General features: G+C 36.4%; 3 protein-coding genes and 1 pseudogene across 16 annotated transcripts in view; 2 read left to right on the top strand and 2 right to left on the bottom strand.

The window, feature by feature from the left end:
* Window positions 1-9,328: 9,328 nt before the first annotated feature.
* On the bottom strand, window positions 9,329-136,183 carry SNX13 (sorting nexin 13). Of its 6 annotated transcripts, none has more exons than XM_004743388.3 (26): window positions 136,057-136,183; window positions 92,546-92,658; window positions 88,496-88,598; window positions 87,063-87,152; window positions 86,102-86,223; window positions 73,297-73,418; window positions 73,109-73,210; window positions 71,785-71,873; window positions 66,511-66,594; window positions 62,857-62,995; window positions 62,394-62,482; window positions 57,327-57,426; window positions 55,955-56,148; window positions 46,038-46,142; window positions 45,283-45,415; window positions 40,292-40,329; window positions 35,947-36,016; window positions 32,475-32,614; window positions 27,491-27,598; window positions 25,616-25,726; window positions 21,713-21,874; window positions 20,149-20,220; window positions 17,579-17,724; window positions 17,267-17,335; window positions 15,485-15,597; window positions 9,329-12,864 (listed from the first exon to the last, which is right to left on the bottom strand). In XM_004743388.3, exons 1-26 carry the CDS (start codon window positions 136,066-136,068, stop codon window positions 12,617-12,619), a joined length of 2,874 nt encoding a protein of 957 aa, XP_004743445.1. In that variant the 5' UTR covers window positions 136,069-136,183; the 3' UTR covers window positions 9,329-12,616. The 6 variants fall into 6 exon arrangements, 5 of the variants coding, with proteins under 5 accessions (XP_004743445.1, XP_004743444.1, XP_044918682.1 ...); XM_004743387.3 differs by having other exon boundaries at window positions 32,475-32,647; XM_045062747.1 differs by having other exon boundaries at window positions 88,496-88,613.
* LOC106004911 lies at window positions 54,168-55,547 on the top strand (annotated as a pseudogene).
* Window positions 136,184-200,362: 64,179 nt separating the features above from the next.
* PRPS1L1 (phosphoribosyl pyrophosphate synthetase 1 like 1) lies at window positions 200,363-201,461 on the bottom strand. Its single transcript, XM_013051500.2, has one exon. The coding sequence runs from the start codon at window positions 201,359-201,361 to the stop codon at window positions 200,405-200,407; it is 957 nt and encodes a 318-aa protein (XP_012906954.1). The 5' UTR covers window positions 201,362-201,461; the 3' UTR covers window positions 200,363-200,404.
* A 47,340-nt stretch (window positions 201,462-248,801) lies between these two features.
* Window positions 248,802-288,358, top strand: part of HDAC9 (histone deacetylase 9) — a 924,856-nt gene continuing 885,299 nt past the window's right edge. For 3 of the 9 annotated variants that reach the window (XM_045062751.1, XM_045062752.1, XM_045062760.1), the window contains exon 1: window positions 248,802-249,181. The gene's annotated coding sequence lies outside the window, so the exon portion shown is untranslated. The remainder of the gene's footprint in view (window positions 249,182-288,358) is intronic. The other 6 variants (XM_045062761.1, XM_045062763.1, XM_045062750.1 and 3 more) reach the window with 5 other exon arrangements.

The following is a 288,358-nucleotide window of genomic DNA, read 5'->3' on the forward strand; positions in this document are numbered from 1 at the left end:
TTGTGATCCTCTGTCTGTCAAATAAATAAATAAAATCTTAAAAAAAGAAAAAAGATAAGAATTCAAGGGCATTCTGGGTAGCTCATTCAGTTAACCTTCCAACTCTTGATCTCAGCTTAGATGTTGATCTTAGGGTTGTGAGTTCAAAGTCTACACTGGGCTCCATGCTGGGCATGGACCCTACTTTAAAAAAAAAGTAAAAATTCAAAGGAAATGGTCTGCATCCACAACTGTCACTTCAAAGACACAGGCCTACTAACTGATATGCAACATTAATAATGTCTTTCCTTTCCTGTGTGCATCCCAGTTTTCCAGGAGTCATCCTCTTCACAGTGTTATATATCCGGGGCTCCCAGATGCATGAATCAGTCAGCCTCATATGCTTAAACCTCATGGGCCATGGGTTTTCTTGTCCTGGCCATTCATCCCCACTGTGATTCATGATTCAGTCTCTTTGCTTTCAAGCTTGGCTTTCCACCCAGTGGCAATTTCTTCATTATTTGAAGGCAAGATGGCAGAGAGATGGGAGAGCAACTTGGAATTCTGGCTCAACCCAATGTTAACGGTGCAACCATGTGCAGATCATGTACCTTCCCCTGTAGCTGAGGTGCTGCTGCTATAGAATGGGGATAATAATAATACCTTGTGGGTATTATTCACTGTTCACGATTACCTGAAACAAGCTATGTTAAGCACTAGCTAAATGCTAGCTAGGATTATTACTATTCAGAAAAAGGCATACCTTTGGTGAATACTGAACAGTCTCGTGAATCAAACTCTTAAGGGCCACTTTGAAATGCAGAATTACAAGATGTAAAAAGTACCGAGTTATTTCCTATAATTTGTAAACTGATTCTTGGTAAATTTATCTCCATGACTATAGCTCAATAGAAATAAATGAAATAAATCAAACTCCAATGGTTGAAGTTCTATCCCTTCATAGCACCCACATGAGAGGATGGCTCTAAGAATCAGCTGAAGGAACAGAATCATTCATTTCTCTACCACGTCCTATGACATGCTGCTCTAGCCATATATTAAAAAAAAAAAAAAAAATCCCCCAAAGCAATTTGTTAGCTCCACAACAACTCAAGAAATAGAAATGGTTCTGCTGAAGAAAGTGTAGACATCTTCTAGAAAGCCTATCTCCGAAAAGGTGCAAAGTCTCAAAAGAATAATTGACTAACAAATGAAGATTAACAGGAAATAACTCCCAAAAGAATGCCCACAGGAAGAACCGGGCCCATAGCACTGCTGGGCCTTGTCCGTGAAGAGCTATGCTTGCCTCTGTTGGGTGGCGGGGCCACGGTATACAGGTGCCCTAGATGTGCTCTGTTCTTCAGAGCCCATGGTACGCCAAAGCTTTTCTGGGCAAGTGAGAATTTATCTCAGCTCCTTCTCTGAGCTCCATGCTCTCGCTTACATAAGTCCTAAATATTTGCCCTGTGACACTACGGTTTTACAGAAGTTTTGGGAAGGCCTCTCTTTGAGATGCTGCCTTCAGCATTGTGGTTCCTTTCAGATCACTGGGGCAATGTTATCTGAGCAAGTTTCTAACCCAGACTCCCTCTTCCCCTGGGAAACATTCTCTTCCGGAGGGTTCGGAGGGCCTCTCCATACACTCATTATGTACCCGAAAGCACATGAATTCAAGAATGAGCAGAGCTGAGACTCCAGCTGGTCCATGCCTCAGAATGATTTTGTCCATGACAGGGCCACAGAGCTGGTGGGTTAGAGAATGACTAACTTTAGCCATGGAAGTCTTATTCCATTGTCCTTTTTCATTTTTCCCTCAGTCCCCTAAGTGAATATTGCCTCAGTCCATGAAATAGTGCAAGTCAATCACAAATAGGAGCAGTAATCAGGAAGGGACAAGGCTCACTACAGTTACTAAAGGATTGTCTTTCCCCACAATTACTCTTCAGCAGAGGGGATTAATTAGTATATTCTTAAAAACTGTTTTCTATGTGCCAACTTCAGACAAGTGTAGTTTTGGTGCAATGTGTGATACTGTTGTAATAGGAACCTAGACCTGGTCTCTAATCCTCAGAATATTATTAAGTACTTGACTATAGGTGTCATTTAAATTTTCCTTTGCCTCCTTGGAGGTAACGCTGATCCTTCATATAAATTTTAAGTAAAATGGAAGTTAACTGTTTTCTATATGGACACCCAGGAGATGAATGAGCTTCTGTACAATATTTCTGTGCTTTAGGACAAGAGCATGAAAATATCTTGATTTCCCTTTACCAAAGTATTATTTTATTTTTCCTGCTTTGCTTTTCCTTGTAAACTGTCTTGGACTGGCACTGCCATACGAGGGATGCTGGTCATACCTAAGACCTCTCTCAGATGTCTTGCCCCTGATGCCTGCTAAGAGGATCAGATGTAGGATCGATACCATAAAGGACTGCCAAAGATGAATGGACCTAAAGAATGGCTCTTGACCCAATGCTGACTTCTGATATGGTTTGTCCTAAAGTCTACACCCACTAGGAATGCCCTAAGCTGGATGTTGATTGGATGAATCAATCAAATCCTCTCTCCTGGATTGAACACAAATTAAGAAAAGAATGGGAATAAATCCAGAAATGCAGGATACCATCAGTCAAACTAACATATAGGTTAACTGGAGTCCGAGAAAAAGCAAAAGAACAAGAAATAAAAATATATGAAGACAGTTCTCCAAAATAATGAAATACATAAAACCACAGATCCAAGAAGCTCTGATAAGTGTTGTAAGTAAGAAAGTAAAAAATAAAATAAAAATAAAATGCATGCACACAGGCATATGCACACACAAAAATCTGGACACAACACAGTTAAACTGCTCTAACGTAAATAATCTAGAAGGCAAAAAGAAAAGAAATGCAAAATATATATAAAAACAAGAATTACATCAGACTTTTCACCCAATACCATGCAAGACCAACAACAGAGTGAGGTATTTTAAAAAATCATTAACTGACTTTATTTTTGTTAGTAGTTTTAGATTTAACAATTAAGAAGTAGTACGTAGCACTCCATATACCCACCCACACTCCACTTCACCCTTTGAGTCTGCACCCAGTATTCCCTATTATTAACACGTATCTTGCATTAGTGTTAAACAACTGTTACAAATGCTTACTGTAATATAATAATTAATGTAGTTACAATTATTACGTAATGTACATTATCAATATGTATTAATAATGTAAACTTTGGACTACATTCATGTAAGTCCATACTTTACATTAAGGTTAACTCTTTGTGTTGTATTGACACAAACCTAATGACACGTATCCACCATTTGTTTTATTAAGAATAGTTTTGCCACCCTAAAAATTCCCTTTGTTCCACCTCCCTTCCCACCTCCCAAACCCCTGACAACCACTGATCTTTTCACAGTCATGGAGCATATTTAAAGTACTGGCACAGAAAAAAGTACAGTCAACACACAGTACTATGCATAGTGAAAATAACTGTTCAAAAATTAAGGTGAAGTTATGACTTCTGTATACAACAAAAACTGAGAGAACTCAAGGGCAAAAGATGTGTGCCACCACGAATGTTAAATCAAAAATTTTCAGGAGTAAGTTTTATTACTAGATAAAAAGCTGGACTGCACAGATGAAAAGCACTGTAAATGGTAAAAATGAACCTAAGTATAAAAGATATTTTTCCTTGTTTTTAATAAATTTAGGAGATATATGACGAGGTAAAGTAATTAAGAGTTTAATTGTAGGGCTTATAATATATGTAAAAATAAAATGTATAGCAAAACAACAATAAAGGAGGAATTAGAAAAATACTGTATGATTCCTATAGTATACACAAAGTAATACATCATTTTAACACAGTTGTGACAATTTAAAGTTGTATATTTTAAACTTTAAAACATTAATTATCCAGAGAGGTAAGTCTAAAAGTCACTAAGAAAGATCAAATGGATTCACAAAAAATACTCAAACCAAAAGAAGAGGAAAGGGGAAATAGAGAATAAATGGGAAAAAAATAGAAAACTAGCAAGATAATAAATTTAAATTCAACAATTTTTAATAATTAAAGTAAATTTAAGTGGTTTAAACACCCAGATTAAATGGCAGAGATAAAAATAAAAAACAACCAACCAGCAACAAAAGAGTCAACTATGCCTGGTGAACAAGAAACCTCCTAAAACAGAAGTCAATACGCTATGGCTCATGGGCTAAGTCTAGCCTGGAGTACGTTGTTCGTTTTCTTTTAAGGCCATTCTTGTTAATATCAAAGTTGACATCAGAACAAAGAATATCAGGAGGGATAAAGAGAAGCAGTCCCAAATTTATGGGATGCAACTAAAGCATATTTAGAGGGAAATTTATAGTATCAAATGAATATATTAGGAAATCATCTAAGCTTCTAAGTTAAGGAACTACAAAAGGAAGAGGAAATAAACTAAAATCAAGAAAAAGGGCAGACATAAAGATAAAAACATGAAAAAATAAAATTGAAAGCAGAAAGGCAACAGAGAATATCAAGGAAGCCAAAAGTAGTTCTAATAAAATTAATTCAACTCTAGCCTAATTATTAAAACAAGGTCTTAGTATTGTTCTTCTTTTATGATAACTTATGCATGCTTTTGTTTTTTATCTTGCATCCCAGCAATCTAGACCATTAATTTATAGAATGATTTTTTTCTACCCCACCTCCCTCAGCAAGCATTTGAGTTTCCTTAGAAAACTAGCAAACTGATCCACTGGATTTTCTTTTTTTACTTTGACTCTGACACTTATTTGGTTCTTTTATTTTAAGTTTATATATTAAGTCCTAGTCTATTTATGCAATCAGGATAGGACCTTCATTAAATTTAAGAATTTATAACCTAATTTATCAATTACGGAGATAAGCAAAGATACACAAATCTACCAGCAAACACATTTGGAAAATATTTCATACTCATATAGTAAAAGAATTTTATCTAACTCTTGAGCAATCTAGGAAACTCTGGAGGAGTTTAATGCTAGATTTCTTCCCATTTTAGCACATATGTGTATTCAGTTTTTGACACAAAGGTCTTTTTCATATCTTCGTCTCGTTCATTATGGGTTTGTTTGTTCTTAAAGAAATAAAAAGGAAAAAAATTAGAGTACTCAACATCCTTCAGGTTGCATAAGAAGTCATGAAGCTCCTGACAAGCCAAATGTAATCTTTTAATCTGCAGTCCCATTCTATCAAACATGCATAGTCAATGATATAAATTACAAGAAAAAAAAAAAGAAAAAAAGGAAAATTCTAAGTCTCAACTCCTACCATAATACCAAGTGATATTAATTTTAATTTTTTTAGATCTTTTTATGCATTCTCCCCTATATGATGGTTAAGCTGTTTTTTTATATCAGATATCCCAATAGTACTTCTAAATAATCAATTAGATTATTTATAATCTAACTCCAGAAGTTGAGGCAATGAAGTGGGTGAATGCCAGTCACAAATATAGTATTACAAGCAGACAGTTTGTAAAAGACATTTTTCGTTTCCATTTACACACACAAACACACAACTAGCAGGCTCACTTTTACAACTTTTTACAACCTGAATCACAAATAAGGAACAAAACTTACCAATTCATTGTTAATAGCGTTGTAAGGAGGGAGTTCAGAGACAAGGACTGCAAGAAGCCACTTTCTTTCCAACAGGCATGAAAACTTTTTTCTTGAAACTTTTTTTAGCTTGTAGTACTGTATGAATAAGACAAACAACATGGAGGATTCTACTAGAAGAAGGAACACCTGTGGGCTGGAACGTGCATATCTTAAATCCCACAGGTGGGACCAGCTATTGGCCTGACTAAAACCTATTTCTGAAATGCCAGTAAGATATCAAGAATCCTGGGGCACCTGGGTGGCTCAGTGGGTTAAGCCTCTGCCTTCGGCTCAGGTCATGGTCTCAAGGTCCTGGGATCGAGCCCCCAATGGGGCTCTCTGCTCAGCGGGGAGCCTGCTTCCCCCTCTCTCTCTGCCTGCCTCTCTGCCTACTTACGCTCTTTCTCCATCAAATAAAGAAATTTAAAAAAAAATCTTTAAAAAAAAAAAAAAGGACATCAAGAATCCCCAAGACAGGCAGACAAACAAAAAAGACAGATGACTGCTTGATAATCAGATTAAAAAGCAAAAACCAGCTTCCCAACATTGCTTCTATCAATGGAGAAATGAAGCCGCTGTGCACTTAATCAAAACCAGAACTGACTTGACCAAGACCCAGAAAAATAACCAGAGGGAAAGAGAAAACAGTCAGCAGGGGTAGAAGCTCTAATTGTGGAATGAGGTTTATCTATGAGGGCAAAGTCAGTAGATTAGATGAGTCACCTGGGCATCCCAGTGGGGTCCTCACCTGTCAAAGAAATAAGAGCCACCTGGGCATCCCAGTGGGGTCCTCACCTGTCAAAAAAACAAGAGCGTCTGGGGAAGGCACTGGCTTGCAAAGATTGCAAAGGGAATTTTCAGGTTCTAGAAGGACTAGCTCATGAAATAAAACGGACAACAGTTATTTGAAAGAAAAAGATGCCACAGTATCCATGTTAGCAAGTTAATAGCCTGGTTGTGCCAATTTTCTCATATAATCGTTCATCTCACATCTTCAAGAAAAACCTCGTTCTTCTCTTTCAGGTTGCAAAACCCCTTTCTTCCTCCTTCCTCCCCTCAACTATGGGATGCTTCCTTAAATAAGACAAGGTTAAATATTTGGTTTTGCTGCCCCTCCCACCCTACCTTTCCCCTCCTTTTAAGGCAGAGTTAGGCATTCCCTTCGCATTCTCCCAACAAGGCAAGCCACAGATTGGTTACATGTTTGCTTAGAGAAAAAACACACTGTCTTTATGAATGAGCATAAACCAGTGGTTCTCAACTGGTGGCAATCTTTCCCCGGATATCACTGTCTTGTGACATTCTTAGTTATCATAACTGGGGTTGAAGTGTAGTTCTACAGAAATTACCTAATGGGTAGAACCCAAGGGTGCTGCTAACCATCCCATCATGCAGAGGACAGCTCCCACAACATATTATGCAGCCTAAAATGTCAATAGAACTCCTGAGAAGGTATGGCACAATCTAGAATCAGACCACCACTGTTGAGATTTCAACCCGTTGTGATATTGGAGAAAAGACTCAATCACTCTATGCCTGAATTCTCCCATCTATTCACTGGAGAACAGTATCTCTACCTCAAAAAGCTGTTTGGAGTATTACTAAATAACGGTTATGGGAATCTTCACTGGAAATACACAAATCTATTTCTCCAGCTTCTTGGATTGCATGATACATCCATATCAATATCACTTGATCTTTTTTCCTTTTTATCTACATCTAAATCTTCCCCGCTGTTTCCACCTCTAGATGTAGAGGCTTCTACATGAGAATAAATCTTACTTCAGTGCAAATCTCTATTACTACTAGCCATTTCTTGGGATTAAGGTATATAGTTGAAGAAAAAAGAGTTAACATAGTGGGTAGGACTGCTGTCCCTTGAAAGGCATCCTTACAAGGTTAGCCCTTGATCTCAGGCATCTGAGAACTTAATTTCAGAAGCATTCCTACCATTCCCCAAACTGATAAAAAAAAAAAAAAAAAAGGCTCACTATGCCTAAATTGTACAAAATGCACGACTTATGCAGAACACGTGCTTTCCCTTGGAGAGTCCAGAATTTTGGTATATACCAGGCAAAGGGTGCCTAGAGGACCTCTCTCCACCCCCAACAAAAATCAGTCTTGAAGCAGTTCCCCTGGTTGCCAACAGTCCACGTGGGATAGGATTAAGTGCCCTTTGCTTAGGGGAGAATATAAGTGTCTCCTGTAAGGGTCCACTGGGAGGTTAACTTGGAAGCTCAGGAGGTTTCCCTCAGACTTTGCCCCATGAATCCTTCCCCTTTGATCTTGTTTTTTATCTTTTTGCTGTAATAAATCTTAGCTGTGAGTAGGACTTCAGGCTCTGAGTCTGTTAGCTCTCCTAGTGAATCACCAGGGGGTGGTCCTGCGGACTTCCAATACAAAAATCCTGTTTTTTCTTCCACCTGATGCTATGTAAAAGGTCATTATTTACCCACTTAAAATATCATATTTCATACATTTCTCATACACTATAGATATATGAGTTAATTTTCATTCTATTAAATTTATTTCTTGTGAACTACTAGGTTCTCAGCTGCTGCATTTTTTCCTAGGCTAAATGGTATCTGCCAGTACATATGGGTCAATGTCTGGCATACATTTTAAAAACTGAACTATATCACATTTCTCTCTCCCTTCCGCACTTCCTAATTAATATTCTCTTAACCACACTAGCAAGATCCTCAGCAAGTATCTTTCCCACTCCTCATGGGACATACTATATTACCCTTACTGAGTTCATTATTCAGGTACACAGGTCCAAATTCAATTCTAATATCTGCTATATACCCATCTGTTAATTTTCCATGTTCTCCTTTTTCTTTCAAAGACTCAACTTTCCATTGGAATGACAGGCTAAAAATAAAACTTCAAATCCCAAATCCATTGTTTTATATTCTATCTAGAGTTTATTCCCTAATTAAAAATGTTTCATCTTTTTTTCCCTCATCTAAGAGTTTTCAAATCATGTTCCTCGGGAACATTATCATCAAGCTATTAATAGGTGTTGATGACAAAAAATTCTGTGGTCTGGGAAGTTAGGTAAACAAAATTAAACAGAATTATTTATTACAGAAATTTTGATAGTATCATTTGGATTGTAAAGGAATATTTTAGGGTTTGGAATAGTACATAGATTTGCACAAGTTACGTAGAAGTATAAAATTACTACCCAGAAACATCTTAAAGGAACCAGTATTTTACAGGATGCACGTTGACAAATACTACACCTGTCCATAGTAGGGTAAAAGTACTCACAGCTGAAGTCTGAGAAGTCTATGGATACAAATGCAAGACTGAAAATACTATGACCAACCAAACATAGCTACATTGTGAGTACTCAATCTATTGCCTTTAGAGCTCAAACATCTAAAATATCAAGCAGACTATGAATTAAAAATAGCATCAAATAAAAACTGTTAATGGACTATTTATTACAGCTCTTTCCCGCTATGGGAAAATGACTTCATAATTTTGTGTGATAGGTAAGTATGAAGTTTCTATAACATTGTGGTCATACATTACTTGCCCCATAAATAGAAAAATTAAATTCAATAAGTTGTCAGTAATCACTCAACAGGTCTTCTATCGATATGGAACTTAAACTGCTTGATTTCTAAAATGAAAAGAAAGGAAAATACGTACAGATACTAAAAAGACCATTGAGCAAGCACTTTTTAAAGTAATAAGAATACATCACTACTAAATAAATTCAACAAAAAGGTTTGTTAATACTTTATTAGCATTTTCTAATGGACAGAACATAACGCAAACCAAATAAAAATTTTAATCCTTTTAGTTCAATAAAAATAACTGACATTCTGATTGTTGTTTCTTCTTTGTTAAAGGAAAGTATTGATAGAATAGTTAGGCACACAGTTGATATTTACTGTACAATGATATGCACAAGTTATCTTTTAACAACTATAATTCTAAGATGTGCTCTTTATATTTTTCCCTTGTAATACAGGAGCCATGCTCCTATAAGCAAAATTTACTATTAACAAAAGAATTTTACAAGGAGTGACAAAAAAAGACTTTTAAAACAAGTCCTTAAATAAAAGGATGCAGCAACAACGGAATGTAAGTTGTTGGGTTAAGAAGACAGTTTAAACTAGATCTCAAAACATTAAAAATTCATTTATTTTACAATTACTCAAATACACATGCATTAAATGAAAATATTGCACAAAATTAAAATTTTAGATTGTGAAATTTATATTGTTCTTCATTTTTTAAAAATTGATACACTTTCTGGTAGCACTTAACTGATTTTTTCCAAACACCAGCAGCACAAACTTAAACTGAGCTAACAGAAATACTCAAGAAAGTTTTAAATTTTTTTCTTAAAAAAAAATTAAGGCTAACCAAGTGCATCCATTGGTCAATGGCACAATTTTTTCAGCAACTATTCAGAATACCCTAATCAGAGGAAATGCCCAGCTAAGCACTATATTTAAATCATACAATCAATTTTTAGGTGAACAAACTGTTGTTAGTAGTGATGGTTTCTAAATAATTTATATGTTACCTGAAAAAATCAGAAAACCCATACAAAGAATAATTAATTTTGAAGGTTCTTGCCTGAAGGCACCTCTGACTTAAAAACACATTCAAAAAATCAAATATCAGAAGACTTAAAGCCTCTTCAGGTATGTATTTATATATGCAATGAATGCATTAAATGTAATAACTTTATTAAACATAGTACACCGTACTTATGAATTAAATATTTTACACACAGCTTAACCAAGTCATTCAAAAAGTATCTCTAATTTTAGCATGACCACGGCTTTCTCTGATGTAAAACACAGATGTGCAGAGAAGATGCACAACTGTTTACAAAGACTACCATTTGATATTTCTGCTTTTGAAATATAAACTCTTTAAACAAAAATTATTTTAAAAACCCATTTACTCACATAGTTTTTGGTATGATTGCAGTTACCTTGCAGGGCTCTATTATGAAAAGTTGCTATTTTGCAGGACCTTTCTTTCCCTGGTTGATGGCCAGCATTCCTCATATTATCTGGAAATGCTTTTCATATGTACACACTAGGCTCTTAAGTGAATTCTTGTTTACTCTTAGACTTATTTATGTCAAAAATATACTTGAAATGGGAAGGGTATATTTGAAAATCATCTCACTTATGGCCATGCTGATGCTTCCTATAGACGTTTCACAAATCCTCACCTTTAAAGCCTGGGGCCTGGGGAGGGACCATGGCAGGGAGACACACTGGAAAGAAAAAATATTATTTCTTCCACCAGAGTCAATAAGGATATTTTCTCATTTGCAGGTTGCAATGAAATCATGGGGTTTCATTTTTGTAATTCTTTAGACATGCAACATGTACTGAAAGGCGCATACTCTGAGTATGCACAACAGCATTATTAATAAATATGATTATTACTATGAAGCTTTAAAGGAAGGCTTTATTCTGTTATGAGGCTTCACTTTCTAAGCAGGATCTCAGTGAAAACAAGACAGTAACATCTTGCTCCAATCTTAAAGCTCCCAAATAACTGGGATACCTATCCTCTGTCCCTTTATCTTAAGCACCCAGACATTCTTTTAATACCAGGGTCTTGGCTCAGTGGTCTGATAAGTAGCTTCACTATTTTAAGGTTGTAGTGTTAAATATTTTTAAAACAAAAAAGGCTGACATACTCAAACCCTTAGTCACTGTAAGTATTTAAAACTATGCAGAAATCCTGCATACAAGGGATATGAAGACTTCCAAGATGGACAAACAGAGAATGAGAAAACTATAAGAAATGCAGAGGCTCCAGAACTGGAAAAGGTAATTTGTTGTTGTTGGTATAAAATTATTTCAGGGACTTAAATGTATACACCCAGGGGTTTTGCCAACTTTATTTAGTAGAATTTTACATTATGCAAAATATAAATAAAAGCATATTTTTAAAAATATTATAGTTCTGTTTTCATTATTTATTTTCATATATATACATAGTAATAGAGTTAGGAATTTGTCTGTTTACATATGACTAATAAGCTCATTTAATCCTTTGATTTGCTACCTTTGCAATCACCTAAGGTATGTCTAGATCACACAATTTAAAATGGTCACATTACAACTTTCAATAGTGCTGTTTTAAAATTTCCATGTTTTTAAAATAACAGAATGTATTTGGCAGTTCTTTCGAGATTATACTCCCTATTGTATAATCAGTAATCTCTTAAAGATAAAGAAAACAGTAATAATTTTGAAACTTAAGTGAGATCGCCACTATATGCTTCTTTTTGCACACAGAATACCAAAAGAAAACTTATGATTTAGTACCATAAGAGCAAAATAGAGCCCAAAGCAGGTAAGAATCAATTAAAATTTGTTTTATACGAATGAATAACAAATCCAATCAAATTCTGTTTTTGATTGGTTTTATTTTATGTCACAAAACTGTAATTAGGATAAAAGGTTACTTCATACTTTAAGGGCATCCTGTCACTTTCCCAGACTTGACGCAGATGTTCCAAAGATCGTTCACCTGGCTAATCCACATTATATCAAAATTCTGATAAAGATCTATAAAATTATTATGCAAAAAAAAAAAAATCCCTCCAAATCATACATTGCTCAGTCTCCCAAACAAATTAGCCAGTTTACCTGTGAACCACTGTTTTGTGCTTTCCTCAGCTCTCACATATACACTCTGGCACTTTGTCATTGCTGGAGAATGCTGATTAGTTTGAAATGGAAGAGACCAACATCATTCTTGCTTGAGAAGGGGGCAGTATCATTTCAATGTTGCAAAGATATGCACCAAATCATTTAAGACACAGAAATCTCTCTTGGTAGTGGCTGGATTATAGATGAAGATGAGAAGAACCACAGTCTAATGAATGTATTAATAATCTATTTTGAGACAGTAAAAGACTGGTGCAATATGACAGGGTATGAGTTAAGCCCCAGAAGATCTGTCCATATTATTAGTCCTGGACAAAATGAACACCAGCTTCAGAGACTGGAGTGTCACCTTTTCTGTAAAGAAGGCGCTTGAGTAGTTTGAAGTTTCTGTTTATATTTCTGTATCTGCTTTGACCGTGAATGCAGTTTGTTGAAAAGTTCACGAAATTTATACTGTGGAAATAAGGTTTCCAAAAAGCCTTCCAAGAAGACATAAACCATTCTCCTATTTAACTGATTGTGCTGAAACATTTCAAAAACACGAAGAATACCTTTCCGTGTTGTCTCAGCCCCGATAATATGCTTCAGTTCATCTAAATGAAGAGGAGACAAATAAATATCATTCATTACTCATATAAAGGAAAGACAAGGCCTAAACTATGCTCTAAGTTTAAAGTATGGGAAGTACACAGCAGGGGAGCAAATAGGAGATACTCAGTTCATGTGTCTCACCTATGTATTCTAACTGAGATTAAAATGTCCATGTCTGCATGCATCCATCCACTTATGTAATAACAGACACTGGGGATGAGATAGCACAGGAAAAAGAAGCAGGATCTAGACTCTGAAACCCCAAATTAGAGTTACAATCCTGTCCCTTAATACCTATATGATATTTACCCATCCTGAGTTTGTTTCCTTATCTGTAAAATGGGATTTATAATAACCAAGTCCTTATAAAAGAATTTGGAGAGCTTTAATGCAAATGTGAAAAGGAATCTGCAAAGGCTAAAACATACAAATAGTCTTATGTGTCTAATGCTCAGTGAGAAATACTGTAAGGAAATGATGTATGATAGGTGACTAATGATCTCAAAAAGCTTGCAATAGTAACAGTGCCACTCAAACACCCCAAGTATAAAGATGTTTAGAGAAGAGAATTCCACATGGTATATAATCAAGACAGGTTCCCTTCATGGAGGAGATGAACGAAGGAGACTTTGCTACCTAGGCAGGAGTTTGACAGGCACCAACAGATGACGGATTCGCTTTGGGGGAGAGAACAACAAGCAAATGAGAACTAGTGGGAAAAACAAAGCAGGTTCAAAATAGGGGACACCAGAAATTGGCTTTAAATTTTAAGATTCTTTTAAAACAAAGTAGAGAGAAGAACGGAAACAAGTGCTATGGCTATCAGAGTGAGCCCAAGTGTGGAGTTTACTCCTAGGTGACATGAAGTTGTTACAGATCTTTGAATAGGCGAACATGCAGGACTATCCTTAATTATTTATAATCAGGGCTACACCAGCAGTAGATACTATTTAACTGCTTTTAAAAGAAATATGCCGGGTGCCTGGGTGGCTCAGTGGGTTAAAGCCTCTGCCTTCAGCTCAGGTCATAATCCCAGAGTCCTGGGATGGAGCCCCCCATTGGGCTCTCTGCTCAGCGGGAGCCTGCTTCCACCCCGCCTCTGCCTGCCTCTTGCCTACTTGTGATCTCTGTCTCTCAAATAAATAAATAAAATCTTAAAAAAAAAAACAAAAAACACGCAACTTCCAAAAGATTTGTTTCTACCTAGGAGTACTATGTTAATTTAAAGCAAATGGTTTATGAATTTACTCAAAGCAGGAAAGGGATTATGCATACATCAACATATATACCTTTATATTTAGCCTCATTTCCTTTAAGTCTTCACACAAGTGTCCCCTTCTCACACAACTACACCTCACCTGACACCTCCCTCTTCCTGCAAAAGCTAACATACTGACCTTTATTTATTTGTCTGCCTTCTGTCTGTGTTTCCCTAATAGAATGTAAGCTCCAAGAAAGCAAAGATTAGTGCAAAGAAAGTGTCCTGCCTATGACACACTCTCAGTAAATATTTACTGAATAAATGCATTAGTTTCTTTGAGTATATAAATCAGTCTATAGCACCATCTGGTTTACACTAACAGTATAATAAATAATACTTAATCTTAAGTTGTCATTTATTTTTATTTTTCTAAAATGATATTTCTATGACTTTTTCCTCCAAATGCAGTAGTATAGTCTGTAGGACAGAACTGATAGCCATGTGGCAAATTCCCAACTTAACTGACAGAAGAGAAATTTTAAAATCTATGAGGAAAATAGAGTTCTAAGAAAAACAAAATTATAGAAAAAGAAATAGATACTAAATGACATTAATGAACTTCCTAAATATTCCTTTTCTACTCTACATTCATAATTAAAATGTGGAAAAGAGATATATAAGTATTTTCAAAGATATTCATAACTAAAGAAGGGACCAAAAAACTACCCAGTCACACAAAATTGCTTTTCATATTATTGAGGACCTCTTATTGAGAGAAGTTGAAATGCGGGCAAAGTGAGTCTAAGACAGCAGTCTTCTCAAGAAATAATTCAAATTAGACCAAAAGAATGCCACTTAAGTGTATTTTCTTTGGAATCATGTCTCAATTCAGATTAATAATGGACCAATTAGTTGTTTCTACATAAAGGGATTCTTTGAAAGAGTATGTTCTCTGAAGTAGAACAAATATACTTCCTAAAAACCTGACACTTCATTGTTCTTTTATTCTTCTGTCACATATTTTATCATCAACTTTATTCTCAAAATGATTCAAGGTAGCAAATGAAGTGGTTAAAAGCACCACTTTCTTTTCATGTTTGAAAGCAGTGGCTTTCAAGTAGCTCAGCATGGAGCAGAAGCCCAACAGTCACTTCCTAGCTTGAAACCTGGGGTGGCTTACTTAACCTCTTTGAGCTTCTATTTGCTCACATACAAAGCTGTCATGTTAACAGCGCGTAAGTTCTTAATACTGTTATGAGAGTGAAGAATATATGAGAAATGCGGAGCAACAGTGACTGATACGTGGTAAGCCATTAAATGGTAATTACTAAAATCAGTAGGCAGCTAAACCAGCATGCCCAATGCCAAAAATTCTGAAGAACTACAAAGTAATAAGATTTTTACCAAACCTGTTCACTCACCTGGCATAATTGAAAGTAATTTAGTTTTTCCTGCAACTCTTGTTCTCATTCGAATAGCTTTATCTCTGCATGGAACAGTCTCTGCTAAAATGCCATTTGGCCAAAAGGCATCTCTATTTAAGAAAATTAAATAAATTTTGTAAAAATTTACATTTTCTAATGATGTAAGTCAGTAAAATTGTTCCAATTTTCTATAGAAAACACAAATGTAAATAGAAAGCAGAAACATTTCTGAAATTTTATGGAGGTATGACATTCAACAGAGTAACTAAGAGCAGGATTCAATTTTAGGTATGAAAGGATATACATAATAAAAGTAACAGATGAATTCTGCCTTGGAATACCTTACAAACACTAACAAATGAAAAAGATAGCAAAATGGCATATATAGATGATTATATCACAGCCATTCAAACTCAAGTATGCCTCTGATCTCAACGAGACTGAACATCTGATCCAAATACAACCCCACAATATCCTGAATTTGGATATCTTAGAGTTAATCTTCCTCAGTTCCCTTATAATTAAGCCAATACAAAACAAATCCTGTACCCGCAACTTCCAATTAGACTGATTACAACATTCCTCTCACATATATATCCTAATCTCCTTCACTCGCACAGCTTGCTTGATTCCAGTTCTCCAATTCAGAGTCAAAGGCAAGAACAGAACACACTAAGGTTCTACCTGGGAATTCGGTCTGAGGGAGAGAGACTTCCCAGAGCAGTTGTTCTTAACTTTGACTGAACATTAGAAAAACCTGGGAGCTTTAAAAAATCTTCATGTTCAGGCCTTCTACTGATTAAGTCAGACTGTTGGGATGGGACCCAAGCATCAGTACTTTTTAAAGCTCCCCAAGTGATTCCAACATGCAGCCAAGACTGAGAATCACTACTCCACAGTAAACCAAACATCATTCACTGGCCCTGAAATAGAATGTACATGCCAGGACAGGTGGTCTGACTTTGGGCAATAGTACTGCATAATGGAGAGAGACTCAGCTTCAGATTAGAGAAAACTATTGTTCCTCACTTTCCAGCATGTGAGGTTTTGGACAAGACACTCAACTTCTCAATCCTCAGTTTCCACATAACAAAATGGAGACCAATCCCTATCTTATAAAATAGGGTAAAATCAGAAAGTATGCATACAGTAGTTGGCACAGTGCCAAGCAAATAATGTTCAATATCGATAGCTCCTTTCTTGCTTCTGTTACTTCAAAGTACATGATGCCATGAATATTTAAGCCTTGCTTATCTTTCACTTTTAGAAAAGAGGTTTATTTCTGGATTATGCTGTGCTTTCCTTGAAGGGATTGCATTTTATCTCAGTCCCTGGTGATTGGCAAAATACTATGCACAGAGAAGGGGTTCAGAATATTTTTGTAGGATGAACATATGAATTGGAGTATCACTGCACTTAATTTGTATTCTTCTCAGAGGTTTGAACAGTTATAATAATTAGTCCATAAGCAGAGACATTTTAAATTTTCATTTAAAATCAAAAATTTCAATAACTTTGAAGCCACATTACTGTAGTAAAATGTAAACAACATCTTAAAGATTATACTTTTATACTTTTCTATTCTGACTTTAAAGAAAAAAAGATCAAAAGGTCCAGGGAACAAATGTTTTTGTAATTCTTACAGGTCTTTTTGTTCATCAATGATGATTCAAACCAACTTTACGGTCAGGAAGAAAAGAAAAGCAGTCAAGATTAATTAATGATAACAATGCTAAACTCTGTACTACCTGAAAGAAGTGACTGTGTCTTAAGATATACCTGAAACGTTTCACTAAGTCGGCTACTTGCTCAGGAGAGGTCATCCAATCAACATGGTCAACTATTTTTCTGAAAGTAAAGAAATTTAAATAAGTAGGGTCAAAATTTTAGAAGGTGTGTAAAATAAGCACTCCTTTCATGAAGGAACTTAATCTGTATGTAAATTATCTGTGAAAGCAACAGACTGTTTTAATGATCTTAAAAGGCCCAGAGAAGAAAATTCTCCTATAAAAGTTGAACAATCTACTTCTAGAAGGAAACGTTTAAAAGCTAAGCAAGAACAGCTCTAAGGGATGAAAAAAGTATTGGTACCTATTAATAGTATCACCATATGTGGCTCTAATAAGCTGTTGAAGTAGGTTTTTGATATTCCTTCGCAACCACTGATTTCTCTCTTTTAAGTCGAATACTTCATCCATAAGAAGCAGCATTACCCTAAGTGGAATATTGTCATCCACCTGAAAAAGTATGGAAAGAAATGAAATTATGTTTATTTGAGTTATTTATCTACTATGAGTGGCTTTCACAAAAATGACGCACTCAATTTCAGAGATCAGAGAACAAATTCTACTATAGTCTTCATAACCTAACATTCCATTCTAATTTTAAAAACATTATGTTTTTAACAGTCATTCTGCAAGAATGCAGAATTTCACAACCCACACAGTTCCAAAGTAGTAGTGAAAAAACTTCTCAAAGTGGATCTATGATGTCTTAGGAAAAAATAATTTGGCTCTTTTACTTTTAGTAGAGTCTGTACTGCTTTGATAAGGCAAATGCTAGCCCCCTTTGCCGATTTTCTGGAGCATCTTTTTGAAAAGAACAAAATATTCTCAACATTTCTCCTTACTTAATAGAACAAAACACAAACTACACAGAATAAGATGTTTTGCTTAGTTACTGCATTGTACATACTCAGGTATTTTCAGAAAAAAAGAAGCTAAAATAAGATCCAGTATATAGCTAAGTTATTACAAAGGGGATATTTCACTATACTTTTAAAATTTTCCTTTAACTTTTAACAAGTAAAAATGAGGACACTTTTATATGGGAATATTCAATTAATAATACAAAAAAATAAGATAAAAAATGACTAGAAGAGCAAAGAAAATAAAAAGGTAAAAAAAGTAAAGACAACTAGAAAGCTTTGATATAAAAAATATATATGTAAAGCCAAACAGATTTAGAAATACAATAAAACCGCATAACTGCCAGTAATTTTATAATTCTTTCATCAATAAGATATTCCAATCATTTCTTCGTCCATGTTGTAATTTAAATCTTGAGAAAACAGCATGAGTTCTTTATTTTTCATTGTCATACTGTAAACTGATTATCTTAGTGTACCTTCCCTTTCACATATTGAAAACTCACACCTAAACCAAACAAGGAGTGGCTGGGGTTGGTGAGGGATCTGGCACAGCAGTGCAGAGATCAAGTTCCCTCCAGAGGCAAAATAAATACTGCTCAATTTTATGACCAAGTATATTCATTAGTTTGGTGCAACATGATAATTATGATGTTATGGATGTTATACCAGCATAACTCATAATAAAACATTCTAAAATATTCCTTAAAAAGGAAATAAAATATTATCTTTGTTTAATAGTTTAATTATAAGAAAGTCAATGAAAAACTGAAGGGAGATAATTATATCTTTAAAAAAAACCTGCCTAATGGAACAGTATACAAAGTCCACACCCAAATATGATAATCTAATTTGTGACAAGGGAGAAACAGTACACTTGGGAAAAGGGGGCCTTCTCAGTAAACATTGTTTGGGTCAACTGCCCTTACTCCATACACAAAAATCAATCCTAGATGAATGGGAAATCCAAATTTCAGCAAGATAAAACAAAAAAGATTTTTAAAGAAAATCACAGGTGATCTTTGTGACCTTGTAGTAGGCACAGATTATATATATACTTTGCACAAAAGCACACCAACTAGAAGATATTCACAATGCACAAATACTTTTATCTGACAAAGAACCACTATTCAGATTATATAAAAGTACTCTTGTTAACTGAAAAAAACAAAGACAGCCAAGCCAACAGAAAAGTAGAGGAAAGAGCTAGAGACACAAGACAAGACACCCAAATGGCCGACAAACATATGCAAAGAGGTTCAACATTTCCACAGTCATCAGAGAAAAGGAAATCCACATGAGATACAACCAGACTGGCTAAAATTTAAAAGACATAACATATGAACTATTGGCAGGCTATGGAGCATTGAAATTCTCATGCATTGCTGGCAGCACTGTAAGCAGCACAAACACTGTGGAAAACTATTTGATAGTATCTCTTAAAACTGAATTTATGAAGAATACCTTCAAGCCAAGAAATTCCATTCCTGGGTACAGACCAACAGAAACGTATCCTTAATTTTTTAATCAAAAGACATGTACCAGAATCACAGTACTATTCATATAAAACTAATAAATTATACTATATTTACAAAACAGAATACTGTAAGTCCACAAGAATGAAGAAACTACAATCACACAAAACATGGAAAAATATCACAATGTTCAGCAAAAAAAAAAAAAGCCAGATTTAAAGGAATACATACCTTACAGTTTGATTTATATAAAGTATAAAAGCAGGGTAGAAGTCAGGATAGTGATTATCCTTGGTAGGGGAGAGGATAGTGACAGGAAGAGAGCATTAGGGGCTTTCTGGGGTATTGGTTACATTCTGTTTCTTGCTATGAGTGCTGATTACATGGACACTTTGTAAGAATTCATCAAACTTAACACATATATACACATAGGTATATAATATTAGGTATACATATTATACTTCATTAAACAGTTAAAAAGCTCTACCAAGTATGATTTCAATTACAGTTGAATACTACCAAAAACGAAATTAACTCACAGTATCGTCAAGCTGAGCTGAGACCCGACAGTGTTCAGGATCTGAGTCAGTCTTCGGAATTAAAGGAGGCACCTAACATTTAAAACAAAAACAGAAACAGAACAAAATAAACACACTATAGCAGACAGTGAAAGAACACAATAAAATAATAAATCAAAATGAATAAAAACCATAATAATAGCATTTAATTTGATGTTTAGAATGACACAAAGTTTATATAGTATTAAAAAGTATTAACAATCTACAATTAGAAACCCAATGTTAAAGTGTGATTACCTCATTACCAAAAGATTTTTTTCCTTAAAAAAATGGACTTTTGAGTTGGAAGGTGAGATTACTTAGTTAAACCCCTATACTTTTTAGAAGAACTTAAATCTAAGAAAAGTTAAATGATTTAAAAACCAAAAGATAGTAGCACAGAGAACAGAATTCCAATCTTCTTTATTTTACCATAAGGAGCTTGACAGACAGTTTGAGATACTAATTAAGCTGTTTTAGATCATATAAATTATGAGGAAAATGGAGAGACCAGTGTTAGCTGATAATCATATGAAAGCACAGCAGCGACCATCAAGATCACCTATTATAAACCCCTCATGTTGCTGTTAAGGAAAAAGGAACTGGGAAAAGCTCAGCGGCTTCTGTACAAAGTCATATGAACGGTTATCGGCAGAACTGGCATATTGCAAAATCCTCACTTTCAGTGTCAATGTACTCCCCATGATTAGAATCAAAGATAAAGCATCAGAGAAAGTATGAGAATAAGTAGAGAAGTATGGATTATACACACACTATTTTAGGAGTTGCATCTTATGGAAATTCTGTGTGTGTATATTTTTATATATTTATATTATGTTATATATGTAATTTATATTCAACACACACACACACACACACACACACATTACATTTCCTCTTCAAACATGACCTAAAATAGAAAACTCTAACAGTACAGGTTTTCTTTTATAGTCTTGATTATAATTTTAAACAAGTAGGTCATAATTATAAAAAGTATAAATCAGAAAGTAACAAACTACTTGGTCTGCTACCTGTATTTGCTAATATAATGAAAAAGTTTCCTATGAAAACTCTTCAATATAACTCACTTGTATATCGAAGTAAAGGATGGCCTGAGAGGCAGATGACTGTGACTTTTCCTCCCTTTGATCTCCTACTTGGTCAGGTGAAGCAGGTGGTAATAGTTTTTATGTTTCCTGATGAACACTAGTATAGCCAATTTGCCCAATAGCACTTGCTTATGTTTTAAAATTAAATGGCATTATAAAATAAAAATGGCATAACAGAATATAACAGTACAAAGGATGTTTGTTATGTTAACTGCTTTCAAAATTCTACCACAGCAAAGCCTGAAGAGTGACTCAATTTTATAGGATCCATTTCTGTTAAGAATTCATTCTCTTTAGTTTTTTTATTCTTTATAAGACTGTGTCTAGAGAGCTTTGGACTTCTAAAAAGAAGTAAGATAAATCTAAGCAGAAGCTCAATAAATCTTAGTCGACTTAAAAATAGTTTGCTGTAGATATTACCGAAAACATCTTCTTACCTTGAAAAATGATTGCTTTATGTCTTGACCTAATCTTTCTGACATTTTGCCCATGTTGTCTGACATTTTAGTCATTCCCTCTGCCAAGCTATCAGGAAGGGATTTAACTGCATTTGAAACATTCCTCATAGAATTTCGAAGTGGATTTACAAAAGTGTCCATCTAAGAGGAAAAGACATTACACCATGACTTCAATGTATCAGACCTGTTATTTAACTGAGAAGCCTGGGAAAATACAGAGTGCAACACACATGAAAAAAGAAGTAATTTTCTAGTCTATAATACCTCATTGCATTTTGAAAGTACACAACTACAGTTTTCAAAATGTATTGTCTTAAAATTGTATCTTCACACATAAACGGATAATTAAAAAACTGAGGTAATAAGGCTATTGCTAGAAAATATAAACTTTAGCTTATACTGCTAGCGATTATAAGGTTTGCCTGCCTTACTGAAGAAATAAGCTAAATAAATAAATAAATAAGATTTAAAAAACAAAACATTTTCTAAAACATAAATTGGAATTAGCCGTAACATACTTCTGCTACAATTCAAGGCAATAATAACATAAGTATTTTGAGAAGACATTGAAAAATAAACATGCAGATAAAATAAGCAGAAATCTCAAGTAATTAGCAAGTAACTAAAACTTATTGTTTTAAATAACTTTTTGCTTACATTACATGCTCAGAATCTACAGAAGGACTGTGGAGTCCTTTAATAAGAATAGAAAAACTATAAAAAGAAATATGATCAGAAATATAAAAAGGAATAATCTCCAGAGGTATAAGAAGCATTAAAATTGACATTCTGACTGCACAAATGTCACATAATTTCAATTAAGAAAGGGAGAAACATCTAGAAATCAAAATAGTCTGCATATGGAACTCTGAGAATTTAAATAGACAGAAACAAAGAAAAAAAGGAACACAAAATCAAAGTCATAAAAAACTACGAGAATATTTTCCAGAAAGTATGAGTCTCATAAGAACTAATGCAGAATCAAATTATGTTCCCTGCCAAAAAAAAAAAAAAAACAGTAAAAGATACTGAACTCCACTACTTCAGAAACAGCATAATGTTAAGAGATGGTACCAAGAAAATAAAACTTCACTCTAATATGCTAAAATGGTTTCCATTAACAAAAACTAGAAATAAGGTTAAATAAGTACTATAATAAAAAACAAGTGAATTTGAAGATAGCTGTAAAATAACTGGAAGTTTTAGTTACTCTTTGATTAAGATGAGTCAATAGTGCTCTAGGTATCCTTGATGGAATATGCAACATTTAGAAAGGACACTGTCACCACAGAATTCAGAGGAGATCCAAAGGACAAAAACAAGGATGACGAAGGATCTGAAAAACTGCCACTGGTACACAGATACAGAGATAAAAAGGTTAAAAAGATGAAGCTATCTCAGTGTGTGCATGTGCACTTCTGTGTAAAATTACGTGTGTGTGTGTGTGTGTGTGTGTGTGTGTAGCCTAACAACAGACATGCTGCTAAACTACTACTGATCTTTTAAAATAAAAGAACCTAAATCTGTATCATTAATTGGTTAATAATTATAAATAGTTGCCTATGCACTATCCTAGACCTACAGAATCCATTTCTTTTCCTTCTCCTTCTTGTTTTTTGTTTGCTTTTCCATTTCTGAGGGTAAAGCCCAAGCATATGTACTAGGGACAGGGAATGGGTGAACTAGAGGGATGAAAAAACCTCCACAAGTGATTCTGCCGCCTAATCCTAAAAAAAAGCAGAATTTCAGAAGCATAAAAACAGAATCCATAAGTATATGACAAGATTTCCATAAACAAGATTTTTCTTAAAACATGTGCTTAAAACAAACAAAAATTTGTAAATTACCAAAAAGAGGAATGAATTATGGATCACCAGCATAATTGTAAACTTGCCCTGACTTACCAGAGATGCTTTCCCCTCATCATCACTTTAATTATGGGTATCAGTAACAACACAAAGTAATTTTAACTTAAATTTAGGTCCCAAGTATAGCTTAAAAAAATGCCTCATGTCATGATATAAAATTGGATAGAAAGAAATTGTGAATAAAGGAAGACTGTTAGTTAGTTACTCTTCCCAGGAACTGCCCACATATTTTGAAAGGCTAGACAAATCCTGTGACCAGGTTAATATATTATAAAGTATTATTTCTCAAGCTCTGATAAAATGTTTGCAGATGATTTCTCTAATACCTATTTAATATCCAGTGAAACATAATTAAGAAAAAATATTAAATTATAATTTAGCCAAAAAGGAAATGTAGCTGAAAATTCGTGATGTGCATAGAAATTATTTTGCCAATCTAAAAGAGGTTAAGATGACCTTGGTAATAACCAATATGATTTATAAAAAACATATGTTACTATGCACATCCAGAAAGATTCAGAAGGAAATTTAGATTCCAGTGGTAATATTTTAAAAAAGCAATATACAACTGTTTGGATACACACAGCATATATGTACTTTAGACACAAACAACTTCTATAGTCGACAAAAAGAAACTGTACATTCGAGGTAATATTTACCTCAAAAAAGTTGTTACTGATTTTTTAGTTTTTCGTAAAATTGATAAAATCTTGAGAGAACACAAGGTAAATATCAAAAAGATGGAACACTAGAAGGCCTCTCTATTGACAAACCATTTAGAGCTGAAATTTAAACTCAATCATTTCAATCATGGAATACAAAGAAAATACCACCACACTGTCCCCCACCGTTATGAGGCACATAATGTGGAACTTATTATTAAAACCCTCCACTTAAACATGTTAACTCGGATGTTAAAACCTAAAACCTTTGAGTAATCATACAAAATTCTTATGTTTAGTTCGTTCTTACTCTGCACCAGTAAGTTAATCCTTATTTATTTTATACCAATTCCTTAATCTTTTTTTTAAATTAATCTTTTTGCGGGGGAGTTGCAGGGAAGTCACTTTTTGTACTTAATTTTCATTTTGAAATAATCTTAGACTTTTGAAAAGTTACAAAAATACATAGAGTTCCTACACACTATCCACCCAGCCCTCCCAACTGCTGTTACTGCTCCTGCTATTACTGCCACTACTACTAAAGGGAAAACTAAAGGACCAAAAGATGAAGTAACATGTTGCAGGTTATACCTAGTAAATGGCAGAGCAGACTAATTCCAAAGTCTGTGTTCTCACTCATTAAACTATCCTCCCCAATTTGAGCACTCTGTCATTTATTTTCTTAATCTACCATCTAATTCCAAGTTTAGGACCTATATCCCTAAAGAAATTTTAAATAACAAAGATTTCACTCAAGGGGCATAAATACTTTCAGGAACATAACCTATTTAACATTTTTCTCATCCACACTTCAAGTAAAAGACCTTTCCTCCCAGTAAGAAATATAGCTCCTTCTCAAGTTATTGGAAAGCTGTGACCTATCTTAGGCAAATCTTCCTCACTGCATTATTTCAAAAATTCTTTTTTCTTTCTTTTAAGCTCCTGTTAGATTTTAATCTACACGTAAAAATAGGAGTTTATACTTTTTGGATATGCCTATCAATACTAGACTTAATAAACTACAGAAGAGAAACAAACCAAGAAGCATTTAATAAACTTTTCTGGTTTTAAAACATACAAATATAAATTTACTTTCTTTTATTTAAAAAAATGTCTGAAGGGGCATCTGGGTGGCTTAGTCAGTCAAGTAGCTGCCTTTGGCTCAAGTCATAATCCTGGGGTCCTGGGATGGAGTACCATGTCAGGCTTCCTGCTCAGTAGGCAATCTGCTTCTCCCTCTCCCTCAATTCTCTCTCTCTCATACATACTTTCTCTCTCAAGTAAGTAAAATCTTTCCCCAAAAATGTACGAAAACAGACCTATAAAGAAAACCAATGCAATGGTCTGCTTACCTTGCGAGCAAAATCTCCTTTTCCTTTACTGTAGGCTTTGTTCTCAAGGAAATCATACACATAGTGAGCCAAAGCTGGTGATGCTTTCATCATTTCAGGAGTTAAAAGTAACTAATGGGGGGAAAAAAAAGATACCTGACATAGATATGGTATTGGAAATTCACTCCCATCTGTAATTTTATCTGCTAGAAAATTATTTTAATTTTGTATTTTAAAAAACCAATTATACAGTTTATAAATAAAGTCATCAATAATTGTACAACCATTAACAGTTTGGCGTATATTTTTCCCAGCTGCTTTTTTGACTTTCAGTGCATCTAATGTGACAGTTGTCCAAATGTATTTGCTACAGTAGTCCCCTTTCTGGGGGGATATATTCCAACCCCCTCCCCAGTGGATTCCTGAAACCAAAGATAGTATCGAATCCTACATACACTGGTTTTTCTTATACATACATACCTGTGATGAAGTTTAATTTATAAATTAGGGACATAAGGGATTAATAATAATAACAATAGAACAATTATAACAATATGTTATAATAAAAGTACATGCAATATACTGTGAATGTGTTCTCTCTCTCAAAATATCTTACTGTTCTGATTCACCCTTCTTGTGATGATAAGAGATGATAAAATGCCTACGTAATTAGATGAGGCGAGGTGAATGACATAAGCATTGTGACACAGCAACAGACTACTACTGACCTGACAATTTATCAGAAGGACAATCATTTGCTTCTGGACCATGGCCATGGCTGATTGTGGGTAAGTAAAACCACAGAAAGCAAAACCACAGATAAGGGGGAGACTACTGTATAGTCCATTTTCAGGTTTTATAACTTATGAAGATCCACTCAACTGTTATGTTATTCACATCCTAACTCTTAAAGTTTTGTAGTCCACTGAGTCTTTGCTACTCAACTCTGCTGAGGCAAAATGTAAAAGCTATACTAGGTACTAATAAACTAAATGGATGGCTGTGTTCTAAAACTCAATAAAACATATGGTGAACTAGATTTGGTCTGCACTCTGCAATTTGCTGACCCCTATTCTAGAGGGTGGAGTGGGGGTGGGGGACTAAATAATGGAACATTATATACCTGGGCTAAAGCCAGGTCTACGAGATGAAAAACCTTTACAGATCATTCATTAGTATAAAAAACTACAAACTGATATTATTATTATATCTGGCATCTGGGTACGCAGGTCTAAAACAAAGTTTTTCCTGGAATAATTAACTTGTGGGTCAAGTTATTCCACAACAGATATCTACATACCTAGGATACTATGTGTAAGAAATAGTCCCTTGGATCTATTCTTCTTTTTTTTTTTTTTTAAAGATTTCATTTATTTATTTGACAAGAGAGTGAGATTACAAGTAGGCAGAGAGATAGGCAGAGAGAGTGAGGAGGAAGCAGGGGATCTATTCTTCTTTTGAATTATCCTGTAATTTTAAAAGTCTTAGACTCATTGTGGCCCACAGGAGGCCTTTATCAGGAATGAAAATCTGCTAGCTTTGGATACCCCATGAAGAGCTACTACCTATTGAATTGGAAACATTTATCTGTTTAGTGTACCATAAAACACCTAGAGTTTATGTGATGTGGAAGAGATATGTGTACCTGTGATATGTGTACCTGTGTGTGTGTGTTTTCATCTAAACCTGAAGTGACAAAATCCCTAGCACTCAGTGTCCCTTTAAGTTAGTCAATAAATAGAGAATACTGATAAATTACTGAATAGATGTGACATGCTAACGAAGTGTGGTTACTATCCCACTATTATATTAAAACATTCTTCAATAAAGAAATCTACTATATCTGTATGATATATTAAAATGAAAATCTATGGGTAATAACAAACATGGATTTACCTGCAAATATGCATTTAAATCCTTTTTTCTTTTTTCTAAAAAATCTCTATCCATATTATTAAAAGTCTTTTTACCAGGAAGCTTCAATATGTTCGATAAATTTTCAAACTAGAAGATAAAATACATTCAATAATTTTAGTGTTTTACAAAAATAGAAACACATTTTCCAAGAAATAATTCCTCTATATATCAAAAACATCATTACTATATTATTTTGTAATATATTTTATTATATTAAGCAAAAATCAGAAAGTATTTCTAAACACAGTTCTAATGCTATTTATTTATAAAGAAGTATTTTCAATCAAAAATGACAAACATGTATAACTGATAAAGCAGGGATGATGTCCACATGGGGTTTCATTCTAATTCTCTTAATTTTGTTCAAACTTATCAACAGTAAAAGGTTTTAAAATATTTCCCTTAACACTCTGACTTGTGAATAAAGTATTAGCAAATATATTTTTAATAATCAAGGGCCCATGAGTTTCTGGCTTAAAAAATCTAAAAAGGAAATCTTTTTTAATATTGATGACTGTCAATCAGTTAATCATTGTAACAGCTAATTATTAAAAACAGAAAAAGCAAATTTCAAAATAGAGATTACAGTTTTATTACAACTCGGCATATAAACAAATATAGTACAACATTGACACTTCTTCCCCCACCAAACATAAGAAAAATAAACTCAAAGATTATTAAGGGAAAAAAACCTAAAAGCCATTAGTATATTTTGCATCTTTGTAAGGCCACAAATACCAAGTAAGTCTACATGCTCTAGGTCTAGTATTTACAGACTTAACATTTGGATGCACCTTCAGAGGTCCACATATATAGTAATGTGTGATACCCTGCTAAAACACAAATTTTAACTACACCAGCTACTAACACAGCATGAGACCAAAGTCATTTAGCTAGTGACTGTGGCTGACTGAAAGCCTAGTAACTGAAACTTCAAGCAGCCTTCCTGTTTTTCCCATGTGATACACACCCTAAACTGAAACAAGCTTTCTAAAACCATCCTGTGTTTAAAAACATCAACAATAATGGCTCTGTAAAGAAAACTTATTCCCGGTGCACAGATTAAAGAGGAAATGAATGAAAAGTCGTAGGTTAATTTTCATCTCCAAACTGGAAGATTCTGTAAAATTATTAAACAGAATAGCAAATCCAATGGTTGCCTGGAGCTATAATGTGAATAAATTCAATGTATGTTATACATGAAAGGTAAGGGCAGTTATTTTGCCTCAGCAAAGTCAAGAAAAACAAAAAAGGATCATTGCAATTTACAGGGAAAACGTTATGCTGTAGCGATACTCACAAATTTGGTTGCTCACAAAAGTATTAGAATGAGCCTTCATTGAATATCAAATGTCCAGTGGAGAGTTCCTGGTTTTATGAATTAATTAAAAAAGAATCATACCTTATGGAAATAAATTAATTTTTTCAAGGTGTCCTAAAGTTATTTAATTTGTTGGAATATTACTTTCCTACATCATCTTATACTCCTGACTTAACTTTACAGAATATATACTTTATTCTGCTAATACAAAGATGTCATGGACTGAAAGGTATTGCTCCAACATCCTATGTTGAATCCTTAACCTCTAGTACTTCAGAATGCAGCTGTATTTGCAGATACATCCTTTAGAGAGGGCATTAATTAAAACAAAAGCCCCCAGGGTGGGCCCTTATCTAATCTGACTGGGGTCCTTATAAGAGGAGGAAATCTGAACACACAAAGAGACACCCAAGGATGTGAGCACACAAAGAAAAGGCCATGCGAAGCCAAAGAGAGAAGGGCGTCCACAGGGAAAGCTAAGCAGAGATGGCTCAGGAGGAACCAAATGCACCAATACCTTGATCTCGGACTTACACGTTCCTGAATTGAAAAAAAATTATTTTTATTCTTTAAGCCACTCAGTCTGTGATATTTTGTTATGGTGGCCCTAGCAAATTAATACATCAAAGGAAAATAGCAGTTTGTAATGAAACCAACAGTTTATTTCAGAAACTTTAAAATATTAAACCTTGTTAATTAAAAAAAATTAAGTGCCAAAAAAGTTATTTTCTTACAGCCTAGATTATCAAACTCCTTTTAAAATTATCTGGAACAGAAGCATAAATGACTGACAGTTTTCTCAAATACTGTTATTATGAAAGGAAAAAATGGTGAAATTTATAGTCTATATTAAACTCATTACAAGTTTGGTATTTTAAAGATTTTATAAGTACAAGTAAAAGATAACCTGTTCCCTGAAAGGATAATATAATTCCCTCTGCCAAAAGCTCCAGAAATTTTTTTAAAAGAATGTAAAAAAATTAGAAATTTACCTGAACATAAGAAATCACATAAATTAAAGAGTATTTCATGTTCACAAAGAACTCAAGTATTATATATAAATCACAGACATTCCAAACTCAAAGATTTTATCTTTCTACACTGAATATGTCAGGTTTAGATCCCTAATGCACTACTGGAAAATTCAAAAGACATGCCTGAAATTTTATGTTAGAAGGATTCAAAACTGGTTTATAGCCAGGCACATAAATACTTTTACTCAGTTACCTTAACACATACTTTATATTTTCTAAATCACTACTATTTTATCAGTGCTAATATACAATTAACCCAATATAACAGTAATATACAGTGTCTAACAGAATGTAAGCTCCTGGAGGCAAGGACTTGGTCTGTCCTGTTCCCTGTTATATCCCTAGCATGAGAACAGTACCAAGCCACAGAAAAAACTTCATACGTATTTGTTAAACAAATAAATGCGTAGTTCAGGTGATTTCTAAAATAATGTCGCATTTAATTTTTTAATTATTTTCTTTCAATTTTACAAATCTCTATCCATAAAATATCAAATGAGGCTAAAAAAAACCTTTAAAGAGTATAAATGATTTCATATATTTAGACAGGAAAAAGTTTACATCACAAAGTTAAATAAACAAAACCTGTTTTTAAAAAAACATTAACACTTCAAGAGCTCTATGGAGGTAAAATTCACTTGTGTTAACAGTTGTACTGTTACCAACCAATGCATTACAATTGAGTCACTGCATTTTTCTTCTGCTATTTTATAAGATTTAAATTTTAAATTACAGGTAAAGCAGAGCTAAAAGGCAAACAGTCTGAGTCTTATTTACAAATGCTTACTTAGTATTTTGCTTAAAGCTACATTTTCACTCACAAACTTTTCTTTTTTAAAATCATAAGCTCTGTGAGCAATCTAAACACTTAAGTAATCACAAGCTACAGGACTTGATAGGAAACACAAAGTCAAAAGCACTTTGCCTGTACTGAGCTCTCTCAAAAATGAATTCACTTTATTAATTTCATTTAATTTTTGATGCTAATAAACAAAATTTCTCTCTGAACTGTTCTATTAATAAAGTTTTTTTTAAGGTACGTTCTTCACTTGTATTTGTCAATATGTACACATGATATTTACTTTCCTAGACAATTTCACATTATACCAACTTTCTATTGATTTGGAAGTAAATAAAACTACTTCTTAGCAATTCAAATTATCTTAAAATTTGTCTTTTTTGGTTAAAGTGTGAGGATGGGGAGAAAGAAACACAAGCTATAAGATTTTAGCATATAAAACATGCAGTATTTAAAAAATTTAAGCAGTTATTTCTTCAATGTAGCACAGAAAATTCTTTTAACTCTGCAAAAAAATCAAGCTAAACATGAAGAAACAAATCAAGAAACATGCTGATCTATTCAACAACAAAAACAGATCAGGCAAGCCCAAAGTTATTTATTTCCTTGTGAATATAATTCAGAAAAGCCTTTTCCTTTTTTTTTGTTTTTGAAGATTTTATTTTTTATTTATTTGAGAGAGAGAGAAACAGAGAGAGCATGAGATGGGAGATGGTCAGAGGGAGAAGCAGACTCCCCATGGGGCTGAAAGCCTGATGTGAGCCTCAACCCAGGACTTGCAGGACTCAATCCCAGGACTGTGGGATCATGACCTGAGCCAAAGGCAGCTGCTTAGCCAACTGAGCCATCCAGGTGCCCTCAAAATAGTCTTTTTCATATGGGCTTCTGGAGTCAATACTAATCTGTTTTTAATCACTTTAAGCCATTAATCGTTTATCTCACTCTATTCACAGAATACTTCAATAACATTATCATGGTATCAACCATATTTTTTCCACTATCTTAACTGGAAAAGGTATTTTCTTATTAGTCAAATAATACAGTGTCATTTCAGGGCTTCTGTCCATTCAAATGTCACTATTAACTATTATTATTTTTACTGGATTAATACAGTTGCATATTTAAAGACCTTGAATGAAATAAAAGATTTTCAAAAGTTAAAATAAATTTTACAGATAACATATTCCAATTCATCTGGTGATGATCTACTTTTTCAAAGTTAAAGTAAAGGAAAAAAGTATTTAATAAAAAAGCAAAACAAATAATTTGTTTGCATATGTTATCTTTAAGGGTCTATATACTTCTATAAAACAAAAGGGTTGTATTTAGTAAGAATTAAAAACATTATTTGGTTAATGTTAAACTTAATGTAGGTTGTGGTTTATAAAACAACTTGATGGATCAAGGAATTAACTGTTACACTGTGGGGATAAGGATGCCATTTACAATAACTAGAGCTCTAAATTATATTGCTGAAAACACAAAGTGCCCTACAATGATCCTCCCTATTTTAAACCAAACCCAAACACACCTGCAAAACAACACACATACACACACATTCAGAAATATACATTCATTTTAATTTTCCAAGGTAGATCACTGATATTTCGTCACTGGTCTACAATGCTTGGGAATGGTTAAAGATTGATTTATTGGTTAAATGCTCGTAATAGTTCTGGCATTATGCTGATTATACAAAAATGCTTACCTTACTTTCTTTTGTTTTGGTCAGTATCCTCAGAACTATTTAGAATCAAACATCAAATCAGGAAACAATGTAAAACACACAAACTTTAAAAACTTCATTACCTGTTCAGTGATCCTCATATGGAAGTCATGAAAGTCACTATAACGACGATAGGTTTTCCACATCTCCTCACTGTTAAGATTGCGTCGGTGTACAGTGATAGCATACAGTGCATATGTCTTGCCATGATCATTACACACGCCTGCCACAGCATATGGGTCATAGTCAGCATATACTAGTCATTTAAAACAAAATGAAGAGGAACAAAACACACAAAAAGGAGGAAGATGAAGAACAAAAACAAACAAAAGAACATGAAATGAAGAAGAATCTGAAATGACAGACTGAGACAAAAGGATGTCACCAAAGGACAGATTCCCATCCTCTGTACTCACATTGATAAGATTTTATACACAATAACTCCATTGTAAGTTTATGATGACACTACCAACCACACAGTGATATCTAATTTAGACTCTCTTCCTCAAGAGCTTGTACTTATTCTTAGTTACAATACCGCACTACCACCTATTATAGTATTATTCTTTAAATAGAGGAAAAGTAACAGAAACAAAATAATCTTTCATAGTAGCCTTCACCATTCAGCTGTATTTCAATTAAAATCTCTTCAACTAAACAGAAAGCAAAAGCCAAGGAATAAGATCTTATGTAGTCTTTTGGCAAGTCCCTTCATTGTTTCTAATATTAAAAACTTACAAGTGTAATTCATTCTGGAGATTTTGTTTTTTTAAATTCTACAGAGAAAGAGAGATCACAAGTAGGCAGAGAGTCAGGCTGAGCAGATGTGGGGCTCCATCCCAGGACCCTGAGATCATGACCTGGGCCAAAGGCAGAGGCTTTAACCCACTGAGCTACCCAGGCACCCCCTGGAGATTTTTTTTTAAAGGCATTTTCCTATGGACTTGTCACAAAACATTCAAGTGTGACAAGTCCGTAGGAAAATGCTTTTAAAATCTAAACCTGTTCTCATTGTGTATTAAGTAAAGAGATATACTTTGAATAATTTTCATTTCCTTTTCTATTTTTCCATTTTCTTACTTCCTTCTAGTGTTGTATTCTATTCTAGAACATTTCTTCAGGTCTCGAGCAGTTTACTGAGTCTCTAATCATCTACATCTGGTCTATTTCTTAATCCAACCACTGATCTCAATTTCAATCACAGTATTTTTTCTATGACTGCATTTGTTTTTTTTTCATAGTGTTGCATTCTTGCCTTAGGTTTTATCCTATGACTACTTTTGACATCCTCTCAGGCTAGGAGACCCTGTGGTACAAATCACTTGAAGATGGCTGACTCTAGATAGGCTTTCAATTTCTTGTGGTTGACAGATACCTTTTCCAGACATGATCTTGACATTCTTTCTTTTTTCCCCAGACACTAGGCTGTTTTTCTCATTCCTCTTTCGTATCAAATACCCTTTGTTAATCTGGGTTTCATGTGGGGGGTTGGGTTCCAACTTCATATGGCCTTAGTCCATACTGCCTCTTTGGAACTTGAGAGACATGAAAATGCCATCAAAATCAAGACACATCAAGAGGTGCCTGGGTGGCTCAGTTGGTTGAGTGGCTGCCTTCGGCTCGGGTCATGGTCCCGGGGTCCTGGGATCGAGTCCCACATTGGGCTCCTTGCTTGGCGGGGAACCTGCTTCTCCCTCTGCCTCTGCCTGCCTCTCTGTCTGCCTGTGCTCGCTCTCTCTCCCTCTGACTCTGACAAATAAATAAAATCTTTTTTCACCTCAGGTCATGATCCCAGGGTCCTTGAGTCGAGCCCCACATCAGGCTCTCTGCTCAGCAGGAAGCCTGCTTCCTTCTCTCTCTCTGCCTGCCTCTCTGCCTACTTGTGATCTCTGTCTGTCAAATAAATAAATAAAATCTTAAAAAAAAAATCAAAACACATCAAAATCATGTGAGCTCCTTGGCCTCAACTTCACTTCACTTCCCTAAATTTACTTTTCCTCTTGGTCTGGCACCTGTAGCTTTCTCCCTTTAGCTATTTTTATTTTACTGTTTTCACCCTTTCTATGTGTGGAGGGCAGGACAACTATCATATGATCTCCCTGATATGAGGAAGTGGTGATGCAACATGGGGGCTTAAGTGAGTATGAGAAGAATAAATGAAAGAAGATGGGATTGGGAGGGAGACAAACCATAAGTGACTCTTAATCTCACAAAACAAACTGAGGGTTGCTGGGGGGAGGGGGTTTGGGAGAAGGGGGTGGTATTATGGACATTGGGGAGGGTATGTGTTTTTGTGAGTGCTGTGAAGTGTGTAAACCTGGTGATTCACAGACCTGTACCCCTGGGGATAAAAATATATGTTTATAAAAAATAAAAAATTATATTAAAAAAAAAAGAAAGAAATATAAGGACAAATACTAAACATTTGCGGTTTAACAAAGACTTTAATATTTGGAAGACAAACCAACAAAGAAAAGAGAGATTCTTAAAAAGAATTTTAAAGTTTCATGAAGTAAAAGTGAAACAACTTTAACAAAGCTAGAAAGAAAAGCAACAGAACTTCTGGTTTTATTGAGAAAGTTGCTATCTAATGACTTTTACAAGCAGAGTAATGTATGCACCAACTAACTGTAAAGGATAAAAAAACAACTTAGACAGCAATTATTAATAAGTTATTTGAGAAATACGGCAGGGAACACAATGCAAAATGAGACTCCAGCACCAGTGGGAAGAAAAAGAAAACAGAGATCTTTTTAAAAAATGCAAATTATCTTTTAAATTGTACTTCCACTATAAAATCTCCTTTTAGTTACCTCAAATGTAAGCACGAAACTGACCTGAGATACCTCAGTATGGTAATATTCCAAATGTAATCTGATAGACACACTCCTATAATCTAGTAATAGTGAGAGGAAGGATAAGTAAACCATCATTAATTACTACTCATGGCATTATCTAATAACCCAATGGCAATGATGGAAATTGATTTTTTTCTTACTTGACTAAACATTTTGCATGTATGCTGACTGAGTCACAAAATTTTAGAGGTTTCTTACCTCATCTAAGCATTTCTTAAGCTTCTGTGAACTCCTATACCAACATTTCATTAACCCATTTACCTAGTTTGACTTTGCATGTATAAAAAAATTAGAGCTAAAGCCAGCCCCAAGCAATTTAATAAGAATTATGCGGATAATTATCAGCCAGACGCAAACAAGAAGAAAAGATTAGGTTTCAAGAGTTTATTAGCAATGACAAAATGCTTAGAGTTTAAGTTTTTCAAATGTTAACAGTAACAACCTTAGAGAAAGAAGATACACAAGTACATCATAACATATACACAAAGAATCACTGAACACAATAAAGAGTATGTATCAAGCCATATACACAAATAAAAATAACAGAATTTAATGAAAAACATGCTGCAGAAAAAAATGTAACTTAAAAATGACTACAGATGAGAAAAATTGTTTGTAAAAGTAAATGTGGAAAATAATCCAAGGGTAATAATAATTAATAACTTTTGAGTAATAATTATACCACAAAGTCTCTTACCAGTGTCTGAAATGTAAGCATGAAGTTGTACTGAGTCATCGGAAGATACATTTGAAAGGTCATCTAAAGACTTGGTAAAGAAAAAAAAAGTTTAATTTTATAAGGAAAAAAGTGTTAAAGCATCTTGTATCATATATGCCTTACTCATCTTGCCCCACATAAACTTTATATTGTCTGCATTCTCCCCCAACAAAAAAACCTCTCTATTTATACTAACAGGAGAGAGAGAAAATACAGAATTAAAAAACTATAATACAAAGTATTTCAGAAATGAACTTCGTCGATTATTTCCTCCTTCATTGCTTATCCATATACCGACATTTGTTACTTCTCAATTATATTCAATACATGGCAAGGAAAAAAATATGGATAAAAATAATTAGACATATTCTTAAGTTAACATTTTATTTTTTTAATGTTGACCTATACTAGAGCCAATTCTGTATTATTTAACATTTTAGTTAATTTGGAAATGATTTTAGATTCCTTATCTATAAAATGAGTACCTACACATCATAGGGTTATATAAGGATTAAATAAAAAGACATGTAAAATATTTAGTAAGACTACCTAATACAAAAAAAATGTTGCCTGTTATGATTTGTTATTTCCATGAAGTGATTTCAGAGTCTAAGAGATTTTAAATAATTTTCAAAAACAGTTCCACAGACAAAAAATTATCAGAGTGACCCAAAATGAATCTTTATTCAACTATGGCCTTTGGGTTTAAATTTAAGACATTTTTGCCCATATACACACACCCACATATACCTAGAAGGGCACATAATCACATAATGCTGTACAGAAAGAGTTAATGAGTCAAATATATTTCAAATAATAATAGTAACACAATATTATATACTTGGAATCACTAAGAAGGTAATCTTAAATATTCTCAATATAAAAAGAAATGATAATTAATTGTGTGATGTGATGGAGGGGTTAGCTAACCCTAAAGTGTATCAAACCAATATGTTGTACCTCTTCAACTTATGTAATGTTTTATGTCAATTATATCTCAATAAAGCTAGAAAACAACAACAACAAAAAAGAGTTCATTTGAAATTGTTCTCCTTAGAAAGGAATGCTTGCAAGCCTGGCCCCTGGATGACATGTGGGAATTTAGAATTAGGGAAGGTTCCCACCATTCCTTAACTGCAAAGCGTTCACTGTACCTAATAACTGTTTATGCTGAACACCTGCTTTCCTTCTGGGAGTCTGGAATTTTAGTATGTACTAACTAGAGGTTTGTCTACGTGACCTGCCTTCAATGAAAATCCTCGTCACTTAGTCTCAGATGAGCTTTCCTGGTAGCAACATATCACATGTGTTGTCACATTCATTTCTGGAGGAATTAAGTTTGCCTAAGGTAACTTTCATGGGAGAGGATTCTTGGATACTTGTACCTGGTTTCCTCTGGACTTTGCTGCATGGCCTTTTCCCTGTGCTGATTTTTGCTTTCTTTTCTTTAAAGATTTTATTTATTTATTTGACAGAGAGAGATAGATCACAAGTAGGCAGAGAGTCAGGCAGAGAGAGCTTAATCCACTGAGCCACCCAGCCACCCCCTTATTTTGCTTTCTATTCTTTTTCTCTAATAAATCCTTTCCACAGGAGTCAGACTATGCTAAGGCCTATGAGTCCTCTAACAATCAATGAACATCAAAATGGTCTTGAGGACCTCTGACACACAGACATATGATTCACACGCTTCTTAAACTCTAAAAACCACAGGATCTGAATGAACTTTGGGACCTAACATGATATTGTAGATATTACTAGAAGAGTCATTTAAATGACTTAAATGCAGCCATATATGACATAAACAACAACAAAAAAGAGTTCATTTGAAATTGCTCTCCTTAGAAAGGAATGCTTGCAAGCCTTGCAAGCCCATTTAAATTAAGGCAACTACATTCTGAGAAGAAAGCCAAAAGGTTACTACTTAAGACTGTTCATTAGGAGAAGCAAAATATGCAACAACATATAGATAATCCAATATTTCCCAGGTCAAGTCAAGTGGACAAATCATTAAATTAAAACGGGTCTAGTCCAGGCTTCACCAGTGACACCCTAAGAGACTTTAGCCAAATCAACTCTTTCTTGTACCTCAATGTTCTCAATGGTACAACAGTATAATACTAGTTCTACAACTTTGTCAGTTTACAGAATGAATTATAATGCTCTGAAAAGAGAGTGCACTTATTTTTAAGTGGTCGTATGACCTGTAATAAAACATCTTGATAGAAACACAACCTTTGTTTTAATACTACTTTTATGTGAAAGATAGAAGCCTCAAGAAAATAGAATATTCTACAAAATTTAGATTGTTATCGATTATGATCTTCTAATTATAAGCGATCACAGAGAATATAAAACAATTGTTTTTCAAGAAGTATTTTTGTTACTATTAACCCTCCTTTGTAGTAACATTTCAACAGCACAACAGTACTTATTGCTTTAAACGTTACCATCTTATGCTATGCAACACAGAAATTGTTAGAAAACTTTGTACCTGTATGTCTTTTTAGCACACTTAAATAATATTATTTCCATTTAATATGATGAAAAAATCCAATGAAACATCTCTTAAACATTAGTCACAGATATAAGGCAAATGTAATTATCAAGTAGACTATAAAATTATAATTAGTGAAATATCAACTACATTCTGTTTAGAATAAGTATTATTTAATAAAAGAAAAATGTTATTTCAAAACAAGTAGACTAATGCTGTCCTGAAATAAAATATAATTTTTGTAAAGTAATCCTTCGGTTAAGATTCTTGGACTGCTTGCAAAAAAAAGAATTTTTTTATTTAACATCATGCTGAAACAAAAAAGTAAAGTTCAGCTTTACTGTGATAATCCATATAACAACGACTGCACTGCTAGAAATGCCTAAAATTTACCTGCCAGTCCCAAATAAAAAATGAGTAAGTCCCCACATTAAATATTTTCTTTGCTTACTATATTGGAAAAAACTATTATGATCTATTTTACAATCTTGAAACTATTTTTTAAATGTAGCTATCCACTAAAATTTGTCTATATAAGAATTAAAAAAACTCTAGCTATTTAAAACCTTGAATATAATAGATTCATGTGAGTAACAAAATACTGCAAATCACTGACCTCAAGTGTGACCTTTGTCAATCAAGAGAGACTATGTGATTTATATTTATATGTGACAAAGGAATCACTCTTATTTGAAAAAGCATTTATTCCAGATATGGAATAAAGAAAAAAAAAGTATTTGTTACTAGTGTTCAAACACTTGTACAAGCACTACAAAAGTGTGACTAATTGAAATTTCAAATGAATGAAGCTTCATCACACTTGAAAACTTTCATTATAAATGAACATTATTGCTAATACTTTCTTCATGCTCTAGGAGCTATTCCTTTTTGTTATAAGGTTACAAAATATAAAGAACAAATGGTAATGATACCAAATTTAGGATTTAGGAAAATATTTCAAATGCTACATCATATCTGACACAACACTATGGCTGACTGCTTCAGTGTTTTGTTACAGGCTGTACTTTGTAGAGTAATAAAACACTCAATAAGGTTATTTTTTGAAATATAGTTATACAGAATACAACATAAAATAATGGGCCTACAGACCATTTAGCTTTTACAGAAAGTGAAAGAAAAAGTAATGTAAATAGAATAAGAACAAAGCAAACAATCTCTAATTCCCTACAAACCCTAGACTGAAACTTTCATAGAACATATTTCTTCCTTGCAGCATTTTATGAAATAACTTATTCATTACAAGGATGGATATACAAAAGAACTGAAATGTTCACTATTTCACACTTCACTGTGAATGTATAAAATGCCAATGACAGCTTATGTGCTAAAAATATATCACTCTTAAATTGGTAATCATAAAATGATGTTGCTTAATTTACTCTAAGGCCTTAAGCTTAAAAATAATTTTTACAACAACCAGAACTGGTTATAGTGCACACGTTAAGAAGTATCTGGGAGTTTTCAGATATCTTAATTTTGTATTTCTTTTCTACATACAAAAAATAAAACCTAATTTCAATGTAAACATTTGTATATTACAAGTTTACTATCCAACATAGCACTAACCAAAGAGTCATTTCAAAATACTACATATTGGGATTGGAAATAATGAAGTCACCTTTTTTACCATTTTTTAAAAATAAAAATAAATTTCAGAGATGCTTATTATGTGAATTTAACATTTAAAGTAAATAACTTCTCATTATATTAAAGGATGATCTGAGAGCTTCTAATATTTACTTATGCATATTTATTTTTATATTTTTAAGTCACTGTGATAATTAAGTGCCCATAATAATAACTTACCAAATTTATGCTTCCAGTAGGAGACCCATTAAAAGACTCTGTGGGAGGAGAAATTCAAGTTAGTATAGAAAAAAACTTTTGAAAGAGCTGTTTTACCTAAGGTTCAAACACCAAGAATGAAAGTCACCCAAGCAAAGACATAATGAAACAGCAAAGGAAACTGTGGTATACTACTCCCCAAACACCAGCTCCCTTAAGCCTCATGTTTTTGTGAGCCACATATTCAGAGGAAAACAAAACAAAATATATATACACATATATGTATATATATATATATATATGTGTGTGTGTGAGTTGCCCCTACAAAACACACACCAAAAATAGACATTCATGTACAGGAGAGCAATTATTAAATATTTTATTCTTATTGTATCACATAAAGTTTTCTGATAAAACATAAACATGAAGAAAACTGTAGAGTGAAGTTCATTAGGAAATGTCAAGGTTTTTTTGTTAGTTCTGTCTTGCTGGATTAAGAAATAATACAAATAAAACTTTTCTTTCATGTGAAGAATAAATAGATTAGTGTATATATATAATATACCGATTATGTCCACTTATTCTTGGTAGATTTGGCTCAAAAACATTACAACCCTAGATTCACAGATCAATATATAACCAATAGAAAAAGATACATAAACTCCATATGCACTGCCATTTAATTAAAAAGCTAAAAATTATTTTAGAAAGTAACATTAGAGAGCCAAGTCAATTACACATTATTAAAATTAATGTCTTTTCCTTCGGTGTTTTATACTATATATAAGCACACAAAGTTACCAATTAAGATGTCTCTCACTTAAAAACAGAAATGAATATATGGTGAAGCAGTAAACATATACAGCTTAAAGTTAATGTATGGCTTCTAGAACTTAAGAGATTATTTATGAATCTAGATATCTAAACAGGTCTTCAAAACCACTTTCTATTACTTTTAGAAAGAAGCAGTTCGTGTTGCTATCCAGCTTCAACAACTCTAAATGCCCAACAACATTTCTTGGTCCCTCAGACCTATGGTCACAAAAAGTAAACAGGAAATTCCACCTAGAATTACCCCCTGTTAACAGCAAAGTGATAATTAAAATGAGCAAACAGTTCTCTATCCACCTTATTCAATTATATACCTCCTACTTCCTTCTGTAGTCTGCCCACTTCTTAAATCTTTCTACCAAAGACAAATCAAGTTAAGAGAGCAATCAGAAGGAAAACAAGGTGTAATTTAGTTTTGTGATCAACAATAAGAAGATCCGGAAATAGAGTCTAAAATCAATCAAGGCCCATATTTAGTCAAGATTTTGATAACTGCCTATGAACATTAGAAAACAAAAGTATGATTTCATATGGCACGAAAAATGTGAGTAAAATTAAAACAGAGCATTATTTAAATATTTTAAATATTTAATTATTAAATATATTAATATGGTTAATCAATTAACATGGTTTTAATGAATGAGAAATATCAAGTATTTTAAGGCTGAACTAAAATGCAATACAAAGAGGAAGAGAAGGAAAAAAGGGGAGGCTTACAAAAGCCATTCAGCTACCTACCTACCTACCTACTGAAGTTTGATTAAATAGGAATGAAATTCCTTCCTCAGAAGGGGAAAAAAAACCAACCCACTGAAGGATATAATCACACATAATAAGACTTGGCGCATTCATTCATTTTAGGCTCGCCTGTAGCCTCCATTTTTAAAAAAATTATCTATAATAGTTAAAAACTAGATTAGAGAATTATTTTTAAAATGTCTAAAAAATAAATTGTCAAGAATATTATTTTTTTTTAATTTTATTTATTTGAGAGAGAGAGAGAGAAAATGAGCGGGAGCAGGGCAAAGAAGGAGATGGAGAAGCAGGCTCTCCTCTGAGCAGGGAGCACGACACAAGGCTTGATCCCAGAACCCTGGAATCATGACCTGAGCCGAAAGCAGATGCTTAACAGAACGAGCGACCCAGGTACCTCAAGAAACTTAATTTTAAAGATAAAACTGATTTTATAACAAAAAATGTGGGGAAGGCCTATTTTTGATTAAACAATCTTATAATAACAAGAAAATCATAAGCATTACTATTTGAAAAAAATCCCAGCAGCTGCCTAAAACCTAAACACAAGCAAAAACAATAAACCTGACATTTATTTATACCCATCATTCTACATACTTTTTTCAAATGGTTTCAAGAAAAGGAATTTATACCCATCATTCTACATATTTATACCTGTCTTTCCACATACTTTTTTCAAATGGTTTCATGAAAAGGAGTTAGACAATTTCTTAGTTATAAAGATTATAAAAGGTCACCAAAAAGGACAAAAAACATTAAAAAGCAATGTCCTAGAAAGACAAAAGATACATTAATGTATATAATTCCAAACTTCAATCAGTAATTCCAATGTGAAGGATGACTCAGTGGCTGATACATTAGAGAAGTACATTTACTTCAGATCAAGACAAGTCGCAGAAAAAAATTTTTAATGTACTTTATGCTTTAAGAAAGTTTTGGGAAGTTTCTGATAAAATATTGGTTCCATTAGTTGCACGGATGACAACTAACTAGATTGCCTAGAAAGATATGAATAAAAGTTAAAGTCAATTTACAAGACTTTGATAGAGTTCTTATACTATAGGAACAAAAACTACTGCCACAGAATGTAATGCTACTATCATCATTTTAAATTATAGATTACTTGGAAGCTCAAAGAATTGGCTGATTATGATTTATCTCCTCTCATTCTGGGTCATTTAGCAAATCCTATATAATACTAAGAAATCTCTAGAGTATCTACATATATAAAACAGTGTGTGTGTGTGTGTGTGTGTGTGTGTGTGTATACACACTACGTAATATTAAGAAATCTCTAGATGAAATGAAAATAAAAATATTTATGTTTTTTATATTTTTTATATATAGTACACTGCTACTTGCAAATTTTATAGCAGCTCTGTAAAAGATTTTTCAATAGAAACAGTAAATACAAATAACACTGTATGATAAACTTGAGTTACACTGAATTTTACTCAGTTCCCACAGAAGTACTCTTAAAAAAACCCAAACTTCCTTAATTATGCAATCATATCCAGTTAATGGAACATTATTCCAGGTTTACAAGTTAAACCAGAAAAAGTATTAATTTAAAAACTCAAAATATTAGATCAACAACCAATATAGAATTATTAAAACTCAAATGCAAACTCCTGTAACTGGATTTCTTAGATTATTTAAAAAGTAAACTCTTACTAATACAGACCAGGGAAAGAAGGAGGAGGGAGAGGGGATGAGAAGAGTACGAACCTGCTATAACAGAGATTATTTTTTAAAGCAATGCTAACTGGGGCACCTGGGTGTCTCAGTTGTTAAGTGTCTGCCTTCAGCTCAAGTCATGATCCCAGGTTCCTGGGATAGAGCCCCACATTGGGCTGGCAGGAAGCCTGTTTCCCCCTCTTCCACTTCCCCTGCTTGTGTTCCCTCTCTCACTGTGTCTCCCTCTATCAAATAAATAGACAGATAGGTAGTATCATGCTTAGCGAAATAAGTCAAGCGGAGAAAGACAACTGTCATATGATCTCCCTGATATGAGGAAGTGGAGATGCAACATGGGGGAGTTAAGAGGGTGGGAGAAGAATAAATGAAACAAGATGGGATTAGGAGGGAGACAAACCACAAGTGACTCTTAATCTCACAAAACAAACTGTGGGTTGCAGGGGGGAGGGGGGTTAGGAGAGGGGGATGGGGTTACAGACACTGGGGAGGGTATGTGCTACGGTGAGTGCTGTGAAGTGTGTAAACCTGGCGATTCACAGACCTGTACCACTGGGGCTAAAAATACATTATATGTTTATAAAAAATAAAAATTAAAAAATTAAAAAAATAGATAGATAAAAATAAAGCAATGCTAACTACCTAACAGATGTATTGTTATCTCCAACTTGAAGTAGTCCTGTCCATAGAGCCTATTCATAAATGGTTAAAATTACTCTCAAAATAATTAGTGAACTCTTGCCCACTTACTTTTTATTTCCATTGCTTATTTCAACATACCAGGAGGCTTATCACACCTTACATATTCTATTAGTTTTCTAAGTACTTCTGAATTGGATCACCAGTAAAATGGTCATTGGACTTCATAATATGCACGCCTGTGCTCTAAAGGCTGCCTCTCTCACTATTTTTAAATAACTGCTTTTATACTACTAATAAAAATTGATGTTTTCGTTTATAAATCATTCTCCTATACATAATTTCCTTTAAATCCAACAATGCTCTAACAACAACTCTGAGGTAAGATATTACTATGACAAAATTATTCTTCCAGATTTACAACTGAGAAAAATCAGACTTAAATTAAGTGTTTGGTCAACATCACTATAGGTATTAAGTAGTAGAACAGCAGTAAAATCTAAATATTTTGATTCTCAAAGCCTGCTTTCTTTATTATGTCATACTGATAATATCCTCATTTGAAAACAACTGAAAGATTGGAATAAGCCACACATGTAGTTTCTTCTACCTTATACAATGCAGGATTTGGAAAACAGTATTATAAAAATCAGAACTATAAAAGAGAAAAAAAATTTTTTTAAACAATGCTTTATATAGTTTACGGTACATTCTCAAGATCATGGCTTGTTATCTCATTTAATCTTCTCAATAATCCCGCTGTTAGTCATGAATATTATTAGTTACTAGTAAAACGGAAAATACCATAAAAATATTTGGGTGACAAACTCAAGAAAACATTCTTCTGAAGACTTCAAGGCTTTTATAGTTATGTTTTAATCTGTTACTAAATTTTCAGCCTTTTAATTTAGTGTAGTGACTAAATTTTGTCATTCATTTATAGAGTTTTAAATATTTTATAATTTATATTGGGCTTCAAGCCATTTTTTACCTTGCTTGAAACATTGTCTTTTGGTCAACAGTATATAGGAATAGATTTATGTATACATGCATGCACACGGGCACACACACACACAGGCACTGTGCCACCTTACCTCCATCACCATCATCTGATCCTCTGAAACTAGGATCTTTTAACATATCCAGCTCAGCTAACATGCGCACATAAAGTGCATTCTGTCTGAAGGAAGGATAAAATCTTTCATCTCGTAGCATCAATTCATAAACCTTATTGAAATAAATCAAGATATTTCACCATTAATACAGATAATGTACTAATTTTCACTAATAAGATTTCAACAAAAGCTAGAATGAGGTCTTGTTATGATCAATCACAGGTTCCATATTTATAAGGTGCCAGCAATAAGCCTACATCACAACTAATGATTTCTCAACTAATTTCAAAATCAACAATCCCTCTAGTACCTAAGTGCATGGAAAATGGTCCCAGTGCAAGGCAAGTCACATGACAGGTTATAGGTAATGTTCTAGGAACTAGTGTTCTCTAAGAAACAAGTCTACATAAAGGCTCCAGGAACACAGTAAAATAAATTTATGTCAGGCCACTTATACATCATTATTAACTCATGAAATTCTATGACTATATATCTGGGCCTTTAGCCAGATTTAAGTAACAACCCAAATAAGGATTTTCCTCATTTGTCATTTAAATAAACAAACAAAAGACTGGCCTACTTTTTTTTTTTTTTAATGAGAAGTGTTAGTTAACTTATCTTTTTAGTTACCATTATACTTTTATGTTTCAATAACCTTTTAAAAAATCAATTACATGCACATAAAAACACATTTTCATAAGAAACATACAAATGACAAATGTTATATATAATACCTTCCTTTGAATGTCATCAAAGATTTCAGGGGTTGGATCTTCATGATTCAAAGTATCTGCTAATTTTGCTACCAAATAATCATCAACAGTAACTCTTGGAGATGCCTAACAGAGAAAAATAAAATAATGACCTTTTTGAGTTTCTAAAGACAACTTATTTCTTAGAGTAGAAGAATTATATAATGGATGGAACCATATTATTGAAAGTAATTGGTAAAACAAAAAACAAAAAACAACCCTGGTTTGTAAACAACACCTTGACATTTAAGAAGGCTGAAACAAAACAAAAAACTTTCTTGTCATCAACTAGTATAAAGTACACTGGGAGACAAACATGGATTTAAATCTTGACATTTGCTGAATTAGTTACCTCTCAATAGGATTCATTTCCTCAATCTGTAAAATGGAGATAATACTAACCATATAAATATTTCACCATATTGAAAGATTTATCTGGGCACCTGAGTGGCTCAGTAGGTTAAGCAGCTGCCTTCAGCTCAGGTCATGATGCCAGAGTCCTGGGAATGAGCCCTGAGTCAGCAACTTGCTCAGCAGGGAGTCAGCTTATCCCCCTCTCTCTGCCTGTTCCCCTGCTCATGTTCTCCCTCCCTCTGTCTACCTCAAGTAAATAAAATCTTAAAAAAAAATAAATATTAAAAAATTAAGAGATTTCTAAGGCATACAACCAGTGTCTGGCACATAGGAATACTGTCATGAGGAGTTAGTGCTGAGTATCAAGTAGTCCTGGATGTGTATTTAATGTGATTGCCAAAAGAGCAAGTCATTTGTTACTTATTTAACACTAGAAACAATCTTTTTAAATAGTCTTTAAGAGATTACTGTTCTCCTAAATTTGACTTAAAATGCTGCAGCGAAGTTCCAGTGTGATACGGGAGGGCAAAAAATATAAAATGTTGATTTTTCCAACAACTTCCATTTTAATGAGCATAATATGACAGATATGCCACACAAATATAAAATTTGATGTTCAATGTGAAAAATTTCTTTATTGAAAGAAAAAATGCTGAAAAGCTAGAAATATGGTCATCTTTGGCATGCCAGCTTTTGAATTTTTAACTCTGAAGGCTCTGGAGAATAAATGAACGATCAGGATGGGAAATTCTAAAGAAACTTGCACAAGAATGCGTTGTTTAAATAATTTCTCTATCCAAGGAAAAGACTGGATAAATACAGAAAAGGAGAAAAGGTTTCAAGAGTAAGTAAACAACAGGGTATAAATGTGTAGAAAAAGGCTTACACAATGTCTAATGCTCCCTGGTTCACTCTACATTCTAATTAGTAAACCCAAGTAGGTGGTTAGGGTTTTTTGCAAGAGGAAGGAAGGAGTGCTTATTTATTGTTTGTGTGTGTAGAGGAGGATGTGGTGGTGGTGGTGGTGGTGGGGTGTGTGTGGTTTCCCCTGAAACAAAAAAAGAATTGAACTTCAAGTACGTGATAAAAATTAGAGAGGGACTGATTTTAGCTTATTTTGTCCTGTCAGTTGCCCTCTAAGCTCAAGAAACTCAGTTTCTAGGATATAAGAGGCATACTTAAAAATCATAACATTTTACATTTAGTTTACTTTTTCCTATAGTCTCAAATATACACAACTGGGTTAGGACTCATCCTTGGTATAACGTGACCAATACTTTTAAAGAGCTTTCATGAGACACAACCAGCCAGATCTACCTACTTAAAAAAAATAAATACAGAAAAAATATTTATGTATATTTTTTATCACTTTAAACATAAAAATGCAAAGATGTGTTTTTCCAAAATCATCTATTAATCTGCATTCTGTACTTTTCACACAAATGTGGTTATTTAAATAAGAGGTCTAGTTATCAGTGGCAATTAGTAATTAATAAGACTAATTAAACAAATAATGTTTGAGAGAAACATACTAGGTTTTACCCTCTAATACACTATGTAACTTTTTAAGCTTTTTAAAAGATATTTAAATATTGTAGGCTATATTATTGTGTATTGTTAAAATGTATAAATATAAGACCTCGAAAAAAGTTATACACAGAGGCACGTTGGTGGCTCAGTCATTAAACATCTGCCTTTGGCTCGGGTCATGATCTCAGGGTCCTGGGATATAGCCTAGCATCGGGCTCCCTGCTCAGTGGGAAGCCTGCGTCTCCCCCTCCCACTCCCCCTGCTTGTGTTCCTTCTCTCACTGTGTCTGTCTCTGTCAAATAAATAAAATATTTGAAAAAAAAAAGTTATATACCTACAATAAGACTAAACAGACTATCTATACTTAATCAAAAAATTATTTTCTTTTTATTCCATGATTCCATAAGATATTTTACTTTTTTGAGTCTCCTTTTTTAATAATACTTCTCTGATCTGCTTGCAGATTTTAAGACATCACTTTTTTTATTTTTTTGTACCAAGTGGTATAAATGAATACAATCAAATACAAAATTCACTTTGACTTTCAGGTCTGCTCTTAAGCCTACGTCACACTTACTTCTGTTATCAGCCCAATGTGCTGATGTCAAATTAAATGTCTTTTCAGTAGAACTATTTAGGCACAGAATAATTACATTTTACTTACTAAGAACTGCATCTATAAATTAACATATAGACTATTTGTGTCTAAAATGCCCTTTTTAAACATTTTAAACATAATGGATATCACTAAAAGTTATTACCTCCTTCTCGAGGAAAATGGGTTTTAAAACACAGAGGTCATTTAAACTTGTGAGACCAAAGGTGAATTCCAAATAAATTATAGTTTTAGTAAAGAAACTAAGAAAATCCTTTTAAGCTAACTATCTCCTTCTTATGATATTTTTTTTGAGTTCTCAACAATCTCATTTCAAAAACAATCAGCCCTTCTTTGACAAATTGAGGTTTCTTTGTAGCCTATACATACACAACTCAGGTCAATCTATCCTTTTCAAGGTTCCTTTTAACCTCTTCAAAGATTAGTTGAGAGTTATTTATTTATTTATAAATTTCTATTTACCCTAATTCTTTTCCATATTTATTTTTAATGTATTTTCAAATTAGGGGACACTATTCTTACCACATTCTTTGAAAATATGACTTTACTGTATGTCAATATTTTAGTATCTTTTTTATGGCTGGCAATAATCATAGCCATGTTGAAGCAAATGTCTAAGGAAGTTATTTTGTGACATTTTTATAATGTCAAAAATCTCACTGTTGGGGCACTTGGGTGGCTCAGTTGGTTAAGTGGCTAACTTCGGTTCTGGTCAAGATCTCAGGGTCCTAGGATCAAGCCCCGAATTGGTCTCCCTGATCAGCAGAGAGTCTGCTCCTCTCTCTGCCTCTGTTGCTCCCCCTGCTTGTGCTGTCAAATAAATAAATGACTTTTAAAAAAAAACAAAACAAAACAAAAAACCTTCATTGTTTCTAATGTTTCGAAGAAACTAAAAACTGACCAAAAATCTTTATTATGAAAACCTCAGTATCACAGGTAAGCAAGTGATACCCTGTTTTAGCAGTATTGTATAGAAGGACTATATGATATTTAGCAGGTAAGATCTTTTCATTTTCTTTGGTAAGAATTTTATGGACTGAAAGGAATTTGTTAAAATTTACATCTGTACTGTGTGCAATAACTTCTGGGCCTTTGGCTAAGATCAAATGCACTGTTTGCTAAATATACAAATATATGAACAAAGTTTGTTTTATTTTTTCTGCAATTTACTAAAATCTTAGAAATCAAGAAGATATCTAAAACTCCCATTTTTTTCAAATTAAAGTACCAAACACCAGTGGAAAATACACTCTCATTGCCACAATCTGATGTAACGCGATATACTACAGAAAGCAAGATTGCTGGTGAGATCTACCAGAGTAAGGTCTAAATTTCAAAGGGCCACCAATTCCTTTCAGTCCATAAACTTCTTACCAAAGGCACCCAAAATTAATTCTAGTTTTAAAAAGCAAGCAAGTGGGATGCCTGGGTAGCTCAGTCCTTCAATGTCTTCCTTTGGTTCAGGTCATGATCCCAGTCCTGGGATGGAGTCGCAATCAGCCTCCTTGCTCAGTGGGCAGCCTGCTTCTCCCTCTGCCAGCCACTCCCCCCTGCTCTCTCTCTCTGACAAATAAGTAAACAAAATCTTAAAAAAACAAAACAAAACAAAAAAAGGTACAGGCTAATGTGTGTTCATTTGTGTAGTATGCCCAAGCTAATTCACTTAATAGCCACTACTTTTAACTGACCAGTGAGGTCTTTGGGGGAGATGAAAAAAACTTTTTACTGACTTAAAATTATTTGCAAAATTCAGTTTCCAAATTTGCTTTTATATCCCCTTCTCCACCAAGATCAATCCCAAAACATTTTTTGCTCTTCATGCAGTCAGTATGCTTTATTTTGGTTATTTACTCTCCCTAACCCAGGTAGAAGGCTCCTTCCATCTGTCATTAAAATGATTTAGTCCTTCAGCCTCTTCTATTGGCAATGTCTGGGTAATGCTGATGTTGGTACCATAATCATTCTCATTTTCATTATCTGAACTTTAGAAACCTTGGTTACAATATTCATAATGTTAAAAATTTAAAAGTCCCATCACAATACACAGCACAGAACAGGAAAAGCAAAAGATGAATAGTTAACATTCATGGTAACAATGCACTTAAGCCATACATGGAGTGCTACACGATGGAGAATTTATTACTGTGAAGAGTAAACAATGACTGCCAATAGTAGAAGGTAAGAGAAAAAGAGAGCAATGACTACCCAAGGAGAGAAATCCACGCCACAGTCATCTGACACTAAAATGCTGCCTTTAGCACTGAATTCTGGAATTACGTATGGGTTTTGCATTTTTTCTCAATCTTCTCCACCCACTGCTAAAATGTGGGACTTACAGTATCTTGGAGAAGGGTTTCCCAAGACTTAGGATATTTTCCAAAGCTTTAAAAAAATATTAACTTCAAAAACATAACAAACTCACAGTTAACTTCTCACTGGAAATAATGAAAGCCAGAAAACAATTAAATACTATCTTTAAAATGCTGGAAAAAACTGACTTAATAACTATTATTTCATTTTTCCAGTATTAACTGTAATCCATTCAACTGGTCTACATATAACAGAGCTGACTCTATAGCCTACTTTAAAAATTAACATAGAAAGACTTAGATATACACACTATAGCTGTGTTTTTAAACAGCAGAAACTCTTGAATGTGTTCAGGTAGAAATATGAACAGCAATATTCAGAGCAAAAGTACAACAGAAAAGAAAGGGAAACAAACCAAACTGCTCATAAATATTTTTGAAGGTAGGAGCGCCTGGGTGGCTCAGTGGGTTAAAGCCTCTGACTTTGGTTCAGGTCATTATCCTGGGGTCCTGGGATTGAAGCCCACACTGGGCTCTCTGCTAGGCAGGGAGCCTGCTTTCCCCCTCTCTCTGTCTCTGCCTGCCTCTCTGCCTACTTGTGAGCTCTGTCAAATAAATAAATAAAATCTTTAAAAAAACATTTTTGAAGTAAATAAACTATTGGGCTTCAGTACAAATGAATTACACTTATATAAATCAACATGTATAAAATGCAATATAATAATGAGGGGAATAAAAGCAAGGCATATAGTCCATTCCATTTATATAAAGGTTAAAAAAAAGCTAAGCAATATACTGCTTTAGAAAATATATGTATAGTAAAATGGTATGGGAAAGCAAGTGAATAATTACAGAAAACTAAGTTCATCAAGAAAAAAGAAAACAGACAAACAAGACAGGTGAAACAGGTGAAGAATATACTAAGGATCTTCAAAAGCACAGTACATGTTCTATTTCTTTAGCCAGATGGTATATACAAATGTGTCTGTTACATTCTTTAGAATATGCACTCTTTAAAAAGTATGATATATTTCATTTGGCAAAAATATAAGCAAATGGACTAATAAGCAGTTTTCAAATAAAATTCACACTTAAAATTCAAATACAAGGGCACGTGGGTAGCTTAGCCAGTGAAGTACCTGCCTACGGCTCAGGTCATTATCCCAGGTCCCTGGGACTGAGTCCCACACCAGGCTCCCTGCTCAGTGGGGAGTGTGCTTCTCCCTCTCCTCCCTGTTCACGTTCTCTTTCACTATCTCTCTTGCTTTCTCTCTAATAAAAATAAAATCTTATTTTTAAAAGTTCAAATACAATTTTTGTGCTAGTATGTATAAATTCGAAGGTACTCTATGGCATAGCCGTTACAAATACTGGAGTATGCGGAATCTTGTGGATTGTTGTGTCCATATTCATGAGCAATACTGGTCTGTAGTCTCCATGATGTCTCTGTCTGGTGTTGGTATCAGAACGACAGTTTCGTCTTGCCATTTGCGATGATGTGGATGGAACTAGAGGGTATTATGCTGAGTGAGGTAAGTCAATCAGAGAAAGACAACTATCATATGATCTCCCTGATATGAGGAAGGGAAGATGCAACATGAGGGATCTGGGGGTAGGAAAGGAATAAATGAAACAAGGTAGGATCGGGAGGGAGACAAACCATAAGAGACTCTTAATCTCAAAAAACAAACTGAGGGTTGCAAGGGGGTAGCGAGAGGGTGGTGGGATTATGGACATTGGGGAGGGTATGTGCTATGGTTAGTGCTGTGAAGTGTGTAAACCTGGCGATTCACAGATCTATACCCCTGGGGCTAATAATATATTACACGTTAATGAAAAAATTTAAAAATTAAAAAAAAAAAAAAAACTAGAACACCAAAAAAAAAAATAGAGTTTCTCAATCTGTGTCTTTCAAGACATTTGCCCATATCATTTAAGTTTTCTAATTTGTAGTGTAAAGTTGTTTATATTTGCATTTAGTCTTTTTTATTTCCATAGGGTTGGTGATGATGCCTTCTGTTTGATTCATGATTTTGGTATCTGTGACTTTCTTTTTTATTTTTCTTGGCCAAGCTGGCTAAAGGTTTGTCAATTTTAAAGAATCAACTTTTGGCTATATTGATTTTCATTACTGTTTTTCTGTTTTCCATTTCATGGATATCCATTCTGATCCTTCAGTTTTCCTTGAATTTATTTTACTATTCCCCTTCTAGTTTAAGGTGAAAATGTAAATTGCTGCTTCAAGATCTTTCTTCTAACTTGGCATTTAAAGTGACATATTTCTCTATACGCACTGTGGTAACTGCATCCCATAAATTTTGATACACTGTGTTCTCGTTTTCATTCAATTCAAAATACCTCCTAATTTCCTTCTGATTTCTTTTGACCCAGAGACTATTTTGAAATGTGTTAATTTTTAAGAATTTATAATTTCTCAAAACTCCTTCCGTTAATTACTAATTAATTCCACTATGATAAAAGGACATACTTTTGTATGATTTCAACACTTAAATTCAGAGTTGTTTTATGGCCTAGCAATAAAATCTAACCCAGACAATGTTTCATATAAGCTTGAAAATAATGTGTATTCTCTGCTGTTCTTAGGGAAAGTATTCTATAGATGTGCAGGTTTGATAGTGGTTTATAGTGTTCTATAGTGTTCTTCATTTACTGTGTATCTTTGGTCATATTCTATCTACTTGTTCTATAACTACTGAAGTCTTCAATATCCATCTGTTGTTGAATTGTCTATTTCTCTCTTCAATTCTGTCAGGTTTTGTCCTATGTATGTGGAGGTTTTGCTGTAGTATTTCTAATTATTTTTTTGACGGTAAATCAAGGATCAATTGACCTTTTTATCATTATAAAATGTTTTTTCTATTAATAATTTTTGTTTTAAAATCTATTGTCTAATATTAGATAGCTGCTCCAGCTGTGTTTTGGTTACTGTATGCATCGTTTATCTTTTTCCATTCTTATACTTTCAATCTTCTGTATCCTTGAATCTAGAGTATGTGTGACTTTGATCTTGACTTTGTCACTAGTATTTGCATGACCCTGGCAAAGTTAATTCAATTTTCTAAACATGAGCTTCTTTACCTATAATACAAGAACAGTAATATACAGAAAGACTGTTACCAAGATTAAATGAGACAAGGCTTGCAAGTAGTTCTGCTTACTATAAGTAATGAATATTCAGAAGTATTACAAAAATTATTACTGAGAAACTTTGTTAGATTACTCCTTTCTGCCCAGGGATGCTGCTGAGTAAGCTTCATTCAAGTCTCCCCTCCCACCACCATCATGTCTAAGTCAGGGTCTCCCAAAGAGGCTGAACAGATGCAGAAGCTCTTTACTGGAGGTCTGAGCTTTGAAACCGAGGAGAGTCTGAGGAGCCATTCTGAGCAATGCGGAACACTTACAGACGGACTGTGTGGTAATGAGATATCCAAACACCAAGCGCTCCAGAGGCTTTGGGTTCGTCACATATGCCCCTGGGGAGGAGGTGGATGCAGCCATGAATGCAAGGCCACTCTTCCACACAAGGAAGAGTTGTGGAACTAAAGACAGCTATCTCAAGAGAAGATTCTCAAAAACCTGGTGCCCACTTAACCGTGAAAAAAGTTTTTGTTGGTAACATCAAAGACGACACGAAAGAATATCATCTAAGGGATTACATTTGAACAGTAAGGGAAAATCAAAGAAACTGAGATCATGACTGACTGAGGCAGTGTGTAATCATCCCTCAGAACAATGTACTGACCAAACACGCTTGAACATGTACCAGCAATAGGCCTCTCTGGGAGAAGATGATATACATCCTTGAAGCCCTAGCAGCTGGGAACGCCCAGCCTGTTTCTTTTTTCTGTTATCTCCCCTTCTCCAGTGATCACCTGTAGTTAATTAGATGATTCCTTTAAATGTGTTTACTCAACCACAGATCCTATACTGCTTGATCAGGTATATCTTGCTTGCTTGTTGACTGTTATCTGTATCTATTAAGTATGGACTGAGGAGCTGTTCTGGGAGGCAATCTTCTCAATTGCCGACACTTGCTCCCGTTCTCTTGAAGTGACTTGTTCGTGCCCCATTCTTCTCCCACGTGCCTTTGGAAAGTGGCAAGTGGTCATTGGAAAGCAGCAGCAGGGGCAAAAAGAGCAGTTTTGCTTTGTAACATTTGATGACTATGATTCTGTAGACAAGACTGTCATTCAAAAATACCTTACTTTGAATGGCCACAACTGTGAAGAACGGAAAAGCCCTATTAAAGCAAGAGAGGGCTAGTGCTTCATTCACACAAAGAGGTCTAAGTGGTTCTGGAAACTGCTGGTCGTCGTGGAGGTGGTTTTGGTGGGAATGACAACTTTGGTCATGGAGGGAACTTCAGTGGTCGAGGTGGCTTTTGGTGGCAGTCGAGGCGGTGGTGGATAAGGTGGCAGTTGGGATGGCTATCACAGATTTGGTAATGATGGAAGCAACTTTGGAGGTGGCAGAAGCTGTAATGATTTTGGCAATTACAACAATCAATCCTCAAATTTTGGACCCATGAAAGGAGCAAATTTTGGAGGCAGAAGTTCTAGCCCCTATGGTAGTAGAGGCCAATACTTTGCTAAACCATGAAACCAAGGTGGCTATGATGGTTCCAGCAGCATAAATAGCTATAGCAGTGGCAGAAGGTTTTAATTACTGCCAGGAAATAGCTTAGCAGGAGAGGAGAGCCAGAGAGGTGACAGGGAGGCTACAGGTTATAACAGATTTGTGAACTGAGCCAAACACAGGGGTAGCAGGGCCTAGCTGCTTCAAAGAAGACATGTTTTAGACAATACTCATGTGTATGTACAAAAAGTTCAAGGACTGTATTTGTGACTAATTGTGTAACAGATTATCATAGTTTCTGTTCTGTGGAAAGTGTAAAGCATTCCAACAAAGGGTTTTAATGTAGTTTTTTTTTTTTTTTTTTGCATCCTTGCTGTTGATTGCTAAATGTAATAGTCTGATCATGATGCTGAATAAATGTGTCTTTAAAAAATATATTATTACTAATGTTACTACCAAAGAAGATAAAAAAACTAATCAAAACAGAGACTCACCTTTTCTGATAAATACTGTTCATATATTCCAACAGCAGCTGCTCTTAAGAGACCTTTGGTTTGGTTGGTTTGATGTTTTCCATCTTTCTGACGACTTAATAAAACTTCGAGTTGCTGTTGGGCTGTAACTCGGTATCCTTCCACTGTCATCCAGAAGAAGAGATGTGCTTGACCTCCAGTTTGCTGCATGTAATCTACCAAACAAAATCCATAACAACATAGATATTAATGTCACATATTTTTGGATGCATGTAGCCATGCAAGTTAAGAAAGATTAAAGTTTCAAATACTTAAAACTCTACATTTTCAAACTGTTAAGCAAATGCTTAAGATGAAGAATGCTTACATCACAAATTGGTTAGGTTAAAAAGATCACAGTTATATAGAAAACACAAATGGAAGCACACATTTTTTTTTAAATCTTATTTTTCATGATAAAATTTCTAGGAGATAAAATTACTACAGAAGGCTTCATCAGAAAGAAACTACTTCAGGAACATTTGGCTTCTGTTCTCAATAAAGATTACTGATTATAATATTAATATTCTTACAAATATTAAAAGTAAGGATTAGGATCTTCAATAAGCCATGCATTTATGTTTTTGGTCATGAAAATGAAAAATCAGGGAGGTTTACTGAAAATGTCCTCCAGATAAAAAGCAGTTTTGATGTACAGTTGACCCCTGAACACTGCTGGTTAGATCAGGGGCACAACTCACCATGGACTCAAAAATCCATGTATAATTCCTGACTTCCCAAAACCATAACTACTAATAGTCTACTGTTGACTGGAAGCCTTCCCAATTATATAAACAATGAACACATACAACATTCTGTATGTACTATATTCTTAAAGTAAGCTAGAGAAAAAAATGTTAAGAGAATCACAAGGAAAATACATTTGTATTACTATACTGTATTTATCAAATACAATCTATATAAATAAGTGAATCTGCACAGTTCAAATCCATGTTGTTCCAAGGTCAAATATATTAACAAAATTAGTAAATATTTATATGTATTAAAATTACATAAAAACAAAGACCTATTCATGCACAAAATGATACAAATGTTAAAAACAATGTTGCTGATAAAGAACTCCTTCTCAAATAATTTAAATTCATAGAATCTGCTAGAATTTAAATGAGTTATTTAACAAATGCACATTTAAGTTAAAATAAGCATTTCTTTCCTTCTAAACAAAATAAATCTCTACCTCTATGATTTCCAAAAAAGGGAACACTTCAGAGAATGGGGAGTGGAGGAAAGATATATTTGGTATGCTTAATATCAGATATTTAAAGTTTAGTAATATTTACGATTATTAAAAATTTCAAGGGCTGTTTTATTTTCATAAAACGGATTTACCCACCCATAAAAAATTGTAGTGCAACATTGTCTACAAGAATGCTGTCCAAGGGGACTGTGCAAAGTTTCCCAAAGTTCGCTGCCAGTTTCACAGTATTTATTTCCTAAGAGAAAAGTAAATGCAGGTCAATATTTCATCTACTCATATATTAGGTCAAAGATCTTTTCATAGATATAAAAATGTTAAACTAAAATGGAATAAAAATAAAGTTTTTTCTTTTCTTTCTCCTTCATGTGGGTTCCCAAAAGTCCTAGCCTAAAGAATTTCCTAATTAATAGCTGCATAGTAAGTATGCATTAAAAGTATGATAAGCATTCACTTCTTTCATTATAAAATAATTCTGAATTACCAGAATTTCAAATATTCTCTATTTCTACATATTCCAAATGAAAATGAACATTTTAGGAGCTAAAGGGGATATCTGGAATGCTTACAATGTCCAAGAATAAATAAATCCCAACATGTTCAAGTACAGACTGAAGTCTATTCACTGAGAAAACAGAAAATTTCCCAAAAGAGTAATTTTTCTCCTGAGAGAGTAAAAACTCTACCATCTTTCATTAAAAATATGCTTCTTCTCAGACGACCTAAACAGTAAATTAAATTTAGTTTTCAAAGTCAAAAAGCAAAGTAACTACCTACACATGAAAAAACACAGAAAAACAAAACAAAACATGAGTTCAAAATTTAGACAGTCTAGAGATGCCTGGGTGGCTCAGTCAGTTAAGCATCTGCCTTCAGTTCAAGTCATAATCCCAGGGTTTGGGGTCGAGCCCTGCACTGGGCTCCCTGCTCAGTAAGGAACCTGCTTCTCCCTCTGCCTGCCACTCCTCCTACTTGTGCTCTCTCTTTTCTCTCTCTGATGAATAAATAAATAAAATCTTCAAAAAAATTTATAGAGAATCCACATGTCAAGCACTGTGCTATGTACTTTATACACATTATTCTCCACAATAATCCTATTGGATAAATATCACCCACCTCACTTAACAGATAAAAAAGCTGAAATCAGAAAGACTGTCTATGATTACAGAGCTGCCAAGAATGACTCGGTGTTTTCAAAGCCTGCAGCCTCTTCCATAAAACCCGAATGTTTCTGTGTCACCAGTTCTCTGTATTCCTAAATCCCTATCTCAATCCTCTATTTAAAAAAGAAAGATCAGAGGCGCCTGGGTGGCTCAGTCGGTTAAGGTTTCCCTTCAGCTCAAGTCATGATCCCAGGGTCCTGGGATTGAGTCCCCTGTTGGGCTCCTTGCTCAGTGGGGAGCCTGCTTCTCCCTCTATCTCTGCTCCCCTGAACCCTGCTCATGTGTTCCATCTCCCTCTTGCTCTGTTCTCTGTCAAATAAATTAATAAAATCTTAAAAAAAAAAAAAAGGAAAAGAAAGATCAGAAGGTTTTTCTGAAAGTTTGGGTGCCTTAATTATGGGGAAATACTAAATTAGATGTAGTTAATACATAATGGAGAAGAAAAAGAACTTGAGAAAAGTGGAAAACTTCCTCTCTAATTAGTATTTCCCTTCATATAAATACTGTATAATAACAGATAACTGACTTAAAATGTTTGGCATAAAGCAACCTGGTGGCAGCACGTTTTCTCCTAAGTCTTCTTTCTTCACCTCTTTCTTTCCCAGAAGCAGCTCCACATATGAGATGCAGAAGAGTATTCATTTATTATTGTAATAAAAAAGATAAACAGCCTTCTAAGATTTCAAGATGAGTAGCATGGTTAAAAAACTTTATCTCAGCAATTGCACTACTGGGTATTTACCCTAAAGATACAAACGTAGTGATCCAAAGGGGCACGTGCACCCAAATGTTTATAGCAGCAATGTCCACAATAGCCAAACTATGGAAAGAACCTAGATGTCCATCAACAGATGAATGGATCAAGAAGATGTGGTATATATACACAATGGAATACTATGCAGCCATCAAAAGAAATGAAATCTTGCCATTTGCGACAACATGGATGGAACTAGAGCGTATCATGCTTAGTGAAAGAAGTCAAGCAGAGAAAGACAACTATCATATGATCTCCCTGATATGAGGAAGTGGTGATGCAACATGGGGGCTTAAGTGGGTAGAAGAAGAATCAATGAAACAAGATGGAATTGGGAGGGAGACAAACCATAAGGGACTCTTAATCTCACAAAACAAACTGAGGGTTGCTGCGGGGAGGGGGGTTTGGAGAAGGGGGGTGGGATTATGGACATTGGGGAGGGTATGTGCTTTGGTGAGTGCTGTGAAGTGTGTAAACCTGGTGATTCACAGACCTGTACCCCTGGGGATAAAAATATATGTTTATAAAAAAAAATTAAAATAAAATGCAAAAAAAAACACCTTTATCTCTGTGGAGATTCTGACTTTTCTTCCCAAGTGAACTAATTAAAAAGGTAAAGCTTGAGACTCAAAAAAGAATTGATGGGCTTCAAAACAAGGTATCTAAATTTTAAAGGGATCTGCTATGAAAAGGTGTCTGAACACTGGGGCACGTGGGTGGCTCAATCAGTTGAGCATCTAACTCTTGATTTCAGCTTAAGACATTTACTCTGGGTCCTGGAAGCAAGCCTTATACTGGGCTCCACACTCTGGGGAGTCTGCTTGGAGATTCTTTCTCTCCTTCCTCTCTCTCTCTCAGCCCCCGTCCCCTGCTCCCACTGATGTGCTCTCTTGCTCCCAAAATAAGTATTCTTCTATACTGAATGTGCATGAGTATATAATTTTAAAATACATTTAACTGAAACAAAGACATACATACACATAAGTTCAGGTATTAGACAAACGCGGGCCTCAAGTAATGAGTTGTAATTAATTCAGCAACTAAACTCAATATTTATAAAAATCAGACTTCTATTCTTAAGAAATTCAAAATTTAAATACATTTTAAAATTACAAGCCCAGAAAGTCACAATAAATTTCCAAAAGGGAAAACCAGAAAAAAAAAAATAAAGGACTATACTGAAAACTAAGGTAGTTAGTTTAAAAAAAATCTCTTTTCTGTTTCCAAGGCCCAAATCTCTGCTCTTCTCAGCTACCTATAATCACTGTTTCTAATTCATCTCTCTCCATTTTCTCTTGGACCAGTTCCAATAAGGGTTTCTCTCCAATACTCCAAAATGCTATTATCAGATCACCAGTATTCTCCTGGTGGCAAATCAAATGGTCAATTCTACGTCTTCATCTTATTCAACTTATTAGCAGCCTGTGACATACCCGATTTCTTACTTCCTTAAAAACTTTCTATAATTGGCTTCTGGAATATCACACTCCCACGTTTTCCTTCAATTTCACCAGTGACTTACTCTGTCTCTTTAGGTAGATCTTCCACTTTGTCTTAAACTCTAGTAACTATACTGCCTCTGGACTAAGTTCTTGATTATCTTCTTTCTTATACTCACTGTTTTAGGTAACTCCATCCAGTATCTTTACTTTAAATAAACATCTAATAATCCTGAGGACCCTCAAAGTTTAGGTCCATCACCAACCTTCCCCTTGAACTACAGTGCTTAACAGCTAGCAGGTTTATACGACTGTCCAATAAGGATCTCAAACTAAAACATCCAAAATTTGACTGTCTCTTCTTAATCTCCTCTTTACTGTATTATCTATTTTAGTAAATAACAACACTGTTCATGCAGTCAGGCCAGAAATTCTAGGAATCCTCCTTTTTTTTCCCCTCACTCCATATTTAGTCTATTAGCAAATCTGTTAGTACTACATCCAAATTCTAATTACTTCCCACAACCTCTGCAGACATCTCATACTGGACCAATCATCTCCTAAATGATCTTTTAGTCTCCATTCTTATTCCCGCCAACTCTACCACAATTTCTAAACATCACAAAGACCCCAAGGGATTATTTTACCTCATAAGTCAGGTCATGTCACTTGCCAGCATAAATCTCCAACGGATTCCCATCACGATTAGAATTTTTTAAAAATCAGGGCACCTGGGTGGCTCAGTGAGTTAAGCCTCTGCCTTCGGCTCAGGTCATGATCTCAGGATCCTAGGACTGAGCCCCACATTTAGCTCTCTGCTCAGGAGGGAGCCTGCTTCCCCCTCTTTCTGCCTGCCTCTCTGCCTACTTGTGATCTCTCTCTCTCTGTCAAATAAATTTTTAAAATCTTTAAAAAAAAAAAAGAATTTTTAAAAAATCTTACTATGGTAGATAAAACCACATATGATATAATCCCTAAGGTTCCTCTCCAATTTTATTACTACTATCACCCTTTCTCATTCATTCCATACCAGCAATGCTGACCTACTCTAACTCTTCCTATCTCAGGGCCTCTGCATATGATTTCACCTCTGCCTGAACGATTCTTTAAAAAAGAAAAAATCTCTCGAGCGCCTGGGTGGCTCAGTGGGTTAAGCCACTGCCTTCGGCTCAGGTCATGATCTCAGAGTCCTGGGATCGAGTCCCGCATCGGGCTCTCTGCTCAGCGGAGAGCCTGCTTCCCTCTCTCTCTCTCTCTGCCTGCCTCTCCATCTACTTGTGATTTCTGTCAAATAAATAAATTAAATCTTTAAAAAAAAAAAAAAAAGAAAAAATCTCAACACTTTCCCATTATTCTACCAGATTTCTCTAAGCTCAAATGTAACCAAATCACTCAGCATCTAATCTAAAACATTCCTAGACGTTCTCTCTCTACTTTGCCTTGTTATTTTTTATATTTACTTATTTTTAACACGTTTTTTAACATTATATAATAATTTATTTATTGGTTTATTTTTTGACTCTTCAACTAAAATATAAGTTCTATGAAGAGAGAACTTTTGCCTATTAGGTCCGTCTAAAATGGTGCTCAATGTATAAAACTATGTAAGTGTTGAATTTTTAATAAAAAATGAAAAGATGAATAAATAAACCAATAAATAAAATCCTTAATTGCTGTAGCATTTTTCAGGAAATGTTTTAATCTCTTTAGTTTTAACAAATACTTTTTTCTGCAAATCCTTTTGTGGAGGGTCACACTAGTTAATATTTCACATCTTGTCATTTGCTAGATATTTAAGTGAATATAAAGTATTTATAACTAAACATTAATTTTAAAGTACTTTACTTACTTTGCCTGACTGCAATCGCTGTATTCTTGAGTCACATACTTTCTTTACAAATAGTAAGCTATTTATTTGATTCTTGATAGTGTTGATATCTAAATATAAACAAATTGATTATGAGCTAGTGGTAATGTTATTTATGAAATACTTTAAACATGTATGTACTGTAATTTAACATGAACAGAGCAAACAATAAAAGAACTAATCTGAAATTTTATAGTGAAATTATTTAATTAAAATTAAACCATGCCTATTATTTTTACTTTAGAGATAATTACAGTATCAACAGCCTCAAATTCAGAAAATTGTAATACTTTTATTCTTAACACACATTAACATAAGATTTAGACTTAGATAAGGTGAAAATAACTAATATCATAAAGTGACATTTGGGTAAATTAAAGTTTTGTTTAAAGATAGAATAATGATTAAAGAAGTACATGTTTCTGTACTTAAATGAATTACTTACCATCACCAACTGTATCTAGAGATCGAAGATACTGTAATTCTTCTGCTGCCTTATCTCTGACTGCTTCTAGCTCTCCAATATTGTCACTCAATTTAATAATGTTCATAAAGGCCTCATAGTTGCAATTAGAATCACGGATCTGAAAATGAAGTTTAAAAAACAGGTGGGAGAAGGACTCAGGAAAAAAAGAATCTTCAGGGTCTACCACATGCTAGGTAGGAACAATCTTATATCAAGTGTTTACGCAGTGCTTTTAAGAACACAAAATGAAAACTTCTGTACTCATAGTCCCAAAGAAAGGTAAAGGAGTAGAAGATGAGATTAGTGGTAGTGAAAGGCCAATCTGGTAGGGTACAGTACATGTGGTAGCTTCCATTCTGAGTGGAATGAAGTTATTGGAGGGTTTTAAACAGAAGAGTGCTGTTCTCTGACCTAAACTGAACAGAATCGATGTGATGACATAATTAACTGTTTTTTTTTCTCCTAGCCATGTGCTGTTTAAGAACAGGAATGGGAGTTGAGAGTTGAGTTGAATTTAACCAGAGTGTGGCTTCATCAAAAATATAACAAAGTGAGACACAAAAAGTACTCAAGGATATTATAAAGTGACCAGCTGCTGTGACTGCCAACAAGACTTAAGTAAAGGAGTAAGGGAAACAATGAAAAGGCAGCAGACTTGGGATACTGTACATTCTCTATAAGGAGTCGAAGAATTGGGGACTGAAGATGTCCAGAACTTGGGAAAAACTAGCTAATAAGCACACGAAAAGATGCTCAATATCATTGAGTCATCATGCATATTCAAGTTAACCACAACAAAACAGCAATGCCAAATGCTCATCAGAATGCAGAGAGATGGGGGCTCTCAACTGGTGCTAGGGAAGTGCAAAATCAGAACAAAACTTCAGAAGACTACTTGGCAATTTCTTTCACTTTATGTAAATTTTATTTCAATGATTAAAAAAAAGGTAGGTTATTAAAGACATGATTTCTCTAAGAACACATTAAGAAACAATTAAACAGATGTCCATTTATCTGCTCTAGTTGAAAATAACAATATGAGATAATTTATTCCACAGTAAGAGAGAAGACTCATTCTTAATTAGTTCGTATTTTAAAAAAATATATACATTTATGATGAGTAACGCAAAACTATCTATACTATTTTTAGAAATGACTTAAAAACTATCGTTGGATAACACTAACATATTATAGAAAGAAGATATGTTACTACTAGACTGCTCTAAACTTTGCCGTTCAAATAGAAATGAACTATATGGTTAGATATTAATGTAACTGAACTAAGAATAAGAACTGAGCTCATTTTAATATTTATAATACCTATGGATACAAGGTTTTCCACACAATTAATGTCAAAATACTAAACAAGGCAACAAAGTAGGCTAAAGATCCTTTACTGATAAACTTTGCTCTTTTAAATATATTTTCTGATTCTATACTGCAAAATGAAATAAGGAACAATTCCTGTTCATTAACGAGAAAAAAGACCCAAGCATCATACACAATAGTAGTATTAATCCAACTCTAGGGAGAACAAGTAAAGACATATTGGTTTGAATTTCTTTTGGAGCATATTTTAAATTCCACCCCCTCAAATGTTTACACCATGTATTTAATTATATAGCTAATATAAATTCAGCAAAAGAAAAACTGAAAGCTGAAGAAAAATATATAGGAAAAAAATTATTCCTAATCCCATGAGTGAGAGATAACCATAACATTCTGTACCTTTTCTATATCACAAATAAGATTATACAGTACTATATCTTGATTAAGTTTAGTATAAAACATCCATTTTACTGTGTTCTAAAAAACATTTCCTAATACCATTTACCCTTATTTCATTACTGAAATGTTTTTGAATTTTACCTCTTTACCTAGTTTTTTAAAAATTACTTTTTTTATTATATAACTAATACTTCCTATAAAGTACAATATATACACAAGAGAAAAAATTAAAACATTCATAATCTTTTATAATCCTACATAATCTTGTTAAGATTTCAAACAGTATATATACTATCAGAATTCTATAGTCATTAGTAAGAATATAATTACTTATATATTTGTTTTTTAAAAAGCACTCTCTATACACACATCACCTCTGGTTATCCTTTTCATATAAAAAATATGTTTAGTTTAGTATAAAACATAATGCAAAATGAAATAAGGACCTGGTGCCTGGGTGGCTCAGTTGGTTACGTGTCTGCCTTCTGTCAGGGCATGTTCCTATGATCCTGGGGTCCTCGGATCAAGTCCCACAACAGGCTCCCTGCTTAGTGGGAAGCCTGCTACTCCCTCTGCCCCTCCCCCCCCTTATGATCCTGTTCTCTCACACTCTCTCTCTCTCAAGTAAATAAAATCTTTAAATATATATATAAGCATTTTTTCATTATTCAAGATACACTAAGATACACTACTATCATTCTTTTTAATGGCTTCATGTATTCTATTTTATCAATATGCCATAACTTATTAAACTAGTCCTCCATGTAGAACACTTAAATTGCTTTCAATTTTTTAGTTTTAAAAGCAATGTTGCCATTAATGTCCTTAAATATAAATTGTTTCAAACTTACTTATTATTACTTAAGAATGAATTTCATGAGTATAACTCCTAACCAAAGGATATGCATTTTCAAAAATTTTAACTAGGCAGATATGCATGTTTTTAAAGCTTTCATAGAGCCCAACAGGACAGTAAAAAAATTGACAAAGGAAATGAAGAACCAGTTGTATGGCCTGCAAAAAAGGCTCTAGAAATACAAAGCTAACAAAACAATTTCTGCCTGCAGGTAACCCACAATCTGGTGGGAGAGAGAAAAATTGCTGCAGCAACACCACCAAAACAATGTCCAGTTTGATAATGGTTACTAGAAACAAAGAACAAGAAATTCTTTCCTAAGAAAGCTAGACTGAGTTAATAGAAGACAACTGTGGTGAAGAAATTCTATTTCAAGAAAATGAATCAACGATCTAGAAGCATATAACAAAGAACTCCCAGCAATAGCCCATTTACAACTCTTTCTTAACTATGAGTTTACTGAGGAAAAGCATATAAACACAAAAATAATTAGACTCAGTAAACTTAGTAATCACTAACCCTCTAATATGTCTGACAGATGAGAAAGCTATGACTTACAGAAAACTAGCTACTTATACACACACTAAGCAACCTGCAGAAACAAGTCTAGAACACACTTCCTCCCATTCTTAGTCCAGTGTTCGTTTTACCATACTTTCCTCCATTATACGGTATAAAAATGTAAAGCACATGCTATTAAGTAGTTCAGACCACAAGCTCTGTTTAAAAGCAAACAGCAACTTTTTAAAATACTCATCATCTATCCACTCAGGCAGTAAAATATCCTTTTCTTTTTAATTTAAATAAGTAGTAACAACACCAAAATTGTAACAGGATTATCTTATTAACAAACATCTTAAAAAGAATTTGGCTGCATGTTCAACATATTAGCAAACAGAAATATGAGAAATATAAAGATTATCTTTAAACATATTTTTACCTAATTTCTTTAATAAATTATTTCTTGATCTTCCTGCTCTCCAAGTACTGCTTCTAAATTTCGAAAAAACTGTTTTAAAAACAGAGTCATAATTTTAGAAAGTACATACCATCCATATGATATATTGATTAATATAATCAGGATCACTGAGTTGATTTATTAATGGAAGAAGAATTCCTCGTGCAAGAATTTCCTGGACAAAAATTGTAAAAAACAAAAACAAATTTAAACTAATATATTTATCAAATCACTAGGTAATGTAAATAACACAATGCTGTTACTTAAGAAAGGTACGATACACGTTAAACCCGAAAGCCAAAACAATCTTATAAAAAGATGAACTAATACACCTCAGTTAAAATAAGTGAGATGAAGCTACCTATACCAACCTGGATATATCTCCACAATGGCATCTAGTGTTGAGTGGAAAAAAGCAAAAGGGTAGCTGTAGTATGTTAGCATTTACATCAATTTTTAAAAAGGCAAAACAAAAAAGGTACCATATGTATTTATGAATCCTTACATCTATATTAGAAGTATAAAAATAAAAAATAAAAAAATAAAAAAAATACACAACCAATTTTAGAACAGTAGTTACCTTCAAGAGAGGAACAGAGCTACTAAAGTAAAACATTAACATTGGTTAAATTTGGGTAGTTGGTACATAAATGTCTACTGTATTATTCTCTATACTTGTTTGTGTTTGAAATCTTTCCTAATAGAAAATAAAATAGTATGTTAATTATTCATCTTTCTCTAGAATAGATCCTCCCATTTTTTGTAGCTATTTATGCTCCTACCTACTAAAATCCTGCTCTTCCTTCCAGGACTGACTACAGAATAAAATCTCCAACTGAAAAAGCCTTGATCATTTCAGCTGAGTATTTTTGTATTTTCATTTTTAAAATATACCCATGCCCTGAATTTATGGGATTTGTCACTTATCATCCTCTATGTAACTGTCTGTTTTCTACTTCTAGAAACGCTACCACTATCTAGGAATGTTCAGCATACGAATGACACCTGTCAAGTGATCTACTAATTTGTCAATCTTCAAAACTATTTACTCAAGGTCATATTCCTCAACATGGCAGGCATTACATAAATAGTAAAGGGATGGAAATGAAGAGTTTAGTGCTGATTCTATTAATACCACAACTTCACCCATTATTAATCTTTATTCTTTTATGCATGCTGATACATAAATCTATGAAATACCATTTCTAAAGAAAACTGGAAAAAGACTAAGTGACTGTAATTTTAACAGAATATTTTACTTTTCTAATTAAAGGGCCAATTTATTCCTTTTGTCAAGATCTCTAACTTATCTGGTCCATTTTCTGATATAATCTCATAAAAGGCAGCATTCACTTTATTTTCCTTTAGAGAGCTATTTTATATAAACTCTACTTTTGTAAGCTGTGTAAGTCTCTGAAAACTATTACCAATGATGAATTAACATTTCCAAAAGGCAATCATGAAGGTTCCAGAAACTTTTAATTATTTACTTACTTTCTTTTCTTCGTATCTTTTAAGTAATCTTTACACCCAATGTGGGGCTCAACCTCACAACCCCAGATTAAGAGTAGCATGTTTTACCAAGAGGTGCCAGGCACCTCTTATTTATTTTTACTAATTAATTTTTTTCAGTAATCTCTACATCGAATGTGGGATGGTTCCGTTAACTTTTAGAAATATCTTTTGAGACATCTTACAATCTCAAATTATGAGAAATTGTTTAGGGGTGCCTGGGTGGCTCAACTGTCAGCCATCTGCCTTCAGCTCAGGTCATGATCTGATGATCCGAGGGTCCTGAGATCAAGCCCTGCATCAGGTTGCCTGCCCAGTGGGAAGCCTGCTTCTCCTTCTCCCACTCCTCCTGCTTGTATTCCCTCTCTCACGGTCTTTCTCTTCAAGTAAATAAATAAAATCTTTTTTAAAAGGAGGAGGAGGAGGAGGAGGAATTGTTTATTCTTTTAAGATTAGTTTTAGTCTCCAACTTCTTAAAAATTATATTATTTACATAATTCTTTCCTTCAAATTCTCTCTGGCCACAAATGTTCAAATTTAAAAATGTGCTTTGTAAGGAGAAAATTCATAAACAAAACTATGTTTCTCGAAAGTTTCTTTTCAAAGTAAGAAATAAAAAGCACATGGGGAATAACTGTGAATAAATTTAATGCTTCTCATTAGTCAATGCTATTAGTCAGCCTGTCTTAGAAAATTACATTGATCTTCTAATTTGCCTCATGAAAGGGTTTGGTTAGTCAAGATGTAATCATATGACTCAACAATTTCTATACAGGTTCTAGTGAGAGCTCTAAATATTCCAAAATAAGTAGCCATAGCCATGTAATTTCTACCTTAAGACAAGCACCAGCTGTCAAATATGAAGGCTTAAAAGCTACAAAGTCACTGAGGCCATGAATCTTTAAATAAATAAAATGTGGTAATGGACAGAAAGCAAGACAATTAAAGAGCAATTACTGTAGTCAAATGCTATGATTTGTACAATTTCTATAAAAGATCCATATAAAGGAAAGAAGTAAGAACTCTTTACAATGTTATTTAATCTAAACAAAACCATCTTTAGGAAAACTTAAATTACCAACAAAAGAAAACTGATAAAGAATTACCAAGTTACAAGAGAAAAACCTGATTTGCTGAATGCAGGACTCTGTAATTACACACAATCAGATTCAACCATAAAGACAGACCAATCTACAACAAAACATATTTGCTCTTTAAATAATCCTATATGCTTTAAATGATAACCTCATGTAACAAGGCAGATCTTCATTCATGTCTCCTAAGAGTCAGCTTCATCTTCAGGAGCTGCAGTAATATGTGCACCTTCAGCAAGAAGGGCAAAAAGTTTCCCCTCATTAAAACTAATTCTCTGGGGCACCTGGGTGGCTCAGTGGGTTAAAGCCTCTGCCTTCAGCTCAGGTCATGATCTCTGGATCCTGGGATCGAGCCCCGCTTTGGGCTCTCTGCTCAGCAGGGAGCCTGCTTCCTTCTCTCTCTCTCTCTGCCTGCCTCTCTGCCTACTTGTGATCTGTCAAATCAATAAATAAAATCTTAAAAAAAACAAAAAACAAAAAACTAATTCTCTGACAGGGTATGTGCTATGTGCCAGGCACTGTGATAAACACGAGGTACATGATGATGATACAGATAGGGCCTGTGTCCTAATGGGCCTTACAGTATTACCAGGGAGGGGGAAGGCATCAAGTAAGTAAATTATAATATTAAAATATGATATATGCTTTGAAGGAAAAAAAATTATGTACTTACCTACAGTAACAGGGAATTATGAGGGCACTTTAGATTGGGTGGTCAGGGTCAGCATTTCTGAAGAAGTGGGATATGAGGGGTGAATATAACTTAGCCAAGAGAATATGGGGAATCATTTTGACCAGGAAAAAAAAAAAGAGTACGAGGTGGGCCCTACAGTAGGAGAAAATGGCACTTCTGGAGAAGACAGCATAGTTGGAATACAGTGACAGCATGGCACAAAGACCAGAAAGGTAAACAAAGTCCTTGTAAACCTCTGGAAGAACTCGAGATGGAAAATATTTGCTGGATGGTCACAGCCTTTACTAGGATGGAGAGGAGACTAAAAGGCAAGACAGGACATGGAAACAAGAGTAAGATTTCCATTTTGAACATTTAAAGTTTAAAAGGACTGTGAGCCAATTGAATGGCAATTTCAGTGAGCAGCTAGTCAGAGGCAGCTAAAGTTCAGAAGGAAAGTCTGTACGACAGATATAAATTGGAAAGTCACTAGCACTTGGAAAGTACTTAAAGCCACAGGAATGGATGAGCAAAAAAGAGGGCTCAGGCCTAAAGAACTTGTAAATTTGAAATTAAATACAAGAGGAGTTAAAACATGTAAAAATAACTAAAAAGGAGACCAAAGGAAGAGAAAAATCAGGAAAGCAATGACATGGAACGCAAGCAAAGACAAAATTTCAAGAGGGAAAAGTTTGCTAGCCATGTGAAAGTTGCTGAGACACTGCCCAGTAGCAGCTGTCTAGTGAACCAGGTAGACAAAGATTCTGCTGCCAAACAAATACTCAACACAAATGAGTACTGTAACTGATTTAGCAGTGTCTTCTTTCAATGGCAGAGGTGAATCTACAGATAGACGTGTCAGGTATTTACTGCCTTAATAATGACTAGCCCAAATAATTGGTCTTAACAATACATCATTTATCAGGTATTTCCCATTAAAACCAAGCGTTTACTACTCAATTCACAGCACCACTCCCCTACTTAAGTGTACTGAACTCAAGTTAGGTAGGTACTAAGAAATTGTTGGTATTGCTTAAATAATAACATATGAGTATAAAAGCACACCTCAGGAATTGGCATCTATTTTGCTGGATGGCAGACAAAAAGATCCTAACTTTCATTTTCATATAAATTAGACACTTAAAACCCATTCGACCAGCATAAGGGTTGTACCTAACTAGCTAGCATTATCTCAGTCACAACCAGCAATCAAAACAAAAGAGTTATTCCTTTACATCTGTACATAAAATTTTTTTTAAGAAGATTTACTTGTTTGTTTATTTATTTATTTGACACAAAGAGAGAGTACAAGCAGAGGGAGAGGGAGAAGCAGACTCCCTGCTGAGCAGAGAGCCTTATGCAGGACTTGATCCCAGGACCCTGACATCATGACCTGAGCTGAAGGCAGCCCCTTAACTGACTGAGCCACCAAGGTGCCCTGTATATAGAATTTTACTCTGATGTTTATATTGGGGGAATAAAAAGTCCAAGACTACTGTTCTCATCTACTTTAACTCATTATCTAATTATAAGAAGCAGAATCATAGCTGCTTAGTTTTTTTTTTTTTTTTTTGGTAAGTTTCTATCCAAAAGTGTTATTTTAATTAACCTAATTCCAGTAAGTTTATAGGTAAAGCTATATTAAACAAAATTTAAAACGTATCTTTGCTATAACCCAAAATCCCCGTACTGAACTCTAAGTCAAACAGTTCTCAAAGTATTGTCCAGGGATCTCTGGGGGATGGAAGGAGACAAGCACAGAGTGATATTTTCAAAAAGGAACATGATGGTGTGATGATAGAAATCAAGTAATGGAATGTGTACCCAATCTAAAGTGCCCTCATAATTCCCTATTACTGTAGGTAAGTACATAATTTTTTTTCCTTCAAAATTTTGTGTTTCAAAATTTCTTAGTTTTAACTTATATACAGTAAATGTTGATAAATAAAGCCCATGTGAACAAAAGCACTTTGAGGTCCTCAATAATTTTTAAGAATTTAATGGGGTCCTGAAACCAATACTTTGAGAATTACTATACAAAGTTTCTTTATAGCCATTTATTTGATATGAGTTTAAGCTTGCTTACCCTGACAAAGTATCGCATGATCTTGTTCTGGAAATCTCCAGGAGGTAGCAATAAATATAATAAGACCTCACACAAATCCCTTAGGAATCCTAGAAATGAAAAAGCTAGCTATAATAACATTAGAAAATAAAATCTCCACCGATTTGTGATTAAAAAAACACATAAAGGCATAAATAAGTAGTTTCCCAATTATAGCAGCTTATTATTTTAATAATTAATTAGTACAAATCAGTATTGATTAAATTTTTTCATTATTCTCTAAACAGTAACGATTCACTAATCAAACTAATTTTTTTTTTATTCTGCTCAGTTTTACTGTGTTTTTGAATCACTGAGAAACTTCAATTATCAAAGTGTTTCGCCCCAAAACAGTTATGGTTGTACCAAGTACTCTACACTTCTACTACACATTACCTTTGTGTACTTACAAGCTATTTGCATATTTTAAAATATACTTGTAATTCTTCTTTCAAGAAAGAACCTCCACTATCCTGGTAGGTAATAAGGAAAGAAAAAGAATATGCTCTTCTACTTTACTACTTCCTTGATTTACATGAAAGTACTACAAATCACTGTATTTCTTATACTTAGCTATTATTTCATGCCAGTGTTAATGAAATGACAATTAAAAATTCAACAGTAGTGTAAATATAAAGAAAAGAAGAAAAAGGAGAGTAAGCGCACAATTTAAAACTTGAAGAAAACAATTTCCACAACTAGAACAACTTCTCTGTTGTACATATGCTGACACTTGCTGGGAACAGAATTATATAGCTGATCCTGTTAATCCAAAATGCACCAAGTAGCAAAGACTCTTTCTGAGAGGCTACAAAACTAGGAAAAGATAACCTCCTCAGTGAAAGCTTATCCAGTCTAACCTCTCACAAAGAAAAGACAAGTCCATTCTACCCCATAAAATGTATTTGAAATCATTATACTCATTCTCTTAGAAAATATTTTAGGGTAATAGGTATACTCTTGAAGTAGAATTGATAAATTCAAGGAGAAGATAAATTACTATATATCCTAAAAAGTAAATTTAGTTATAAATTGTTTGTGCCTGCTCTATTTTAAAAGAAGAGAAGTAATCTTTAATTACCATCTTTAAATTTTAAAGATGACTTTTAAAAACAGAGAAAAAAATCTGAAAACTACTTTTAAGAGTTAAAAATTAAGATGACTAGTGACAGTGTCTATACTATGCTACCCATCCTGTAAGAATAATTTCACCCTTTACCCATATTTTGTTCCCTGGCTCTGCTAACTTGTCTCTAACCAATATAAACGGTTACTATTCTCCAAAGAGTTAAACTGAGAAGAAAACCTTCTTCATCTTTGGGAGAAGTGCACACTAGATCACGGCAAACATCCTTCTCCATTTCAACTTCAACTTCAAAGAAAGTATCCACCAGATCTTCTGCTGTACCTGCACAAAGAAAAGAATAAAACATAAAGAATGATAAAGACATATTTTAAATAAAGCCTAATTTTCAAAGGGAATAAAGGTATTACCTTTTGCTTGATCATCTTTCTCTGTTATCTTCTGTTGAGCCTTTCTGAATACTCGTAGGTGTGTGCCAAAATCATCTACAATACGTGTAGTAAAATAAGGTTGCCAGTCTATTTCTTTTGACCTTATAAAAAACACATTAGATAAAAGCATTATATAATTTTTTTAATCAAAAAGTTAAAGTAAGTTAATTTTAATGACTAATTAAACAACGCCATTACCAGAGAGATTGAATTTATTTACACTAAGATTTTGTTTACTTAATTTCTATTACATCTCAGTCTTCCCTTTCACAAGACCCAAGGTATATCAAATCTACTTGGCCAAGTCTTTGAACAATATTATTTTAAGTATTTTATGTGCCAAGGCTTTAAAATACTACGTAAGTGCTTAAAATACAAAGAAAAAAACTTTTTTCCAGTTCAATCTAAAATTCTGACCCCAAGTATATCATGTATTTCTCAGCCAGACAGAACATATTAGGGATTCCAAATGGTTTTCCTTGCTTTTCGAAGAGCATTTGAGACACTTCTTGGTTCTTTCTGAACCCTTTCTGAATGCTCTACATTCTTCTTAGTTATACAGCCCAATTCTGAACCAAATACCTTTGGTATGAGTCTGCAAACAGTGGTTTCTGTTTGCAGATACGAGCACTTGAACACTTGACCATTTGGAATAATAGGTCTTAAAGAATGATGCAAAATACCACAATACTCATGAAAAAGGTGATTATTAATTTTATTAAGTTACCTATTACTCTACCTTAAAAGTAACAAACCTCAAGAAACACTGCTAATTTAGTCCATCCCGTGAAATAGTAACAAATAAAACAGATAAGCCAAAAGCAGTATACACCTCTCCTTGGATTGATATTTTTAAATAAGTTTTTTTTTTTTTTTTGGTGAATTTTCCTTAAATTAGCACTCAAATTAATTTACCTTTTTAGGAACATACCAAATAGATAAAAGAATCTATTTATTCATGAAGATGCTGGGCAGCAGAGGAGCAAAGAAAAAGTATACTATAATTCACTGTTATTTACCCAAACATATATAATAAAAAAGCTAGTGAAGAAATTAACTTGATTACTGTCTCATTTTGAGAGAAAACGTAAAGGTGTTAATGGCTTTGAGGAATATAACAGATGCCTATTTTCAAAAACATAAGTTATTAACACTCATCTTTTTTTAAATACACAACTATAATTTTGTTACACATGTGGGAAGAAAGACTAAATTATTAAGTACATGAACACAGAAACAAATTAACATTAAAAAGGTAACCTGTACTCAGGAACCTGAGAAGGGGTTAACATTACTTAAAATACTACAAGAGCCATCATACATAAGCATATATTAACTTTGGTAACAATACTTGGACTCAACATAAAACCAAAAAGAAAATTTAAACCTAGCAGTCTCTAGAGTCTCCTTTTCACTTATTAAAAACAAAAAACAAAAAACCACAATCTGTATAAGCATCTTTCAAAAGTTTTTACATGAATTATTGGTAAAAAAAAAATCATCCACATCTAAAAATTTTATAACAGAATTTAGTTGGTACAGGCCATTGCTCATTTTATCCATAAAAGGTTCATTCTAACAAATTTAGAAGAAAGCTGAATATATAATCTTTCAAATTATATGTTTTGTTTCATGGTATAATGTTATTTATATAATTTATTGAAGTTTTCAAACAAAATAAAATTTACTAATTTTAGAAGGCATTTTAAACCCATCTCAACTCATTACAGACGATATAACATTGACAATAAGTGAAAATACATAAAATTTATTTTAAATTTAAAATAGGGATTTCTACAGATATGTTTGAGGGTAGAAAAAACCAGGAACAGTATTCTGTATTTCCACCTAAGATCATTATTTTCCCTTTGCTTGACTCACTTCCACTGAATAATGTGCAAATTTAATATAAGTCTCAACTCAAAGGAACTTTTTTAGGTTAGGAAGGTTAAGAACAACAGTAGTACATTGCTTCCCTTTGTAAATCAGGAAAACATCTACTAACAATTTCTGGTGGTATCTGTCTTAACAAAATTTGAAAATATTCTCATGACAGTGTACTTTCTAAAATTAGACTGTACTGACAAACACGTACTAAATGGAACATGAATATAAAAAGCAATTAAAAAGTCATTCAATTTACCTAATAGCCATACTTTCTTCTATTAATCCATATGTAGTTTTCTAGTAGAGCTCTTAGTATCAATTATTCTTAAATTATGCCTCTAGTCAAGACTTTTTTTTAAAAAAAGATTTATCTATTTATTTATTTGAGAAAGAGAGAGAGAGAGAACATGCTAGCTAGTAAGGGTAAGGAAGAGGGGGAGAGAGAATCAAAACCAGCCTCCACATCCAGTGCAGAGCTAAAGGCAGGACCCACTCTCATGACCTTAGCCGAAATCAAGAGTGGGATGCTCAACTAACTGAGCCATCCAAGTACCCTTATGGTCAAGGCTCTTTTTCACTTTGTTTAAAGTATTCCCCTAAATGATTCCTATTCTAATAAAAGCACCTAGATTATTACAATAAATCCTATTACCTACACTTTCATATCATTACTATTATAAGCTTTCCTTTCCTGAACTTAAATAGAGAAGATTATTTCCTATATGACAAGAGAATCAGTAATATATTCAACCTTACCTTGAAAACATAAAATTCATAGTAGGCCCCTAAAGCTTATGTATCTTGATAGAACAGTTTCAAGAATTACAGAAGTTAACTACGGATGCGAACAAGTAAGGAAGTTTTATTAAAGTACAAGAGCAAAAACCAAACAAGTATACCTCTCTGAACATATTTTTCCATGCCTTTATCTCAATCCCTAATGCCAGCATTCTATTACTTTAAATGGTCTTTTACTTTAAATGGTCTCCCACATCCACCTTTGTCTCCTCTCCATTCTGTTTTCCACAGAGCAACCAGAGTGATTTTTTAAATATACAAATATGACAGTACAAAATAAGAAATTCAAAAACTGTTCAGTAACTCCCCATCAATTTTCAGGCTAAGCATGACTACTTTCTCTAAGATCTTGCATACCCAGGAGGACTATGCTTACTTCCGCATCACCATCTCTTCCACCTTCTTTCCTTTCTGTTCCACTGACTTATAGGCTTTAATTCCATTTCTCAAATATATCTCTTATCTCAGAGCCTTTGGACAGCCTAATCCCTCTGCCAAGTTTGCTCACCCCTGCCCACTCTTCACATACTTCCCTGCTCTCCCCCACATTGACTTGTCAATTCCCACTTCAGAATTCATCTAAAATATCTATTCCACATGGCAGCCTTCAATGCCCCTCAGCTTTCTCTCTCTCTGCCATATTCCTTCAGCCTAGGTATGGATCTCCAGTTATACATTCCCATGGCACCAAATTTGTCACATTTCACAGCACTTTCAACCTATAGTTAAATAATTTAACTGGTGAGATAAATTCAACTACTCAACTGCTGATAAAAATCTCAGGAAGCAAGAGACTCGTTTTATTCCGCAGTGGTATCTCCCGTGGCTAAATAATGTATTGAACATTGGAGACACTCGATACATAGTGATTTACTGATTCCTTTTTCAGGGTCAAAACACTGTTAATAGGTGCCTCCCGGAGAAAGGCAACATGAGGTGCTTATGACGGACTCTTTACTCCTTAACGTTCTGAAACAGAACATAAAGTGAGGAGCTCCTTTTGCCTTTCTAAATCCTTAAACTATATAATGCTAATATCAAAAAAATCCAATGAATATTCCAAACACGTGGGCTGACAATGAGATTATATAAATTGCTTCACTGGTTCCATCAATGGAATGAGCAATGTACAACTCATCACCAGTAATGCAAAAAATACACCAAAATCAATTAAGGATTTCTGTAAAAGAGCACTGGATTGGCATATATATGTCTCTATTTCAAGTAAAACATTCACCATTTCATTTGTTGTGAAATTCAGCAAATCACCTCACTTCCCAGGGTTTGTTCTCTTTAAGGACACTTAGAACTTTAAGAATCCATGATTATAGTACCTGAACACCCATCTAAGCATGTGTAATACACACACACACACACACACAGAGTATGTGGGAAATTGGTAAATGGTGAGTAAATCAAAATATCTGATCAAAAGAGAGAGTCATGAATATATTTCATTTTAACTTAAATTATATAAATCTTTCAATATAAGACTAAGACCTTTTATTTCACTAAGGTTTTGCCAAGAGATATTAATGTGGTTTTTGTCTTTAATAAAACATTACAACACTGCAACAGTTATAGTATCCAGTTTCTTCTGGGAGCGGCAGGCCCTTACATTCCCCCTTCTCTTTGGAGATTAGTCAAATCCCTGACTTTTCAGATAGTCATGACAACTAATGACACTTCTGAACAACTCTGAATGCAGAGTCTTAATGAATCTTAATCTTAATGAATGTCTCTGAAATGGGAGAAAGAAAGGATGTAGGAATGAGCAAAAGGAGGAAATGAGCATGGTATATGCAAGGGTCACCATGAGTAGACTTGCCTGACTAGAGAAGTGGGTAGCTGGATTTGGCAGTAAACGTAATCTCCACATTCTTGGCAGAATACTTTCCTGGAAAAGGTATTTTCTATCAAAATGATACAAAAAAACCCTGATTTTCCCCACATGAACAATCCTATAATAAATGTTACGTTCCTGATGCCACACTATATTTTCTCAGAAATGACTACTAAGACCTTATTTGAAAACAATAAAAAGGGGACTATATATTGCATAGTGTGTATATATGTCTTCTATGAAAAAAACAAAAAAAGAAAAAAAAATTGGCTTTTTTTTTTAAATCTTTAGTAAAATTCCTAGTTTTTCTGTATAGATTTTAACAAGCAAGCATCTTTGAGAAGATTTTAAGGAGAGTTTTATTTGAGGAGAGGGCTTTTGATCAACTGATCCACAGATATTTTTTGCTGATAGCAGGTGGTATCCTAAAGAAGAATCCCTTCTTCCTTGAGCCACCGAATCAGGCAGTAACTTACCCTCATAATTCCCTTTTAGAAAGGATATACTCTTTATAATACATAAACCTTTACTTGTTTCCATCCTTCAGGAGCCCTTGAAGGAATACTTTGCTATCATGCCAAAAACTTCAGCCTGAAATTCAATTTTGAGCAGATTCTTAAGGCACACAATTGTAAACTTGCTTCTAAACCCATTAAAAGAATTGCCCTTCTTCCAATCTCCATTTATTCATAATACATGTTACCATAACCACTTCACTACAGCACCTTTGTTTCCCTTTTAAAATTACTTTAAAAAAATCAAATTATAAGGTTAAGTATAAAAGAAGGTAACATTTTTTGACAACATTCCTGAACTTACATGAAATTTATTGTTGCTCTCTACCATAATCCTCAAATATATGTAGAAAATTCCTCTTTTACAAGAACTAAATTAGCAATCACAAGGAATTGCTGTTCCCTTCATTGGCTGCTCCTCTTCACAGCTGGAGGGGGAGAAAAAGTGGGAGAGCAAAATGTGCACATCTCTTTTCTAGTTCCACCTTCAGTGACTTCCTGACAATAGTTGAAAATCAACCATGGTGGGGAAATTTAAAGTAGACTTCTAAAACTACAAATATATTGTTTTCCACATTCTGTAAAGAATAGCAGTCATCCGGATAATCAAATAAAAATTTCTAAGTTTTCACTGATAGAAGACTTAACCATCAAAAAAAGATTAGTCTACTGAATGTCCTTTATGTCTGAAATTAAGCATTCTTTCTGACCACATAGAAATATAAAGAGGTATAAAAACTTTATTATGATCCTATTCTAAGATTCCTACTAGCAAAATAATAGAAAAGTACTTTAATTCCTAAGTAAATTAAATCTAATTACCAACATTAGACACTATAAAAAATAACTCCCCAAATGGTATTCAAAATGTAAGGTTTTACGGAATATATGAGCCCATGTTTTCACGACAGGGTATGACTGGCAAAACAAAAACAAACCAAGATTAGTACTGACCTCACCAGGGAGTCTTAGTATTTTAGAACTTCAACAGATTTGAAATAATTACAAGTTGCGATCATTACAGCTCCAGACTTAAATTACTTATTCTAGATTATATAGCTAGTGAGATCAAGGTTTTGTTTAAAAAAATAAATCAGGGTTCTTAATTTTCAATTCAGTGTTTTCTTTACCTTAATAGGAACGCAAAACTTCCTGACTCTTAAAGTTACAAACAAACTGGAAGAAATGGAGAAAAATCTTAGGTATGCAGTTTTACATAACCACATTAAAGGAAATGGTATTTCGTGAAATGTATCACTACATAAGAAGTCTAGTTCTACGTCCTGTGTCCCAATGCTTCAAAGATGTTAAAGATTCAGATATTCTAAAGGATGTGGATCTCTGAATATAATGAAGAACTTAGAGAAACACCTGTGAAGCACACTCACCTATTTTAGAGCTTGAGTGTAAAGAACACAGAGCTGGAAGTCTTAAACAGGAAAGGAAAAAAATAAATAACCTGGGGCTAGGTGTGCATCCTCCTAGGTATAATGATAAGTATGAAAAAAATTAATGCTGTTAACTATTTTAATAAACAAGATTTCTAGTAAAATGTACCTGACGAATGAAACATTCCTAGATTTAGTAGTGAAATATATTAAAATTCTGTGGGAAAAAAGTAACATGTAAATCATAAACAGGAACACAACAAGAATTTATTGACTACTCACTAACTTGTCATGTACAAAACACTATATTAAGCATTATTTTCCAGATCACTTTCTGAAGACATAAAGGAACAGTGACTGCCTATACAAAACACATCATCTATAGTTGTAAAAAAAAATTATTCTTATATGTTCCTAAGAATGTAAAAAATGGAGAAACAGGAAAATTTAGTTTAAAAAAAGCCATCCTAGAGATCTTTATTGCTCATTAGCAAATGCTTCTGTCTATCTGTGGCTATAAAAGTAATACATTCTCATTTCGTGAAGTGTAATTTCCTTCTTTTGATTTTCAGCATCAGTTATAATCAGCCATAAATCCACAATCTAAAGATCAGTTAATATTTTAGTGTATTTCCTATCAGTCTCTTTCCTATGCATGCATATTGACAGTTTTTTACACAGCCAAAATCATATACTATATTACATGATTTTTATTCTAAAATATTTCCTATTTGTTTAGCAACACTTCCTAAATATTTTATTTTTTTAAGATTTTTTTTAAATTTATTTATTTGACAGGCAGAGATCACAAGCAGGCAGAGAGTCAGATGGGGGTGGGGGGGAGTAGGCTCCCTGCTGAGCAGAGAGCCTGATGCGGGGCCAATCCCAGGACCAGGACCATGACCTGAGCCGAAGGCAGAGGCTTTAACCCACTGAGATACTCAGGCGCCCCAACAACACTTCCTAAATATTTTAATAACTACAAAACTATTTCGGGGTTCAGAAAATTTCTCTCTAATGGGCCAAAGAGCAACTATTTCAGGCTTTGCAGACGACACTGTCTAGGGTCACAACTAGTCAATTCTACCGCTGTAGTACAAAAGCAGCCATGGACAAAATGCAAACAAATCAGTGTGACTGTCCAGTAAAATTGTATTTTCAAAACCTGACTATAGCACACTCCATTTAATATTAAAATTACAAATAACCTAATTTAAAAATGGGAAAAAGATCTGAAAACACATGCTCTAAAGAAGCTATACAAATGACTTGTAAGCATATGAAAAGATGCTCGATATCATTACCTATCAGGAAGATGCAAATCAAAACCATAATGAAATATTACTTCACACCTACTAGGATGCTATAATCTAAAAGAGACAAAATCATGGGCACCTGGCTGGTTCAGTCAGTAGAACATGTGACTCTCAATCTCAAAGTCGTGAGTTCAAGCCCCACATGGGTTACAGAGAGTACTTAAATAAATAAAACTTGAAGAAAAAAACAACATGCAGCAAGTATAAGCAAGGATATGGAGAAAATGGAACCCTCATACAGTGCTGTTGAGAATATGCAGCCACTTTGGAAAACAATTTGCACTTCCTCAAAGGTCAAAGAGTTACCACATGATGCCTGGCTAGCTCAGTCGGTAGAGCATGAGACTCTTAAAGAGTTACCACATGATATAGGAATTCTACTCCTATATATCCAAGAGAAATGAAAACACATGTCCACAGTAAAACCTGTATATGAATGTTCATAGTAGCATTCTTCATAATATCCAGAAAGTAGAAACAATCCCTATGTCCACATGTCCATGGATAAACAAAATGTAGTTTATGCCTATACAGTGAAATATTATTCAGCATTAGGAAAGAATAAGTAATAACATTTGCTACAACATGGATAAACCTTGAAAACATTGTACTAAGTGAAAGATGCCAGTCATAAAAGAACACAGACGGTATTATTCCCCTCATATAAAATGTCCAAAATTGGCAAAACCGGAGAGAAATAAAGTAGATAAGTGGCTGACTAGAGCTAGAAACTTTGGGGGGAATGAAGGGAGTGAATGAAAGTGGATACAAGGTTTCTTGTGGAATCATTCAAATGTTCTTAAATTGATTGTGATGAAGGGTATGCAGCTCTATAAATATATTAAAAGCCACTAACTTTAAGTGGGTAAACTGTGTGCTATGTGAATTATATAATAATATACAATATATACAATAATAATATACAATTAACAAACCCCTTATCTATTCTACACATGCAAAAACATTAACTTACTGCCCCTTCTTTTAAATACTTAATGGCTCCTAATTATTTTTGCTAATTGTAGTAAATATGACAATAATTACCTTTCTAGTTAAAGTCAGTTTTAAGCTAAGTTTTCAAAAGGCAAAGAATGTAAAATGGCAAAAGAACTTTACTGTTGCAAATATCCATTATTTGAGTCATGCCTGCCTTTTGGACAAGTCTAAACACATGATCTATTAGTTCTACAGCAAAATGGTTAGTGAGAAAAATGGTTAAATTTTCAAAACATATCCCCCCTTGTTCCAGAAAGAATACTATCATTAGTATTACAACCACTGAATCCTGGAATCTGCCTACCCGTACCTTCTCCTGCCATGGGAAAACCCTTTAGGAAGAATACAGTGGCATTAGAATATATCTACTTTTTGCTAATCTTGGGGTAAAGGGGAACAGAGAGCAACAGCTGCCACATTTCACATCTCTTAAAGCAATAAGGTTCCTTGATCACTTGTATCTCCTTACTGCTTCTACCATACTAACCTTATTCCCCTTCTCAGAACCTCATGAAGGACATCCCTCTGTCTATCCCACTATTCATTCTTGAAGACCAGTTTTTTTGTTGTTTTTGTTTTTGTTTTTTTAAGATTTTATTTATTTATTTGACAGAGATCACAAGTTAGGCAGAGAAGCAGGCAGAGAGAGAGGAGGAAGCAGGCTCCCCGATGAGCAGAAAGCCCGATGTGGGGCTCGATCCCAGGACCCTGGGATCATGACCTGAGCCGAAGGCAGAGGCTTTAACCCACTGAGCCACCCAGGCGCCCCTTGAAGACCAGTTTTAACCTCAATCCACATGAGGTCTTCATCAGTTACTCTGGTTCATTCTACCTCTAGATAAAAACCTCTCTCAGTATCACACAAATGACTACTTTCTCTCCACTGTATGTGTTTTAACACTGTCTCTACCTGCTCCTTCCCCCACAAACAAAACAAACTAAGACAAGGTCAAAGAAACTGTGTGTATATATCCTAGGAAGGTAATAAATAACAAGAAATAACAGTAACAACCAAGTTAACACTCACTCATTTGCTATGTACCAAATCCTGTAGTGTTAGACATGCACTACTCCTCTAGATTAACATTACAAGAGCCCAATGGAAGAATTATCCCATTTTACTGATGGAGAGACTGAGACACAGAAAGACATGTAACTCGCTCAATATACCACTTATTGGTTAACAAATACTTCAGGAAATGCTTTTTGGACATCATCTCATTTAACTCTCACAAGTTTGCTACAAGTATTACTATTGTTATTTTATACATGTTAAGAAATTTTAAGTATAATGTAACTCAATGGTACAGGTAGAATTATAATACAATCTCCCAGGACTCAGTCTTGTATATAATATCTTATTTGAAGGAGAAATAAAATACACAGGCTATCTCAGATTCAATCCCTAAAGCTCCAGCCTAGTTCACAGCCAGCCTCTACCACAGGGAAGTCAAGAGTGCTCTATGAAGGTTTCCATCCCCGAACTGCTACTAGAGTAACAGGTACTAATGTTAACACAAGGTGTTATCATTATAAGTACTCTCTGACATGTGATGTCATTTAACCCTGATAATCTGATAAGTAGATATGGGCTATCACCAGACTCTTAAGAATTTATGTGTTTTGCCCATTCAAGACCATACAGCTTAATAAATAAAAGCACTAAAGCTCAAAAGTGAGGACTTCAGACTAAGTATATCCTTCCCTCCTGTTATGTCTCAAAATTAGCATTTCATTTTATGCTGATACTCTGTGACTGCTTCCTCATTATCATTTTAAGCCTGAAAACAGCCTCAAAAGCAACTTTGTTATTATCAAACTCAATGAATGAGTAAACTAAGGCTCAAAAGAAGCTGATAAACTTGTCCAAAATCTTAAGGCAAATGAGAAAGCAAAGATATAAATTCAGTTCAGTTGAGGATGGAAGAAACTCGACTCTTCCTGCAATCACCTAAATATTCAGCTTGATAGCATACAATATTACAAAACAGGGAAAAACCAAAAACAAAACAATTTACTACATGAAGTGTAAAGAAAAAGTGATTTGGGGGAATCAAAAACAGGGAACGCACTGTTATGAAAGGTTAAAAAAAAAAAAGTGGGGAAACTAAGGTGAAAAATCAGATCATAATATATCTGGTATAGAATGGAGGAAAGAACACTAAACTGCTAAGAATAATCTGACTCTAATTCTTACTCTGCCTCAATTCACCGGATAATTTTGCACTGACCATTTAATCTTTCTGGACCTTAGCTTCCTCATCTCTTGTGAAATTATAAATGTCAGAGGACATTAAAAACCTAAATTTCTAAATTCCCTCATAGTTTTCAGAACATTTTCACAATTCTTATTTTCATTACATTCCAGTGATCAGAAATTTTGTTTTTTTCACTGGAGTATCTGCAGCATCTGGTTGGTACAAAGGAAGCACAAAATATTAGTTGAATGGATAGATGAATCTGATACCAACAATAACCCTGTGAGGAACACAGAACAGGGCAGATATTACTATGCTTATATCACATATGAGCAAAACCAAGATTCAAAAAGTTCAAAATACACGCTCGTAGTTCCATAGCTAAGTAGTAGAGCAGGATGCAAACTGAAGCCTCCCAATTACTAGTTCAAAGTTCTTTCCAGGTTTAAAATCTGTTATATTTCAATATATACTTAGGCAGTCAAACATATCTATAATGAACCCCTAATCCCACCTTCCCAAAGGAGGAAAAAAACAGTCATTAGGATGATGTTACTATAAAAAGTAGCAAATGACTGACTCAGAAGAGGACTGAATGAATACCTAACACTCAATAATGTTATATATATGAAATAAAGGAGATAAAGTCCTATTTTTGAAGTTTGATTATTCTTTATTTTCTGTGTTCCACAGCGACTTTACACTTGTAATTAAGGCTGGCTACTCCATAAACGTCTGCTATTAGTACTAAAGGAGAAGGCGCTCAAATCTACCTCTACAAGGTTATTAATCAAACCATAAATATTACTGCAGGCCTCCGTAATGACCTGAGGTTGAGGAACTAACCTCCTACTCCAAAGCTTAGAATTAACTGAGTTACAGATGAAAAGTCCTGACAGGGCAGCCTGAGCTGGAAACATCTACGTGCACAGAGATAAAAATGCAATAAAAGCCCCAGGGCAAAGCTCTATTCTCCAAGATTGTCAAAAGTACAAGATTGTATTTCAAGAACCTAAGTAGGGAAGAAAAGAGGCTCGGCTGAAAAATAACAAAGTCAGATTTAAAAATGTTCTCATGGCCATGGCATGCAGCTTCCTGCCTTGAGGCTATAGGCTAGGAAGAAAATCTTTTAATTTAAAAAAAAAAAAATCAAATTCAAATAAACATAAAATCCTTTCTTTCAAAAATAAGTCACTTCTGTATATGAAATGGTCACCCAAAAAAATCAAGAGGTTTAAATACAATAATATAGACCAAAATATTTTTGTCACAGAGGAGGCAGTATGTAAGTGGGTTTTTTAAATGGGTTTTTTAAAGTATGAATTTTAGTATATCTCACAAAAATTTCTTAAAGCAAACTCATAAAAATATACTCCCTTCTGAAAATAAATAAACTGAATATTCTCCAGTGATTTATGCTTCTTTGGTTTCCTCTCCACTGAGACTTCTATAAGGTATGTGCTAAAAGTAAAAGAGTAATTTTACTGAAACTATTTCCATGGCACTCAAATAAAACAAAGTATCTGGGTAAGAGATTTAAAAAAAAGTATTCTCAATAAGTGAGTTGAAAGTCACATGACTAGACCCTGAGGAAGACACTGACATTCAGACTGAGAGAACAGGGTTTAATAAAGATAAACATTCTGTAAATGTAAAGGTTAAATCTAAAGAAGTACAGGTTTTTAGAGCTCTAGTTCTATAATCTGTTATCTCACAATCATCTACTGTTCTACTCACCTTTAGTAATTATTACTAATTAATAATTTCCCCCTCCAACTTAAAAGTCATTTTCTTTACTGGTATAAACAATATTATTTAACTTTTTCTGGATCAGTGACCTTACCTAGTAGCAAACTGAATGAGTGCATTTTGAAGAGTCTGCCTAATTTCAAGAAGAAAAGACTCATCATCACTTAGTGTATAATACCAATACTGGACATAATCCCTCAAGGAAAACTGGATAACCTAAAACAAAAATATTGGGAAAAAACACAACTTTTTAGGATTTAAAAAGTTATGAGCAGCAAACTAAAACCTAAAAGGATTATTTACCAATTTATATATACTCTTTACATACTAAATTGTGGTACCAAAAAAACTGCCTTTATTACAAAAGGATCAATATGCTAAAAAACCATTTCAAAAAATTTTAAATTATTTTGGTGTCCCAAATCGCCCATTACCCAAGTTCACTTAAATCTAATACCTTTGATACTGCCAACAGCATCAACAAAATTGATTTAATACAATCAGTCAATACAGCAAGTGATACAATTTGATGTATATTACTTTTGAAAATCAGTTAAACGAAGTATGGGTTTAACTATAAAAGAAATGTTAGAATTTTAAAGAACACATTATAATAATCATATAATCAAACATCAATGAAAAATATCTGGAGAGTAATTTTTTTAATTCTAATTTTTTAATATTTTTGAAACAAATCAGGTATAACCATTTTAAAAACTATAGTACAAATTGTCTGATTTGCCAAAACACTAAGCCTATTCATCAGCTAAAGAGCATTTTAACTTTAAAATAATTAGAAACATTATCAAATATGTCAGAGAAAACTTTTCTATTAAATGCAAGTTCGAACAAAAGGCTTTAATACTATATAAACCACTTCATTATAAATGATTTCATAAATAAGGCAGCTTCTTTAAGTACAGAATCCAAGAACAGCATTATAATGACTTTCCAGCATATTACATAAATAGCAAAAATTATTTCCTAGTATTTTCAAAAGAAATACACCTTACAACACAAGATAAGGAATCCAAATACCACATACGAAAACTCACTTGCTGGAGAGGTTCATCAATAATATTGGCACCTGTCAATCTTCTATCAATCTTTATAGTCCTGGCTTCTCGTTTCATTTCTTCTAAGCACTTAAAGGAAATCACAACATTTTACTGCAAAGTTCTCTGATTTAAAGTCTGTATATTTACTTCTAACTTGCAACTTCCCTGCCATCTTCAAGTCAGGCAATAACCTTATTTCTCAAGGCTCTGTACAAAACCAAACATTTTCTAAAGTTAACACAGCTAGACACCCAGGGGAAAAAAAAAAAAGCCTATTGTTATCCTCAAAAATTTCATAAAATCGGCATTATTATTTAGAATGAAAAAAAAAAAAACAAAAAATGTAAGATACAATGTTGCTGTATTTCAGTGAAACTTAAAAACCATAAATTAGTGTTTCAGGTGAATCAAATTAATAGTTGTCTTTATTAAAACTCTCCTCCTCTTCTCCCTTCCCCCTCCCAGCCCATAACAGTATACAAAGTGCCAAATAAATATATTTTAATTAATTTTATTTAGGGATAATTTTTAGCAACAAAAGAAAATAAATTTCTCTATTTCTCTGTAGTGTTCAGTAAATTCAGTGGCCTGGAAATAATGTGAAAAGTAGTGGGACATTCTTCAGTTAAAAAAAATAAATAAATACAAACAAAAAACAAAAATAAAACAAAAAAAACAAAGCATGAATACATATATAAAACATACCCTTCAAATTATAACATGCAACTTCCAAGGACAGGGTGAAATTCTTTTATTTCAGCAATATAAAGCTATACTATATATATTTCTATCTCTGCATTTCCTACATCTTAGCACATAATGAACAAGTTATTAACTGTAAAGTTAAGATACTGGCATCAACTCCAGATCACTTTGTCTCTCTTCACACAAGATGAAACAAACCATCCCAATACCACAAGAACTGAAGACAATGCAAGTATGAAGCCTACCTACAGTACTAAATTCCAATTTTACAGATTATGATATTAAAAAATGGAAAAAATATCAACACTCAAGATGATATAAATATAATTGGGCCTAAATTATTAAAATTATAGATACTGAATAGCCTAACTGAAAGCTGTATTTTTCAAGTCAGTTAAAAAATAATATCCATTTTCTTTTCTCTGGTTTCTTTGCAATTTATTTCATTCCATATTTTTGAAATCCTATGTCACAATAGTAGGAAGAGGCCCCAAATTTCTATCTTTTCCTAAAATTTGCCTTTCCACTCTGAACATCTAACACTACAAGTTTTCAAAGTAATCTTCTAAGATACATTTTCTAAGCATGATTAGAAAGTGTCCCATAAGTTTATAGTGAGCATTAGTGACATGTAGGAACATATGCCAAGCCATATACAGATGATCACATTACCATCATTTCACAGAACAAGACTGTGAGGTTTTACCTTCCTTTACCCTATTTACCTTAGGAATCCCAGTTGACGTTGGAGGAAGAAATGAGTGTTCACACTGTTCTAGGTACTTCTCTGAGTTTGTTTTTCCAAAGAGGAGAGTAACCACAAAGCCCCTAGGGAAGAAAAAACTCAATTACAGAAACAAAAACAAAATTCTGTTATAACTTAACATATCTATTAACCAAAGATATTTTTCAGATTTAATAGATGGTTTATCACTCACTAAAAAATCAGTTTTTACTTTGGCAAAGCAAGTAATTGACAGTTTGTTATGTTCTGAAGTTTAAAACAACTATAAGCATTTTGTGAATTTATACAAGAATGCCTTTCAAAGTTTTTATATAAATATATTCCATATATTTCATATTTCATATATTTCATAAAGAATCCCAGGCAAAAAAATCAGCCCTCGCTAAGTAAGTAGGTTCATTAAACAACGATAAAGACAAATGAGATCTAAATCTATAGCTAAAATCACACATTTCTATAGTTCTATTAACTAATTAATGTCAGATAGTAATGTAATTTGTGATTATGGAAAGAAAATAAAGGCCAAAGAAGGAGAAAAAAGATATAGCTTATAATTAGACTGGAATTTAAAAATACATATAAATACATCCCAAAGGCTGATTCTTTTAAAAACAATTACAGAGTTGAGGTAAGATAAAAACTGGCTTAGAACTGTTTTACTCTAAGTATTGACTAAATGCTATCAATATTTTATATATTCAAAATTTACCAATTAAATCCAAGCACCACTAAGTAGACAGGAAACCCATAATAAAAAACATCAAATTCTAACTTTATAATAATCTTATAATAATCTTACAACAATTCAACTGCTGTCATAACAAGAAGGGAACTATGAAAAATTAAATAGGGTCAGCCTCAACTACTAAAAGGAAGGTTCTCAAAGTCCCCTGCTTTTTGTGGCTATCTGTTGCTATTTAGTACAAGCACCACAAAAGCTGAAAGATGAGTTGAGAAAACAAAGTCAAATTAGCCCATGTCATCAATTTTGTTTTTGTTTCTTTTTTAAAAAGGTGGCCTCAGAATTTCGCCTGTCCTGCATCTAATACTATTACTAAGACTCAAGATGGCCCCATATTTCAGTTTTATCTAGTGATAAGCAGATTTACAGACATAAGTAAATGCTTATACTATGTATTTCTAAAATTATTATCATAAGAAAGACTGATAAAGTATTAACCTTTGTCCAAAGAATGATAGTAGGAAAGTAAGCTAACAGTCTAAACTTAGCACCTATTTTAGCCTTGAGGTTTAAGTAAAAACTTGAGGTTTAAGTAAAAACAGGTGCTACAAATGACTGCATCACCCAACCTAACAGAATGTCATTAAATAACCCATAAAACAGTATCAAAAGTATGCACCCAAAAAACAAACAAAAAAAACACATAATACTGGGGCGCCTGGGTGGCTCAGTGGGTTAAGCCTCTGCCTTCAGCTCAGGTTATGATCTCAGCGTCCTGGGATCGAGCCCTGCATTGGGCTCTCTGCTCAGTGGGGAGCCTGCTTCCCTCTCTCTCTGCCTGCCTCTCTGCCTACATGTGATCTCTCTGTCAAATAAGCAAATAAAATCTTAAAAAAAAATAACACATAATACAAAAATCTCTAAGTGGTTTTCCTTCCAAAAGTTATCTTTATACTAGAAAATATGGAATTAGCTTTATCAGCAAAACATATATATTATCAACATTGTAGATGGTTAACTGCAGAATTTTTTTAAAAGGTGGTTTCCATAAGAAAATGTATTAATTCCTCTTAAACTTGCATTTTATAGAAGTAAAAAAAATCCTAAAAATTCAGATATTAAAACCAAGAAATGATTTTATTAAATGCAATTATTTTACTTGAGATTGCTATTTAAAAGCCTGCATTGTTCTTCAAATTCATAAGGCATTAAACTATACTAAGTTATATTAAAGAAAAAACAATCATGTTTTCTAGTTACAGCCAAAATAGGAAAGATTTGATTCAGGAACTAGATAGTCATTGACCACAACTGAGTAATCTAGAAATGATTAATTAATCCCCTGATTATTGAAGACAATTCTGGGAGGCTTTCTAGAATTTAAATTGAAGTCCCCTTACTATGGCAGTGAATTTCACTGAGATTTACAATCTGGAACAGAACATCAGATCAGAACATTTATGATATAACATCAAACTGGAATTTCAGACCCTATCATGTGACTCTTAATATTATCTAAAGAGTTTTTAGTGACCCTAGCACACCATCCAATATCCCGCCTTATTTTAAAACTTTTACAGAACTTTAAAAGTATCTGAAAATGATTGTGCTTACTTCTTGGTAAACCTGCACACTCAGAAAAGGAGCAGGAAAGGTTGCCATGACTTTGAAGTACATGGACTCAGCACACTTCCCTCTTCCAAAACCTGATGTGGAGCATGTCAGTGTATGAGAGATGACTCTCCACCCTCCAGTCTCCAAGGCTTCCTAGGGCTCCTACTGACAAAGAAAGCTACAATTTCCTCCCTCCCTGAAATATTGGGAAATAGTCTAAAATCATTCACCTTCACTTTTGCCAAGAGCTTATTCAATTCATCAAAGAGAAGAAAGCTCTCATTTTCAGAGAAACATCTCCAAAAAACAGTCTCCCTTCCAGTCAATGAAAGCAGCCATGACTCCATGGGGAAGAAGTGCAAGCACACAGCTATGCGATTATTCTGCTTCGGTCTTCATTTGTGACAAAGAAGTGTAATTTAGGAAGCCCAGGGGGCTGCAGATCTATAGTCTTCAATCATCTTTATAGTCAATAAAGATACTCAAAATTCCATTTATCTGATTCTTATGGCTTATTTCTAATTGTTTCTGTATGCAATACTATACCCAATACCTACTTACATACAATACACACCTAATACCATACCATACCTAAGCAATTATTATGAAAGTGTTAAATATAAATTATATGCAGTTTTAGGAATAGTCCTTGAGTAGAGCTTGATTTGATTCTCATTTGTCCCACAAATAGTGGGTGCAGTCCTTCTAAAATGGCCACACAGAACTTCCAAACCCTATCATGAAAAAGGTGGGAGGTGGTAAGTATATTGAGAAATCACTCCTTGAGTATCTTATACAGTCTTTCAGGCCACAGTTTTTACATTCAATTCAATTTAGCTAAGTTGTTCTCTAAGCCTATAGGTTCAAATAACTCCTCCAAATATTTGGGGCCTCAAAAGATTTTTTAAATAGAATTCAAAGGTATTCATTCCAAAAATAATTACATAAACATATCTTATATATACATACATACAGGCACACAAACACGTGCATATATAAATAGTAAAAACAAAACACTCAACTCAGTTAAGGTACTTGGTTTGAGTAAGTAACAATCCTCTAACTCTCTTTTCTATACTTTTCTTAGATATAATTCATATCTGATACCAAACGCTCCGCACAGGAAGTTATACTAAATCATGACTGAAACTTCTCTTGTAAAGGTTTATCAACTCAATGTAAAACATAATCAAATAATGAAGAGAAAAACAGCAAATCAGGTGTTTGAATTTTCCATAACAACATGACAGAATTCACTAAGGGAAATAATTAATATTATTGTATGAAGTCTAGTCAATGAAATAGTATCTTCTACTATACTACGTAAAACCTGAGGAATCACCTCTATTAAACTTAACAATTATCCTGTTAATATTGTAATGAATAAAAATTTTCAGCCTTAAAAGGTAGCAACACCAAAAGGAATAAAAAAATCTTTAAAACCTTTCAAATTATACAAAAAAGTTTTATACAATTAAAAACTGAAAATTTTTTGAAGATGACTATCCATATTCCTGGTACAAATCATAATTGCCACCAATTTTATTTTACTGGATATCTTATTTTACTTAACTTTGGTAAAAAACAATTTGCAAAAATAGCACTCACAAATAAATTATACTACCATTTCTCATGGTCATTTTTTTCTTACTTATTGAGGTCTAATGGTCATTTGTTTCAATTTCTAACAAGAGTAAACATTTGAATTGTAAGATTGTCATTGAGAATACTTACCCGCCCACAAAGCAGAGGATATAAAAGGCCAAATAAAATATTACAAAGGGTCCAAAGGTTATTAGAGAAAGGACAATGCCAAGGCTTCCCCATCCCCATATGGATAGACTGGTCTGAAATGAAGCAAAGAAAAAAATTTTTTTAACAAATGTCCATATACATTAGAAAAGAACCAACAAAACCGTTACATAGTTTCACATCTCTCCTTTTAAACATACACAGTTACTGTTTCAGTAATTGTTACATATTTATTTTTGAAAATGTTAACTATAATCTTAGAGATTTATCTCCAAGAAACAGTATACAAAATCTATATGCAGAAAGGGCTTTAAGTACATCAGCAACGATTTTTTAAAAACATAGTGACAATGAAATGCACAGCAAGCGATCATTACACAAATTGTTGAATGATATGCTGGGATAAGAAATGGTAAAAAAAAAAAAAACGTATTTATAAAAACATTTATGTAGACTACAAAGTTGTACTTGCTTAGAATATTTCATTTTAAAACTAAGTTCCAACATAACTACAGTATAACAAGACATTTCTTATAAATTAAAATTTTAAGGTAAGAAATCCACATCTCAATGAAAATTATTTCTTTTACTCAAATTGTGTGCAGTAATTTGTAAAATGATAATTGCAAACTTCCAACTTTCATTACTAAAATATACCATGAGCTCAAGAAACATCTCCAAAAATTCTGTCCTTAAAAATACACAAAAAACCCTATTTTGTTTAGAATTATATTGTATTATTTATTTAAAATACTCCTTTTGTTGAAGGAAAACTGGATTTTAGCAATTAAGTTATTATGAATAAATAAACATATTCAATTCACAAGTTCCTACATCTATTTGCCTTGTACTGTGAGGTCCACAAAGGAAGCATTTGTCCCATTCCTGCCATCAAGGAGCACAGAGAAGAATGTCTTATAGGAATGAAACAATTAGACACTGAACCAAAAGAAAATAATAGAAAGCATTATAACATGTTAAAGTGAACAAAATTAATGACCACAAAACCATGGAATAGACAATAAGTTCTATGGATTAAGAGAGAAAGGAGAGTTTTATTTATTCACTCATTTTCCAGTCATCAACTGTTTTCTATGTGCTATAAGCTCAAGGTGCTGGGGAAACCACAAGGAAAACAACATATCCCCATAAGGCTACATTCTAGTAAGGAGAGAAAGATAGGCACACTTTGATCAATTTATGACCTTCTGTTAAGTTTACATTCCAGGGGAAAGAATAATAAATTTATATAGTTATATCAGATGGGGTAAGTGCTATGGAGAAAAATTAAATATATATGGTTACTATGTGCATATATATATATATATATATGACTAATATATATATATAATATATATATATATAGAATGTAGCCTTATAAATTAGCCTTATAAATTTTCCTTAAATAAATTCTAAGATTTTTGTTCATATGTCATCTAGTTGAAAGCTTCTTATATAGTCATATATATATATGACTATATATATATGACTAATATATATATATATGACTATATATATATGACTAATATATATATATGACTATATATATATGACTAATATATATATATATGACTATATATATGACTAATATATATATATGACTATATATATATGACTAATATATATATATGACTATATATATATGACTAATATATATATATATATATATATATGACTATATAAGAAGCTTTCAACTAGATGACATATGAACAAAAATCTTAGAATTTATTTAAGGAAAATTTATAATAATGAGTCTTCCTACCCCAAGTAATATTTTTCCATTTATTCATATTCTCTTTTATGTCACTCTGGGGAAGCTTTTTAAAATTTCTTCTTTTATTTAAGGCTGGTGCAATTTTTGTTCATTTGTATTTTTATTATCCTTTTTCCTATACTGGCCACTTTTTAACCAGAAGACAGAATGCCCCACTGATGAAGTTTCTGCTTTGCCCTCATGATCTCCTCCCTGAATCAGTTGGGGATACTGTTTCATCTACAGAACTGGTCTCTGACTTCTAAGAGCTGAAAGTAAGCAAGGGGATTTAGAATAAAATACAGAGCAGTCCAATCCCTCTGACAATACGTCAGCTGACCACCTGTGTGCCTAGATCCATAATACAGTCCTGCCAGAGGCCCAACTATTTCTCAAGATTCCTTCAAAACCTTATCCACTGACTTCCCTGCAAAGAGTTTTCATAAACTCTCAGGGAAAGTGAAACCAGACTATGCCCCAGATATTTTATTCAAACTACTTTCTTGAATGAGGTCTGACCTAATATTTGCAATATTATTCTTTCTCTACAAAGTTAGATTTATGCTTGCTAGCCAGTTTTTCAAAGCTAAACAACGTAGATATATTAAGAGGTCTTAAAAATGAAATCAAGCAGCTACCACTGTACATAAAGGAAGGGAGCATAATAAACGTAATATTTCTTCTCCTGTTTGAATCATACCTCTCACAATTAAAATAATTTTCAGAGAAGAATCACAATTAGTTAATATGGGGAAGATTATAAAATGCAGCAGTTAGTTAACATGGGGAGATGCTCAAATGTCTAAAATGCAAGTTTTCACAATCTTATTGCCTCTCATTTGAAAATGGTAGCAAAAATGATTAAACACAAATTTTTATTCATTCATTCATTCATACTTGTCAATACCTACTACAATGTGCCAGGTACTAATGATTTAATGTGAACAAAACTGACATTACTATCTATTTAAAAAAAATTTACAAAAGATCCTTTAATTTTGAGAGGAATTTTTATTTTCTATAGACTAATAAAATTACACAGATTCAATTAAGTAAGTCAAGTGTTCATTTGCTTTGCAGTTAATTTTTTACAATAGTTAACTTCAAATTTTAAGCTGTTCATTGAAATACCAGAATAGTGAATTGTACAAAACTAGAAAGTTTCATAGTGTTTACACACACACACACATATAAAATTGGTTCATTATATGGTGAAATTAAGGAATACAATTGAACTTAAAGCCATATAAAAATTGAGTTCTAATTATTTCCTAAGATGATACAAGATGATAAAATTCAGGATCATTTGGGACCATATTAGAAACTTTCTACAAATTCAAACAGGTATTAATTACCTCAAGAGCTGACCTAACACAGAAGCCAAAAAATAGAAATAAATCTCTATTACAGTGATTTACATTAAAATAATACTTGATATATTATCATTTTCTTCTCTAAATACAATAATCAGTGCTAAAATACCCTTGCTATCTGATTCCCTAGAACCACTGACTCACCAATGGGAATTGGAAGAAAGCTTCAAGATCATCTACTCCAGTACTTCTCAAACTTCAAGGATCTTAAATGCAGACTCTTAAAAACGCAGACTCAAAAAACTCTTAAGATGCTGATCCATTATGTCTGAGATTCTTTCATTTCCAACAAGTTAACAGAACTGTTTAGAACTTAAAACAACTATATGTTTATAATTCCCCTTAATCTCTAGGTCCACAAAACCTTATTCACAAACTCCAAAACCTAAAAAGTTTTGAGAACCAAAACTGTACAAAACATTCTACAAACTCCATTTCATTTATTTCCCTGAACAACTTACTTAAATAATCCAGAAGTTAGGACAGCATAGTGCCCAAACAATATGGACTCTGGAGTCAGACTGAGTGCAAATCTTACCTTTACTCTTTATTAGATGGATAACCACTACACACCTTCATTCCCTCACCTATTTCATGTGTCTGTTGTGGGGAGTAAATAAATGCAATGTCTAGTGGTCACTCTCATTCTTAGTCTAGCAACAGAGAAATTAAGACACAGAGAAGCTTAAAAAAAAAAAAAAAAAAAAACTGCCTGAGGTTATGCAAGCTAGTAAGTTAAGAGTGGGATCTGAGGGGCACCTGGGTGGCTCAGTGGTTTAAGCCTCTGCCTTCTGCTCAGGTCCTGATCCCAGGGTCCTGGGATTGGGCTCACTGCTCAGCAGGGAGCCTGCCTCCCCCACCCTCTCTGCCTGCCTCTCTGCCTACTTGTGATCTCTCTGTCAAATAAATAAATAAAATCTTAAAAAAAAAAAAAAAAAGAGTGGGATTTGATCCTAGGCAAATCCCAACTCCTTATTTAAACCTTAAAATTTGTCACTGACAACAACACTAAGGAAAAAAAAAAGCTGAAATCATTTTAAAATCAAATACTTTTCAGTTTTTTAATATGCTTCCCAAGAAATCAGTCAGAAAATGACTTGTAATGAATGTAATAAATCCCTGGCATGAATATGAAGTATGTAATTTTTATTATTAGACAATCATTTTAACCATCATATACCCTACATAAACAATGGAAAGAATTTCACTTTCAAAGGGTATCAATTTATTAGGATGTCCTGACACCTATATGTATCAGTTTGGCCTTGAGCATAGGGACACAGAGAAATAAAAAATGATCCCTGCTGCCAAGATGCTTAAGAACCAAAAAAGGATAATACAAAGGATCATATATACCTCTTGACAAAAGAAACCAAGCTGAAATAATTTACCTTGTAATATTTTATGCCTATCAAGTCCTACTGACATTTATCTTACTTGACTCTCATCACCTATTTTTATGATAGGGAAGGTAGCATAATACGGTACTAAAAATAAAAAGTTAGAAATTATAGGTTCCAGTTTGCCACTAACATTGTGTAACTTCTGCAATATCACTCCTTGATCCAGAATTCCCATTGAGTAGGCTCTCAAGTCAGGTCTAGCTGTAGCAGATTGGTACTAAAAATAATGACACAACTATTTTTTTTTTGACACAGCTATTTTGATGCAAAGCCAGACTGAGAGTCTCCTGGCTGCAGGGGGAGAATGGAGCTAAGTGGAAACAGGTATTTTAGATCTCATAAAAACACATTGTCAGAGCTCCCACGAAATGAACATTGGACTCTGATGTCTCAACAGAATGGGTCAACCATACTCAAGAGTTATAATGACCTGGTGTATGTGAAAACATTATGTGGCATAGGGCAGCCAGACAGATAGGGCTAAGAATCTTCAAACCATTATTACTTCAGTGCCAACTTGGGTCACAGAAATCATACAAGTTAAAGAACAAAAATAAGCACTCAAAAGAAGAGTGGCCTACTACAACTATAAATTGTTTTCCTCCCACTTTATTCCACTTAAAATATGTTGGAAGTTCTGCTCCACGTAATTTCAATGGCATGTACTCCTGACATGGAACCTCTCATTCAACATTATATAATTTAACCAAAGCCTGGTACAAAGAAGCTGCTCACTAAAAATGGAAATATTTAATATATTAACCAGAGAAATGAAATGGAGGGAATGGAAAGACAAGGGAGGAGAGAAAAGGAGAGGACAGGGAAAGGGGAAATTGCCAAGACAAGGAAAAGGTCTAGGAAAGTGAAAAAGGAAAGGACCCTAATTTGAAGTGTTCCTCTACCCCACACCTTATGGCTTTAGGCAGAGTTATACCTTCCTTCCAGTACAACTGACACCAAATTCCCACCCAAAAACAACAACAACAAAAAAAAACCAAAAACTGGACCTTGTTCTTCCATGAGACTGATGGACCAAAAAAAACGTTCTTTTGGCTGTCTCAACATATGCCGACAGCAACCCACATCCATTACTTCCTTAATGGATGGGGAGGAAGCCACAGAACGGCAGCCACACAGGGATCATCAGTACATTTGCTGGGGCAACTTGTCCCAAATCCCTCTTTACATACTCTAAGGACAAGGGAATAAAGATCCTCTTCTACTCACTTCTATTTAAGATACCTAGCATGTTCTTGGGAGGATGATTAAAGACCAGTGTGATAGGGAGTTTTCAATTCAGTTATTGAGCCAGGAAAGATAAGAGAGCCTGTGGAAAGGGTAGATACCACAGTCAATGACCCTGGTTTCCAAGATGGCTAACCGCCCAGCTGGCAAAAATAACAGCCACTAGATACCTAAAGAGTCTCTCCTACCTCTCCCAACTGGGGGTGTATATTGTTAGTTCTTTGATAATAAACTCTTCTCCCTTACCAAAAGAAGTATTGTTATTGTTCAACTGTCATATATTCTGAAGAATGAATTATGTACACATATAGAGATGACCACCTGTACAAACCCTTCCCTTTTTATTAGAGCAGTAGTTATAAAAGGTCACAGACTGGGGCGTCTGGGTTAAAAAAAATCTTTAAAAAAAAAAAGGTCACAGACTACTATTGAAGTACACACAATTAGGACTCTTAGCATCTAATGACAAATATAAGCTACAATAAATTAGTGTTTTTCAAACTAGATTCTATCAGTTGCAAAATACCTATACCCAGTTTGAAAACAATAGCAGGAACATTCAGAATTTGTATTTATTTATTCAGGATACAAACTAAGCTAGGCTGCCAACCTCCTTCTTATTCCCACAGCCCATACACTGGAATCATTGAATTGGGGCTTGAAGGAACTACTACTGTATTGGGGGGTGGGGGGGAGGAAGATGGTATTTATTCAACATTTTCTCTTATACAGGAAAAATCATAAAAGTATCTAAAATGTGGATAGGACAGTATAGCAAAGAACAGTCCTGACAGGCTTCCAATAAATACGCAAAGCCTCAAATTGAAAAACTGCTTTATCAAGGTTTCCTGAATTTCTAATAAAAGGTCTAGTAGATACACAAGGCTGAATTAAATTAACCAAAAGAGCTTTTCAGAGACAACATATTTCTAGCTATACAAATTGTTTTGGAGTCTACATATATAATAAATAACTCAATAAATTAAAGATGTCTTTTAAATAATAAATAAGCCTCTACTCTCCATCAAAAAGAAAGAAAATAGATTCTTTTCCTAATGTTCCCATTTGAAATGGGAAAGTCTATTTTGGTTTATGAATGAGACTGATATATATGAAATGAAAGTCTATCTTTGCTTATGAATGATACTGATATATGTGTATATCTTTGTTTATGAATGAAACTGATATATATGTGTGTATATACATATACATATGACACATATACAAATGTTTGTGTGTGTGTATATATATATATAAATATATGACACACAAAAGGGAAAAATATTCCCTTAAAAATAACTGATTAAAGCAAAAATTTTAAAGCTACCAAAGAGTAAGACACTTAAATTTCTAATTACATGCTATTAGAATCCATCAAGATATCAGAACAGAAATCTTGCATATTTTAAAAATTGCATTTTTTTGTATCAACATATTTACCCATAATTATTTTTAAAATTTAATTACATACTAGTAAAAGTATGTATAGCTATCATTCAGCTAAGAAAGGGACAGAATTATAAATATGCACACATTTGCTTATTTTTTTTACTGTAAGGATACAGGAAAGTTTTTAAAAAATATTTTATTTATTTATTAGACAGAGAGAGACAGCAAGAGAGGGAACACAAGCAGGGGGCCTAGGAGAGAGAGAAGCAGGCTTCCCGCTGAGCAGGGAGCCCAGTGCAGGGTTGGATCCCAGGACTCTGGGATCACCACCTAATACGAAGGCAGATGCCCAACCACTGAGCCATCCAGGTGCCCCTAGGGAAACTTTTTAAACTGATCAATGAGGAATGAAGAAAATGGGGGTAGAGGAGACAGGGATAAGAATTAGACATCTGAAAACACCTTGCTGTGTAGATCTGATTTTTGTGACACTATAAATATTTTACATATTAAAAGAATTTAAGGGGCGCCTGGGTGGCTCAGTTGGTTGGGCCACTGCCTTCTGCTCAGGTCTTGATCCTGGAGTCCCCGGAGTGAGTCCCACCTCAGGCTCCTACCTAACTCTGCAGGGAGTCTGCTTCTCCCTCTGACCTTCTCCCCTCTCATGCTCTCTCTGAAATAAATACATAAAATCTTCAAAAAAAAAAAAAAGAGAATTTAAAAAACATTCTCTAAAAATGAAAAGCAAAGTAAAACAAATCTAACTACTAAGAATGCGGAATAACCACACAAAGAAACTATTTTAAGTCATTTTAAAATATAGTAATTTAACTGTGGCTCATTAGTGGTATAAAAACAATCACAAAAAAAATAATATTACTTCTGTAAAAAATAATGTTGACAGTTCCACTGAAGTGAACCAGGGCTACTGGAGCAATGGCTGATTTCAAGAAAATGAGTTTAAAAATGGGCCTGCAGCAACTTGACATACCAGAAAGCTACTGAAGGCTACTGAAGATAAGTCAAAAGGACTCAGCAAACAACCTGAAAAGGCTGCAACTGTCTAAAGATGGAAACACTAAAAATAATAACTACAGTGGACTGGAGCATTTCAAATACTTGAATTCATGAAATCATGAAGATTTTTTATCTTTTTTAATCCTTTAAAGGGTGCAACTGTGTTTGAAGAGTGGTAGAGAATTAAGCATTTATCAGGTTAATTGGAAAGTTTATGAAAATTAAGTCTCTCTTTATGGAAATATTCCATATAATAAAGAAGAAATGATACAACTAGAACAGTACCATATTGCAATCCTTAATATGTCAGAGATCTAGCAGAGGAGGGAAGGAGGAAGGAAGGAAGAACAAACCAGACATTATACACCTCTTCAAACAAAAATATACACTACCATCTATGAAAGAGTCTTGGGTGGGAGGGGGGTGGTGTGCGGAGGGGAGGGGAGGGGAGGGGAGGGAAGGGAAGTAATCAAACCTGAATCTGATTTTAAGAAATGCAGAAGACTGGGAAATGGTTACAATATACCAGGAAGATGAACTGTTACAATATACTAGGGAGATGAACTTTAAAAAAAAAAAAAAATATATATATATATAGAGAGAGAGAGAGAGAATGTGAGAAACACTAAAGGGCAAAAAATACCCAGTTCCTTCAACAAATGCAAGGCCAGGGAAAAACAGAGTAAGAAAAGGGGGACAAGGGAGGGAGGAGAGTTTGGGGAAAACTACAGGTTACAACTACAGTATGTAGAGCTTATCCTACTTAATTTTCACAGACATACAGTAGGAAAGGAGAAAGAGGGATGAAAAGAGAAAGAAGGAAAAGGAGACAAATTTATAGCTTTAAAAAAATATTTATTTATTTATTTACTTATTTATTTATCTGAGAGAAAGAGCAGGCACAAGTGGGAGGAGGGACCGAGGGAGAGGGGGAGGAGGGGCAGAAGGCACTCCCCACTAAGCAAGGAACCCGATGCGGGGCTCCATCCCAGGACCCTGGTATCATGATCCAAGCCTAAGGCAGAAGCTTAACTGACTGAGCTACAACTGAGCTATGCAGGTGCCCCAAATTGGTAGTTCTTAATATTTTCTGGATACTTAATGATATTAAGTCATTGCTTATTTTTTTGCGGTAAAATAATATTATGATTATGTTTTAACAAAGAGAATCTTTATGTTTTACAGACACATAATGAATTATTTACAGATTAAATCATGTATCTAGAATATACGTCAAAAATAATTCTGCAAGTAGAGAGTGGGGAAAAGTAAAAAAGGATGTAGATGAAATAAAAGAGGCCATGAGCTGATAAATGTCTAAGCTGTGCATGAGGAGAGGAAATTCATTATATTAATCTTTCTACTTTTAATGTTTGAAATGCTTAAAAAAAAAAACCTGTTTAAATATATACAATAATCGGGACACCTGGGTGGCTTGGTTGGTTAAGCGTCTGCCTTAGGCTTGGGTCAAAATCCCAGGGTCCTGGGATGGGGAACCTCATCAGGCTCCCTGCTCAGCAGAGTCTGCTTCTCCCTCTGCCTGCCACTCCCCATTAGTGCTCACACACTCTCACTCTCTCTGACAAATAAACAAATAAAATCTTAAAAGAAAAAAAAAGCAACCAAGAGACAGGTTAAATAAAGTTAATGAGTTCTAGTATCTTCCTTTGTGTGTGGTTATGTGCACATTTTATGTAAGAACTACTGTTCTTCAAAATTATTTTGGGGGGTTTCATATGATTCTATAACTATTAAAAAGCTATGTATTAGGTCTTAATCACACAAAAATGAGTCAGTTTCTGCCCTCAACATGCTCACAAACTAAATAAGTAAAATTACATGTAAGGATACATAAAAATGTCATAAATGTCACAATAAAAAGATTTAAAAGATTTACAAAATGTTTAGGAATGCAGAAAAGATAAAGCCTCCAGAGCTTATAAACATATTCAAACTCCTTTGAAAGTGTCTTCCATAACCAATTGTGCACTTAAGGAAATCAATCTCTTTTCTTTACAGTTACTCACTTTTTTCCATCAAAATGGTACTCTCCAAAACTGATTATAAACTTTATGTACTAAAGTCCTGGTAATTTCCAATAATAAAAACTCCAAGTGAACAAAGATTCACAAATGCTAAGACTATTCAAGAGTGTGTCACAGACAAAACTTTAATACTCCATAAAGATAACCCACCGAAGACAAACTATAAGACCTTGAGTAGAGTGATGCCTTTTTAGGTACAACACCACTACAGAGAGAGAGGGTGAGTGAGGAAGGGAGAAGGGTCCTGGGAAAGCTCTTCTAATTTATTAAAAAAAAAAAAAAAAAAAAAAGCTACTGGGGTGCCTGGGTGGCTTAACTGGTTAAGCATCCAACTCTTGATTTTGGCTCAGGTCATGATCTCAGGGTTGTGAGATGGAACCCTGCATTGGGCCATCCATTAAATAACTAACTGATAAGTTGCACTTCATTAAAATTAAAAACTCCTACTCAAAGAAAGACATTATCACAATAAGTAAAAGATCAGCCACAGACTAGGAGAAAATATTTGCACAAGACACATCTGATAAAGGAGTTATCCAAAATATTCAAAGAACTCTTAAAACTCAAAGGTAAGAAAACAAACAATCGTAATTTAAAGATTTTAACAGACAACTCACGGAAGAAGATATACTGAGAGCAAATAATCATAGAAGATATTCCACATATGTCATTAGGGAGATGTAAATGAAAACCACAATGAAGGTGCCTAGGTGGCTCAGTTGGTTAAGCAACTGCCTTCAGGGGCACCTGGGTAGCTCAGTGGGTTCAAGTCTCTGCCTTCAGTTCAGGTCATGATCCCAGGGTACTGGGATCGAGCCCCATATCGGGCTCTCTGCTCAGCAGGAAGCCTGCTTCCCCCTCTCTCTGCCTGCCTCTCTGCCTACTTGTGATCTCTGTTTGTCAAATAAATTAATTAAATCTTAAAAAAAAAAAAAAAGGCAACTGCCTTTGGCTCAGGTCATGATCCCAGTGTCTTGGGATCGAGTCCTACGTTGGGCTCCCAGCTCCATGGAGAGTCTGGTTCTCCCTCTGATCTTCTCCCCTCTCATGCTCTCTCTCTCTCAAATAAATAAAGAAAATCTTAAAAAAAAAAAAAAATCCAAGTGAGATACCACTACACACCTATTAGAATGGCCAATACCCAGAATACTGACAAGGATGTGGAACAACAGGAATTCTCATACAATGCTGGTGGAAATAAGTAAAATGGCATTCTGGAAGACAATTCTGTAATTTCTTTTAAAACTAAATATACTCTTACCATATGATCCAGCAATCACTCTAACATTTACCCAAAGGGACTGAAAACATCTCCACACAAAAACCAGCACATAGATGTTTATAGGACTTTATTCAAAACTGCCTAAACTTAGAGGCAACTAAGATGGCCTAAAGTAGATGAGTGTATAAATAAACTATGGTACATCCAGACAATGGATTATTATTCAGCACTAAAAAGAAATGAGCTATCTAGCCATGAAAAGACATGGAGAACCCATCATGTGTCAATATAAGTTCAGCCTCGACAAAAAAAATCTACCATTTCTGTAGGTGATACAGAAGGGAGACTGCATATTTGGGAGAAGAGGATAAACAGAAAATCTCCGTATATTCCTCTAAATTTTGTGGTAATTGAAAACTGATCCCTAAAGTCTTTTAAAAACCACATACAGGGGCGCCTGGGTGGCTCAGTGGGTTAAAGCCTCTGCTTTCGGCTCAGGTCATGATCCCGGGGTCCTGGGATCGAGCCCCGCATCGAGCTCTCTGCTCAGCAGGGAGCCTGCTTCTTCCTCCCTCTCCGCCTGCCTCTCTGCCTACTTGTGATCTCTGTCAAATAAATAAATAAAACATTTTTTTTTACACCACATACAAATAATCTCAAGTATAAAAAGACTTTACAAAGGGAGAAAATAATAACAAGTTGGCACCAGTCATGAACTATAATAAACTGACAGTCAACCTTACCAATGCCCAAAAGAATGCTAAATGTCAAGCAGCTCAAAATTCATTTACCTTTTAATAAAATGTAAAAAAAAAAAAAAAAAACATAAAATTATTTTTATATGGTATTAAAATTAACTGTTTAGAATCATTTCATGAATTTCATAATTTTTAAAATATAATTTTAATTGTAAAGTCTAATTTTTATGCAAGTGTACTTTATTTACAAGTAAAAGCTGTTGCTAAAACATGCATAGTCAAAACTCCCAACTTCTACTTTTAAGAATCCTTAGGCCTGGGCACCTGGGTGGCTCAGTGGGTTAAAGCCTCTGCCTTCAGCTCAGGTCATGATCCCAGGGACCTGGGATCGAGCTCCGCATCAGGCCCTCTGCTAGGCAGGGAGCCTGCTTCCCTTCCTCTCTCTGCTTCTCTCTGCCTATTTGTGATCTCTCTCTCTGTCAAATAAATAAATAAAATCTTTAAAACAAAAAAAAAAGAATCCTTAGGCCTCCCTCCCACAAAGAACAAACAGAAAAGCCAAAGGCCAGTTCCAATAAATCTCCAATTTTCTCATGGAATTAGTAAACTTCCTATAAAAATTCTTTACTTTGACTCAATAAAAATAAATAAATCAAGATTATACAGTAAGACCTAACAAATTACACTCAGTTAATTTAGTAAATCAGGTGTTCTGAACTTGAAAATGACAGAAACATTATTTATGTGGGTTGTGTTCTTGGGACAAAACAACAGAGTAGGGAAGGGGTAGGGAGGGTGAGAAAGAAAGAGACAGTGAGAGAGGAGAGTGAGGGTGTTTTTTAATTTGGTACTTAAATATGCAGGATAAAATAATAAGAAAAATATGCTCCCTAACTGAACATGGTGCTCAGAATCAAGATCTCAGCAAATAAGGAACTAAAGGTACAAGAATTCACTGTCAGGGGCGCCTGGGTGGCTCAGTGGTTAAGCGTCTGCCTTCAGCTCAGGTGACGACCCAGCGTTCTGGGAAGGAGCCCCACATCAGGCTCCCTGCTCATGGGAAGCCTGCTTCTCCTTCTCCCCTTTCCCCCTATTGTAGTGCGTCTCTCACCATCTGTCTGTCTGTCAAAGAAATAAAATCTTAAAAAAAAAAAAAAAAGAATTCACTGTCAGGATACTTACGGCAGATTGTGTAAATCTCAGCCCATTTGACTTCACAACCCAATTATTACTCAATCTTCCAAACCAAGGGATTGAGCCTGTCTCTTTTGCCACTACTGTCTTCTGTGACTTCCACTCAAGTTTCCTTTCTCACCCTCATATGCAATAGAACTAAACACATCTCAAATATCTCAGTAGGTGATGCTGGTTGATCTTCTCCAGAAAGAATTTAAGTTTTGAGAAAGGGATAAAAAACTGGTGTGTTTTATTTGGCCAACATAGTATTTTTTTTTTAATTCTGAGTAAATATTTAAAACATCACATACATATCACAGTTTCTGGCTTTTCTTAAAAAATGAAAACTTTGGGTGCCTGAGTGGCTCAGTGGGTTAAGTCTCTGCCTTTGGCTCAGGTCATGGTCTCAGGGTCCTATGATGGAGGCTGGCATTGGGCTCTTTGCTCAGCAGGGAGCCTGCTTCCCTGTCTCTCTCTGCCTGCCTCTCTGCCTACTTGTGATTCCTCTGTCAAATAAATAAAATAAATAAATAAATAATTTTTTTACATTATTATTTTTTTTTAAAAGAAAAATTTGGGGGTGCCTGGGTGGCTCAATTGATTAGATATCTGCCTCCAGCTCTGGTCAAGATCCTGGGGTCCTGGGATCCGCCCAGCAGCAGGCTCTCTGCTCAGTGGGGAGCCTGCTTTTCTCCTCCCTCTGCTGCTCCTCCTGCTTGTATTCTCTGGCACTCTCTCTCTGCCCAATAAATAAATAAAATCTTTTTTAAAATATGAAAAATCTGGAATCAGTGGAATCAGTCCTGCAAGGCAACAATGAGATAAAAGTGAATGGCAACAACCACCGTGAAAATCAGCCAGAAACAGGAGTTCAGTACTGCTACAGTACCTACAGTTGCTAAAAGGTTTATTTGATTCTAAGTCGAAGATATAATTCATCATCATAACTTCACAGCTGTTTTAAAGATGCAAAATACTAGTCTACAACTATGTCACTATCAAAAGTGGGGAAAAAAAAAGATAAACCAAGAGTAATGTGTTTTAAAAATAGCAGATAGCCTATTACTTACTTGAAGCAAAGGCATAAAGACATACATATATATATGATGCTTACTTCATGAAGGGATCTAAATTCACACACATGAGTTAGGCCTTTCTTTTATCCCTAGTTTAGTCTGACAACAAACACTTTAAAAAAGAATAAACTAACAGCCTCAGGAAGAATCCAATGGATGAAAAAGGGAAGGAAGAAAATTAAGAAAGCACAAATAGGGACTGCAATGAGGAATCTCTGAAATCTGTTTTTGTGGGTTTTTTTTAAAAGATTTTATTTATTTATTTATTTATTTGACAGAGAGAGAGAGTGAGCGAGAGAGGGAATATAAGCAGGGACAGTGGGTGAGGGAGAAGCAGGCTTCCCGCTAAGCGGAGAGCCTGATGCAGGGTTCCATTTCAGGACACCAGAATCATGATCTGAGCTGAAGGCAGACGCTTAACGACTGAGCTACGCAGGCACCCAAATCTCTGAAAGCTGTTAAAGTGGTTAATAATAAAAGGAAATAAAAGAGATTAAGGAAGGGATGCCTGGGTGGCTCAGGTCATGATCCCAGTGTCCTGGGATCGAGTCCCACCTAGGGCTCCTTGCTCAGCAGGGAGCCTGCTTCTCTCTGTCTCTGCCTGCCACTCTCTCTGCCTATGCTCACTCTCTCTCTCTCTGACAAGTAAATAAAATCTTTAATAAATAAATAAATAAGAGGTCAAGGAAAATTAATACCGCTTTGCAAGTATACCCTTGATTATCTTTGGTTGGGGGGGGGGGGATCTTGAGTTTCTAAAACATACACTGAAATGCATACTTAACACTTCTGTCTAAATTTCTCATGGGTAACTCAAATTAATCATGTCCAAAAATAAACTCATTACATACCCTAAGTATCTCCTATATTCCCCTACTTAAAAAGAACATCAGTGTCTATCCACTAACTGAAAAGATAAATCTCAAAGTTATCTTGAACTGTCCCCTCTTGGAACGATCACATCCAACTAATTATGTTTTATATCCTAAATATCTCTTGAGGCCTTCCCCTCTTCACCACTAAAGTCTTAGACAAAACCTTTATTATAGCCTACAAAACTACAATTCCTGCCTCCCCTCTATTCTATCCATCTTACTGCCAAAATGACCTTTGAAAAGATTCTGAAATACCTAGTTACCCCTAGTTATAACTTGTTCTCTTGTGTCTATCCTCTAGTATGGTTACCTTTCCTCTTCAGCAAGAATCTCTATCAAGTTTCCTTCAAGAACCAGCTCAAACTTATATATTCCATCAAGTAAGTCCTCTCAGCAGATAGAAAGTTCAGTCCTTGGGGGTGCCTGGGTTGCTCAGTCCTTAAGCAGCTGCCTTCGGCTCAGGTCATGATTCCAGTGACCTGGGATCACACCCTGCATCCAGCTCCCTGCTCAGCGGGAAGCCTGCTTCTCCCTCTCCTGTTTCCCCTGCTTGAGTTCCCTCTCTCACTGTGTCTGTCAAATAAATATATAAAATCTTAAAAAAAAAAAGAAAGAAAGAAAAGAAAGGTCAATCCTTGCATTCTCTGTCTCCACAGCACTATTTAAAATTCTACAGAGTTATTTATGTATATCTGCCTTTTCTAGACTGGAAGCTTCATTAATTGATCAAATATTTACTGAAGGGACGCCTAGGTAGCTCAGGTGGTTATGCATCTGCCTTGGGCTCAGGTCATGATCCCAGGGTCCTGAGATCGAGCCCAGTGTCAGGCTCCCTGACGTGGAAGAGTCTGCTTCTCTCCTTCACTCTGCACTTTATCCACCCCACCTCAACTTGTGCTCTCTCCCTCTCTCTTGCTCACGCTCTCTCAGATAAATACATAAAATCTTTAAAAGAAATTTTGCTGAGGTCTATCACATGCCCCCCATGCTTAAAAGATAAGCATGGTTCAGGGCCTCAAGAAGCTCACTGTCTTGTGGAAGAGAATCACATATATATAAAAAATACAACAATAAATAAAATGATAGGCATCCATCAGTTATTACAAGGCATTAAGAAGGAACATGTAATCTGACCCACCAAGAAGGGGAGAAAAGACAGCAAATTAGAGAAGTATCCCAGAAAAGTGATACCTAAGACCAGTCTCAGGGAGTAACAGGACATAGCCAGATGAAGAACAGAGAAACCGATAAAGAGAAGAAAACAGGAATAGACACTGAGGAAAGAAAACTACTTCCATGGGAAAGTCAGTGAAGGTCGTTTTTAAAAAGCAGATTGTGAGAAGCATATGGGATATACAAGTTTAAACTATCCTATCAACCACCTATACAAGTTGTAACAGGCAAACCTGGAGGCAGAAAAACCTAAGAAGGGCAATTATGTCATATTATCTAAAAGCCAGAACTAGGGCAAAGGTAGTAGGCATGGACAAAGTCTATAAACTGGAGAAGTATCTAGATGACTCAACCGATAGATATTATAATTAATGCATGGAGCATGAGAAAAAGCCATCATCATAGCTTTTTAAGCTTGAGTAATAAGTGACTGAACAAGCTCATCATCCCAAACAACACATGGGAGAACAAGGGTGGAAGACAGTGTGTTTATTGTTTTGTTTTGTGGAAGAAGCAGTCAAATTCACTAAGGGGCATGTTAAGGGTAATATACAAGATATCTATCCAGTGAAGGTAGCCAGCAAGCAACTGGATATAGTAATACAGTTATTTTCAAGGGATTACTCTGGCTAGAGATACAGAATTTGCAGTTACAAACAGTCATCTTACAAAATGGAATAAATCAGATCAAGAAAAGTCAGCAAGTCAAGAATGACATACTGAAATATTTTAAGGGGCAGAAAAAGAAAAACAAAGTCCAGGAAGACAAATGAGAAGGGGTGCTTAGAAAGGTACAGAAAGAATCAGGAATAGGTGGAGTCCCAAAAGCTGTAAGAACAGTATCTCCCTAATAAAGATGGAATCATCAGTATCCAAAAGCTCATCAGTATCCAATAGTTCAGTACCATAAAAACTAGTAAACGTCCAGGGACGTGACAACTAGAAGGTAACTAATGATTTTACTGAGAGCAACATCGATAAAGTAGTAGCACAGAACCCTACTGCAGTAGGTTTAGCAATGAATGGGAAGAGATTTGTAGGTATTTCAGACTCTAGGGAAAGATACAGTAAAAAGAGTTCAGGTGAGATAAATGTGACTCAATGAGCAGCAGACGACAGGATCAAAGGTACAAAGAGAGCCGAACCTCTATTTAATTGCAAGAGGGACAGCTGTTTCCAAAATTTAAAGTTTCTCTTAGGGCAGGGAATGTACCATGTTCAATGTCATCTCCCCACAACTAGCAAAAATGCCTGGAATGTAATACAACTGAAAGAGTCTGTGATATGCATAACTACAAGAATGAATTCAGGAGGAGATCCCTTTTGTAATATAATAAACAATCTGAAAAATAAAGGGGTGGGGGGGAAGAAATATCCCCTAAAAGTATATATCTAGAAGTGAAAACTTAAGAAGAGTTATGACTTCAAAGATTATTTACAATTAATGAACTTTGCAATGCACATATGTATTGGGTATGATGTCCCATGCTAAGATCTGTTCAGTCTTTGTCATCCAAATATAAGACCTATTTAGGAGTTTATAAAACTAGTTTTTCTTTGAAATATAAAACCAGTCATTGTTACATCTGTAAAAGGCAGGTGTCATCTGCTTATCCTGTCCATCCACACCCCCAAGAATCAAACTATCCTATCTACTTCTCCCTCCCCCAAACTCACCCTGGTCTAGACAGGCATGTGTACACCTAACACAAAGGAAGCCAACTAACTTTAACAGACAATGTATACCTTGTGAGACCTGACTCCATCAATGATCTGAGCTAGGATCTCTCTCAGTAACTTGAAAAGGTACAAACTGTAGCCAACCAAAGGTGGGCAATGAACCTGAAAAAGAACACGTACATTCTGGGGCTGGGATGGCCATTTTAAGGGATAAGAAGTCAGTAAGCAAGCATGGAAGCCAACTGAGAGAAAAACTCAAAATGACACAAATACATTTTGAAAAGCTGAGATGAGAGACTTTGTATTTACCTGTAAGAGAGAAAGTGGGAGGGAGGGAGAAAGGGGGCTGGAGAGAAGGAGGGAGGGAGGGAAGGAAGAGAGGAAGAGAAACAGAAAGAGTTGAGACCTTAATCAGCTTTTTCCTTCCCATAGGACCAGTGGCGTTCCATTTTACTTCCCTAAATTCTCCTTTTTGAGGTAATGGAGGTATACTTCTGTTCCTTACAATCAAGATTCCCAGCTGGAAAGTCCCAAATAAGATTACAAAAATGCCAGGAACACAAGAAGCCCTTTTTGTTTTTCTAAGTCACTAAATAGGTACTACACACTTTAACACAGAAGTAGTTAGGAATTCTGGCTTCTCTTCATAGCTCTGCTCTAAGACATCATGCAAATCTGGGCAATCAAAATGTCTCTCAACTTTTGTTTACTCACTTCAAAAACAGAACTGTATTACAGACCTCCTATACAAAAATGGCTTAAAAATTAACTTACGATGATTTTGTGAGGGGTGTGTTCATGTGGACACATACCACAAATTCAAAGATATATACACTTAGAGCACCCCTTTGAAAGTCTCTGGTGAATTTTTCTAACTATGAAAGATCTAAACTTGGGAGTATAAAATGGCCTTCTCCTAAGATCCCAGAAATCCATAAAGCAGCACCTAGCACAAACGTAGTAACTATGTCTAATTAAGAAACTTCCTTTCAAGACAAGCAAGGTACTCACCTGATACACTGCTTTCCTTCCTGGACTTTGCTCACAAATGCCTGCCTACCATACCTTAAATGGTCTTCTGAGGGATTCCTTAAGAAAAGAGTACCATGCTCTAATTCAAATAAATGACCCCTACCATGTCAGACCACAGACAGCTAGACAGATTAGAAATCCACAGCTGGGTGGATTTCTACAGCTGGTTTAATGTTCTGTGACATGGCCTGGCAGGTAACTTAGCATGGCAACACATGGCAACACAGATAAGTTAGAGAAAATGATAACTCTCATCTGACAAATAAGATCTTCTCTTGAGACTGTCAGTTGGTGCTAAGAGGGATAAAAGCAGTAGTAAAACAGTAACAAAGTCAACTGTCATAGCAAAGCACTAGCACAGGGATTAACAAAATAGGAGTCTAATGCTAGTGATAGTCACAAGATAACCAGGAAGCTAACCAGGCAGGGCAGCCATGTCTGTTCTATTGTGAAGCATGGATAGCTAATAAAGCTCTTATTTTATTGATTTCATCATGTATCTTTGTAATTCAATTCTTGTCACCTAAGGTAATTCCAGAATCCCTCTGTGCTTTGCATGTTAACAAAAAAATAAAATAAAATAAATAAAAGCCTAACATACCTAATACTTTTCATAAAGCTAAATAAGTGCATTCTGTGTACCTCTTAGTAGATCTCTAGCTTCTAAAACTAAAGCAATAATAGTAGTACTAATAACAACCACCACCACTACCTTCAGATTCTTTCCTCAAGGACTATAAATATAGGTTTATACTCTTATTTGGGGTAAGAAGTTTTCTCTGTTAACAGGAATACTCAGTTAAGTCTTCTTCCAGAGTTGACATTAGCTTAACTTTTTTTTTTCTTGAAAAAGAGAAAATTTACTGAGGACCATTTTATGATGATTAAAACCAAATAAAAAATGAAATAGTGGAAAAACTGACAGACTTCAATAAACAGAAGTCCAGCTAAATCAAAATCAGTCTTACCTCAAAAACTTAGATTTGATGACTCTTTAACCTCTTTTAAGCATTTACTTAAAATTTACTAAAAAATCCATCTGCCAAGTAATACATGGCTCTGTTTTAATAATGACAAAGTGATGGGATGGTCCCAAATTTCTGAGATAAAAGAAAAAACAAACTGCCAAGCCCTGCCAATTGATCCCCAAAACACAAGTGGAATACACAGATATTTGACCTGCATTTCAGTCCATTAAAACCTAAAAATAACAAGTACTCAAGACTATTTGTGTTGTTATGTCTTCTGTTTTATTATTTTCATGTCGTTCTGATAAATAAATGATAATAAATAAATTGACATTTACTTTAGACTTCTAAAATCATTCTCATAGGTTCTAAGAACATAAATATTATAAGGGAAAAGAAATGAAGAAGTACAATTTCAACTCAGCTTGAATGAAAAGAACAAACCAAAATCAAATTCAATAAACCACTGGGGAAAAAAAGACAGATAAACTTGGTTTAAAATCTATTGCATAAGACATATCAAGTGAGAGCTCATGCCTTTAAAACAACAACAACAACAACAAAAAACTCATCTTTGGCTCATTTTCTTTTTCAAGCCACCATGATCCACCATAGTGGGGTAGAGGGGAAGCAAAGAACAAATAAACAGAACTAGGGGATAGGTAAAATGGTAAGGCCTGACATGAAACAGTTACCATATGATCAGGAATTTCACTTCTAGATATATACCCCCCAAAGGACTGAAAACTCAAATACATGCACATACATTTTCATAGTGCCATTATTCATAAAAGCCAAAAGATGGAAGTGGCCCAAATGTCCATCAACAATTGAAAGGATAAACAAATTATGGTATCCACATGCAATACAGTAGTATTCCGCCATAAGAAGGAATGAGGTACTGCTACATGCTACAACATGGGTACACTGTGCTAAATGAAAGAAGCCAGACATACAAGGTCAAATATTGTATGATTCCATTTATATGAAATATCCAAAATAGAGAAATCCATAGAGACAGAATATAGAATGACAGATGCCAACCTCTGGGAAGTGAGGGAACAGGAAGAAAATGGGGAGCAACTATAATGAACACAGTCTTCTTTTTGAGGTGATGAAAATGTTTTGGAACTAGACAGAGGTGGTGGTTGCACAAGATTGTGATTGTACTAAATGCCAATGGACTGTTCACTTTAAAAATGGTTAACCTGTTATGTCAATTTCAATTTCACCTCAATTTTTTTAAAACTTAAAAAAAAAAAACCTGGGTCATTTGTTAGAAGATACAATTTCTAGACCCGGGTTCTAGACCAGCTACTTATAGCTGACCTCTCTGAGCCTCAATTTCTTCATCTGTAAACAGGCTGGAAACAGATGATATCCAAGGTTCCTCTCATTTAACTCAGGCTCTATATCTGCAGCTCTGAATTTTTAAAGAATTGTGTCATATAGGAATTTACCTGAAAAACAAAGCATGAAGTACTGGTTAATGTTACAGTTGTACAGCAAAGTCATTAGTTTAGCAGAACTGCTTCTCATAATGACTTTAAATGGAAGTGGACATAAACATTAAAAGTCAATTCAATGAAGGCAATTCCGCAAAGAGTAAAACTAATGTGTTCTAAGATTAGTTTTCTAGCAGTAAAACTTTATCCAAGGGCAGAAACTAGAGAATCTAACCACAATTATAAACAAATAAAAAACAGGTGAAAGATCATCTAGAAGACAGGTTGGATTAAATTAACTCCAAATTTAACTCTAAATCAAAGAGTATCAATTCTTTTGGGCTTTGCAAAGGAGGTACTGAGTACCATAAAGCCTGAGATCATTTTGGGTTGGTTTTCTCTATTTCTGATTTAGACTTAATCCACATACACAATAAATCAAATAAGCCATAAAAATTAAAGAGACTAGTGTTCTTAACCTTGCTTTTATAAGGTGGCACAAAAAAGCAAAGCCCAAGGTTTCCTCAGGAAGCAGCTCTGGAGGACACCTGGGTGGCTCAATCGTTAAGCATCTGCCTTTGGCTCAGGTCATGGTCCCAGGGTCCTGGGATGGAGCCCCACATCAGGCTCTGTATTCTCTCTCTCTCAGGGAAATAAATAAATAAAAATCTTAAAAAAAAAAAAAAAGGAAGCAACTTTGGATACATTCCAACATAACAAATGTTGACCTGAGTTACCATCAGTTCCCACCATACAGTAAAGTAGAAATAATTTTGGCTTAGAAAATTTTAAGCCAAAAGATGTCAGCTGTCATAGCCAAAGAAAAATCTTAACATTCCTATGGATCATCTGAATCTCTTGTTAAAACTAAACTGTGAGATATAACCACAGATGACTGAGACAAGTGACTTGTGTAGTTTTTAAATAAATATCAACGGACTTTTAGGAAAATGGGTACCATTCATACCCACCTTAACATCAGGAAAGGCAAAGAATGAAATCCAAAAAGAGAAAGGAAAAGGAGCACTCTTTAGCATAATTGTGCCTTAATTTTCACCTTGCTAAGTACGTCTGAAAACTATGAATACAAAAGAAATAAAAATGCATGTCATAATTCAGCTGTTACAAGCACCCTTTTGACGTACCCTAAGCCCCATGACCTATCACAGGCTTCATCTACTTCATGTCATAGCCTCAAAAAATTACTTTTAGTTCCCTAATTTAAACACATACAAAATAAGGTCACTGTATGCAAAATCATCTAATTAAACAAAGCATAAAAGCTTTAATCATGACATATATTTCACTTAGTAAAAGCGCATGGGTTTTAATCACTAGTTAACATGATACACTATAATTACGCAAAAAGTCTTGTTTTCCACTTAGCATACAATTTTCTTATCTCTACATCAAGCTGTTATTAAATTTACTACATAACTACTTATCTTATTTTGACCAAAAATATGCTGAAAATTTTTAGAATGTTTTGAATGAACTTTTCATTCAAAACTAATTTCATAGTACATATGCATAACTAGGGTGGCTCTTTCATACTGCAAGTATTATACTTTGAAAAGCTTTTAATTTTAAAAGAATAAATTTGCTGCACTCTGTTGACAGGGAGGTCTGATGATCACATTTTCCAAGTTTAACCATGCAAGAAAATCAAGATACATGTCAAATTAATAAAATGAGCTGCAATTAACCCATTTATTCTTGTAACAAATTTGAATCAGTTTAACAACTATAAATTTCTAGGTCCATTATACCTTAAGCTAAACTGAGTAAGGTTTCTTCGTGAAGCTCACTTCGACCTTGACTCTCTGTACTTAAAATTCTAATGTATAAATAAGGGAAGTTTGTCAATGTAATATATAAAGTTCTTTTTCAGTACTTCTAAATCTACTCCAATTCTTATACAGTGGAGAAAAAATAAAACCCATCAAGAGCTGCTCACAAATCTGAAACTAGACAATTACAACTGTTCCTAAAAAGCATCAAGAGTTAAAGAAAGTGTGTCAGGTACAGCAGAGTGCCAAATGCACATGAGCAGCAGAGTGAGTGCACAGAACTATGCTATGCAGAAAGGACCTAGCCTTGACACTCCAACGCTGCCACCAGCCAGTGTCAGAACAAACAGACAAGGCGAGTAACGACTACCCAGGGAACCTGTGGAACAACAGCCCAGTACTCTGGGTCCCTCCATGGATCGTGTTCAATTAATCCAAACCCTGTAACAAACAGAAGGGTACAAAGCTAGTGTTTCCTATGAAACACTATCAACCCATCAAGGTCAAAACGGACACCTAAGAACCATTTACCTTATTACCAACTGTCACCCACTGCAGAACTGATGAATGTATTTTCCACATCAAGTCTGAACCCACAATGCCCTGTTGTTTTTGGTCACTACCAAGATAAATGTATTCAGTTATCAGTACTCTCCTGTATACTATTAACCACTATATTGTTCTTGCTTTTTCCTCCATTATCCAACTTCCCATTGCTTCCCTCCTACCCAAAGCTAGTGTTTCCTATGTTTCCTCTAGGTTTACTGTGTTCCATGGTAAAACAAACAAACAAACAAACACACCTACATCCTCAAAAACTTCACTGTTTGCTTTAAGTAAAAGCTGCTTCTCCAGTGACCCTCTCAAAGGCTGCCTATTTTTTCATTTATCACTTACTTACTCCAACTTTTTGATGCAGGGTCATGGTCCCAATCATAACTCCCAGTCAGTTTCCTGTAAGAACTTCTGTCCCTGTACAGTTCCTGCCCCTTGGAACTACCTGGGGTGGCGGGGCGGGGGGGAGGGGGGTTAAAGGCCCACTGCCCAGGTTACACTACCTATGAATTAAATCAGAACAGCTGGGGATGAGAGCTAGCTATTTGGATTTCCGAGGTGTAGCAAATTAAGGAAGAGCATTAGCAGTTTGTTAAGTTCCCCAAGTGATTTCAACATGGTCACAGGTAGGGACGACTAATCTCCATGGCACCCTTAACTGTTCATTCAAAATTCCTCATACATGGTATATAACATTCTTCTCTATCCCAAGTACTACATAACCTTGAATCATTTAACATACATACGGATAATCCATCCATCAGTCTACTTTTAACATCATTAATATTTCACCTTTGCCAACTTTTAGTGCAACTCCACTTTAGCCACTGGAAGACCACACTCCAGACTTCATCATCATCTTGTCTTCTCTGAATGGCAAATGTGAAAATTAATTGTCTTATTCTCTTACTACAATCTTCCAGCTCTAAATTAGTTATACCAACTTATCTATTTTTGTCATTCAGAGTTCCAGACACTTGATTCTTCTATTTTCTCCTTATTTAGCCCACTTCTGTATCCACTTCCCTATCTAGATTGGACTCCACAGCTCACCATCTCAACTACTCTCTTGCCAATATCCTCATTTATCACATTATGATGAAATTACTTGTTTATTTTCTGATATATAACATATGCTATAAGTCTCATGAGGACATAAACTGTGTATGTTTTGTTCATTGATATATTCTTGGTGCCAAATGTAACATTTGGCACATGTAGTACGCTCTCAAGAGTGTATATTGAAAATAGTACCCTGATCAATCATCAAATCAGTGTTACATAAATCAAGATTTGTAGTTTATACAAGATTTTATAATCAGCTATAATCTTCAACAGTTTATCTTCCTTTCTGATCACCAACTGGTATCTTAATACTTAGGTTCCACTTATCCTTGGTTTCTGTGTCAAATCAATTCACTAACCAACTGCTAACTATAGGGCAGAGAAAAGAAAACAGTATAAAGTACACTAATAAAGAAAAATCACTGAAAAAATTAGATAAACAATTTAGAAACTTACCAAAGCAGGAAAAGGTAATTCACATCACTACCTTGACACTTGTTTTTACAAATGTATTGAAAATTCTCTCATGTGTTTAAATATAGAGAAAGGTATAGAAGTAAATACTTTTTTTTTTTAATAGAAAAGGCAAACAAGACTTTCACCTACTAAACATGCTTCTGCACTGGTTTGCTTTTCAAAAGTCATGTTATAGTACAAATAATACTTCAATATTCTTAGATTGCACTTACCACTTTTCCTACAAAATATACACCATATTCTTAATTGATTTTATTAGCATTCAATTAACAATTCACTAAAAATATTAAAATACACTATTACTAACATTTATTTCTAGCAAGCTCTGATCATAAAGGCTGTCATAACATTTGTACTCCTCTAAGCAAAAAATACGAAACATCCTTAAGATGCAAAGCATAATAGTTGGTCAAATTATGGTAATAATGAGGACCTAGCTTAACACACACATGCCCTTTAAAACAGATTTGATGTGGAAAATCTTTAGAAAAAATAGTACTGGTATATTGCCAAGGCCTAATTAAGTATTTATTAAGAATTTTAAAACACTTAGTAGGAAGTATGACATTAGGAAGGTGGAGGTGATGAAGACAGACATTGCTGCAAGTAACTGTAAAGAGGCAGCAGGACCATTAACAAAGATGATCCTCAAGAGTAATAAAAAGTTAAGAATCCTGGACTTAAAGTGATGCTGAGACAACTAGCCAGTCTTATAAAGGATCTCCAAAGTTAAGACCTAGAGACTCAAAATGTGCTAGGAGAAAAAAAAAATGGATAAGCATGGTAATTATCACGAGATAATACAGGCAGGAATTTAGTGAGGGGCAGTAAGCAGATTCCAGGGGCAAGGAGGGCAAGGCTGGAAATACAGGGTGTCTCTTGCTTAGAAGGATTCCTCCTCCTCCAGGGGTGTGACGAACCATGAAGAACACTCACAGCAGAGCAACTGAAGACAGGAACACTGCAGAATTTCAAGTCACTGTAGTTAGCTTCCCCACTAAAGAGCACAGTGGTTGTTAATTCTCCAACACTGCACAACATAAACCCCACTCTTCGTCACCCTCATATCTCAGTAAAGTCTTCTATAAATACATATACACCATCTACATGTGATACTAATTTCACAAAAAAAAAATTTTAATTCAAGTTGGAGAAAACTGCAATGACTTAATTTCAGCTCTATTATCTATTTGGTCTTACTTATGCAATATGAGTAATACTATCTCCTAAAGATAACAACAACAAAATGCACAGCAAAATTTAAATACCTTGTGACACCAAAAGCACAATCAACCAAAGAAAAGTAGATAAACTGGCCTACATCAAAATCGGAAAACTTTGCACTCAAATGATACCTTCAAGAAAATGAAAAAAGCCAAAGCACAGAACGGGAGAAAATATTTGTAAATTAAAATATGTGACAACGAACCTCTACATATAATACACAAAGAACCATTAGAACTGAGTAAGAAGTAGACAACCCAATTTTTAAATGAGCATGAGATTCAAATACACATTTTCTCCAATGCAGATAAATGGTCATGAAAAGCACATGAAAAGATGTTCAATATCATTAAGCATAAGGGAAATACAAATCAAACCACTATGAGATAACACTTCTCACCCACCAGACAGCTATAATCAAAAAGAGATATAACAATATCAAGGATGTGGAAACTAGAAACTTTCTGTACTACTGATGAGAATGTCAAATGGTGTAGGTGCTTTAGAAAACAGTCCACAGTTTCTCAAAAGGTTAAACACAGTTACAATATGATCCAGCAATTCCACTCCTACTATACATCCCAAGAGAAATTAAATATTTTGTCTACACAAAAACTTGTACACAAGTGTTCATACCAGCAGTATTCAGAATAGTACAAAAATGGAAATAACTCCATGTCTACCAATAAACAAAAGGATACATAAAATGTGGTGTACCTATACAATATTAGGCAATACAAAAATTTGAAGTACTGATATATGCTACGACATGTACGAACACGAAAACATGCTAAATGAAAGAAGCCAGTCACAAAGGCTACATATTCTGATTTCATTCATATAAAATGTCCAGAATAGGCAAATCTATAGCAAGGTATTTGTGATAAAAGGAGAGAAGATTTGAGAATGATGGCCAAAGGGTGAGGGTTTTTCTATTTGGGAGTAATGAGTTCTACAACTTATTGCAGCAATGCAGGCATAATTCTCTGTATTAGAAGTCACTGAATTAGACCCTTTGGGTGAACTGTGTAGTATGTGAATAATAATATCTCAGTAAAACTATTTTTAAAACTACCACTTGCTAGCTAAACAACAAAAAAAAGAGGAAATAAATAAGCAAAGCAGGCCAGACACACAGAAAAATGGAACATAATCAATTCAGAACAAAAAAAAAAAAATTCTAAGGAACAAGTATCTAAAAAATTACAGTGAAGAAAGGGTACTACCTTTAATGCAGTGGCTCTCAGCCAGGGACAACTCTGCTCCCCAGGAAAACTTTAACAACATATGGAGCCATTTTTGGTTATCAAAAGATGTGTTGGGGGGGGTAAGAGGAGCAGGTACTACTATCACAGAGGCCAAGGATGTTGTGTGTACCCTACACAGCATCCTAATGCACAAGACAACAACCCGTACAACAATGAGGGAAAAAAGGATGAGAAACAGGAAAAAGAGGAGAAGGAAAAGAAGAAGAAGAGATTACCTATTCTGGATTAAAGATATTAACAATGATACTGGTGGAACAGATTCTGGTTCAAACTGGGGAAATTTTAATATAATGAATATTCAATGGTAATAGGAAATTACTTGTAATTTTATTAGGTGTGACAATAATGCTGCGGTTATACTTTTTTAAATTCTCATTTAATGAAATGCTTATCAAAATACAACATTTTTAAAAGAACTAGAATAAACAATTCTAAAATTGTATGGAACCACAAAAGACCCTAAATAGCCAAAGCAATCTTCAAAAACAAAAGCAAAGCTGCAGACATCACAATTCTGGACTGCAAGTTATATTACAAAGCTGCAGTAATCAAAACAGAAACAGACATATAGATCAACAGAACCGAACAGAAAACCCAGATATAAGCCCACAACTATAGGGTCAATTAATCTTCAACAAAGCAACAAAGAATATCCAATGGGAAAAAGATGGTCTCTTCAACAAACTGTGCTGGGAAAACTGCAAAGTAACAGGCATAAAAAAGAAACTGGACCACTCTTACATCATGCACAAAAAAAAATTCAAAATGGATGAAAGACCTAAATGTGAGACAGGAAACCGTCAAAATCCTATAAGAGAAAAAAAGAAGTAGTATCTTTGACATTGGTCATGGCAATTTTTTTCTAATTATGTCTCCAGAGGCATGGGAAACAAAAGCAAAAATAAAACTACTGGGACTACATCAAAATAAAGAGCTTCAGCACAGAGAAGGAAACAATCCACAAAATTAAAATGCAACCTATGGGATGGGAGAAGATATCCGCAAATGACATTGCTGATAAAAGGTTAGTACGCAAAATATACAAAGAATTTACACAACTTGGTGCTTGGAGCCTGGGTGGCTTAGTTGATTGATAGATTCTGCTCAGGTCATGATCCAGGAGTTCCTCGATGGAGCCAAGACAGGCTCCCAGCTCGTGGGGAGTCTGCTTGTCCCTCTCCCTCTGCTTCTCATCCCACTCATGCTTTCTTTCACTCTCTCTCTCAAATAAATAAATAAAATCTTAAAAAAAAGAAGATTTACAGAACTCAACACCCAAAAAACAAAAAATCAAATCTAAAAGTGGACAGAAAACACGTACAGATATTTCACCAAAAGAAGACATCCAGAGAGCCAACAGACACAGGAAAGGATGTTCATCATCACTTACCATCAGGGAAATGCAAATCAAAACTACAATGAGCTATCACCTCACACCTGTCAGAATAGCTAAAATCAACAACATAAGAAACATGTATTGGAGAGGATGTGTAGAAAAAGGAACCCTTGTACACTGCAGGTGGGAATGCAAAGTGGTGTAGCCACTCTGAAAAACAGTATGGAGGTTCCTCAAAAAGTTAAAAACAGAACTACCCTATAGCCCAGTAATCACACTACTTGGGTATTTACCCAAAGAATACAATAACACTAATTTAAAGGGATACATGCATCCCTACATTTATTTACATTATTTACAATATTTACAATATTTACAATAGCATTATTTACAATAGCCACGATATGAAAGCACCCCAAGTGTCCACTGACTGATTAATGGATAAAGATGTGGTGTGCGTGCATATATAATATATTAAATATTATCCAGACATGAAATCTTGCCATTTGCAATGACATGGATGGCACTAGAGAGTATTATGCTAAGCGAAGTAAGTCTGAGAAAGACAAATACTGTATGATTTCACTCATATGTGTTATTTAAGAAAAACAAAGGGGAAACAGGGGTTGACATCAAGAAACAGAAACTCTCAATTATACAGAACTGTTACAAAGGGGAGGTGGGTAGGGAGATGGGTTAAATATGTGATAGGGCTTAAGGAGTACACTTATAGTGATGAGTATCAAGTAATGTATGGAACTGTTGAATCACCATATTGTACATCTGATATTGATATAACACTGTGTACTAACTATATTGGAATTAAAATAAAAACTTGAAAGCTAAAAAAAAATCCATACTCTTGGGAGATTGGTATTCTGAGAAATGACCTAATATCTGCAGTTTACTTTAAAATGATTCAGCTACAATGCAACAAAAATAACACAAGAGTCAGAAATGAAGAAATATGACAAAATGTTAATATAAGTACTTGGTATATTGGTGTTAAAGGCAATATTTTTCAAGGTTCCAGTATGTTTGAAAAATTACACTTTAAAAAACTGATTAAAATTATATAGTTTATATATTTCTGAAAATAGTTTATTTTAAAAAGGTTCTTTCTGAATAATGGAGAGTGTTTTTTATTCATGACATTTCTTGCAACAACAATGAAAATGTTTTAATGGGAAAGAGGGCACTATTCCACTATATTCTTCAAGACCAGAAAGAAAACATCAAAAAAAAAAAAATTAAGATCTTGAATGTCCAGGTTTCTCAGTAATTTTCTTCCTATTCCATAAATACCTTGTTCTCTTTAGATCCTGTAACTTTAACACTAAAATAAAAGGTATTATTCTAATATTAGTACTGCACTTGCCATTTCTTTTTTTTTTTTAAGATTTTATTTATTTATTTGACAGAGAAAAAGATCACAAGTAAGCAGAGGGACAGACAGAGAGAGATGAGGAGAAGCAGGCTCCCTGCTTGGAGACTTGATCCCAAGGCCCCTGGGATCATGACCTGAGCCAAAGGCAGAGGCTTAACCCACTGAGCCACCCAGGCGCCCCCCACCTTTTTTTTTTTAAGATTTTATTTATTTGTTTGATAGAGATCACAAGTAGGCAGAGAGGCAGTCAGAGAACAGAGAGCCCCACATGGGGTTTGTTCCAAGATCCCAGGACTCTGGGATCATGACCCAGAGGCTTTAAACTGCTGAGCCACCCAGGCACCCCTGCACTTGGCACTTCTAACCCAACAATTAGGCACTGCTCACCTACTCTTTTTGGGCCACATTATACTACATAAAGATCCTCAAACATCAAGCCCATTCCCTGGGGCACCTGGGTGGCTCATGGGTGGAGCATGGAACTCTTGATTTTGGCTCAGGTCAGGATCTCAGGGTCTTGAGATCCAGCCCTAGCCTGCTCAGCCTGGATCTTACAGGAGATACTCTCTCTCCCTCTGCCCCTGCCCTGGCTCCGGCGTGAGCACATGCATGCTCTCTAAATAAACAAACAAACAAATAAATAAATAAAATAGATTTTTTTAAAAATTCAAGACCATTCTCTATCATTACCTCATTCTGAAAAAATAAGCTTAGTTACATGGCAATATAAAGGCATATTAAGTGCCCTTAACAAAAGTGATTTATAAAGAATGAATTTACTTAATATGCCTGAAGAATTCCATTTACAAAAGTGTTCCTCTACTAAAGTTCACAAAACTTTTACCATAGTAGTTCACAGGTGCAACAGCAAGACAAAACAGGCCATATTTATAAATGGCTCCTCTTCTCCCTCATTCATACATGACTAAAACAAGAAAAAAGTTTCAATATTCAAACTCAACTTTTGCTTTTCCCCATCATACATCATCCAAGGGTAAATCAAAACAACACAAGCCTATTACAGTAGAAAGACCTAGATCTTCAATGCAAAGCCTACCAATGAATTATCACCAACCTTCTATCTTGTTTTTTTTTTTTTCCTTATAAAAAGGAGCATCCTCTAAAACCATAGTAGAAACCACCATTTACTAAGTGCTTAGTATTGGCTAGGACCTTTGCTAACCACTTTATATATATTTAATTCTCACAACAACTCTGACATGTTATATTACTAATGCTATTCTACAGATAAGGAAATAGCTAAATCATAGAACTGGGCCATGAAGTGAGCCTGGTTTATTTAAAATTCAAGCATGTTTTGAACCATTATTTTACACTGACTCTCAAACAGACTTTTTAAAAAGGAAAGTCAGGAGGAGATGGGCAAGATTATACACACAATTTCTGAAAAATCAAATAAAAGTGATTTACTGAGATTCAAAAATTCAATTTGTCAGAAAAACCTGAAGTAACTAAACTGACACTAACATCTTAAATCTCATGGTACTCTAAAACTCTGATGTAGATTTTTTAAGTAATAGTATTCAGGTAACTTTTAGGGTATGTTCTAGAGTTGGCACAGATACACATAAATTTCCTTCACAGTCCTGACGGCTGTACAGTAACAAATCATTATCAAAACAATGACCCTGAAAGTACTACAAGATCCTTTTAACTCACAATAAAAAAAAAAAAAAAAAAAAAAGCCCAACGGTGTTCACTAACTCAGAGATCATGAGTCTTTAATAAGATAAATTCAGACGAGAGGCATACCAACATAAAAAAAATTATACTGCACTGTATCGCTTTAAATGTATACATGCTGTTTTATTTGTTCACCTCTTAAATTAACAACAGAAAAATATTTTTATACCTGTTCGTGGTGTGTAAAAATGAAAGTTAAATACTCTATCATCGCCTATTTAATTTCTTTGCAAGAAGGAGGAAAGGGTAAGGTTGGGGGAAAAGCCCTGAGAGAGCAAGCTGCAAGCTTAGAGAGAGTAGAATAATAAGAGGTAAGGGAAAATAATCAACACATCTACAAAGCCTCACCAACAAAAGAAAAATTAAGTATAGAAAGGAAAATAAAGACAGATACAGATTCACCCACAAAGGACTTTGATGGCATAATCTCCAGCTAAGTAAAATGTTTTTATAATAGGAACACCCCCTCCTTGTGTATAACTGTTTTATTATTGCATGAACGCAGAAAGGCAGCTGTCCTGTGGAGGGACTGAAGTAATTTATATGCTTAATATCCACATTTAAACTTATAAGTACAAATTTTATTTGTAGTAACACAGCCCTCAGTCCTTTTCTTAACTCACTGCACGATACTACTACTACTAATCATGCCACTGCGTCTATTTTTTAAACAAAGGATTTTTACATCCCTTGCCTATTCCCTATTAAAGGAACAAACTAACAGAAGAACTTCCATAAATTCAAAGCTACTTTACATAAAACTTTATCAAACTGACAAGAATCATAATACTTTCCATAACAGAAAACTACGTTAACACTGGCATTTTTAAATATATATATTTTTAAATATTTTATTTATTTATTTGACAGAGAGAAATCACAAGCAGACGGAGAGGCAGGCAGAGAGGGAGATAGAGGGAAGCAGGCTCCCTGCTGAGCAGAGAGCCTGATGCGGGGCTCGATCTCAGGACCCCGAGATCATGACCTGAGCCGAAGGCAGCGGCTTAATCCACTGAGCCACTCAGGCGCCCAACACTGGCATTTTTAAAGCACAATATGAAACTGTACTACAACTTTTTCATTTCACTCATCTACAGTAAAAGCTTTAATATAGAATAGATAAATTAGTCAAAAGTTCTAGTTATGACCAATTCTATCACACAGGTATCACCTCTCAATTTCCTCCTGAAATTTTCTAAATCTAGCTCTCAATGTAATACATAAATTACAGAGTTAGTAAAAACTGAGAGAGGGAAAAATCTGGTCATCTGGGTCAAAGAGAATTTCTTTGCTTTTTTTTTTTTTAAGATTTTATTTATTTACCTATCAGAGAGAGAGGGAGCACAAGCGAAGGAGGGAGCAGCAGGCAGAGCTGGCAGAGGGAGAAGCAGACTCCCAAAAGCCCAAGATGGGGATTCAATCCCAGAACCCTGGGATCATGACCTGGGCTAAAAGCAAATGCTTAACAGACAGCCACCCAGGCGTCCCCAGTTTGACATTTTAAAATCTCTACCATGAAACAAAGAACACAGAAAACAACTTCAAACACTAAATTCTAAGCTATGAAAATAAACTACTTGCTATTTACATCTGAAAAAATAAGAATAAAACCTAGTATTTACTGAGTATTACTGTGGGAAACATTATTCACAGGATTTAATGTGTTGTTTCACTTAATACTTATAACAACACTATGGCGTAAATACCATTAATTTACAGTCACGCAGATGAGAAAACTAAGGTTCAAAAAGGTTAATAACTTTCCAAAATCAAAATGCTCTGAAGTGACAAAACTTTGATTCAAATCCAAATAATCTGACACCACCCACTGCTCTTAATCATCAGCATACATTCCTCAGAAATTGGAAATGTTCAATTGTGATTAGAAAATACGAATATGCGTGTATACAAAGATTTATGCATAGGTAGAAAAGAGAGATAATTAGCACTTTTCGCCCCAGAACAAAGACAATCACACTAAATTTTGCATTAGTGCCTTTACTTGACTCACTATTCTGAGTTATCAGACATTTGCTGAACTTTAGTTCATAAAACACAATTTTAATAAATTATAAAATACTCTCAAGCCTAAATGATTTTTCTAAAATTTTTATGTAATCAATACACCCACTCTTTTAAAATAGGTTATTTCAGATGTTTTTTCTCTTTGTTGTTAAACCCTTCAAGCTGCCTCCAACCTCCCCCTACCCCATTTTCTCTAACTCTGCCAAACTTTACCAGGATTAGACTATTCCACAGGGTTAGGTGTTGAGCATTTAGGTGCTACTTAAGAAAATGTGTCAGATACTAGTGATTAACATCAGGTATAAAAATAGCTGATTATATTAATAACTGCAGTCTGATTAAGTACCCTGAGAAAAATACGCCATCTCAAATAAACTCGAGAAGAGACAACAAGAACAAATGCAAAGTACAATATTATGACTTAAACACTGGATAACACATATCTTAAAATCAGACCAGCTACTTCCCAAAATTTATGTAGTAACGAAAATAAGATGTTTAATTCTTCTATTAACAATGCACAACTTCAATCAGTTTTATAATTTCCAAGCCTCAAATGATGGTGCATCCAAAAGCCTTTCTCCACACATCTATGCTGTCACACAGCTCTAGCCTTAAAAGTCATAATGCAAAGAATCACACTCTCTCTACAGTGCCAAACCATAGCCAGGCTAAAAATAAAAATAGCTCCAGGGTTCCAGGAGCAAAACCAATTCAGGTTTAAGCACAGTAACATCCAAGGACTCTCCAATCATGCAGATCTATGGTGAAAAAACCAAGATACACCCTGTGGGTTTCACACATGCATAAGAATAAAAAGATTCCTCGGGAAATTGGGAAAAAACAACGCAATAAACCAAGAACAGTAAATTATTCCAGTTAATGTACATGAAGTGCCTGGTACTAACTTAAAGATCATAAACCAGTTTAATTTTCACAGCAGAACATAGAATTGTTTCATTGAACTTTGTGGTACGTATCATTTCTGAATTTATAATGGAATTGTAGATGGCTGAAATGATCTAAAATGTTCTGTCTCTAACAATGACACCAAGAGGCTTTTAGTCAAGAGAGTAAGGTAGCAGCTGCCCTCCTTGAAAATGTATCCCAAATTTCCAACTTTCTGAAATCCAAAACCAAATTTTTAGTCATACTTGCAAAGTTTCAAGATAGCATTAAAGGGGGGCATCTGGAGGGCACAGTGGGTTGAGCCTCTGCCTTCAGCTTGGATCATTATCTCAGGGTCCTGGGATCAAGCTCACATCAGGCTCTCTGCTGGGCAGGGAGCCTGCTCCCCCGCTATCTCTGCCTGCCTCTCTGCCTACTTTTAATCTCTGTCAAATAAATAAATAAAATCTTTAAAAAAAAAAAGGTAGCATTAAAGGTTATACAAACTGCGAAACACTCAACAAAACACCACAAAAATCAGCATTATTGTACTGCTAGAAACAAAGCTTTACCTAGTACAGGAACACAAATTTTAAGTAATACAAATAAAATCATAATAAAAACCAAGTATTAAGAGATACAAGATAAAATCTAAGTTGTTCTTGCATTTGTAATTGGTCATATGAAAATGACATCAATCTAACCAAATTTTTACCTGTAAGAAAAATTAAGACAAAATACATTCTAACAAAAAGACTGGTGTTCAACTTTTTTTGGTTTTGTGATCCCAAGCACAATATTCAACGATGGTGTCCTATTAAAAAATATCTAATGGACACTGATAATAACCAATCTTTGAAAGGTAATTAATGTGCTGGCATAAATTTATGGTAGACAATTTTTGTCTTAATGATTTTTCACTTGTTAATCTTACTGCAAAGAATATTTAACATTCATCCCCTCAACAGATTTTAGTGAGGACATTAGATGTTAAGCTCTATTCCAAGTACTGGGAACACAACTGTGAACCCCATCTTCAGGAGTTCACATTCGGCTGGGAAGAAACACAAAATAAGCATATAAATGTATATATAATAGAGGAGGGTGGAGCTAAGCATTACTTTTATGGAGTAATGGAATTCAGCTAGATCCTTCAGTAGACCATGGTAGACCCCTTACGGAGATTTAAAGTCTTTTCCAAAAAAAACCAAAAAACAAAAAAACAAAGAACATGACAAATTCACAAATTTCTTTTACCTCTCTTTTCTCATTTTTTAAAAAATTTATTATGAATTAGCTTGGCGCAAATACAGACAGAAGAGATGGGCTGACTCTTCAATAACAAAGAGAAACTCATTTTAACAGCTACCATCTCATCCAAACTGGTAGTTTTAACCTGGAGTTATAAAGCTAATGAAAGTAATTACCTTTTAATTACATACTCCAACCTTTTCTTCCGCTTAATTTTTCATCCTTTAATTATGTTATCTGTTTTATTTTGACAAAAGACCTCAAGGCTTCAGGTGAATGAATGCCAAACTGGCACAAGGTAACTCTGATAGTGAATTTTTAGAGGGCAGGTTTCAGATCTGACTCACCCCTTGGGCACCAGAACTTCTCAGGTGCCTACCACATAGTAGATGTATTTATGTTTAGTGAACAAATTAAACTGCAAAAATTAACCTCTGATACAAGTTATAACCAAAGCTTTATAAAAATTATCCTAAACAACACCTTTTCCTTTCAAGAATTTATCAGGGTTGATTAAAAGATTTACTTTCCCACAAATATTTAAGGACATGTAGAAATAACTGCTAACCCTCAAATAAGTGAACTTTTTCAAAATATTTTTTCTTTCAAAAATTCTTTGGAATCAGTTTACCAACTACATAGGAAACTAATCTCATTACTAGTTTGCAAGACATGCTCTCGGTCAACCTTTTTTTTTCTTCTTTTCACTTCTTTTAACCTATTCTTGGCCTCCCCTATATCTACACCAGTAGCCAGGGGGCACCCTCTTTCTCTGGGAATCCATCCATCCATCCACCCACTAAGAAGCAAATGAGCCATAAAGCTAGATGGAGCCTAGGACTTGGATTCATATCAATGCAAGGCATACGGGGCGGGGCGGGGGGACAACCTGATGTATTAACCACAAATATTTGTATAATGATTGAAAATTTACAGAGTTGTACTCTCTATCATTTTATCTGATCTTCACAATATGAGAGCAGCTAGGAAGTGCTACTACTATCCAATTTTACAAAGAAGGGAACTAAGACTCAAAAATTTCAAACAACTCCCCTGATGTCACATCATAAATAAGTGAAGTTGGAACTCATCCTCATACCACTTAACAACAGGTTATTGTCTGTTGCCACACTACTGTGGTACATGTAATTTGTTGACAGACGTAAGCATGCATTACCACCATGAGTCCAGCCTGTTTATTCACTCAATTTTAAACCTTTTTAATGGTCAAATAGTTTACTATTTTAAAGCTGTCCACTTGCTTTAATTCAAATTTATCTCTCTCCTTCCAAATATTTAAAGTGCTGTAGTATCAAAATTAAACCTAAGAAACAGAAAGTCAATTTTAGATTACCATCGATAGAGAGGACACTTAATGGTCTGTAAAACCACAAAATTTCAAAACATGTTTAAAAAGCCATACCCTAAGAACCTCTCTCAGGAATGCCATAAAGTCACTTAGCTTCACCACCAAATGGCTAGCTACTTAGTGACCAGAGCTGAAAACTTCCCCATGATAAAACCTATTTTATTCCTCTTCCAAAAGCTCATGTTCCCTCTTTCCATTATTACTCAACTAACACAGCCTGGTTGATTCCACCTGAAGCAAACATCCTCTCATACCCTTTTTCTTTTCCCTTTAGGAGATTTCCACAGTAACACTAGAAATGAGACTAAATGTAGGTAAGCATGAGCACATCTAACAAGACTAGATTAATACATAAAACATCCCATGTCATCTGCGAAAAGCTATATATATGTTGGCAATTACCACATGAAAAGATCAAAAGCAAATACATTTTCCAGTGGCCTTATGACATACAACCAATTCCTTTAACCTTTTTTTTTTTCAAGATTTTAGTTATTTGTCATAGAGAGAGAGAGCAAGTGAGCACACACACAAGCAGCGGGAGAGCAGAAGTAAGCAGGTTCCCCACTGAGCAAGGAGCCCAAGGTGGAACTCCATCCGAAGACCCTGGGATCCTGAGCTGAGCCGAAGGCAGCCGCTAACCCAACTGAACCACTCAGGCGCCCAGTATAGCACTTTTAATTATAAACATACAGTAGACTAGTTAAGAAAACAATTTTTTATCAATGTCTATGGAAAAGTGGTCAACAAACTTTGAAACAACCCATCCAAACACCAGAGTCTCTATATTAGAGTTCTAGGAGAGAAATAGAACCAATAAGAAGGATTTTTTTAAGATTTATTATGAAGTACTGGTTCACACGATTATGGGAGCTGAGAAGTCCCACATCTGCCATCCAAAAGCTGGAGACCCAGTAAAATTAGTGGTAATTCAGTCCAAAGGCCTAAGAATCAGAAACCAAAGATTTAAATCCCAATTCAAGGAAATGAGATGGGACATTCCAGCTCTAGCAGGGGAAGGGAGGGCGAATTCCTCCTTCATCCACCTATAGTTCTATTCCAGGCCCTCAAGGGATTAGAGAGTGCCTACCCATAACAGGTAGAGCAATCTACTTTAGATAGTGCACTGATTCAAATGTTAATCTCAGCCTGATCCAGAGACACTCTAACAGACACACCTAGAAGTAACTGTTTAATCTGGGCACCCCATGACCAGTTACGCTGACAAATAAAATTATCATCACATGATTAAACAACTCTGTACTATAATGCAAACTCAATCACCTTTAAGAGCAAATCACCTATCAAAAACTATAAAATCCGGAAAGAAAAAACCTACTGACTTCCTTTGTGCAAATATCTTCAGAAAGTATTTGAAACACAAAATTTTATTCCTTCAACAACTATTAATCTGGGACTTCTAAAAGCGCTACAGAGTGCAACTTTTCCCACCTATATCTTATTTGTTAATCACAAAAGCTACAATTAGCGTTAGTATATAAAAACCAATAAATCTGGGTGGCAGTGACTGAATACAAATATAAACCATTTTTATCTAACACCTCACATCTGCTCACAACCCAAACTACTAAGCTTAAACAGTTACAATGTTTTTAAAAAGCAGAAGACCAATGTCAACTGGCTAGTAATTGGTTGTTAGCAAAAAACAACCTCCAGAGTATACCACAGCTTAGGTTTAAATTCAACATATTATCCTGTATCTTCTATACCTTTAGTATTCTGTAATAATAAATGCTCAGACCCATAACCCTAAAAGCTTTTAAAAAAAGTTTAAAAATGTAGTTAATGACAATTCTTTGTTAAATACCTCTTTATATCCTAATGTATTTCATTACATTCTAATCCTATGAAAATTCAGATTAACTGAAACAAATCCTCAAGTAAACACCCCATACCCTAATTCTGATATATGTAAATTTATGCTTCTTTTTTAAAAGAGAGGAGTAGAGGGCAAATAGGTATTAAACAAATAATTTTCAAGTACACTATGACAAATAGGAGTAACATTAAGAGTAAGAAGTCCTGGGGCGCCTGGGTGGTTCAGTGGGTTAAGCCTCTGCCTTCCACTCAGGTCATGATCTCAGGGTCCTGGGATCGAGCCCTGCATCGAGCATTGGGCTCTCTGCTCTGCAGGGAGCCTGCCCCCCCCACAACCATCCCACCTGCCTCTCTGCCTACTTGTGATCTCTGTCAAATAAATAAATTAAATCTTAAAAAAAAAAAAAAATAGCAGAAGTCCTAACAGGGGCAAAGACAGTAGAAGGGGAAAAAGATTAACTAGACATTTAAAACAGACAAACCAGTCATACTTATTTGGAAAATGCAAAAGACACACAAATATCGCTAGCAAGTCTTCTAAATATGTCATTTGTACTGATAATGAATATAATACAAATTGAAGCCAAAAAGTTTAAATCGAAAACTATGTTAACCTCCCTTTAGGGAAACAAACCAAAAAAAAAAAAAAAAGGCAAGGGGCACCTGGGTGGCTCTGCCTTTGGCTCAGGTCATGATCTCAGGGTCCTGGGATCTAGCCCTGCATCAGGCTCTCTGCTCAGTGGGGAACCTGCTTCCCCCTCTCTGCCTGCCTCTCTGCCGACTTGTGATCAAAATAACTGGTCAAATAACTAAATAAAATCTTAAAAAAAAAAATGCAAGAGGACATACTGGGGCTGTACTTTCAATTCACGCTAATCTACCATCACAGGTTTCAAAGTTCAACATACATATCAATTTGCTCAACTAGGTAATTTTTTCCATTAACTTGAGATGGCCCTTAATTGGCCACTGGCATCGGTTCTGAAAGGTTTCAAAGATCTATTTTGACAAAATGCAAAACTGAAGTTTCATATGAATATTTATCACTACTGTTACTATTATGTATCTATATACCTGGCATCCTCATCCTGGTTAAAAAAAAAAAGTAAACCTCAAAATACTTTACTGATGATTATCAGCTACAAAAGAAAATTAATGATGCATTCATTCCATATTGAGTCACAAAAACAGCACACAATCTGGAATAAAAGGACATAGGTGTGACTCTTGGTTCCACCTGTTACATAATTTTAAGCCAACTACTTTAACTCTCAGTCTTCTCATCTGGCTATTGAAGACTGTATCTCCCATCTCAATGCTGAGATATCAAAAAACCAAGCAGACAGTACCACTCACCACTTTCTGGAGCATAAAGTCTGCTCGTTGAACAATAGATTCTTTTGCACATAGTTCATCATTATGTATTTTAAAGTTTAACATGAATTAAATCACTTCCTCTAATATCTCCTGATCTATGTTGGAACAAAGAGAAGCAGTCAAACAGAGTCCCACACTACTAATTTTTTAGTAACCAATACTGAGTAAAATTTTATATCTAATGTATTTCCAAACAGACTATTTCTGAGTCTTAAAAACTAAAGGCTAAAGGTAAAACAAAAAGTCTTTCTCACGTAATATTTCTGTTTATCTACTGACAGTATTTGGGCAAAAGTAGTGTATTATAAAATCTATTAAGAGAGGTGAAAATTACTCACTGAAAGCTATACAGTCAGAAATACTAGGTCAGGAGATGGGATTCAAGTTTCACATTTGCCACTAATAAATGCTGGCCTTAGACATTTGGACAGAGACCCTTGAAGTCTCTGGGCTTCAGTTTTCTCATCTATAAAATAACTACTAAAAACCAAAGATAAAATCCAAGTCCCATTTAATCTGGGCCTTCCTTCGGGAAGGCAATCCACTGTAGTAGTTAACAGAATGGACTCGGCAAGGACTGACTGCCAAGGTGGGAAACCTGGCTCAGCCACTACAAGCTGTGCACCAATCAACACACACAAAGCACTAAAGTACATCTTACTACCATCAATGACGTACTGTTTAAAATATTTCACTGAAACACAAAACCACTTTACAATACAGAGGCTTAAAAGGTAGTCCTGCCAAATCAAGACACTAGCATTTTAGTAGCAGACACTGAGCTCATGTGATAACATCAGAACCCTTTAAACCATGCTAACCTAAGCCAAGTTTCATCAGAAGATCATGTCATAAAATATCAGACATTAAAGACTCCACTGAAACTTATTGTAAGGCTAATTATTCTCACCAAAATATCATACTGAAGGTAATAATAGAACTTCTGCTACTTAGGACTTCTTTTTTAACCAAATACTGCTAATGACAACAGAAACTTACGACACATCATAATTTCCAAAAATTAAATAAACTCCAGGAATGAAAAATATGTGGGATTTAGAAATATTAAGTGAACTACAAACTACAAGAAATAAGGATTTCATGAATTAATACCAACCAGTATTTACCAGATCAATCATATTCCAAAGCTCTGTGTGCAGATCAAGAGCAAATACCAAAATGTGAACTTCCTCAGAGGTTCAACAAATTGGAAAGGCAAGTAAATCCTTTTTTATCACTTTTTAACACAACAAAAGCCACTCATCTACAAACGTTTTTATTTTCTTTTGGCCCAGGTAGGAATACTCCCTGTTGCCCATTAAAACTGTTTCCTATCCTTAACTCGGCCCACAAAGATAACCCAAACTAGTCCCTGACAGCTGACATCTGAACCTTCAAAGGACTTCAAGCGAGTAGCTTCTAAGATATTTCCTCAAATCCACAAGCTGCAGAATTTCTCTTCAGTGACGCCTACACGAGCATATACCAGTACACATAACTGTGTTAACTTGGGTCAAGTATCTAATGAGACCAATTTAGTTCTTCCCCTTAAAGTACTGCTGGTAAAGGCAAACTCTACTTCTTCAAAAAGTCTGCTTTTTTTTTTTTTGCAATGGACATGAAGCACTAGAAAAGGGAAACTGATTGGCTAGTCATAGCTGCCCTACTTCCATTTCAGGTCCAAGTTTAAAACAAAACAAAACAAAACTGTTCCACAAAGGGTACCAAGGGAGCCTTACGCAAATCAAGAGTGTATGTAGGTGCTAAACTGAACTTCCCGATTCGTACGACTTAAAAAGGTGACAGGGTGTGAGGGGGGAGGGAGGACGGTGATATAACTGGGCTATTCAAGTGTCGCTTGAGAAAGAAGGTCCACTTCACTAAGTAGGCAAAGTAGGGGGTGGGTAACAACCGGTCTGGCCGAGTGACAAACCCAGGATGCTGACCGAGCTTGGAAGTGGAGGGCCCTGGAGGCCAGGGACCGGGGAAGGGAGCTCTCGGGGAAACCGTAGGGGAACTGGAACTAGCAGCAACGCAGAGACCAACGCTGCCACAGAGCAGCGTGTAAGGGGACACCACGAAGGAAGCGATGAGTTAGGTAGCGACAGCAGGAGGGTGACCAGTGCCACGGGCGACAGGCAAGTGGCAACTGCGAAAGAGGAGGCACAGCAGCTGGAGGTGGTGGGACTCTGTTGAGTCAGCACAGCTCCTATTCAGGGGGCACTTGTAGGATCCCCGCTCCTCCTCCGGCCCAGGGGCCTTCTACAGAGGGTCAAGCCCGCGGGCGGGAGAAATGATGTTCTCGGAAGAGCTGGCGCCGGCCCCTTCCCCATTTCACAGGTAAACACTGGCCGCCGTCGCCGCTTACCTCTGTTAACATTATTACACCCCGGGGAAGCGAGCTCCTCCCTAGCCTCGCCGCATGGCAACAGCCGTAGCAGCAACGAAAACTGCCCGAGCCGCCGCCAACGGCCGGAACAGCTCCTTCAGTCTTCTCCCGGGCGGCGGCTTTACTCGGCTTCGCTGGCTTCCCCCCGGCCCGGCTGCTCGCGACGGACGCGCCGCCATCTTGGAAGAGCGACGTCCGCGTCTCTCTGCGACGTGCGCTCCCATTGGTGGGCGCAGGAGCCGCCGGCCACTCGTGACCGTCTCCATGGCGCCGGCGCGTGGGGAAGTGAAGGCGGAAGCCGCGGGGCCCACTCCGACACGGCGGTGAGGCCTCCAAAGCTGGGTTCCCAAACCCACCTGGGACTGCCGCGAGTGGAGAGCGGCCCCAGCGCAGGGCCAGTACGGGAGGCGGCGCGCCAGCGGAGCTCGCTCGTCCTCCACCGCACGCCGGGGTAGGCCGCCTCTGGGGTGGAGCGAGACCGGCAGAGACCGAGCCTTCGACTGATGGCGCTGCGCACCTCGCGCCTCTCGGGGACAAGGCGGCCGATGTCCTGTGGAAAAACTTCCCTCTCGCATTTCCTTTGCCCACCGGCGACCGAAGAGCAGGGTCGGCCCCTTCCGCGAATGGGGTTAAATATGATCTGAAACTGCTCCCCACGCAGCCCCTGTCTTCCGGAACTTTGACAGAAACTTTTCCTTTGTCCTGACCCGTCGTCAGCGAACCCTCTTCTGGGGTGCGCGGCAGGTTGTAGAATTGATACAGGCATATCAGCTTTACCCACGATCCTAGCCGTGCGGACTGTCGCAGATTAGGTGATTGGCCACCACCTGCATGACAATGAGGGCTTAGTTTCGCTGCTTCTAAGAGACCTGGAAAAAACGGGGGGGGGGGGCGGGGGAGCCGCTTTTGCTTTTTAACTGCCATCTCTACAGCTCTCCTGGCTTCTTGATATATTATGGGTCTGTATCAGGGTGTGCAGATGTGAGCAGCCGTCCCTATAAGTAGTGCCAACTTAAAATGGAACTGAACTCTGGCGCTCGGTGCATAGGAGCCCCTGAGACTGACCCCATTCTGAATCTACCAGTAGATGGGTTGCAACGTGTGGAATTGGAGGCAGCCACTTCCACCTGAATTTGAGTGAAAGTAGTTTACCTGAACCTGCTGTCAAAGTGTGTTATTCTGTTGTGTATTCGAAACTAGTTTACAAGAAAATTTGAAGATTTTCAGATTTGAAATGCAGAACCCTTCCATCTCTTTTTTACGGGGGTACAATTTGGGGAAACTAACGCCAATGGTTCATTCCCCTTTCCAGAATCTCGTTCCCCACACCTCTACTCCTTTCCTTAACAATGTTACTATTTTATAAAATGAAATTTACTTAACACATTCCTGTCATATTCTCGAAATATTAAGTGAAGGCATTACAGACTTGTGTTACTACTATTCTGTTGTGTCCTCACCAAGAAAACAAAATTGTTCATTTAGATAGTAAAACACTCATTTTACTGAATTCAGCTAATGGAGGCAAAGCAGTTTTGTTGTTTTGATCTCCATCTGATACATAATTTCCATATTATTGGCTGGGCAGAATTCTGACCTCTGCAACACAATAAAATGTGTTACTGGTATTGACAGATTAAGCCATGAATAGGAAATACTATTGGAAAATATTATCTGGACTAAGATGTGAAGGGAAACTAAGATACTAGAGACAAGGAAGCTGGAAAAAGATACTGATCCAACCTGTAAGTAAGAAAACAGAGGAGACTTATTAATATTTAAGATACCAGCTGGTGAATTAAAATTGTAATTTAGGCATTTAGCCTTGGGTATTTAACTTTTTGCACATATTTTCCCATTCCAGGAGCTATACATTTTCACCTGTTTTCACCTGTTCTAAAGGTGGTAAAATAAGTGTAGACATAACGTGAGATTTGTTGGTACAACAAACCTGTAATGTGACCTGAACGTGCTTTTAACATTTAAGAGTTTATCTGTAGACCTAGGAGCAAGCCAAAATCATTAGCTCCTAGTTTTCTTAGCCAGATTCCTTTCTGTGACCTAAAAACCTTATGCTAGCTAGCATCTCAAGTCGCTCCTCACATCCACCTCTCTGACCTCATTTCTACTAAGCACTTTGTTCCAGTTTTCCTGCTCCTATAACAGCAAGGCATGTTCTTGTCTTGGGGTCTTTGCACTGACCGTACTCCATCTAGAAAGATCTTTCCACCAAATACTTACATGGTTAGATCCCTCACCACTGTCCCGTTTTTGCTCAAATGTCACCTTTTTTAAAGAAACCTACTATGACCGTCCCATTTAAAATGTTGCCTATCCCCATCCCCCCTCCCTTGCTTCAGTTTTCTTAATAACTCTTAAGCCTTCTAACGTAATTACTGTTTTCTTTCTTACTGTCTGTCTTCTCTCCATTAGAACATAAGCTCCACACGGTCAGGGATTTTTTTTTTGTTCTGTTTTTTGTTCTGTTGTGATGTTTCCTCAGCACCAAGAATACTAAGAATATTGCATAGAACATAGTAGACACTCAATAAGTATTTCTTAAGTGAATGGGTAAATCGTTTTCTGAAAGACCTCAAAAGGAAAAACCTTAATTAAAATTAATTTAAAACAAAATCTTTGGTGTTAGAAGGTTAATTTTTAAAAAATCAGCCATTGCATGTTCTTACCTTGCAGTTATGGGGAGAATTACTTTTATTGTCACTAGACTGCTAGAGAAAAGTTTATGACAAAAATGTGATCTACACCTTTATTTTTAATGGGGTGAGGGATAAGGATAAAAAATGTTAAAAACAAATGTTACATTTATCTTGGGCATGAGTTAAAATTAACATGCTGGCAAGAGAAGCAACAAACTGAATATGGTATGCCATTTCAGTGAGTTATGGAAATTGAGGAATTATATAGCTGAGAAACAATGTTAAAAATAAGCACCTAATTTGGTACAGATTACAGTTGCATTCCATGTGGTCTTGAAAATACCCTATCAGTTGTTACAAAGGAAACCTGGAACCAGCTGATCTGAAATGCCGGCTGCTTTGGCTATCAATCAGAAATTCAAAACAAAACAATCCGTCTTAAGAAACACATGATAAGGATATTTACGTGGCTGTTCTTGCAAAAGGTCTGATTCCCCAACAGCAGTGTCCAATCTGTCCAATTAACACAGGAAGGGATGACGAAAAGAGGTCAGAGGCAAAAATCAAGTGCATGACCCTTTTAAATAGGCCAATGCCAATGACCTCTCAACCCCCAAGCAGCAATTTGGAATACCTAGTTTGCCTACTTTTTCGTTTTAAAAACAGATTTAAAAAAAACTCTCCTACATATTCAGATTGTTACAAATTAGCTACAATTCCTTTTGAGAAACTAGGAACATACAGCATCAACCTTCCAAGCAAGCACATCTATCACACAGTTGTTATATTTTAAACTTGGTTTTTTAAGCCATTTCATTAACTCCAGTTTCTTCATAATACCATTATTATCAATGTCAACTACCACTGCTACTGAACATTAAAGAGTACTATGCATTCATTAACAACGCCCAATCTCAAAGCCAGCGAATCAGTATTGAAGTAATGCATTGCTAACAGAGGAGACACATTGTAAGAACAGACAACAGCAGGATATCCTGATTCTTCATTACAGCTTTGGTAGGGTCAGAGTAAGCAGAAATTGCAGGGCATTTAAGAGTGATCTGAAGTCTAGCTTCAAATAGCCCAGCTTGTGCTTTCTTCTCTTGCATAGTATTTTTTGAGAAAATACTTAGGCAACTCAAGCCTAAAAAACTGAAACAGAGATAACATGAAACTTTGCTAACAATAGATGCAGCCATAGCAGAATAATAATGTTCACATTTCAGAAGTATGAGGAGATCACTGGCAACCTCAGTCAATATTTATTGAAACATATTTTTTTCATCACAAAAATTAAACCTATGGCACTTTTCAAACACTTAATTCTCAGTTATGAATACAGGCCAGGTGCTATGGGAGGTTATTTTGCAGATACTATGCTTAACAATTGAAGAAGGCTATCATAGTAGATCCTATTACCTTTTGAGGCCATGACAAACTTAATGAGTGGCCCCAAGTCACCAGTAAAAAGTATATCTGTCAACATCATTTATCACTGTTGATGTTGACTTCAGTCAACCTGGCTGAGACAGTGTTTCTCAGTTTCTCTGCTACAAAGTTACTATTTTTCCCCTTTTCATACTACTACACTCCTTGGAAGGAAGTCACTGTTAGCAGCCCACACAGAAGGAGCCCAGAATTAAGCTCCTTCTCGTTGAGGGGGGAATATCTACTTAAATTATTTGGAATTATTTTACATGGGAAATGTGTCTCTTCTCCATTTTTTATCAATTCAATCATTTATTTATATGAGTTTGGACTCAATAGATATTTATTTTGTCCTCCAGGTTAAATCCAACACTTTTGTATTTTGTGGAAATTGTCCCAGCTTTGAGAATTCTTAGTTGCCCTATGTCCTCTTAATATACTCATATCAATGTGGGATAGTTTTTTGTTTTTTGAGGACTTCCTTTCTACATGATACTCAAGATACTATAAAATGCTCCAGGGTCATTATACCCCAGTTCTAGAATAAGCCATTTCTCTAAGGAATTTCCATTTCTTTATTGAAGATTAGAAAACAAGATCTAGGCACCAGGTGTGTTCTTTGCTACTTAGGGTGTCCTTTCTTTTCATCCCTTGCAACTGATAAAGCAAGGAAATATGTGTGTGTACATTAATCCATATATACACCCATCTATACATATTTCTGTATGTAACCGTCTGTATTTAAGCTAAACACGAGTTCATACTGATGTCGCCTGACTCTAACCCATTAACAGTGAATCATTCTAGCCGCGTCCCTTTGCTTATCTGTAAATTCCCACTCCAACAGTGGGAAACCTAGTTCCTACGCTTGCCAGCCATTTATTTAATGATTTAATCTCAGTATACATGCATAGCATTATCAGAATTGTTAACCCTTGGGCAACAACCTGATCAACTAGAATACAGTGTCTAGACACAATTCCTCTCGCCTTTAATCTTACTAATTTCAGTTATTTCCAAAGTTGCTTAGTTCAGCTACCTTTCCCCCTATTGCCTTCAGTGATGTAGTTTCACACATTTGTAATACCTTTAGATTCTCTTATAGCTCGCTACTCTCTTTTTGAAATTCCCCCAACCTCCCAAATGATTTGATTTTTTTCTCATTTGGATATAATAAGTTTCACTCTTTGTGCTTTTTGTCAACTACTTAAACATCATATCATATAGAATAGCTTCACAGGCCTAAAACATAAAAGAAAAATACATGATGAAATTTCTTTTACATTCTTATCTATAGACCCAAACAACTGATGATTTTACAGAAGAAACTTCACTTGGATATAGAGATACCAAAAAAGATACACACATATATATTTCATATACTAAATATATAATTCTCTGTAATACCTAATATTAAGTTTCTGCCATATGCCAGCCTCTATTCTAAGTGCTTCACAACAATGGTATAAAGTTAAATAACAAAATGTTATTATTCACATTTTATATATGATGGAACTGAGGCCCAGAGAATAACATTTTTTTAGCTCAAGTTTATACAACTAGTAGTAAAGTTGATATTTAATGAAAAAATTAAATACATACACATATGTATGTATGTGTATATATATGTATACCCTATATAGTTATGTAATTTAGAATTCTATGTGTGCATAAACTGTATCTTCAAGTATATTAAAATTAGTTAACTTTTAAAAATTAAACATTTTAAATAATCATGTCCCCAGTTTCTTATGTGAATCATAAGAACTGTAATTAGCCTTGACCTCCTGTTTTTGCCATCAGCCAAAGGAGGAAATGAGAAAAGGAATCAGTGCTCATGGACAGAACCTAATATGTCCCCATATTTAAGGCTTACCTCAGCTAGTTCCATTTTTACAAGTAAGGGTGAAATCAGAGACTGCTATTATGTTGTGCTCTACTTTACTGACCTAACAAGTAAGGTGAAAAAAATAAGATTATCCTAAAAATTATTATTGTTTTAAAATGGCAGTATATTGTGTTTATTGGCACAAAGTTAATTTGACCTGCCTTCACTCTTGCATATATGGTGATCTTTCTGCTTTAAATGAAGATTTCAAATTCATGGGGCACCTGGGTGGCTTGGTTGGCTAAATGTCTGCTTTTGGCTCAGGTCATGATCCCTGGGATTGAGCTCAGCATCAGGGGAATCTGATTCTCCCATCTCTCTACCCTTCCCCCTGCTTGTGCTCTCTCTCTCAAATAAAATCTTTTTTAAAAGTTTCAGGGCACCTGGGTGGCTCAGTCAGTTAAGCATCTGCCTTCGGCTCAGGTCATGATCCCAGACTCCTGGTATCAGACTCACATCAGGCTCACTGCTTGGGAGGGAGTCTGTTTCTCTCTCTGCCCCTCACCTCACTCATGCTCTCTCTCTAGCTCTCTCTCTTTCAAATAAATAATAAAATTTTTAAAAATATTTTTAAAATTTTCAAATTTAAGCCTGTTAGTAAATGTGCACACAATTAAGTTGAAAAGATATTAGACATATACCCCTTCATATTGGCTGTGGAAGAAAATGATTAACAGCCTGAGAATATTTACACTATGGTCCTGTCTTTACTATAAAATAGGATTAAACTTTGGAAATGAAAATCTATCATTTGTCAAGTTTAGTGTCTTCTTCTGTAAACTTCGGTTAAACATATAACTAGATTAATACTAATCTAGTATGTACCCTGTGTACACAGTGTACTGTGTACACAGTGTTATTTGAAATGTTGGGCAATGTCTTGTGGTTCAAGATCAAATGCTTTTTAGGGGTTTTTTTTTTAAGATTTTATTTATTTATTTATTTATTTATTTATTTGACAGGGAGAGATCACAAGTAGGCAGAGAGGCAGGCAGAGAGAGAGGAGGAAGCAGGCTCCCTGCTGAGCAGAGAGCCCGATGCGGGACTCGATCCCAGAACCCTGAGATCATGACCTGAGCCGAAGGCAGCGGCTTAACCCACTGAGCCACCCAGGCACCCCACTTTTTAGGGTTTTTTCAAAGTTAAAACTTATGATACCAAATAAGGTGCAGTTCATTTTCCTATCACTTTCCTTCAACAAACTTATTCATCATCATCTTTTCCAAAAACCTTGCTTCAGAGCAGAGGCATACTCTGCTGTGAGCTGTTATGTGAATGGTAATGATCTTGAATTACCACCTTTCTGCTTAAAATGAGAGACCTCCTACCTTATAACAGCCATGCGTGTAAATATCCACAAACAGAGAGATCAGCAAACATGTCAAGAAAAGTTCTGCTCTATAAAAAACAAAGTGAGTAGACAAATAAAAGGAATGTGAAATCATGCTATTTATTCTTGAAATCTGTAGGATATTCACCTAATTTGGTTGGATAAGATTTATCCTGTTCACTAAATCAGCAAAATGCAGAGGGCTTCACATTTGATTTTTAAAAATAGATGTCCTTTTGGGGTTTTCCTGTTGCTGGGGAAGTGTTCTTTCTGTTGCTAACAGAGCTAAATGTTCTGCTTTGAATGGGAAATGTTTGTTTTTATTGGGAGGAGTAGCAGAAGGATGAATGAAGGAATCCCTTTTTTTTTTTTTTTTTTTTTTTTTTTTTTTTTTTTGTTAACTGTGTTTCTCTAAGTGAATTATCTGCCTTCTGGGTAAAGGCATATGACTGGTTATTTACCAGAGAATCCTTTAATAGAATCATGAAATTTGTCTGTTTGTTTACCCATTATTTTATTCACTAAAGCTTAAATGGTCTATTAAAATATCAACGGTTCCAGGGTTATAGAATTTGTATCGAGACATTTATTACCACTGAACTTTCAGTGGTTGGAAGGTACAAAGAAGACATTTATCATTTTCACATTTTTTTGCCTAGTGTAATTTAGCTTCAGAAAAAGAGGTAAGGGAAGAAATAACTAAGATGGGGTTTTCCTGTCAAGTCTTAGGGTCACATAATTAAAATACAAGCCATCTTGCTCTTCAGTTCTATATATTATTGTTTGTACGGTGGAGGAGATACCACAGGCAAGCGAATACGTACAAAATGTTACTTTAGTAACATTTAGTTACTTTAGTAATAGAGAGATAGAGATATACTGTGCTTAAAACTGGCTTAAAACTGCATGAAAAGGGGCGCCTGGGTGGCTCAGTGGGTTAAAGCCTCTGCCTTCGGCTCAGGTCATGATCCCAGAGTCCTGGGATCGAGCCCAACATCAGACTCTCTGCTTGGCAGGGAACCTGCTTCCACCTCTCTCTCTGCCTACCTCTGCCTACTTGTGATCTCTCTCTGTCAAATAAATAAATAAAATATTTTTTTTAAAAAACTGCATGAAAAAAAATTGACCATTCTGGCTGTCCTCAGCATAAGAATTACAGCATCATTTTTAATGTAATTTTGTTACCCCAAAATTAAATTCTATACTATCACTATCTTAATTGTGTTGTACTACTCAGTGAAAGACTGTTGATTCCCTAAGCAAGAGTTTTTACTTTGTTTCAAGCTGGGTCTGATTAATTCATCAAATGTGTTCTTCATGGTTCTGCCAGAATTTTTGGTTACACTGAAACTCTATGATGTGAAAATATAATTGAGTTTCTTTCTTCCAACTTTTATTTTTGTCTTTAGAAGCAAGTTGTTAATCTATGAACCATCAGCTTTTGGGAAGAAGGGAATATTTCATAACATCTCTCTAAATCTTCTATGGCAGATGATGATGTGTTGACCTAATCATTTCATTTTCCTCTAGGCATTAGGAAAGATTACAAATCCTGCCTATCTAGGTGGGGTCATGTAACTAGCTCAGGTCAATGGAATGTAGCAATCCTATTCACTCTCTACTCTCCAAGGTGAACTTTGGATGCTACTGGTGGAGATAACAGACTCTTGAGATGGAAAGAACCATACAGGACAACCCATCTACTAGATTCAAAAAGAAAAACCTTAGGACTTTCATGAGTAACAAGTTCTTTTATTGTGGGTTGTTGTTACCACACCTGGGAATATATGTCCCAAATAAAACACTTTTTAACTCTACTTACTGAGAGTAGAAATTGTCTAACCTGAGAAATCCTCACCTTCTCTTCTGCCCCCCAGCTTCCAGGACCAAGGGACTATTTTAAGGGATAGGGCTTAAGTTGATCCTCAACAGTTACACTGGGCTTTAAGGAGAACTGCTTCATCAAATCATGACCTGGGTATTATAATTAAACAGCTGCATCTCTCTCTCTCTCTCTCTCTCTCTCTCTCTCTCACACACACACACACACACACAAACATACACACACACATCTCTGGGAGAGGTGGACAGGCTGAAGACCGAAAATGCTGGTCCATCTGGTCTACTTAGAAAACAAACCAGGGAAGTTGATGAAAGTGAATAAGAGACAAACATGAGTTAGAATGAAGGACAGGTTGCTCCTAAAATACTGAGAGCCTTCGCAGAGAGTTCTGGTAGCCATTATCCAAGGATGAGGAAAATTGGGAACTAAAGAGGTGGTACAGTCAGCTGTTTGGCTCAGGCATTGCGTCAAAGAATGACTTTGGTGAATTGGACTATGGAGCAAGTTTTGCCTGGGGATCTCTTTAGGCACTCCTTACCCTGACAGGAGTCTCCCACACTGAAAGTTCACTGAGAAACAGGGAAACGAATGTTACTACACACCTCCTCTGTGCCAGGTGCCTTATGTACCTTGTAACCTTCGAACTTCATGGTAAGTATTGTTAGTCCCATATTTAAAATGAGGAAATTGAGGCTCAAAAGTTGATTGAATTTGCCTCAGAGTTCTCTGTTAATACATAGCATATCAATTTGAATCTAGACTTTTCTAATTTGAAATTTATTCTTTTTTCTACTATACCACCCACAAACTCAGCTGTAGATCTAGGAGTTAATATATGCTTTGAATGTCAAAAAGAAAACGAAACAAAACAAAACAAAAAAAACCTGCCTGTTTTTCTCAAGCAACTTCTAATTTGTTTTTTGTTTTTTGTTTTGCTGTGCCCAGATTCCAAGATCCCCCAAAGACGACCACCAGAGTCCAGAGTCAAAGCCAAACAGCAAGGGTCGTTTATTATGAGTTCGAACCGGGACCTCCGCGCACTCGTTGCCGGTGACACTAAGAGGTCCTGAGCTCAGGATCACAGCACTTTTTATACTCTATTCTGGGGAGGGAGGGACTTAGCATACATCACAGTATCTCGTAACAAATTACTACATACCGCGGGAAAATCAAACAACAACTCTATAATATGACTGTTGCGCTACAGAGCGGGAAAAAGCTGAGAATAGGTTATTAGTTAGATCAAAAGGCTGTCATTCTTTAAACTGCTTAGTTGGCCCTGCTAGGGTACATGCCCCCTCAGGATTGGCCGGGGTCTCCCTGTCAAGACGCGGGGAGCCAGATGGTTATTATCTCCCATACCCAAAGTTGGTTAGGGGGTCTGGGGGCAGTCACTTTGTCACGTCCAATTCTGGGTGGGGGTTTCTCTGGCACCAGATGGCTGTTATCTTTTGGCCCAGAGCCGGGTGGGGGTCTGGGAGTGGCCACTCTGCTAGGTTCAATTCTGGGCTGGGGTTGTGTGGTTACAGAGGGCCTCCAGAAAGTTTCCTGGTAATTTTCCATCTCCTCCTGGGTTAGCAAGTGAAGGTACAGAAGCAGAAATAGCGGTTATGGTTGTAATTTGGGCATCTCGGTTTTTTAATATAAGATTTTATTTATTTTTCTGACAGAGAGATAGAGAGCACAAGTAGGCAGAACAGCAGGCAGAGGGAGAGGGAGAAGCAGGCTCCCCATTGAGTAAGGAGCATGATGCTTGACTTGACCCCAGGACCCTGGGATCATGACCTGAGCCGAAGGCAGACACTTAACCGCCTGAGCCACCCAGGCACCCTTGTTTTCTGGCTTTGTTTGTTTGTTTGTTTGTTTGTAGTCTAGATCTCATGAGAATCTCTTGAAATAAACTGGAATTAATATAACAATAACTTGTTTTTCCAGTTTGCATACTCCCCCCCCCCGCTCATATAAGAAGAGACAAGGGTATGAACCCTATAGAGTTTTATCCAATTTCTTCTGTTAACTTGGAAAATCTAACCATAGTTCTAGTCTAATGTAAACACACTTTACCTCTCCTGATAGTAAAAGTGAGTTTCACATTTTTATTGAATTTTTCTCATTGATTGACATGCATTATACATTCAGCTAATCTCTCCAAGCCCACTTGAGGCCTCTTTATCGTTGACAACTTATGATTGTTATGTCTGTCTCATACCTATTGGCCTCTGACTCCCACCATGCTTATGCTGTAACCTGAGAGTATCCAGTCCATTTCTTTCACTCTGCCTCCCTTTCCAAGTGCAGTGCCAGACTTAAGGTGTGTCCGTTCTGTTCTCCTTCATAACTCACCGTCAGAGACCTGTGCTTTTCTGTTCTCCTAGACCAGTTGTATCCCCAATGTATCTGACATTGGTAAGTCTACCATTAATCAACAACTCTTCTCTCTCCTCAGGCTGATCCCTAGTCCCTAAAGTAGCCCTGTGTCCACGGTCGCAGGCTTCCTCTGAGCCTTACTCCAACTGAAAGGGAAGACCTGTGATCGGTAACAGGTAATTCCCAGTAAGAACCAAACACAAGGGATAAACCGTGCATTACCTTCAGCAGCAGGCCGCCTTTGCTGCAGCATGTGGGCATTTACGAGAACGTATGTCCAGAGTTGATTTGCCAGGTCCCATTTTTGACGGTGCAGATGCCAAACATAAGTTCATTTTTCTTTTCTTTTCTTTCTTTTTATTTTTTTAAAGATTTTATTTATTTATTTGACTGACAGAGATCATAAGTAGGCAAAGAAGCAGGCAGAGAGAGATTGAGAAGCAGGCTCCCTACTTAGCAGAGAGCCCAATGTGGAACTCCATCCCAGGACCCAGGGATCATGACCTTAGCCGAAGGCAGAGGCTTTAACCCACGGAGCCACCCAGGAGCACCAAAAGTTCATTTTCAGTCATTTCTGATATTTCTGCTAAGCTCCAGATTATCTTTCCCTTATTTATTAGGGAAAATTACTTTTCTTTTGAACCAATTCCTTGGAAATATGATCGGAACACTGCATCTCATCTAATCATATGCTTTGCTTTGCTTATTTTAAGAATGACACTACAATGTTTGCTAACTAAAACCAGTAGGTTTTTACAATAACAAGGTTTAACAGCAACACGTTTTACTCAACATCAAAGACAAAATAATTACTAAATGACACAATTACTATCTAGTTTTCAATATAACTTATTCAGCAATTGCTCTCATTTATCCATTTCATTTATTGATTTAAAGTACATGAGAGCTTTGAGTTGCCAGAGAGCTGCTAAGCAGATGCTTTTCCATCCAAAGCCAAATATGTATAAATAAAATATCAAAAGTGTTTCTCACTGTTATTTTCCTTCATTCCTACATTTGGCCAAATTACATTCTCTGAAAGATAGCAGTAGATCTGAGATAAACAGTGTATTCCTAGTGTTAATTGTTCCACTTGGTCAACTATAGTTTTTTAGCTGATTATTAGATTATAAAAGATTCTGATCAAGTTTATAATGTGATGAAATAAATGGAAGTGAGATTTTAATCACACACATCAATGAAGGAACAGAAAAGCCTTGTGGAGATCGCTTTGGCTTCCTTTTCTAACTAAAATCTAAAGATTATAGAAATCACACTTTTTTAAAGTGTGATAAAATAAGCACTCAATCAATGACCCTAATAAAAGAGAAAATGAATTTAAAAGTTGGAAGTGGTGAATAATCTAAAACTTGTCAAACTATAAAGGAAAGCCATTCAAATTTGAGATTGTCTAATATAGAATATTCACCCTGCTCTATTTATTGAGTATATTGTTTTAGAGAAATCATAGTGATGCCAAAGCAGACCTTAATTTCACACATTAGCTTTCTATTTTACAGTAACTTCAAGTTAGTATTTCTTACCTATCCTTTTCTTCATGAAAGTCTTGCAAACCATCAGTAATGGTATGCTGGAGCTAATTCAAATGGAATCATGCATGAGCGACAGTGGTTAAAATTCTTGGAATTTTACTAGCCAATTTTTAGATAGAATCATTTTTAAAAATTCAAGTGTGTAAACTTATAATTGGATAAATTATGTATAACACAAAGCTCATAAATACTCAAAAATCTCTACTTCCTAATTATTTTACTACTCCTTACTATTATCTATGTTTTCAAAGTCATTTATGTTTATTTTGCGGCAAAACTATTATGGAATAGTGTGCTACTTCACATCTCTCAACTCTTTGTTCATTGACATCCCAAAGATAGCTTAAAACCAGCTGTGGAGGGAATATTTATACCAAGGAAATTGAAAAATACTACAAAATCAAGACCTGGGTTACTGTTTTGCTCATTTTCTAGAGTTAAGGAAGCAATCAAAAACATGTTAATAATTCATATTAAACTTAAAAGGTGTGATGACCAACTGTTACATTGTAGTTACTTTTTTAAATTTTTTAAAAAAGATTTTATTTATTTATTTGACCGAGAGAGAGAGAACACAAGTAGTCAGAGAGGCAGGTAGAGAGAAAGGGGGAAACAGGTTTCCTGCTGAGCAGAGAGCCCAATGCAGGGCTCAATCCCAGGATCCTGAGATCATGACCTAAGCTGAAGGTAGAGGCATATCCCACTGAGCCACCCAGGCGCCCCATCCAACTGTTACATTGTGAATCAATCTCTCTCTCTCTGTCTCTCTCTCTCTCTCTCTCACACACACACCACAAAATTGAGAAACTACTCTTCTGTCATTCCAAAACTATATCCAATTCAGTAAAGAAGTTGCTCACACTATTGACAAATGAATGAAATTCTGGCATCTTACTTGTTAAAGAAAAAGAAAATATCAACCAGTGTTCATTCACCAAACACTTGTCTGTCAATTGCAATCACAGTTTAGTGAGGATATAAGAATTCAACAACAACAACAAAAAATTTAGAAGAGAATTAATTGGCTATATGCAAGTAATAACAATATTAAACTTTGCATCATTTTTAGTAAATTGTGTGCCATTCATTTTTGTATCAGTAGAGTACATGATAAATTTATATGCATCTATAAATATATGCATACGTTTTCCCCCCAAGAACCAGTTTACCAGCTTGCCACTGTCCCGCAGTGACGCTCTCTGACCCCCTTCACACAGTCTCAGTTTTCCCACTGGTTGTCAGCTTATTCCCCTTCTCCTCCAGATTCTTGATGCTGGGACCCAGGGATGTTGGTTATAGTATTTAAGGTGATCCATCCTCTTTTACTTACAGACTCTGCCTCCCTTGCCACAGAGGTAAACATGGAACTTGCTCTTGATTAATTTGAGCAATGGTGATTTGGAATTGGCAAGTGATATAATCAGGTATAGGGTCCCTTTCTGACTTTGATACTGTGGATGCCCATGATTGGTGTTTTTCCTGGGGTTGCTAAGCAGGATCTGCTGGCAGGTATGTTCTCTACCACATAATAAAGCGTCTCTGCAGAGCAGGAGAAAATGACATTAAGAGGTGCCTGGGGGCTCAGTCGGTTATGCATCTGCCTTCAGCTAAGGTCGCGATCGACCCCTGCATCGGGCTCCCTGCTCAACGAGAGGTCACCTTCTCCCTCTCCTTCTGCCTGCTGCTCCCCCTGCTTGTGCTCTCTCTCTGTGTCAAAGAAATAAATAAAATCTTTAAAAAAAAAAAAAGAAAGAAAATGACATTAATATGTCAGGAGAAGTAGAGACAAGCAGAAACGAGCAGCAGACAGAATATACTCTCGTGATGCTGAGTTTCCAGATCCTGTTCTTCCTAGATACATTACTTCCTATTGCCATTTCTTCATTTCTGTGAATTATTCAGTATCTTCCTAGATACATGAACCAATACATTTATCTTTCCTTTAATATAAACTGGTTTTCTCTTCATTTGTAATATTAGAGCCCTGATGAATACAAATCCCTGTGCAGTAAATGGGCAGGCTGCAAACTGCCTGAAATTGTATGCAAGATATCATGTTTATGTTTAAGTGCCTTTTGCATTTTGCCACCTCGCCTCCCCACCCCAAAGAGGGTTTATAGCTTGTCTCAGTATCAAAAAAAGACCTGTAAGCCCACAAAAGCTGACTTAAGTTAATGTGAATCAAAATAAAGTGAGCACATAGCTCACTTGTCAGGATTTGCTCAGAATATATCATACCAAGGTGGCTACATTCGCCTGAGTATGGAATAGAATCTGTCTTTGCCTGATGTTTTTAACCTAGATTTTAAGGCTTTCTAAGAGCTTTAACCAAAGACACTTATTTTTCATTTAATTCCTCCCTTGTTACTTTATTCACATACCAGCCTATTTGTATATGTGTGATACCGTTAGCATACTTCTCCAGGGAGTAAAATGCAAGACGCTTGTTATTCATTTGATGTGTGAAACACCAAGGAAGATGAACATCTAATAAGAAGCCAGTATCTATGTTCTATACAAACCTTTAAACATGACTTTTATCTACTTTTAGAAATAACTTTCTAGGAAGTAATATTGTGCATGAAATTCAAATTTGATAGATGTATCTCAGATGTTTTAAGGTTACTTTCAAAAGAATTCTGGGTTAAGAAACCGGTGAAATTAAGCTACAGGGCAGAAAGAATCTTTCATGGGACAAATTAAAACTGGACTCAATATAAATTAGAAAATAGGAAAATATAAGAAATCCATCTTGTTCTCTTGTGATGCTAGCTATCAAGTGGAAAATAATTGTGTTTGATAAAATGCAAAATAAAGTGTTTCCAATACTATACATTCAATACCTTTTCTTCAGAAAAAGCTAAAGCAATTTCATAGGATGATTTTTGTCTAAAAAAGTAATTTATTGCTTGGATAAGCATGACACAGAAGGCTGTGCAGGCCCCACTCACCTAACTGAAGCAATATTCTGTCAGCCTTTGTAAGAGTTTTGGTTGATTGTACCTATTGCACTCAAAGAAATTATTTAAATCTCATTTAAAATATAGTGGATGCAATAAAGTAATATAGTCAAGATTTCTTTGAAAATAAATTTGGTTTGAAAATTAAAATGTGGTACACTGAAGCTTCTAAAAACTGAAAACGTTTTATCATCAGAGTCAGTAGACAACAATATAAATATCCTGTCAAGGCTGAAGTGAATCATGTTTAAGACTTATATTGAAAACAACTAGACCAAGATATCAGGTTTAATTGGTAAGTCTATTAATGAGAGCTCAGGAGTTAAAACTATCAAATTAACTGGCCCACTTCCAGAAACAACCTTACTACATTTAAACTTTACTTTCAGATGAAATTTAATGTTCCTTCTTTAAATCATATTAACCGTTAAGTAACTTAAGGGTTAAGTTACCCGTTGAGAATGGTTAATCGATATACAGAAATAAATTCTATCCTCGGTTCTAAGGCTAGAGTATATTATATCTATTTAATGGGTAGTTGAGCTAGTCTGATCTTTAAGGCTACCTCATGTTCTTGGAGTCTAGAATTAGCTTCACAAATATTTCTTATGCAATTGACTCTAATATTAGCCCAAATATGTGTACAAATAGATTGATAAATAAACATGATGTGTAAAGTTTTGAAGGCTCTGATCACCAAAGAGAAACAATATTTTGTCACTCTATAATATATAGCTAAAAGAAAGGTTTAGGCACAATAAGAGTAAGGGATTGGCCCCAGGGTGTTGTTCCTGACCACGGAACTCAGATTTTCATCACAACTCACTATAGGAGAAGTGCAAATTCACATGGCCGTAGGTGTTGAACTCCAAGAATACAAAGTTAGACATAAAACAATCGTTTGGAGGACAGGAAATATGTGACTCATTATTCTTTATCATCAACTTATTAATATTATTTCTTCCATAAGATGACTTAAACTGACATTGAAAGTAGTAACTTATCCCAAACTAAACAATAATCATGAGCAATTCCCAAAGTGACTGTCCCTCCAACCAACGAAATGGACTGAGAGCCTGCAAGTGGGGATAAAGTCATCTAAACGTTGCCCCTGTTCAAGCTGAAGGACGTAAGATGACAAAGATTTAACCCATTATGTCTATTTTATAAAAATTCCACAGGCCATTTCAGGTTTAAAATTCCATCCCTTCTTTTCCCAAAAGTTTCACTTCTATCCTTCACCCCAGACATTAGTGCCATCTTTTATACCTCCCTCCAAATTTGAAAGTAGCTAAGAGAATAAAAAGAATAAAGCCAATAGGTGCTGAGAGGAAAAATATGGGTCTCAGAGTCGGTTTGAGGTAGGTATAGAATATTTAAAACCTTAGTGTAAACCCCTTAGCAAAAGAGTATTTTTAGTTCTTAAAAATGTTTATTTTGCATAATTTTGTTTGTTAGACAGCTGATTGGTCTCTGATGATAAAAATAATTATGAAAACACAAGGAATTGACAAGTGAATTAGATTGCTTGCCATGGTCAAATATGGCTATAGTTGAAAATAGGACATGGGGTGACAAAGAGAAAGGGTGGGAAATTTACAGTTTCTGTAGTTCATCATGGTTTTTCCAGTCAGTCACTATCGATAAAAGTCAATTTTGAGTTACTTTAAAAAGGAAAGATTAATAGATAGCGCTATAGGATGTAATTTTATACAACTTAACAGTAAATATTTTATTAACTCTCTAGATAAAGATAACTGTCAGGAAAGATACCAGTGATGCAATCACACTACTGGGTATTTACCCTAAAGATACAACTGTAGTGATCCGAAGGGGCACATGCACCTGAATATTTATAGCAGCAATGTCCACCAAAGCCAAACTATGCAAAGAACCTAGATGTCCATCAACAGATGAATGGATAGAGAAGATGTGGTATATATACACAATGGAATACTATGCAGCCATCAAAAGAAATGAAATCTTGCCATTTGCGATGACGTGGATGAAACTAGAGGGTATTATGCTTAGCAAAATAAGTCAATTAGAGAAAGACAATTATTATATGATCTCCCTGATTTGAGGAAGTTGAGAGGCAACATGGGGGATTTGAGGGTAGGAAAAGAATAAATGAAAAAAGATGGGATCGGGAGGGAGACAAACCATAAGGGACTCCTAATCTCACAAAACAAACTGAGGGTTGCTGGGGGAGGGGTATAGGGAGAGGGAAGTGGGGTTATAGACATTGAATTGGGGAAGGTATGTGCTATGGTGAGTGCTGTGAAGTATGTAAACCTGGCGATTCACAGACCTGTACCCCTGGGGCTAGTAACACATTATATGTTAATTTAAAGAATTAAAACATTAAAAAAAAAAAAAAGCTCTGTAAGGGGTGCCTGGGTGGCTCAGTCAGTTAAGCATCTGGCTTTGACTCAGGTCATGATCCCAGCGTCCTGGGATGGAGCCCTGCATTGGGCTCTCCGCTCAACAGGGAGCCTGCTTCTCCTTCTCCTTCTCCCTCTGCCTGTTGCTCCCCCCGCCCCGCTTTGTGCCCTCTGTCAAATAAATAAATATAATAAATAAATAAATACATAAACAAATTCATAAATAAATAAATAAATAAAAATCTTTACAAAAAAATAAAAATAGGAGCACCTGAGTGGCTCAGTGGTTTAAGCCTCTGCCTTCGGCTCAGATAGTGATCTCAGGGTTCTGGGACTGAGCCCTGCATCAGGCTCTATGTTCAGCAGGGAGCCCGTTTCCCCCACCCTCCTCTGCTTACTTGTAATCTCTCTCTTTCTATCTGTCAAATAAATAAATAAAATATTTTTTAAAAAATTAAAAAAAATAAAAAGCTCTGCAAATTGATACACCTTTCTGTAATATGTAGAGAATATAGAGAGCCACCAAAGTCAGGAATAAGGCAAGGATATATATGAGCTCCACTAGTGTTAATCTTGGAGTAGAGGTATTAATGAATTCAATTATATAAGAGAGAATAAGCAGAAGTATAAGAATTGAAAAAGAGTAAAACTATATCCAATAACATATAGTATGTATACCTTCTAACATAGAAGAGAATCAGTTCTAACACAAATAAGAAAAACCATCTAATAAGGTAGCAGATATTAAATTACATTAACATATAAAAACCAATAGCTTTCACAGATAGAAACATAACCACTTAAAATCAATAATTGGGGGTGCCTGGGTAGCTCAGTCAGTTGAGCAGTTGACTCTTGGTTTCAGCTCAGGTCATGAGCTCAGGGACATGGGATCATGTCCCGGGTTGCTCTTCACCTTCAGTGAAGAGTTGCCTTGAGGTTCTCTCCCTCTCCTCCATCCCCCTCTGTGCTCTCTCTTTCTCTCTCTCTAAAAAAATAAATAAATAAAATATTTTTAAAAATCTATACTTGAAAAATATTTATAATAACAACAAAAAGATAAATGCTTAAGAATAATCATAACAGAAAATATGCTAGGCTTATGTAAGGAAAACCTTAAAATACTCTTAAATTCAAAAAGTAGACCTGAAGAAAGGGAAAGACATCCCTTATTTTTTGATAAAACAACTCAATATCGTGAAGATGTGACTTCTCTCCAAGTTAATATACAAATTTAATGTGATCCCTATTAATATTATTAATAAAAATACTCTGAAGTTATTATTTTTGTTTCTGGTTTTGTTTTGATGAAAATAGGTTGACTTTAAAGTTCATATGGAAAGATAAACATTCAAGAATAGCTAGGAAAACTCTAAATAAAGAAAATGTAATGAGTGAGGTCTTGCACTTTCCTGTATATACTGTTTATACTGTGATGTCACGTGGACTCTTGTGTTGCCTGCCATCTTTATTATTACTGCACAATTGACTCTCCTCAAATAATGACTCCAGTTAGAGCCAAGCCCAGTGCTTCTTTCAACTTTGTATTTTGGACTACTAGCCTGGCTTCTTCAGCTTCTTACCTGGCAAATAGGTCACCCTTTTTAGTGAACACATTCTGGTGCAATCCTGTCTTCCATCTTCTTAGTCCTTGTTGATACTGAGATAGCTAAACCCATGTCACGTAGCCCTTAATTACCAAATCGCTTTTCACTGTGCTGTGGTAGAAATAACAGTGCTTACCTCTATCGGCTCTCCTCTTTCTGGAAATGGCATGCATTATACTTCTTTGCCTACCTATTCATTAGGTGGTACTATCTTAGGTCATTTCCTATAACGCATTCTCTAAGACAAAAACACATATGCAAGTGATGTAGTAAGGAAATATTCTCCAGGGACACTGGTAAGGAAACGAAGTGAAAGAAGGAATGGAATCAAGCCAAGTAAGAGTGTTAAGTTGAGGCCAAAGTCTCTCAAAGGGTAGGCTTGAGCATGACCCCGCAGCAGAAGTCTGGACGATAGGAGATGCCTCTGGGTTGTCCTAAGCTGAGGAAAGGGGACTGAGCTAATATTCTTGCACAGGACAGTCATTAATCAACGGCCACTCCAGGCTTCATCCGTGTGAATACTGAGCACTTCTGACTGCGAAGGAGTTTCAGGAGCTCAAAGACAGACGACTGAAGAGGAGCCATAGGTGCCGGCCATTGAATGGCTGCAGCCTGGAGATTTAAGGAGCTGAACCAGGGATAGGCATTGTCTCCTTTAGGTGCTGAGCAGTTCTGACCAGTGGTTTTTGGAAGGAAATTACTATCACAGGTGAATTTAATTTTCAGTGTGTGATCCATCAGCATTTTCTTCTCTTGTCTTGTCGACCTGAAACCTGCTTGGAAACCTTGGCAAACTGCTTCAGAAAATCTAGCACCCCACGAAGGTAAAAAGCCTTGTCACACTGTATTCTTCAATGATCAGTGCCAAACCTCCTTCAGACCTGGGTTGGACATTTCTATTAACATAAGAAATGAACTTAGCCTGCATATGTTATTATGGTAGATCCTCTCCTGTCCTGACCAGCACACATATCATTTATGTGTGTTATCATTCTTTCTTTGAAATTATTTGTTGAGCAAATACTATGTGCTAGGCATGTGCCAGAGAGTATAAAGACAAAGAGGAATTTTTCCCCCCAGAGGGCCTATTTTCTGATAAAATATAGTTTTATAAACTATATGAAATATAGTTTATGCCATAATAGGCTGTGGGATCCAAAGTGTTTTATTAACAATGAATAGGAAACTTCCATACAACAAGTCAGGGAAGGCTTCTTAGAGGAGGTTACATATAAGTTACAAAAATGAAAATAAAATAACTAGAAAATAAATGGGCTAGGGAAGAGAGGTCATCTCATGCAGTGAAACATGAGATGCAAAGCTCAGATTCATGAGGAACAGGATACAGCAATGACTCACTAAATATAACAATATACAAATTAGTATTTTGATAATCTGTTTGTTGTAGCTGCGCCTATTGGATTGAAGCACAAACTAGTTATTTGAGAGGAAGTCAATTCAAATGATGAGCTAGTTTATAACCCAAGGCAAATTTTTATTCTACCTCACTGTGTTTTGTTTAGCTACCATGAAAGGTGAAATTACTGACTTGCTTCATGCGGATGTTGTTTAATTAATATTTGAAGTTTCTTTGAAAATATCAAGTCCTTCTCAAACTTGAAGAACTAGTACAACTTTCTTGAGATCTGTGTTAATGAAAGGCAACATGTTTTGTTTGTTTGTTTGTTTAGAAAGAGAGAGAGAGAGCAAAAGAGCCCATGAGCAGGGGAAGGAAAAGAGGGAGAAGCAGACTCCCCACTGAGCAGGGAGACAGACACAGAGCTTGATACCAGGTATGACCCGAGCCCAAGACAGACACTTAAACAACTGACCACCCAGACACTCCTATGACTTTTTTTTTTTAAAAGATTAATTTATTTACTTGAGGGGGAGGAGGGGCAGAAGGGGAAGGAGAGGGAATCTTAAGCAGACTCTGCTTTGAGTGTGGAACATGCAGACCCTGAGATGTGGACCCTGAGATCATGACCTGAGCCAAACCAAGAGCTGGAAGCTCAACCAACCATGCAACTAGGGGCCCCGACAACATGTTTTTCAATCTTCAGACTAGAATACATGTGAAGAAAGTAACCGTTGGTTCCCTTTCACTAGTACCAAAGGACTTTCTACTGCTGTGTCTTTAATGATCTCAGGCTAAAGAAAGCAGTAGACGTATGATCATTCCATGACAAAGCTGAAACAATTCCTAGCAGATGAGAAATTTTTCGAAGTGACCATTACTGGAAGGGGCTTCTGGGGAATAAGCACTCAGATAACCCATTTTTAAATGTAAATGCTAACAGTGACGGTGATGATAGCTAACATCTAATATACAAATGCTATGATCTGGAACCCTTCAAAGTACTTTTCCATGTATTACATTTTAAAATTCCCTAGACAACCCTATCCCATAGGTTTATTACTACCCTATCTTGCAGATAAGAAGATGTAGGCACAGAGTTTACTAATGTGACCAGGGCCACTCAGTAACCTTGGTGGCTTATGGGTCTAGCAGTATTCTTGAGCACTAACGTGCCTCCCAACTCTGTTTCTATATATCTTATGATGGCCACCGTTTCCCGGTAAGTCTCATGGGTACTGCAACATCTTTAAGGTATCATCCTACTTGGGTCAAAAATTTTATATGTATGGCTGGATTAATAAAAAAATGGTTATTTTAGAAGGCAAACTCTATGGAAAAATTAATCTGAATTTGCCTTTTTCCTGATCTCTTTTGTTGATGGTACTTAGTTGCCCCATCTCTTTCCCAATTCAGCATCTATCACTTTTATGGGGGATTTCTGATTTTTTTCTCAAGAACAACTGTGGGTATGTATTTTTTGGTGCACAACTGCTCCTGAAACTTCTGTCCTTGTTTGATGCCACTTTTCAGAATTCAGATAGAATCAAAAACTACCATAGGCCTGTTTTATTGACCAGACCAGGTTTCTTTTTTGGTCCGTGCTGAGATATGACATTAAGCAATAACATACCCCAAAATAATCCCCTAGAAAAATGTGTTTTGTTTTCACTCTTTTTCTTTTAAAGATCTATTTATTTATTTTGGCGGGGGCAGGAGGAGGTGCAGAGGGAAGTGGAGAGAGAGAATCCTAAGCAGACGTCCCAATGAGTGCAAAGTCTGATGCAGGGCTTGATCCCTCAACCCCATGATACCATGACCTGAATTGAAATCACAAGTCAAACGCTTAACCTACTGAGCCACCCAGGGGCCCCAATATGTTTTGTTTTCTAAATACCTGAAACAGGAACATTCATATAGTATATTTTCAGTGTTCTCGAACATGTTAGTGAATACAAATGATCTGATCTACATATTGATTAAGCAATGTTGATATTACTTAAAAGTTTCCCCTTATAGTCTGAGAACACCATTCAGACTATAATATTAAATTAAAAAGCAGGACACCTGGGTGGCTCAGTTGGTTAAGCATTTGTCTTCATCTCAGGTTGTGATCTCAGGGTCCTAGGGTCAGGCCCCACATCAGGATCCTCTCTTGAGGGAGGTCTCTTGTCCCTCTTCCTCTGCCTCTGTCCCTTCACCTTCTTGTTCTCTCTTTTTTCTCAAATAAATAAAATCCTTAAAAAATTTAAAAAGCTAATATAAATCAAAATTCAAGTATATTACAGTTAGGGATATGTGAGAAGTGTAATTGCTAGATCAAATTGAAAAGATACAAATATGAAAACAAAGTTGTTTTAATCCACTTCTCAAGTGAGCATGTCTTATTATTTTTATTTGCATAGAATCTAGTCAGATTTTTAATAGTCAAGTGATAGACTCATTTATAGGACAGTAATGAAAACAAGAGTTAATATTTATTGAGCATTTACTATGTACTTAGCACTAAATTAATCATTTGGCTTACACTGTCTCATCTAATATTCCCTCAAAAATCTTGTCCCAGGGGCACCTGGGTGGCTCAGTGGATTAAGCCGCTGCCTTCAGCTCAGGTCACGATCTCAGGGTCCTGGGATCGAGCCCCGCATCAGGCTCTCTGTTCAGCAGGGAGCTAGCTTCCTCCTGACTCTCTGTCTACTTGTGATCTCTCTCTCTGTCAAATAAAAAAATCTTTAAAAAAAAAAATCTTGTCCCATATATATATATATATATATATATATATATATACTGTGTATACTAATTAATATAGTAACTGATAGGTGGTAGAATGTACGTGTATATTTGCCTAACTTCCCATGAAAACTGTGAAAATTCTAGTAGTCACCCTGCATTGACAAAGCAATTTTCCCATTTCTCACTTACTTCCTATAGACAATACCCTTTGTTCTCTTAGAGTTTACTTATTACTTCCAGTGAGTTCAATAGGAAAAAAAATTATAGCCTGTATCAAAAGGACATTTAGCAGATGCTGACAAGAATAAAAAATTACAAGAGTGAACAATTAGGAGAGTGTGGAGGGGGAAGAATAGGGTCTGGGGCTCCAGATCTTTGTCAGCTCAGATATTAGTTACCTTTCTCCATTCAGAGCAACCAACCAGAAGTCAGTATTAAATTGGAAGAGACATGACTGGCAGTAGAAAGGGGGAAAAAAAGAGACTGAATTTTGAATTGGAATACTAACATGGATTAGAATAGTAACATAAAGACAGATGCCTATTTCCATTTCACACACAGGGAACCTGAAAGGTCAAAAAACCACGCAAAGTCTTCCATACAGGCTATAGAGCCTGAAATCAAACCCTAGTCTGTCTGATTCCCAAGCCTTTCTTCCATTTGGCTGTTTACAGCAGTTGCCTGAATCCATAGTGCTTTTCTACTGCAACAGTTAGAAGTCAGCTGACTTTACCAGCCCCTTCTCCAAGCAACCAAAATCTAGGTTCTCTGGTGTTTTTTGAGACTCATTGTGTGCCCTGGAAGTAGAAAGAAAAGTTAAGAGAAGGGCTGAGGCCTAGAAGCCTAGAGCCTTGTGACTTTGTCTATGGATTCTGGAGCCTAATTTTTTGGGATTCAAATTCTAGGTTTAATACTTACTGCCTACCTTCCCTTGGGCAAATTAATTAGGTTTGTGTGTGTGTGTGTGTGTGTGTGTGTGTGTGCATCTGAAAGAAGAGGGCAATAATAATACCTATCTCACAGAGTTTGTTTGTTTTTATATAAATGTGAAGTAATAACCAGTGCAAAGCACAGAACAATGCTTTTAGTACAGCAGGTGTTCAGTTCATGTTGTTAAGACATTTTGGTGTAAATGACAAGACACTAATATAACGGTTGGACTTAGGGTAGAAACCAAGAGGCCAATGAAGATCAAAATGTTCTAAAGTAGACAAAAATGGTTTAGTTAAAGGTGGGGGGCGGGAGAGAAGAGGGAAGGTGCATGGGGACTTGTAGGCAATTTGGACAGAAAGAATACGGTGTAAATGTCAAACAACTAGTTAAAGAATACAGTTTAACAAAGCAGTCATTGCTAGGGAGTGAGAAGGAAACCCATCTTGCTTCCTTTCTGGCTGAATGCAGAAGCAGGAAGGCAAGAGCTTCCTAGGGGGCGCTGTAAGGGAGGAAAGGACTCAGGGAGATCTGAGATCTGAGAGGAGCTGAAGGGAAGCTGTCACAAACCAACAGGATTAAGCACATGCTTGCCCACGGGGGACTGGGCCACAGAGGTCGCACAGAGAAGGATGAAAATGAGGGGAAGCGGATTATCGAAACAAAATTTTGTGACAAAAGTAAAGACCGTAAGTTTGTGCTGTGAAAGTGGATGAGGAGAACTACAATGAGAAATATGGAGAAGAAAGAAGTAGGACATTCTGTGAAGCGGGAAAGAGTCAACAACTTATTTTCCATGCACCAAGAAACTGAAAGATAACCAGGTACATGGTGGGGGGTGAAGAATGAGTATAGTCAGCTGATAAACCTGCAGCCATAGAATTGTGCAGGTGAAGAGTCAGAAGTAGCTTATTCCTAAACCCTTTGCTCATCAACATTCTCTGGCTCTCTTTGACCCCGAAAATCTATACTCACAGAGTGTGGATACACAGAGAGTCAAGGCTCCACCCACATTGCTTATGAATAGTTAGGCCAGAAAAATCCTTTTCATACTTGTGGGTAGGTGTAAATTTGGGGTAACAATGGGCTGTTCACAATTTATTGAGCTAGGTGTGTTCTCTTATGGCTAATCTAGTAACTTCAGGGGTTCTGACAAGAGTATGATTTTAGACCAGCCTAGTTTAAGGAAATGAAAACATGAGCTTTCCAGACCTTAGAATAGTTCACTGTCATATTTAAATTTGAATGGTTGACCCAGATTTTTCTTTTCAAAGATTTTATTTATTTATTTGACAGAGATTGAGAAAGCACAAGCAAGGGGAGTAGCAGGCAGAGGGAGAGTGAGAAGCAGACTCCCCACCCAGTAGGGAGCAGGCCATGGGGCTTCATCTGAGGACCCTGGAATTATGACCCCAGCTGAAGGCAGACGCTCAATTGACTGAGCCATCAAGGTGTCCCTTCTTTTCTTTTTCTTCTTAAGTTTTATTTATTTAAGTCCACACCCAACCTGGAGTTCGAACTCACGACCCTGAAAGCAAGAGTCACATGTTCTTCGAACTGAGCAATGAGGCACACCAGTTGACCTGGATATACATGTCATAGAAACCTTTGGCTCCAGTGTGGCTGTAAGTGAACTAGGAAATAGAATAGGTTATGAATGGAAGGGTTGGGCTGAATAGACTGTTATTCCAGAAATTTATAATGTATGACATTCTATTTTTAAAGTAGACTCCATGCCCAATGTGGGGCTTGAACTCATGACCCTGAGATCAAGAATCAGATGCACCGGGCGCCTGGGTGGCTCAGTGGATTAAGCCACTGCCTTCGGCTCAGGTCATGATCCCAGAGTCCTGGGATCAAGTCCCGAATCGGGAATCTCTGCTCAGCAGGGAGCCTGCTTCCCCTCTCTCTCTGCCTGCCTCTCTGCCGCTTGTGATTTCTCTCTCTGTCAAATAAATAAATAAAATCTTAAAAAAAAAAAAATTATCAGATGCACCACTGACTGAGCCATGAGGTACTCTAATATAAAGACATTCTAAATTGTTTCAGGAGCACTTACATGTGTTAATATATTAAATATATTTTCCCAAAGACTCATTTAAAAATATTTACCCAACAAATATCAACATATTTAACTTCTAGTAGTCTTAGGTTTTCCTTCAAAGATATTACCATTTTCTTCTTTGACAAAATTTTCAGATCTATACAGACATTAACTTTCAGAAGTAAAGGACTTCTGTATACATATTGAGACATTTCAAAGAAAATCTCAGACTGATAGGATCATTTTTATATCATATTTTGAACTGAATTAAAATCTCAACTCTAGGTGGCAGCTTACTCCATCACTTACTTATGTTCATTTAACAAGCAGTAGATTCATTCACAGTTTTTCCATGAATGTATAATTTTGTGTAAAAATTAGTCTCTGGCTCACAGTAGCTGTTAAAAATAGATTTGATTTTCGGAATAAAATCATGGCTTGAGATGCAGGTTTTCCTTATAGCTTGTCATTCTTCGTTCATTAACTTGATGGGATGAAGCAAAAAAGAATAAAGATGAATGTTTCAACCAAATTTTTCTTTGAGGAATAAAATCCTCAAATCATGGCAATAATTCTATGTCAAGGTTGTGTTTTTATTATGCCGAATACAATTTCATATGAACAATTTTTTCCTGAATACACTAATTTTCAGAAATATCAAGGATGTCCAAGGCTCCAGATTTTCTGAGATTGTTTAATGATATTGATTTAGCTGAAGGGAAAATATCCTATAAAAAAGGAAAATGACTCATATCTGTGTTTCTTTGCATCTCATTGACGGAAATAGCCAAAGCTAGAGTTTAATTAGGTTGTCAAGGACCAAAATACTCAGGCTGACTGATTAAAAACAATGCTTTTCCCCAACCTACTCACTTATAAAACACCTCTGTATGAGGTGTTTTGTGCCATTTTTTTTTTTTTTCAATTTGTAAGGGCCCTAACAATGGGATATGCAGAGCAACTCCAGGCACTTACCACCCATAACTTGCTACACTTCACAGTTCTTTCATTTTTAGTCCCAGCAGGAGAAAAATGAATAAGGATTTAAACTTTATCCTAAAAATAGGTTTTCTTTAAAATGGGGATGATACCTGCTTCTCTGTGTTGTTGTGAACATGAAATGAGATTATGTTTATACACAGTGACTGGCACTTCACATTCCATATGTTTGTATTAGTTATTCTCATTCTTACTATTTTTTAAAAGATTTTTTAAAATGCATATATTTGTCAGAGAAAGAGAGCAAAAGAGCACAAGCAGGGGGAGCAGCAGACAGAGAAGTGGACTCCCTACTGAGCAGGGACCCCAATGTGGGGCTTCATCCCAGGACCCTGGGAGCACGACCTGAGCTGAATGAAGACAGATGCTTAACGGACTGAGCCACCCAGGGGTCCCATTTTATTTTATTTTTTTTAAGTTTATTTATTTTTTGTAATCTCTCCACCCAGTGTGGGGCTTGAACTCACAACCCTGAGATGAAGCCCATGCTCATCCCACTGAGTCAGCCAGACACCCTTGTATGATCCTTCTTCTTCTTCTTTTTTTTTTTTTCTTGCTAAATGGTATCAACTAGAATGTCAAAGACACAAACACATAACAAAATTTTATGTAGGCTCTTTGGCTGTCCCAGGCCTAGCCCTATCTCTACACTCTTCTATATGTAAAAGGAACATTAAAAGAAAAATAAAAAAAGCCATATGGCATGGGTGTAGGGGGTGAGGATATTAGTCACTGAAGTGAGAAAATGAACAATTTCCAAAATGTGTCTAATTGTTTATAAAAATGAATATAAAATTATATTTGGCAAGACTTGGAATGGTTTCTGCATTTCTTCTTGGAAGATATATATATATATATATATATATATATATGTGCGAGTGTGTATATGGATAGATATATATATACACACATATATATATACACACATATATATGTATATATATGCATATATATTTATAATATGTGTGGATGGAGAGAGAGGTATGCATTGTAATGTCATCACCATCTGCACTCTCATTTTATTGAATGATATTCTTCCTTAAACTTGTGTTTATCACTTCCCCTTTTATCCCATTGAATAGAACTTATTAGTATCTATGCTGAGCTACCTGGATAGCTGAGGAATGTAGTCCTTACTCAGAGCAACCATGTACTCAGTTCAAAAACAGGCGGTCCATTAAAAATCACGAGTAAAAGTAAAATATTATTTTAACGAAAAAATGACCATAAATGTTATGGATGATTATAAAATGTTTGGCCAATTTGGTCCAATGTTTTTCTAATAAGTTAGGCTGGTACCCATTATACAAATAAAAAAGTAATAAACTCTGAGGTTGGTACTGCAGAAGTTCTGCTGTGAATTTAGCATACAACCAATTCTGTAACTCCCACATTTTCCTAAGGTGTTTGTGGGGTTTCCTGAAGCTCGTTTACAGGATCCCCTTTAGCTCTTGCCACTGCTTCTCTATGCCTCACCTTTAGTCCCCCATAAACACTGAGAATCATAAACTCGTTTTTGAGTCAAGAAAGAAATCAGTTTCCATTTGAGAAGAAAAATGGGTTAGGCACAGACTCATAATTTGGGAGCAATAAAGTGTTTCTTCTTGGAAAAAAAAGGCAATTGATTCTATATTCAGTTGAATCAGACGCGTCTGCTGCTGCAGAGTGGTGACAAGTAGATAGATTAGGACTTCAGGTTTTAAATGAATGGTATTACATGCAGAGACATTTCTAGAACTCAGACAGCAGCTTGGTATTCAAAGTTTGGGAAGGTGGACCTTGGTTTACAAAGCTGGGAAGAGAAAAGACTCTAAGACATAAGGGAGTATCTAAGCACCCGCAAAATGTTGATTAAACACATTGTAATCTTGTAATCTTTGAATTTCTTTTCCTCATTAAAGTTTTCAGTCAATCTTTTTCCACAAAGATTATGGAAGGGGTTTTGTTTTGTTTGTGTGAGCTAGCCAACATCACAGTTAGAGCAGAATATCTATTCAAAATTATTTAGGCTGGTCTCAATATTTTCTTCACATGCCCTCTTCGCTTGGCTAGAGTTTCTTTTTACCACTCTACCGAGGTTCTGGTTTTGTACCCAAAAGCAGAATGCCTCACCTTAAAGAAGAATCTTGCATTTGCGACAGGTTGCACAGACAGAACTGGATTTAAATGATCACCTTCTCATGAGGAAGTGACAGGAGAAACAGAAACCTCTTTCTCAAAGCAAAAGAAATGGAATTTATTTAAAAAAAAATAATCGTCAACTATCAAAAAGTTACCAAATCAAGTTTGGATTCCCAGGCCCATTTTAACGTTCTTGATTCTCTAAATTGTATCACAGTAGACTGGTGTACGAAGAGGAAATGAACATCTTCCCTCTTGTCCAAAGCATTCAATTCAGGGATGTTAAATAGACAAAAATGTCTAGCTCTAAAGCAACACCTCTGGCTTGTATTATATGCTTATTGTCCAGATTTATGCCATGTGCTACCATTTAGAAAATCCAGGTACTGTATATAGCTAAGTTTTGTGAGGAATTTTCCACTTAATAGTCAGTGTTCTACATGGGCAACTCTTAATTTTTAAAAGCCTATTTAACTTTCAGTATCACTAAACTTTAATACTTTCATATTAGCCAGACTTATGGGAATTACAAAAAAGGAAATCTAGTTTTCTTTTTCTTGTTTCCTTGGAAACAGGCAAAATTTTGAAATAAAAAGCTTCCCAATTCTCTTTGGTATTTTTTCCCCCCACTATCTTCTTCTAGTCCACTCAGATTCATGGTATCTTCTTCCTGTCCTAAGTGTTCCTTATAGGACTCCTCTGAGACCCATTCTATTCTCCAGGGTACTCACCATTTCCTTACCTTGCTCCCCTCGCCAAGTCCAAAACCAAATTTCTTCCCCCACAGCCTTCTTTAGGTATTATGAGTAAAGCAATCTATCTGTCTCTCCACAGCTTTCCCTTAGGTATTATAAGGAAAGAATTTGTTTGACTCTTGTGTCACTGAGTAAGTTTCCCTAGTCTCAAGTTATTTACATTATTAATGGAAAATGTTTGTTACCTAATTAGAATAGCTAATTGGAAAATTTTCATTTAGGACAACACAGTAAAATGAAATACATAGTTCCTACTATAAAATGAGGGAGTTAAATTGGATGACTTCTAATGTTCCCCCCATCCCTGATGTACTTAAATTTTATGAGTAAATAAGGAATGTATAAAGAAAAGGCCTTTTTGGCCACAGGCCTTTTTCCTCCCACAGCTAGTCTATCCCAGGCTTAGCTCAGTTGTGTTCCTTAGGACCAATTTGGACTTTAGGCTGGAAACATGTAAGAAGTGCTAGACTGTCATTTGTCCAATGGAAATATAACATGACTCACATATGTAATTTTAAATGTTCTAGTAGCTACATTGTAAAAGGTAAAACAAAAAGCAAAGTTAAATTTACTAATATATTATTTAACCCAACATATCTTAAATATTAGCTTTCTGACATGTAGTCAATATAAATATTATTAATGAATATTTTACATTATTATTTTCATAGTAAGTCTTTGAAATCCAATGTGTATTTTACACTTCACATCTCAACTCAGACTAGTGACATTTCATGGGCTTTATAGTAGCATGTGGCTAGTGGCTACCATATTGGAGGGTGTAGTTCTAGACCCCAAATCTCTACCGTGGCTGTACACTAGAATCATCTAGGGACGATTTTAAGAGCCCTGATGTCTAAGCCAAACCCCAGACTCGTTAAAGTAGAATCTATTGGGTAGAACATGAACTCGGGATTTTTTGTTACCCAGGTGATTACAATGGGCAGCAAAGTTAAGAATGCTCTAGACTTGTGTTTCTCAACTTTGGTTTAGGACACTTGCATAGGTTTTGTTTTAAATAGCAATGTCCAGTCTCCATCCTCAAGATTCTGATTCTAATTGGTTTAGATTGGTTACTAGGCAAAGATATTTGTTTCAATTTCCCCCAAATGATTGTAATGTGCTAGCCAGCTGAAGAAGCATTGACTAACACTTTGGAATTCAGTTCTCCATCAGCTCTCCATGTTCTTCCTGATCAGCTGGTAACAGGCTTCCATCTTGTTTCCAAGATCCACTCCCTAAACTGTACCCAGAGCCTTATACTTGGATCCCTGTTTTTGTTTTTTTTATCTAGGTCCATACTTAATACCCACATAAAGCTCCATTTTTCATAGATCCATAGATCCATAGATCCTTCTCCGTCTCCCTGTGAGGCACTAGAATTCTCTCATAAGGTCCCACCCAGTGAATGGGTCACCTACTGACAGACTTCCCCTGCACTAGTTGTCTGCCCACCAGGAGTCCCAGATATTACCTTTCGTGAATTATAAACCATTATGTTTGGTTGCCCATCGGATAAGCATGTCACAATACATTTTTTCCTTACCAAAGTAATGGATTCTACTATCAAATACTGCTTATCTCTATCCAATTCCAGGTGACACAGACAGTCTCAGCCTTCCACTGGGTTTGTCACCTCAGCACAGACCCCACCCCAGTATTATATTCCAACTACCTATTCTCCCACTCGGCCCCATTCCGATGCAGCCAGAAGATCTCATCAAACCCCATGAGAAAGAGTATCTTTATGATTCACACACATTTTATTTTCAGTTCTCCCTCCCTGGAAACCCACACTAGAATAAATTCCCTTAATATTGTTGATGACCTTTAGAGTTTCTTCCCCTAGTTGTAGTTTTATGCAAAACTACTGTAAGTTCCTGTGCTTCTCAAGTCTGCACTTTCTCTTACAAACCACAAACACCATCCATGCATTTAGCCTCAGCTAGGAACATTTGGAATGCCCTTCCTGCCCCCGTTCCCTACCTCCAACAGATTGGCATGTTCTTTTGCTTGCTACCAACTTTCCTCACTTTGTAACATTTCTCCACTGCATTTATCTTTCTAAAACACATTGAAACATCACACGTTTGCCTAAAACTTTGTGACTCCCATCTGCTCTACCAAAGGAAGTACAAACTTCTAAGCATGGCACACAACAAAATTAATACTATATGCTATTGCCAGGACGGTGTTAAGAACCTCCCATTCTTCAGTCTGTCCTCAGTCTTTGTTTTCAGCCTCATCTCATTCCACTTCTGCCTTGTACCTTCCCCCCAATAAATCTGAACATGCACTGTGTATTCAAGTACTTTTCCCACTTTTGCTGTCCATTCTGCCTAGAGGACATTTCCTCCCATTTGGGGCCTGGGAAACACCTATTGTTCTTGAGAGTTAGATGAAGTAACCATCCTAAAATTCGTCCTCTACGGATCTTTAGCACTTTACATTGAATTATGTCACCGGCAATTACTACATTCTTTTTTTTTTTTTAAAGATTTTATTTATTTATTTGACACAGAGAGAGAGAGATCACAAGTAGGCAGAGAGGCAGACAGAGAGAGAGGGGGAAGCAGAGAGGCAGACAGAGAGAGAGGGGGAAGCAGGCTCCCTACCAAGCAGAGAGCCCGATGCGGGGCTCGATCCCAGGACCCTGAGACCATGACCTGAGCTGAAGGCAGAGGCTTAACCCTCTGGGCCACCCAGGTGCCCCCAATTACTACATTCTTAATTATTTTTATCTGTCTACCCAGTTGGGATGTGAGCAGACATCGCTTATTCATCTCTGTGCACCCATTAGATGTTCAATAAATGTTCGATATAGTTATTGCATAAAATGACCATGGCTTCATTTGCAAGGAACTGTGTGAATCCTTCTGTTCTCACCCATTTAATGAGAAAATGAAGACTTTAGTCCCAGGTTTCTTTTTTCTTCCCCTTTTCCTTGTCATAAGCATCTTTACCAATTATCCAGTGCTGCCTATTACCTCAGAGGAAGATATGACAGAATTTGAAATAAAAAGCTAATACTGATTTCTGAAAGTTTCTGTCAAAAACCAGTAATAGGTCAAAATACTTTGATTTGCAAGAGCCAAACAATTCCTAGGAGAAAAATATTTTGGTTTCCCCAAAGTCAGAGCTTGGAGAACTGAGCAAAGTTCACACCAGAATCTTTAAAACATTTCTTGATAGTGACTCACAGAAATAAATATTTTTACATCTTGATCTGGTATATAATACACACACGGAGACACACACACACATAAAACAGAAGTGTTACAAAACAATACTTGTACTTTTGACATTAGATAGAGTAGCATTTTCTACTCTGATTCTATTTAAGGTTAGAGAAATAGATTTTATAACTTATTAATGAATTGTAGTTTATAGCTGGAAAATCTGTGGTTGATACTACAAATCATAAAATAGGAAGAATTTACTCTTTAACATCACGGCATCTTTGTCACCGCTCTGAAAAGAGGTAACATTTTAGCTAGCTGTCAAGAATATCATGAGAGGAAGATGACTAAGATTTAGATCCTGGCTTAGCTAGAAAACCCAGACAAGTTGAGAAGGAATTCAAGAAAAATAGCAAAGAACACAGGCGCCTTCAAGAAATTCTGCAAGAAGCCTGGTGCTAGAGTATTTGGATGTCCACGGCTGGAGGATGTGTCTGGACAACAGAAATTGTTGGTACACTTGCAGAGGTCCAGAACATTCCATCATAGGAAGGGGAAACAGCTGAGTGTCCTTGAGTTTCCCAGAGCTATATAGAAGAGCTGAGAAGTAGTGGGGGATGGGGTTGGGCAGAAAAAGGCCTGAAATTAGGATAAGAAACGTCCACATGCATGGGATCTTGGGACAAGGCACCACGACAGGCAGCAGGGATATCAGCAGCAGATGGCAGCCCAAAAACCTAGTGAGGGCAGCTAAACCATAGCAAATGCCAAGTTAGCACACCTGAAGGTGCAGAGTGGGTGAGGGGAGAGGACCGGGGTGGAGACAGGACATAGCTGGCAGAGCACAGTTTTGGGACCAGATAGTCCCTATTCTCAGAAAACTTACTTCGGGGAGAGAACAGAAGACTGAAAAGGAGGAGAAGGAAAATTACTTTTTTATTTTTTTTAAATACTACCTGCCTAAAAGGCATTTAAATTTTAAGGGAGAGTTAAAAATCTTGAAATAGCAGAAGTGTGAGATTTCCATCATCATTTCTGCATGTTTGGGTAATGACTGCACATTTTAAACCTCCTAAACATAACAACCAAATTGATTAATTTGCTAATGGCTAGTGTCTTCCATCATCTCTTCTGCCATCAGCAGGAGTTTTCTGACTGATGCACATAAGGATGAGTATCTTGGCATTCTTCCTGTCTACCTGACCTAACACCGGTCAGAGGGAGGAGGCGTTGCAGCAGCCACTGAAGGTGATCTTCTGAGGCAGCTGGGGGCACGTCAGCACTTTGACGGAGGCAGGGAAGAGCAGGAAGTCTCATCGGTGGGGTGCTATTAATCAGCAACAAGCCAGGGGTACAGAGGAAGGTCTGAAATGAAGGGTTTGACCACACCTTGGTGACACAACAATGACTAGAGCAGTCCCCTGGGAGAAAACACAGCAGTCCTGATGTTAGGGGACTGCACAATGGGGAGACACCAGTGTCTCACTGGAGGGGGCCAATGAGAAGGACCCCAGAACCATCTGAGGAAGCCAGTTGAGTTCCAGTGGAACAGGAGACAGGAGTTTAGATCAGCTAACCTGGTCGAGAGCAGTAGGGAACTTGTCCTCATGATGTGAGTTTTGCTGACCACCTTCTGAACTCTCAATCAGCCTTACCTGCTTGCAAAGGCATGTTGTCAATGGACAGAACTCTCATGGAACTCTCAAGTTGCTACTCTCTATTCTCAACACTTTCTTCAATTCTTAGATGGCTCCTTCTAGCTTCACTCTACTTCTCTTTGACTCAAGGTTATCTGTCTTATTGTAGCATCTTCATTTTTTTTTCCTTAAGATTTATTCATTTATGAGAGAGAGATAGAGCACGTGCATGCAAGTAGGGTGAGGAGCAGAGGGAAAAAATTTTCAAGAAGACTCCTCGCTGAGTGTGGAGCCCTCCATAGGGCCTGATCTCACGACACATGAGATCATGACCTGAGCCAAAACCAAGAGGTGGATGCTTAGCTGACTGAGCCACCTGGATGCCCTAGCATTTTGACTTTCATTCAGCTTCTGCCCACTTTGCTTGCTTCTCTACAGACAATGTACCTCACAGGGGATGGCAAATTTCTCACTGACAAACCCTTACAGTTTCTTTGGTCAACACTGCCTGCAAATTCTCAACGCAATTGTACAATTTATTTATTTATTTATTTCCCTGTTAAATCCAGGCTATAAAGGACAGCTATAAAATACCGTCTAACTGGAGAGAATGGGGCCATTCCAAATATAGACTACTCAAACTCAGTTGGTCCTTTAATGCCATGTGAAAATTCTTTTTAAAATATTATGTGTTGGGGCACCTGGGTGGCTCAGTGGGTTAAGCCACTGCCTTCGGCTCAGGTCATGATCTCGGGGTCCCAGGATCGAGTCCCGCATCGGGCTCTCTGGTCAGCAGGGAGCCTGCTTCCTCCTCTCTCTCTCTCTGCCTGCCTCTCTGCCTACTTATGATTTCTGTCAAATAAATAAATAAAATCTTTAAAAAAAAATACTGTCTAACTGGAGAGAATGGGGCCATTCCAAATATAGACTACTCAAACTCAGTTGGTCCTTTAATGCCATGTGAAAATCCTTTTTAAAATATTATGTGTTGGGGTGCCTGGGTGGCACAGTGGGTTAAGCCTCTGTCTTCAGCTCAGGTCATAATCTCAGGGTTCTGGGATCAAGCCCCTCATGGGGCTCTCTGCTCAGCAAGGAGCCTGCTTTCCCCTCTCTCTTCCTGCCTCTCTGCCTTCTTGTGATCTCTGTCTGTCAAATAAATAAATAAAATCTTTTAAAAAATATTATGTGTTGGGGCACCTGGGTGGCTGTCAGTTAAGCATCTGCCTTGGCTCAGGTTATGATCCTGGAGTCCCAGGACTGAGTCCCCTGCTCAGCTCCCTGCTCAGCTCCCTGGCTCCCTGCTCAGCGGAGAGCCTCCTTCTCCTTCTGCCCCTCATGCCACTTGTGCTCTCTTAAATAAATAAATAAAATCTTTACCAAAAAAATCATGTATTTATATATACTCTCTCCAAAGTTCTAGTAATTTGTCAGCTCTTTTACCTGTGTTAATATAAATGATAGCTAATATTTATTGAACACTCCCTGTGATAGGTGTTTTGTAAGCATGCTCTCATTTAAGCCTCACGATCACTCCATGACAGGTGTTACTCTTTTTTTTTTTTTAAGATTTTATTTATTTATTTGACAGAGAGAGAGGTCACAAGTAGGCAGAGAGGCAGGCAGAGAGAGATGAGGAAGCAGGCTCCCCGCTGAGCAGAGAGCCCGATGCGGGGCTCGATCAGAGGACGCTGGAATTATGACCTTAGCCAAAGGCAGAGGCTTTAACTAACTGAGGCCCCCAGCTTCCCTGACGGGTATTACTCTTGACTTCGTCTTACAGCTGAAGAAATTTAGGATTGGCCACATGAAGTCATTGCTCCTGGTCACAGGATACGGAAGAGCCAGATTTCAAACTAGTTCTTCTCTGATGTCAGAACAACAGGCTTTAACCACTAGGTCACTCCACATAGTTCTCAACAGGCTATTCTAAACTTCCTCCTAAAATCCCCTAGGACTCCTGCCTTCCGGTTCTTTTTAGTAGTTGTTTTTTCTTCCTACCTCATTGTGTAGAGTTTGGCTGACTGGAGCAACCAAAACTGCTTCCTGGGCCATCTGTACTTCCCACCGTCTTCCCCCCCCCCATGCAAGAATGGTCTAGTCCAGTTCCTCCTCTCTTCTTCTAGGTCTACTTTATCATTTATTCCTTCTGTGTATTTTAATCTCTTTCTACTAGCTTTTTGGCTCCAGGATATGAACATGGTCCAATCTTTCTCAACTTTTTAAAAAAATTTTTTTCTTTAAATTAAATTCAATTAACAGAGCATATTATATAGCTTCAGGGTTAGAATTTAGTGATTCATCAGTTCCATACAACACCCAGCGCTTATCACATCACACGCCCTCCTCAATGCCCATCATCCAGTTACCCCATCCCCCCCACTCACCTTCCCTCCAGCAATCCTCGGTTTGTTTCCTAGAGTTAAGAGTCTCTTATGGCTTGTCTTTCTCTGATTTTGTCTTATTTTATCTTTCCTTCCCTTCTCCTATGTTTAACAGTTTTGTTTCTTAACTTCCACAGATGAGTGAAATCATGTGATACTTGTCTTTTTCTTTCTCTGACTTATTTTGCTTAGCATAATACCCTCTAGTTCCATCCACGTCATTGCAAATGGCAAGATGTTTAATGAAAATGTGGTATATATACACAATGGAATAATACTTAACAATAAAAAAGAATGAAATCTTGCCAATCTTTCTCACCTTAAGAAAAAATCACGAACTTGGCCATTCCCTCTAGGCACTTCATTTTTCCTTCCCTTGGCTTTAAGTCAAGCTTCATGAAAGTAATCTCCACCTCTAGTGTCAACTTCTGAGATTGCGAGACCCAGGAGGACAGAGACCACATCTATCTTGTTCACTGCTCTATCCACTGACCCTCCATGCTTAGCACAGTGCAGGCACTAAAGGCATTTGTTAATGTTTTATAGAATTAAGGAATGGACACATGGATGTGCAAAAGAGATAAAAAGGATTTCCATCTTCAACGAGCTTTTAACACCTCTGGTAGTCGTGCTTCATCTGGAATCAAACTCATTATTTTTCCTCTTCATGCCTGTTTTTCCTTTTCTAATACCTTCCCTTCCTTTATCCTGTAGATGCAGCATGTTACCAGCAAAAACTCTTACATCAAACTAGTATAGCTTATGTAGTTTAGTAATAAAAATATCTTTTGAAGTGGTTTCTCTGGGTCTGGCTTTCACTTTATCTCTGGATGAAAGCTAGGACAGGATTCATAAAGTTCTGGTCCCTTTTTGGCCCTGCTATGCCACAACCTTAAAAACCCAGTCTCCCAGTGGCTGATCAAACAAAAGAGGCTCACTCCTTAAGGGGGATTTTCACATCAATTGCTAATGTATGTGAATATAAGTATATGTGTGATAAACTATGATACTTAAGTTAAATATTAATTATATGTAAATTATATACAAATGTTTGTGTGTCTGTGTGTGTCCATGTGTTTCATGTTGTTTTATGTCTTGTTTCTCACTTTTGGCCCAGGCCTTTTGGACTCATGGCTTTTATTGTGAATGATCCACACTTGTCTCTCTTTGTTCTATGTATCCAAGTCTACTGAGCAGTTCCAACCTATTTCCACTCTTAATCTTGAAATGAGTGGGCCCAGATCACCTTTGAACAGGAAGGTATAGTTTCTATTAACCTGGGAACATTTGAAGGGAAGGCATCATATCCTTTTATCCCCCCAAATGGAAGGGTCCCCCTGGAATCCTGGTCTTATTCCCATTTTTACACATGCTTCTTAGATCCCAGCAGAATCTAGAACCCTAAATGGTCAAGCTACATGTTTTGAGTTTGAAGTGTTGAATACATGAAACATTAGGTTGCATTCAGATACTCAAACTCAATTCTGTACCTAATTATCTTTAAAAAGGGAATGCCACAAATTTGGTACCAAAATTTGCAATAATCAAATTCTGAGTCTCAACATTAGTGTACTATGCAGTTCTTCCCAGCCCTTCGCATAATACACACTGATGGGCTTTCTTCTTACACCTTGCATCCCACCCCTATCTATTTGACCTCCTGTCACTCACTTTTTGGCATGAGTAACTTGGCCTCTGCTTGTGCCTAGGTTCATTATGTGGCAGCTGTTTTCATTACCATCTCATTATTTCGCGGAGGGGGAGACGTTTCCATGGAGATGTTGCACTGCATAAGTAGAGATTTTACTACACTGAGCTTTTATCTACTCAGTGTACCAGTTAGGTGGGAATTGAGCTAGAACCTTTCAGTAGAAAAAGGGATTGTGTATTTCCCTTCTCTTTCCTGTTATTTATCTGTGCTTCTTATGAGTGAAAGTATGTTGTGATTATGAGTTCTTAATAACAGATGGGAATTGATGAAGAAAACCAGTAATTATTTCTGTTTATCTTAATTAACTTGCCCTTTTAACACATCTATAGAAATTTCCAGAGTAGCATTACATAAAGTAATTGACTAGCACTATTAACTTTTTTAATAGCCCCACTAGGAAAAAGAGAGTTTGGAGTCCCCATGAAAAATTCTGAATGGCAACTGGACCCAATTACTACTGGATTATTTGCCTAAGCTTTGAATGCTTCCAAAGTTGTCATTGCCTGGGGAAACAAAGGTCACAACAGCATTAAAATGACTATTTAATACTTTCTCCATATGCGAATGAGTGACATTCGCTTTTCCTTAATTGCTTTGTGTTTAATCCTACATTTGCAGGATGATTTTTTATTAATACTTTTCCCCTTGCAGTAAGTCTTCAATAATTTGATCTTCATTAAAAGTAAATCTATCCATGGCAGCAAAGTCTTTTTTCATCATTTGCTTTTGGACCTTCAGCCAAATCAAACCACATTTGTTTAACACTTAAGTTCTTAAATTATATTCTTATTTTAATGTAACAACATGTGCTAACTGAAGTCCAATGACAATTAAAAAGCTTAGAGTAAACAGTGTTGACATTGACAGAATTATTAAGGGCATTCATTGAACAAATGCACCAATAGGGTAAGTACATCAGAGCCTGTAATGGTTAATACAGACCATGATCCAACCAATTATGGCATGGAATTCAGTTTAACATAGATTTATCTCTAATCTGATCCATCTACCTTGATGATCAGAAGAATACTGTTTTCACATAGTTATTAATATATTAGTGTTATTGCTATAGAAATTGTCCCATGGTTAATTTTTAATGTAATTCAGTAGATGATACAATAGGAGAAAATGTAACAGAACACTTGTTGGGGAACCATTATGTTTTAGGAAAAATGGTAGGATTTTTTCCTTGTCTATTTTTTGTAGCAACATGAGGTGGATATTACTGTTTCCACTTAAATGACGATGAAACAAACATTTCAGATGTTCAAGTAACTTCTCAAGTGTTAAAAAGGCAGTCAGTATCAGAATTGGTGTTTAGATTTAAGACTGTTGTTCCTCACATCTCATCAGAAGTGATTATGGAATTATGGTAGTCACCGTGGGTATCTAAACAAACTAGAAAGAATTTGGAGGGGGTACTCTGTGGACTGTTATAGGGTGAAAGAAACAGAACGAATAGCAAAATCTAGCACAAAAATCTGCTTTTAAGAGGAATTTTATATATTAACAAGCAACGTACAACAGTATTTTGGAAAATAAATCACATATGAAAATGGAAAATCAATTTTAGTAGATGAGGAGTGGTTTGGTGGACAATTTAGAGTTTAGCATGTCTCCTTGTCTCCATGAGCCCTCATGTCAAACAACAGTGCATTGGAATTGCTCATCACTATTTATCTTAAGCTGCTTTTATTTACAAGTCCCACTATCTCGAGCTGAAACTTAATATATTCTCTTCCTTAACTCTTCAGATGCACGCCCTAGAGTGCCAGACCTGTACATTTGAAGTAAGTATAGATTCAAGATTTGGTCTCACCTTACTATCCCATTTGGCATCCAAAGTTCTATTTCATTAACCCATGGAGCTGGATTAAGCACAATTTCATCTTTGCTTATGAGAATGTTGTTACTTATATTTTCTTTTTTTTTTTTAAAGATTTTATTTATTTATTTGACAGAGAGAGATCACAAGTAGGCAGAGAGGCAGGCAGAGAGAGAGAGGAGGAAGCAGGCTCCCTGCTGAGCAGAGAGAGCCCGGTGTGCGGGGCTCAATCCCAGAATCCTGAGATCATGACCTGAGCCGAAGGCAAAGGCTTTAACCCACTGAGCCACCCAGGCACCCCATGTTATTTATATTTTCTATAAAACTCTGTTTTCTCTATTTTAAATTAAGGGGAAATTTTGCAGACAAAGGTAAGGATAAGGAAAGAGATGTGTGTTGATCTAGGGTTATCAGGATCTATATTTCCAAAATATACAAGATGAAACAGACACAATGAAAGTGTTCAGTCCAGTGTTGGTAGAATTGAGTCCTGTGAAAATTGTAATAGTGCAGAGACCCAGCTAACTGCCAGCCCAGTATCACCTGGTACTGTTTGGGGATAGTCTATTACCCTCAAGACAGGTCTTCACCGAGAGTGCAAGCGTAATGACCTTTCAGTCCCCCAAATGGGGATAAGAGCTCAATGTCAAAATACATTGCTATGCCTCACCACATAGCTAGAAAGAAAATTAATCAAAATTTTATGTGTGCAGATGGAAATGCTTAAGCCAGTTTTACAAACCAATTACCGTTTGGTTCCAAAAACCTGTAACTTGTTCGAGATTTAATACACACTGAACGACCTCAGAACTCCTTGAAGAGTAATAATTCAAACTTAATGTGGAATGTAAGTTGTCTACTATTTCTGTGTTCTTTGGTTTCTATATTTTTCAGTTAAGGTAAGTTGTAATTCAGGACCATGCAGGAGGTGTCTTTATAGAATATGTTCTCTGCTGATTGGCTTTTTTTTTTTTTTTTACAAAGAGTTAGGCAGTATATTTTTAGTGATATAATACTGTTACTATTATGAGGACTGATTCTGCCCTCCTTGTTCAGAATAAATGTCCTGAGAATCCTGGATAAAACCAGCAGAATTTAGGATCAAAGGGGAAGGTTTAATTTCAGCATTTGTCTTAGCTAACACTTGAGAATTACAATAAAAAAAAAACCTCATTCTGCAGGGATTTTTGTTGTTATTGTTTTCTCTTGGAGAGTTGTTGATGTTCAGATCAAAATATACATTTTACTGTTTTAATTAATTTTTTCTTACAATGTAAGTAAGAAGTGCTTAGGGTATAAAAATTAGGAAAAAAAGATAAGCTAAAAGGAAAATAAAAATTACTTCTTATTTTAACCACCCTGGCCATTGTTACTATTTTAGTTTTTAGTATTAATATTATAACCTAATGAGTGTTTTTCAAATAAAAGACATAATATGACAGTGTTAAAATCTTAGCATCTTCTAGATTTTTAAAGTTGTAATGTACCGTATTATGATCGTCATTTAGTAAGCAGTATGTTTTGAACGATTTTCCATGTCCTTAATAAGACCATTTATAATGGCAAGAAAACATTAAATACTAAATATAAAGTTTCTCATTATGAATGTTAAATTTTTTGATTATTCTTAAAAATGTTTTGAAAAATTTAGATACTTAATTACTCATTTTAAGTGTATATTAAAATTTTTATCATGGGATTCATAGTTACTAACATGCCCTTTCCGCATTATTAAATATTAACATTTTATTTTTTTTTTAAGATTTTATTTATTTACTTAAGAGAGAGAGGAGGAGAGAGCACAAATAGGGAGAGCCTCAGAGGGAGAGGGAGAAGCAGTGCTCCCCACTGAGCAAGGAGCCTGATGCAGGGCTGGATCCCGGGACGCTGGGATCATGACCTGAGCTGAAGGCAGATACTTAACCGACTGAGCCACCCATGCACCCCCAAAATATTAACATTTAAAATTAAAACTGTTAAAATGCTCTTTTTTTTTCTTTTTTATAAACATATATTTTTATCCCCAGGGGTACAGGTCTGTGAATCACCAGGTTTACACACTTCACAGCACTCACCAAAGCACATACCCTCCCCAATGTCCATAATTCCACCCCCTTCTCCCAAACCCCCTCCCCCAGCAACCCTCAGTTTGTTTTGTGAGATTAAGATGCTCTTTTTTAAAAAAAGATTTTATTTATTTATTTGACAGACAGAGATCACAAGTAGGCAGAGAGGCAGGCAGAGAGAGAGAGGAGGAAGCAGGATCCCTGCTGAGCAGAGAGCCTGATGCGGTGCTCGATCCCAGGACCTGAGATCATGACCTGAGCTGAAGGCAGAGGCTTTAACCCACTGAACCACCCAGGCACCCCTAAAACTTTTATAGTGCTCTTAAATTTAGCTAATGGAATCTAATATCATAGTGATTTGATGACCACCAGGATACATTTAAAAGATGTATCAAGCCCTTCTTGTCACAAAGTATACAAATATATAAGTAGGAAAAAGAACAAATTTTTCCTACTTATATTCCTCTTTTCATTACACTCACCCGAATGATCTTTTTTGCCCTATTATGATCTACTCTTTTGTTTGAAGTATTTAGTGTGTGTGTATGAGAGAGAGACAGAGACAGAGAGAGAGAGAGAGAGAGAAAGCACATGGGAGTGTGGGCAGAGGGAATGAGAGAGAATTTTCAGCAGGCTCCACACCCAGGGCAAAGCCTGACACAGGGCTCAATCTCATGACCCTGAGACCATGATCTGTGCTGAAATCAAGAGTCAGAAGTTTAACTGACTGAGCCACCCAGGTGCCCCTGAAATATTTACGTTTTGAAAGGATTTATTGATTATTCCTTTATACCTCTCTGAAGCAAAATATACACATAAAACAACATTTGAAAGCTCATTTATTGTCTGTTACCATAAAGCTCTAAGTGTTCAAAATGTTTTTTCTTTTGGGTTGAGTTATGATTGTATTTAATATTAAGTGATTGGTCAAAGAAACATAAATATATTACGCTTTTTATTATTAAACATTAAAGTAAGATTTTACCAGAAATGCAATTCTTATATGATGAATGCAGTTTTTTCACTTTTCAATAAAGGGTGTATCCATGAGTAAATATGCCTTATTTCCAAAGTGAGACAAATTTTACTGGGAGGTCACTAAATAAGTGTATGGCTTAGTGAAGTTTTTCAGGAGTGTTTCTAAGTGCATTATTTACAGAAAAATCCACAACACATCATCTTTATGTTGGCCCAAATTGAATAAGAATGTGATAGGAATGAAAAAATAGAGAAGCAGTTGGCATGTGACGGTGAGCAGGAGACCTACCCAAAGAAAAGACAGACATAAATTTATAGCATCAGTAATATTTAGCAAATGTTGATGGAAATATATCTGCTATGAGTCTGAGCATATGCTAAAAAGAGAGAGAGAGAGAGAAAGAAAGAAAAAACCCAAACACACTCTTAATTAAGGGAGAAGTCTTCACAGACCCTCACATTCCGGATTACCCTTTGTTTGGCAATCCCATAGTGTTTATACAACATGGGGAAATGCAACCTTGTCAATTCAGAGTGGGTGAGTTTATGCCTTTCTTTGGTAAAGTGGACAAGGGCATTAGGAAAAGTGAAGGTGGAAGAGGAAAGAAGACTTGATACTTTGACCATAGGCACATACTCAGGTTTAAGAAAAAAGTCATTGAAGAAAATGAAGATCTGGAAATTGATTTTCTTAAAACTGTCACTGCATGTGTTCCATACGGAATTCCTTCCAAATTTCCCCAAAGATACTGAACTGTGTGTTGAATGCTATTGGTGCACTATGTGTCCAACTGTAAAATATTTGGCTTAAATATACCGATTAAGTGATTCATATCAAAGCATCCTTTTTTTAAAGATACTCAGAGAGAGGAAATTCCAACAGTCCTAGGTTTCGTTATATAATAGTCAAATGGTACCAGCTGGCGGTTGACAGAGACTAGCTGAATCCTGTCCCTGGTTTGAAATGGAAGGCTGAGATGCACAGAAGACGATTCTTCCCATGTCGCCTACATACTTAGTGGTAGCAGTGTAACCAGGATTAGAAACCAAATGCCTTCTTTCATAGTGCTTAGGAAAGAAATTCTCTTCCATTTTTTTTTAAAGATTTTATTTATTTATTTATTTATTTGAGAGAAAGAGAGAGAGCACATGAACGGCAGGCAGAGGGAGAGGGAGAAACAGACTCCCCACTGAGCAGGGAGCCAGATGCGGGGCTTGATCCCAGGACTTGAGGTCATGATCTGAACCCAAGGCAGATGCTCCACCTACCGATCTTTAAAGTTCTTTAAAGTCCAGCCTTAATATAGTCTTTGTCGGGAAATTAATCTGGATCTCACAGAACCTGAATCTAGTGTCATCACCATATCCATTTGTTTTTCATGGTTTTTACTTAGGTCTGTTTGCTTGGTTTCTGCTTTGGTGTTGGCATTCTCAGTCTTTGGAGTCTCTAGCTTCTGTTCTCCTAGAAACTGGCCAGATTTCCCTCACCAAGTGCAATACTTACCTTGACAATTCTCTTGAGGATTCTACTGGGCCTCATGGAAAACTGGACCCAAGTGGGTCTTTTGAATCTAAGGAAGCTCCGAAAAGCCTAAACAAGTATTTGCAGAGCTTTATAAATGCCACATTTTGGGTCTTCTCTTGGTGTCTCCTCATTTTGCATGTCTTTTTAAACTGTCCCCCTCACCAGCTGCTTGCTCACCCATTAGTCTTTCTGACCACTTTGTATCTTTTGTTTACTAATGCTCTCAGCTTCTTCATTACTGTAATTTTCTTTTGACCCCTTCTCTACCTCAAGAGTCTTCTCTGCCTCAAGATCCTTCCTTTGTACACCCCTTTAGCTTCAGTCTCATTGCCTGATTCCTTCAAAATTCACAACTAGAGGCCCTGGGTGGCTCAGTTAGTTAAGCGTTTGCCTTCAGCTCAGGTCATGATCCCAGGGTCCTGGGATCGAGGGCCACATCGGGCTCCCTGTTCAGCAGGGAGTCTGCTTCTCCCTCCCACTGCCTTTCCCCCTGCTTGTGACTCTGTCTCTCTCTCACATTCAAATAAATAAATAAAATCTTCAAACACACCCCCCCCCCCAATTCACAATTGTGCTTTCCTTATCACAAAATTCTGACTGACCCAGCTAATTTCTGCTTGGTCAGAGATTTTGATGCCAAACTACTCTGAGCTTCTGGCTAGCTCATAGACTGACTGCCTCTAAGTCAGGAGCTTATTTTTGGTCCAATTAGATTTGGTAAAGGCGAAGCATGTCACCAGGGGCTTGAGAACCCTTCATAAGATGATCTACAAGGTAGAACAAAAAATTAATGTTTTACAGAACCCTGCTATCTCTGCAGTAATATTGTTTTGCACCTTAAATTTTTTTTGACAAAGCAATATATTGTGAGTACTTTTTCATGATAATGAATATTTTTTTATGTCACCTTAATGAAATAGTTTGCTAAGGATATTGCACATTGCAGGTGAGGGGCTTAAAAGAATAATGAAGCCTATGCCTCATTCCCAGAGATTATGGTCTAACTGGCGACCCAGGAAAGGGACCTGGACTTTGGAACTTTTTAAAGATCTCCAGATGATTCTGAAACACACGGAAGTTTGGGAACCAAGGCTTTAATGGTTGCACAGTGTTCTTGAATGGATGCACTGTGATTTATAATATTTTGTCATTGGATATATTTTAAGGTTGTTGTTTTCATCACTGTAAACAATAATAACAAGAGCATCCTCTTAGCTGTTTTGAGCACAGCTGTGATTACTTTCTTAGGACAAATTCCTACTGCTGGAATCATTGGATCAAAAAGCATGAACATTTCCAAACTGCCCACAAAAAAGATTCACTAATTTATACTTTTACAAATGATTTGTGACATGAAAGTCCTTTCCTATTCCCAGCTAATATTAATTATTTAATTAAGAATGATTTTTTTATTTGGATGTAAAAAATAGTATGCTTAATTTTTATTTCTTGCATTACGAGAAATGCTGATTTAAGATTATTTATTTATTTATTTGACAGAGAGAGATCACAAGTAGGCAGAGAGGCAGGCAGAGAGAGAGAGAAGAGGAAGCAGGCTCCCCGCTGAGCAGAGAGCCCGATGCAGGGCTGGATCCCAGGACCCTGAGATCATAACCTGAGCCGAAGGCAGAGGCTTTAACCCACTGAGCCACTCAGGCGCCTGAGAAATGCTAATTTCTACCCTCTCCTCATTTTAGTTTGCCTTTTATTTCTTCTGAGAATTATTCTTACCTATTTTTTTGTTCACCTATTTTTTTGTTCCTCTGAGGTGATCATCTTTTCTCTGATTTCTTTTTTTGTCCTTACCTGCTATAGCTATATCTTTGTCATATATGTTGGGTCTATACTCAAGATGTTTTTTTCTGCCTTCTTTATTACCTTGACATACAGGGTTTCTTTTTTTTCATAAGGTCAAATAATTCTATCCTTTTTATTGTTTCCACTTTTTAAAGGATATTAATTTATTTGACAGAGATCACAAGTAGGCAGAGAGCCAGGCGGGGGCGGGGGAAGCAGGCTCCCTGCTGAGCAGAGAGCTCAATGTGGGGCTTGATCCCAGGACCCTAAGATCATGACTTGAGCTGAAGGCAGAGGCTTTAGCCCACTGAGCCACCCAGGCAACCCCTTATTGTTTCCATTTTTTACACCACTCTTTTTAAACATTTTTTAATTGAGACATAATTAATATGTAACATTATATTAGTTTAAGCTATACCACATGAATTGATATTTGTACACATTGCAAATGATCCTTACAATAAGTCTAGTTACCATCTGTCATCATACAAAGTTACAGAATTCTTTTTTCTTTTCATGTGATGAAGACTTCTAAGATTTGCCTCTCAGCAACTTTCAAATATGCAATACAGTATTATTAACTATAGTCACCATGCTGTACGTGGCATCTCCACGACTGACTTATTTAAAACTGGAAGTTTGTACCTTTTGACAGCCTCCACCCACTGTGCCCATCCCTCACCTCAACCCCTCTGGCAACCCCCAATCTGTTCTCTATATCTATGAGCTTGGGGTTTTTTGTTCATTGCTTGTTTGGTTTTGGTTTTTAGATTCTGTATAAGTGAGATCATGCAAGGTTTGTCTTTCTCTGCCTGACTTATTCCACTTAGCATAATGCCCTCAAGGTCCATCCATGTTGTAGCAAATAGCGAAATTCTATTCTTTTTAAGGGTTACATGGTATTCAGCGTGTGTGTGTGTGTGTGTGTGTGTATCACATCTATTACATCTTTATCTATTCATCCATCAAAGGACACCTAAGTTGTTTCTATGTCTTGGCTATTGTAAGTAATGGTACAACTAATATGGGGGGGGGTGCATATCCCTTTTTGAATTAGTGTTTTCATTTTCTCTGATGAATACCCAGATGTGGAATTGCTGGATTGTGTGGTATTTCAATTTTTAATCTTTCGAAACACCTCCATACTGTTTTCCACAGTGTTGGCACCAACTACGGTCCCATTAACAGTCCACTAGAGTTTCCCTTTCTCTACATTCTCACCAATACTTGTTGTTTCTTGTCTTTTTTTATATTCACTGTTTTAACAGGTTTAAGGTGCTGTCTCTTGGTGGTTTTGATTTGCATTTCAAATGAATAGTAAATAGCAATTTCATGTGTCTGTTGCTCACCTGTGTATCTGCTTTAGAAAATGTCTATTCAGATTTTTTGCCCATTTTTAGATCAGATTGTTTGTTTGTCTTGGTATTGAGTCCTATGAGTTCTTTATATATTTCGGATGGTAAGCCCTTATCAGATAAATGATTTGAAAATATTTTCTCCTATTCAATTGGTTCCCTTTCATATTTGCCTTTGCAATGCGGAAGCTTTTTAGTTTGATGTAGTCCCACTTTTTATTTTTGATTTTGTTGCCTGTGCTTTTGGAGTCAAATTAAGAAAATCATTACCAAGACCAATGTCAAAGAGTTTGCTGCCTATGTTTTCTTCTAAGAGTTTTGTAGTTTCAGATCTTACAGTCAAATCATTAATCCACTTTGAGTTAATTTTTGTGTACGGGATTGGACAGTAGTCTTAGTTTCATCCTTTTGCATGAGACTGTCCAGATTTCCCTAAACTATTTATTGAAGAGACTTTCCCCATTGTATATTCTTGCCTCCTTTGTATTAAATTAATTGATCATTTATACGTGTGTTTATTTCTGGGCTCTCTCATCTACTCCAATGATCTATGTGTCAATTTCTTGACTTTTTAAAAAAACACTACAACCATTTATTATCCATCTGTTGAACCCTCAAAAAACTCTTTATGAACACTAAAACTGTTAATTTTTTTACTTTTTTTAGCAAAACTATTTATTTTTTGATAAATAAAGGAGACCTAGAACAATATAATGGGTTTTATATGATTTAAATCATTATTTGCATCTGTTTCTTGCCAGAAGCATAAGCTAAAAACGTAAAAGATGTGCAAAATGTGAACTCCTCCAAAAGTTTATCCTTTGTGCAATACCTCTGTGACTTAAACACTGGAATCGTCCTGGGCATAATGAAGCAACAGGGAGACAAGGATGATGGCATAATAAAGCCAGATGATGTTCAATGGAAGACCCTCTTGCTCATTCTATTTCATAATCAAAATCCCAAACATGAAGTTTAAAGGGATTTGGTTCCCCCAGAGTGCTACCCTGTCATTTCTGTTTGTCTGTAACGTAATCTGTAGATATAGATCTGAAGTCCTGTGGAAAGTTAGCATTAAATTACTGGTTAATGTTACTCAGGAAGAATTGTGTTCGTTACAGCATGTCTTTGAACCAACTTAAATATCCTTATAGTTGTCCTTCAGTTTATGATGCTGAACGTATGGTGCTCTAGCCCTATAAGAAAATAGCGAAGATGAGATTGCCTTGTAGTCTCATTTAGACAGTTAATTTTATCTTTGTTTTCTTAAGTCACATTTCATTGTGCTTCTCAATGGTGCAAAACTAATTGGCTCTTATCACAGTTACATTACCTTCAAAGGCAGATAAAATTAATGCAAAGTAAAAGATCACTACAATCAGAGATATCTGGTTAAAAGGGAGACAGGCTTGCATAAAGTGGCTGCACAATCCACAGAAGGCTCTGGCAGAATAATAAATCATTACTTTCTCCAGGTTATCATCCTGTGCTCTAGTTCATTATTTTGTATCATTTGTTTTAACCTTGGATTGTCCCTACTACATCTGCTCTGCTGTGATTAATTCTGCTGATGGAAATAAACTGTCAAAGGGCAATGCTGTACTGCATGACTAATTAGCCTACCGAATTATGTCCATAAATTAACATTTTGTTTTTATTCATTTAAATAAATCAAACTTGTCCAAACTTATTTTGTATAGATCACTCTAATATCAATTTATTTTTTGGTAACCTTTTTGCTTAGATCAGTTTACTTACTTTTTGGTCAACTAATTCTTAAACATTTTCCTACCTTCATTCTCTCAAACAGCTATAGCACATTATTGTCCCTGTTGGCCCAAGAGGAAGAAAGATATTTTCAGCAAAGCTGAACAAGGGCTCTCCACCAGGCTCTCTGCTTTACCTTACCTTTTCTCGGCTCCTGCCTGCCTCTATTGCTGGCCACAACCCCCTGTCCTCTTCCTATTCCTTATGTAAAAATGGTTATGCTGGGAGAGAATGTTTGGGCCTCCCCCCAGATTCACGTGTTGTTTGAAGCACTAATCCCAGGAGTGAAGGTACTAGGAGGTGGGGTCTTTGGAAGGTAATTAGGCTTAGATTGGGTCAGAGGGTGGGACCCTCATGATGGGATTGATGTCCTTAGAAAAAAGAGGAGACACATACTCCCTACACACCGAGGATACAGCCAAGTTTGCAAGGTGGAAATGCTGCTCTCAACAGATTTCCAATCTGCCAGTACCCCGATCTTGGAGTTTCCAGCCTCCAAACTGTGAGAAATAAATGTTTGTTGTTTAAGCCTCCCAAACTGTGGTATTTTGTTACAGCAGCCCAAAATGACTAAGACAGGTTACTATTGTGAAAAGCCAAATTCTTCTGGGTAGAACTCGGATTACACAAGAATATTATTCGCTATAAAACCGGTTACTTCAAGAACAGAAAAAGTGATGGGAAATGTTTCTGTATATTCTGCAATATTTGGTTGTTTGCCTCCAAAGACTGTTTGAAGAATAGAATTTAGCCTTCCCAGAACACTATGTCATCAGTCTTATTTTGATAAAAGCAGTTAGGCCCTTTCCAATAAGGGGTTCACTGCCTGCAACTTCAGGAAACTGAATAATATGAGAGAATTTAAAAGCCCTCACGTTATTTTCAGAAAGTTCTCGTAGTGGCTGGCAACTTTTACGCCAGGGTTTTCTAGAGCCTCTCCTCATTTGACACAGTTATGTCCATTTCCAATTCCTTGTTCAATAAGGGCACATTGGTAACTTGAATTTGGCAATTGGGAGTATGTATTCCAAGGAATTATGCAAACAGTACAAAGCAGGACTTTTGTTTTCCAGAGAGCTGGTTGTTAAACATTTCCCAGCACCCCACTATTTATATGCAAGGTAAGTATAGCTAGGCATGGCTCCCCTATAGAGCTTGTTCTGATTTAATTCTTAGTCGGTTCATAGAGAAAAAATCTTTATATGTATACTCATTCTCCCCCTATTCTCTCCCCTCCTTCTCTCTTTCTTTCTGTTTTTATCTTGGGAGCATATTTCCTAGTGCTCTGCCCTGTTTGAAATAAATATCCCAGAAACTCTGAGTAAAACAAACAGGGAACAGTTATTCCTAGGCTTTTTAACTCAGCTGAGTCAAGTACCATCCCAGTTACTGCTGTTACTGCTTTAGAGAGGTTTCCACAATTGTTTAACACCTGTTCCTATTTTACCCAGGTGGAGTCACCTTGTATCTTCTCCGATAGGTAGATGCTTTGACAGAGGAAAGCACCACGTAATTGAATCACTGTATCAAACACAACTAAACCACTGCTTAGTGAGCAATGTGTTTTTAATGGAAATAAACAATTTGCCTCTAGAGCACTTTTTATTTTTTATAACTTTATATATTTTATTTCTAAGTAATCTTTACACCCAGTGTGGGGCTTAAACTCAGAGTCCCAAGATCAAGCGTCACATGCTTTAGGGATGGAGCCAGCCAGGTGTCTCTATTGGGCACTTTTTAAAACCAAATGAACGTGTTTTATCTATCTCCTGCCATCTCTTAGTGTCCTAAGCACTGGGAAAGGATACAAGAGCAGAGAAAATGGTCATCTCTTACAGAATCCTTCCAGACTTCTTTGGGAAACTCAGAACTGATGAAACATATGAAACAACTGGAAAGAATTAAGAACTAAATTGTTAAATACTAGTCAATGTTCCAAAGAGCTGGAGGGGTCAGGGAAGACTTAGTGTGGGGATTTCTACTTGAGTTTGTCTCTGAGTGATGACTAGCACTGGGCCATGAAGGAAGGAGGAAGGGGGCACTTTATGTGGGACCAACAGTGTGAGTGAAGAACTTGGCCCGTGAGCAAGTAAGATCTGACTCATGGGAATGATTGGGGAATTTGGATGGATCCTGGGAGATTTCTAAAAGCCAAAAGAAAAATTTGTTAAACACAATGGGCAGTAAGAAGCTATTATAGGAGGCGCCTGGATGGCTTAGTTGTTAAGCAGCTGCCTTCGGCTCAGGTCATGATTTCAGGGTCCCAGGACTGAGCCCCTCATCAGAGTCCCTGCTTGGTGGGAAGCCTGCTTCTCCCTCTCCCACTCCCCCTGCTTATGTTCCCTCTCTCACTGTGTCTCTCTCTGTCAAATAAATAAATAAAATCTTAAAAAGAAAAGAAGCTATTATAGAGCTGTTGAGCATCAGAATGATGACATTAAAGGGATGTCTTTGAAGAATAATCTGTCAGCATTATGAAAGAGAGATTATAGGTTAAGATTAGTGGCATGAGAGCTAGAAGTACTAGTACTAGAAGTAACTTGGATTGGCCTTGTTAAAAAGCACATAGGGACCACAGCAGGGAGTGGGTCACAGCCAAAAACCAGGTGGAAAGCTACTTACCCACTTAGCAGAGGTAAGGGTATAGGAAGTGAAAGAGTAGCCCTAGTGAGGTCAGAAGCAAGCTCCAAAGCACAGCATCCAAAAGGCATGCTTGGGCATGATACTGGCAATGCCAGAATCAGAAGAGTTGATTCGCTGGGCAGAACACAGCGAGAGGAAATCGAAGTGATGGTGCAGGAGGGCTGACCAGAGGTGACAACATAGCAGGCTATTCCAGGCTTCTCCTCAGGAACGGATGCACACACTAGAGCTAGCAAGTTTCTTGAGGCTTGACATCACCTGGGGCTCCATGTAGGGCCCCAGTACAAACAGGAACTAGAGCACAATGCAGACAGAATATGGAGAAGAGAGATAATCAAAGGAAAATCCCGACCTAATAGCAAACACAAAAGGAATGTCAGAATATGCCAACCCAGGGAATGCCTAGGGACCTGAAGCTTGGTCCTCATAGAGCAGGCCTTGGGCTGAGCTCTGTTGACGGTAAAGAAGAAACAGAGGACATGTGGGAGCCCAACCATTATGGGTAGCAGTTGCATTGCGGTGATTAATTCTAAACCTACATCAGGTTGCACATTCAAAGCTTTTGATCTCTGATCTTGTTAGAATTGTTTCAGAAACTACCAGTTCCCCATGAGAGTAGCTGAGGAAGCAAAGGGAGGTACAAAATGAGGAACTTGGAAGTGATGTAATAATATAAGTAATAAGACCCTATAGTCCAATTTTTTTGATATTTTAGCCTATTGATGTATGTTCTGAAGACGACTACATGCCTAAGGGGCAGGGGAAACAAAGAAGTTGGGAGAATTTTAGAGACATTTACATACAACTTCAGTAAAATGTGAAATATCATGTATAAGGATTGTATTGTTCTGACTCACTTAGAGTTCTGATTATTTGAGCTATGTAGACAACTTTTGAGTGTATAAATTCTTCCTATATTTACTTCTGTTAGGTTAACTTACATTTCCAGACTTTTCATGGTAGTTTAAGTCACATAACTTAATTTGAAGATTTCACATATTCAAAGACATTATTCTTTACTGAAGAAGCACAAAGTGTAGTTTTGGACAATTCCTTATTAAAACTCCAGGAAAACATTTTTTATAAATGAGACCCCAATTTGAGCTTATTTTCTCATCACTTGCCTGTAGGAATTCAAGGTGTTGTACTAATGATGTGGAGGATCCCATTTAATTCTAAGGAACTATGGTTCCATGGTTTCCTTATATGAGGCTAGACATATACCCATACACAGAAACAAGGTTAATTGAGGATTTCGCTTGTTTGAATACATATTAGTTATCAAACTTTGAATAAATAACGTTTTAGAGTTTTTCTTCAGATTTCCACATTACACTATCCAAATTCTGTTACCAAATAGAGGAACACAGGAAAAAGTCTATGAGCAAGTCTATTAATAGAGGAAGATTTCTGTTTCAAGCAAAGGAAAAGAGGAAATCTAGGCTTTATTTCATGTACATACCATGTGACCAAAACTGTTCTAGCTGTTTCACACATGTTCATATTGAATCACAGTAATCGTGTGAGATATTTTGTCTTCATTATGGAGATGAGGAATCGGGGATTCAAAGACATGTATTAACTGGTTAGTTGTATAGCTGGTAAGCAATACATTCCAGAATTAAAATTAAGGTCTATTTAATTCTTAAGCTTGTTCTTGTTTTCAGGGTCTAATATTTCAAAAATATGTTTGTATATATAAACTTTTACAAAAGAAATGTCTAAATCTGATTTTAGATGCTGCAGTTATGAAATTTATATCAATATATTTTCTGAGTTAATAAAACAAAGTTAGCCCTACAGCTCACTCCCCAAATACAAATACATTTTTTTTTAAAGATTTTATTTATTTATTTGACAGAGAGAGATCACAAGTAGGCAGAGAGGCAGGCAGAGAGAGAGGAGGAAGCAGGCACCCTGCTGAGCAGAGAGCCCGATGTGGGACTCGATCCCAGGACTCTGAGATCATGACCTGAGCCGAAGGCAGCGGCTTAACCCACTGAGCCACCCAGGCGCCCCAAATACATTTTTCTATAAACGAATACAATATTGTTCAAAGTAAAAATCCGCTGAGAAGACCTCCTGGTCTAGGGATAACCCCACAGGAGAGATGGCATACAAGTTCCATATGTTGTCAGATCTTAGTAATTGGTAGTTGCTGCCTGGATCTCTGCATGGAGAAGAAATCTGAGGTCATGTCTAAGTTAACAGGAAGGAGCCTTGGGGTCCATAAGAGGTGAAGCACATGGTCATAGGTGAGGAAAATGGCAGCCATGTGCCATGTGTTGGCTACAGATGCCACAAATATTAGTAATGTAATATATAATTTGGTATGCTACTGCTCCAAACTGCCTCCCACATTCAAAATCCTCTCACTTTAATTCTCTCAAAATTATTCTCACTTTTGGGACTTAGTGTTTCCTAAGCTGGCCTGATCATAGGAATCACCTAGATTAATTGTTTAAAACTACTGTCTCCTAGGTCTCTTATCTGGAAAATACAGGAAGTTAAGAGTAGGAGGCCTGGAATTTTAAGTTTTGGCAAGTTTGGGATTATTAGAGTTGCCTTTGTATTCAGAAAGCTCCTGTGAAGGACAAACGTAAAGTTATTGAGCAGTGATAATTTAAGACCCAATCTTACTGGTAGAGATTTGGGCACTTACCAGCCATGGGTAAACAACACATCAATTTGATAGAGACTGGTGATCAGAGAATTTTCAGCCCACATGATGGCTTACACACTGAATCTGGCTCTGCCCAAGTTACTGATTATTCTCATTCTGCTTTTCCTCTTGCTCACTCCACTCTGGGCAACACGGATCTTTTTGTTGCTCTAACATGTGCACGTTCCCACCTCAAAGTTTTTGTCATTTCTGTTCCCCTGCATGGTCTATCACTCCTGGAGACTTTCACAGGGTTAGTGTCCCTAATCCTCTTTTAACTGGTAGGGCGATTAAGTAAAAACTAAATGGTAATAAGCAAGGAGGAAGATTTTAAGTCTGTGAAGTAGACCCATTGCTTATATGACAATCGAACTCTTTTTAATATTCTAAAAGGGAGGGCATAGCTCTAAGCAATGAGTTATGCCAGTCATCACATAGCATTTACAAAGATGTGAAGGAATTGCTTTTTTTCTAGAAAATAAAGAAAGGTGAATATAAAAACAAGAAGTCACTAGTTGAATAACAATTAAATCTGGGTAAAATGTATTCTTTAAAACCATTCAATCACAGCCTTATCTTTTTTGATTCTTGTAAGATGCTCATAAGTAGAATCATCTGACTGTATCTTTGAATGAGCATTAGGATTTGGAAAGCATCTTAATAAACACGAACTGAAGCCACTCTGAAGAAAACATCATTAATCATGTCATTTGATAAGAGATACTGTCAGTGTTGCATTTAGAAATGTATACTCAGACTGAATTCCAGTGAACATCCCTTGTGTACATTAGGGTTTAGGAAAATGAGGACTTCTTTGTTTACTATAAATTAAAAAAAATATTATTTAGGCCTAATTTCTCAAAATGGAAATCACCGAGACACATTGGATCTTCCAGTTGCAGAGTCTTTCCAGTCCAGTTCATTTTGCACAGTGCTGCTGTATTGTCTTCCAGAAAGTACTATTTAAAAAAAAAAGTACTGTTTTCATTTTAAAAGCTACAATGGCTCTCTTTTACTTTTTAAATGAATACAGAATCTTTAGGTTGGTATTTAAGACACCTACTTAGCTACTATTAGGTTTACCCATCATTAGGTAAGGTTTATATCAATGTAGAAATATCCACCAAGCCCTAATAACTGACTGCTTGATACATGATAAACATTAAATAAGGTGTCTTAAAGATACAATGACTGTATGAAATATTCCCAGTCCTTAATGACTACCGAAATTCATTTCATAAATCAGAGGGGGAGACAAACCATGAGAAACTGTGCACTCTCAGAAACAAACTAAGGGTTTTGGAGGGGAGGGGAGTGGGGGGTTGGGTGAGCCTAGTGGTAGGTATTAAGGAGGGCACGTATGGCATGGAGCACTGGGTGCGGTGCATAAACAATGAATTTTGGAACATACACACTCACTCAAAAATTAAATTAAAAAAGAATAGGCAACATTGTAAAAAATGATGCAAGAAAAAGGAGTTTGCAGGAGAGAGACACAAAGAGATCAGATATTGTGATATTTGTAAAAGAAGTGGGCCTTGAAGTAAGATTCAGTCAAGTGGAGGGTAACGAAGATAATTGAAAGTTAGGAGAACGTGTGTAAAGGAATGATGGCAGAGATTTGCAAGTATTTTCTGGAGCAGTAAATAAGCCAATAAGAACAGAGCAGAAAGTTGGGAGTAGTGGGCCAGATTTTGATGGTCATGCCTGAAAATAAAGGAGGGGGTTTGCTGTAAACAATAAAAAGGAATTATTGAAAATTTTATTATGACATTAAAGTAATACAAATAATATTTTAAGAAAATAAGTCTGGCAGAAGTGCACAGGGAATCCATAGGAGGATGTTAGGGTAAGTACTTACCTTTGATAATTGTTATATAAAAAGGTCTTTGCCCTTAAGATTTGCCCACAGTGACTGAGAATGAGCTTTATCAGTGGGATAGTGGGGAAGAAGTTTGAGAAGGACCAAGAGTTGGGAGAAAAGCCCCTGTATTACAGTACCATAAAAAGTCAGGTAGAAAAGGGCACCTCGATAAGCAAATAGTTATCAATCTTCTAATGGTTTTCAGAGCCAAGGAGAATGAGGAAGGTCAACAGAAAATAAAATAAGATAAAACAAAATAAAATCTTAGCCTGAAGGGAAATAATTGAAAGGTCAGAAAAGTAAATAATTCCTATGTTATATAAAAATATATGGAAACCAATTGCCAATAAATCCTAATAGAATGCAAAAATTGGAATTTCATAGAGATAAAAGATAGGATCCCCAAATAAGGAAGCCTGGATGCAAGTTTCTAAAAACCAAACAAACAAACAAACCTTCAGAGAGGTATTGGGTATTGAGAATGGGAATGATCTATGATCAGTCTGTTGAACTAAATGAATTTAATGAATATATTAAAGACCAGGAGAATTGTTATGACTGTCTCTACCTTTAGACCAACAGACTTCAAAATTTTGCCACAAGAGATAATTCATGAGTATAGTTCTTGAAAGGGAGAGGGAAAAATTTCAAGGTATGATTTTACGTCTGAAAGGTTGTGCATTGTACTGCCTTGTCCAATACAAGAGTATGAAAGTTACTCCACATTGCCTTCCAGTACTTTACAGTTTTTTTCTAATGACCATTTCTTCTGGAATTTATTTTTATGCATCATTTAAGGATGAAAAAAAAAAGATTTCCCAGTTACTAGGTATCTATCGTTATTGATTGATCATTACATTATTTATCTAATGACATGATACGCCAACTTTGCCATGTACTTGTCTGAATGCCACTTTGGCAAAATTAGTTGTAATATACATACAAATAAATAAATATATATATATATATGAATACACACACTCCCATAGATACACAGTTGACTCTCGAACAACACAGATTTGAACTCCTTGTCCACTTACATGTAGATTTTTCTAAATAAAAATAGTACAGTATGGGGCGCCTGAGTGGCTCAGTGGGTTAAGCCGCTGCCTTCGGCTCAGGTCATGATCTCAGGGTCCTGGGATCGAGTCCCACATCAGGCTCTCTGCTCAGCAGGGAGCCTGCTTCCTCCTCTCTCTCTGCCTGCCTCTCTGCCTGCTTGTGATCTCTCTCTGTCAAATAAATAAATAAAATCTTTAAAAAAAATAGTACAGTATGGTAAATGTGTTTTTGCCTTCTTATGACTTCCTTTTTTTTTTTAAGATTTTATTTATTTATTTAACAAAGAAAGAGAAAGACAGAGAGGGAACACAAGCAGGAGAGTGGTAAAGGGAGAAGAAGGATTCCCGCTAGGAAGGGAACCTGATTCAGGGTTTGATCCCAGGAGCCTGGGAACATGACCTGAGCCAAAGGCAGATGCTTAACAACTGAGTCATCCAGGTGCCCCCTTATCATTCTCTTAATAACATTTTCTTTTCTCTAGTTTACTTTATTATCAGATATAGTATGTAATATGTGTAATATACAAAATGTGTATTAATTAAGTGTTTATGTTATTGAAAAGGCATCCAGTCAACAATAGGCTATTAGTGGTTAAGTTTGGGGGGAGTCAAAAGTTGTAAGAGGGTTTTCAATTGTGTCGGGGTTCAGCACCCCTAACTCTCAACTTATTAAAGGGCCAACTGTGTGAGTATGTATACACACACACACACACACACACACAGAAACACACATGCATTATACATTTCCACCCCTTCAACTTTTAGGTACGGTTGTGAACTCTCATCTAATAGAAGCTGGTACCCAGTGTGATGGACTGTATTATACAGTTCTTGACCAATAAGCATAATAAGCACACTATAGCTTTCAGCTAGATTATCTGTTACTTTGCCAACCATGGGATGAATATACTCGCTATCTGAGTTATTTACTATCCTATGGCCTCTCTTTTGTTTATTTTGTATTCTGAGAACAGTTTGTCCAAAATGACTGGTTAAATGTGTGGAAATAACATTGGGTACACTTCATATATACAAGGTAACAGTGTTATAATGGAAGAAGTAGAAGTCTTGAAGAGGCTGGAGGTGCTTTCTAGAATAGAACCAAGTAAGCAGAAAAGTTAAGATCATCACGAAGTTAGATATTGGCCAGTGTCAGCTTACATTAAGGAGCCCATTATAAGCATCACTATCATTTGGATTGACCAATAATTATATGAAGATATCTAAGGAAAAAAATTGTGGCAGGAGTCTCATCCCCATTTCAGAGAATCTGAGTAGATTGCGGGAGTGGTTGCCAAGGCAGGATATCAGGAAAGCATCTCCATAGAGACTTTACAATAGTGAATCTCCTAGAGAATTGATTCAGTTATGCTTCTTTTTCCAGTAATACAATCCCTCCATTAAAAAGAGTACGGGTATGGTAAATTCCTGTAAGTGTACATAGGTCTGTTTCAGGAATCTAAATTCTGTAATATCGATTTATGTGTTCATTCCTGCATCAAAACGGTCTTAATTACTATAGCTTTATAATATCTTAATATAATACAAAAACATTTTGAAAAATATCTTGAATATTTTTGTTATTTATTTTCCAAAAGAACTTCAAGAAAAACTGTCAAGTTTTTTTTTTTTAATCCTCTTGGGATTTTGATTGGAGTTATACTGACTAGGTGATTTGAGGAACTCTCATATTGTTCTTCCTCTCCAGGTTCATAATATACTATATCCTATAGCAAACTTTTTTCATACCAGTCCTAAAGTGTTAGAGTTTCTTACCAGTTATTTTGCAGATTTTATTGCTCTAGGTTGTGGAATATTTTTTTTACGTTATATTTTAAAATTGTGTTTTGTTGGTATTTAGGAGAGGCAATTACTTAGGTGTAATCAGTCTCCTGACCTCCTGTAGGAACAAATAAATTTTCTTTGGATTGTTGGATTTCTTGTTGACAATCATGACATCTTTAACTAAGTACAGTTTTGACTCCTTTTTTTCTAATATTGCTCTCTTTTTTTTCTTGCCTTATTCCACTGGCTGAGATATCTGAATGATTGTAGTGGGAATCATTTATTATATCTTTGTAAGTCTCTAGTGGATTTTCTTTATCAGGTCAAGCAAGCTTCATTCTATTCCTATTTTACTGATAGTTGTATTTTTTCATAAGATTGTCAAGACAATTGTAATAAATCCTCTTCACTGTATATGGTCTATGTAAATTTCTTTTAAAAATGTATGAAGACTTTTTGGTGACCTATGAATATTTTTAATATTATAAATGTTTTCACTCATGCTGTAATTTATGAATTATCTGTTCAGTTTCCATATGTAGTTAGAGTTCTGTTGAAATTTCCTTCTGTTAATGTAGTTCATACATTTTTCCTCACACTCTCACTTGTTTTTCTTTTTATATTTCAATGTTGAGCTGTTAGGTACATAAAGATTCTTGATGATTGTGACTTATTGGAGGGGTTTAATCAGCAAAACATTCTCCACATTTACTTTGACTGAAAAATCCCTTCTAGTTTCTCTCTGTGAGCATTTACTTGATATATTTTTCTTTTTTTTTTTTTTTAAAGATTTTATTTATTTATTTGACAGAGAGAAATCACAAGTAGATGGAGACGCAGGCAGAGAGAGAGAGAGGGAAGCAGGCTCCCTGCTGAGCAGAAAACCCAATGCGGGCCTCGATCCCAGGACCCTGAGATCATGACCTGAGCCGAAGGCAGCGGCTTAACCCGCTGAGCCACCCAGGCGCCCGACTTGATATATTTTTCATCATTCCTTTTTAATCAAAATTTTTGTTTAGGTGTATCTTTTTGTAAACAGCTTATCATTAGAAAATTTTGCTACCCAATCTAATAATTTCTTTCATAAAGTTAATTTAACATATTGACTTTAGTTAATATGTTGACTTTAAAGTATATGTATTTTCTATTTGCTATGTTTTCTTCCTTATTTATTTCCTGTCTTCATCTGGATTTTTTTACTTTGTTCATTTTGTCATTATTGTGGCCATTACACATTTTTTTTCTGTCTAGGAATTTTCAAGTAATTCTTTCCATTTTTATCTTACTTGTCCTTGAATTTTAGAAAACATATTTTAACATAGTTTTTTTCTATAATGTCAGTTGTGTCAGTAACCTTCTTCCCAAACTAGATAAAATTATTAACTTAGACCAATCCTTACATCTCGTAATCTCCTATGCTTTTTGGATATCATCTAGAATTTTATTTATAGATTTTAAAATGATTTGCTTTATACTGTGGCTCAATTTTTATATGAATTTTATCTTTACTATGATAATCTTCACAATAACTTCATAAAAATTTATTTTTATGTAAGTTTCACCAATATCTCTTTTAATTCATGTGTTCCTCTTAGTTGTATATGTATTTTTTTAATTTTCAGTATCCTCAAGTGATTATTTTCAGAAAGCACTTATGGGGACAAATTTCCAGAGTCCTTTAATATATTAAAATGCCTTAATTCTGCCTTCAAAATTAAATGATAGTTTGGTTGGGCAAGAAATCTAGTTTGAAAATAATGTCCTTCAGAATGCAAAAATTTTTTCCATTTTGCTTATTGCCTGAGAGATCAAATGAAAAAATCTAACAGCATTCTGAATACTGTTCTTTTAAAATCACTTTATGTTTTATCTTCCAGCAGCTTTTAAGGCCTATCTGCATTTTCCTGGAAGTTAGAAATTTCATGATATGTCTAGATGTATATATATATATATATATATATATATATATATATATATACACATATATTTCACCTACATGCAGATATTCTACTAGTTTCCCCAACAGGAGGACAATACCAACTTTTAAACATAAATTTATCTGAGGTCACCCGAGATGCCAACTGAATACAAGGAAGGATGACAAAGATAAATGTTTCATCAAAAAGCACTATAATATCACCTAAAATCTACAATCATGGTGTTAGTAGGCTCAGATTAAGCTACAGCAAAAATATCTAATGCAAATGTTAAGAGATGGCATAGCAGGAAGTAGATTTGCTTTCCAGAAGATTGGATCATTTGGACACAACAGGATATTTGTCCTGGAAAAGGTCAAGGTGGTTGGAGGTAAAACTAGAAGTTATAGGTACAGTGGTGCCTGGGTAGATCAGTTGAACATTGAACTCTTGGTTTCAGCTCAGGTCATGGTCTCAGTGTCCTGAGATCAAGCCCCACAGGGGGCTCTGCACTCAGCAGGGAGTCTGCTTGAGATTCTCTCTCCACTCTCTCCCTCGAGAATCCGAGATATATAAGCTCCAAACAGATGGTGACAGATTCCTCTCCTTCCTTTTCAGAAGCATTGGCTGCACTTTCCAGCTTCCTCTCATGATCCTACCCAGTGGCTGTTCAAACTGAAAGCTGCTACTCTTGTAGCATGCTTGCAGGGGTTTAGCATGCATCTTGAAGAGCTTGTGACAAATGAGAGGGGGAACAGCTCAGAAGAGGGGGGAGAAAAGGGAGGAGAGGATGGTAGGAAAGGGTAGTGGTGAGGTTGGTGGTTGAGGTTGGCTGTAGTTGCTATTTATCCTGAAGCATTCACATGTAGTCTAAACCTCCCTAATCACTTTCAAACACCTCCACACAACACCCTCAAAGTCTGAAATCAGTAGCTGAACTGTAGTTAAAGCTGCAAGGTTCACAAAATAATCAAAGAAGCCAGAATGAGACAACCCAGAGAGAAAAATCCCAGCAATTATCCTCAATCTGTCTCCTCTCAATTTAAGATAAACCTTAATATACCCGATGTGGGAGGTAGAAAGTCACACCTGGGCAAGCTGGGTCTTCTACTGAACTTTCCATAAAATTCCAAGGCGGGGGTTGGGGGGAATAAATAAACAAACAAGAAGCAAGGTGTATTTTGATTTTTATCTTATTTTATTTTAAAACAGAATTCTGTTATAAAGGGACATGGCTGAACAGGTAGGAAACAGATTCCCCATTGTGAGTTCTCCTGATGGCTTCTGCAAGGATCATGGAGATGTCGATCACCTGTATTCTGGGGCACTGCTTCATCTTATCCTCCTGAGGTATGGTATTGGTGACTACCACTGCTTCAAAGCATGCACTGTTGATGCGAGCAATGGCCGGCCCGGAAAAGATTCCATGAGTCAAGATCGCATAAACTTTGGTGGCTCCCGCTGAGAGGAGTTTGTCAGCTGCGTGACAGATGGTGCCACAGGTATCAGCCATGTCATCCACCAGGATAGCCACACGATCCCTCACGTCTCCCACTAGCACCATGCGGTCCACTTCGTTGGCCTTCTTCCGTTCTTTGTGAATCAAGGCGAAGTCCACGTTCAACCAGTCTGCGATGGAGGTCACTCGCTTAGCTCCACCCGCGTCCGGTGAGACAACAATGCAGTTCCTCCACTCAGAGATGTTCTCCCTTATCCACCTCAGGACAGCTGGCTCCGCATACAGATTGTCTACGGGGATATCAAAAAAGCCCTGAATCTGAGAAGCATGTAAATCCATGGTGATGATATGGTCTGCACCTGCTATAGACAGCATATTCGCCACAAGCTTGGCGGATATGGGGGCCCGGCTCTTATCCTTCTTATCCTGCCGGGCATAAGGGAAGCATGGGATGACGGCGGTAACCCGGCTGGCTGAAGCGATCTTGCAGGCATTAATCATGATCAAAAGCTCCATGAGGCTGTCGTTGATTTCGCCACAACCACTCTGCACGATGTAGACATCCTCTCCCCTCACGCTCTCGCCAATTTCCACACACGTCTCCTGGTTACTGAATTTCTTCGTCACCACCTTGCCTAGCTCCAGGCCCAGGCGGTCGGCAATTTTCTGGGATAAGTCCTGGTGGGAGCTGCCACCGAAGATTTTGATATTTGGCATTTGGTCAGTCACTCCAGGCACTCTCCGTCCAGCGATCACCCCGGCTGCCAGGATCCCAACCGAAGTCCGACCGCCGGATAAATAAGGACTTCCGGTTGTTACTGGGCGGTTACAGTCCCACTTCCGGCCACGAACCGCTCTACGGGCACCTTGGGTCTTCAGAAAAAAAATTCCTGTTTGGCCCCCACTTCGCACTTTAAAACTGAGAAAAATCAAGTCTTTCTTCAGTTCATGGATTTGTTTTATTCTCTTGGTGTCTATAGTAGTTCCCTACGGCTGCGAAACAAATTCAAACACATAAAAATGTAGAACTTTTCACAGACCTGTACCCCTGGGGATAAAAATATATGTTTATAAAAAATAAAAAATTTAAAAAAATGTAGAACTTCTGCAGCATAAGAGATGTATATGTTTAAAAGGATAGTTACAGACTGGAGGAAAAAGTCTAAAATACAGTTTAGGCTGTATTCTTTCTGATCCAGTAAGGAAGAAGATGAGCAAAATAGTTTGGAAGTAGTATACATAGCTTGGGGGGGGGAGGGTAGGGGAGGAAGTTATAAACATATGGAAAAAAATGCTAATAATCAGGAAAATGCCAATCATTTTCACACACCAGGTGGGCCCAAACTATTAGATAACATCTCTGTTGTTAGAGAATGTGTTAAGTGTATAAATTTTGCAAGGGAAATTTTGTATATCTTTTGACCGGACATATCCATTTCTAGGAATCTACTCAATGGGAATATTCATAGGCATCCCCAAAATACATTGATAATGTTACTTGTTGCTATATTAATTCATTCTGTCAATACTTCCTCAGGTATTCTGTGTGTCAAGTGTTGTACCATTTACAGAATATAAGATGGTGATTGACAAGTAGTAGTCTCTCTAGAATTACTTATTATAGGTGGAAACTAATAAATGTCCATCAATAGGAAAGTTACATATAATGTATGATTATATAATGTAAATTATCACATCAGCAGCCATTAAAGAAGCTGATTTATGTGTAGTCATATGGAAATATCCCCAAGATATTTCTAACTATAGTAGAAATACAGTAAAAAACACAGTCAAAATGATATATATACATTTATATATATATACATATATATATAAATACAGTAAAAAACACAGTCAAAATGATATATATAATATGAAATTTATGTATTTAATAAGTAGTAAGTAATAAGTAATAGTAAAAACATCAAATCATTGTGGAGATTCTTTTTATTATGATTATCTTTGGAGAGAGGAGTAGATAGGTGGGAGTTTGGGGTGAAGGACGGAGTAGGTGGGTGGGAATTTGGGGTGAAGGAGGGCTGTCACATTTTATTGCCATCTATCAATGTAGTATTGGAACTTCCATTACTTTCTATAATAAAAAAGCACTAATAAAACATATAAGATGATTAAGTGTTAGCAAATTTTAAGTACATAGCTTAAGTACTTAAGTGCATTGGGGTTTAGAGTAATGAGGAAAGAAGTGGAAGGGACAACAGATACCAGGAATTTCAATAACAAACTGTCTCATAAAAATAATGGAGGCATCAGATATAGATCATACATTTTTATCCCGCCAGTTGTGTGACTGACATTTGTTTCTGGAACATTTTGATTTAGCCAAAAGTCAAGTAACCATTTTTTTTTTTGTATTTTGAAATTCCTAAATAATTTGTTGAATATATTTTCACACCCTACTTTTGAGCTCTCCCACTGGTTTTGGTTTCACTGATAGGATAAGCTCAGGAATTGGAGTAGGTAATAGAAATGGGAAGATTTGACAATGTCTGTGAAACACAATATTTTACTAGGGAAAAAAGTATATTAAATGTGCTATTATTATAAAGCCATGTAAACAACTATGTCAAAAAGACTAAATCAAAATGTCCTGCTGCTGATCCAGTCACATCTTTCTCCAACATCAGCATCTGCCCATTTTTTAATTCAGACACTTTATTGCCAGGTCATTTCTGTCCACAACCCTCCATTCATGTTCCTTCCTATCATAAAATCAGCAGAAACATCTATACTATATAATTCTCTTCCTCAGCCTGGCTACATACAGTGATTTCTAAAGAAAATTCTGTGGCTTAATTTAGCAGCACTAAAAAGTACTTGCAGCTTCAATTAAAATGATTTTTCTCTTAGTGTTCTCAACGTGTCACACATTTTTCAGTTTTTAAAGAAAAACAAAACAGATTTTTAAATAGATCTATTATTACCTAAATAGGACTGAATGCTAATGTAAACATTAAAAACACATAGTTGGTTGCATTTTCCTTGAGGTGTTAAGTAGGAGAAATTTTTGTCTTGCTGCTATTTTTGCTCCAAGTTCTGGCTGTTGCAACACCTCGTAGTTCCAGGGATTTGTCTGAAATCATAAAATGTTAAAGATGAAAATGGCCTTCGAGACCTTCCAGTCCAGCATCCTGATTCACAGACAGAGAGCGGAGACCCAGAGAAATGAAGCAACTTGTCTGGGATCAAACAGCTAATTAGAGGCAGAGTGTGCACTAAAATATGGGATTCCTGAATTTCCAAATAGAGTTTTTCTCAATCTATCATTTTTCTTTGAGGTTTATGAAAATGAAGGAAAAATTTAAAAGTCAGGCAGAAACTTTTGCTAAAAATGTAACTTTGTATTATCAAACAACTACAACAAAGAACAAAGCCCTAAACCTGAGACTAGAAAATTCTCCAAAAAATTATTTCTGAAAAGAAATGAACAATTGGCAGTGTCATGGAAATATCTTTATTACTCTGACATTTCTGTTACGTGAATCTGTTGCAAGAGGATTTAGCTCCTGTTTACCTTGGTCTCTGTAGGTTGATAAAGACATTTATCTTATCACTGGCTGTTTCGAACAGAAGTTATGGGTAGGAATAATGCCTATTGAAGAACACATTCTCTATATTTAAGACATCATCTATTAATAAATTACTCTGGATAAATAAATTGTGGTATAGAGAAAGTGCCTACCTTTCTCCTTCCCAAGGCAAGTGTATTTAAATGTCATCTCTACAGATCTGTGAGAATTGCTACATTTTGAAGGTCTTTTGAGTCAATAGCCAGAAAAAAAAAAAATATATATATATATATATATTCATTCCCTTGGAAATAGTTTCTTGCCTTACTGATTATTCTTTTACCCTTCCCAATTGACACATAAATAATTCAAAGAGAGAGCCCTGATGCAGCTTGATCATCTAAGGAGAAAAGAAATTCAGTCAATTCTTTTAGAAAGTAGAGAAAAACAGTTGTTGTATTTTAAGTAAAATAAATGCTTTCACTAAACATACTTGCAGTTGACAAAATGCTAGATGTTTAGGTGGCAATTATAGTTCTTTGATAAACTGTCAAATCTTGTCACAACACATGTTACAAACAAGGACAGATTTAGATGTCCTTTATGACAGCTTTGTGTAGGTTGAGAATGTTTGGCAGTTAATTTCAAACAAGGAACATATTTTTCTTTCCAGCAGTTATCTGCTTGTTTATTAGGAAGAGTTTCTTTGTGCCTTTAATCTTACTCATTTGACTCATAGTTCCAGATTGTTATTGTAACATTACCTTACCTCATTTATTTTGCTCATAATAATCATCCACAATACTTTGAGAAAATGTCCCACTGAGCTTTACATTGGTAGAAATGCTTTAAAGTTTGTTTTGTAATTTTTTACAATTAGAGTTGACTACTGTGTGCGTTTAGTGAGCTTTTAGTTGGAAATCTGTCATTTTATACAATAGATGTGAAGATAGTGATTAGGTAAAGCTGAGTGAAACAAATAGGAGAAAGGAAAAAATTTTGTGATTCAGAAATGTCACTTTAATTCTGAGTGTATTATTGTAGACGCATAAGGATATTTTTGAAACACTTTCAAATTAAAAAAAAAAATTCTGGAGAGTTTGAAAATCCTAGCATGAAATAATAATCTTGGAATAAAGTGATGTTACTTATGCTAAGTAATATATAATTGCAATGATAGATGAAGCAGTATATGGAGAGGTTCCATAATTAGTAAATTACAAATGAGAAATCTCTCCCTAATATTTATGTGAAATATTTTCAAGTCTTCTCAAGCAGGTTTTGATGATAGATCTTTCTCTTCTTGTGTAGAATAATAGTTTCATGAAATTAGTGAAAAGATACTCATGTTAATTTTATTTTGACAAAACCATTTGACAAGGACCATATATGCTCTTCAGACCTATTTTAAAGACATTGTATTTTTTTCTTTTCAATGGTCACCAGTTAATTAATCCTCATAATAAAAATTAAGACCAATTATCCATTCACATAAGTAAAAAAATGAGTGAGGTATGGTTTGGAATAGTTCAGTGGTTCTCAGACTTGAAGGACATCAGGATCTCTAGGAAGGATTATCAGAATATACATTCCTGAGCCATGTTCCCACAGTTCTTGACCATTAGGTCTGGGGTAGAGCCACAGGCTTTGTGTTTCCACTAAGATACCACATAATGCTAATCCTGCCCTTCTGGTACCCACTTTTGAAAGCCACTGGTTTATTTCATTGACATTTATTTTGTCATTTGGGAAAATCAAAGGTATAGTTGATTTATTTCTCTTTGATTCATTTCTCTAGCCCTTGTGATGTGGCATTTTTATTTTGCTTCTAGATTTTCTCTCTTCTTATCCTTTTTTTCTGTGTTATGATTTGGTTTTCAAATATCACATAATTTTTTAAGAACTATAAACATACACACTTCAACTTAAAATACCTGTATTATGTTCCAGAAATATTTTGATAAGTACATGTAGAATACGAACTCTTACTATTTTGGGAAATTAAAAAATCCATTGGGCATTTGAATATCTAAAAACCAATTTCTACCTATGAGTCTAGTAAAAATAGGGTAAAAACTAAGAGGCTCTCCAATTTATTATACAATTCCCCTCCTTGAGCTTTTTTACAGTATTTGCCATTGAGAAAGATCTTTTTGTCACACTCTGAAGACCGCTTGGTTGTCATTAGATACTAAGCATTGTACAGGGTACACCAAAATTTTTGTTAAATTTTTATTGGAATTGCATTAAGTCTATGAATCAATTTAGGGGTGAAATTGATTTTTTAATATTGAGTTTTCTAATCCATGAACAAACTATTTCTTTCCATTTAATTACTCTTTAAAATGAAACAGAGTCAGTTTTTTTTTTAAGATTTTGTTTATTTATTTGACAGACAGAGATCACAAGTAGGCAGAAAGGCAGGCAGAGAGGGGGGGGAGGCAGGCTCCCTGCTGAGCAGAGAGCCCAATGTGGGGCTCGATCCCAGGACCCTGGGATCATGACCCGAGCTGAAGGCAGAGGCTTAACCCACTGAGCCACCCAGGCGCCCCTGAAACAGAGTTTTTATAAATTTTTGTAGAAGTCTTTCCTTATAAATATTTTTCTATATGTTTTTTAGATATTTCCAGATACTTAATTTTTACAAGATCCGAATGGTATTTATTGAAATTGTTTTTTCCTGTTATATAGGAATATACTTGATTATCTAAATATTGTGTCCATTATTAAAATTTATTCATGAATTTTAACAGTTTCTCTATAGGCCATTATATCACCTGGAAATAAATGGCAATATGGTTCTTCTTTCTGTTCCTTGTACTTTTCCCTCATCTGGCCTTTTGTCGGTGGCTAGAATCCTCTGAAGTCAGATTGACTATAAGTGGTAACAGTGGTCATTCTTGCCTTATTCCAAATCTTAAAAGAAAAGATCTTTAATGTTTTACCATTATGAATGATGTTTGTGTGTTGTATTTTACCAGAAAATACTAGATTAAGTAAGTCTTTTCTATTATTAGTTTGCTGAAAGTTTCTTTTTTTTTTCCTTTAATCAAGAAAAGGACCTGAATTATGCCAAATGGCTTTTCCTGTATCTTTTGAGATTATAATGTGATTTTCTTGTGTTTAACTTCTTAAGATGATAAATTACAGTGATTTCTTTACTAATGTTAAGCCAACCTTACATTCATGGGATAAATCCAATTTAATCATGATATATTAGCTTTTTAATATATTGCTTGATTTAGTTACTTAATAGTTTAATTAAAATTTTTCATATATCTTTATGAGAGAATTTGACCCATAATTTTCTTGTCTTTACTTATTAACTTGAGAAAACAAGATTATGCTAGCAATGTATGAGTTGGAAAGCATTTCTTCTTTTTCTGTCATATGGAAGATTTGTATAAGTTAGGACATGTGGAACTGGGCCAAAATATTTTTGACTACCTACTCAATTTCTCTAATGGTTATCTGTTATATTCAGGTTATAGGTTATTGGTTATTGTCAGTATTTCTACTTTTTTTGTCAGTTTTATTAAGTTTTTTTAAACAAAATTTCCTGTTTCATCTTAATTTTCAAATTTGCTGACTTGATGCTTTCCATAATATCCTCTTATTATATTTTCAGTACCTGTAGCAGCTTTAATATGATTCCCTTTGTCATTTCTAGTATCAAGTTTTTGTACCTATTCTCTTCCTTTTTGATCAATTCCACCAGAAGGCTATTAATTTTATCAGTCTTTCAAAAAAACTGATGTTTGAAATAGTTGATGTACTCCCCACTGTCTGTTTGTTTTAAACTTTGTTGACTTTAGCATTATTTTTATTATTTCATTTCATCCTTTCTTTGTGTTTATTTTGGTGTTCTTTTTTTAAACTTCACAAGATGAATGCTTAGCTTATTATTAATATTTAAAGTTATATTTTTTCCTCAGTATTTTGACTGAAGAATGTGTGTAATTTTTTTACAAAACTTTATATATACATACATATATATATATTCATTTGCAAGAGAGAGAGAGTATGCTTGAGAACAAGTGGTAAGGGAAGGAGAAGGGCAAGCAGACTCTGCGCTGAGTGTGGAGCCCAATGGGGTGCTGGATCTCATGACCTGAGGTCCTGATGCCAGGTGCATCTGTGTGTAATTTTTCATAGTATTCCTATGGGTGTTCAGGAAAAAATAATTTTCAATTTTAATGGCAATTTCTTCTTTAGGCAGGGTTTACTTACAAATGTATAGGAAATTTTGATATCTTACTTATGGCTTTTCACTTAATTGCTATTTCACTTAATTAGTTCACTTAATTGCACTATATTCAGAAAACATGCTCGAAGTTGATTTAAGTCTTTTGAAATTTGCTGAAATATTTTTGTGATCCTTAGCAGTGACTTTTCATAAATATTCCATGTGTGCTCATGTGTACTGTGGAGTAGTTAGGTACATGCACATTAGATGTGTTTTGTTTGTAATGTTATTTATGTCTTCTGTATCTCTACTGATTTTTTTTTATCTATTTCATCAAATACTAAGAGAAATATTTTAAAATTCCAACAATTACTGTTGATATATATCTGTATCTTTTATAAATCTTTTATTTTTCTGTATTTTGGGGTGTATTGGTTATCTTAAAAATTTGCTGTAACTTTTTGATGAATTGAGATACCATTTTAAAATAAAACTTTTTTTTTAAGTAATACCTTTTGCCTTAAATTCTATTTTGTCCTGTGGTAATATAATTATATTAGCTATCTTTTGAATAGTATTTGGCTTATTTTCCTTTTAGTTTTAGCCTTACTGTGTGTTCATGTATTAGTTGTGTTGCTAATAAATGCCATTGAACTTCATGTCCTTTAATTTGATTTATCACTTCCTGACACAGAATGGCCAGGTATTATCATTTTCCTTCCTTCCTTTTTTTTACTTCCACAATAACATTATTATTGTTGTTTATATAATCAATGTTCATTTAGGTATATCTACCTATGTATTATTCTCTTTGCCCCTCTTTTATTCTTGCATCTTAAGTTTCCATTTGGAATCACTTGCCTTCTGCCTAAAATACATCCTTACAAATTTTCAGGGTACTGTTGGTGAAAAATACTCATTATTCTTTGGTGTGATATCTTCATTTCACCCTCATTCTTAAAAGATATTTTTGCTGGGTGTACAGTCCCATGTTGTCAGGTATTTTCTTTCAGTGCATCGAGGCCATCATTTTCCCTTTCTGGATTTTGTTGTGTTTAAAACTCAGCCTACTTTGAAGTTACTCCTTTGAAGGTAATACCTTTTTCCTTCTAGTCACTTTTTAAGATTTTCCTTCCTTCCTTCTTTTCTCCTTATCTTTTTTCTTTCTTTCTTTCTTTCTTTCTCTTTCTCTCTCTTTCTTTTTTTTCCCTTTCTGATGCAGATGCACTGTTATGAGTTGAGGTATGCAATTTTTTAAAGTAGTTGCATGTTTGAGATTCATTTGTTTTCTTGAATCCGTGGATTGGTGTTTTTCCTGGGTGGTAGAAAAAAATTCTTCTTTTCTTTAAATATTAACCCTGTCCAATTCTCTCTCTTACTGCTAAAACTCTAGTGAAACTAAAAATGTATCTCTCATTCAATTTTCCATGAACCTCTCTTTTATAGCTTTTTAAAAAGTGTTTTGTTTTTTTCCTATGCTGGATTCTGAATCCCTTCTTTTGACCTATCTTCTGGCTCATTTAATCTTTTTTTTTTTAATCTGGATTTATTGTGCTATAAAAACAGTAGATGGAAGTCATTTTTTAAAACATTGTTTTAGAGCATTTTTAAGTTTAGAAAAATGAGAAGAAGGTAGAGATTGTGAGGATGTGTGGGCCTAACCTCCCTGATCATCCACACCACTCACCAGAATGGCACTTTTTTAAAAATGAAAGTTGAGCCTGTATTGACACATCATCACTCAAACTTCTAATTTGCCTTAGGATTCACTCTTGGTGTTGTACATACCGTAGGCTTGGACAAACACACAATGACACATATCCATCATGATAATATCATAAAGAATATTTTCACTACCCCCAAATCTTCAGTATTTTGCCCATTTGTCTCTCTTCTCCTCCCTCGCAACAGACGACCAGTGATCTTTTTAGTGTCTCCACGGTTTCGCCTTTTCCAGATTGTCATATTGTTGGAATTGTACAGTACACAGACTTTTTAGATTGACTTTTTTCACTTAATAATATACGTTTAGATTTTCTTCACATATATCTCAATTCTTCACAAATAGCTCATTTCTTTTTGGTGTTAAACAATATTCCATTGCTGGGATAGATCACAGTCTATGTATCCATTCATCTACTGAAGGACATTTCGGTTCCTTCCATGCTTTGGCAATTATGAATAAATCTGCTATAAACATCCATGTGGAGGTTTTCGTGTAGGCATAAAGTTTCAACTCCTTAGAGTAAATACCAGGGAGTGTGATTTCTGGGTCATATGGTACGAGTGGGTTGAGTTTTATAAGAAACTGCCAAACTGTCTTCCAAAGTGGCTGTACCATTTTGCATTCCCACCATCAATGCATCAAAGTTCCTGTTGCTCCACCTCACCAGCATCTGGTATTGCCAGTGTTCTAAATTTTGGCCACTCTAAAGGGTACATATATCTATTGAGTTTAATTTTAATTATTGTATTTCTCCTTTGAAAACATTTGTTTAGTTTTGTTTTCAATTCTAAAGGGACAGTTTTTAGAGTTTTGTTCTTGAAACTATCTTCACACTTGTTCTTGTATCAATCTAATTTTTTAAACCTAGTAAAATGGATGTGTCATAGATGTATCTGGTAACTCCAGTGTATGAGGTTTTTGGAATCTATATCTGCTATTTTTCTCGCTCATGTTGGCTTTTTTATTTGGTGCTTGCTTATGTTTATCATGTAACCTCATGACATGTGAAATTTTATATGAGGAAATTCCTTGAGTCTGGAATGAAAGTTTCTTCTTCTGGAAAGAATTTGTTTTTGACTCCTGCATGGAGCTGCTGGTAGTCTGGGGCCACCTGAAACCACATGCAGCATTCAGGTTTCCCTGGACTAGCCAGGGGATATAACAACTTCTCAGGGATCCCCTCCTCCAAATCCTTTTCCCTATCTTTCTGACAGTATTCTCTGCTGTCTGTTCTACTCACAACAAGTCATCCCTCTCTGCTGTGAACTGTGGTGGCAGGTTTACTTCTGGTTCACCATTATTCTGAAGATAGTAAACTTTTGGGTCTCAATTTAATGAGTATAAGGTCTCCTATGAGACTCCTCTCCTTGGGCAGACCCTAGGCCTTAACTTCCATCACTCTTGACCCATGAAGTAATGAAATGGAAACCTACAATAATGACAGCTAGTCTTAGCTCTTAGTTCTGGAATTTAGGATGAGTCTGTGCTCACATTCTCTCCCTGAGGGCGGAATGGTAGAGGCAGCAAGCAGCCACTGTCACTGGCAGAGAACACGTGTCCCTGGGGAGAAGCCATCTCAGGAAGATCAGTGGTAGCAGAGGCAGCACCATGGTAGCTGAAGAAGGGGCTGGAGCGGACGAATCCCCTGAAGAATCTTGTATAAGTAACAGAAACCTGTAGGTCTGAACAAGCATCAGAAATATCAGAAATAGCTGTTGGATGCTTTCAGACAGGGCTAATTTTTGGAATTAGCTAGCAGAGGCTTGTGACATTGTAGTTAGATTTAGAGTTCCAAAGTGGATTCCCCATGTCTGCTAAGACCTTTAAAATCAAGGTCATAATTACATTTCTGATCAACTCAAAATTGTTGGTAAAAGAGACTGAAGGCTTATAATGAATATATATCCTATATAGTAACTTCTAGTAATTTGTCTTTTTAAATGTTACTTGCAATTGTTGACTTTAGCAGTTTACTTCACCAACAGTCACTTTTTGTGTAAATACATTCTGCTTCATATCCTTATATGTTAATTTACTTCTTATCAATTCAATTCATGAGCTCTCATTTCAAATAAACTACAATGAAAAACAAGAAACAGCTTATTAGTGTCAATCTGTTTTTTTCTTCCTTTCATAGACATAAGAAAGGAGATTTTGCCAGTGGATAAATGAATTTATGACAATAAGCTATTATTTTATTTCTTGAAAATTGTATATATTTTTAAAGCAATGCTTTATTTTCATTAACATTGGAGGGTCCTGCTCTGTGTTTGGAGCCTAGAAAAATAGTGATTAATGATGTTTCCCAGTATGAGGAGTAGAATGGAAAGGGTTGATTTCTCATTTTCTATATATTCAATCTAACTGCAGGGAGGCAGTTTGAGGTTAAGAATTTGCTTAGAGGTTCTGGTGCCAGACTGCCTGGGTGTGAATCCTACCTCAATAACTTCATAGCTGGGTGGCTCTGGACAAATTATTTGACATGTCTTTGCCAAAGTTTCCTCTTCTACAAAATGGATAACAACAATAGTTCCAACTTCTCAAGACGGTGAGGCTTAAATAAGTAGAACAAATATAAACCATTAATAATAGTGCCTTATATACTATATGTCTATCACATGTACTTTATAAATATTAGCTGTTTATATGTAGAGGATATGGATAGATGTTGAAAATTTTGAAAAGGGATAGCAGAAATGGTCTATGTGGAGACCTGTTCCAGATTCTTCTTCACTTGCTATTTATCTTCCTGGAGGGACAAGACCAGTGTGGCAGAACTCGCAAATTATTGCTTATCCCTCTCTTCTCCCATGGGATTACAGTGACCTGTGATGAGAGGGTCACATGCCGAAGGTATGCCTCTTCAAATAGTGCATAGTTCCCCCTGACTCCTTGAACTAGATTGAGTCTTTACCCATGAATTGTGTCAGGTGAAAGCCAGGAAGTCACTGTCTTTTTAGAATATCTTTATGACACCAGGCTCCCTCCATATATAAGGTCCCTGAAAAAAAGTTTCGTCCTATGGCCATGCAGAAAATTATTGGTTAACTAAAAGAGAATGGTTTCTCATTTTCCTTAGGTTAACAGGGATTAAGCATATTTTAACTATAGATCATAAACTCTTTTGACTATTTTAATATTTAATCCATAGAACTATATATTTGGTCTCCATTTTTAGTACACTACATAGCATAAATGGTGATTGGGAAGCATGATCTTTCTATCTTGAGATTCTATGATAGTAGACTATTTCTCTCAGCAAGACATCACTGAAGTGTCTTGAACAAGGAAAAATATGCCTCGTGTATAAATATCTCCAGGGAAGGAAATTCCACAGACCCTTTTGGTGATTTGCTCTTTCTAAAAATATAACTCATTTGGGAAATTCTATTATATCTCACTTAAGTCTTCTCTCCTAAAGTTTAATCTCATTCTTGCTTATTCATTCTTCAGTAAAGATGAAGAGCTGCTGATATCATCCTCTTCATATACTTGAGAACTATTATTAAAAGTTTCCTTTGCTGAATAATCTCGTTTTGTCAAGGCCTTCATTAGAGTTTCTATTTTTATTGCCTTTGATCATTTTTACTGCTGTCTACATCTCTCTTTTAAATTTCTAAATCTAAATAATTGGTGCTCATGTGGGTCCGACCAACCTAAGTATTACACTAGTTATGTCACCTCACATTCCTAATGCTTAACTACTGTTCACACATCCCAGTATCACACTTACTTTTTTTTTTTTTAAGATTTTTATTTATTTATTTGACAGACAGATCACAAGTAGGCAGAGAGGCAGGCAGAGAAAGAGGAGGAAGCAGGCTCCCTGCTGAGCAGAGAGCCCAATGTGGGACTCGATCCCAGGACCCTGAGATCATGACCTGAGCTGAAGGCAGAGGCTTTAACCCACTGAGCCACCCAGGTGCCCCCACACTTACTTTTTTAAGAACAGTAAAAGCATCTCAAGGGAGCTGGTACATTATCTCTGACCATATATTTATGTCACAGGTAAACTAAGGCCATTTGAAAACAAGCACCCTCCCTTCACAGACACACACAAAGAGTGCATCTTAATTATAATTTTTTTCTAATTAAAGAAGTTCTTTAACAGTTGTTCGAAAAAATAGCACTATGTTCCAGAGCTACTTGGAGTTAATTATGGTTTATTACACATTGAAGGAAAAAAAAATCACAGGTTGCAAAAGAAAAAATGAATAGAAGTGATTTTTAGCAATTAATTGAATTATATATTTTTTGAAAACTCAGTGTGTCTGAAATAAATAAACAGATCTTGGACTGAATTGTTAGATTTCACCAGTGGTATATTTCTGACCTTTCTACTTTAAATGTGGATTGTAGATACAGTGTTTGTATTTGAAGTCTGCATCTGTCATTAGAATAGTTAAATAAAATTGAGATAATTATGTTATGAAATTGGAACCAAAATTGGCAGGGTAACTCAATGAAATTTAATATTTTCTTGATCATTTTATTAGCTCTTAGATTATTTCTTGAATTTATGATTAATTCAAAGAGTACATGGCACAGATTGTTTTCTTATTTTAACTCTGTTTGCATGGTAGGTTTAGGATGTTGTTTTGTTGAGTGACAGAATTTTACTTGCTTCTTTCACTTCAGCCTTTGTGTCTTTAAAGAGCTTTTACCACTTTTATTGTTTTTTAAAGATTTTATGTATTTATTTGAGAGAGAGATCACAAGCAGGAGGGGCAGAGGGAGAAGCACATTCCCTGCTCAGCAGGAAGCCCAGTGCGGACTCCATCCCAGGACCTTGGGACCATGACCTGAGCCAAAGGTAGACGCCCAACCAACTGAGCCACCCAGGCACTTGAGTTTTTACCACTTTTAAAAAACATTGCAATCAGAGAAGATTTTCATTAAATTCTTCTTTCCATAGTTACTCTCTTGTTTTGCTGATGAAATCTTTGCTTACTTTTCTTTGGGAGGTTTAGATTATAGCTAACCATTTATAGCATATTCATAATTTATTTATGACTCAAAGAAGATCAAAAAAGACCAAATTTATGACCAAAGTAAGACTGGAAATTAGTGAAACTCAACATTTGAAGGGTTCCATATGTTGGGATATGCTCAGATTATTATTTTTTCCCTATAACTAAGTTACAAATCACTGAGATGTAACTTATGTGTAAGCACTGTATGGGATTTCATGAATATTTAGTGCTTTGTTTCTATTTCTAAGTCTGTGAAGTTTCATAAATCAGCACTGTTTTTGCTTGGTTGCTACATAGCTGTGATTTTGGTGCTGTCTCTTCTCTATTATAAAGGCTGAGTTTCATATGATTTGCATATGAAAATAATTTCTGGTAGGTAAGGAACAAATTATGTTGGTTCAATATCAAGGGTTATGATTTCAATATAAGCAGGAAATACACATTTAAATTTCACCTTAAATCTCTAATTCCTTTATGTTGTTTATAGGTTCATAAATAGTGATATCTTAAGAATCTATTTCTAGTTTCATGAACCAAAATCTAAACTATTACCAAATATTTTCTGTCTGAAAGCTCCACTGGCAATGTTTCCTCAGACTATGTAAGTGTGAATATAGGCCCTCCGCTACGTATTGGGGTGTCATGTGTTATAAACCAGTGATTTCCAAAAGACCAATCATTATTTTCTGAAAATGCAGATTTCCAGACTCAACCTCAGGACATTTTTTTTTCCCTTTACTTTGTAGCATTAAAGCAGTGATTCTCAACCTTGGCCGCATGTTATAATCCCCTGGGAGCTTAAAAAACATGACAAAACAATACAAAACAAAAAAAACCCTGATACTTCAGCTCCATCCTCAGAGATCCTGCTGTGATTGGCTTTGGGTTACCCTCAGTCCAACTGGAACCCTGAGAGCTTTTCAGGCTGATGTCACTTTTGAGAACCACTGTTCTAAACAATGCATTTCTTAATTAGAAAAAATGGCATTCAGCGGTGCCTGGGTGGCTCAGTGGGTTAAAGCCTCTGCCTTTTGCTCCGGTTGTGCCCCCAGGGTCCTGGGATCGAGCCCTGCATCGGGCTCTCTGCTCGGTGGGGAGACTGCTTTCCCCTGTCTCTCTGCCTACTTGTGATCTCTGTCTGTCAAATAAATAAATAAAAGATCTTAAAAAAAAAAAAAAAAGAAGAAGAAGCAATGGTATTCAGAGTTTCTTACGGTGAATATGGATTTGGTTTACAACCTTATTATTTCATTACCATCTTCAAATATTTCTCTTTTTTTGTTTCTAAAGTTAGCCTGATAACCCCTGGGAGAATCAGAAGCTGATACTTCCAGCCAAATTCTAGTATGAAGGATGTCTGAGCCTATTCACCTTAGCAGGAGAAATAGAACAACTTGTTTGAAAAGTACTATAAAAGCTGGATTGCCTTCTTCCCACCAGGTGGAGAGCCTACAGATGGGAAGATCAGGGATGGCAGAGTTAATAAATTGATTTTGCTGTGCCCAGGACAACCAAAGGCCAGCTTGAGCTGGCTCCTTGAGCTTTGGTAATGACAGCTAACATTTATTGAGTCCTTACTCTATGCTAGATACTTAGAAATCGTCACCATAGCCCCCTGCCATTTTACAGGACAGGAGATAGTAGGCACATGGAAGTTGAATAACTTTCCCAGAATCACAGTTATTGTGCAGGAAGAGCTGGATTTGAGTCTGACTCCAGGGCCCTCTTGGCTGCCTTTAATGCCACCTTGACTAATTAGCTAGACCACAATATGGTATGATAGATATGAATGAAGGGTGTGTAAGCGGATTGTAGTCTGATCTCATATAAGCAATGTAACACGTACAACTTACTTGACTTCTCTCACCTTTAATTATTCCACTTGTAAAATGGGTAATAATATTTTCTTCACAGGGTTATTATGAAGCCTTTAAATAAAAGGCTAGCTTGGTATCTGGATTATAGAAGTACTCAGGAAATAACCTCTGTTTTTATAAATCAGCACAGTTTTTACACGTCCAAAAACATAGAAATGTCAGATTTGGATCCATTACCATTCTTTTTGGGTGTAGGCTAGATGATTGTTCCACTGAACTAATAGTTTCACTGAGTGGAGGTTTATTCTAACCCTGAAATTCTCTCATTTTCACGTATTGAATCATTCACCCAAATGCATCATCTTTATTTGGCAATATCCCTCTGGTCCTGTCATTATGGTTAATTGTTTGTTTTGTTAAATAAGACTTATTTTTTCATTGATGTGTGGAAGAAAAGCAAAACTTCATTCTTATGAAATATACTACTTTAAGCACTGAATAGAAGCCTCTTCCTGTAGAATTAACACAGTAGCTCACTTGAAAGTCCCGTAACATGGTGCCACATAATATTACTGAAATGGGAATCAGAGTAGTTGGAATTCTAATCTTCCTATCTTCTTCCTTTTCTAAGTACTGAGCAATTTTAGGCATGCTTGCTTAACCGTCTAGGTGTTTGGTTGTCTTACTTGTAAAATTTAGAAGTGGTATTATTTCATAGTGATAATTTCTTCTCACTCTAATATTATTTTATTCTGGATATTACAAAATAGCGGCAAAGACATATTTATGTATGTGAACTGTATATATAATGGGAATTGCAGTTCTCACCCACCAGTTCATCTTTTTAGTTCCAACAATTTCTTCCTTATTCTGAGCTCATCTGTCAAAACAAAGAAGGAGGATTCTGTGATTTCCCAATTTTTATGATTTTATTAATTATTTCTCCATTGTCAGCCATTTGCCAAAAACGCAACAGCCCTAGTAGACATCGCTTCCTCGGTTAGAGTTCTAACAACTCCTAGTAAATTACTTTATCTTCTATCATTTAATATTTTTATTACCTGATTACAGTATTTCTCAAGTGTAATTCTTGGATATATGTTGGATTACACAGACAATGAAAATCTTTTCCTAGTTCACGCACATACACACACATATAGAAAAGTTGAATTAGTGGAAATAGTTTTCATTTATTTATTTGTATTAGAACAAAATATGACAGTATCCTACTTAACACAGAATTATTTATGCTATAACATAGTGCTTCTCAAACTAACTGTGGAGAAAAAATTGTTCTTTTTGTTTTTTAAAAATATTCAATCCATTGTAGACCAATTCTACATTCTACTTATTGTAAGTGAATTGCTAGAAAAATGGTATTTTAAGAAAGACCAAAAAACCCCCCCCAATTTTAAAAATTATTTGTTGCAATAGACATAAACTTATTCTGTCAAACTGCCCTGAAATTATCTCTTTCACGTTTTTATTCCCAATATCTATATGGCTCACAGACCAATAGCAAAGAGTTCATAGAAGGTATTGATCTGTGGATAAGACATTGAGTTGCACTGGTCTTCAAAAGCAAGTCTGGTTTTTTATCACTGTTGTACATTTGAAATTCTTTAGGAAAAAATAAATAAATACAACATCTATGATGCTGTGATATTATAGTGAAAATATTCACCTCTTCCTTTACAAGAAATATTTTTCCTTCTAATATCTGAGTAACAATGAAATATAAACTTTAACTTTTGAACCTTAATCCCTTTGCTTCTCTCTTCCTTATTCTCAACTCGTAATATTTCTTTAAAAGACTAGGCCAGCTAGGTCAGACAATCTCCACATTTGGTGACTGGATCCTTCAGGTTCATTCCGTGGTTAAAATGTAAGGAGATATTAAGCCTCACCTGTATTTAATCTTAGTGGAAGCAAGTTGTTCGATCCATTCCTGATAATGGCTTTTAATGACCAGGAGGAGAAAGCCTGGGGGGGAATCGAGGAACTCAGGTGTGGAGGGGATACAGGGGATACTACCAAAAGGGCCCAGGTAAACCTGGGCCACATGCCTAATAAATCAGTGCCAGAGATTTACCCATGATTCTAATGGCAGAATCATTCTTAGTGGAAAATAATCCAAGACATTAATGACGAAGGAAATACTTGGAAGACGATATGTTCCATTTATTTTAAGAAAGAATATTTCTCAAATAATAATTCTACTAGAAATCTCAAATAACAAATTAGAAATAGATATACAGTATGTATCTTTGAACAATAGTTGCTAGGTGAGTAGATTTTCCAGTCCCCAATGCAGGATTCATTTTACAATCAGCTTAAGCCTGTATTTTTGAAAATTAAAACCTTACTCATCTGTCAGAGAAAAGGATCATAACCACTGTGAGGAAATACAAAGATCCTTTAGTGCATCCAGACTTTACTTGTAAATCTTATCCTTCACAGACTTTTCCCTACATTAAAAAAAAAAATCTTATTTATCTGCCATGGAATTTTCTGCATTTCTATACAAGCAAGTTAACTTAACTATTATAATATAAAATCTCCCTTTAGAAGGACCCTGGAGAGGCATTCCTCTCTGACAATGTATTAGGATTACTGTGCTTCCCCTGAGCACGTTTGTTTTCATCTTTTTCTTAGTTGTCACCTATTAGATCTGAGATTTCAATAATTTAATTAAACTTTATGGGCCTCACTTTCTCTCATTTCAAAGGCAGGGATGAAAATTTCACCCACCTTATAGGGTTGTGCTGTAGATTAAATGAGTTAATGTGAATTAAATAAATTCATATATCATAAGTGTTTAGAGCGGTTCTTGGAACATAACTACTTACAAGTGTAAGCTCTTGTAGTTGTTCCCATGCAATTGGTTGGTGATTCTTACAACTATACATGCTTTCTTTTTTGCTTTTGCTCCTAGGAATCTGCTTCTTCTAGTAGCTATTCACTGTTCCTTTATTCCCTTATTCTCAATTCTTTATCAGTTTATTCTTTATCCTGCTACTTTGCATACACATCTGTAGGCTGCCTCAAATCTTTCTTTAAAATAAAGTTGTGTATCAATCAATCTGCCCATCAGTCTCCTAAAAACTGGATTATGCATCCACCTATGGACAAGAATTATGTCAAGGACATTTAAAGACCCTGATTGACTTAAACCTGGTTTCCTGAACCAATCACTTAAAAGGGAGATGAAATTATTATATTTGACTTGGAAAATCATTATAGCCTTGTCACCAAGGTCAGTCCTATTATAAATGCATTTTTTAAGCTCTTATTTATTTATCTGACAGAGATTGAGAGCACAAGCACGGGGAGCAGCAGATAGAGGGAAAGGGAGAAGCAGGCTCCTCCTGAGCAGAAAGCCCGATGGAGGACTTGATACCAAGACCCTGGGATCATGTCCTGAGCGGAAGGCAGATGCTTAACTGACTAAGCCACCCAGGCACCCTGAGGTTAGTCCTGTAAGAGCAAGAGGGAGTGCTGGGTTGGAGAATGGAGAATCAACCTCAATATTAATTACAATAGAGTATCCTAAGTAGGAGAGTATCTTCCTTATCTCTGTATCTCTGTATCCTCATTACCTCTAATGGTTTCTGTCAATTACAATACTCAATAAATGAGCAAATCATTTTCACCTGGGTACCACATTTTCCATTTGGCAACCTGAGCAAAGAAACCTCAGTTATAATCACACAGTTCCTTTAAATGAAACTTTCATTTTCTGGAAACAAGATCTTTCTATCAAACAAAACTCGAGGATGCTTTTCATGATTTATTCCCTAGCTGATTGACACTAATGACTTAGTGTCATTCTTCCGGGTATACTGTGTGCTCTAACATTATCAGATCACGGAAGGTCTCTGAAACCAACATGGTTTTCCATTCAGATATGTTTTTGAACATGACATGTTAATTCTCTATCTAGTAAAGCACTTGTTTAAATCTGGACCTAGAACTCCACCTCTCTATAGGGAGATTTTTTTTTTTTATTTTTCTAACTCCATTGGGCATAACTGGACATGCCAACATTTATGACCATCCATACCGGGTATATGTCCTCACTATAATCCTCTCTATGTCGTATTTTCTTAACTTGCTCCCCAAACAATGTGTGATGGAGAAGGAGCACAGGTTTGCAATCAGGCAAAACTAGGTTGGGTTATTTTTAGCTATGTAACTAAGCTCTGTTACTTAACTTTGCTGAGAGTGAGGCTACTTGTTTTGAAATGAAGATAGTAAAGTCTGTCTCATGAAGTGGTTGTGAAGATTAAATTAGGTGATATATATATAAAGGTCAAGCACATAATTGATGCTCATTAGATAAATAATAGAATAGACTCTTAATAACTAAATGTGTTTAGCATTACCGGAAAAGTGAAGATCATGTAACAGATTCATGACGGTAGGCTAAAACTCAATATGAACTTTGATTTGAGGCATTTGAGTCTTTAGAATTAAATTTCTTTTAGGGTTGTAAATATGAAAAATGTGAACTGTAATTTTAACTTTGTCCTAAATAACATTTAGCATAGATCATGCGTTAATAGACACTGACTAATGATTTTGATGAGTGATCAGCAAACAATTCACCTCCGATCTTCACATTTCCTTGAGGTTCTATCACAGAATCAAATTTAAGAATGATTAGCATGGTATTAGAGCAGTGGTGTCCAAAACCTCACCATAAGAATCAGTTTCCAGATGAGGCTATTCTTGAAAGACTTAATTTAAGCTTTTCCACTTAGCATTTAATGTGACTTATTTTGTACAATGACAAAGCTGCAGGTGTTAACAAAATCTAAGTGTTTAAAAATGTGCTTGTGGTATATTTAAAGTGACCAAAATAACTTTTTTTAAGATTCAAAAATAAACTGTTGACATAAATCACAGAAATACCACTGCTTAAGAAACAAGATTTGTCACATTTTGTCTTTTTTACTCAGAATTAAAGGTTTTCCGTAATCGAGCCCCAGTTTACCTTCTAGACACCTTCAGCACCCACCCCCTTCCCAGACCCTCTACGGTCCAGTCTTTAGATGAAATGTTTCCACGTCTGCCTTTAATTCTTCCTTAGCCTCTGATATATTTTAGTGTAGAGACATGTCTTTTCCGTTTTTTAAAAATTCCAGTTCAAATTGAGGCTCAGGACTTGGTAGGTGGTGGACACTCAAGACACATTTGATTAGTGGTGGGTGATCCAAAGATGTGGAGAAATCGGGTATGTCCAGTCTTTCCTGACATGGACGGAGGGCCTCGTGGGAAGGCCAGTGCCTGGAGTTGTTAGAGTTGATGCCTGGTCTCCCAGGCCAGTAACAAAAGCTATGCTCGACCCTTCCTGGTAGCGTGCTTGATGCATAATGAGCGCATTCTGAGTGGCAGGGGAACCTTGATTCACAGACGTGGCCCAGACACAGTGGATGAGAGTCAAAAGGAAAAGGCAATTTTGAATGAATCACAAGGCATAACACATCCTTCAGCCCAGATCTTCTCTCCTCAACTCCTTCTTTCTTCAGTTTTGTGGCAGAGTCCGCGCAGAGTTCTCTTTAGTGAAAAGAAATAGAACTGAGAGCCACCAAGTAACTGGTGAGCAATTAGTCCTTTTAGTCAGCAAGGCAGAAGGGCAGCACAGTTGGAAAGCTGAATGGGAAGAAGAGGATGCTTAAAAAAGTACTGGCATCCTTGTCTCCCTGATTCCCCACACTTCCAAACTACCGATCCTAAAGAAATTTCTAGAATCTTGGCTCGTCCTTAGAGAAACAAGGGAACAGCATTTAAAGTACCTTATAACTCCTGAGAAGAGATTATTTCTCTGTAGGGTCCCTCAGATGGAAGAAACCAAATGTGACATTTCACAATATGGGAAGGGGGAGGCTCCTCGCTAATTGAGAAAACATTTCTATTCACAGTCTTTAGACTGAGATTTAGACTATGCTATTCCCAAATTAACATCTGTTCTTGGTAAAGATAGCATGGCTAAATTCCATTATTTAAAGGATATGGCATGCTTCCATTTTACCATGGTTGGTCTATGGAGAGAGAAATACAATTAGGAACTTTCACAACCTTGTGATTACACCAACTATTCTTTTTACATGGAATAACTTATTCCTCCATTGCCTCCAGAGGAAACCTGAAAAACTGAGCATTAGTCTTAAAATATTGAGTCATCAATATGAGTATTGAGAAATACTCAATATTGAGTACTGAGAAACCAACATTTAGTAAGTTCACATCCCTCATCTATAGTACTAACTCTCCCTACCAATATCCTGTAGAATTAGGCTCAAAAATAAATATCATGACCCTTGTAAATCAAAAGAAAATTTTTTTCTTTGCATAGCTAAGTGGTAAGGTGTTAATTTTCAACCCAGTGATGCACACGTGATGACCATATGAGTTGCTTTCCCTGATTTTGGTCAAATATTGCCCATCTTTTAAAACCTAATTTAAGTTCTACATGTTTGCCCTTCCTACACTGCCTCCCCCGCATTTATTAAGTTTTCTTAAGTCCCAAGAGCGCCTTTTTTAACCTCTGAATTCGAAACATTGTTATCACTACTTCGCATTTATGCATTTGACAAAGGCTGAAGGACACATGATCTGATTGCTCTGTCTTTTGTTAAAAACTTAGTCCCCTTAGCCACTGTTCATACTTGATTGAATTAGCCATACTTTGCTCCAGAAGCTAGAAATTTGGGAGCTCTAGTCTGTGGAGTTTCAAGATCATTTTTTTAAAGGAATAAATGAACATTTGGCAGGAAGTGCCTGTCATAAACACCATACTGAGTACATTCCAGTGGAAAATTTTCAATGGTGAACATTAGTTACTAGTTTTTTTTGCATGGAACTCTACACTTTCTATGAATCTTTGTGTTTGTGTATTTCTTTTTTAAAAATTTGTATTAAATATTGTTGAAATTTTGAAAAGTATGAAAAAGTTTAAAGAGTGGGAAAATTGTCACTCAAAATCCTACTACTCATTTTAGCATATTTTTTGCATTTTTGTAACATATTTGAGACTTTACATAGTTTCATGCCTGCTTTTGCACTTTACATTACATGAAGGTTTTCCTTAGTCATTTAAAACACTTAGCAAAGGGCACCTGGGTGGCTCAGTTGATTAAGCATCTGCCTTCAGCTCAGGTCATGATCCCAGGGGCCTGGGACCAAGGCCTGGATCAGGCTTCCTGCTCAGTAGGATGTCAGCTTCTCTTTCTTTTCTCCCTCTGCCTCTCCTCCTGCTTGTGCTTGTGCTCTCTCTCTTTCAAATAAACAAAATCTTAAAAAAAAAGAAAAAAACCCACCTAGCAAGCATAATTTTTAGCAAAAATTGATATTTCTCTTCCCTATTCTCATTATATGAGTAATTCATGTTATTATAGAAATTTCAAATAATGTGTAAGTATTTATATCAACAGTAATTCCACCACACAAATAAATGCAGGAAATTTTTTAGTGTATATTCTTCCAAATTTTTGCCTGTTTAACACAAACCCGTATGCATATGTCTTATAAATATGCAACACTGGGATCCCATTTTGTATTTGATTTAGCAGCCTATATTTACCTCTTAATACATTTTGGATATCATACCATCTATCATCTATCTACCTATTGTTTACTCTGTTAAACAGCTGCATGGTATTCTATTACAAAAATAATTTTAATGACTATATAAAGTTCCGTTGAATAGTTATGCTATATAACCTTTCCTCTCTACCCAACCTCCCTCCCCTATTGATACTTTGTTTCTTAGCTTTTAAAACTAAAAAGGAAATAATTCTAAACTAAAAATAATCTGTGATAAACATCTTGACCTATAAGTGGTATCCACACATAAAGTTATTTCCTTAGAACAGAGTCTCACTCTTAGAAATACTGATTAAAGCACATGAAAAAGCTTAATATGCTTGATAAATATAAGTTTTATATGGTTTTAATTTAAAAATTGCTTTGCTATTCTTTATTTCATGTAAAATTCTTACAACTACCTACCCTTTACTTTTTGACACTACTTTATGCTAGAAGTCTTTTGCATTTAAATTTGCATTATTGTCACTATTATTGAAGATCTTGGATATGCTTTTTAAAAATTTAGTTTGAATTCAAGAACGACAACTAGATGGATGGTTGTTATGAAATGTGCTTGTAGATTGATTTGATGGTGGTTTCTGGCTCTATCTCTTGTCCTTTGTCAGCTCCTTGGGGAAAGTTTATGACACTAAACACAATTTAGGGTACCCAGAAATATGACATTGGAATTGCATTAACTGCTTTCATTTCATTTTGTAATACTACCTACCGAGAAATGAGGTTTTATTTAGGAAAGTGTTCAAGTCTGAAGTCTCTTGCAATCTCCTATGAAATGTGTGCATTCAGAGTTAAAATTTCACGGGAACTTTGTTCAAGGAATTACTTTTCACCTCAATTTAATGTTAATTTACTTTACTTGCAAGCAAACAGAATGTAGCAATACTATTTCTATCCTAAGAACATATGCATGTTGTTCCATTAGTAGTAATATTTTCATCAGAACATTGTTGAACAGTAGCAAGTGATAACATTTGTAGGCAGTAATCAGAGACTTGACAGCTTTCCTCACCACTAACATTCTTCCTTCTAGGAGGCGAGAGATGTAAATTGAATAGAACACTTCAGAAAACGGTTATTAGCTGATGTTAACTCAGATACCAAGCTGCAGTTGGATTACTTGTTGAAAAAGCCAAAGTGATCTTCCAGAGTTGTAGCCTAATGGCTTTGCTTTGTAGGTGACAGTCATAACAGAGCGGGGAATGGAGCAGAATTATGCAAAATCTCTTTTGCACGGAGAAAATAAGAGTTGTCATGTATGAATTTCTTCAACGTCTTGCTACGCACTAAAATTTACCAGCATCTATCTATCCCATTTCCTTCTTTCTTCATCAGTTGTGAATGAATAGGTGCCTCTCCTGCCTCAAACCAAACTCTCCCATCTCCTCGAGGAAACTTGGGCCTCAGTTAAAGCTTCTCTTCTGCTTGTCATATCTAAACTTTCGAAACTCCTTGAAAGATACTGTTTCCACTCTTCTTCTTTTATTTTACCTTTTAAAAAGTTTACTTTTACTTTCATGTGCAGATCCAAATGCTCCTCTCAACCAAGGTTATGGGAGAGAACTAAGCCCTACAAAATAGGATTTGAGAGACTGCCTTTTTTTTTTGTTTTGTTTTTAAGTCTCCTGTTGATAGTAGAATGATAGTAACCCCCACTTATGCTTTAGGGCATTAAGGTTTAAATATTCACTCTAGTGGAGCCCTGGATGAGGATGTCTTCCTCCAAATTTACTTACCCCTCCTTAGAGTCAGCCATTTTACCCTTTTCAGCTAATTCTTTGGGTATTTACCTCCATCTTACTGAAAAACAGGCTTGTGTTGTTACTGCTTGATTTTTCAGATTTAGGTATTATATAATTGTTTTCTCACAGTGGAAAATGAAGACTGTGATATATAGAAAGATGGTCCCTCCGAAGTGTCACATGGTAATCCTTGAAACTTACAAATGCTACTTTATTTGGAAAAGGGGTCTTTGCCTAAGTGATTAAAGTTATGGATTTTGAAATGTGGAGATTATCTTGGATTTTCTGGGTGAGCTGTAGTTGCCATTACAAGTGTCCTTACAAGAAGGAAGCAGAGGGAGGTTACACACAGAGGTGGGGGGCCTGTGACCATGGAGACACAGATTGCAGTGATGTGACCACAAACCGAGAATGGCTGACAGCTACCAGAAGATGGACGAGACAAGTAACAAATTCTCCTCTAGAATACCCAAAGGAAAGTTGTCCTACTCCTACCTTGATTTTGGCCCAGTGAAGCTGTTTTCACACTTTTTCCCTCTAGAACTCTTGGTCTCTCCACACTCACATTCTACCCTTCTCCATCCTCTTTGATGCTATGGCTATGGGTTCCCTTAACCTCTTGCTTCCAGTTGGGTTTAGCCAATGGGAGTCTTGTCAGGAGTTAGAGGAAAGTGAGTTTGATGTTTTTATTTTCTTGGCTCCCACCCTGGAGTATCATCCTGGTGATGCTGTTGCACAATCAAAGGCTGCAGCTCTTTCAACATGGCCCTCTCTACAAGACTGTCCTAGATTCCAGTGACTGCATTCTTACCTTGATTTCTTAGGCTTTAAGGAGGTAATAGCCCCACTGTTACTAGCACTGGGGAACTACACTATTCTACCCTTATATATCATGCCTTTACTAAATCTTAGTTAAATTATCCTAATTTGAGAGTACCACCCTATTGCTGTTGGGACCATAACTAGAACATAGCCAGAGATAAACACTTTGAGTATGCCATGTTTTCCCATTAGAACCAACTGATACAACAGACAACAAATATTGAATGAATGAATGAATGAATGAATGAATGAAACTTCCATTTTCATTGTATTGTAATGACTTTGCTGCACTTCTATTACCTCCTCAAGACTGAAAACCATTAAAGGGTAAAGAGTAATTTTAGCCCTTGAGCTTAACATAATATTTAGCACAGAATGTACCCTTGACAAAAAGTTACTGAATACTGAATGAGTTTGATTTGGAATCTGAACCTGGTTCCCCTATTTACTAGCCATTTAACTTGGTTTAGGTTTTCTAAGACATACTTTTTAAAAATATTAATATCTACTTTACATTAAATATATTTATCCCTTACTTGGTTGTTATAAAGATCAAATGAAATAGCATATGTAAACATACTGTAAATTGTAGGGATGCTTTTAAATGCAGGAATTCACTTCAAAGGACAGGATATATACACACTACTGATGTTCTAAAAGAAACAGTTGTTGATCAATGCACACCCTGAATTTCTTCTCTTGTATGTGGCTTTATAGCACATTTAAAAAAAAATTTTTTTTTTTAATCAGAACATCAAGTGATCTGGACTATTTTCCTTGTGTATCATAAAGGCAAGAACTTCAGGTCTTGGGTGGCTCAGCTGGCTGAGTGTCCACATCTTGGTTTTGGTTTGAGTTGTGGTCTTGGGGTCATGGGATGGGGCCCTGCATCAGGTTCCACGCTCAGTGCAGAGTCTTCTTGAGACTCTCTCCTCCCTTTATTCCTCCCCCAGCTCGTGCCATCTCTCTCTCTCAAATATATGAATAAATAAAATCTAAAAAAATAAAAATAAATAAAGGCAAGAACTTAATTCTAATCTGAGAGTGGAAGAACACTAAAGGGACTATGGATTTATTTTTATTTCAGGGAATAAAGGTCTAAAGCTGTGACTTTACTGATAAAGGTATAATTTATTTCCTTTATCCCAACACTCTCAGAGTGCAGGATAAATGCGGGCAGGAACCTATATAAAAACCTCTATGGTACTAGATTGTTGAATATCAGTCTTTTTTTTTTTTTTTTTTAAAGATTTTATTTATTTATTTGACAGAGAGAGATCACAGTAGGCAGAGAGGCAGGCAGAGAGAGAGGAAGGGAAGCAGGCTCCTGCTGAGCAGAGAGCCCGATGCGGGACTCGATCTCAGGACCCTGAGATCATGACCTGAGCCGAAGGCAGCGGCTTAACCCACTGAGCCACCCAGGCGCCCGAATATCAGTCTTATTTGGGGGAATCATCATTGGCTTATCATATCTGACCAATGAATACAGGCTCAAATATCTTTAATAGAATTTTGTTGTATTATTCTGATATTTTTTTCTTGATTTACTTATCTCAATATTGATTATTCACCCTGCATTTAACAGACTAGGCCCAGTCTGCCTCTGTGAGCCTCAGCTACATTGCTGCCTTGGCTTGAAAGGCAGGTGTGTGACAGACCATTTATTTTCACTAAGTACATGAAGAAACTCAATGTAAAGATAATATATGAGTTTCAGTCATAATAATAATAGCAGCAATAATTAGTGCTAGCACTTACAGACCAATTACTTTGGGCCAAGTACTATACTAAGCACTTTATAGGCAATAACTCATTTAATCTCTGCAGCACTCTATAAAGTATATACAACTATTATGCCTTCATTTTACAGATGAGTAAACTGAGGAACAGAGAAGTTGTGATCTGCTTACTGAGCTACTAAAGGGTAAAGCCAGAATTTGAACCCAGATTACCTGGCTCTAGAGCTCTCAACCTTCTATGCTATGTTGCAACTCAAAAATGACAAATGGAAGTTTTAGGATTAAAACTTTCAAACCTAGTCTGTTGTTTTTCTTAACTACATGCCTTGTCCAATTCATTTAAATTAGATCTAAATTTTATGGTCTTCATCTTTGGGAAATTTTCCAGACCAGTAATAAATACACAAAATAGGGGTGCCTGGCTGGCTTAGTTTTAAGTGTCTACCTTTGACTCAGGTCATGATCTCAGGGTCCTGGGATTGAGGCCCGTGGGCTCCCTGCTCAGCTGGGGGCCTGCTTCTCCCTCTCCTCCCTGCTCATGCTCTCTCTCTCTGTCTCTCCCTCAAATAAATAAATGAAATCTTGAAAAAATACACAATTATATTTTGGGGGGGGGATGAATTGAAAAAGAACCATTTCATGGAAAGCTTTAGTTATCCATCCAAGTAATCTGTTGTAACATACTTGGTTTTATTTACCTCAAATATAATGTTAATGTTTTTATTTCTTTATTTCTTCAGTCCTTCCTTCAGTCCATTTGTCTTTCTGTTTGTCCTTCCTTCCTTCCCCCACCCCCACCTATATAGTATTTGGCGTGTATTTTTGTATAACTTCAGTTGGATGTTTTAATGATGTTTTAAAATTTGTTTAAAAACAGAAAAATCACTCTAATTTTATTTAATGTGAACAATCCTCAGCTTAAAAATATTCACAAATAATTTCAGTTTTTTCCTCTTTAATGGAAGGTACCATAACGAGGTCTGAGAGAAATGTTGGCTTTTGAAAAGATGTCCTTTGCTGACTTGCTTTTAGTAAATATATCAAAATCATTTCTGAACAGCATAACAACAAGCTGTGTATAAATGAGTGTTTTTGAATGCTTAAAGTTATTGAAAATAGTGGCCTGAAATAGTTTAAATAGTTTTCATGAAATTTTGTGAAAAATTCATTTACTTAACAAAGACTTTCTTTGGAGATAGTACAAACATTAGTCTGGCCTCCTTCTGAATAATTACAAATTCAGCTTCAGTGGTGTGAGAATTGAAGAGGTATTATGGCTTTTCCAATGCTGTTCCTTCCAATTGGAAAAATTAAGAAAAATAAGGATAGTATTGTCTGATTCTTTTTAAACATATCACAGTATCTGGTTTCAGAATTGGGCACTCGCTGCTTCTGATTTATGGTAATGAAAGGACAGATGTGCTCCAGGAGGGCATCTACCAATGTTACCCTGGTGGGGGAGGAAACTACAGGAAATGAAAGCCACTTTTACAAAAGAAGAGAAAGAGAAACAAAAATTTGGTTCGTAAGTCATTTTTTTTTTCCTGGTTGTTTTAGAATTTCCATTTTTAGATGAATTTCTCACTTGTGTGAATTTATGAAAGGCAAATTACGACTTCCAGTGTTTTTCTCTCAAGCTACCCACTCGGTTTTCCATTCTACCTTCTCCAAATGATTCCATTCTGTTAGAAATGTTACATGTAACTCTGTTTACACAAGGAGTGAAGTGCAAGAAATGGTGTGGGATTTGGGGTTTGGACGACAGCTGTCTTTTATGTTGCCTCCTGCATGTACTCATAGTAAGAGAATGATCCGCAAGTAACCTGCCTTAACCTGAGCAAACCCGAACAACCTGGAGTCAAAACATACCAGAAGGTGAAATTGCCAAATGAAACTCTGTTATTTGCACAAGATCAATTAGGAGATATATTGTATGGAGACTTGATAAAATCCTCAAAGTAAAGGTCAAGATGAAGATGTTAACATTCTCAAATACTCACAGAATAATCATCATGTGAAATTAGCTTATTAAATTCATTCCATCAGTTTTTATCACATGCCTGCTATGTACCAAGTACTGTTCCAGGCAGTAAAGGATACAACACAGAATAGGATAAAATCTCTAACCTTATGGAGTTTGCCTTAAGTGGAAGTGGGAGAAGATATGTAGTACTCAAATAAATAAGTAAAAAATATGGTACTTTGGGAGCCTGGGTGGCTCAGTTGGTTAAGCAGCTGTCTTCGGCTCGGGTCATGATCCCAGCGTCCTGGGATCGAGTCCCACATGGGGCTCCTTGCTCGGCAGGGAGCCTGCTTCTCCCTCTGCCTCTGCCTGTCATTCTGTCTGCCTGTGCTCGCTCTATCTCCCTCTCTCTCTCTGATAAATAAATAAAATCTTAAAAAAAAAATATGGTACTTTAAGTGGGGAGAGGTACCATAAAAATAAGGAGGGAAGGGAAACAAGGAATGTCAGAATGTGGGCGGGGTGTCGGTTTTAAGGAGGTGACTTGTGAGTAACTACTGAAGGATTAAGGATGAGGGCTACGAGGGCTGTGCGTCTATCTGAGAGAAGAGCATTGCTGCAGAGGAAAAAGCAAAGAGTTTGTGCAGAGGTGTGCCTGGCATGTTCATGGTACGAGGAGAACAATGGAAAATGAGAGGCAGGGGGTGCTTGGGTGGCTCAGATGGTTAAGAGTCTGCCTTTAGCTGGGGTCATGATCCCTGGGTCCTGGGATCCAGCCCTGCTCAGCAGGGAGTCTGCTCTCTCTCTCTCTCTCTCTCTCTCTCTCTCTCTCTGCTATTCTTCCCTGCTCTCTCTCTTTCTCTCTCTCTCAAATAAATAAAATCTTAAAAAGAAAAGAAAATGAGAGGGAGAACTACAGGATATATGTGGGTTATTGCCAAAACTTTGGCTTTTATTGTGTTGCTGTCTGTCCTGATAATAAGCTGTAGAGGGACAAGGGTGGAAGCGGTTAGATGCGTTAAGAAGCTACTGAACCGATCCAGATGAGAGGGAATGATGACTTGGGAGGAGTGGTGGAGGTAGAAAGACGTAGTCGGATTCTGGATGGGTTTCAAAGGTAAAGCTACCAGGATTTGCTAATGGTTTGGATGTGGTTTATGAGAGAAAGAGAGCAATTAAACATGAACTTAGGCCTAAACTTGGGCCCCAGATTTTGGGCCTAAGTAGTTGGAAGTTTGGAGTTGTTATTAACTGAGGTAGGAAAAACTGTCAGTGGTGCTGGATTGCAAAGGGAAGATCAGATGCCTGGTTAGGGACAGCTAAGTGAGTGTGTTGCATGGCAGCCACAAAGCCTGGAATGGAGAGATCTGGCTGGCGGACACATTTGGGAGCCATCCATACATGGGTGGTATTTAAAGAGATAAGCCTCAGTTTGCACGTGAGGTAAAATTTCCAATTCCAAAGTTGTTGTCTTTTTAGACAGTGATGGTCCAGACAGGTTGGTTTTAGGTGTTTTGACATGCCTGAAGCTTGTCTGATGATAATACTGAACCCAGATCTTCTCTCTGCTTTTGCTTTCAACTTCACCATCATGTTCAGTGAGAATGCATCTGTTGCCAGCTGGGGCTAGCCACCGGTGAGCAGTCTAAGCCTCCCACTTCTCTGAGTGGCCAAGGCCACTCAGAGACAGAACTCACACTTTGTTGTAGTTCACAACAAAACAAAACGAAACACAACAGAAAACATCCAGTTCCACAATGTAGTGGTGAATAATGAAAAACTTACCGCAGATTTTGTAGATTTGGTAGTAGAGAAGAAAGTTGACATGGCACCCCACATAGATAAAATGGACCAGGAACTTCCCCCTTCTTTGTTCTTTCCCCTCAAAGTTTTTCTGAGGCTATTAGCGGTCACACCTTCATTTTCTTCCTTCACCACTGTCACTATCTCTCAGAATCCTGCTTACTCCCCAGATAATTCACTTTTGGTTTTGGGTTGCTTACCCTCCACCCTCTGCAAAACAAAACCTCTCCCTGCACGTAACCAAATCGACTCTTCTCACAAAGCAGTTTAGCGGCCTTCTACTGTAAATTATGTTCTATTTTAAACATTTTTCAGTCTTCTTTACTATCGTGGATATTATACTGTGCTGTCCAAATTCCCCATTCAGCTCTGAGTGACTTATTCCCTCAGCTGATGGGAAGAGGTATCTTTGGTTGAAGAGAGCTGCTTTGCCCAAATTCATTCCCTTGAACTAAGGACAAGAATGGCTCAGCCTCCTCGCCCTGACTCAGGACAACTGGAGAGGGCCATTCCAGCTTTAAAGCTTGCTGTGGGTTCAGTCGAGGCCATGTGTGGTCACACTACAGCCCGGCTTCTCCCTTTCCCTACTCACAAGGGGTTGATTCTGAGAGTTCTGCTTAATAAGCTCTCTGCACACTATCCTCTTTCTTAGAGTCTGCTTTCTGAGGAAACCAGCTGCAGCACTCCCTCAAATGTCACCTCCTTCCAGAATATTTGAGATTGAGAGAGTTTTTCTCACACTCCTTCTGACTTGCTTGCCCTCAGCTGCTTCTCCTCCTCGTGGTCACCACTCCCTTTGTGGCTGACCCTTTTCCTGGAACTGCTATGTTGCTCTGTTCTGGCAGGTGCCCTTCTAGAGGACTCTCTATGTGCAGGCACCATTTCCTTCACTGGCTCTTGTTTTTATTCCCTACAAATCACCCATGCCAGGCTACAAGGATATATCAGAATTGTTAAAGCATTGGAAGCAACCGAAAGCTATCACAACGAAATATGACCGACATAGTGCAAATAGAATAGAACAAAATGTTAAACCCATTATCGGTGGTCCTTCATGGGCACACCCCAGGTTTTTATTATGTTATTTATTTTAACATCTTTGTCTCACTCCCCATCTCCCTCCACTCCCCCAACTCCTTCACCCCCATCCCCCGCACCCTGCACAATGCAACAAGAATATCATTTTTTTTCAAACATCCACAGTATACTATTCCTTCTTTTTTTGAGAAATCCTACCCTCAACCTATAAGACGTCTAGGAACATTTTCCTTAGTCCATTTCTGGGAGTATTAATCTGATTCCTCAAGTCTGGGCATCAACTGGACAGTGGGCACTGGCACTTCAAGTGTCTCCTCTAAGGTCTAATTGTCAATGTAATATGACAGATATGTCTCCTCACTTTCCCTAGGCACGTGGTGGTTCACAATTAAGTTATCTCCTAAGGGCAGATTCTTTCTGAACATTTTCAGAGCCAGTATTATCTAATTCCCTATCTCCAATACTGTATCTACCAGTTGATTTCCTGTTTAAGGGGATGTGTTATTTCCGATTCTTGAGTTATAAGTTGACTCATTTTTCATTTAAGCTTTCTCTTAGCTTCTGAATCTGTTATAATTCATCCATCTCATTCTGCAACCTCTCATGTTGTGAAGCTCTTCTCTTCTTTCTTATTCTTTCTGTTTTCATTTCATTTCATAAATTTGTTATTTAAAAAAAATCATTATTGTCAGTTTAATAGGATTTTAGGAGAACCCAAGACAACTACATGTTCAGTCCACTATGTTTAATTCAAGTTCCAAGCAGAATGCTCTCAAACAGTTAAACTTTTTCTTCATAGACCCTAAGTTTAAATAAAATTGTAGAAAAGTCATTATTATGAAATATAGGAATTAGTCATCAAAAGAATTTGTTGTAGCATAAATATTTTGGCTGCCATTGAGGTTAAATCATATTGAAATAGGAGGAAAGAGGATTTCTTAATAATTCCAGATGAAATATATTAAAATAGCATTTCAATATAAGGATTTATGAATATATCCTATTAGTTCTTCTGAAATTCCCCAGTCCTTTCTGGGGAAATCTTCATCCTTTTAAAACCTCTAAGTGAGAAAAGCAAGCAGAAAGGAATATTTTCCCCAGTAATCTTTTTCTTAACATTAATTTATGTCTTTTGTGTCCTATTTTTTTTACCTCAGTCTTTTTCAGTCTATAAAGTAACATATTTTAAAAATCATGGATGTATTTCATTTTTAAAGATGAAAAGATATGCCTTTCTTACTAGCAAGCCAAAGAGTTAGGGAAAATAAAACTTTGTTCTTGAGTGTTAAATGGACAAGTTCGAGGAACACACAAGGCAGTGGGGAGAAATGAGACATACTTAAGAAGGATTGAAGTCCTCCTTCTCTGCAGAGGATACATTCCAAGACCCTCAACTCAGAGAATGAACGAATCCATGGGTAGTACTGAACCCTATAGATACTAATTTTTTCCTACACACCTATGATAAAGTTGATTTTAGTTTAATTTAGAAGTTAGGCAGAATAAGAAATGAACATAATAACTGGTAATAAAATGGAACACTTCTAACAATATAGGGTAGTCAAAGCTAAGTAAATGTAATCTCTCTCTCTCATATCTTACTGTACTGTACTCACCCTCCTTCTTGGGAGGTTGTGAGATAAAATGCCTATGTGATGAGATGAAGTGAGGTGACTGATGTAGACATAATGACAGTGATGATACGTCAAGGGGGGGGGTCACTTGCTTCTGAACCCGAGGCTAACTGTGGGATGCTGAACCACAGAGAAAGGGAGGACTACTGTACATTACAAATTTAAAATGCCTTTTTAAAGCACTGCAATATGCAACTGCTATGAGATGAGTAATACCATGTAAAATATAGTCACTGAGTTCTATTTTTCAAGGGTTTTCAAGTGATACTAGAAAATTCTTGTCCAAGGGGAAAAAAAAAGATCAAAGTCTCTTTTTGAAGAGTAAAAAGATGTTATTGATGGGACAGGGGATTTACAGGACTCTGGATTCATTAGAGAGGGTCCATTTCTTTATAAAGATAAAAGCATCCAGAAGAGGTATAATGCTGACATTATCTTTAAAAAATACAAATAAAAACCTGGAGGGATAAAAAGGGACCATGCTGTTCCAAATCAACAGAAATAGTTTAACCTTTTCTTTACTGCATTAGGGGACTAACCTATATTCAGTGAGCCAGCTGGAAGTATTTTGCTGATTAATTTGCCATCTTTAAAGGTGATTTCTTTGACTTTTTTTTTTTTCCAACAAACTTCCTTGTTTCCATTGTTTGGTAGCTTTTATATGTACCGTCATGCTAATGAAATAACCAAATGGGAGATGAACCACAGCTTTCCTTTCTCTTTATATCCAGTGGTAACCCTCAAATCTGAAGCCTCTTGTTCTTCCAGTTCTCCTAACACCTCATTAAGGTGTTAGACTATCTCTTCTAAATTTGCAGGGTGGGAGTGTTGAACACCTTCTGTTGAAGACTGACAGGAATATTACTTTCTTTAATTGTGGCCACTAAGAATACACCAGAATGCTTTTCTGAGACAACTACTTCAAAATAGATTTTTTGGGGGTCCATAATTCACATACTTTGTATGATCCACTTCAGCGCAACTTGTTATAAGTCATGTCAATAATACTATTGTGTTAGATATGTCCATTGAAGACATACATGTGCATCTTAAGTTGAAACACGTGAACGCACATGTGCATGCATGTGTGCACGCACACACACAAACCTTCCCTGGTTGGTGAAACTAAAGCTTGGAGGAATATACACATGTCCTACATACCTCAAATGACATTGGATAGGAAAATCCTAGATTCTTTTTTTTAAGATTTATTTATTTATTTGAGAGAGAGAGAGAGAGAGAGAGAGGTGCAGGCAGGGGAGGGGCAGAGAGAAAGAGAAAGAGAGAATCTCAAGCAGAGTCTGCACTGAGCATGGAGCCCAACGTGGGGCTTGATCTCACGACCCTGAGATCATGACCTAAGCCAAAGTTACAAGTTGGATGCTTCACTGACTGAGCCACCCAGGCATCCCAGAAAATCCCAGATTCCTGGAAAACATTGGAATTCTAGACTTTGGTGAGCTCCCTGATATGCCTTAAAACAGTTATTCAGTCTTATTCTTGTGTTGGATGGAACCATATGGTAGCTGCAGTGAGAGCATTTTGTGGTTGACTGATTTAAAACCTTATTCTTAGGACAGGTGATTTTAGCCAATGTTACAGTCTAAGCAGAACAAAATATGGCACAAGCAAAGAAGGTAAGAAGGTTGGAGTCATTCTGTATAGCGGTGTGGACAGCTTAGAGAAGTCAACAAGTAACAGAGAAGTACCTCCAATGCAGCAAGTTCTTAATATCCCTCAGCCTGAGGTCTTGAGGGGTGCGAGTGTTTGAGCAGAACCCTGTGAGAGCTGCATTTGCGAGAGCTCCAGGCTGAGGAAGAACGTAGTCTTTGCCAAACTATGGCCCAGCAGGCAGAGCTGGAGTCACTGGAACTAAATATCCAGTGTAACTTCTTTCTCCAAGCCTCCCACTGGCAAAACCCAACCAGGAGCCCAAAGGCAAGGAAGCCCAGGTGGTACAGTCTGCAGAGGCCAATTTTCTGGGTAGAGAGCCAGATGGAGAAGAGAGTAGCTCCGGATGGAATGCATGAAGCATTCACTGTAAAATGAAAATGTGATCCGATGACTTTGAATCTGAAATTACTTTGAAATTAAACTGAAAATGTGACTCTGTAAAACTCAGCTACTGATTACCGATTACACGAAGGCACATGTGATAAAGAGCAGAGCATAAACGAACAGTTAAGATTGGAATCCCAAAAGAATCTACACATTTAATAATGTGCTCAGTCAATATTGTATTCATCTATTTATCCATTCAGTCATCTATTTGTCTATTCAAGATAAGTGGTTTACCATAAAATGTGGCTTATATTTGAAGCCTGACTTAATTTTTAACAAAAAACAAACAACAGCTTTCCCCTTTTTTAGTATATAAGACAGCCAGAATTAGAACCCTAGAACAATAGGTATGATTTTTTTTTTAATTTTTATTTATTTATTTGACACAGAGAGATCACAAGTAGGCAGAGAGGCAGGCAGAGAGAGAGGAGGAAGCAGGCTCCCTGCTGAGCAGAGAGCTCGATGAGGGACTCGATCCCAGGACCCTGAGATCATGACCTGAGCCGAAGGCAGCGGCTTAACCCACGGAGCCATCCAGGCACCCCGAACAATAGGTATGAAAGAAATATATATATGTAAAATATATATACATATATATATATATATACAAAATTTATATGCTAAATTTTAGTGATAATTAAGTTCTAAGTGCATATGCAAACACATGTGGATAATTTTATGTTCAAGAGCTACATAAAGAAAAGGGAGAAGAAACTGGGCCTGTTGGAGCAAGAGAGAGAGGACTGGGTGGAGTTAGGTTGGTTAGTAGGGAAAGAGTGCTACCAATAAACTGAAAAGGCAGGTAACAAACAGCATTACTTATTCATTTGTTCACATTTAGTCCCTAGAAACAATTCTATGGTAACAGCAATGAGATCTTCCCCACAGGAAGGAAATTAATGGAAATTTATTTGCACTAACATATAATCATATCAGATTCTTTCTTATTTCATTGACTATGGGACATAGTGAAAGAACTGATAGGGTGAAAGTTAAGTTGTGTGTTTGGAAAATAAACTTATTGATCGATTCTCTATACCTCTCATGTGATTGTGTATATTTGGGCTTTAATTCTATATACTCCTGACTATTCCTCTTAAACTCATTCCAGGGTGATAAATTTAGTACAAAGAAAGCAATTGCCTAACCACTACTAGCCTAAAGGGCCAGGGATCCGCATCTCAGTTAATTTTTAGGGTTCCCTTGGTCTTGATCTTTGGTCTTTTTTGAAAAATATAAACTGTTTCACATTATCCTTCCTGGTCTTCTTGGCCTTCATCTCTAGAAATATCTCTTTCTGTGCTATTATGGATATTGCAAAGCATACATGGACTGCTTTTGCAAGTAATCAAGTTTGCTGAATATGTGTATCACCAAGACTTGCTAACTTAGTGCTGAAGTCTTATGAGCTTCCTTTGTTTATCTCATATTTCTCAATATTGCATCTTTTGTCTTCTGTATTGCATATTCCATACATTGTGTGATCGAGCTTTGTGTGCTACTTCAGCATGCTAGTTAGGAGCTGAGCTCTGGACTTGGGCTGTCTGTGTCTGAGTTTAGGCTCCCATGTTTACTTGTGAGCTGTGGGACTTTGTCATTACTTAACTTTACTCTGTCTCAATATCTTCTTCTTTAAAGGTGACAATCATTAATACCCAAACTGCAGGGTTGTTGTAAGAATGAAAAGGAGTAATCAATGTACTGGCACCTAGCCCAGTGCCTAGCATATAGGTGATCCTAAATAAATATAATTATTATATTATGATCAATACTACTTGAGGCTCCTCCATGTGGGAGGCTTATACTTCCCACAGCATTAGAGTTAGATTTGGCTAAATGATTTGCTTTTGCTAATGAAATATGAGGGAAATTGATGAATGCAACTTTTATGAGGAAGTTTTTAGAGCAGTGCAAGCGTGCATATAGATTTGCTCTTTCTGCCATAATAATGTATTTTCAAGATAGCTGTGCTCTATGTGCTGACACCATAGAATAGACACATCATGGAGGAGACTGAGAGCTGGATGACCAAGGATCAGTTTCATGAGCATGAAATAAACTTTTGAGATTTGGGGAGTTATTTGTAATTGTGTATAGCTTTAAAAAAGCATATATATTCCTCATGTCATCAGAATTCATTCATGGTCATGTTGTTATTTGTCCACTGTCTTTCTATCGGAGGTCTTTTTTTATGTTTCTTTTTATAGAGTAAAACACATGTCCTATGGGCTCATGGTAAAGTTGATCATTTGGTCAGGAAAAGACTTGAGCACTACCACCCTTAAGACAAATCTATGTTATCCTCGGCTCTGTTCCACCATTGTCATGTCTCCATACTTTTCTGAGTGACATGGTAATTTATGAAAATTTAGTTATAAAATCTTGGTGTTTTTTTCTTCTAAGAATTTTCTGCCAATGACGGATAATTTAAAAGCTTATTACTATTTTTTGCTTAGAAAAAGTAATGCTTATATATTTCAAGCGTATACTCACATTACCACAAATTGTTAAAAGAAAAAAGACAACAGCAATAATGGGAATTAATTTACTTAAGGCTTTAATGTGTTCCTGAATTGCATGAAAATAACAATTATGAATTTAGAAGTCACTTGAAGAGCTCATGAAGAGACTAAGATTTTTAAACACTTCATAAATTTTAGGAAAAATTCACCTACATATTCCAATTATATTTAATAGTACATGATTATAGCTTTCAATGATCAAAACTATTGTAAAACAAATAATTTTTTGTTAATAATCACTCCCCAAATTAATCTTTTTCTAAATTTGAATTTTCTTGAAGTTATTTTATGGATGTATCCTGTCCTCTTAGGCAGCCATAAGGAACTATAGAAAAGAAGGTATTCCTTTACAGGAAATTATAATTATCTTTAGAGAAGGAAGGTGTGTTATATTGTTCTTAATGTTCAGAAATAACAACTGCAAAGTTAACAGCAGAAGATTTAGAATGAGAAACCGGACAAGGAGGGTTATAATGGCAAACTGACTTTAAATACTAATTCAAGTAATATCAAAATGTATTGGAAAACATACATGTTACCATGTATGGAATTTGGGCTCAGAGGAAGAACGTAAGTTAGAGGCGATGATAAGCATAGTTTCCTTTTCTCCTTTTCTTTCTCTCTCTCTCTCTTTTTAGTACTTAAACAGAAAAGGTAAATTACACAGGGGTTTTTACATGGGGAGGAGAATACTGATATAGAAGATATGTATTAAATTAGGGCTCTTAGTTCTGGATTAATTCAGACCTACCGTGGTCTTGGGCTAGTTACTTAAAACTTCTGGATCTGAATTTCCTCATTTGTAAGATTGAGTCAGATTGGATAGATAGATAGTCAGATTCTAAAATCAGGATAGTGAAGATCTGAAACTTCATGAAATTCTGTAACTAAGCACATTCTTTAAATTTTATTTATTTTTGTTTGTTTGTTTATTAAGGTAAGCTCTACACCTAACATGGGGTTTGAATTCATGACCCTGAGATCAAGAGCCTCATTAAGCACTTTCTTTTTAAAATACTGGTTGGGGCGCCTGGGTGGCTCAGTGGGTTAAGCCACTGCCTTCGGCTCAGGTCATGATCTCAGGGTCCTGCTCAGCAGAGAGCCTGCTTCCCTTCCTTTCTCTCTGCCTGCCTCTCTGCCTACTTGTGATTTCTGTCAAATAAATAAATAAAATCTTTTAAAAAAATATTGGTTAATTGGAGGCATCTGGGAAGCTCAGTTAGTTGAGTATCTGACTCTTGGTTTTGGCTCAGGTCATGATCTCAAAGGTTGTGAGATAGAGTTCTAGGCCAGACTATATGCTCAGCAGGGAGTCGGCTTGAGGATTCTGTCCTCTGAAAATTTTCTGGTCAAGTCATTATCAATGTTTTTGAAAACAAACTTTGGGGGTATGGCAGATATTACAGGTTGTTTCCTTCACCCATTCAAACTCTTTCCCCCTTGTCTTTCTCTAGTATTGGTGCTGGAAAAATAAATAATAAATAAATACAAAATAAAATTTACAACCCAGCTTCTTTTGCAGGCAGGATTGATGATATGACAAAGTTCAGTGAAAACTAAGGAAAAGATTGTTTAGAACTGCAGGGAAAGGCTGTTTTCCTGGGTACATGTGTTACCATTTTTATATCCCCCCTTTCGTTATCCTATAGAAAGTTGATCTGATGGCTAGAATGGCAGCAGCCATTTTGTGATACTAAGGAAAAGGCCCTGACAAACCACAAAACCTTGCCTTTCTACCCTTCAGCTACCAAACTAATACCAGTAGCTTCCTATCTTCAGATGTCTATGGTTTTAACAAATAAATAAAACTTTTAGTTTGCTCAAGCCACTGTTTATTCAGATTTTTCACAACTCAAAGCAAACCTTAATTCTGGGAGGGACTGAAAATAGATTCCCTTAAAAAAGGCATCCTAAAATTTGTGTATGTTTATTCATACGGTGAACAACATTATGCAGCTGTGTGAACACTCTACGTTCAAAAGGCAACATGAACTTTATGCTGTCACATCATAAGGTAATGTTATATTAGAGCTGAAATATAACTTAATGATTACTTTAAGCATACCGGAATCCCCACCCCCAAATAGCATTAATTTGTTCATGTTTTCCTTTCACTTAAGTGGCATAAAACCTATCTATGTTTAGCACTATTTTCTAATGAGGACTTTACCTACCAACAGTATGTATAAACATAGGCATACACCTCTAAATGTATATCTGGATTTTGAAATCTTTTCTTCCAATGTAAGCTGATTAGCTATAGATGTGAGGTACCTTAGTATGAAATACTTACAAAAAATGGATAGGAAAGCTATTCTTCTAAAAGAAACTCACTGTGAAAGCATAAAAAGGAAAGGTTTTTCTCTGATGGTTTCATAATTCAAAAACTCGGTGTGACAGCCTGCTAATGTGCACATGAGAACAGCATTTCACATTTGCATGGGACTAATTGCAGTTCAAAGTATTTCATAAATGAGCAATAGGTTGTGATTAAAACTTACTATGACCCACACATTTTTGCATAAGAAAGGAATTATTAAAAATAGAGGCAGCATATTCATCCAGTTTCCATTCAAAATTTAGCAAGGGAAAGAAATCCTTAATGGGTCATATTACAACCTCTATTACTGCACAGACCTCTCCCTTCAATGGGGAATTCCTGAACAGATGATGAGCAATACAATATCCATTGTTGCAGACCTAGAAATGGACAAAATTAATTGAGAATGAAATAGTCACTTAAATCTCCCGAGGAAGTATTATCAGCAACCATGAGGAAAATTATTTTCAAAATGAAATGACTTCCAGGAAAAAAAATGATCTCAGTAAAAACTAGAATTTTTATGGGGAGGACTAATAATGTACTCAAACATTTTTCTGGGTGACAAACAAAATGAAAGCCACATGATGGGAAAGTGCCACAGTGGGTAGGTAGACACTGGCCTTGCAGACGGGGTAGTTTCTAGGCTCAGGAGGCTGTACCTGATGAGATACATATTCTTCTCTTATTATTGTTGTACATGCAAACTCAACTTTAAATCTGATTGAGGAACCCAAATTTCAGTGCCACCTTAAACTGAGCCCTTTTTGGAAGGTCAGATATACAGATTATGGGAGTGTTACCTGTTATTCTTAGGACTCTAGTGCTATTTGCTTTCACCCTTTTAGATCTGGTAGTAAATAAGGAAAGAGTCAGGTTTGGTGGGGTCTGAAGCTTATACATATTTGGGACCCTTTTAAGTAAAATAATACTAAATTATGAATACAGGCACCTGTGCACATGAGAGTCCAGGGGGCCCAAGTTTTATTAGTTCCATGGTAAATCCACCTCTGGTGGTATATTATTCTTGATAAATTTCTGTATCTCTTACTTCTAAATATAATATCTGTACTTTTTTAAATGGCATCATTCTTTGGCGAGGATGTGGAGAAAGGGGAACCCTCCTGCACTGTTGGTGGGAATGCAAACTGGTGGCGGCCACTCTGGAGTTTCCTCAAAAAGTTAAAAATAGAACCACCCTACAATCCTGTGATTGTACCACTAGGTATTTATCCAAAGAATACAAGAATCCTAATTCAGTGGGATATATGCACCCCAATGTTTATAGCAGCACTATCTACAATAGCCAAATTATGGCAATAGCCCAAGTGGCCATCCACTGATGAATTGATAAAGAAGATGTGGTATATACGTATATATGATATTACTCAGCCATAAAAAGGAACTCAGTCTTGCCATTTGCAACACTATGGATGGAGCTACAGAGTATTAGGCTAAGCAAAACTAGCCAGAGAAAGATAAATGCCATATGATTTCACTCATGTATACAATTTAAGAAACAAACAAGCAAAGGGAAAAAAGAGAGAGGCAAACCGAGAAACAGACTCTTAACTATAGAGAAGAAACTGGTGGTTACCAGAAGGTAGGTGGGTGGGGGGTTGCGTGAAATAGGTGATGGGGATTAAGGAGTGTATAAGTTAGCATTTTTTCTTTTTTAAGATTTTATTTATTTATTTGACAGACGGAGATCACAAGTAAGCAGAGAGGCAGGCAGAGAGAGAGGAGGAAGCAGGCTCCCTGCTGAGCAGAGAGTCCAATGTAGGGCTTGATCCCAGGACCCTGAGATCATGACCTGAGCCGAAGGCAGAGGCTTAACCCACTGAGTCACCCAGGCACCCACAGGAGTATATTTGTGATGAGCACTGACAAACTAAAGGAAAGTCACATGATAGGAAAGTGCTATGGTCCCTTCATCACCCATGTATGGAAGTGCTGAATCACTATATTATATACCTGAAACTAATATTACACTGTATGGTAACTGACTGGAATTTAAAGAAAGTTTCAAAAAAAATAATATACAAACAAAATAATTAAATGGCATCACCATAAAATTAACATACAGAAAAAACTATATAGTATGTGTTATAGAATTCTGCACATAGCAGGTGTTCGGGTAATTTGGACAATGTCATAAAAAAGGATGGGACTTTTTCATGCATAAAAAGTGGTGTTCACTTTTAAACATGATAGAAAATCACTTTTTTTAAAAAAAGGATTTTATTTATTTATTTGTCAGAGAGAGAGAGAGAGAGAGAAAACACAAGCAGGGGGGATTGGCAGGCAGAGGGAGAAGCAGACTCCCCACTGAGTAAGGAACCCAATTGGGACTCAACTGACTGAGCCATCCAGGAGTCCCTAGAAAATCATTTTAAAACAACTTGAGCCTTAACTAAATACAAATAGGTCCTAAAAGGCTATACCCCAAAGGAGATCACTGATGAGAACTGAATGAAGCACAGTACTTAATAATCCAGTTTTAGGAATCCAAAAGGAAATTTACAATCAGACTGGATAACAAAAAATCACCAAATATCTGTATTCTTTCTTATTTGTGTTTATATCCTCTATCATTTGGAGGTGGTCTTCATTTCTTCATTATTTTTTTTTATTCATTTGACAGAGCTAGAGAGCCCAAGCAGGGGGAACAGTAGAGGGAGAGGGAGAATCAGGCTCCGCGCTGAGCAGAGAGCCTGACGTGGGGCTTGATCCCAGGACTCTGAGATCATGACCTGAGCCAAAGGCAAATGTTTAACCAACTGAGCCAGCCAGGTGCCCCCAAAATTGCAAACTGGTGACTGAAAGCAAAGAGAAATGAAGGAACCACAGAAGGAACCACTTTTAAGATTCTGCTTGAAAGTGGCGCACATCACTTCTGCAAATATTTCATTGGCCAAAGTCAGTCATATGGCTAAGCTGGCTATTGATTTGGTCCCCAGGGGGTGACACAAATATTTCAGACAATAATGAAATATATGCAGTACCTCTCCCTAGAAAGAAATTTCAAACATCTGGGGTGTTTTGAGGTTCAGCATGAGACACTTTTTTTTCTGTTAATATGTACAAATTTCATCAGTTTTCTTGGAAGAGAAAATTCTGTTCAAACCTAGTTTGGCAAGCAGTAAGAGCCTACTATGGTGAGGGCACTATGCTGATCCTTGGAGAAAAAAAGTGTAAATGAATGCATAAGAAAAAAAGATGTACATACATACATGTGTAGTTTACATACAATATTAAAAGTTAATTAAATTACTTTTGAAGTGTGGACTGCACATAGGGACTTCCTTCCAATGAATACAGTATGGGAAAGAGACAGAGAATAAATTTACAAACTGGTAAACATTAATTTAGCCAGGTCAACATCAGCAGTGATAAATCACGTTGTTAGTATGTACATGTACCCTGGATATGATGTACTAAAAATGGTATTTTACTTCTATCATTTTCCTCACAATACCCATAACCCAAGTCTAAACATGAGAAAAACATCAGACAAGTTCCAGTAGAGAGCCACCCTGCAGTATAGCTAATGATCACTCCTCAAAACCGTCATGGTTATCAAAGATAAGGAAAGTCACAGCTGAGAGCAGCCTACAGAATCATGACCACTAAATACCATGTGGGATTCCTAGGGGGGGATCCTAAAATATAAAAAGGATATTAGGGGGTCACTGGGTGGCTCAGTCGGTTGAGCATCCAACAATTGGTTTGAGCTCAGGTCATGATCTTGTGGTTGTGGAATTGAGCCCTGTATCAGTCCATGCTCAGTATGAGTCTGCTTGTCCCTCTCCTTCCCCCAGTTTGCATGCGTGCTCTCTCTCTAATAAATAAAATTTTAAAAGAAAAAGGACATTAGGTAAAAACTAAGGAAATGTGAAAGCTATGGACTCCACAGTTAATAATAATGTCTCAACATCAACTCACCATTTGTTAACAAATATATGACACTAATATAAGATGTCAATAATGGGAAATTATGTGTGTATGTGGGGGATATGTGGAAACTCTCTGTATAACTTCAATTTCCCTGTAAATCTAAAACTGTTCTAAAAGTAGTCTATTAAAAAAATACAAAAGTATGGTTATGTAATCTCTGTCTTCAGAGTTGAGGAGAGCGTAAAACCAGAAAGAAATTGTAATACTATATCATAAATGGATCAGTTTGAACAGAAAAGCCCCATTAGGACTTTTAAGAGAAACTCTAATCTTTCCCACTAAACCTTATCTTAAAATATTTGAACCTCCAGTAGCACCTAGCAAGTGCCTTGCTTAAAATTGGCATTTGAGTATCTAAGAGAATTGATGAGGAATTCAGCTCCCTATTGTCAAATGACCCAGATGTGGTGGAAATAGAGATAGATGAATATTAGCTATGCCCTGTACACCTCCCTAAAAGGAGAAAACAAATTTCAGTTCAAATTCTTCTGTACATATCTTTATTACACAAACACCTAGTGAAATCCCAGCACTTTGTCTTTTTTTGGAGTTTAAAAAGACATTTTTGGGGGGTTTCAACAAACACTTCCTATGGAAGGTTTCTTTGAGACACAAGAGAGGAAAAATTGTTTCCTTTTGGGCAGTAGTAGGCAAACACAATCATTATTCAAGAAAAAAAAAAAAGGCTAGACAGGTGGCAGTTTCAGAAAGGACTCTATTATGGAAGGTAAAGGGTTAAAGGTCACTAGATGTTTATACCTGCTTAGGCCTAGTTCACATGTGAATGAGAAGTCTCTCTAAATTTTTTTAGTCAACATTCAACACAACCAAATTCACTACTGAGATCCCATTATCAAGATTCATCTTCCTAAAACGGAACAAGATGGGATCTGGAGGGAGACAGACCATAAGAGACTCTTAATCTCACAAAACAAACTGAGAGTTGCTGGGGGAGGGTGGGTATAGAGAGGGTGGTTGGGTTATGGACATTGGGGAGGGTACATGCTATGGTGAGTGCTGTGAAATGTGTAAGCCTATGTGTAAGCCTGATGATTCACAGACCTGTACCCCTGGGGAAAATAATACATTGTATGTTAATAAAAAGAATTAACAAAGAAAAAGAAAAAAAAAAGATTCATCCTCCTGATGAGCATAATCCCTAGTGTAGACAGAAAGTTAAGCAAACTAAACTCTAGCACCAACAGCTCTAGGATTGTGCTTATTTTTAAGTAAAGCTAGCTGACCACCTCTGTACTGTGAATTCCCGATTAGAGAAAAGTAAAGTTTAAATCTGACCACAACACGCATTCATTCTACTATAAATGCTGAACAATTTTAGATTAGACACCATCCCGCTTTCTCTGAGTTATCCTGGTCTTTTTCCATTGATAGCAGAGTTTAAGTAGAATCCGGCCACTAACTGTGAGACCTTGGACAAATCACATCACTTCTCTGGATCCCTGTTCTCTTCACTGAAAATGAGGGCACTAGGTTAACTGTCTCTTGTTCTTTACATCCGTAAAGATGTATGATGATATGAGCAGTTGTGTTTTAGTTGACGTGGTGGAAAACAGAAATGTACATGTGGAGACATAGCTTTAATTCGTTTGTCACATTATACACCCCATAATATTAGACTCTTTGAATGATCAAATGTTAGCATTAGACAAGTTTGTTTAGGATTACAATTTTAAAAAGATTTTATTTATTTATTTATTTGACAGAGATCACAAGTAGGCAGAGAGGATTACAAATTTTAAAAACATCTTTCAGGGTTCCACTCTGTATAAAGGATTCTATAGGTTTAAGTGATACTAGTATGGACTAAGTTATAGCAGTAGAAAAAAAAAAAAAAGGTCTGCAAGGTAAAAATACTAACCACTGAAAGGAATCACCTCATCAGTTCTCGGACCTACTAATTCTGCCTCCTTCCATCAGGGTTGGTCTCAGAGCAGATGGTGCTCTCTGTTCAGCCTTAAAACGCGACCAACTAAACCATGTTTCCAAGCAATCACCATATTTCCTCCCATTTCCCATTTGGTCTTAAAAACCCCTAAATGTAGCGTTTTCTTTTAAAATCCCCTTGAATGATTCCTTCAGCTGCAAGCGTATGTGGGGACCCTCCAGGTACCGCCCCACAACGCGCCCTTCTCTCAAAACGAAGCGGCGAAGCTGTGGACCCCCGGGCTCTGCGAGGCGCGCACCTGAGCGGCCAGGGCTCCTCGAGCGAGGGCGGGCGCGGCGGCGGCCCGGCTCCCTCTCGCACCGTCCTGGGTCGCGGCCGCGGGCTGCCGAGGAGCCCCGCAGGAGGAGAGCGGATCGCCCGACCATCACCTTGCGCCTCGCGTGGGCGTGATTCGCTTGAGAAACCCAAGTCCTCTCAGGCACCCAGTCCTTCCCCTGGGAGTAATCGCCGGTCCAGCCCCGAGCTCTCCTCCGCTCCACCCTAGGCGGCTCTGTGGGTCCTGCTGCCTCCCGCGCGCCCTTCCCCGCGCCTCGGCCGCGCGCCCAGGTGTCCCCGCACTCCTCATTGCCCCCGGCCGGCGGCTCGCGGGCCTGCGGATCTCCGGCGCCTGGGCCCGCGCTCCCGTCGGCCGCCCTGCCTCCCTTCCCACCGGCCCCGCCCAGCCTCCGCCGCGCTGGGGCTCCCGGCCTGGCCTCTCCGTCTCCCTCCCACCTCCGCCCCCCCTCCTCCCCAAGAGTTGCTATTTTTAGTAAATCCTCCGCGCGCCGCCACCGGCTCAGCTCGCAGCTCGCAGCTCGCAGTCGCGCGCACCGCCCTCCCGAGCTCCCCCCCGCGCGCGGTGGCCGCGGCGGCGGCGGCGCGTCCCGCACACCGCGCAGCGCGCACCGAGCCGGCCCCGCCGCGCCCGCCGCCCTCACCGCGGTCTCCTCCTCAGGCGCCTGTCGCGGCTGGTAAGTCCCTGCTGGCGGAGCAGCGGCGGTCCCCGAGTCAACTTTCAACCCCCCCCCCCCTTTGCTTCAACCTCGCCATTCTCTTCTCAGCGAAAGATGGCTGTTTGGAGAAGGGGGAGAAGTTAGGGGGTCGCCGGCGCGGGGCGAAGGAAGGCGCGACAGCCTCAGCAGGCGCGGGCGGAGGTGAGTGGCACCACAGCCGGGTCCCCGGCTGGTGCCCGGGGAAAGCCCTGGGAATTGGGGGCCAAGCGTCCCCCGGATGTACCGCTGGATTCCCTGTTCGGATTCCCCAGGTTAACAGCATCCCAGTCCGGACCCCAACACAGCTTGCCTTGCGTCTCCCAACCCAGAGGCTGGTGGGTTTAAGGGAACCTTTGTCCTAAGTTCAGTGCCAGGTGATTTCTTTTGCTGAGCAAAAAGACGTGGACTACGACATGCCCAGGCGAGGGGTCGGTGACACGACACCCCCCCTCAACACACACACACACACACACACACACACACACACACACACTTTATGCTGGAGCCGAGTTATGAATGAAAAGTTTGTACTGCCAACGTGTTGCTTGAGGGGAGCAGTACTTAGTGGGGGTACCTTTGATGTTTCGTGGGGGGACTTCAGTTTCAAGTCTATACATCAGGATTCTGGGTTTTAAGAAAAGTTCCGGAGCCTGGGAGATGGGAAATAATTCAGTGTTTTTTAGGTATTGGAAGGAGGTTGATAAATCGTAAACTTATTAAACTGGATAATTAAATGCCTCGAGGGTGTCACAGGGGGGGGACTAGGGGGAGCAGAGAACAGGGGGCGTTCCCTGAGTGCCTAGCGGGCAGCGTTTGGCATTGAAGCCATCGCCCACTTGTCTGCAGTGAGAGGTGTCAGGCCTGCCTGTGCGTTCTTGGTGTGATCGAAAGGAACTGAGCTGCTCCCCAGATCCGAGGCGAGGTTTGTCAGGAGAGGTGGCCTGCAGCGGGGAGCTGAGGACGCGGTTCAGGTGATATGGGTTTGGAAATTCTCTAGTGAGGCTCCTGCGCTCTAATTTCAGAAAGATGTGTCGCGTTTGTTTTCCTGCCGGGAGGTGTGTATAATCTCCTAAAAGGAACTTTTAGGTTAAGTAACCATAGCATTTTGAAATCTGTGAGAAATGAGCCATCTACATATATTGCCCTTCTGTGTATATTGTGGGTGTGTATACACATAATGATGTGTATGTGTATGAAAAACGTGGGAGTGGGGTAAGAAGGGCTTAAAAAGTTAAACTTAACTGGAAAAGAAACCGAAGAGTTAACGTTCTTCTCCCCAGAGGGTATAACAGTGCTTATAGAACTAAATACGTTTGGTGTGTTGAGGTTTCTCAAAAAGGGTAGGATTTAGGAATTACAGGTATTTAGAGTACATCAATGTTTTCAAATCTTGCAAGCATTACTAAAAGCTAGAAGAAGGGAGTAAGTACATAGAGAATTTATAGTAAAGAAAGAATAATTTAAATGATTTAGAAAGAAAACAATTTGACATTTGGAAAGGTCTGGATGTTATTTTCTGATGCACTGCAAATCTTTTAAATCCTGTAATTAATAACAGCACAGAATAAGTTGCAGTTAGTAAATGAGGACAATTAAAATATCATGTTTGGAAAAGATATCTTTTGAACTACTCTTTGGTTCTTTGGTGTTTATTATGGAAATTTTGATGACTGAAAACTTGTTGTTTAATGTATTTGCTTTTTACCACAAATAATTGGTCCTCCTTTTCCTTTTAAACCACTATTCCAGTTTGGACCAATTTACCCAAAAACCAAATCACTCATGTGCCTTCTGGAAAGCATTTCCATTTAAACTACTTAATAAGAATATTGTATTTCCAAAAGGACAAATAATTTAGTCAGTTGTAAAACTTTCTTGTAATTTATTTATTCATCCATTTTGTTTGAATGAGGCAAATCTCAAAAAGAGCTCATTTTCTTGGAATATGTCATTTTCTGTGTGGGGAAAAAGTGAATGTTTTCCTTTATGTTTCAGTCACAAACAGGTGCAGGTAGAGTGGGAATCCTCAGTCTGACCTTTGATAATTAGAAGGAGAGATGCTTTCCCAGCTCTCCTGATTTTGATCATCTTCACTCAGAATAGACAGGGCTAGATGCTGAGAGGATTTTGCAAAAGGAATTAGGAGATTTAAATGAAGTATCAGTTTATGGTTAGGAAGGAAGTATTCTCTTTCCTTTTTTTTTTTTTTTAAACCTCAGTCTTCCTATTTCTTTCCCTCTGCAATTCAGCCTTTTGGTCTGGCCTTCACTGGAAAGTCAGACCAAACGCTCTTTGGCTACAGAGTGTTTGGTATATTAAACTGCCATCCTCAAAAAATAATGATGGCACTTCTGAAATTAAAAAGGTAATTTTATACACTGTAACAGACTTTTAGGATTGAGTGTTTTATGACCACTATTTTGTCTATATTTCTGGTAGACAGTGTTGTTTTATGAAGTTACTGACAAATAATAATAATAATAATAACTTATTATATATATTTGGTGTATGTTTGGAATATATATGGATTTTTAGGAATTTTATTTTATTTATTTTTTTTTTAAAGATTTTATTTATTTATTTGACAGAGAGAGATCACAAGTAGGCAGAGAGGCAGGCAGAGAGAGAGAGGAGGAAGCAGGCTCCCTGCCGAGCAGGGAGCCTGATGCGGGACTCGATCCCAGGACCCTGAGATCATGACCTGAGCTGAAGGCAGTGGCTTAACCCACTGAGCCACCCAGGCGCCCCGGATTTTTAGGAATTTTAAATTATAAAGCCAACTGATGGGATAAGTTGTTTAACCTACTAGTTTCGGTGATACACGTAATTCAGATTTGTATTAATATCAACATCTAAAGATGTTTTATGGCTGTATGGCTTTCATTTCTTTTCATTAAAATTATTTCTATTTTGAATTTGTTTAAATATTACAACATATAATACTGCAATTTACACCTGCTCAGCGGGGAAGGTGTAGGTTATTCTTAAATAGAGATATGGAGAAATAGCTAACAAGGAGAGTCATTTGAGAAGCATATGGACATCATAAAATCCTTCTGTATGTAGCATCTGCACCTTCTCATTAGTGAAATATTGTAGTTAAGGACATTTTTTATTACATTCAAGTGTGGCTTTTTATTTTTGCTTCGATATTTTAAAAAATGTAATTATATTAATGTTTAAATTGGTGGGGGGCTTTTATTGTTTGAAGCCCTTTCTTTTCAATAAAGATGTCATACTTAATTCTTACTGCACACATTTGCAGATAGGTACAATTGTTTCCTGGCTTGTTATTATAACTCTTAACCGTTCTCAGATATTCTTCAAAACATTTGAGAGGCACGTAGGAAGACATATTGTTCTCATTTTCAGAAGAAGGCAGCAGGTACCCTGATAGATCCAAGGTCACACACTAGTGAATCAGTGTGAAGGGTAACATCTATATTTCTTGTATTCTGTTCACAATAACAAGCTGCTCCTGTGGCTATGTTGAACGATACTTTCAAAAATTTGTACACTCTTGGATTTTTAAAGTGCTTAGCTTTGTAGATATGCTGATCAGATTTTATATCTGCCAAGAGGGTCATAAGGGAAGGGGCCCTTACTGGTGTCTGCTGATGGGGGAGAACTGTGACCCCAGTAGCTAGTGCTAAAACACACATACACATCTCTGAGGGGTATTCATTCTTGCAGTCAATCCCTATGTCACACATCTCTCTGTCCCCACTGGCCCTACCTTATAAATCGCATACTATCCTTTTAATGGTCAAGGCTGCTTTGAATTTTATCAGCACCATCATCAAGCTTGAAGATCATCAGGCTACTAGTGAGAGCTCAAAATGTGATTTTTGAGAAGATAGAATATTGACTGAGGATCGTAATGGACCATCCACTCCAGAGCCAGCCAGTATCGATTAGAGATCATGTTTTTCTGGGTGTCAGGACACCCATCTTCTATTAGCTCTGCTTCTTTGGCTGAGCTTAAAGAACTCAAAAGTGAACAGAGGGTTTCTGCAATTATCTGGTTGTTTCTGTTCATGTATACATTGTATCTAGATAAATCATACTTAATAATAAAACAAAAGAAAAAAAAGAAAGGATAGCAGCTTGTTCTGTGGAGAACATACTCATGACTTTTTCTTAATTTTTTTCAAATTCCCTGTTTTTCAGATCTCACTGGAATTTTTCAAGGTAATTGCCCACATGATTTGTAACAGCCAAGACTTCTGATATTGTATTGTTAGATTCAGAAGTGGAATACATTATCCACGATGGACAAGAAAGCATTGTATTTTCATAGAAAAGAGTAATATGTAATGTTATGCAGGCTTTGTGTATTTGATGAAAATACTTTTGTCATTTTCTAATGAGGAGATGGTACCAGCTGTTCTCTACTTTATTAAGTTTTATTTATTTACTGGCCTTTCCTTAAATGTATGGTTTATAGGAGTTCATCCAAACATTGTTAAGTGTGAAATACTGAGAAAAGTTACTTTGCAAGTGTGGTTTGCCATTTACTGTAACAAATTACATTTAGAGCCTCAAAGAGAGGAAAACACCCATTTTTAATATTTTTTGCTGTACCAGGGAGAGTATAGCATGCTGTTGGTGAAACTGAAATGAGTTGAAATTGCTGGAAATGGTGGTTTGCTCCCATTTCTACAGAACCTATGATAAGATATGATTAGTGTGGACTAGTCTAATTTGAACAGAATAGTGATGAGTGGAATTTGAAATGGCCAGTAAAGGAAGGATAAGATTTGGTTCACTCAGATATCACTCATGATATTTGACAGCAAGTCATTGAAACCAACTTTAGTTAATTTAAGTATTAAATAAATGTTATGAGAGGATATTGACTCTATTTGTTTTCTGTTGCTCTGTAACACATTGCCACAACTTTTTAGCAGCTTGAAACAATGCACATTTATTACCTCATTTTCATTGCTAAGGAGTCCATATATGGCCCAGTCACATCCTGTGTTCAGGGATCTCAGCAGGTCTTGGTTAGGCCTGCTCTGCTGAGGTTCACTTAGGGTAAGATCTGCATCTAAACTTCCTTAGATTGTTGGGAGAATTCATCTCCTTGTGGTTGTAGGACTGAAGTCTAGTTTCTTGCTGATTATCAGTAAGGGACCACTCACAGATCTTAGAGGCTGCCTGCTGTTCTTGACCATGTGACCCTCTCATAGGCACTTTTATAACGTGGCAGCCTACTTTTCAAAGTCAGCAATGAAAAGTTGTTGCTACAGTACAAGACCATCTTTTATAATGAATGGGCATCACATATCACTTTTGTCATGTAACATAATCTAATCAAGACTGTGACATCCATCACCTTTGCCATATTTTATTGATTAGAAGCAAGTCAAATGTTCTCTCTCACTTTTGCACACCAGCTTCTGTAGTAGAAGGTGAGCTCTGTATTATAAGAGAAAGCATTTTTCATGTGTAACGACAGGGTTCAGTTGCTCATGGCCCCTAACGGATGGAGGACAAGTGTCTATTGCCAAAGGAAAGGACAAAAATGTGAGCTTAGTGAAATGTTGAAGTTTTTGACCAGGGTAGGCATGATGACCATCTGGAAACAGACTTGAACTGGATAGTAGCTGGAGTCATGAAATTCCAGAGGAAGAAAACTCTTGCAGGATTTAGGGGAATGGGGGTAGTGAGGTTTCATTTAGGGATGGTGGTGAGTGAGGGACAGGAGAGGCTAGGTAGCCAGAGACAGTTAGGGGGCTAAGTGACTAGACTCACCTAGGAAATTAGTAACCAGGATCACAGAAATCCCCCATGTGGAGAAATCCAGGAGATATTAAACAGAGAGGAGGCAAAACCTTGTTTGTGCTCATGATATTTATAAAAACACCTTGTTCCTTCTAAGTATAGACAGGATATTCTCATGATATTTACAAACCATGTTATTGACATGAACTTTACCAAGTTCCCTGGCCAATTTTCTATATAAGACCCACCATAAAAGCCATCAGCCCATAAGAGCCCTCAGTAGCAACCCATTGGGGACCCCTCTCACTCTAGAGAGGCTTTCTCTTTCCTTTCGGTTCTCACCTTCACTTAATAAACTTTCACTTCACTCTTTTGTCCACCAGATTCATTCTTCCACTTCTTAAGACAAGAACCCTGCAACAGTCATGGTAAAAAAGGGGTAGAAGCCTTTAAAAAGATGAGTCTCATTAACAAACATGTTATACTAGGCATTCACATAATTAGTTTTTAATATATTCCACATATGAAAGATTTTTTAAAAATATTTTATTTATTTATTGGACAGACAGAGATCACAAGTAGGCAGAGAGGCAGACAGAGAGCAGGCTCCCTGCTGAGTGGAGAGCCTGCTGCAGGGCTCCATCCCATGACCCTGGGATCACGACCTGAGCTGAAGGCAGAGGCTTTAACCCATTGAGCCACCCAGGTGCTCCATGTATGAAAGATTTTTAAAGGACTACTGCCACCAGTCCTTGTGTAAACCAATACTGTGATTTGGAGGTCCACAAATTGGCCTCCCCTTATTTTTCAGAGACCATCCCAGATCCAGCTACAATTGTGGCTGAATCTGTGGTGTAGGGGCAGGGGCGTCTACTGAACACTGCTCTAGCTCCAGGCAATTTGCAGGAGTTGTTTTATTTAATCTGCCTCCCATCTCTGGCAACTGAGTTTGTTTCTCCAGTTCTGCCTCCCTTGCTTCCCTCCCAAGGAAAAGGAGACTTTTTGAAAGTTTAAATACCTTGCTAAGGGTTCTTCACATATGGGTGGCACCAGGAATTGAATCTAATTCTGATTTCAAAGCCCATAGTCTCATCATACACATCCCCTACTCACAAGCAGTAAGTGAGGCTTCCAGGCGACAGGCTTGTTTTTCCCACTGAAGTGAATGTCGGCACTACAATTGCTTTTGGGTTCCTTCGTTCATCTTATGAGAACTGGATACTGGAGTATGAGGGTTAAAGGGAGGAGTGAGAGAGTGTGCTGTGTCGTGCCTTCTTTTTTCCCAGCAGGAAGTGCAGATTATAGGTCTGTCTTCCATCTAAAAGTAAGAATGTGGAGTGGAGGCTGTATATTTTTATTTCTACTTATCATTTTGGCAGAAATATAAAGCTCTGTGTCTCCTTTCTCTCCTATATGTAGATTTCTATTAAATTCAATTAGGAAACATGATGAATTCTCATTGCCTCTTTGGCCATAGGGTTCTTTCTATAGCTTTTTCAGTAGATGCCACTGTTTTGATCTACTTGAAAAGTCTATTGAGATATTCCTCCTTTGTTCTTCTATTACTCAGTCCCCCTTTCTACTCTGTGGTGCATCTGAATTCTATTCATAGATATTCTACTTTTTTCTCTTCTGTTTTATGTACTTAAATCTCTTCTTTAAATGGATCTAGTTCCATTGATCGCAATCATTTGCTCAGATCCCCTTGCTGTTCTCCTGCAAGATACAAGCTCAGTGTGGGACTCATCTGTATTCTGTTAATTTTGCAGAGTTGTACCCCACATCCCAGCGCAGTATGAGGAGGACTTTAAGATTTCCCTAGGCATTTAAGTCAAAATGTAAACATTTTAAACAGAATACCATGAAGCAGCACTGTGACTGGATTGTGTTAGGTCAGGTGCATACCTATGGACCACTCAGTGTGGCATCTTAGGGTGGGCTACTGTAACCTATTCCCCAACAAGTTACAGCTCAGGAAATCTTGAAATAAACTTTTTTTTTTTTTTTTTTTGTATAGGACTTAGATGTTCTAATTTAGGCCAGTTTTGACCCTAAAAGCCCGAACCATTTAGCCTGGCACCAGGTGCTCTCAGAGTCTGGACCTAGCCCTATTTATTTATTGCCTTTTTGTTTTTTCATTCTTGTCACTCCTTGCTGTATGACTTTGAGGTTATTAGCCCTAAGCTTGGAACTTGCTAGTGACTTAGGTTTTAGATATTGAACAAGCAGCCTGACATGTAAAGAAAAGTCAAGATGTGAATGAGTGTGTGGGGGAGGAGAGAGGAGATGGGGAACAAACAGAAGCAATGCTTCCGTTTTTCAGTTCCAGCATCCCGTCATTCTTGAGGCCATTCTACCAATGATATTGTGGTTTTACATTATGTGAGCAAGGAGTTTTTCAGAAATTGAGCTTCTGTCTTTTGCAATTGAAAGAGTACCAAATAGCACAAGTTTCTTTCAGTCTAGGATTCTCAATGCCTTTTTTTGAATCTGCTGCCTCCAGAACTATCAGTAGCCATCTCTTAGCCAAAATCAGAATGTTACTCCTCTGGAGTTGGATTTGGAAAAGTGTGCCCTTTTAGAGGGTGTACCTTCTCTGTGCTCCTCTTCTCCTTTACCCAGTTTCTGCCCCTACACTTTTGTGATGCTTCATCTGATTATTGTAGCTCACAATGATCTCATTCATCTCTGAATTCCTGTCGTAATTTAGGACTATGGCAGTGGTTTACACAGATGTAAAGTTGAGTTTTATCATTAATGGATTGGAAAAATCCATAATAATAAAAGGCTACTATGAGTAAAGCCGTGAAAGGAATTTGCATTTTTTGGTGCCCAGAACAGCATTTTTAATTTATACTTTTGAAATATAGTGTTATATTTAATACATGAAATGATATACAAATCTTATTGTGGTCTCTGCAATTCCTCTGTAGCCCACTAGAGATCTATAGCCTCTCATACCCAGATGGAAAGAAGGGAAGAAGAGATTTGGTTTCCTCATGAGCACCCTTCCAAATAAAACACCATAGGAAGAATGGTCTGATTTTAGCTAAGACTACTGGTCTATCCAGTATGAAGCTAAGTTATTCTTACTAAACATTTTATGTAAGTATGTAAGAACATGGAATACAGTGAAAACATTTTTACTTCTAGATTTCACAAATTTATAAAACTAAAACCAACGAGCCAACATTAAATATAAACGGCAGAATTGGTGAAATTAAAAGGAGTAACATTGCTTCTCCCTCTGCCACTCTCCCCCTGCTCATGCTCGCTCTCGCTCTGTCTCTCTCTCTCTCAAATAAATAAAATCTTTAAAAAAATATGTATCCTTTTTTTTTTAAAATGTGTAAAAATGTGTAGTCATATCCAGAGATCGCAGGAATGGAGAACAGATTGTGTAGAAACTACACACAGATAACATGTATGCATCACCTTCAAGAACGATGATGATTTTAACCACTATAGTGCAGGGACTTCTGGATGCCTTACTACCATGTGTTCTATAGTGACTCAGTTCATCCTACCTTTTTTTTCCTCATTGGAATTTATTTGTTTAACAAGCTGTGTGTTGTTTTGCCTTCACCTAGTAACTGTATGATTGAAAATACCAATTGCAAATAGTGGAATGAAAACTCCATGGTGGTTATTTTGTCTTACAGATGCTTATTCAGAACTTAATTCCAATATATTTATATTTATTTTATACTTTTATATTGTCATCCCAGTGAAAACCCAAAATGGAAAAACAAAATTTCACATCTGACTTTTCAGTTTGAAATACATAGTTCAAACACTAATTGCCACTTAAAATATTTTGTCTTCCTCTGTGTTGTGTCATTAAATAGATTGTAAACCCTGTGAAGGCAGTGAGAACATGCTTACTGTTTTTTGTTTGTTTGTTTGTTTTATTCTACAGACCTAAGTGCATTTCTGTTAGTTGGGGCCTAAGAAGTGTTTGCTGATTGACCAGCTGTTATGTTGTTATTTTGTATGGCACTGTGAACTCCTAAGGGCAGGGACTATTTTTGTTTTAATCTGTGGATTCCAAATGCCTAGCACAGCAACTCTTATCGGAGAAATACTCAGTAAATGGTCTGAAAGAAAGAGCAGAGGAGTTATTGGCTTTTGTTTGTGTGTGTGTGCATGTGCATATTTTCTTTTCGATCTCACGCTTCATATACAAGGCACTTTTAATGCTTGTATAGGTCAGTGCTGTCTAATAGAATCTTCTTTGGTAGTGGAACTATTCTGTATCTGTGTTCTCCAATTGTCATAGTCACTAGGCACATGTGACCTTTGAACATCTGAAATGTAGTCAAGCTGAGAGCCTGAATTTACTTGTACTTAATTTTAATTATAAAATAGTGTCATATGATTGGTAGGCTGCTGAGATTCAGGTATAATGCCTCCATTCTTAAACTCTTTTGCCCACATCACCAACACTGCTACATTTTTTGGTTGTAATTAGATGTTGTTGGAAGTTGTTATTGGATGAATAAAATCAGTTATTTTATTTATTTATTTGAGTTATATTCCTTTAAACACACGACAATATATATTCCATCAGATTGGTTTCATTCTTTTCCCAAATGACCAACAACATCGCGTGTCATCCTTTCATTCATCCCATCATCTGATTTGGGTTTTTATCATATCCTTACTAGTGTAGAGGCCTGACACTGACTACTTTATAGGTAAGTTTTACATATATATATGTGTTTTTTACTTTCTTTTTTCTAATTGCCCAGGTTTCGTTGTGTTTGCTATTCTCATTGTTTTAAACCTTTTCTTTCCTAATAAGCCATTTAAACTTGGATTCTGTATTTGATCATCATTATTATCATCATTGTTTATAATATTCCGTATTTGATTTGACAGACTAATGTCTGCTGGTATTTTGATTTCAAATTTATGTATTCTCTTTTTTTTAAGATTTATTAATTTGTTATTTTTTTAAATGTAGATTTTTCTTTTTTTAAGATTTTATTTATTTATTTGACAGGGATTACAGGTAGGCAGAGAGGCAGACAGAGAGAGAGGGGGAAGCAGACTCCACGCCAAGCAGAGAGCCCAATGTGGGGCTCAATCCCAGGGCCCTAAGATCATTACCTGAGCCAGAGGCAGAGGCTTAATCCACTGAGCCATCCAGGGGCCCCTGTTTATTTATTATTTTAAGAGAAAGAGAGAGAGTGTGTGTGCCTGTGTGCCCAAGCGTGCTTGCAGTAGGGGAGGGGCATAGGCAGAGGGAGAGAGAGAATCTCCAGGAGATTCCCCACTGAACGCAGAGCCCAACTCAGGGCTTGATCCTGCGACCCTGAGATCCTGACCCCAGCTGAAATCAAAAGTCCGACACTTAACCCACAAGGCCACCTAGGTGCCCTACCACATTTACATATTCTTAAAAATGTCTCAGTTTTCCTTTTCTTCTATCAACTTTTTTACTTTTCATATCATTTTATCCTTTCTGGTAGAGAAGAAGAATGAAGTGGCATCATCCACACTTAAATTTATGATGATTCAATCCCTACGTAAGATACAATCCAAACCTAACAATTTTCACAGCTGGTATCAATTGCATGAAATCAATACACCAAAATATTCCTTTTAGAAAGATAGGAAATGCTTCCTTTAAGTGGCCAAGGTCTTTTATGCAAGTTGTAGCACTTCAAGAGGAAGACTTTGGTTAAAATTCATCACATATTTACTGAACCTCAGTAGTGGGTATATTCACATGTATTATCTCATTTAATTCTTTTGAGAATGCTGAATCTAGTGATATGTAATGGTAGAAACTAACTAGATAGAGACCAAATAGCAAATAAATTGATGTGAACTTTGCTGGCAAGCAGAAACACAAATTTTCCACTCATTCTCTACTGCTAAGATTTAATAGTTTTTTACATAGTAAAATTTGAATACAGACTTCAGTATGGCAACTTGCTTTTGTTCATTCTTTTAGTCTAAAGTATTAGTTCCCAAATTTCAATGTGCATCAGAATTTCCTTTCAGGATTATATATCCAAAAGCCTGTAAACTATACTTTATGACTGAGTTAACTCCCTTTCCAAGGCAGTTTTGTCAATACAAAATTTTTATCTTGGAACTACTTTCCCCCTACTACCCAAAAGATGCATCTTGTTTGTATTTCTTTATTTCCACTTTCATTCCAGCACAGGGCTACTCACTGAGAGAACTTGTAGATTTGTTTTTAGATAAATGTCATATAATAAGAGAAAAACTCAGTAGCAATATACAGAATCTTATGCTCATGACTTGTGAATTGTGCTTTGGCCACATGATTGCTTTCATCTGCCTCTTAAGGGTGAGAAGGTAGCACTGCTTTGTTATCTTCTGCTCCAACTTGCTGATAAATCTTTTCCTAAAAATACCTAATTATGTGTATTATGCATTTTGTTCATTTTAGGCAGGTTGAGGGAACAAGGAAGAAAACTTTGTTTTGTGACTTGTGCTATAAATATATTTCTATTTATTTTTTATTTTTTTATTTCAAGGATTTTATTTATTTGACAGAGAAAGAGAATGCAAGCAGGAGGAGGGGCAGAGGAAGAGAAGAAGCAGGCTCCCAGCTGAGCAGGGACTTGATGTGGGCCTTGATCCCAGGACCTTGGGATCATGACCTGAGCCAAAGGCAGATGCTTTACCAGCTGAACCAACCAGGTGCCCCTATAAATGTATTTCTAATCTACTTATCTGTTTGACCCAAATTTTGACAGTTACCTCCATTAAAATATTTGATGAGTTTAGCATTGTAGAGAAACAATAATTATTTGCTTTTATTTATAAATTTCAACAAAAGCCGCTGTGAAACTGTATGAGCTAGCTTGTTTACTGAGGACACCTTTCTGGAGTTGCTACTTCTTTATGAAAACAAATGTAATAAACTTCTCCTAAATTGTATATTCAAAAGTATAATGCTAAGAATGGTCAAGCCAAATGAGAAAATGTAGACCAAATGGAATGGGATTTTAGAATGATGGTTACAGTTTTAATTTCTCTGGAATAGCACATCTGAAATGTTCTTGGAGAAAATAATAATTTTGAGTAGCTATTAGAAACACATTAAATTTTATTTCATATCCTATTTTTTTTACATATCTTATAAACTCACCACCACCTTAGTTTTGTTTAAACACCAAATAGTCTTTTAAAGAGATTACATAATAAAACCAAATCTTTTGTATTTCCTCATGTAGTTGCCATTTTAAGTGCTTTTCTTTTCTTTCATTCCTTTGTTTCCTTTTATGCTTTCATACCGTTTCCATCTGGTATCATCTTTCTTCTGCCTGGAGGTCTTCCTTTAATATTTCATGCGGCAAAGGTCTGCTACTAATGAATTCTTTCAGCTTTTGTATATTGGAAAATATCTTTATTTCACCTTCATTTTATAAGATTGTTGTTGGATATAGAATTCTAAATTGACAGTTTTTTCCTTTCAGACTTTAAAGATGTTACTCCACTGTTTTCCTACTTGCATTTTTTTTTTTTAAGGAGAAATATGCTGCTGTCCTTATTTTTATTTTATTTTTTTCCTCTTTATGTACAACATGTCCTTAAACATTTTCCCTTTTTCAATGGTTTTGAAAAATTTGATTATGGTGTGTTTGATTATGGTATTGCTTTCTTTGTGTTTCTTGTAATTTGGGATCATTGATCTTCTTGGATCTTTGGATTTATGATTTCTATCAAATTTGAAAGGAATGTAGTTATTATTTTCCCCCAAATTTGCTTGGTTCCCCTTGCCTTTCTACTCCCTTTCAGGAACTTCAATTACATATATATTAGGATCACTGGTGTTCTTTTTTTTTTTTTTTAATTTTTTTTTTTCTTCTCTGTGTATTTCATTTTTGGATAGTTCTTATTGTGTGTTTAAGTTCATTACTGGTAATCACATTTAGTGTGTGTGTTTTTATTAATCACATACATTAAAGTTTAGGTGTTTTAAAAATCTTCTGTGTCTCTTTTAAGCATATGGAATAGATTCATAATAACCGTTTTAATGACCTTGTCTACAAATTCTAACATTATTTTAGTTCTTGACCAGTTTTGTTGGGTTGATTCTTCTCCTTGTTAGGGTTATACTTTTCTTCTTGGTAATTTCTGATGGATACCAGACATTGTCAATTTTACCTTGTACAGTGCAGGATATTTTTATATCCCTATAAATCTTCTTAAGCATTTTTTTTAATGGGATGTAGTTAGTTACTTGGAAAAAGTTTGATCCTTTCAGGTCTTGTTTAGCTTTAGCCCAATCCCTGTGAATTATAATGTTTTCCAGTCTTCCTGGTGGGAACAGGCACAATTTCCAGCCTTGAGTGAGTGCTTGGTACTGTTCCCTCTAGTCCTTTATGGTGGTTCTTTATCTGGCCATGTGTTGTTTCCCTTATAGTTCTGATAAAGTATTTTGCCGAATAACTGAGAGTTATCTACAGATCTTTGGACATCTCTCCTGTTCAGCTCTCCTTCCTCTGGTACTTTGGAGATACCTAGCTGCTCTGATTGCCTTAGATTCTCAGATACATCTCTTCAGCTCAGGATTTGTGCTGGGCTCTGCCTTGTTTTTCCTTCCCTGAGCCATTTGTCATAGAGCTCATGTCATCAGTTTCCCATTTCTTAGGGTTTGCATTATGTTTCCTGTTTCTCAGGGATTATTGCCTGATATCCAGTGTATTGAAAAACTATTGTTTCATATATTTTGTACAGCTCTTTCATTTTTTGCAAGAAGAGTACATTTCCCATCTCTATTATTTTATCTTGATTAGAAGTATGTATCCTCCATTCATTTTTCTCTTCCATGTAAAATGTTGTTGGTCAAGATAATTTTGGAGGTGATTTAAGTATTGAATACTCACTTTAATGCAGTTTATTGTGGTATTCTTTTTTAATTTTCAGTAGATTCCAAACTTTCTATAATGAGCACTTTGTGCTACATATTTTTAAAAATTAAGTATTAATAGTCATTTATGCCCCATATTATGCTTGATGATTTTAATCATTGCCCTAACTATTCAAAATTGTTCTTAAAGCAAGCCAGCCATAAATTAAGAAGTGAAATTGGTTGAGCATAGTAATTTACATACTTTTATGTGGATGAAAGATTTTACTATAGGGAAGTCCTGTGTCCTATGATCTTGTTTCTTAAGAAGGATTGAAGTCAGGTAGCTTTGTAGTAATATATTCTTGAATTTATAGATGTGAATGATCATAAAACAACTAAAGTCACTGTCTTTTAAATTGTATTGCTTTTTATGGAGTTCCTTTTTATATTAGGAGAATCTATAGTTCAGGGGTAGCTTTTTAGAATGTTCACATATCAAGTAGTCATGAACTATGTGCTGGTGAACTATTTTATTTTTAGTTTTCTCTAGTATTTGAATGATAAAATATAACACTGTGAACTAATATGAGAATAGAGTGTCAAAATTCAGGAGCACATCTTGCTTTAGCGCAAGCATGTTGTTACTTCAAGCATTTTCTGGCAGTAAGGGCACAATTGACTGTGTTAATTTAAAAGAATCTTTGAGGTGGTATAGTTCCATATGCTGTAGGAATATGTCAATGATTTTTGTATTTTATAATTTGAGTTTTTAATGTAGTCTTTTGAAAGCTAGTTGTTAAGCATGGCAAGAAGACTAGAGTTGCTTTAGAATTCTTAGGAAAATAATTTTGTAAGAACAAATTAAAATTAACTTTAACTTTCTTCAGCACTGTCATAAATACCAGCACGCTGAAGCCAAAATTGTGGCAATGTTACATTGCTCTGTTTCCAATATTTAAGCATAAAGGTTAGGCCAGATTTATATTCTCTTGTAAAATTGAACCAAAATATAAATTATTTATAGAATTTTAAGAACAGAATCTTAAAAAATTGAATACCGTTCTGTGGTGGAGACTGCTAGTTATCTCCAGTATCTACTTTCTCCATCTTCCTCAAATGCAGAGCTCCCGAATTTTTGCTGAGATCAGACCCCTACAGAATAAAGATGGTATTTCTCAGCTTCTCTTGCAGCAAAGAATTGTGCAATGTGGCAAAATTCTGGCCATAGGCAGTAAGCAGAAATGATCTGTATAACTTCCAGATGGGACATGAAAACACAGGGGTGTGCTCTGTCTTCCCTTCTTACTTGCTGGCATGTGGATATGGTGGTGTACTCTCTTAGACCATGATAAGAGGCCAGCATTCTAAGGATAGCAGAGCAACCAGATATTTTTTAAGGCTTTAAAGCCTGGAGCAATGGTGATGACTTCTTGAGGCAGAGCTGCTTAACAGGTTGGAACTTGATGTGAGTGAGGAATAAACTTTGCTCTTGTGTAAGCTGCTGTTAGTTTGCGTCTCTACAACACACAGGCAAAGCTATATATGCTGTTCTCACAATTCTTTTGTTTATAAGACATGTTAGTAGTTAATTTTTATAACTGTAAACTTGAGAGGAACAAAAGATCGTGCACCGTAGAGATAAAAAACTTCTTGGGCGCCTGGGTGTCTCAGTGGGTTAAGCCTCTGCCTTTGGCTCAGGTCATGATCTCAGAGTCCTGGGATCGAGTCCTGCATTGGGTGTTCTGCTCAACAGCGAGCCTGCTTCCTCCTCTCTCTCTCTCTCTCTGCTTGCCTCTCTGCCTACTTGTGATCTATATCAGATAAATAAATAAAATCTAATAAAAAAAACCAAACAAAAGAAAAAACTTCTTCGTAGGACGTCATTAAAAAAAACTGGACTAGTATCTGTCAGCTGAAGAGTGCAACATAGTTAATGGTGACTCTTCTCTGAGAAATATAAGTAAAAATTTGAGGCACATAATTTTCATGCTGACTTTTGAAGAAAACAAGGTTTGAGAAGAGAGAGAAAACTAAATTGCTCACCAATTTTTTTTTCATTTTCCCATATTTTGTATTTCATAATTGTCAAATTCTTATTCCCTTTTCAGTCCCAGTGTGAAATGGCTCCCTGTGAGATTTTTCACTGTTTACTACTTACTCCCTTTTTGGGAATCAATCATCGCTGAGCCTCTGGGATGTCAAACCCTTACAGTTTCCTCTCTGCCTCTGCCCTCTACTCAATCTCCTCTGTGGGATCTTCAGTCCACCCTTTCCCTGTGTATGTATGCTGATTCTTGGCTCACCATTCCTTTCACTTCGTGTTGGGGAGATCAAAAACTGTAACTCGTAGGCATGTTTTGTTGATATCACAGAATTGAAAAGACACATTGCGTTAATTGGCTGTATTTAAAAATCACGATATTTAATATGAAATCCAGATTTTGGCTTTTTTTGACCAAAGAGCAGATCTGACAATACTACATCTACGTTCCGCATAACATTGAGGACGGTGGAGCTGAGTGATAGCTGCTTTTTCTTAGATTAGGCGTGCTCTTTCCTTCTTGTTATGGTCTCCACTCCCCATTGCTTACGTCTTGTGTTTTATTTATTTTCATTACTTGCCTGATCTTTTAGGCATTGAAGTTTATGATACTCTTCTAACTGTGTAATTTAAATTTTAAGTTAATTGTTTTTAAAAGCAATTTCCTTGGGTGCCCGGATGCCTCAATTTGTTAAGCAGCTGCCTTCGGCTCAGGTCATAGGGCTCAGGTCATCTCAGGTCATACTCTCAGAGTCTGGGATTGAGCCCCCTTGGGTCAGGCGCCCTGCTTAGCAGGAGAGTCTGCTTTGCCCTCCCTTGCTCATGCTCTCCTCTATCTCATTCTTTTTGTCTCATATACATAAATAAAATCTTAAAAAAAAAAAGTGATTTTCCTTTCCTTCCTCTTCTTTTCTTCTTTTTTTTTTTTTTTTAAAGATTTTATTTATTTATTTGACAGACAGAGATCGCAAGTAGGCAGAGAGGCAGGCAGAGAGAGAGAGAGAGAGGGAAGCAGGCTTCCTGCGGAGCAGGGAGCCCGATGCGGGGCTCAATCCCAGGACCCTGAGATCATGACCCGAGCCGAAGGCAGCAGCCCAAACCACTGAGCCACCCAGGCGCCCCCTTCCTCTTCTTTTCAATTCCAATTCCTCCTCCCCATTGCTATCATTATTAACCTAATTAGACTCTCTTGTCTCACCTGGTTTATTTGCAGTAGATACCTAACTGACTTTGATGCCTCGTATTATCCAAATTAATCATTCTCTGGACTGCTTCTAGAGTGACCTTTCTAAAATTAAAATTTCAGGGGTGCCTGGGTGGCTCAGTCGTTAAGCAGCTGCCTTTGGCTCAGGTTATGATCCCAGTGTCCTGGGATCCTGGGATCGAGCCCCACCTCAGGCTCCCTGCTCAACGGGAAGCCTGCTTCTTCCTCTCCCACTCCCCTTGCTTCTGTTCCCCCTCTCGTTGTTTCTGTCTCTCTTTCTCTCTCTCTCTCACTCGCTCTGTCAAATACATAAATAAAATCTTTAAAAAAATTAAATTAGAATTTCAGTATAACTCTACCCAACCTCAAGACTTTGAGTGGCTCACCTGACTTCTGGATGACTTCAGACTCCTTAGCATTGGTATGAATGTAAAATGGTTCAGCCACTTTGGAAAGCAGTCTGGTCGTTACTCACAAAGTTTAAAAAGTTACCGTATCACACAGCACTTCCATTCCTAGATGTATGCCCGAGAGAATTAAAAGCGTATTTTTAGATGAAAGGTGTACATAAATGTTCATAGCCATTTTTAATAGTCAAATAGTGAAAACAACCCAAATGTCTACCAGCTAATGAGTAAACAAAATATGGTATATGCACACAATGGAATAATCCTGGGCCATGAAAAAAGAATAAAGTACTCATGGATGAACCTTGAAAATATTAGGATGGGTGGAAGAATCCTGCCTTATAGCATCTTTTGTAAGGTCACATATTGTATAATTCCATTTGAAATATCAGGATGAGAATACAGTATTGGTTGTCGGAGTTGGGAGAGGGGAAATGGGATGTGACTACTAAAGCATAGGTTTCTTCTAGGGGTTGATGAAGATGTTCTGGAATTACAGAGGGTTGATGGTTGTACAGCTGATGGTTGTACATACATAAACTAAAAAAATCATTGATATGCACAGGTTAAAAGGGTGAATGCTATGATATGTGAATTATACCTCAAAAAATAAATCAGGGTCTGTAACACTTTTGCTGGTGTTTCCAGTCTCATTTCCTGGTACTTTTGTCTTCTCAAATACCCCACCTGCCTCTTTTCTCCCTCGTGCAGGTGTTCTAATCTACTAACTTCTAAGAGTGCCATGCTGTCTTTCAGTGATATCCATTTACACATTTCTGCCAGAAGAATCCTACCCCTCTTCCCTCTCTCAACCCATCTAGAGAATTTCTGATTTTCCTTCCAGCTTTAGCTCAGATCTCATCTTCCCTGGAGTTTCTTACACACCATTGCTGGTGGATTACTTATGACGGGCATTTGATAGATCTTCCAGAGCCAACCAGGAGCACCCCAAAGTGAAAAGAGATTAAGTGTGATGAATTTTTATTATTAATTTCACCGTGCACTTAAGTGTTCATGTTTTGTAGTTTTTAATTTTAATTTCAAATAAAATATGGTAAGCTAGGTGTGGGGAACCATATTTTATTTTACAAAATTTTAAAAAAGATTTTATTTATTTGTCAGAGAGAGAGAGAGAGAGAGAGCACAAGCAGGCAGAGGTGGGGAAAGAAGCAGGTTCTCTGCTGAGCAAGGAGCCAGATGTGGGACTCGATCCTAGGACCCTGGGATCATGACCGGAGCTGAAGGCAGCAACTTAACTGACTGAGCCACCCAGGCGTCCCAGGGAACCATATTTTAAAGCAAACATCTTGTAAGAGTCTTATTCCAGTTTTGCTCCCTCCACACCTCATTCCTCCTGCCCTATGCAGATTAGGTGCTTTTCCTTTGTGACCCCACGCACCCTTAGCATCTGCTGTCATCCTGAATGGTAATGATTCATTTTTCTGCCTCACCAGCTAGACTGCAGACTCCTTGGGGAGAACTGTGTGTCTTTTGTTTTTCTGTGTTTACAAGTAAATCCTCAGAATTCTCCATAGAAAGTGTTTGGCAAATTTTGAACAAATGAATGGACATACTAAGTGACATCAAATGTAGGCATATGGGAGGAATAGCTTATATTTGATTTAATGAAAATCAGGGATCTGTGGGCTGTTTAAGAAAGGCTGTGTAATTAGATGTCTTCATTAAAACAACCTGATGTCTCTTCTCCCTGCCCCTCAGCCTTTAAAAAGTTGTTTGAAAAAGAGTAGATTAATAGAATGTGAGAATTTTTACTTTTCTTAGCCTATACACCTGAGGAGGGTGTTAGATAGAAGGCCTAAAGTGGGTATTAAAATGGCACTTTGCTCAACAGATTTTTAAAGTGTCTTCTGTACTTTTCAAAGCAATCTTCTTTCCTTTTCATGTCAGAAAATTAATAAGTTCAAGTTCACGTACCAACATTAACTTCCAGTTTGGATTTTTTTTTTTTTAAACTGTGCAGTGGCAAATAGTGTCTGGTTAATGTTTCCTCTTTGAAAAATGTGATTATACTATATTATTTATATGTGATCCCTGACTTTTTTACCCTTGGTTTTTGAAACTACAAATACTTTACCATCCTACCGTATTTCATTTCCCAGAATCAGACTAAGACAAAAGACTGGAGAGCAGGTTGTTTGATTTAGGAGGCAAAGAATGCTGTCAGTAAAGGATGTGTATTAAGCCAGCTACCATTTTGGGTAAGTGAAGCTTTATTCTTTTGGGCAGGCTACAAGAAGGTATCCTTTAGAATTGTCTACCCAAAAAGCAAGAGAGCTTCTTGGGTATTACACCTTAGAACCAGTTACTTCTTAGTTGAAGGCTGCTTCCCACCTGCCACAGAGATCCAGAGAAAACCCTCAGGTGACGAAATACTAGTGTTGGCAATTGAAAGTGTGTGGGCGTACATTTGAGTAGTAATGGCCATGGGATGTGGCAGGGGAGTGGGGTGGGCATCAACAGTATCTGCTATATATGCAGATGGTACACCATAGCAAGAGGAGCATTAAAGTGTGAAAAATATCAAAATTTAAGTTAGCCTTACTCAGGCCCTTACCTAGCCCTCTGTTAAGTACCTACTATATGCTAAATACTGTTCTGAGGTATACTGATTTGCTTATTGAGCTCCTTCACTTTTTTTAAGATTTTTTTTTTTTTTTTTGATAGAGAGAGATCACAAGTAGGCACAGAGGCAGGCAGAGAGAGAGGGGAAAGCAGGCTCCCCGCTGAGCAGAGAGCCCGATTTGGGGCTCCATCCCAGGACCCTGAGATCATGACCTGAGCCAAAGGCAGAGGCTTAAACCACTAAGCTACCCAGGCGCCCTGAGCCCCTTCACTTTTAAAAACTCAGGTTCTTTGGGGCACCTGGGTGGCTCAGTGGTTAAGTGTCTGCCTTCAGCTCGGGTCATGATCCCAGCATCCTGGGATTAAGCCTAGCGTTGAGCTCTCTGCTCCGAGGGGAGCCTGCTTCTCCCTCTCCCGCTTGCTTCCGCTGCTTTTATTCCCTCTCTCATGGTCTCTCTTCCTCTCTGTCAAATAAATAACAAACAAAAACAAACTCAGGTTCTTCATTTATAAGATAACTTACTTTCTTCCTTTACAAGTTGAGACACAGAAGGGATCATATTCTCAAAAATACTTTGAAATGTTTAAAGCAGGATTTCAAATTTGTTATTATGGTTTTTACCCAAATGTACCCCGATAAAGCAGTAAAAATGAGGTTAGACTGTTAACTTGTCTGTTATCAGCGATACGTTAACCAGACAAACGCTTTTTTTTCCCCTGAGGTTGTGCAAATCTGGCTTCTATGAGCAGTTTGTACAAGATAGTAAATTTATAAGGTCCATGAAAGGAATAATGTACCATGGGGATGGCTATTTTTAGTCAGTTGGCAGTGAAGGCATCCCAGGGAAAGTAGATAAATTGAACCTTAAAGTAATAGGTACGAATTAGCTCTGTTGAAATAGGAATTTATGAAGGGACAGTGTATTCCAGGAGAGCTTTTGGTAAGTTCAAGGGGCAGTGCAGGTAAGAACCCAGCCAGTGTCCAGGTTAAGCTTTTGGGCCCATCGGCTGGGTGTGACAGGGTGACATTCTGTCTCCACTTCTAACTAGCTGGGTGGTATCTGACCAGTTATAAAATTTCTTAGCTTTTCTTTCCTTGAGTATAAATTGGGGATCCTAGTACTATCTACACTTTAAGACTGTTATAAGGATATGTTGTAAAGATCCATAGGATAACTATGTAGGGCAGTTAGAATAAATTCCCAGTAACTTCATCTGTAGCTCTGGGTATAAGTAGAGTTTCAGTTTACAAGGCATACTGCCTAAAGATGCACCTGGTCCCATGCAACAGACTTCTCAAAGTATATGGAACATTAATCCTACAACATCTGCAAGAAAAAAAGATCATGGAGTTAAAAGAATTTGAAAAGCCATATGTACCATTGATGGATATCATGGAGAGTCATATCAAGATATTAACATCTCTGAAAAGTCTAGGAGTAAATAAATCTTCTTGACTTTGTTTAATATGGTGCATTAAATTTCTTTAATCACCAGTTTCTATTAGATAACTATTCACATTGGATATTCTTCGGGAGATGTTAATTTGAAGAGCTTCGAAGTGGATCGAGCAAGTTACCAATAATTATACATCTACATTAATATTGTCTATCAAAGAAATCATCTTAAGGATTTGTAAATGTCTTTAAGTAATATGATCTTTACTCAAAGTATTTTTTGAGATTCTCTGTAGATATGCCTCTGAGCCAATTTATTAGTCCCCTCACATCAATCATTATGTGATCTTTTACATATTTCATTCCTCATTCTCTACAGAGAATTGTATCACTTGTGCTGTGATTCCTCCTAGGCCTCAGATCTGTTCAGAATGATATTTTTTTGGCCTCACTTGAGATAATTTAAAGAACATTCCCCAGACAATTCTAAGTCGACTTCCAGAAATACTTGGAGTAGTGCCACCATCATTAAACTAAGTGGATAACTTTCAAGGTGACTGGTTTTAAAAAGGGACGGCCTCTACTTAGATGTGCATTTTCTCCGCAGAATAAATGACTTGTCATTTTATAGTCCTAGAAGGAGTGCTAAGTTCCTACTATGTGCTTTTCTCTGTGGTCATTATAGTCAACTTGGGGCGAGTGTTCATTGTTTAGTTCAGGAGAAATAAATATTCCAAAGTAATCACTATAGAAGGTCATAAATATAGTCATAGAAAGATCAGAGTGTTATGAGAGGAGAGAGGGAGGGGGTCTTCCTTGGCGGTGGTCAAAAAAAGCTTCCCAGTAGCAAAGATGCTTACAAAGAGCATTGACCACCATGTGAACAATTGAGAAAAGGATATTCCAGGCTGAGAGAAGTCAAAGTACAGAGACCTAGGGATGTGAAACAGGGTGGGGGAACTACAGCCATGGGGGTGCAAGTGGAGTGTAGGCTCCTTCTGGGGAAGTGGAAGATGATGAGCCTGGGAAACCAGAAGAGGTCTTGACCATAAATGGCTTTGTAAGTGCTGGGGGATGGAGTTTGGAGTTTATCCTCTAGCTGGTAGATCACCACTGACAGATTACTAAACAGAGATGACCGTAGTCCTCATTTTAAAGAGATTGTTTTGATAGCAGTATACACTTGAGTTGGAATAAGGAAACACAGGAGGCAAGGAGCTGGGGAGGCTACTGTAGTGGTCCACGCAAGAGGGAGTCTAAGCTAAGGTAGCAAGAGGGAACAGCTTTGAAGTGTATTGAGGAGATGGGAAAGCAGATTGTTATGAAGGAGTTGATAAGAATAAGGGGAAGGGCAAGTCTGGCATACTTTTAGATAGGGCAGTGTTGGATATTGGCACCATTTGGTATGATTGGGATTCAGAAGGGACACGCGTTTTGTGGGACATTTACTGAGTTCTGTTTTGTACTTGTTGAGTTTGAGATACTTGCTTCAATTTATAACTCTATTAACTACTTTATGCTAGATAACGTGTTAGGCTCTGAGGATACAGCAAGAAAAGACTCATAATGTTTCATGTGCCTGCGAAGCTTACAGCCTACTGGGAGAGACTGACATAAACAAATAATTATCCAACTAATTACTTAATTAGTAAGTAAATAAGAAGGGGACCTAACTCATACAGCATTGTGCAGTCCATTCTGATATTTAGCAGAACAGTCTGGTCTACTAAGTGATAGAGATTTGAGGTCATTGGTAAATTGTTGCTTAACTAAAACCATTAGTGAGGCTGGATTTGCAAAATGAACGAGAAGGACTGAGGTTAGAATAACATGAACATTTACAGAGAATGGTGCATGAAATAAATTCTAAGATGAATTTAGAAAAGCATGACAGAGTAGTTGAAAGGTGTGTGGAAAGGGTTAATGCGACAGAGAGATCTAATAACAGGTCTACAAAATTTCCAGTGGACTAGTAACTGTAAGTCCATGTTGTCTCTAGCAAGAGCCGATACAGTAGAGTGGTAGGTGTTTAAGCCATATATTCATGCAGTGGTGACCTGGAGCTGGCTTAGGGATTTGTGAGAGTCAGATTGTTAAATTTTCAGCAATTGTGCAAGCTGGTTGTTAAACATAGCCATAGCTGTTATCTGAATTATGTATACTTATAATTAAATAAATCACATTAAAATAAATATTACATTCAAAATCCACCCTACCTGCTTGTTTTACTACATTTTCTTAATTGTCTGTACTCTTAAGATTATTTATATCTATTTTATCTGGATAATGGATGCACCATATAATGTTCTGCTCCTGCATATCTCTTCTGGAGTCTGTGTTCATTGACTTCACTTTGGTGTCTTGAAATTTGCCACAGTGAAGGTATTTATATCATAGAAATTGGCAAAGTTGCAAATGTGAGAATTTGTTTTCTGTTGTCTAGATTTAAAGGGATATACATATTGTTGATAATACAGCCTATACTCAAAAGTATTCTTTTGAGTAGGGGCGCTTGTGTTGCTCAGTGGTTTAAGCCTATGCCTTCGGCTCGGGTCATGATCTCAGGGTCCTGGGATTGAGCCCTGCATCAGGCTCTCTGCTTGGTGGGGAACCTGCTTCCCTCTCTCTCTCTGCCTGCCTCTCTGCCTACTTGTTATCTCTCTGTCAAATAAATGAGTAAACTATTTTAAAAAAAGTATGTTGGATATGTAGCAATTGCATTATAAATGGCACAAAAAGTTGAAGAAATATTCTTCCAAATATTCTCCAAATACATAAAATATTATCCAGCTCAGTAGAGAAGTTTCTCCCATTTTTGATGAGCAAGAGCAGTTCTGACATACATATTCATTGTTTAACTTTCATCTCGTTTATGAATGTAAAAGAAAATAAAAACCAACACTCATGTCAGAACATATCAGATTTGATAAATATCAATGAAAGCATTTTACAAGAAACCAGTTGGAAAAAAAGAGAAACCATTTGGTTCTATATATTTGAAGGTAAAGACTATTGTATTTTTTTATTATGTATAATTGCATGTTATATCTTTTATACTAGTAAGATTTATAATAAACACACATATATATACACACACACAAACACATATACATATTTATTTTTAGGAGAACCAATTGCTAAATATTTATCAACACACAATGGTTGTATATACAGAATATTTGGAAACAAGTGGGATCTGCTCTTTTGAAAAGCATGGCAGAGAAGGGATGTTCTTTAGGTACTAGGTTATAGGTAGCCAGAAGACATTCGCAGGTTTGGGCTTTTTTTTTTTGTTTGTTTGTGTTTTTATTTGAATGGATTTATAGTCTTAATGAAAGGAGCCAGTAGAGAGGGAAGATTGGTGGTACAGAAGAAGGAAGAAGTCACTGTTGGAAGAAGGTGACAAAAAATGGTAGGAAATGAAATAGAGAGCATTGTGGGAAAATATACCTTGAACACAGGAAGGAGCTCTATTCTTGTAAGAATGAGGAATAATAACGTAAGATGAAAAATTCAACTACAGGTACATTAAAATCATTTACATCAGTGAATTGTAATTTAAGAAGTGGGAAGGATGAGCTCAAGGAAAGTCAGAATCAGTTAATTTATGAATAAATTGTAGAATGAGAGGTGAGTACTGTGATTGACGAGGGAAGATTTTAATGTTGACTTAATCTCTGAAATATTGTGTTGTATTTTAGCCTGCTTTTTAGGTGGATATATTTAAATAAAAAAGTCAATTTAAAGGGATCGCATGCGTTTAAATGGCAAGTATTATTGCTTTACTTAGCTGTGCAATGTGATGCTACATTTCCATGGACACGGGTTGAGTTTCTACAAGATGATCAGAAATGGGGTACAATTTGAGGTTGACTAAGCTGCATTCATTGCGTGCATGGATAGTTTGAACACAAGGTAAAATGTTATCCAGACTGCTGAAGAAAACAAGTCTTATTTTGGAACTTGACTTTCTTCAGCATTATAATTTATGACTTTTTCACTTGGATTCTTCCTTTTAACACACTCATATTTATATATATACTTCAATCAAAGAGAGGCATAACATTTTGCTTATCCTGTCTCAGTTCCATTAGTTTTTCATTATTAGTATCGATAGCCCCATTTTTCTTTGAATTGAAATATGGTAAAATAAAGAACTGTTTTATGCTTGCATAGTAGTTTCACATTTCAGGTCTGTTCTCTATTTTTCAAATATAAATTAAATAATTAGTCTAAGTATTCAGAGAAACTGATGAGGCTAAATACGGATATTGGTATTGAAAATACATGCAGCTAGCCACCTAGTTGCCATTATAGCTTCCATCTTTGAGTCTGACCCTGCATTACCTCCTTTGCAATCTAATAGCGCCTCACCCATCTGGCTGAGAATCTTGAGGTCTTAGCCTTAATATTTGGAAGAATAATGCTTCGCTCTGTATTTCTGTTGTTAAACACTGTCGTGGCCCTGCTCAGACAGCTGGTTCTTGTGTTTGTTGATTGATGACGGGTGCATGCCACCTCTGCTGGTCTAAATCTCATGTTCCTGCTCCAGGTAGAGAAAGGGGGAGGGGCAGGATAGGGACAGTGCCAGGCATTTGGTGTCTTGTTTAGTCACGAAAGCAAAAGCTTTAGAGAATCTTAGTACTTCTTAGCAGTGGTCTGCTTATACCTCATTGGCCGCTCCTAGCTACAGAGGAGTTTGAAAAGTGATTATGTAGCTTCCCAACATCTGTAGCCAGAGACAGCAAAGAATAAAGAGAGAATGGCTCACAAGAGAAAATGGCTTTGGTTAGCCAATTAATGTGTTTGCTCAAAGGGAGGATCTCAAGCCCTGTGTAGCTCCAGCCTTTGCACTTCAGTTTCTTAACAATTTAAGCCTGTCTTATCTGGAAGGCAGCCTTTTTAGTCTCCTTACCTACTAGCCTAGGAGAAATTTCTTGCCCCCATCTAGACTTTACTTTTAATAGGTAAGTAAAGCCTTCAGGCAGCCCTTTGTGGAGGAGAGGGTCCACTCTTCAATGTCAGTCTGGACAGAGCAGTCCAAGAGCTGAGATGCAATCCTGGACTTGAAAGAGGACCAGTGTTAACAGGCTGTCTGTTCCAAGCGTGGCTGCTGGGAAGGCTCCCGTGAAAAAGACCAGCACAGAGAAAAGTAATCTGAGAATCTGCCTGATAATACTTTTTGTATCAGAATGCTTTAAACAAGTATAACTACACACATTACTTGGCCGTTTTCTGGTTTTAGTGAGACCGTACATCAAGCCTTCTTTGAAATATGTTAGTTTCTTTCTTTGCAGCTAAAAAATGTTAGAAAAGAGTGAAATTTAAGTAAACTGTTCGTGGACGACAGGGGAGCCCTGAGAATGGATCTAAAGGGAATTTATTTCTAAAATCCCTGCCTAGATCAATCTTGCACTATTCATACCTGCAAAAATATTTCTGGCCCTCTAGGCATAGAATCATTCTTTGTTTTGGATTTATGAGAATAATTATTGAATGACAAAAAATTTGCAGTGCATGTAAATGAAAAGCTAATTATTAAATTATTTGCATAATTAAATTCTACCATGAAGATATAACGAGGTATGTATTTTTTTCTGAGATCTAATTGTATTCCAGTATTGGGCTAAGCAATTCACATATATTGTTATTTTATATTCTTGTAGTTACTATGATTTTCCCCTTTTGAAGAATCTGACGCTCACAGAGGTTAAGTTACTTGCCTAAGATTTCCTTGCCAGTAATTCATAGCAGCTGTGATTTAAAACCAGGCACTTTGCCATACCTGCCAGGTGTGGATCTGTGCTCTTAATAATAATAACATTAGGCATTATGCCAAAGATTTTATAGTCATTTCATCTATTATTCATTAAAATCCTAGACTTTGGTACTATTATCATCATCCCTCTTTTACAGCTGAGAACGCTGAGGATTAGATTGAGTAGCTATTTGAGTTTCTTGTAGTTTCCAAGTCATGGCTTCCAACTCAGGCAGTTTGACCTGACTCCACACGGACCCTAAGCTACTTCTCTGTACCGTGTGCTTGTCCTTAGTCCCATGTTTGACTTGTGTCTATAGGGTTTTTTAATATATAAAATATAATGTTTATTTCTAAAGTGAAAATTTCATCCAGATGATACATCTAAAGCTTGCTCATGGTTCCCTGTGATTTCATGCTGAGACACTCTTCTCCACAAGATCAAATTCGGTAGCTATTTTTCGGGTGGACGCTTATGAAAATTTAACATGGATTGCTTTGTGTCTGGCACATATGGTTAGTTCACTTTCTTTTTTTTTTTTAAATACTTTATTTATTTATTTGGCAGAGAGAGATCACAAGTAGGCAGAGAGGTAGGTAGAGAGAGGAAGGGAAGCAGGCTCCCTGCTGAGCAGAGAGCCCCATGCGGGGCTCAATCCCAGGACCCTGAGATCATGACCTGAGCTGAAGGCAGAGGCTTTAACCCACTGAGCCACCCAGGCGCCCGGTTAGTTCATTTTCTTAAGGCAAGGTGGGCAAATTTTTCTTTATCCAAATTAACCAAATTTATATTAGAAAAATTTCAGGCTGAGAAAATCTGACAAAAATTCAGCAATAATGAGAGATTATACTTGACTGGAAAAGTTATCTCTTATGTTGCTTGCTGATGTTTTATAAGGGAAAAGTGATCATTTTGATCCTTTAAATACCACTTTGCTTAAAGGATATTGATAGTAATATAAACTCCCTTTTACTTTGAATTGTGATTGGAAAGAAAGTGTGATTGTTACTCAGTCTCAAAAAATAAGTTACTTCCTTACAGAAAATATTTAGATGAAATTATAGTTCATTCTAGACCGTGGTGCTTTGGTTTTAGTTCAAGTGTATATATAACAAAATATAATAAAAATGTGTTACATGGGAAGAAAACAACTCTGTATAATTCCAGGCACATTTCATCACCTAACTTCCTTTCACCCAAATTCAGTGCTATGTTTTATAGTGATTGACTCACAGGGGAAAGATCTATGATTTCTATCTTGCTGCATGACCTTGGGAAAAGCTGGATTAAATGTATGAAAGGATATTACAGACATTGACTCAGACTAAATAAATGTGCTAAATTTGATAAAGTGAGTGGGAAATTTTTCTCACCACATGGAACCACTAATGAGCTTGGGAAGTAAACATGGTTAAGTAGACATAGTTGCCTTTTTATTATAATAATTCTAAGTTGGCTCATTAGCATGAATATCATTTCAATGAATTTCACATTTGTAGCTTAGTCCTCACCAAAAAAATAACAAACAAATAAACAAAAACCCCACACAAACCAAATGAAAACAAAATGTCTCCAGATGAGACAGGTGTTGTGGGTTGACTTGTGTTACCCAAAAACAATATATTCAAGTCCTAACCCCCGGAACCTGTGATTGTGACATTATTTGGAAAAAGGGTTTTTGTGGTTAGAATCAAGATAAGATGAGGTCATATTGGAGTAGGGCAAGCCATTAATCCAGTCTGACCACTGCCCTTACAATAAGAGGAGAACAGAGACACAGGAAGAAGGCAATATAATATGACAGTCAAGGCCGAGATGGGAGTGATACAGCCACAAGCCAAGGGATGCTGAGGATAGCCAGCACCACCAGAAGCTAAGAAGAGGCCAGGAAGGATTCTACTGAGTCTTGGAGGGAGTATGGCCTTGCTGACGCCTCGATTTCAGACTTCTAGCCTCTGGAACAGTGAGAGATAAATATCTGTTGCTTTAAGCGACCTGGTAGTTAGAGCAGCTCTCGGAAACTACCACTAGAGGAGAGAACGAAAGACTGAGGGCGAGCCCACGATAGTGCTCTGTGGACTTGCTCTTTCCCCTATTCCATGTTTTCATCCACTTCAGAACATGAGAAAACTGGGTTCTTTTTCTACCTCCACTGCATTCCTTTGCATCATCACTTAATCTATTTGGGTTGCGCTGGCTATGTGGGTGCAGTCAAGATTTTGCTCTGTTCTGAGTAACAATCATGTCCAACATTTATGGGACACCCCTAGGCCAGCCCACTGCTAAATGTGTATTACTTCATTTACTCATCATAAGAAACCTACGAGGAGCATCCTTTTATTATCCCTACTTTACAAATGACCCAGATAATGACATGTCTCTGCGACTTCACACTTTTTTCTTGATTTGTCCCTTCAGACACTTATACGTGGGAATCAGGGCTGCAGTACTGTTGGTATTTATGTTTCCGACATGGAAAAAGTAACCACCGATACCTAAGGGAGTGAAAGCCGTTGCAAAGAGTTGTTATGTCAACATGGTGCTTTCACTTTGGCCATGTCACAGTTTCCTCTTGTGCAGAACAGAGGGTTCCTGTTTTCTTCTTTGTTATACTTTAACCCCTTTTTTATATTGAAAATGATTTTAATATAGTTTCTTTATTTTCTAGCTGGAAATTGTTATTGGATCTGTTTCAACATGGGCTGTGATGGGGCAGTTAGTAATATAGTTGTCATTATTGATGTTCACTGTGGGCGAGGCGCTGTATGAGGTACAGCAGCCTATGAGACCGATGATACTAGGGCACAGCTTAAGGATGAAGGCTCACAAATAGTAACCAGGTCAAAATTACTAGTGCCAAGTCCTTGTTTATTTTTCTGCCAGACTCTGTTTTGCATATTCTTGTTAGAGAGGGCCCTTAACACAGTGATATAGATTAATTCATCAGATTAATGATTGATTTGGACGCTATGTATCTGGGTTCTAAGAGGATAGTGACCAACATAGGTAATTATGGGAATTCTGGAAGCATCTGAAATATGCTGTACTAAATAGAGAGTTCAGACTTGGAATGGGGCACACCATGAGGACCACAGGTGCGTCAGCATGGGGATACCAAAGATGAACTTGTTTTCCTTCAGAATATTTTATCTAAAGCTACTCTAGAATTAGACTAATTTATCCTTAATTACCGTAATTAGGGCCAGCAAAAACTAATGTTTCTTGTTTTAATTTTTCATTGCTTATATTCTCCTATTCAGGAACACAGTAACAAACTCTACAATCTATCCCTAACAAGGACCTTTTAGTAAATGCTAGGTTACAACCCTGTAATAGAAAAGAAGTTCTGTTTGAAGTCAGAGTGCATAATAAGTCCATTTCATGCCATTTCCTTGGAAGGCATAGACATCGTGTTGCATGCTTCTAATACTAAAAATTCTTAGAAAATACAGCAAGCAGTAGTGTTTGAGTAGGTCTTAGAGGCAAAACTGATCTGACCAAGCAATGTACATTGGTTAAGTGAAATATGAAAGACTTTCTGTTCTGTTCCAGCTGAGGATATTTGCCATAGAAAATGTTTGTTATGGCCCACTAGAGAGATTGAAGCTGCCCGTTTCTTGCTACCCAAACTTGTCTTGGTTAAATTTGTCTTGTGTCTTCTAGACCCTAGAGAATTGTCTGTCTCCTGAAGAACTGGGCACAATACAGTGAAGGAGACAGGAAGAGAGTTTGAGGAGCCAAGCTAGTTTACCGAAAGGAATTAGTGGGAAAATGCACTTGGACGGTGAATAGATCCTGGAAAGTCTGACTTGAATTTGGATTTTCCCTAAATGCCTGTCATGGTGAAATGAAATATCTGTTGAACTAGGAGTAAATGTGTCAGTATTTTGGTCACAACTCTGCTACAGATTAACACTGGGACTGCGAAGTCATGCTTTGCGGCACTCTTTTTTTTAAATGTCAGACTGTAGGTTTTTTTAGATTCCCTTTAACTTCCTTCAAATTCCTTTCCTTCCTACAAAAGATGACCATAGGTGTCATACTGAAAGTACATTTCATTCAGGTGCTGATCCAACTCCTGGATGTTTACTGTGGTCTTGCCATGCTTCCCATCCTTGCCACCAGAGAAAATGTTCACTGGTAATATTTAGGAAGTTTGAAATGTGGATGATACTTCCATTTTTATCTGGAAACCAGTATCTAATGGGTAACAGTGATGACAACTCTTACAAATGAGATATAAACATTTATCATCAGCCAGATAACTCCACGGTATTCCACAGGGGAAGGTTTTGCCCCTCAGGTACGCTTGACCATGTGAACAGAAGGGAGGAGAGCTGCTGGCATCGAGTGGGTAGAAGCCAGGGATGTTGCTAAATTCCCTGTAATCCCCGGGACAGCCCCCACCCAGAGTTCTCCGGCTTACGATGCTGGGAGTGCCGAGGCTGAGAAACTGTGCTTTATAGGCAGTGGCTTACTGAATTTGTGTACATGGTGATCAGAGAAGATGCTAAGATCCTCTTACTCCCGACGTTTAAAAAGGTTAAGTCAGTTTTTCGGTGTTAAATGGTTCATTAGAGGCAGAGCCAGCGTCCCTATCTCAGCCTCTAAAGCCTGCTCCTTTTAAACTAAGAAATGGTCCCTAAGCCCAAACCTTTTTCTTCCCCTACATGGGGAAGCTTCCTTCTCCTCAGTTTTAAATCTTCTGTATGAGATTTTCTGTCCTTCACCCAGGAGTTCGTAGTAATGTATTTGGGTTGGGGGTAGGCAGTGGAGAGAGGAAAGATAGGGGGTTTGGAGATTTTCAAAAAGTTGAGGTATTATACTTAAATGTAATATTTTTGGCAAAAATCTGTAGTCATAAGCAGTGTGGGTGAAATACAAATGTATATTTAGAGTTCAGTGTTGCTCATACATATGCATTGTTTTTAGATTAAGAATGAGAGCTTTTAGTTTTTCTTCTCTTTGTATCTTTCAAAAGCAATTTGATTTGCTCTTCTCTTGGGCGTGATGGTGATTTGTAGAGCTCGCTGCTTGTTGAGGAATCAAAAACTTGTGGGTACTTGAGGATGAGAGTTTACTTCCAGGCTGGCGGTAAGGTAGATTTTGGACATTTTGGACTTAAAATGTATTAGAAGATACAGAGATGTGAGAAAGACAAAATTGCACTTTGGGGAGGGAGGTGTAGAGAACTTCATGAGGAAACTGTGGTTTATTTACTTCTTTAGTCACTGATAAATCTCAATTTTGGGATAAAGCCTGACAGATAAATAAGGTTATTGGAGTATGAGAGGTGGGAAAAGTTAACTTGAATTATTTTATTTGAAAACTTACATTTTGTGAGTGGGAAGTATGACTTAGGAAAATTGTTCGACTCAATTTCACTGTAATACATGTTTGTTTTTTGTTATTTTATTTATTTATTTATTTATTTGCCAAAATATTAAATTGTTTTTGAGATAGAATATTTGGGACTGGTACTTTGCAAAAATCTAGATAGCCAGCCTGTGTAGAGTGATGTTGCTCCCAGAGTTTTACACCTGTGAGGGATCAAGTTTAATTCTGGAGACTTGTTGTAGCAGCTTTGGTTAATTTGCAAGATAATCACACAGAACTAAGGCACCTCTTTGATTTACCTGGGGTTCATTCTGTCAGTTGGTGGATTTAATAAACGGAGAAAGGACAGATCCTGGAACCAAGGTAAGATTAGCACCATAGCAATATGCAAATAACACTTCAAAATTAATGATAAAGGAGTTGAACACAGATTCTAATCGGCATCCCAAAATTGAACATTTTAAGGGAGCAGTACACAGAGATATGCTCAGTGTGGCAGTCAAGTTAACTGAAAGAATGAATTCCTGCTTTTCAACCTTAATTTCAAAGCGTTAAGAACACTGAGGTCTAATTTTTACTGCCTTCTGTTAACTACGTACATCATTGTTTTCATAGGCATTCACTAATCATTACAATTCATTTTTAAGTAAAAAAGAAGTTGCTGTATCATAAAAGAATAGTTTTGGAAACTCTGAAACTTTGTAGTTCACAAGTAAAAGATGAGGATATGTTGAGGCAAAGGTGAGCTTTTCAGTATCATACCAAACCTCAATTTGAATTATAGTTGTTAATTTCTTTTTCACCCTTCTATACAGCAAAGCTACCCCTTTGTTTCTTCAACATGGCCAATTCCAGAAGCTAACATCCCGATTTACATTTTCAGCAGAATTTAAGTTACAGTAATTACAGTATTGAAAAATCCCCTTAGCATTCCATCGTAATATTTTCTACAAGGAGAGAAATGTTAATTCATTTTCACATAGAGTTGAAAGATTATTCTATGATTTTCTTTAGAGACCATATGCATATTTACCAGAAGAATAAACTCTGTTTTCAGTTATGTGTGTAGGTTGGTGTGAATCTGGATATGTTAGATGAGGGCAGGACTCTTGTAAGAGAGAAGTCAGAAAGTCATGGAACTGACACTTGCTGAGTGCTTACTAGACTTCAAGTACACTGGGGAATGCTCTATCCTGTAAATGTCACAGTAGATCTGGGATCTAGCTGGTATTATTTTCATTTTACAGTTGATGAAAGAGAAACAAAACGCTAAAATCACTGGGAAGTACTTTTTCTGCTCTATCCCAATTTAGTATCTGGACCAAGAAATGGAGATTTTGTGGGGGGTGGGGAGGGGAGCAAGTTATAGTTCTGGGTTGACTTGAACACAAAACTCTGAGGATTTGGATTCAGCCTTAAATAGAATTTTTTTTTTCTATTTTGGTTTTTAAAATTTGTTTTGGTGGAAGATTTTCATATACTCATTCAAATGACTGCTTGAAATATTTCCCAGTGGGCCCTAAAGACATTGGTTACCATGACAGATTCTGGCATGATGGGCACTATTTAATTTGTAAGGTAACCCCCTCCTCCAACAGAAAGTTACTTTAAAATGGAATCTGGTAGGTTATCTGAGTTCTGATTTTGCATTTTTATTTGGTACTGCAAGATGTCAAAACCCTTTTCATTTAGAGCTCTTTTATCCAAAATGGCAAAAGGACACTACTGATCAGTTTAAAACCAGAAGTCCAAATGTGATTTTTGCATCTGATAACTCATTTTCATCCCTGTGTATTTTAATTATAAGTAAATATGCAACCTCCAAATTTAAAACAGGTTGCATTCAAAAGTTCACTCGGAACACAGTTGTTTGGAGTTTAAACATTTTTCCATAGAAACAATGTTACGTTTCCAGGCCAACCTACGAAAGCTTATTTAAACCATATAGTACAGTTTCTGCTCTAAAATCATCTTGGGGCCCACACAACATATATTTCTATTGGGAAAATGCAGTTGGAGTTTGGCTTGGAATAGACGAGTGCTTCACTGGGGTAAAGCTGGGTTCGTGGAGCCCTCCTGCTGTCTTGGCAATAAGAATTAGCATTTTTTTTTTTTTTTTTCTCATGATGATACCTATAGTTCCTATGACTTTCGGTGAAGACTCTAGTGGCATAAAGGATAAGGCAGGGACTGGGGCATCTGCTGAGAATGGATATGTGATTCAGCATGCTCTTGGCTGCAAGCAAGAGATTACTCGACTTGAGTGATAGTGCAGTTTAGCTTCTCACAAAGTCTGGAACAAGAAGTTTCAGCTTTGGTTCATTCAGCAGCTCAATGAAGTCTCCGTTCTAGGTTAGGTTAGGTCTTTGAAGTCTTCAGAGCCTCATGGCTGTAGAATGTCCTCTGAAGCCACAACAATCTTACTCTCGCAAAACAAACTCTGGAAGATAAAGAATGAGCAGTGGCCTTTTAATCGTAATAAGTAGGAAAGTCTCTTCTAGAAGGCCTTCTTCTGAGCAGATTTCCCTTCACATACCTTTGGCCAAAATTCGGAGTCAAAAGTCTGCACCTAAATCAATCGCCGGCCACTTCAAATCAGATTTCTTGCGCTGGCTTAGACTCCACACCACAGGTGAATTATCTTCTGGGAGGTAAGGCAGTTGCCCACCTTGTCTGAGCACCATGCTAAGCTCATTTGGAGATCTGTAGATGAAGAAGGTAGAATATCTGTTGGTTGAATCATCCGTGTTTTCCACAGGGCATGCCACGAGAGAGCAATGAATGGCCTTGGGCAAGGGGAAGGTCATAAATTCTGGGTTTTTGTTTTAGCTCTGTCCGACCAGCTTTGTGATCTTGAAAACGTCATGTGGTTTCCCTCCTGAGCCTCCAGTTTCTATACAATGGAGAGTAAGATAGACCCATTTATTTGAGCATCTACTTTATACAGGAAGTATTTTCAGCACAGAGGATGTAACAGTGAACCTTGAACTGTCCTTCCCAACTCTCTTAATTTTCTGTGTGATTCCAAGTGATAAGCTGTCATCCCTATAAAGTTTTGGGGGTAGAGATGGTGTGTGTGTGTGTGTGTGTGTATGTGTATATGCACATATATATATGGTATATGTGGTATATGTGTATATGTGAGATATATATATATATATATATATATATATATATATAGTGCCAGAAATCTGATTTGAAGTGGCCAGCAACTGATTTAGGTGCAGACTTTTGACTCCGAATTTTGGCCAAAGGTATGTGAAGGGAAATCTGCTCAGAAGAAGGCCTTCTAGGAGAGACTTTCCATATATGTATATATATATATAGCAATCTGATGGCCTTTGGTTTGATGGCAATCTGATAAACTTTTGGGGTAAGTTTCTTAGGCTTGGCCATGTCCTATCACTTCTTTTATTTTCTTTTTCTTTGGAGAATCTGAGAGATTGATTTATTCCATTTTGCTCTGCCCACAACTGTTGTTCCTGACAACGTTTCTGTCTTTCCATTACCCAGTCTAACACAAGAGATAGTGTCACAGCATTTTTCTTATACTTCTTCCCCCAAAGCAACAGATAACTCGATTGATGTTTTCTAAGTTTTGTTTTGAACTGTTAGCAGCAGAGGAAGTAGATGACAGTGGTGTGAAGGGAGGTTTTCCACTCTCCTTACTCTTTTCTCCTAGGCCTGGAGAGAAAGTCCAAAGTGCACAAGAAGAATACTAGGGCTTCCTTGAATTCAGAATACCAAGTTAAAAATCTACTTGTATTTCTGAGAAATATCCAGATTTGATGAGAAGGAAGGAGAAGAGTATGTCGGAGGAGACGGACTCATGACTGGGCACCGCTGGGAGAGCCCTGAGGAACGGGAATCCCGCTCCTTCTTCTACCCTTTGCCCCAGCTGCAGCCATTCTGCCCCAGGGACGCTGGCTAGGCCTGGCTGCGGTGTGGGCAAGGATCAGAGACCTGAGAAGGGTAGGGGTGAGCTGGCAACATCAGAGGTAGTGGACCATGAGGGCAAGGGAGGGAGAAGTGAAGATGCAGTGCTGAGAGACGAGCAGAAGTCTGGCTCCAATCTGAGTTGCTGAACCTCTCATGAAAATCCATTTTCTAAAGGAAAACATACCTGTCATCAAGTATAGCAACGAGAGGAAGACTAGCTCATGATAATATGTATTATTTTCTAAAATACATTCAAAAGGACTTTGGTGCTTGGAATGACCCTGCTTGGACATGCTAGGAAACCCCACTGCAGCTTGCAGGTGAGAGAGGATTACAGTTTGTGTTGTCTGTGTACTTCTCCGTCTGCCTCAGGAGCTGGCATACATTTTCTGTAAAGGACAAGAAAGATAACCTCAGTCTTCGTGGGCCCTCTGGCCTGGGCTCTGTGTCCTTCCCTCTCTGCTGCTGTAGTACAGAAGTACCATGGACAATAGCTGAATGGGTGTGGCCAGGTTCTAGGAACCCTTTATTGATGGACAATGCCCTCACCTTTCCTTCACTTCCCCGTAATTTTCATGTGTCTTGAAAAATTTTTCTTCTTTTGATTTTCTTCAAATATTAAAAAATGTAAAACCCACCCTTACACTGTGGACCTTGCTAAGACAGGCCAAAGGCCATATCTGGCCCTCGGGGTATAGCTTGTCGACCCCAGGTCTATCGTCTGTTTATCTGTCTGTCTACCCATCTATCCGCTTCTCACCCTCATATGTGAGCATGAATCTCCATTAAATTCTGCATTCGGAATTCTTACTTATACATGTTGTCAGCTGCACTAAACACTTACCAAGGAGATAGAGAATACCAATCTGTTGGATCTCTAGTAAATTTACTTCCGTTTCCATGGCTGAACTTGTACAAGCTTTAAATGTTTTATCATCATCATTATAAAATACTACATTTAACATTCTTATAACCAATTTAGAATAATTCCTTTGTAAAATATCCTTAAGGAAGCACATTATTTGACACTTATTATGTCAAATAATAAATGGTCTTGGATCTTGTTAAAACTTGAAAACCACAGGTGAATGATAGTGTCATGTCAATTTTTACACTCTGAATAGGGCACTTGTTTTTCTGAGCCAGACAGGCAGGACTTGGATAGCTGTATATTACTGTTTATGAGCCTTATCCTTTACCGCAAATCAAGTGTTTATTCCACTCCTGAACTTAATTAGCAGCTAAGAGCTTTGTGCTTTGTATTTTAAGGAAGCATGTGATTTGTTCATTAGTTCAAAAGCAGATTAATTATTATATCTTTAGTCACCATCTGTAAACACATCTAATATTGGTGAGCTCTCCCCTGCTGAGTTACCTTGAAATGCCCTGTGGTGTTTTATTAGCTTTCAATTCTGTGTTTATTACAGTTGGTTGGAGATTTTTCAATTTAGTTTATTGGCCACGGAGAGTCCAATCCTTCTGTGGAAAAACCACCAATTTCTGGGGGTGAGGGATTTATTAAATGTTGGCTATCAATTTGCTACAAACATTTTCTCCAAGTCATTCTGTTTCAGTTTGGATTAAAATATTAGTAGTTCTATTATAAGCCAAGGTTTTAGGTACCTTGTGTTGTGTCCTGTCTGGGTTCAAGAAGGAGCAATTGGGAGTAAAATTGGTAACCTGCATACAAACATGTTTCCCAAATCCAAGCCATCCTCAGTCAGAAGTATTAAGTGCATGAGGGCAAGTGGATAGATGGTTATATTGATGCATTGGTATTTTGCTATTATTTAATTCTGGCATTGTAACAACCCTTTCAGGTTTCAGGTGATTCTCAGAGACTGTAAAGAGCTTGCATAAGGTCAGTGGTAGAGCTGGGATATCAACCAAAGTCCTGTGACATGTAAGTTTATATTCCTTTTCATTAGTGTCTAAATTGCCAGATTTAGATTAATTTAGTCAATTAAGTCAGGATGTCCAAATAAATTGGAATTTTATCAACAAAACTTTTTTCAGTATTAGGTTTCCCCCCATATTGCATGGACCATATTTAGACTGCAAGTATTTGCTGTTTATCTGAAATGCACAGTCAACTGGGCATTTATA

The sequence above is a fragment of the Mustela putorius genome, unplaced genomic scaffold (assembly GCF_011764305.1).
Source record: "Mustela putorius furo isolate JIRA1106 unplaced genomic scaffold, ASM1176430v1.1 tig00003845_pilon_pilon_pilon, whole genome shotgun sequence".
In the NCBI taxonomy this organism is placed as follows: Eukaryota; Metazoa; Chordata; class Mammalia; order Carnivora; family Mustelidae; genus Mustela; species Mustela putorius.

What these genes read in the sequence shown, in the direction of transcription:
- SNX13 (XM_045062746.1), bottom strand. An exon ending in GAAAGATGATCAAGCAAAAG is followed by an intron (nt 73,211 to 73,296) that starts GTAATACCTTTA and finishes TTCTTTGTGCAG; the next exon opens with GTACAGCAGAAGATCTGGTG. An exon ending in TTCTCCCAAAGATGAAGAAG is followed by an intron (nt 71,874 to 73,108) that starts GTTTTCTTCTCA and finishes TTTCATTTCTAG; the next exon opens with GATTCCTAAGGGATTTGTGT.
- PRPS1L1 (XM_013051500.2), bottom strand. Translation starts at nt 201,361, where the DNA reads ATGCCAAATATCAAAATCTTCGGTGGCAGCTCCCACCAGGACTTATCC.